Genomic DNA, 231,111 nt, shown 5'->3' with positions numbered 1-231,111 from the left:
GGAGATCCACGCTGGCAGGGAGGAAGATGACAGCACCTCCTGGTTCTTGGCCCCAGCGGGTGACGTGGCACCATTATAAATGAGATTTTAAAATTAAGCACCTGGCCTTGTTTGAATGAAGAAAGAAAGGAAGGAAGGAAGCAATAAATGAATAAATGTAAACGACTTAAACGAGAAAAATGAAGTGGGGAAAATGAAAGGAAGGAAATAAAAGAATAAAAGGAAAAATGAAATATCTGCTTTTCTTAGAAAATAGGTTAGATATATGACCCATAATTGTGACTCTTGTCAGGTTTAGATGTATCCTACAGGGATTTGCAAAAATGCTAATGAACTTTATGAATACATGTATAAAAAACAGAAAATCAAGAGGTGGGTTGTTTTTTGTTTTTTGGTTTTGTTTTGTTTTGTTTTGTTTTTTTTGTCTTCCAATCCTGCCTTTCAATAAGCTGGGGTGTGGGGGGGCGGGGTTTCCTCCACAAATAATTGAAAATTTTTAAATGACAGTCTCCACTTCTGTCAATTCATTATCACTTTGATCCTCTGCTATAGAAATGCATAATGGATCTTCAAATGCCTCGCATGTAAATTGGGATATTAACAGTATGTCAAACACTTTTTGCACAGTTTCTGGCACTGTAAGTAAGGACTCAATAAATGTCAGCTAGTATTAGTATATCTAAAAGTTTTTGAATACCTACTGCATTTCAGGCACTAGGAAAGGTTTGGTTATTTCATGGTGAAGTGAAGTTGGTCAGTCGTGTCCTACTCTTTGCGACCCCATGGACTGTAGCCCACCAGGCTTCTTGGTCCATGGGACTTTCCAGGCATGAATACTGGAGCGGGTTGCCATTTCCTTCTCCAGAGAATCTTCCTGACCCAGGGATTGAACCCAGGTCTCCCGCATTGTAGGCAGCCGCCTTTACCGTCTGAGCTACCAGGGAAGCCCATATTTCATGGTGCGTTCTACCAAAAAATGATCTTACAGAGAAATAATCAGATATTTATAAAATATCTAAACCTAAGAGTTCATGCTGAGTAAATGATGTGATAGCAAATAATACTGTTTATATCAGAGAAGGCAATGGCACCCCACTCCAGTACTCTTGCCTGGAAAATCCCGTGGACGGAGGAGCCTGGTAGGCTGTAGTCCATGGGATCGCAAAGAGTCGGACACGACTGAGCGACTTCACTTTCACTTTTCACTTTCCTGCATTGGAGAAGGAAATGGCAACCCACTCCAGTGTTCTTGCCTGGAGAATCCCAGGGACCGGGGGAGCCTGGTGGGCCACCATCTATGGGATCGCACAGAGTTGGACACGACTGAAGCGACTTAGCAGCTGATAAAAAGATAATTTGTCTTCTTGGAATTATCTGCTTCCTCTTCTAACCTCTCTTAACCTCCCCAGGCCTCACTTCACCAAGAAACCCACATTAATTCTTTAGCCCTGGTATTATTCCATATTAACCTTTTGTACATGCCCCAAAAGAGTTCCAGCTTTTTAAAAATTTTAATCTGGAAAATGACTCTCAAACCCAAGTAAAACTTGGTAGCTCAACTTTCCATTTTAGACGCTTATTTAAGAAAAAGAATTAGTGGGGATATCTATTCTTCCTCTTCTCATTAGTGACAAGATTGCTACCATTTGAACATCACTCAACCAACTTTGACAACTCTATGCTTTCTTCATACGTCAACGTGAACGTGAAGTCGCTCAGTCGTGTCCGACTCTTTGCGACCCCATGGACTGTAGCCTACCAGGCTCCTCTGTCCATGGGATTTTCCAGGCAATAGTACTGGAGTGGATTGCCATTTCCTTCTCCATATTACTCTTTATTGTCTCCCTGTGGGTTCAATCTTTTTTTTTTTTTTTGTAGGAATGTCCCCTTTCAATCAGGAGTCCAATAGGAAGGAGATGGCTCATTTCAATGACTGAGAAGAGTTTAATAAAGAGACTGTTTTGAAACATATGGACAAAGTTAAAGGAAGCCAAAACAGGATGGTGAAACAGCTCAGAGCTAGAAAGAGCAAGCAGTCACAATTCCCCTTAAGTCTGAGGGGCAATCTAAGGGAGCAGTTACAGAAACCAGGGAGGAGCTGCAAGAGTAGGAGGGCTGATAGAGCTGTGGCCTTTAAGAGAGAAAACAAAGAAAATACTGCAAATTGGAAAAGAAAACAAATGAATGTGGTGGGATTTCTTAGAATTTGGGTGTAGAAATTTCAGATGATCCCACCCTAACAAGAATGAGCTAGAAAAGCTACAAAATAGTTTTTTTTTTTTTTTAAAGAAAAAACCTACCAGGAAACAAAGCAAATGAATAGACAAAAACAACAAAAACTCACAGAGGACAATTGGTGATTACCAGAAAGGAACGGAGTGGGAAGGTGGGCAAAGAGGGTGACCAGTATTAATTGTATGATGATGGATGGTAATTAGAATTTCAGTGATGATCACTTTGTAGTGTATATGGTTGTAGAATTATAATGCTATACACCAGAAACATACATAAAGTTATATACCAATTTTACCTCGATTAAAAAAAATTCTCATAGAACTGAAGAAACAAAGATATCTAAAGGGAACTAAACCCAAGAAGTAATGACATTCTTAGGAAGGAAAAATCCCACAGTGCTTTCACTCTTGAGTGTAAAGTCACTCAGTCATGTCCGACTCTTTGTGACCCATGGACTATATAGCCCACCAGGCTCCTCTGTCCATGGAATTTTTCAGGCAAGAGTACTGGAGTGGGTTGCCATTTCCTTCTCCAGGGGACCTTCCCAACCCAGGGATCAAACCTGGGTCTCCCGCATTGCAGGCAGACGCTTTACCATCTGAGCCACCATGGAAGCCCAAGCTTTCACTCTTAGGGATTAGCTATTAGGGGCTTCCCTGGTGGCTCAGTCTGTAAAGAATCTCCCTGCAATCAGGAGACTGCCTGCAATGCAGGAAACACGGGTTCCATCCCTGCATCAGTAAGATCCCCTGGAGAAGGAAGTGGCATCCCACTCCAGTATTCTTGCCTGGAGAATCCCATGGACAGAGGAGCCTGGCAGGCTACAGTCCATGGGATTCCAAGAGTTGGACACAACTTAGCTACTAAACCACCATGGAAAGAAGACTGCCACACAGCCTGGATGGGAAGAGAGTTTGAGGGAGAATGGATTCATGTACATGTGTGGCTGACTCCCTTCCCTGTTCGTAGTCTGTTGTCAGACAAAAGTGCTCCCTCCACAATATCTCAGGATGCACAAACATCCTCGAATGTGACGGTGGCTAAAAGCTGAGAATAGGACAGGAAAGACAGAGCAATCTGGGTCTTTACCCAATCCAAAGCAGTGGCTGCCAAAGGCTAAGGAATTAGCCGAAGAGGAAAATCTCTTTCCCGTGGGCTGTAAGAGCCCTCCAGGACTGGGATAGAACAGCAAAAAAGGGAAAGAACTCACAAGGATGTGAGTGAAATCCAAGGACATGACTGAAGAATGAAGAATGCTCCATGGCAAAAAAATAAATAAATAACAGCCAGGTTGTAAGCATGTCTCCTGAGGCTTAGAGTGCTGGTCGCTGGGCTGTAAAGTACAAAGAGATCTGTATGAGGGCTCCTTCATATAGAAGGAAAACCTTGATTGTAACCTCAAAAATAATTGAAGCCAGTGCTGAAGAATCCAACTAAGCCTGTAACAAGTCCTGACCCATCTCAATGACAGTGTGCACTACTTAGGTATCCATAGTAGTACCCTGGCAGAATAAAGGATGTACTGTTTTCTGTTGGGAAATACAACTTGCTTCACTCTCGGTGTTCTTTTATATACACTACCTGACACAAAATCAAAATCATGAAAGATTGGATAATAAAAAAAAAGTTGACTATGGTCAAAAGAAGAAATGGAAGCAAAACCAAAGAAGATCCAGATGTTACAGTTATCAGACAGGTCCTCAAAACTCAACCAGGACTGGATTAGATGTGCAAAAGGTTTATTGGGAGAAACATCTGTTAGGGTAAATGGGGACATAACTATAGGAGGCTAGCAGAGTTAAGAGACATCACTTTGCTGACAGATGACCATATAGTCAAAGCTATGGTTTTTCCAGTGGTCATGTACAGATGTGACAGTTAGACCATAAAGAAGGCTGAGTGCTGAAGAATTGATGCTTTCGAACTGTGGTGCTGGAGAAGTCTCCCGAGAGCCCCTTGGACAGCAAGGAAATCAAACCAGTCAATCCTAAAGAAAATCAACCCTGAATATTCACTGGAAGGAGTGTTGCTGAGGCTGAAGCTCCAATACTTTGGCCACCTGATGCAAAGAGGCAACTTTTTGGAAAAGACCTTGATCCTGGGAAAGATTGAGAGCAAGAGGAGAAGTGGGCAACAGAGGACGAGATGGTTGGATGGCATCACTGACTCAGTGGACATGAGTTTGAGCAAACTTGGTGAGATAGTGAGGGGCAGGGAAGCCTGGCATGCTACAGTCCATGGGGTTGCAAAGACTCAGACATGACTGAGCAGCTGAAGAACAACAACAAAGGATAGTTAAGGGAATGCAATATAGGTCTCACCTCTATGGAGGAGAGATGGAAGGAAGGATAAAGGAGAGGGAGGAAGGAAGAGGGAAGAAGGATGGATGAAAGGAAGGGAGGAGGGAAGAAGAAAGGAAGAAAGGAAAGAAGGAAGGTCTTGGACTGCAGTGCAGGTTTTAAAAGCTTTGGCCAGGCCAGCAAGGAAAGGAGTCTTCAAGCCAAAGCCAAACGTCAGAGACATCCAGCACACCCTCCAGCAACGAGCCTGCCTTAAGTACTGCCAGTCACTGGCTGGAGACATCAGCACAAACACTCTGATGGATTTCAGAGGATAGCCTGGGGCCTGGCTCAACTATGCTGCCCACAAGAGGAAGGGTGTTTTCTTGTAATAATTCTGACTATATTTCCCCCTTCTGTCTTAAAAATATTTTTCTGGTCACATCTTGCAATTTTTCAGTCTTCATCATTTTATCATGAAGGAATTCTCTAACTTCATCTGGGTAATCCTTTTTAGGTTTTAACAATCCATATTTTAAAATTCTTTCTTTGTGGCTTAGGGTTTTTTTGTTGTTGTTCGGTTGTTAAGTCCTGTCTGACTCTTTGCAATCCCATGGACTGTAGCATGATTTCTGAGGCAAGAATACTGGAGTGGGTTGCCATTTCCTCCTCCAGGGGATCTTCCCAATCTAGGGATCAAACGCGTGTCTCCTGTGTCACCTGCATTACAGGCAGATAGATTCTTTACTCCGATGAGCCACTGGGACTTGGGTTTAGCTTGACACCACCTTTATTTTTTAAATTTTCGATTTTTTTTCCTATCAGTTCAGTCAACATTTCTTTTTTTAATAATTCAACACCAAGATTTGATTTTGTTCAACAAATCCTAAGCAAAATTATTTATAAGCTGTTGCACAGAATTTTTAACTCTCTTACCAAAAGTATTCCTAAACTTCTCAGAAATATGAACATAAAATTGCTCATGCACAATTTATAGTCACGTAAAACATCAGTAATACAGCAAGTGTTAAACTGCTTTAACTGCAGTGAAAGTGAAAATCACTCAGTCATGTCTGACTCTTTGTGACCCCATGGACTATACAGTCCATAGAATTCTCCAGGCCAGAATACCAGAGTGGGTAGCCTATCCCTTCCCCAGGGGATCTTCCCAAGCCAAGAATCGAACTGAGGTCTTCTGCATTGCAGGCGGATTTTTTACCAGCTGAGCTGTCAGGGAAGCCCTAAACTACAGTACACTTTGCTATATTATATCTCAACCCCAGGTTATTTTCCTTAGTCAATAAAATATTATTATATAAATTAAGTGCCAATTTTTAAAATATCTGTCAGTGATTTTACTAGAATTGATCTAGTTAAATTATTTACAATGACAGCTTTTTTATTACAAAATTTTTTGTTCACTCTTTCTTTGACATTCTTGTATCTCCAGGGGAAATAAAGGAAAGAACTGTAGAAACTTTCTTCTGGAATGATTTGCAGCTTTTTGGATTGAATGAAGCTCAAGATGGGAGTTTCTTGGCCAAGAATGAGACAAAGGAGCTGATCAATAGCTGCCTGTCTCCTTCCAAGTCTATCTCTTGCTCTGTTTTCTCTATTATCCTTTTTGATGTTTTGCCAAAATTTAGCAATTAAATGCAACACATTCATCCTGCCTACAATAATATTCAGACTCCCTTCTGCTTCGCAGAATGTTTCACAATTCATGCTAAAGGACCTTAAATCATATTTCATTTTCAGAAAATGTTTTTCTTCTAACTACAAATTAAATTTGAAGTTTTTTTTTTTTTCTTGCTTTTACTTGTTTCATTTTCCTGTCCATGTGATGCCAAGAGGATGAAAACATTTGGCTATATATGATTATCTTGTCATATATAGCACCCCAAAATCTCAATTCTAAATTTCTGGGATTATTTTGGGTGGCATATTCAGCCATTAATGGGCAAATCCAGCTTAATGGTCAGACAAATCCAGCTTGACTTCCGATCAGCTGACTTAAAAGAGGCGGGACACTCGGCTTCAGGGATGGGGTAATCCGCTCAACCTTTGCCTCTTTTGTCTCCACATCCTCCCTTCCAATTTTTCTTTACTCACTATGCTAAGAATGTGCCAGGAAGATAACAATTTAGAAGGAATTGATGACATTTACAATGTTCCATCACATCTAAGACAAAACTTTCTGGAAATCTACCCTATTTCAATTCTGAGGCCTGAACATGTTTCATTTTGAGTAGTATAGATCATTATGTGTTCCATTAATATTTATTTAGTCCAATGGCTAATTAAGTAAATGTATTATTTTTCATTTGAAAGCTAATAATACTGCCTTAATTAATACAAATACATCAGAATGAATAGGAAAAGGTGCAATTAAAGTGGTCAACCATTTTATTTAAATATTTATTTAAATAAATATTTATTTAAATAAATAAATATTTATTGAAATAAGCTATCATTGTCTTTGAGAAAAACAGAAGGAAACCCAGCATTTATAGGAGTAACTATTTTTGACTTGTAAAAAAATACATCTTTCTGACTTCTAAAAGTGAGATCAATACAGTTTAATGCAGCTTCTGGTACACTGGAAATCATCCAAGCTGGAAATAACTCAGGCATCCATCCATACTAGAAATGGGTGACTAAATCATGGTATGCCCATTAGTGGAACCCAATCCCAAACCAGAAGTGAAAAATATCCAGCTACCTCGACCATATGGATGTGTCCTACCCAACATGGACTTGAGTAAGAGAAACCCAAATGCAAGAAGGCAGATTTTATCATTTCATTTATATAAAATCCAAAAACATAAATTTAATGACAGTATTTAGAGATGATTGCATTTAGAGATGACTGATAAAAATTACAAATAAAACTGAGGGATTGATGACCATAAAGATCAGGTAGTCATGCATTTGGAAGGGTGTGTGTGGAAATAGCGGAGAAGGCACTGGCAACCCACTCCAGTACTCTTGCCTGGAAACTCCCATGGACAGAGGAGCCTGGTGGGCTGCAGTCCATGGGGTCTCTGAGAGTTGGACACATCTGAGCGACTTCACTTTCACTTTTCACTTTCATGCATTGGAAAAGGAAATGGCAACCCACTCCAGTGTTCTTGCCTGGAGAATCCCAGGGACGGGGGAGCCTGGTGGGCTGCCATCTATGGGGTCACACAGAGTTGGACCAACTGACGTGATTTAGCAGCAGCAGCAGCAGTGTGGAAATAGTGATTGCAAAAAGGTGACAGGGAACTCCTGAGATGCTGACAGTGTTCCTGAATGATTACTTGGTAATTAACTATGAGAGTTGAGAGAGAGGAGAGAAATATTAATAACCTAAAGTAGCAATAATCTCATATTTTATATTATGTAAACAATGTTATTCTGGGAAAAAATACACACCCTCCCAAATGCGTGACTACCTGATCTGTGTATTTTTCAAACTTATTTCCTTGCACAAATTTTTCTTTAAAACAGTGACTGTATATTAGAGAGTGTAGTTCATAAGGTAACTTTCATCATTTCAATTCAGGGGGTTTTGTATATTAGCTGTTGGTATCTTCATAATATATATTTTTTTTCTTTCTTTTTCTTCATGATATTTTGGGCAATCCACCAGGTACAATTTAGGGCAAAGAGACAATTTTTAGAACTAAAAGCATGTCTCAGTTAAGTCATATCCTGTTTATAAGTTCGAGTACACTGGAACACATTGTTAAGCACTTTCCTAAAATAAAGGAACATGGTAAATTTTTTGGGACTTTAAACATCATTCAGAAAAAAGTGTTTCTACTTTTTGGGCCACGCATCTTTCAGGGATCTTAGTTCCTTGACTAGGGGTTGAACCTGGGCCACAGCACTAAAATCTCTGAGTCCTAACCACTAGACTGCCAGGGAATTCCTCAGAAAATATTTCTATTCTTCTCTCTCATTTTATTGAAATTGTCCAGTGTGTTGAATTCTAGTTTGGATATTATTTCTTCTTAGAAGTTTGAAGTTTTTTCTTATTAAATTATTATTATTAAATTTTATCTTGCAGTGCTGTTAAAAAGTCCAAAGCCATTCTGATTCCTGATACTTCATTTATGACCCTTTGCATTTTTTTGTTCCTCTCTTTGAAAGCTTGTAGATCTTCTCTTTGACCTCAGTGTTCTGAAATTGGAGGAACACTTTGAGAAAAAGATTATCAAAGTACAAAAAAAAAATTTGGTACAAAATTAAATTGTCTAAAATGGATAAAGAAAACACAATAAATTATACATTTTTAAAAATAAATGATCAGTTCTAAAACCTCACAAAATCCTTTAAAAAAATTGAGCTTTTATTAATCTACTGTCTTATGTAACTATATATTTTCTATGTTTTGACTATTTTTTAAAATGTATTTTTAATTGGTAGATAACTACTGTACAATATTGTGTTGGTTTCTGCCACATATAAGCATGAATCAACCATAGGTATACGTATGTCCCCTCCCTCTTGAATCCCCTCCCATTGATTGCTCACTTTTGATCTCTTTTTTCAATGGTAAATGTTTTGTAATATATTCCACAGAGAAAATAGAAAAGTTATTCAGTCTTTCTCTAACACAGTTAACTGAAATTTTAATTTTTATTATCAGTAATTTAGATTAACTTTTTTCTACTCTACAACTTATAGTCACAATTCATTAGTAATAATACTATTTAAATTTGAAGCATGTCTGATATGCATTATCTATTTCTGCATAACACATTACATTACCCCCTACATTTAGTAGCTTAAAAAAATAATCAGTTTAGTATACCTCATAATTTCCTAGGTCAAGAAGTTGAGCAGGACTTGGTTGGCTAATTCTTCTGCTCCACGTAATGTTGACAGGGTTATTTGGTGATAGCAGGCTAGTCTGGACAGTCTATTTTCACATGCTGGACTTCAGGTGAGATGCTCTCTCCCCATGTAGTCTGAGAGACTATTCATGTAGGCTCTGTGTGCATTTACTACATGATGACTTTGTGCTCTAAGAGATGGAGTGGAAGCTTACAATCCTCTTAAAGACAGGCCTCAGAGCTGGCACAGTAACACTTCTTATACACTGGGCAGAGCATTAACTTGCCAGGCCAGATTCAAGGGGAGAGGAAACAGACTCAATCTCTTGATATGAGTCTAGAAAAGATTTTGTGGGGTGGTCTTTATTATACCACAGTGGTTCTATTTCAGTTGTCTCTTGCTGTCTAACAAGCTGCCTCCCCCAAAATAGAGACTTAAAACAGTAACTTATTGTTATCTCTCATGGTCTTCTGAACTCAGTTTGGCCTTCCTCACTTGAGGTTTGTCATTCTGTTGCAATCAGATGGAGGCTCAAATTGACTGGATATAAAACATGCTGCTACTGCTGCTAAGTCGCTTCAGTCGTGTCCGACTCTGTGCGACCCCATAGATGGCAGCCCAGCAGGCTCCGTCATCCCTGGATTCTCCAGGCAAGAACACTGGAGTGGGTTGCCATTTCTTTCTCTAATGCATGAAAGTGAAAAGTGAAAGTGAAGTCGCTCAGTCATGTCCGACTCTTTGCGACCCCATGGACTGCAGCCTACCAGGCTCCTCCATCCATGGGATTTTCCAGGCGAGAGTACTGGAGTGGGATGCCATGGATATAAAACATGGGACCTCACCAAATGCCTGGGGCCTCAGTTGGCATGGCTGAAATCTGTGGGGGATCCAGGCCTCTCACATGACCAGCTTGAGCTTCCTCACAGCATGGCAATATCACGGTAATTGGACTTTTAAAGCAATGTATTGTATTCCTAGAGTACGTTTCAAGACATCCAGGCAGAAGCTGCAAGATTTCTTAGGACTTATCCTCAGAACTCACCTACATCACTTTTACCACGTTGGTCAAAACCAAGCAATACAGCCAACCCAGACTTAAGGGAGGAGACTATAAAGGCCGTGAATACCAGCAGGCATTGAGGGTAGCTTTCACATTAGCAGCCACACCCTAACAAATTTCTTACATATATATGCTCTTCATTTCAAGGCATTTCATAACCTTAAATGCTTTTGAATCGACAACTCAAAAAAATTTGCATTGATAGCCATATATAGTGAAATATTTTACAAGTTTTACGCAATTCTATTGATAAGAGAAAACTTCCATTTTGATGAGATATGGTTGAGACAGAATCTTCCATTTACAATTTTACATATCCAATGCTTGAAAGAATTTTTCACAGACTTCCTTCTGTCTCTGTAAATCACAACCTTTTCCCCAACATTCCTCTTGCGCTGGGTTCCACAGGATAAATTCATAACCCTTTTCGCTTCTGGCACTGCATCTCTCTGTTTCATGGGGTAGATTAGCACAGTGGCAATGAGTTTTCCTGGAAGTCATTCCTAGTCCCATGACTAGCTAAACCATATATGTAATACATATGAAATAGCTATATAGGGAAGTGACTGCAGGGTACATAACTGTATAAACCCAAACTAAACATGTCCCTAACTGAATTCAGTTATGTGGATGGCCTCCACAAAGCCACCTGACATGAGGGAGAATATGACAGAGGAAAAGTTAGAATAGAGAGTCAGCTGATCAGGGTTAAAACATCTTATGTTTACATATTTTACAGAAACATTGGACTACTTGAGTACATTGCTAGAACCCCTCCACTAAGCCTTTGAAAGGCTTCCTGATAACCTTACTTTGCCCTCCTGCCCTTTACCTCCAGCCTCCTCATCACCTGAGGGCCACCTTCCTCGGATCTGCTGTTACAGCAGCTGTCACACGCCGCCTTTGCTCAGATTTTGGCCTGCTTCAATCTACTGCCTATGCGGCAACAAGAGTCATCACTCTGAAACATAAATTCGACCTGCTTGTAATTCTAGCTTAAAATCCTCAGTGACTCTTTGGTGGTGGTGGTTTAGTGGACACTGATTCATGTCCAACTCATTTGCAATGCCCTGGACTGTAGCCCACCAGGTTCCTCTGTCCATGGGATTTCCAAGTTGCCATTTTCTTCTCCAGGGAATCTTCCAACTCAGGGATCGAACCTGCTATCTCCTGCATTGTAGGTCGATTCTTTACCACTGAGCCACCAGGGAAGCCTGATTCACTGGCTCTTTACCATTTTTCAGATTCCTTAATAAGGTTTACAAGGCTTTTCAAAGACTGGACTGTACCTCTACCTTTCATCCTAATTCTTCTCATTGGCCTTTCCAAAATTCTTTAATCCAGTCACGCTGAACTATTTTTATTTCCTGGTATTCTTTTCACTCTGGGCCTTCCTAATTCCTAGGGTTAGGTACTGTATTAGATATGGTAGATGAAAATTTGACCCTGAAATTTCATAATTCTAACAAAAGTGTATGCCTCATATATGCAAAATTGAAAGTCAAAACAGCTGTCTTTCATGTGGTGACCCAGTAACACAAGCAGCTTCTATCAAATCACCTCAGGGTGACCACCTGCAGGGTACAGTTCAGTTCAGTTCAGTCGCTCAGTCGTTTCCGACTCTTTGCGACCCCGTGAATCGCAGCACGCCAGGCCTCCCTGTCCATCACCAACTCCCGGAGTCTACCCAAACCCATGCCCATCGTGTTGGTGATGCCATCCAGCCATCTCATCCTCTGTCGTCCCCTTTTCCTCCTGCCCCTAGTCCTTCCCAGCATTAGGGTCTTTTCCAATGAGTCAACTCTTCGCATGAGGTGGCCAAAGAATTGGAATTTCAGCTTCAACATCAGTACTTCCAATGAACACCCAGGACTGGTCTCCTTTAGGATGGACTGGTTGGATCTTCTTGCAGTCCAAGGGACTCTCAAGAGTCTTCTCCAACACCACAGTTCAAAAGCATCAGTTCTTCGGTGCTCAGCTTTCTTCACAGTCCAACTCTCACATCCATACATGACCACAGGAAAAACCATAGCCTTGACTAGACGGACCTTTGTTGGCAAAGTAATGTCTCTGCTTTTGAATATGCTATCTAGGTTGGTCATAACTTTCCTTCCAAGGAGTAAGCGTCTTTTAATTTCATGGCTGCAGTCACCATCTGCAGTGATTTTGGAGCCCAGAAAAACAAAGTCTGACACTGTTTCCACTGTTTCCCCATCTATTTGCCATGAAGTAATGGGACGATGCCATGATCTTCGTTTTCTGAATGTTGAGCTTTAAGCCAACTTTTTTGCTCTCCTCCTTCACTTTCATCAAGAGGCTCTTTAGTTCTTCACTTTCTGCCATAAGGGTGGTGTCATCTGCATATCTGAGGTTATTGATATTTCTCCCAGCAATCTTGATTCCAGCTTGTGCTTCTTCCAGCCCTGTGTTTCTCATGAGGTACTCTGTATATAAGTTAAATAAGCAGGGTGACAATATACAGCCTTGATGTACTCCTTTTCCTATTTGGAACCAGTCTGTTGTTCCATGTCCAGTTCTAACTGTTGCTTCCTGACCTGCATATAGGTTTCTCAAGAGGCAGGTCAGGTGGTCTGGTATTCCCATCTCTTGAAGAATTTTCCACAGTTTATTGTGATCCACACAGTCAAAGGCTTTGGCATAGTCAATAAAGCAGAAATAGATGTTTTTCTGGAACTCTCTTGCTTTTTCGATGATCCAGTGGATGTTGGCAATTTGATCTCTGGTTCCTCTGCCTTTTCTAAAACCAGCTTGAACATCAGGAAGTTCACAGTTCACGTGTTGCTGAAGCCTGGCTTGGAGAATTTTGAGCATTACTTTATTAGCGTGTGAGATAAGTGCAATTGTACAGTAGTTTGAGCATTCTTTGGTATTGCCTTTCTTTGGGATTGGAATGAAAACTGACCTTTTCCAGTCCTGTGGCCACTGCTGAGTTTTCCAAATTTGCTGGCATGTTGAGTGCAGCACTTTCACAGCATCATCTTTCAGGATTTAAAATAGCTCAACTGGAATTCCATCAGCTTCACTAGCTTTGTTCACAGTGATGCTTTCTAAGGCCCACTTGACTTCACATTCCAGGATGTCTGGCTCTAGGTGAGTGATCACACCATCGTGATTATCTGGGTCATGAAGATCTTTTTTGTACAGTTCTTCTGTGTATTCTTACCACCTCTTCTTAATATCTTCTGCTTTGTTAGGTCTATACCATTTCTATCCTTTATCGAGCCCATCTTTGCATGAAATGTTCCCTTGGTTATCTCTAATTTTCTTGAAGAGATCTCTAGTCTTTCCCATTCTGTTATTTTCCTCTATTTCTTTGCATTGATTGCTGAGGAAGGCTGTTTTTATCTCTCCTTGCTATTCTTTGGAACTCTGCATTCAGATGGGAATATCTTTCCTTTTCCCCTTTGCTTTTCACTTCTCTTTTCACAGCTATTTGCGCTATTTAAAAGCAGAGTAAACACCTGCTTTTAAAACATCATAAGGGGTCCAGACACCTTCTGTCAGTCATAAAGGGTCCAGACACCTTCTGCTCACAGTCCCTGGGCCAGAATAAATCAACCTGCTTGAATAACTGCTGAGAACCACTAACCGGGTAACATTACCCATAAGCTACTCTCATCACATCTTCTCTTTACCAATCCCATCATCATTTTTATCGCTCCTTTTGCCCAAGTCTTTTTACTTATCTCTCTACACATTCTTAATATACTAATAACCTCTGTGAGGACTGCCCTGGTAGCTCAGGTGGTAATAAATCTGCCTGCAATTCAGGAGACCCAGGTTTGATCCCTGGGTTGGAAAGGTCCCCTGGAGAAGGGAATGGCTACCCACTCCAGTATTCTTGCCTAGAGAATTCCATGGATAGAGGAGCCTTGTGGGCTACAGTCCATGGGGTTGCAAAAAGTTGGACAGGACTGAGCGACTGACACATACAAAACTTCTGTGAGAGCAAGAAGCATGTTAGTATGGTTCAACATTTTGTCTTCTAAGGCAATGGCACCCCACTCCGGTACTCTTGCCTGGAAAATCCCATGTGTAGGAAGGCTGCAGTCCATAGGGTCGCTGAGGGTCGGATACGACTGAGCGTCTTCACTTTCACTTTTCACTTTCATGCATTGGAGAAGGGAATGGCCACCCACTCCAGTGTTCTTGCCTGGAGAATCCCAGGGACGGGGGAGCCTGGTAGGCTGCTGTCTATGGGGTCACACAGAGTCGGACACGACTGAAGCAACTTAGCAGCAGCAGCAGCAGCACCTAGAAAATTCTAGGCATTCAAGGACTGTTTACAGAATGACTAAAGAAATACACTGACACTATCGAATGTTGACTACAACACTCCTAGCCCCAACTTTCCATGATCCCCTGAAAAAATGATAAACTATAAGACTTCTTCACTTGTTTTTTTTTTTTTTTTTGATACTCCACTTAAATCATTTGGTTTCCTATGTTATTCACCCATTTTAAAGATCACAGAGTTGGGGCTTAGATATCACAAGGTATTCAAAAACATTCCCTTTTTAGAGCAGACCTGAGTTACTTAAACCTTGCACATTGTAAAGAAAAGCCAGTCTTCACGACTACCCTTAACCAGTTCCCAGGAGATGAGCTAAGCCATGGAATATTCGACCTGATAAGTGCTTTGCATGCCTGAGGCCTTAGGCCATGCTGCTTTTGTGGTGAATGCCTGTTCTGCTCTGGCAGGGCGGGGCGGACTGGAGTCGGAGTTGTGGTCCATCACACAGGGTTAGAGGTCTACCTGCATGCATGTGTGAGTGCATGCTTGCTCAGTCATGTCCATTGTGTTTGACTCTTTGCGACCCCATAGACTGTAGCCCACCAAGCTCCTCTGTCCATGGGATTTCCCAGGCAAGAGTACTGGAGTGGGTTATTATGCCCTCCTCCAGGAGACCTTCCCGACCCAGGGATCAAACCTGCATCTCATGCATCTCCTGCATTGACAGACAGATTTGTTACTGTTGAGCCACCAGGGAAGCCAATGTCTACCTGACTCAGTTCAGTTCAGTCTCTCAGTCATGTCTGACTCTTTGCGACCCCATGCACTGCAGCACACCAGGCCTCCCTGTCCATCACCAACTCCCGGAGCTTACTCAAATTTATGTCCATCGAGTCAGTGATGCCATCTAACCATCTCACCCTCTGTCGTCCTCTTCTCCTCCCACCCTCAATCTTTCCCAGCATCAGGGTCTTTTCAAATGAATCAGTTCTTCGCATCAGGTGGCCAAGGTATTGGACCACTACCTGACTCACCCCAGTAAAAACCAAAGTAAGCTTCCATGGCCTGAAACATTTTTCATGTGTCACCACATAGCACTGCTGGGAGAATTAAAGTGTCCCTCTGTGATGGACAGGGAGGGAACTGTCCACTGGGAAGGAACCCAAAACTTGTACCTGATTGTTCCTGGACCTCTCCCTATGCATCTTTTTCCCTTTGCTAATTTTAATCTGTGGCCTTTCACTGTAATAACCTGTAACCACACATTTAACAGCTTTTCATAGTACTCATAGTGACTCACTGAGACAGGGTGAATGTGGGGACCCCAGCACAATATCTAACACACCATGCTCCCTGCCCTGCCAGATTCTAACCTATATTCATTGTAAACTTAGATTTTCGGTTGGAAAATAAATGTTTTGTATAATTAACTTCTTTATAATAAAATATGTCCATGCTATTTTCCTTCTCCTAGTTGGAGATGACTCTTGAGAGTCCCTCAGACTACAAGGAGATCCAACCCAGTCCATCCTAAAGGAAATCAGTCCTGAATATTTACTGGAAGGACTGATGCTGAAGCTGAAACTCTAAAACTCCAATACTTTGGCCACCTGATACAAAGAACTGACTCATTGTAAAAGACCCTGATGCTGGGAAAGACTGAAGGCAAGAGGAGAAGGGGATGACAGAGGATGAGATGATTAGATGCCATCACCGACTCAATGGACATGAGTTTGAGTAAGCTTCGGGAGTTGGTGATGGACAGGGAAGCCTGGCGTGCTGCAGTCCATGGGGTGGCAAAGAGTCGGACATGACTAAGTGATTGAACTAACTGATTGATGCTATTTTCCAGAGATACATAGTTTGAGATTAGAAGTTTGTTAGAAGAACTCACCAAATAGCATGCAAGAGAGTTTTTAATCATTTCTGTGTTTCTTGGCAAGCATCAAGTAAATGTCCAGTTTTAACCAATTATTTTGAGGCAATATGCAATAAATTAGTTTATGCTGTGAAAACACACAGTCTTAGAAAAGTAAGACTGATTATTGCCTCATCTATTTTAGAAAATCATAGGAAATATGACTGATATTTATTCAGAGAAGTGGTTTTGACACGTGGCATGATATAAATACCACTTACTTGGCAGTCTATAAATCTTGTTTAGCCATGGATTAGGCCTTGCATAAGTCTGATCCTAGAGTTTACTCATCTACAACCTGCAATGATACCATTTTTCCAATACCCCATTTAATCAGAATAAGGAGGAAAACAGATAAAACATATGAAAAAAATCTGGAAACATTAAAACAGTACATGAATGTAAAACATTATTTTTGTTTTCATTGTTCAGTCACTAAGTCCTGTCTGACTCTTCTACAACCTCATTGCAGAAGAGGAGCCCACCAGGCTCCTCTGTCCATGGGATTTTCCAGGCAAGAATACTGGAGTGGGTTGCCATTTCATTCTCCTGGAGATCTTCCTGAGCCAGGGATCAAACCAGTGTCTCCTGGATTGGCAGGTAGATTCTTTACCACTGAGCCACCAAGGAAGCTCAAAACATTATTATATGTTCTCAAATTAGTGGCAACAAGGAAGTGTTTTCAATGTAACTCGTTTGTGCTCTCTTAGGAAACTGCTTTTAAGAGGACTCTTTCATAGGAGTTACTTGAATTCTTGACCATAAGACTCATACTTAAAAGCTTAACACTTTTACGCATAAAGTAATGTGTTAACCTCTAGGTCAAGTGGCAGAGTTGAGTAAGGAAAGGCATGTTTTGTATATTAATTCATAGCTGTAAAAGAGAATAAGATTGGACCATAAAGAGAAGATGTTTCAGTAAGCCAGGACCCAACCCTCATCAATATAAGTACTACTTTATGAATTAAAAGCACTTAAACTTGTTTTGTTCAGTTGCTTAGTTGTGTTGGACTCTTTGCGACCCCATGGACTGCAGTATGCCAGGCTTCCCTGTCCTTCACCATCTCCTAGAGCTTGCTCAATTTATGTCCATTAAGTGGGTGATGCCATCCAACCATCTCATCCTCTGTCATCCCCTTCTCCTGCCTTCAATCTTTCCCAACATCAGGGTCTTTTCTAGTGAGTTGACTCTTCACATCAGGTGGCCGAAGTACTGGAACTTCAATTTCAACATCAGTCCTTCCAATGAATATTCAGGATTGATTTCCTTTAGGATTGACTGGCTTGATCTCCTTAAAGTCCAAGGGACTTTCAAGAGTCTTCTCCAACACCACAGCTCAAGAGCATCAATTCTTTGGCATTCAGCTTTCTTTATGGTCCAACTGTCACATCCACACATGACTACTAGAAAAACCAGAGCTTTCACTAGATGCACCTTTAATAGTGCTCAAATAACACTAGATATGATCCAATAATGTGACATAATAATTCGGTCAGGATAAGCTAGGTTATGATGTGGTCATGTTAACCCTGAAATCTCATGAATGAACACAACTGAAGTTTATTCCTTGTTTTTGTTGTTTTATCAGAGATGGCAGAGCCTTCTGCTCTGCATTGCCACTGGATTTGGGATGATGGAAGCTCAGGAAATCAACTCAGAATATTCATTGGAAGGACTGATGCTGAAGCTGAAGCTCCAACACTTTGACCCCTGATTCAAAGAGCCTATTCATTCAAAAAGACCCTGATACTGGGAAAGATTGAAGGTAGGAGGAGAAGGGGATGACAGTGGATGAGATGGTTGGATGGCTTCACCAATTCAACGGACATGAGTCTGAGGAAGTTCCGGGAGATGGTGAAGGACAGGGAAGCCTGGCAGTCCATGGGGTTGCAAAGAGTCCAATACGACTGGGCAACTGAACTGAAAATTGTAACAGACATGACTTGGTCTATTCTATACATTGTGGGTTGATTCCTAGCCAGTATCCATTTACTCCAGTTACCGTCTTCCTTGCTTAACGTATACGCTCAATTTCCCAATAAACATACAATGCAGAGGAACAGATTCCTGGATTGCAGATTCTCACTCTATCTGCAAGCCTGGTTCTTAGATGGCTTGCTGGCTTTCCTTGACCACAGACTTTGCTTCAGGTGTAGACATATGAACTAAGGGGTTTAATTAACAAGAATCTCAGGAGTCTTGCATGAAATATTAGGACAAAAGTAGCATTTCAGAGTAGGCAGTTGTAAAGCATGGCACATGCATGATAAGGGAACCAGTTTGAGAATGATGATAACACAGAGAAGGCACAGCCAGTAGAATAAAAGAGAAATGAAACAAGAGTCACTGACTGGGCTTAGCCAATCACGAAGCCTCGTCCTTCCTCTAAACTTGCAGAGGGGCCAACGTGTGTCTTCATAAGGCCATTGAGTCAGATATTTTCTTATGTGCAGCCAAAGATATTGTAACAGATTAAATATCTAAATTCCAAAAACATTTGCACATCTATACTGCTAACAGTAATTTCAATTATATTCAGTGCAGTGACCAATGAAACTTCGTTCAACAGTCTGGATAAAACCAACTTCACATGAGATCACATGAGTCTGTGATCCTAAATGAGTTAAAACTGATGACTCGGCAGGAACACAGAAATGAGTCCCATTGTGTTGGTCTGGGTTCTCCAGAGAAACAGAACCAGTAGGACAAAGAGTGAGAGAGGCACAGGGAATTTATTTATAGGAACCGACTGAACACATTTATGGAGGTGAGAAGTCCCACAGTTTGCTGCCTAAAAGCAGGAGAACCAAGAAAATAATTCAAGCCTGACAGCCTGAGAATCAGGGGAACCAATGATGTAAGTCTGGGTCCAAAGGCCTGAAAATCAGAGGGGGAACCAGTGGTATTAAGTCCAAGTCTGAATCTGAAGGGTAGAGAGCCAGGAACACTGTTGTCTAAGGGCAGGACAAGGATGTCTGAGCTTAAGCAGAGAGAGCAAACTCAACTTTCCTCTGCCTTTTTGCTTTCCACAGGCCCTCAAGCGATTGGGTGACATCCACCCATAGCTGTCAGGGTGACCTTCTTTACATCCTCACAGGCCAGGAAATGGAGTTTTACCAGCTCTCTGGGCATCCCTTAGCCTAGACAAGTTGACACATTAAATTAGCCATCACAGCCACTGAATAATCTCTCAAACTTGATCTGCTCAGACACCCTTTTCTCTTTTCAGGTTTTGCCACTGCCTTCAGAATATTTCCTTCTTAGCTTTTCTTTTTCAAATTCCTCAAGTATCATCACCCCATCTCCACCCCAGCAGTCTCTGTCTTATGCAGCAATATTTAAGAAATCCACATATTACTTTTACAAATGACACCTACCAACTGCCCATGTTTGGCACAAAAGGTTAACTGAACATTAAGTGAAATTATTCACTAGCAAACAAAAATTTCAGGAAGAAGGAGCTGAAATGAGCTGAACATGATCTTTGAAAATATGACTACTACATCATGGTACAAATTGTTGGGGAAACAGAATTAAAAATAAAATCTTCTCCCAATCCAAAAATCTCTCCAGAAAGACAGTAGAAAAAGAAACATTTTTTAAATTATTATTATTCCATAAGCATTAAATCGCTCTCAGAGGCTACAAGAACAGAGAGGAATCTTAACTTTTTACATACCCTAGCCGATACAAGTCATCCTTTACATGTTCAAAAAAAATAGTAATTAGTCCTCAAGTAAGAGGACTTGCCAGCACCGTTTGTCACATGTAGTTCATTCTAACTTAACCTGGTAATTATGTGGGCAGCTACATAACAACATACATACATACATACATAGCATTGGCTTGTTGGCTTTCCCAAGAAGAAAAGCTAAATTCTTATTTTTTTTATGATAGGAGGTAGTTTGGCAACTCAGAACCAAGCACCCACCTAAATAAGTCTACCACTGTCCCCCAGAAACTGGGAGAGAGGGGTGCTACCTTCCTTGATGTTCATATTCAAAGAGGCCACTCCCAGTCTCTTGAGAGAAACATTCTCAGGTTACAAAGCTGACCAAATGCCAATCCAGTCTTCAAAAGAATTCGAAGCACTTCCAATTATAGCTTTTCTAAAGTAAATGTCAAAGAAGGAAAGAGAAGGAAATCTCTCATTTTCTACAGGGAGAATCAAGCCTCTCATTTCTCATTTTCACTTGTCCTTACATGATGCACATGTTTTGATTTTATTCTAGGTGTGCAAGACAATAAAATAAGTGAAAGTTCATTCAGCAAATATATCTAAGAGTGCCTACTATGTACCAGGCACGTGCTAGTAGGTCCGAAACCCTATGTCTTTATTCTAAAATAAAGAAGCTCTGTGCTCAACATCACTATTTATTAGGGAAATGCAAATCAAAACTACAATAATGTAGAGGTAGGTGTGTGGGGGGGAGGCTCAAGAGGGAAGGGATATGTATATCATTATGACTGATTTGTGTTGTTGTATGGCAGAAACCAGCACAACATTGTAAAGCAATTATCTACCAATTAAAAAATAAATGAAAAAAAAGAAAAAGAAAACTACAATGAGGTATCATCTCAAATCAGTCAGAATGGCCATCATCAAAAAATATACAAAAAAAAAAAAATGGTGGAGAAGGTGTGGAGAAAAGGGAACCCTTCAACAATGTTGGAAGAAGTGTAAACTGGTACGGCCACTGTGGAGAATAGTATGCAGGTTCCTTAAAAAACTAAAAATAGAGTAATCATATGACCCAGCAATCCCACTCCTATTCAAATATCTGGAGAAGAGCATAATTCAAAACGATGCACACAGGCACTCCCTGGTGGCTTAGTGATATAGAATCTGCCTGCCAATGTAGGAGACACAGGTTCAATCCCTGATCTGGGAAGACCCTGCATGTCGCAGAGCAACTGAGTCCATGAGCCACAACTATTGAGCCTATGCTCTAGAGCCTGAGAGCTACAACTCTGAGCCCCAGTGCTGCAATTACTGAAGCCCAAGCACCCTAGAGCCTGTGCTCCTCAATGACAAACCTGTACGCTGCAACTAGAGAAGAGCCCATGCAGCGATGGAGACCCAACACAATCAGAAATAAAAATTAAGAAAACAAAAAACGGATGCATGCACCCTGATGTTCATTGCAGCACCATCTACAATAGCCAGAACATGGAAGCAACCTAAATGTCCATTGACAGAGGAATGGATGAAGAAGTTGTGGTACATATATACAACGGAATATTAGTCAGCCGCAAAAAGGAACGAAGTAGTGCCATTTGCAGAGACATGATGGACCTAGAGTCTGTCAGAGTGAAGTCAGAAAAAGAAAACCAAATATTGTGTAATATCATTTATATACAGAATCTAGGAAAATGGTAGAGATGAACTTATTTTCAAAGCAGAAATAGTTACAGATATATAGAGAACAAATATGGTTACCAAGTTGGAAAGAAAAAGGTGGGATGAATTGGGAAATTGAGACTGATACACACACACTACTATGTATAAAATAAATAACTAATGAGGACCTTCTATATACCATAGGGAACTCTACTCAGCACTCTGTGGTGACCTAAATGGGAAGGAAATCTAAAAAGAAGAGTGGATATATGCATTGTTTGTTCATGCAAGTGCTTAGTTGCGTCTAACTCTTTTTTACCCATTGGACTGTAGCCTGCCAGGTTCCTTTGTCTATGGAATTTCCCAGGCAAAAGTACTGGAGTGGACTGCCATTTCCTTCTGTAGGGGATCTTCCCAACCCAGGTATCAAACCTGAGTCTCCTGTGTCTCCTGCATTGCAGGCAGATTCTGAACCCACTGAGCCATTGGGGAAGCCCCAGATCCATGTATATGTATAACTGTTTCACTTTGTTGTATAGCAAGAAACTAATATAATATTGCAAAGCAACTATACTCCAATAAAAATTAATTTTAAAAAAGTTCTGAAAATAAAGCTGCTTGTTGTTTTTATTTTTAATCAGTCTGGGGCTGAGATTCTTTTAGTAGCAAAATTTGAGCTAAAATGCCATGAGACTCTGTATAAACTTCATTTACTCCACTTGCTGTAAATAAATTTTAAGACATTTTACTGAGAATTATTAATGTGTTTCAATAATGGATAATATTCCAGCCCCTGCTTAATTAGCTTCAGTTATTGTTTTACCTTGATTTTTGAAGTAGGAAAAAACATCAAAATGTAAGGCAATGGGAAGAGAGAGATTAGCTATATATGTGTGTGTGTATATATAAGTTGCAATTAATTTTTTTCTTTGATTCTACATTATAGCCAATTAATGGAGGTCAGAGGTCAAAGAAGTAGAAAGAGAAAATAGACAAACTGAAGGAAAGGGAAAATGCAAGCGTCATAAATACACATGAGAAGGATCATGTTTGTTTTATTTTTCTGTTAAATATCTAGAATTTAGCACAGCGCCTAATACAAAGTGGAAGCTCAAAATTATTTGCTTCATGAGAGGTACAAGAGAAAGGACAGCTGGAGGAGCACAGACAAGAGAGAAAAACAGACAATTATATAATAAGCACCAAGGGAAAGGAAACAAACAGCATACTCCTAAAAAACGGGGGTGGGGGACAGAGAAAGAGAGCACTGAGAGAGAGGAGAGAGACAGGAAGGAAAGAGAGAGAGGGGGAACAGAGAGAGAGAAAAGAGAGGACTGGGAGACAGGAAGGAAAGACAGAGTAGGAGCTCTGAACTCAGCCTGGTGACAGCCAGCTCTTTGGTGCAGGGACTTTAGAGTTCTATTATCTTTGATCTTTGAAATGCTAATTCACAGATTAAAGACTTTCCAGCACTTGCTATTTAGACTAACTTCTAGAGGAAGCCTCTGAAAGGCTGGGCCCCAGCAACTCCCCAGGTGGGAAATGATGCTTTTGGTTGCCCTGGCAGTGACTAAATTACCGGTGATGAGGGGAAGCCCTGCTAGGGTCTGAGGCCATCCATCTTTTCCTTAGAAGGAGTAAAAGATACTCTGGCATCGGATATGTTTGCATTTGAAAGGAGATGTTACACAGTATTGCAAAAGCATTCTTCTTTGCCACAGGATCCCTTTAGTTTGGTAATATCATCCAGGGTCATTCATTCGGTAATGGTTAGGAACCTCTGACTATTACTCAGAAGATCCCTAATCTTTCAAGTTGTTTTTTGATGGTGTCTTCCTTTTTTGATTTTTTTTTTCATTGTAAAATTCTATTGGTCTTGTTGGAACCCAGAGATTTCATCTAGGCAGTAAGGAAGAGTGAGATGGGGGTACAGGGCCATACAGACAAAAGGAAGGGTCTGTGAGGAAGCGAAGCCCATTATCAGCTAAGCGATATTGGAATGCATTCTGCCTGAAACCGAGTCCCCCTGAAACCAAGTTCCTCTGCCAGGTGTATGATGAAGCTCTCTATCTAAAACTTTATTCCCTTTCTGGTCCCACCCTTGTTCCCCTCAGGATTGAGGAGTAACAAAGAAAAAGGGGGGTTGAAACCAAGCAGGGGCCCATGTGGGTACAAAAAGTCTCTCCATGTCCCCCATTTCTTGTTTTTAGAAAAAGGCTTTAGTTTCCTAGGCCTTCCCTGAGTTCGAAAGAGCAAACTCAAGCATTTACCAATAAGGGAAGTGAGGGAATGCAGAAACAAAGGAAAAGCAGATAAACAAGAAAAATAATGATAATAATTTAGCTATAGACATCCTGAGTTCCTCCTCAAAGGACACTCATGACAACCTGATACACATCTTTGAGCTCTGCAAGAACTAAGATGCCCCCACCCCCAACCCAGTCCAAGTGAAGAATGGTGAGTAAGTGTGGAGCAGAAGTTTGTAGACCCCAGACTGGTTGGGACCAGAAGGCTGCTTAAGATTCTTGAAACTTCACCCCGTTACCCCACCACCAACCAATCAGAAAAAAGTCACACATCCTCACGTTTGGAGTCCTCACTCCAAACACTGCCATTAAAATCCTTCCTTAGGGACTTCCTGGGTGGTTCAGTGCTTATGACTTCACTTTCCAATGTGGGAATGCAGGTTCCATCCCTGGTTGGGGAACTAAGATCCCACATGCCTCAGAGCCAAAAAACTGAAACATAAAATGGAAGCAATGCTGTCACAAATTCAAGAAGTCTCCCAAAATAGTCCACATCAGAAAGTCTTATAAATAAAATAAAATCCTTCCCTGAAAGTCATCAGGAAGGTCAGATCTTTGGAAGATGAGCTGCCCATACTTCTTGGCACATTACAGATAAATCCTGAACTTTCTTCACCAGTAAGCAGGTTTTGCGGCACAGAGAGCAAGTGGACCCAAGTTTGGTTCAGTAGCAATGTCAGCATGAAGAGTCACAAGAACAAGCGAATATTTGGACATGGGGCAAAAAGCAACAATTTAATTCTAGCTGTTTCCTCCTCATAGCCAGGAATTCATAGTCTTAGTTGCTCCTTGCAATCATCTGAAGAAGTTTTAAGAAATATGGATTTCTTGACCTCACATAGTTTAATGCAATGGCTTCAGAATGTGTCGTAAACATCTCATAGTAAACACACATATACACACACCCTTCCAGGTGGTTTTAATAAAAATCCACCATTGAGCACCTCTGCCCTAGCGCAGCAGTCCTCAACCTTTTTGACACCAGGGACCAGTTTCATGAAAGACAATTTTTCCATGGACTGGACAGGGCGGATGGTTTCAGGATGATGCAAGCACATAACATTTATTGAGCACTTTATTTCTAGCATTACTACATTAGCTCCCCCTCAGATCATCAGGCATTAGATCCCAGAGGTTGGGGATCCGTGCACCAGGGGACCTGCTAATCTCCTGTTGTACTGAATACTATTAGTATCCACACAACCCCTGTTCTCATCTAACTTGTGCACTTGAAACACTTCAGGTGTTGTTTTACTTCAAATAACTCTTGATTTTTACCCAAACCCAACTCCGTTCTTCTTCCATATTCACCCTTTCCTCCCAAGTACCTTCTATCACCACTAACTCATGTGAAAAGCTTCTTGACACCTTCAGATACCTCATACCATTCTCACATTCAGTCACCAAGTTCTGCTGACTTCACTTTTAGGAAATCTGTCCACTTGTCTGTACCTCCACTAGGCAGTGCCCCAGCCTCTGCCCTCCACCAACACACACACACACACACTCACATTCATTTTGCACTTGAATTACTAGGATGGTCTCTGAATCAGCTTTCCCCTCCCACTCTTGTTCTCATAGAATTCATACTGCACAGAAATTTGTTTATGACACACTCTTGCTGAATGCTTTCAAGATCTTAGAATGGTGGTTACCAGAGTCTGTGTGGGGAAAATGGATATTAACTAACGGGTACAAACGTCATTAAGCTTAGCAAGTTCTGGGCATCAACATACAGTGTGGTGATTATAGCTAATAATACTGTATTGTATACATGAAAGTTGCTATGAGAGTAGATCTTAAATGTTGTCACCACCAAAAAAGGGCAATCATGTGACAGGAAAAGGGCAAATAGATGGGGAAACAAGGGAAAAAGTGACAGATTTTATTTTCTTGGGCTCCAAAATCACTGCAGATGGTGACTGCAGCCATGACATTAAAAGACACTTGCTCTTTGGAAGAAAAGTTATGACCAACCTAGACAGCATATTAAAAAGCAGAGACATCACTTTGCTGACAAAGGTCTGTCTAGTCAAAGCTATGGTTTTTTCCATAGTAATGTATGGTTATAAAAGTTGGATCATAGAGAAAGCTGAGCAGTGAATAATTGATGCTTTTGAACTGTGGTGTTGAAGAAGACACTTAAGAGTCCCTTGGACAGCAAAGAGATCAAACCAGTCAATCCTAAAAGAAATCACCACTGAATATTCATTAGAAGGACCCCACTCCAGTACTCTTGCCTAGAAAATCCCATGGATGGAGGAGCCTGGTGGGCTGCAGTCCATGGGGTCGCTAAGAGTCGGGCACGACTGAGCGACTTCACTTTCACTTTTCACTTTCATGCATTGGAGAAGGAAATGGCAACCCACTCCAGTGTTCTTGCCTGGAGAATCCCAGGGACTGGGGGGCCTGGTGGGCTGCCATCTATGGGGTCGCACAGAGTCGGACACGACTGAAGCGACTTAGCAGCAGCAGCATGCTGAAGCTGAAACTCCAGTACTTTGGCCACCTGATGCAAAGAACTGACTCCTTGGAAAAGACCCTGATGTTGGGAAAGATTGAAGGCAGGAGGAGAAGGGGATGACAGAGGATGAGATGGTTGGATGGCATCATCGACTCAATGGACGAGTTTGAGCAAGCTCCGGGAGTTGTTGATGGACAGGGAAGCCTGCTGTGCTGCAGACCATGGGGTCACAAAGAGTAGGACACGCCTGAGCGACTGAACTGAACTGACTGATATGACAAGATGGAGTTATTAGCTAAGGAGGTAATTGTAATCATTTTGCCATATATAAATGTATCAAATTAAGACTTTGTAAACCTTAAGTTTACACAGTGTTATATCTCAATTACATCTCAATAAAACAGCTTGAAGGAGGAGGATCTTTCTTTTGTTCTAAGGATAAAGTCCCATTTGTTTAATTTGACCCACTGGGTCCAGACCACTTCTAAAGTTCATTTCCCACTCCCCTGCCCCACTAACCCTACTTCCATGTCTTCACTGATCTTTCTTCTTCATTTTTAGGCCACATCGAATCTCTGGTCTTCTGAAAGTCCTTCATGCAAGATCACTGTTCATCCTGCCTAAACCGCCCATTCTCACGTCCTTCCTCCCCCACCCCTCCCCACCTCAGATCTTTATACCACTTCCGTGGCATTTTCAGCCTACATTTTATGTATCTTTTAGTTCTCAAGCTAAACATCTCATTCTAAATTTATCTCATTCTAAATTAGTTTCCTTTCCTAAATGCTCTAACATCCTATCTTGTTCCTTCAAAGCATTTCCAATCATTGCAATTAGATATTTGTGTATTTATGAATTTTTTCCCCCAGTAGAATGTGAGTTTTACAAAGTCATGGATCAGATCTGTCTTGTCAATGTTAAATGCCCATCATGTATCACAGTGTAGATCTCATAGATCTCAAACACTATATATTTGTCAAACACATGATTAAAATAGGAGCTTCCTCTTCCCATGTTACCAATATCCATGGGATTCTCTTAACTCTGGACAACTGGTGAGCACCCGTGATTCCCAGCTTGGCTCTCACAGCAAGAAGGTGAGGATAAGGAAATCAAGGTAAGAAGAAAGTATAGATAGAATCTTAACTGGACAGACTCAACTCTGGTTTTCTAGTAATCTGTGCCTTTTTGCTCAGTCTCTGTTTGATAGATTGTCTTCCTTGATGAAAGCACACGCTTGCTTGCCCAGTGGGTCCTGTTGGATTGCTGTCCTGCTGCTATTCTAAAGCAGAGGTCTGGCATGCAGGGTATGATGTAGATTGTGGGACATGAGCAGAGAGGGACACACGACAGCTTAGAATGACACCTGGGTCAGCACTGACACCAGCTGAACTGGAGATTTCCGGTCACTGATACACCTCTGTGATTCCAGAGCCTGTTCAGCATTTTCAATAAATCTCTCTTCTGGAGGAGCTCTGCAGTCCAGAACTGTCTTTACCTTCCACTACATGGACGTTTCTAAAGTTACTACACTATTTAAAATTTCTATCTAATTCATATGGTTGACTTTTTCTGTTTCAGAAGCTACTCACAGAAATATAAAATGCTTCTGCTAGTCTTGTTTTGGCCCCAAAATATATATTGTCATTGTTCAGTTGTTAACTCATGTCTGATCTTTTGTGACCCCATGGACTGCAGCACACCAGGCCTCCCTGTCCCTCACCATCTCCTGGAGTTTGCCCAGGTTCATGTCCATTGAATTGGAGATGCCATCCAACCATCTCATTCTCTGTTGTCCTCTTCTGCTTTCAATCTACAATCTACTCTTTGATTGGAAGTTTACCCAATTATCCAATTACCAGTCAAAAAGCCATCTACTTTTTTTAATAGTAGTCAGTCAAAAAATATAGAGTGAGATCATGGTAGCTAGAACTGTGAAGACAGCACAGTCATAATTTCCTCCAGCTACTCAGCACTGATACAGTTAACAGGGCTCTAGATCTGACCAAGGAAATTTCTGGGGACTTCCAAAGGGATTACCCAGCAGAGGTATCTATAACCCTCATCCTTTCAGGCATCTGTTACCACGAACTCATTTAACTGCATGAGGAGCTGTACTTTTCAAGTTATTCAGCACCTCCACTCAGCAAATACTGCACAGGAAGCAATCTTAGCACAGTCAACCAATAGAGTCATCCACAGTTTGGAAACCATTTTCTGGTGCCAGGGGATCCTGGAGAATGAGACTCAGGTCCTAAAGCACTGATAGGCACCCCGTGCAACACCAGTGCAGGCACCGCCAATCCTCCAGTGTCCCCAGTAGCATGCAGGGTCTCTTGTCTCAACCTCCTGGGGGTGTCTCTACTGATAAATGGGTAAAAGTATAAAGAAAAAGAAGTTATTTATTGTTCTGCTTTTTAATTCATTGAGCATAAGCAAAAGATTTAGTACCATTCTTTTATCATTTAATGAACTATCAGTATATACATGATCATGGCTCATTATAACATAAATCTTTATATTCATTATTAAAAGAATCTCATCTTTAACATTTTTATTAACAACTAATATGTAGTGAGGGCTCACTAAGGGTTGACAATGTGTTTAGGCATGTTATTTATTGATTATCTCATCTAATTGTGACTAACATTTTGGGAGACACTAGGTAATTTGCATATGAGAGGACCTGTATTACAAAATAAATTTTATCTCATTCAACTGTGACAGCAACCCTGTGAGACATTAATAAACTCTTGTAATAGGGATGATAGTAATATTAATAAAGGAGGTTAGGAAACATTTGTGGAAAAGTAATGGGTAAAATTTTTGATAAGTAAGAACAGAAAAGTTTGTTTTAAAGCATTTGGTAAGGAAAGACAACAGATCTTAAACAGGACATAAGATTAGAGACCTCTATATTAAGACGGCACATATATTCTACTGTATCAGTCATAATAAATAAGAACTTAAACTTGCAGAACACATTTTATTCCATTCTATATAATTCTCAAAATAAGAGATGGAAAAGGATGAGATCCTAAGTAAGAGCCTGTTTAAGAATCCAAAAGAAATAAGCGTCCCACCAATGAGTTAGAAATTTTTTCTTTAGTTGTCTACTTAAAAAAAAAAACTCACTGAGAAAATATATTTAAATATAGAGTTCATTTTTGAACAATGAAGGGGTTATAGGCGCCAACCCTCTGTGAAGTCAAAACTCCAAGTGTTATCTTTGTCTTCAAAACAAAGAAATTGATGAATGATTCACCCAAGGACAGGAAGCTAAAACAGGTTGAATAAAATCAGAACTCAAATTCTAGTCTTTTTGATCCCTCATATTGTGATCTCTAATCCAACACAAGTTTTTTCCCCACATTCAGCTGTAAAATGAAACTACGAGTGAGTACTGACTGTATTTATTGAAAAGAATCAAGGTGTAAATGGGTCAATGCAGTTTAAATCAGTGTTGTTTAAGAGTCAGTTTAATGCAATCACATAAAGAGCCAGCCTTTCAGATATAGAAATTCTAAGAGTAATTTCCATTTTAAAGTTTTTTATAAAAATGACAGACTTGTAAAATAAATTTATTACAATTTGTATTTTGAAATTTATGCATTTTCTTTAAGGGTGGTATAGCATTTAAATACCCACACCCAGAAGTCACACATGACTTGTTATCTGTAAAAATCTGGATGAGTAACTTAGCTTTGCTAATCTGGCTCATCAGCTGTCTAGTCAGATTAACAATTGCTTTACCCCACAGGGTTGTTTTGAAGATAAAAAGAAAATTGATTATTTGGCTTTCAGGAATTAAGTATAATGACTGAAATGACAATTGTATTTACCTAGTCACATAGAAGAAGTGTCAAGAATACACAGAAGAACTGTACAAAAAAGATCTTCATGACCCAGATAACCATGATCACTCACCTAGAGCCAGACATCCTGGAGTGTGAACTCAAGTGGGCCTTAGGAAGCATCATTACAAACAAAGCTAGTGGAGGTGATGGAATTCCAGCTGAGCTATTTCAAATCCTAAAAGATGATGCTGTGAAACAGCTGCACTTAACATGCCAGCAAATTTGGACAACTCAGCAGTGGACACAGGACTGAAAAAGGTCAGTTTTCATTCCAATCCCAAAGAAAGGCAATGTTAAAAAATGTTCATACTACTGCACAATTGCACTCATCTCACACGCTAGCAAAGTAATGCTCAAAATTCTCCAAGCGAGGCTTCAACAGAACATGAACCGAGTACTTCCAGACGTTCAAGCTGAATTTAGAAAAGGCAGAGGAACCAAAGATCAAATTTCCAATGTCCGCTGGATCATCGAAAAAGAAAGAGAGTTCCAGAAAAACATCTATTTCTGCCCTATTGACTATGCCAAAGCCTTTGACTATGTGGATCACAACAAACTGTGGAAAATTCTTTAAGAGATGGGAATGCCAGATCACCTTACCTACCTCTTGAGAAATCTGTATGCAGGTCAAGAAGCAACAGTTAGAACTGGACATGGAGCAATGGATTGGTTCCAAATTGGGAAAGGAGTACATCAAGGCTGTATATTGTCACTCTGTTTATTTAACTTATATGCATAGTACATCATGCAAAATGTCAGGCTGGATAAAGCACAAACTGGAATCAAGATTTCTGGGAGAAATATCAACAATCTCAGATACATAGATAATCTCACCCTTATGGCAGAAAATGAAGAGGAACTAAAGAGCCTCTTGATGAAAGTGAAAGAGGAGAGTGAAAAAGCTGACTTAAAACTCAACATTCAAAAATCTAAGATCATAGCATCTGGTCCCATCATTTCATGGCAAATAAATGCGGAAATAATGGAAACAGTGACAGACTTTATTTTGGGGGGCTCCAAAATCACTGCAGATGGTGACTGCAGCCATGAAATTAAAAGATGCCTTCCCCCTAGAAGAAAAGCTATGACCAACCTAGACAGAATATTAAAAAGCAGAGACATTACTTTGCTGACACAGGTCTGTGTAGTCAAAGCTATGGTCTTTCCGGTAGTCATGTATGGATATGAGAGTTGGACCATCAAGAAAGCTGAGCACTGAAGAATTGATGCTTTTGAACTGTGGTGTTGGAGAAGACTCTGAGAGTCCCTTGGACTGCAAGGAGATCCAACCAGTCCATCCTAAAGGAGATCAGTCCTGGGTGTTCATTGGAAGGACTGTTGCTAAAGCTGAAGCTCCAATACTTTGGCTACCTGATACGAAGAACTGACTCACTGGAAAAGACACTGATGCTGGGCAAGATTTAAGGCAGTAGGAGAAGGGGATGATAGAGGTAGGATGGTATCACCAACTTGATGGACCTGAGTTTGAGTGAACTCCAGGAGTTGGTGATGAACAGGGAAGCCTGGGGTTGCAGAGTCAGACACGACTGAATGACTGAACTGAACTGATGTACTTATTTGATTATTATGTGTTTTAATTTGGCAAATATCTGAATTAGCTCTGACTGGCAAGATTCCCAATACTGAAGCACATCAGAACACAGTTTTACACTCATATTTAAATGTATTTGTTTTATTCATCTATTTCTAAAATTAATATCTGATCAATTTTAGGATGCTCAAAAATTTGACATTTATAATTATCTTCAATCTTTTAGAAGAAATTTTTATGTCACCTTGATTTCAGACGCTCAATAGGGCTATCTGTACTTCATATTCAACTTGGAGTTCCATGTGGGTTACCCAGTATGTGAGTTGGTGTCTTAGTCGGCTCAGGCTACTATAACAAAATGCAATAGACTGGGTGGCTTAAACATAAGACACTTCTTCTTCACAGATCTGAGCTTGGAAACCCAAGATCAGGGAGCCAGCATCCTGGGTTCTGGTAAAGGAATTTCTTCCCACTTTGTTGATGGCTACCTTCTTGCTGTGTCCTCACAGAGCAGAGAAATAGAACGAGAGTGCAAGCTCGCTGATGCCTCTTTCATAAGGATGATCATTCCATCTCGGGGCCCCATCTTCAAGATTTTATGTAAACCTAATAACCTCCCAAAGGCCCTACTTCCAAACACCCTCACAATGGGCAAGAGGACTTCATCACATGAATTTTGAGGGATGTGAGAGTTCAGTCCATAACATTTGGCTAAGGTTGCCATGACAAGATACCACAAGCAGGGTTGCTTAAACAATCGAAATATGTTGTCTCACAATTATAGAGGCTGGAAGTCTGAAATAAACATGTTGATAGAGTTGGTTTTTGCTGAAAGTCGTGCAGGGGAATCTGTTCCATGCCACTCTCTCAGCCTTTAGTGGTTTGCTGGTAACCTTTGGCATTTCTTGACATCTCTGTGTGTGTGTCTCTGTGTGCCATATTCCCCATCCAATAAGGACACTGGTCATATTGGATTAGGAATCCATCCTACTCCAAAATGACCTCATCCTAACTGATTACATCTGCAATGATCCTATTTTCAGATAAGGTCACATTCTAAGGTACTGGGGGTTAGAACACCAACATATGAATGGAGAGGGGCATGATTCAGTACGTAATGCTTAGTTATCCTTACTATCTATAAAACACAAAGATATGAAGCATATTACTGAGCTCCTTAGTAGTCATAGGATATATTGTTTTTTCACATTAATATAAAATATTATTTAAAACATCACCTGGTCAATGTTTGACGTATTGGCCATACTGAAATAAAATTCTGAGCTTTGTGAATTAAAAAGGAACATTCATTTACAGAAGGAAAGTGAATCCTATGTTTCATCTGAGAACACTTTACCAAATCAAATTTAGCAATTTGCTGAGTTTCCTGGTATGGTACTTTAAGTGCTTAAAAGTGTTTTCTCAATTAGCTATTAAAAAGCATTTAATTTTACATAAAGCAGCTTTCTCTTTATAGCCTTAATTAAAAGTCAATATTCAATTATTTATGTACCACTCAGGGTATCAAATGATTTAGAAGGAATAGCAAGTAACATTCCACAGATTTGGGCTCATTTAAAGTATGATTGAAATAGCATATATATGATAACATTTAAAATATGATTACGACCTTCCTTATTTGGCTTTGTTATCTGTTGGCCTTTACAGAAAGCTGCCGGCTATCGCGGTCTCTGATGAGATCAAAAGCCTAGAAGATGCTGGAAATATTTTGAATACTCAAAAGTCCAGAGAAATTTGAAGCTCAGAAAGTTGTACCAGCTTGCAGGAGGACAATTAGATTGAGACATCACTTTAAGGGCTGAGTAATAATCATGCTGAAACAAAGAAGACTTGGTTACCTCATGCAAAAGGACGCCTGCACCTCCTGGGTGACCAAGCAGGATCTGGGTGCATTATACACCCCAGTCTGGGGACCTCCAGCCCTAACCAGCGTCCTTAGACACTTCTGAAACAAGAGGAGTTTAAGGGCATTTCCATGGTTCCCCAGACAATGAGTGATGTAAGTACTCATTACTCCACTCTGACACCTCAACATCTACTGCAGTAAACAGCTACCAAGGGTGACACTGCCCAGCACGGACAAGCTGCCCAGGGAGGAACTGCAAGAGTTGTATTCCAGATGGAAGCAAGTCAAGTAATCTCAAGTGAGGCCCAGAGGCACAGTGAGACTCTGACCAGGTATAGCTAAACAGCAAAACCTTCTCTGTTTTTACATACGCAGGATCCCAAAAGTCTCAGTTCAGTTTTAAGTTTTAATATCTTCACTAGTACGGGCTTCCCTGGTGGCTCAGACGGTAAAGCGTCTGCCTGCAATGCGGGAGACCCGGGTTCGATTCCTGGGTTGGGAAGATCCCCTGGAGAAGGATCCACTGGCACCCCACTCCAGCACTCTTGGCTGGAAAATCCCATGGACGGAGGAGCCTGATAGGCTACAGTCCATGGGATCGCAAAGAGTCGGACACGACTGAGCAACTTCACTTTCACTAGTATAGATGTCACAAACTTATAAAATCAGCATGATCTGGAAGACTATCTGTACTTATTTAGTTTTAAAATATTTGAAAAATTAATTTTGTTGGTTCTGTTTTAGTCCATCTGGAAGATGGCAGACACTAAAACAAAAAATTAAATTAAAAATGTATCCTTTGGTCAATAAGCATATGAAAAGATGCTCAATGTCACTAATAATTAGGAAGATGCAAAATCAAAACCACAATATCACCTCATACACATTAGGATGGCTACTACAAGTAAACCAAAAATTAGCAAGTGTTGGAAAGGATGTGGAGAAATGAAAACCCTTGTGCCCTGTTGGTGGGAATGCAAAATGGTGCAGCTACTATAGACAACAGTATGGCAGTTTCTCAAAAGATTAAAAATAGAATGACTATATGATCCGGCAATTTCGATTCTGGATATATATCTAAAGAGTCGAAAGCAGGGTTTTGAAAAGATATTGATACATTCATGTTCATAGCATTATTGACAAAGCCAAGAGGAGGAAGCAACTCAAATGTGCATCAACAGATGAACCAGTAAACAAAACATGATATATACATATAATAGAACATTATTCAGCCTTAAGAAGGAAAGAAATTCTGACACATGCCACAGAATGGATGAACCTCGAGGACATTATGCTAAGTAAAACAAACCAGTCACAAAAAGACATATTCTGAATTATTTCATTAATGTGCGTTATCTAGAGCAGTCAAATTCATCAAAATAGAAAATGGGAGGGTGGTTGCCAGGGGCTGTAGGAAAGAGAAGATGGGTACTTGTTTAATGGGCATAGAGTTTCAGTGTCCCAAGATGAAAAAGTTCTGGCAACTGGCTGCACAACTACGAATACACTTAATACTACTTAACTGTACATGAAGAAATGGCTAAAGTGGTAAATTTATGTTACGGGCTTTTTATCACAATAAAAATTTATTATTCAAAGTTTCTCAAAACTGTATGATGTGATAAATATAAATAATTTACATTTTCAATGTTTTTTCTTTTGAAGCATTTATACTTCTGAGATTATCAAAACTTAAGAACATCTAACACCTTTGAGGTACCCTAGATTTGGGGTCTTCCTTCCATTTATGGCTGATGGTGCATACTATTTGGTTTAGCCAAAGTGTGATATTACTATACTACATGTTGTAAATAAAAACTTTAATACTATTTTGAAAAGCCTGATATTTCAAAAGTTTGTATGGGTTTGAAATCCATTTGCATTATCAGAGAACTTTCAACATTACCAACATTTCTTTGGTAAAGAAAGAAATGAAGTGCCATCAGATCTTAAAATATAATTTCAAATATATATTTTAGAATCGTTGTAAGAACAATTCAAATTGTTCTACTTTTAATTAAGAAAAATTTCAAATGTATTAAAAAAAAGGACAGAGATGCTGGGAAAACTGGAGGCCTACATTTAAGATTCAACTGCACACTATTTAAAGTTACTAGAAGAATCAGAAGACTCATAAAACTACTATGTTATGAGGAATAAAGAATGTTAAGTTGTTATTAAAAAATACCTATAGTTTTAAGTGAAAATGAACTGTTTTTAAAATAAAAAAAGTGTTTACTTGCAAAATTAAATTTCACATATGAGACCATAAGATACTCTTAATTTAAATGATCAAATTTTTCTTTATCTTTCTTTTCTTTTTTTTTTAATTGGCTGAGTTGCTTCCAGCAGATCAGTGAAGTCATATTGGTTATCAGGAGCCTGGTGAATAAATTCAACCTCCTGAAACAAACACTGTCCACAACTTTAAGTAAACACTGTTCTCCAAAACAAATATTTTTAGAAACACTGTTTTCCACAAACAAAACAGTTCTAAGGTCAACAATAGAAGGGGATCTCTAATAAAACAAAATAAAATATAAATATAAAAACAAGGTAGAAAAAGGAAATACTAGGGGAACATTTCCTTCCCATTTAGTAAACGGATGAAGATATTCACTTTTGGGTGATAAGGAGCAGACTAAATGTAGATTTAACTTCCTTTTTAATGGTTGATAAAGGGTAAATATTGCCCTCTATCTTTCTTTCTCTCTCAACATATGACAATGACTAACCTAGTGATGTAAATTCATGCATCCGTTGTTTCAGCACCTATTTTTCCATCTGTTTCACTGAAGCATTTTTGAAGAGAAGTGAAGTAAAAGTTGCTCAGTCATGTTAAATAGGGACTTTTCCCTTTGACTTAATCAAGGCTGAATTAAAGTATCCAGGGCTAATAATTTTTTTCTCTTAGTTCATTGTGAATGAGCATTGTAAGCAAATGCTCTGAAATTTCGATTGACATTTTGACAATTGTTGTAGATTGAATGATTATCCCACACACTTACCCCAGCAAGATATCCACAACCTCATCTCCAGAACTTCTGAATATGTTACTTCCATGGCAAAAGAGCTCTGCAGATGTAACTGAATTCAGGTTTTTGATGTGGAGAGATGAACCTCGATTATCTGGATGTAATGCAACCACAAGAGTCCTATAAGAGGGAGACTAGACATGCATAGCCCAGAGAATATGCCACTGTCTCTGAAGGTGGGGGAAGGAACCACAAGCCAAGGTATGCAGGCATGTCTAGAAACTGGAAAAATGATTCCTCCCTAAAGCCTACACAAGAATATATCTCTGCTGATCCATTTTAGACTTCTGACCACCAGACAGTAAGATAATAGATTTATGTAGTTTTAAGCTAGTACATGTGTGGTGATTTGTTGGCCAATAGGAAATTAATCTAACAATGGTCTGTGAGCAGCTTTCACTCATCTCTTTTGTGGCATCTACACCTGTTACCTCTGGTGTTGCTTTTAGGTGTGGTTTTGAAGCCAGCACTGCTCAAGCCGGTACCTCTGGTTGCTGCCGTAAAGGTGACTGAAACCCTGGGTGAATGGTGTTGCCTTAGCTGCCTTTTAAAAAAGAACTCGGTTTCTCTTGTGTGTGGCTACTAAGATGTAGATTAGAAGGCCATTCACCATAACAGAAACACTAAAAAATCAATTTTAAGTAAGATAGACAACCTAGAGGAAGATCCAAGGGAACATCCATAGTTAAGCCCAGTTAGTGACTCTAATTCGGAGAAGGCAATGGCACCCCACTCCAGTATTCTTGCCTGGAAAATCCCATGGACGGAGGAGCCTGGGAGGCTGCAATCCATGAGGTCACTAAGAGTTGGACACAACTGAGCGATTTCATTTTCACTTTTCACTTTCCTGCACTGGAGAAGGAAATGGCAACCCGCTCCAGTGTTCTTGCCTGGAGACTCCCAGGGACGGCGGAGCCTGGTAGGAGGCTGTCTATGGGGTCACACAGAGTCGGACATGACTGAAGTGACTTAGCAGTAGCAGTGACTCTAATTAATAAGTGTTAGCTCTCCTTCATCACGGCTTAAGCCAATTTGCATTTCTATAAATTTGAGTAGAATTAAACTCATCTTGAACCTATTCTGTTCTGAGGTAAGGCTGGAACTATGAGACCAAATTGATATGAAAAGTGTTTCCTAACTGCAAGACCCTTATGCTCTTTAATTAAATATTGATCTGTGAGGCTTTCTCTGATTATCACCTCTCCTATTTGGTTCAGAGCCCAGATTACCTGTGGTGTGCTCTGCTTCCATGTAGAATTAAGGATATCATTCTGTCTCCTTCCCTTCTCCTGGGCTGGGTTCTGTGTTTGCTTTTCATCTACTCCCTCATTTACCTTCCAAGATGATAATAACTTCAGAGCTGCTCTATATGTGTGTGTGTCCGTCCATGTCTTCTAGCATTTTCTGCTAAAATCCTGCTGAAAGACAGCCTGTAAGAGGTGATCAACTTTTTAGAAAAGGCGGGTATGAAGCTACATTTAGGTCACTCTGAATTCTGCATTTCTGAAGGCCAGCACCACTTCTATACAATTTCAATCAATTTTCAAAAATTGAATCTTTAGTGCTATATGTTTTACTTTGTAAGTTCTTTTTCAGTGTTTATAAAGTGAAGAAAAGAAAACCCAATTTGCCCCAAACAGACACTCATATGTGCAGCCTCTGTGGATAGCAGAGAGAGTAACTGTCTCCCTAAACAGACACTAAGAGGCCGTATTCTTCAGTTGGCTATTGTGTTGGACAAATCAAGTTTATAAGTTGAGTTTTTAAGAGCTGAAAGGTACAGTGAGTTATTTAAACTACTCCATATTTCTTAGAAAATAGTCAATTGCTCTTTCTGAAATGGTACCCTGTTCTAGGGCCAATCCCTACCCGAGAAGGACAAATAGTAAATGGGTCACCGAAACAAGCACTTCGTTTAGCCTCAGTTCTTCCTTTTAATTCCTCTGCTCTCTATACCCCGAGTTCCCTTTACTCTTCATTTTTCCATTGTGAAAATACAAAAATATGTCCAAAGGAAGGAAGAATGGCCCCCAGGATGAAAATGAGATGCTAACAGGGGACTCTGGTGTTGACAATGGCACATCCACTCCACACGAGAGTGGGCTGTCTGGCTATAATCATCTGCCTGAGCTACCTTGATACCACTCTTTGGCAAGCTCTTGCCAGCTGCCTGCTATTTTTTTCCCAGAAGCAGCACATTCTTTTGTGAGTTCTATGCACTTTCCCTGAATGCACACATTTCTAACATATTTTGCGGTTCAATCTTCAGCAGTATCTATTTTATTCATTTAGTTCCTAGCAAATCTTTCATTATTAGAATCATTCTTTATTTTTAGCATGATTTTAAACAACAAGAATGTTTTCCCTGTATTTAAAATAATACACAAAAATGGACCTCCAGGGAGTTTATTTACTTGCTTGAAACTTTGTTAGTCATTGTACTAGAAAAACAACATTTTTTTTATATACAAGCAGAAAAAATAAGCCTTTGGACTTCATCTAACTAAAACAACTTTAGGAATTAATATTTGACTTATATGATTATTTTAATCCACAGGGTGGCAGAGGAAGGTATCAGTGGCTTTTATGAATTTGATTGAGCATGTAAAAAATTGTGATCTGTGGCTTTAACAAGTGTTACATTTTTCTATGACGATCATTCTTTTAGGGTGTCGTAAGAGCTGAGCGACTTCACTTTCACTTTTCACTTTCATGCATTGGAGAAGGAAATGGCAACCCAGTCCAGTATTCCTGCCTGGAGAATCCCAGGGACGGGGGAGCCTGGTAGGCTGCCATCCATGGGGTCGCGAAGAGTCAGACCTGACTGAGTGACTTCACTTTCACTCTTCACTTTCATGCATTGGAGAAGGAAATGGCAACCCACTCCAGTGTTCTTGCCTGGAGAATCCCAGGGACGGGGGAGCCTGGTGGGCTGCCATCTATGGGGTCACACAGAGTCGGACATGACTGAAGCGACTTAGCAGCAGCAGCAGCAAGAGCTTATTGATAAGGTTTGAAGAGGTCAGAAGGCAATTCTGAAGCATTTCCAAGAATTAGGGAGTCATAGACACCAACCAAGAGAAAATAAGAATGAAGAACAAAGAGACTGTGGTCTCTTTTTTTTTTAAACTAAAATAAAATTTGAGACCATGGTCTTTTGAATCCTAATCCGATGCACTGCTTCCCAAAACCATGCTACTGTAGACTTCAAATGTGAACATTGTCCCCCAAAACTATTCTAAGAATAGTTGGGAGATTTTCCTTGACAGTTTGGGCATTTTAATCTCAAGACGAACTGAATTCATACTATTTTCAGCACTTTAAAATGAGATTAAATAATACAATTTTATTATTACATGCAGCTTTCATGCACAATAGTGTATCCATCCCCATGTATGTATATATGTGTGTTTTTGTCTATATTTATTGATATATCTCTATCTATCTGTCTATATATAAATAGCCTACTGGTTCTATTTCCCTGGTAGAACCTTGACCAGTACAAGATACAGTGTCCTTGTATCTTGATATACTTCAACAGAAAACACTGAGTCATGGAAGAAGTTCTGGTATATAATGAAACCCACAGCCTATTTCTAAAGTGGTTTATCATCATTACCTTTAAGTGTTTTGAACAAACTGCCAGTAGAGGTGATATTAAAATTAACAGGAAATGTGTCAATATTCATAATTTTGCTTTTCTCTATGAGCTAGAACATAAGTTAGAATAGGTTTAAAGGTGTCTATAATGATATGAAACTATTGGAGACCTGATAACCAAACCCCCCATCCCGGGTGTGACATTGATGTTCATTCACTGTGATATTACTTTTGTGATATAAATTACGACCTAAAAACATTCTCTCTTCCTGTGGCAGCAATTTCCAGTCCCTGATTATTATTGTTATTTGTTCTGCTTCTGGTAGTGGCTGATTAATTTCGACAAGAGTATAGCTGCTTTCTTGATTAAGTTTTAATACAGGTTTGTTTCCTGAGGAAACTACACTGATTTTTACAAAACATTAGACTTCTCTTACTTCTGCCAAAGTAACTAGTACCTGACAGAGCTGGTAATCTAGGGTGAAGGAGGATTTCTGGAACCAGAGTCTTCTCTCTGGAGCTGTGAGCAGTCAAGTTAACCATGGGTTAACTGGCTTTCATACATCTCTGATTAGCATTTGGCTTGGAGTAGAATGTGAATTAGTGTTTGAGTGTGGTACAGTCGAATGCCAAGTTCATAGCAGGCACACACCCTCCTTTGTTACCTCCTAGATTGCTCGACTTTTGGGGCCTAACTGAACAAAAACAGGTTGGGTACTGTGTGACTAGGCCCTTCTCAGGTGGCTCCTACTGAAGAATCCGCTTGCAATGCAGGAGATGCAGGCAGACATGGGTTTGATTCCTGGGTTGGAAGATCCCCTGGAGGAGGGCATGGCAACCCACTCCAGCATTCTTGTCTGGAGAATTCCAAGGATAGAGGAGCCTGGTGGGCCACAGTCCATGGGTCTCAAAGAGTTGGACATGACTGAAGCAACTGAGCACACACGCACGCATTGTGTGACTATAGCTGCCAGCTGATCAGTAAGATTCCTAAGAGAATTCACTCTTCAAGATTCTGCTTCTGGTAGTGGCCGATTGATTTCTACAAGACCAAGCTCCCCATGGATAACAAATATAAAGGCTAAACAAAATATGAAAAACAATTACTTGGAGGCATTGGAAAGTAACCAAAAAAAATCAGGGAGATAAAGGTACAGGCACAAAAAATGGGACAGTTGGCACTTGGAGGAAGAGAAGAACCCCTGGTGAGTGTATCCCACTCCTCTTTATTCAAAAGAATAAAATATATACATATATCCCATCACTTCATGGCAAATAGATGGGGAAACAGTGGAAACAATGGCTGACTTTATTTTTCTGGGCTCTAAAGTCACTGCAGATGGTGATTGCAGCCATGAAATTAAGAGACGCTTACTCCTTGGAAGGAAAGTTATGACTGACCTAGATAGCATATTAAAAAGCAGAGACATTACTTTGCCAACAAAGGTCCATCTAGTCAAGGCTATGGTTTTTCCAGTGGTCATGAATGGATGTGAGAGTTGGACTATGAAGAAAGCTGAGTGCCGAAGAATTGATGCTTTTGAACTGTGGTGTTGGAGAAGACTCTTGAGAGTCCCTTGGACTGCAAGGAGATCCAACCAGTCCATCCTAAAGGAGATCAGTCCTGAGTGTTCATTGGAAGGACTGATGTTGAGGTTGAAACTCCAATACTTTGATCACCTCAGGTGAAGAGCTGACTCATTTGAAAAGACCCTGACTGACACTGGGAAAGATTGAGGGCAGGAGGAGAACAGGATGGCAGAGGATGAGATGGCTGGATGGCATCACTGACTCGATGGGCATGGGTTTGGGTGGACTCCGGGAGTTGGTGATGGACAGGGAGGCCTGGTGTGCTGCGGTTCATGGGGTCACAAAGCACTGGACACAACCGAGTGACTGAACTGAACTGAACTGGAGATAATTTGTAAGTAGGCCAACACCTCTAAAAATTATAAAAATTAGGGTTTTGGTTTTTGGTTTATAATGAAGAGAAATGGTACCAGATGAAAACTCAGCTATTCAGGAAAGAAGAAGGGCACCAGAAATGGCAAAATAGAGAGGTATAACACATGTTTTTCTTTAATAAAAAAATGCTTATAACTATTTAAAATAAAAAGTGCTAATATTATATTCTATAGGTATAATGTCATTGATGGAATATATATGACAACAATTACACAAAGGATGGAGGAGAGGGTAGATAGGTCTATACAGTTATGAGGTATTTATATTTTATGCAAAATAAAACAATATTACCTCTAAGTAAACTAAAAATTTAAGATTGTCCATTTTGATCCCTAGAGCTGTCACTAAAATATAAAAAGGTACAGCTAGAAAGGAATAGATAAATTAAAGTGGAATTCTAAAAAATATTCAATTAATTCTAAAAGTAGGCAGGAAAATGTAGAAAGAGGACTAAAGACAGAGGGGACAAATAGGAATAAATTCTAAAGTCGTAGACTTAAATTCAACTATATTAACAATGAACCAAGCATTCCATTTAAAGGGCAGATTATTGAGATGGATTTTTCAAAAAGCAAGACTCAGTTATATTGTGAACAAGAGTCATGCTTTAAATATAAATGTACAGATTGAGAGGACATGAATGAAAAAAGATATGCCATACAAATATTAATAGTATTCCTTAAGAGGGTGGAGTGGCTGTACCATCAGATAAAGCAGATTTCAAGACAAGGATTATTACTAGAGGTAAAGAGGGACATTTTCGCTTTAGTCATGTCCAACTCTGTGCGACCCCATAGACGGCAGCCCGCCAGGCTCTGCCATCCCTGGGATTCTCCAGGCAAGAACACTGGAGTGAGTTGCCATTTTCTTCTCCAGTGCATGAAAGTGAAAAGTGAAAGGGAAGTCGCTCAGTCGTGTCGGACTCTTAGCAACCCCATGGACCGCAGCCTACCAGGCTCCTCCATCCATGGGATTTTCCAGGCAAGAGTACTGGAATGGGGTGCCATTGCCTTCTCCAATAATGAAAAACTGGACATTTCATCAGAAAGGCACATTAATCATAAATGTATATACAACAGATAACAGAGCTTCCAGATATATGAAGCAAAGTAGGTCAAATTAAAGAGAGAAAGGGATAGTTTATAACCAGAGTTGATCTTAATACCCCTTTCTCAGAAATCGATGCAGCCACAGGGCAAAGAAATCATTAAAGAACATAACCTCTGAACACCATCAACCATCATGTTCTCATGGATATTTACAGAAAATTCCTGTAGATCAGACCTGCAGATCACACGCTATTGTCAAGAATATATGGCACTTTCATGAAGACAGACCAAATACTGGACTCTAAAACAAGTTTCAATCAACTTAAAGCTGTGAAATCATAGTGTACGAGTTCTCTGATCACAGTGAAATTAAACTAGAAAGTAGCAAACCATATTAGAAAAACTCAAATATCTGGAAAATTTAAAACACATTTGTAAATAGTTCACGGGCCATTGCCGCAGTTCATAATATTTCAGAAGTCATTTAGTAATGACTATGATGTGAAACATGCTTTGACGTGAACAGAAGACTAGAGCCTGTACTGGGCAAAGTAAACCCCTTTTCTAAAATCCATGGAAAAGCTTTAAGATTTAGTGAAAAAAGAGAAATGATCAGATATTTCATTTGCTAATGACATTAGAATTTTAAAATCTTTGTTTACAAGCCAGTTAGCCTAAATGTAATCCTATCTAGACTCCTATATGCATGTACACATAACATTCATCTTTCCCTCTTCTGTTGCCCCTATATTCCTATTATCAGGAGATTATTTCAAGAATACTCATCTTCCAGTTCTATTTTATTTAGAAGAGCTGCTGCTCTTTACTACTAAACTTATTTCTATGCTTATTGATGGTAAGATATGATGAAGAAAAAAAATCTGAAAATACATTTTCATTTCATTGCTCAATAAGAACATAAGAAATTGAGGGAAAACTAGTTTCTAGAAGAACTATAACTTTTCAGAAGGTGTTCGTTCCCATGCATCTGGGAAATGAGTTCATACGGGATAGCAGCCACTTCCATAGCTTGGTCTGAGTTATGTAGTTACAGGGCATTGACATCCTCTATTTTCTTAAATCAGGAAAGAAGAAAAAAACAAAAACCAAAAACAAAACCCACTTACCCGAAGCATAGTGGGTCATCCTGCCCCCAAAGATATTTTCCAGTCTCTGATCCAGCCTTCAAAAATAGTGACCTCTATTGTCTCACTAACCCCTTACCTGTGCCAAAACCTGAAATTCTAATTGTCCTGCTACCTTCATGTCTTTTATAGATGTGTTTCAAGATAATCTGGTACCCGATTTTAAGTTAGGCTAGTGGTTTTTTAAACCTAACGGTGGATCAGAGTCACCAAAAGGGCTGGTTAAAATAGATCACTGGGTTGACCTATAGAGTTTCTGGAGTGGATCCTGAAATTTTCCATTTCTGCCTCCCTCCCAGATGATACTGCTGCTGCTGGTCTGAAGTCTACACTCAGAAAACCACTGGGCTTTCCTGTTCAAGAGGAAAGAGAATGCTAAGAAAGATTCCAGCATTTCCTCAAAGGCGTTTTTGTATTGCAAGAAGTCAAGACTGTCTGAATTTAGATTTTTCAAACTTTCTCATACTTCTTAAGAATACTTAAGGATTCAGGGAAGACAGGAGCTTGAGAGAGCTAGGGAAGAAATGATACAAATTCAGTAGCTTTTGAGTTAGTCTAAACTAAAGTCCCATTCTGTGAGGTTGGGTTGCTTCAACATGCCTATTCCTAAGGGTTTACAGATTAGCTAGCCCAGTGGTTCTCAACATGTGGTCACGGGTTCAGCAGGAACAGCATGACCTGGGAACTTGTTAGAAAATGCAAATCCTCAGGTCTTACCCCAGGTGTACTGCGTCAGAGACTCTGGAGCTGTTGTTTACGACCCATAATTAACAAGGCCTCCATGAGATTTTGAGCGACTCTCACTCTGCCATGTGATCCAGATGGTTTTCAGATAAAGTTTGAAAACCAGTAATCAAGTCCAGTTAGAGCTTCCCTCTCTTAGACCCATTCTAGGTCAGAGAGGGCAGGCTGAGGGGTTCACAGTTGGTCAATATCCACAATGTACTGGTGCAGATAGAGCCTGGTTAGACAATCCTCATGAGAAAGTATTTTTGCTACTTTTGGAAAAAAAAAAAAAAAAGACAGGGTCAGATCATTTTGTAAATTATGGCCCCACATTTTACTGGCTCTGCTTCAATAGTTTTACTAGCTTTGCTTCAATAGAATGCCACAATCAATAGTCATGGATTTCTGTCTAGCTCATTAATTCAAATTCTTACTAAGGAGCAGTCAGACTGTAGTCCCAAAGCTGAACTTTTCAAAGAAGATATAGGAACACATTAGGATGAATTTATGATCAACCCTTTAAAAAGGAATTCTTAATGCACATTTGTTCATTTATTCATTCAAACATTTTTCAAACACCAACTTCCTGCCAAGCTATGCTGAATGGCAATACAGAGGTAAGCAAAGTACAACCCACCTCCTTTACTGAAGATCTAGCGGACTGCAGATGGCTGCACAGGAGTGGACTTTGGTAACCATCTGGCTCTGTGGCTGTCAGTGTGGTCCTGACTGGTGTCAGGTGTTTCAAGGATCACTGAGAAGTTGTCCTCAGACCTTGCGCCACACCTACTGAGCAGGGAGGTGAGATCAGCAATCAATTTTCAGTCATTTGGGTGCCCCTGATGCATGCTGAGATTTAAGAACCCACAGTCTAGCCTAATTATATTTACCTTTCTCAGGTCACAGACATAAGAATCTGAGCATCTGATGAAAACAGTCTTACTTTTCACTTTGGATGTTGTGAACTGTGTGGGCCCAGTTTAAGGACTGATCTCGTACAAGCCTTTATTTTACAATTAAGCAGAGTAAATACCAAGAGTTGAGCAAACTCGGGGAGATAGTGAAGGACAGGGAAGCCTGGCATGTTGCAGTTCATGGGGTCACAAAGAGTTGGACATGACTTAACAACGGAACAAGTGACTTACTATTTAAGTTAATCAACTAATTATTGACAGAATGGTCCTCTAAGCTCAAACCAACCAATTCCAAATTCATTTCTCTATTCCTCTATTTACACAGAAGGAAAAGCCAAAATATGGGTACAAGAACACCCAATTCCTGGTCACAGGAATCTACGATGTCATTAAAACATCTATCCTGCCCATATACAATGCAACTAGTCCTTCAGAGAAGGCAGGCGTAGTTTTTTTTTTTTTTTGGTAATGACTACTCTAAGGAAATACATGCGATTTCCAAAATGATCTCTGACGAGCAGAAATGTGCCTAGGAATTCTTTTCTGTGTTAAAAGAAAACAGGGCAACATTTTGGCTCAGTAAAAAAAGTGTCCTCATGTTTCCTATGTTTTTGCTGAAAGAGCTGGGTATTACTGTCTGTAGATTGACAGGGTCCACTTAATCACATACCAGAAAAGAACTCAACATAGAAACTGACGACGAAACTAGGTAAAGTTGAACAAAAGAAGGCCTAAGTGAACTGATCCTATATGCAGTCACTTCAAACACAAGGGAAATGAACCTACGCTGTCAGAACTCAGGATGACGATCTACCTACAGGAGGGAGCGGTGGAGGCTGGGAGGGCGCGTCCTCTAGGACTGTGCTCACGTGCATGGTCTTCACTGGAGCCCTGCTCACACGGGTGTGCTTAGCTTCTATTCAGTCCACAGATTCCATTTTCCTTTCTTATATGTAAATACACAGTTGAAACACACACACAAAACAAGGTGTTCTAAGGATGCAAAGATTAGCTCTAAAAAGTTGTTTTTCCTGGAAGAAATATTTTAATCCCATGGAGGTGTCAAGACATCTATCACAAGGAACCTTGCAGTTAGTAATTTTTCAGAAGAACTTAGTGTAAAGAAATAATTGCCTGTAGTCATGTTGGACCTGATGTATTTCCAGAAGCTGCTTTTCTTGGCTTAATAAGATATTCTCCATACTGCCAATGCAGGGGGCCCAGGTTCAACCCCTGGTGACAGAACTAGATCCCACGTGCTGCAAATAAAGATTCTGTGTGCTACAAAAAGACCTGGTGCAGCCAAATAAAGATTTTTTAGAAATGCAAATTCAAAAGTAAGACTCCCTTGTGTTAAAATTATTCAAATCCCTTGACCCAAATTCCATTTCTATTTTTTTCTGAATAACCATAGATGAACAAAACCTTATGTCAGAATATTTTAAACGGTTATTTTTAAAAGCAAAACATTTAAAGACACTTTGAACATAAAGAGCAGTAATTGAACTTACATTGAACATAAAGAGTATTATATTATGCTCCATCCATACCAAGGATAATTATATATATTTTAAAATCATGTACTTGAAGGATAGTTATTGACGTGGCAAAATGGTGTCAAACACTACTTAATAAAGAGCAGGATAAAAATGGTACAGAATAGACTTAACTTTTTAAAGAATTAACAAAGCCATATTTGTAAAAAATATAAAAACATTTAAAAAACGTAAAAACTAAGTTCCCAACAAGCCATGGGGCAACTTGCCCCCCACTGCACTACAACTACTGAGCCTGTGCTCTAGAACCTGCTCGCCACAAGGAAAGATCCCGCAGGCCCCAATGAAGACCCAATGCAGCCAAATAAAAAAATATAAAAGATATTCCCTACATTGTCTCTTAGTGCTTTCATTAACATTAGTTTTAATCTATTCAGATTAAAAACTCTAACATACAGTTTTCATCTAACTAGAAACGATTTTAGTATGTATTAATAGAGACTAATAGTAAGACTAATTAATAGAGATTGACACTACTGTGGTCACCAGCCTCCAAGAGAGCCCTCGAGTCTCCCCGCTGTCTGGAAGTCACACCTCATGTAGCCCCCTTCCGCACTGTACCCGAGTTGGTCTGTGCCACCAGTAGAACCTGACAGTATGGTAGGTCACTTCAAATACTTAGCCTTTCCAGGGCTGCCTTTCTCACACCACTCATTCTGGGGAAAGCCAGGGGTTATGCCACGAAGATTCTCAGGCAACCTAAGTAGAGGACCTGTGGTAAGGGACACGCGTCTATAGCGAAACGTCACCAAGGAACTGAGGTCCACCAATCCTTGCTTTGGGGCCGCACCCCACAGGCCCCACACTCACCCAGCCTCAAGACTGAAGAAAGAGCTCTAAGGCAGCAACAGGGACATTAATGTTTTAATGGATGGGGGAGCTTATTTATCTGAAGCAGGATCCTGGAGCAACACCCCATCAAGTCGATAGACAGCAGCAAAGACACCAGGGCAAGACGTGCAGTCTTTGGTAGCAGGGGCAAAGGGAGGTTACCAGTTACAAGGGAACTGACATCAGGTGTGCTCATCAGTTACCAGGAAAACCAGCAGAAAGCCCGCTCCTTTTAAACTGAGTAGAGGGGTCTGATCTAATGATTAGAACAATCAGCACCTGGGGCCTGGCGCAAGGAGGCATTTACAGATTAGACTCTGTGACTAAGACAGAAGGTCAGTCATGTGATGAGGGTGTAGAGGAGGCTGGGACTTATTGAGCAGGGGTTCCCTGGTGGTGGCTCAGACGTAAAGAATCTGGGGCCCAGGTTTGATCCCTGGGTTGGGAAGATCTCCTGAAGGAGGGCCTGGCAACCCACTCCAGTATTCTTGCCTGGAGAATCCCATGCACAGAGGAGCCTGGCAGGCTACAGTCCACGGGGTTGCCAAGAGTGGGACACGACTGAGCCACTAACACTTTCTTTTCCCCAGCCTAGACCTGGCCACACAGTAGGAGGTGAGAGGCCAACAAGCAACAGAAGCTTTGTCTTCACAGTTACTGCCTGAGCTCTGCTTCCTGCTCAATGAGCTCAATAAATGTAACGCACTTGAATTATTCTGAAGCCCCGCCCCTGCCCCCCTATCCGTGGAAAAATTGTCTTCCAGGAAACTGGTCTCTGGTTCCAAAGTGGTTGGGGACTGCTGATGTGGACAGAGCAAGAGAGCAGCCATCTTGAGTGGCCTGATCTTAAAACCACCGTCAGCTTGGAAGCAATGCTGCCTCAGAGGACTGCATGCCCCACCAACAGCTTGACTGCAACCTCAGGACAGGTCAAGCTGGAGGCCACCCTGCTGAGCTGCTCATGGATCCAAATCACAGAAACTGATAGGATAAACGTCTGTTGTTTAAAGTTGCAAAATGTGGGGATAATCTGCTGTGTAGCAATAGATAACTAATGCAATTAGTTGTATAATTAGGACAAGTTTTACTTTTAAAAAGTAAAAGAGACACTTGTCTTTCAGAGAAAGAAAGGGCTTTGGTTTGAGGCTTCTGTAAGTTTTTGCTGATAGGTATCCTTCTTCTCCCCCATGACTGTGCATACCTGCTCAGTCACCTCAGTCGTGTCTGACTCTTCGAACCCATGGACTGTAGCCCATCATGTTCCTGTCCACGGGATTTTCCAGGCAAGAATACTGGAGTGGGTTGCCATTTTTCTTCTCCAGGGGATCTTCCTGACCCAGGGATTGAACCATCTCTGGCATCGCCAGCATTGCAGTCAGCTTCTTTACTGCTGAGCCACCCAGGGAGACCCTCACCCATGATTACTTACCTGAAAATCACTATCTTAAGCTCTGTTTGGAAAAAATATTATGTGTTAGAAAACATTAAGTAGTTTATATGGTAGAAAACTGACTTCCCAGATGTTTGCTCAGTAGAAGTGCTACTGAACCTTCTTGAAAACCCTTCTGATTGAACTGCAGAAACATACATTTCATTATAATTTGACAGCAGAAAATAGGGACAAAAGGGCACAGGTGTGGAACTCAGTAACGGGACTTTTAGCTCCATCTTGGTCACTAACTTGGTCACTAAGACCTAGGACAGTAGGTCTCAGTGTGGATACTTTGGAAACAGTGGGGCAAAGTCAATATCTTCTTCACACATTTTACTCAAGATCCGTAAAATGACAGGGAACATGCTGATTTAAACTTAAATCTAAAATACATAAAAGTTGACATATGAAATTGTTATTACAAATTGAATGTAATTTTCAATATTTTAATCTTTATCTGAATCTGTCAAAACATCAGAGATGAAGATTTAACTTGCAGAGTGTGCCTGCCATGTATACTGATTGGCAGTCAGGACTTGTCAAATTAGTTTGCCAAGTTTGCTTTCAATAAAAATTATTCACTTTTTTCATTTCAAATAAACACATTGAATATGCACTCTATGATGTGAATACCATTTAACTTCATAATTCTTATTTTTAGATAGGCAGAAGGAGGGGCAGATGGAGGCTTGCCATGAACTAATGGACTGGAAGAAATAAGATGCAGACTGAAAGGAAAAGCCAGAATGAAAGAGGAGCATTTTCCAGAACAATCTTCGGAAAGAATATATAAGCGCCCCCTGGGGTATGCTAGTCACTTCAAGGGGCTGTAAAGCTCTTTATCCTATGACTTCTAATTATTCTTGTCCTTTTTATTTCCTGCAGAATGAAAATGACATCCTCACACGCAGATAATATTATTATTATCAATTCATGGCATTGGTGCTAGTGTGCCTATACTTTTGGGTGGATTTCTATTACGCTACAAAGGTAAGTGAAATATATTCACCAGTGATACAAGGAGTAGAAGTGCTTTGATCGACAAGAACCATTCAGCATTTTGGATGGGAAAGAAAGCCTGACACTGAAATGTCATCTGTACAGAAGTCAGGACAGAAAAGAAATAAAAGCGTTGAAAATATAAGCCCAGATTTTTAAAAAGCCATTTATTTTAAAAAACTGGTTTGTCAAATCACATACACGAGCAGATACACAACCACCAAAGTGGCCCTGTAATAGACACCAGTGGGGCGTTCACCACACAGTACCTGAAAAATACAGCTAAAAAAAGGGGAGTCTGTGGAGTATTTCGCCTCAGATACCTACTGGACTCCCTGTTGAATGGCTTTAAGTTAGCGAATAGTGAGTGAGAGGTAGAGTCCCAAGTATAATCGCTGATGCCTCAGGGCTCCATTTAAAAACAAAACAAAACAAAAAACCATTTCCCCCTCGGCAAAAGGGAAGCCTATCCTATTTTTTTTTTTTTTTTCCTTTGTGAAAACGGAAGCCAAGTTTCTCTTCTCAAATGGCTCAGCATTCCCAATAAAAGTGTTGTGTGGTGACCTGGGTATTGTGCTTCTGGAGCCACCTAATTCTCTTCACCTTCAGATTCAGATTCTACGAGAGAAGAGAGAGACAAGTCAGGTCGTTTTCTTCTGAGACTGTTAAACGAGGTCAGGAAATAGTTTCTACTCTTATCTCCCTGTCCCCTAAAAAAAGACATTTTTGCCTGGGTGTCCATTGACTAAGAGACTCATAGACAGGGCAGAAAGCAAACTTTTTGATTTTTAAATGAAATTGACTTTCTAAAAAGGCAACATACTCAGAAATATTACTGGTGACTATAACTACTTGGATCATCAACTTCTCATGCCTAGTTGGATTAAGTCTCATCATTATTGCTCTTCCAACTTGTATTCCCACTTTAAGCACGTAAGCACGTCAACCAGTAAAGGCACTATAAAAAATTTATACAATCCTATAAATGTAATTATTTTTTTCCTTTCACATCTGATTATTTCTTCCTCTTTGTCCTCCACTAGGGATAATTTCATGCGTTGGAGAAGGCAACCCACTCCAGTGTTCTTGCCTGGAGAATCCCAGGGATGGCGGAGCCTGGTGCGCTGCTGTCTGTGGGGTTGCACAGAGTCAGACACAACTGATGCGACTTAGCAGCAGCAGGGATAATTTAAGAGATTTTGTTTTGTTTATCATGCAGATATTTTCATTGCCTTGATTCAGAAATGAAGGCTCAGAACTTCAGTTTTACAAAGCCAAAAAAAAAAAAAAAAAAATCTGTGGAGGGAGGAGCTATTTTGAATTACAGTGAGAAAGGACCCGCTAAATGGCCACCAGGGCCGTTAAATACAATCATACCTTCTTCTGCGTTCTGTAACCACTCCACAAATTTCTTCATCTGATCAAGGAAAACACTTTTGCCTTTGGCAACATGTGCTTCTTTGTACCACTTCAGTATCGCTTCTTCACTCAGCACATCAGCTGCAATTTCAAATCAAACATTTCAAAGTTATTACATACATATCATGTTTCAAAGCAAGTTCATGTCTTACAGTTTAATAGAAAGCAATCACTTCAAATATTAAAATTCTGTTATAAAAGAAACGCATATTGAAACTTATCAGAAGACAAGAACCAAGCTTGTTTCCACACAGCACAGTGTCCTGAGTATGTTGGCAGTTCGGGTGGTGATGATGTTTAGTTGCTCAGTGGTGTCGAACTCTTTTGTGACCCCACAGACTGTAGGCTTTTCTGTTCATGGGATTTCCCAGGCAAGAATTCTGTAGTGGGTTGCCATTCCCTTCTCCAGGGGACCTTCCTGACCCAAGGATGGAAGCCTTGTCTCCTGCATTAGCAGGTGGGATCTTTACTTCTGAGCCACTGGGGAAGCCCAGTAGATAGGACCGTCAGTACTTTAGTGATGATGGTGAGGCTGGGACTTGGAAATCTTAGAGTTTTAATTTGCTGGGAGGAAACTGGCTTATTTTGCCAATGAATCAGCAATTCTAGCATTTCAGAATACCCTTTGTCCTGCCAGTTTCAAACACATCTTGATTAAGCAGCGACCTCAAATGACTGGTCTTTTAAGGGGATTTACTTTAGGAGCAAAAAAGGGCAAACGAAAAAATATATATTGTAGATAGAATGCAATAATGATAATATTAATGATTAAATATAAAGATGAGCTTCCTGGGTATACCATGGGACCAACATACACAGAATCCAAAGTTCTACATCATTCTATTGCTGTCCTCAATTTATTTTCCCACAATGTCTAAATCACATGAGTTTCCTTATACACTATTCAGAGAGAAAGACGTGTTAGACAGACTTCCTACAGGCTTTTAAGAGAAAGTGTTATCTATTAAATGCTGCTGCTGCTAAGTCGAGTCAGTCGTGTCCGACTCTGTGCGACCCCATAGACGGCAGCCCACCAGGCTCCCCCGTCCCTGGGATTCCCCAGGCAAGAACACTGGAGTGGGTTGCCATTTCCTTCTCCAATGCAGGAAAGTGACAAGTGAAAGGGAAGTTGCTCAGTCGTGTCCGACTCTTTGCGACCCCATGGACTGCAGCCCACCAGGCTCCTCTGTCCATGGGATTTTCCAGGCAAGAGTACTGGAGTGGGGTGCCATTGCCTTCTCCGTATCTATTAAATATCTACTACCTAAAACTCTAAATTCCACAAATATACCTTGATACTCTCAAGTTATCATTAATTCAGAATAGTTAATGTTAAGAATAGAAAGGGGAATGTGGAAACAATAGCCTACATACTTTGCCAATGTTGTAATGGGTTGTCTTTTGGGGTTTTGGAGTGTGAAATGAAATAGAAAGCATATACCCAATCCATTGCAAATGCTGATAAATCATTCTAACGATGTTTTTGTAGTTAAAATATACCTTTAACTTATAAAAACAAGAGAAATGATTTGATATTGTTTTCATTCTTAATATCACTGATCTTTTCATAACAAAAGTCTTGTTTTTTAAAATTAATAACTGGCTCTCAGATTCAATTGAAGAGATTAAATTGACTAAAAATGCACATGATTGGTTTTAGAAAATATAAAAGTGTGTTTTATTTTTTATTTTGATCATTAAATACACTACATTTTGCAAAGGAAGATAGAAATCTGGGTTTATTCATTTATAAGGACTAGACTTAGAAATTATAATTAAGAGTCCTAAGGAATTACTCTTAGCTTCTAGTCTTTGAGTTTCTCATGTTTCCAGCTCTGCACTCTTCACTCACAATGATGAAAGAACTTTCCTAGCTCTGGCCATCAAAGCCCAGTTTTCATAGCCATAGGAAGAAGATGGTTCACAACTCGAGGAAGTGATTTGTTACTGGGTAAGAACGCTTTGCAGAAAATTTCCAGGAACACTAATTATCTCAAACATGCATTTTAAAAGTCCTTTTTATAGAATTTGTTTTTATGACATCTTTAACATGCCTGTGATTTATACTACTAACTTCCAAACTGTTTTCATCATGTTCTCCTATCAGCAAGACAATTTTGAGCACATACACTCCCAACATATGTATATTTTTTGGTTTACAAACTATATGCATGTACTAACAACACTGTTCATGGGGTTCTCAAGGCAAGAATACTGAAGTGGTTTGCCATTCCCTTCTCCAGTGGACCACATTCTGTCAGACCTCTCCACCATGACCCTCCTGTCTTGGGTGGCCCCACATGGCATGGCTTAGTTTCACTGAGTTAGACCTAACAGAAGCAGAAGATATTAAGAACAGGTAGCAAGAATACACAGAAGAACTGTACAAAAATGATCTTCACGACCCAGATAATCACGATGGTATGATCACTCACCTAGAGCCAGACATCCTGGAATGTGACGCCAAGTGAGCCTTAGAAAGCATCACTACGAACAAAGCTAGTGGAGGGGATGGAATTCCAGTTGAGCTATTTTAAATCGTGAAAGATGATGCTGTGAAAGTGCTGCACTCAATATGTCAGCAAATTTGGAAAACTCAGCAGTGGCCACAGGACTGGAAAAGGTCAGTTTTCATTCCAATCCCAAAGAAAGGCAATGCCAAAGAATGCTCAAACTACCGCACAATTGCATTTATCTCACACACTAGTAAGGTCACGCTCAAAATTCTCCAAGCCAGGCTTCAGCAATATGTGAACCATAAACTTCCAGATGTTCAAGCTGGTTTTAGAAAAGGCAGAGGAACCAGAGATCAAATTGCCAATATCCGCTGGATCATGGAAAAAAGAGAGTTCCAGAAAAACATCTATTTCTGCTTTATTGACTGTGCCAAAGCCTTTGACTGTGTGGATCACAATAAACTGTGGAAAATTCTGAAAGAGATAGGAATACCAGACCACCTGACCTGCCTCTTGAGAAACCTATATGCAGGTCAGGAAGCAACAGTTAGAACTGACATGGAACAACAGACTGGTTCCAAATAGGAAAAGGAGTACGTCAAGACTGTATATTGTCACCCTGCTTATTTAACTTATATGCAAAGTACATCATGAGAAATGCTGGGCTGGAAGAAGCACAGCTGGAATCAAGATTGCCGGGAGAAATATCAAATAACCTCAGATATGCAGATGACACCACCCTTATGGCAGAAAGTGAAGAGGAACTAAAAAGCCTCTTGATGAAAGTGAAAGAAGAGACTGAAAAAGTTGGCTTAAAGCTCAACATTTAGAAAATTAAGATCATGGCATCTAGTCCCATCACTTCATGGGAAATAGATGGGGAAACAGTGGAAACAGTGTCAGACTTTATTTTTTTGGGCTCCAAAATCACCGCAGATGGTGATTGCAGCCATGAAATTAAAAGACACTTACTCCTTGGGAGGAAAGTTATGACCAACCTAGATAGCATATTTAAGAGCAGAGATATTACTTTGCCAACAAAGGTCTGTTTAGTCAAGGCTATGGTTTTTCCTGTGGTCATGTATGGATGTGAGAGTTGGACTGTGAAGAAGGCTGAGTGCCGAAGAATTGATGCTTTTGAACTGTGGTGTTGGAGAAGACTCTTGAGAGTCCCTTGGACTGCAAGGAGATCCAACCAGTCCATCCTAAAGGAGACCAGTCCTGGGTGTTCATTGGAAAAGACCTTGAGGCTGGTAGGGATTGGGGGCAGGAGGAGAAGGGGATGACAGAGGATGAGATGGCTGGATGGCATCACCGACTCGATGGACATGAGTTTGAGTGAACTCCAGGAGTTGGTGATGGACAGGGAGGCCTGGCGTGCTGCAGTCCATGGTGTTGCCAAGAGTCAGACACTACTGAGCGACTGAACTGAACTGAACAACTACTACTGTTAATGTTATAAAATAAAATATAGAGTTAAAGGGAAATTCTATTTTTTCTTCTCACATAATAAATCATGTTATGATACAATGTACAGGTTGCAAAGGCGACAGAGTGTAGCTTAGTGACACTCTGTCTCGTGTCTTCCTTATGAAGCTCACTCCTGCATTTGATTGCCCCACAGAGGCCAAAAGAGACCATGCAAGTACTAGAATCCTTGTTGGTGACTGTGCTTGTGAAAAGGACTGTACATGACAGGTGAAACTTACCAGATATATCATCTACTGAAAAATCAGACCAACTTTGTGCAGAGCTGAGCTCGTGGAAGAATTTAATAATAAACACCTGCTGCAAGACCAAATTTCTAGGGAAATAAATAATAAAGAAGGGACAGAAGCAATGACACAGGGCAACTTTGAGGCAAAGTGTGAATATCAAAAAGAAAGTTAACTTTTGTGTAGGAAAAAAATCTAATCACAAATGGAAGGAGCTCCTTGACAAATGTAGGAGAGAGAGAACTTGTGTTTTCCACTAAGGAAAAGTAGGGAGAAGAGTTCATTATAACCGGGAGATGGAGATGACAAAGTGTTGGGATCTCCCCCAACTACCTACTAGGAATACAGACGATCAGTAAAAGTACAGTAAGAAAGGAGACTTTCCACAGTTGCACTAAGGCCCCTCATATTACAGTGCATTTCTCTCCCTTCTATGTGGCCAACTTCTTCATCACCTCTGGGAAAATACTCTGGTCCCTTGAGAGCCTTCCCTTTTCCTTCACCAAGTTAGCTTCAGCTCTGAGTTAGGGGCCCCTCTGCTGTCATCCTTCCACTTCTCATCATCATTTATTGGTACTAGCCTTATTTTTGCCACTGATATGGTGATTATAGGAGAGGAAAATGGCAACCCACTGCAGTATTCTTGCCTAGAAAATACCATAGGCAGTGGAGCCTGCCAGGCTACAGTCCATGGCGTCGCAAAGAATCAGACATGACTGAGTGAATGAATACACAGACACATTGTGATTATAATTTTGGATTTTCTTCTATACTCTGAAATCCAGGCAGTCAGGGACTATTTTGTTCATCTCATTTCCAGCATTTAACATAAGACTTGACAGCTAGTTTGCACTCAGTTCATGTATAATAAATAACCTGATGAGAAAAACTAAATATGTCTCAATGTGTAGAATTTTAGTTCAAAATTTGGGTTTTCACGAGGGTCAAAGAGACAATATCCTAAGAGTGTTATGACAATTGCACAGTGTTAGGTGATGTCAGTTATTTAAATATTTAAGTTGAAAATGATGTCACTTGAAACATAAAATTCAGTACTTTTTATGAGCAGTGTCATATAGGGACATGAGTCAAATATAATTTACCCTAAGAAAGCTGGGACTATATGTGAGAAGGTCAAAAATCTCTTAGAATAAGAAACTTCTTTTAGAAAAATGTGTGTGAGGAACAGAATTTAACCTAAGATATATCCACAAACAATAAAAGCCATAATAGAGATACTAACAGTACTTGAGACGGTAGTTTTATATTTTTCCAAACCTACATGCTGAGAATACAGTACCTAGCTTTAGGAAGAAAGAAATTTATTTTAGAAAGTGAATAGTGCAATGTTAGAAAAGTAGTGAGGCACTTACTGTTTTCCTTACTGCCTTAGAAATATAAAAATCTAGATTCTAGTACAAAATGTAAATCTTCAGTAAGTGACCAATCACCACTTTCTCCTTTCATTGCTGCAAAGCATTACTCAAAGTTTATTCACTTTCATTCCACTATTTTTTTTCTATAAAATATATAAAAATAAAAATTTTAATAATGGCATTCTTTTAAGCAATTAGGTTTCCAGAGGGGACATAGGGAGTCATATCCCACAGTTTCTGTTATCCTCAAGTTCTAGCAATACAGGAAGATGAGTGTATGTAATAGAGATATTCGGAGAAGGCAGTGGCACCCCACTCCAATACTCTTGCCTGGAAAATCCCATGGACGGAGGAGCCTGGTAGGCTGCAGTCCATGGGGTCACGAAGAGTCGGACACCTACTGAGCGACTTCTAAAATGGGAAAGGAGAAATGATCTCCATTACATTTTTGAAAACTGGCTTTAAAGCAAAATGTAAAGGGCTTCCCATCACTAGATAAAAGAAGCAGACAAAACACTATTTGATATTTATAAAATGTATATGTGTATATGGAATTAATGGTTAAGCATAATCTTAACCATGTTACTATAGCTCATGGGATTTGTCACTTCTGGCATTCAATAAACATCCTTTAGATCAATCAGTGATCTGAGACCAACAGTCACAGCATCACCTGGAAATTTGTTAAAAGGGAAATCTGAGGGCCCAAGGCTGGACCCACTGAATCAGAATCCTTGGGGAATCTGTTTTAACAAGCTCCCCAGGTGATTCACACGCACACAGGCACTGGAAAAGGAGTGTTTTAACAAACACAGTCCTCAAGTCTTCCTAGGCATATGAAACACAGGACAAGAACATCCAAATCCATAGAAAGACAGAGGAAATATTTGTCTACTGGTGCACGAGTGTTTGCTGAATGAAATAAGGCAAAGGTAAAAACTACTATAAAAAGGAAGGTAAACACAGTAACTCTCTTAACAGTCATAAAGAACAACTGTTCCTCAGGGATTCCATGTTCTCAAGAGAAAGAAATGCAATTATTTTATTCAGAAAAACAGCCTATATGTATAATTTTGTGGAAAATTGCAAAGTTACTTAGAAAATGATATTCAGTTTTAACTTTTCAGTAAAATATAGTTTAGGTTTCTATTTGCAAGTTTCCTGACTTCATTTCCAAAAACAGCTGGGCCAGAATAGAACTGATGCTGACACTTATCTTCCCATGTTCCCTTGGGCCTGCTCATGCTCACCAGACTGTACTAACTGAAACAATCTATTTAAAAGCTGACCACCTGGTTAATCTACTGCCTAAGGAACAGCTAATGCCTCTTCTTTGTACTTCTTGGTGCCCATTTCTTGGCTATAATGCCAGGCCACTGTTCCTTAGCGTTTGGGGCTGAAGAATAGGAAATAACTCAAAGCCGCCAGTTTTGCTAGCTGTTAGTGGTTTGTTATAAAAAGTATAATGGGGAAGGATGCTGATATTCATTAACAGTTAAAAAGAGAAATCTGAAGAATAGGACGTTAATAGTTAATATGCCACCTAAATGCCTTTACTGATTAATAAGTAGTTTGTCTTGGGCACTGGGCACCACAGGTATGTTTGCCATGGGACCTGCAGGTCTGGTTCTGATGGGTCGCCTAGCATTAAGACATTGCTATCTCATGACCTGGGGTATCATGTAAACCCTAGTTTTAGGATGTTGCTATCTCACAACCATATCCAAGCGAGTCTAAGACAGACCTGGCCCCCCCTCCCCCAAAAAACAAAAACATCTTTTACTGAACTTCAAATGGGACTCTGCAGTCATCACAGTCTCCCACTGACACAAAAAATTGTGCCCGAATACCTTAGTGCTGAGAAAGCAAAAATATCACCCACACACTTGTGGGCAAGATGAATGCATTTGAAGAATCTGGAGAGCCAATTAAAACTCTGTGAAATGCTATCATGCATTTTTTCCCAAATAGCTAGCAACCGATGATGTAAAATTTTTACATTCCAAACTGTCATTCAAAACAGACAAATTTAAGAACGCATCAAAAAGCAAAGAAACATTTGACTGGTACTCATTTATGTGTTTGCTGTGTGCGTGTCTGTTAGTCGCTCGGTTGTGTCTGACTCTTTGTGATGTCATGGACTGTAGCCTGCCAGGCTCCTCTATCCCTGGAATTTTCCAGGCAAGAAAACTGGAGTGGGTTGCCATTCCCTTCTCCATGGGATCTACCAGACCCAGGGATTGAACTCGGGTTTCCTGCACTGCAGGCGGATCCTTTACCGTCTGAGCCACCAGGGAAGTCCATTAGTTTATACTTTAGTTTTCTTCTGTGTTATGCCATTTAAGATAGCAGTAATTCTAATAAACATTTCATCATGTTCAAAATGTATCATTGTTTAAATACTCCCGCCCCCCCCCCCATAAAACTACACAAAGCTATACCAAAGAATAGTCTAGGATCATTTTTTAAAAATATACTATAGGTATAGACATTGAGATCAGTTAAAACCCTAGAGCATTCATTTTTTAATAAACTGGCAGTACCGGTTGTCATGGCAACCTAATCCTTATAAACACAATGAACAGACAGTAAATGTGAAAATCTAAAAATAGTCATTTCCTGGGCAAACAGGAGACTGGTTGAGCCAAATCACTAAAACACAAAGTTTAAAGCTAATTTAGAACCAGCTTGATGGTATCTGAAAGGTTTGAACATGCTTCTGATGATCACTGTTGTTAGAACTAATCCTTACAATTCGAACACAGACCTTCTTTTTAGTAATTACAGTCTTTTTCACCATCCTCCCTCCCCACCTCCCAAAATTATAAGTTCATGACCAGTCTTCTAGCCATTTCCATCAATGAGAAGTGCACAGGGGCCTAATCAGACTGGGACCTGGGGCCACAGGCGTCTATGGGGTTCGTATTAATACCTTCTCTGTCTACATAATGTGGCTGCCTCACTAAAATTCGAGATGAGCAGAAACCCATGTCCCCCTCTGCATCACCCCTACAGATCAGATCAGATCAGTCGCTCAGTCGTGTCCGACTCTTTGGGACCCCGTGAATCGCAGCACGCCAGGCCTCCGTGTTCATCACCAACTCCCGGAGTTCACCCAGACTCACGTCTATCGAGTCAGTGATGCCATCCAGCCATCTCATCCTCTGTCGTCCCCTTCTCCTCCTTCCGCCAATCCCTCCCAGCAACAGAGTCTTTTCCAATGAGTCAACTCTTCGCATGAGGTGGCCAGACTACTGAAGTTTCAGCTTTAGCATCATTCCTTCCAAAGAAATCCCAGGGCTGATCTCCTTCAGAATGGACTGGTTGGATCTCCTTGCAGTCAATTCTTCGGCGCTCAGCCTTCTTCACAGTCCAACTCTCACATCCATACATGACCACAGGAAAAACCATAGCCTTGACTAGACGAACCTTTGTTGGCAAAGTAATGTCTCTGCTTTTGAATATGCTATCTAGGTTGGTCATAACTTTCCTTCCAAGGAGTAAGCTTCTTTTAATTTCATGGCTGCAGTCACCATCTGCAGTGATTTTGGAGCCCAGAAAAATAAAGTCACCCACTGTTTCCCCATCTATTTCCCCTTGCTGTGGCCCAAAAAGAGCTTCAACAAAACACGGAAGCATAGTGGCAGAACAACACAGATACATACCTTTGTAAAAGAGAACCACAATCTTCTGAAAGGCTTTCATGAAATGGATGTTGTCATAGCAGTATTCCTGAACCTTCTGCAGAAGGATCAGCTCTGACTGGCCTTGGGAGCTGAACACAGCCAGGAGTGGAGCGTATTGCTGGAAGAGGAGTGGGGAGGAAGACCGTTCACTTTTGTTGGGAGGTATAGGGCTGATGCCACTTGAACCACAGCGGTCACCTGGAGATTTGCTTAGAAAGCTTCCACTTTGCGGATTATCTTATTATAATATTGTGTCCAACCAGAATGAAGTTTTTATCCCTGCACCATATCAGATTTCTCTCATTGTACACGCCTGGAGATTTGCTTAGAAAACTTCCACTCTGAGGATTATTTTACTATAATTTTGTGTCCAACCAAAATGAATTTTTTATCCCTGCATCATATCAGATTTCTCTCATTGTACCTGCTAAAAGAGACCAAATAGGAACTCCTGACTCTGTCAGAGACAATTGCTATGCTACTGTGTTCGTCTAATGGATATTGTGAAAATGAGACACAGATCCTAAGTTCTGAAGGTTCCCAGGCCTGCTGTGATTCCTCCACTCCTGGAGTATGGCTCTGCCACTGGAAGAGTAGAGGTCTCTTCCCAGATGCCCTCACAAAACATCTTTATGGTTTTGTTCATATTGCTCTTCTGTCTTAAACGACCTTGGCTTCTCGTTCTTGATGTGTGTGTGTGTCTTTCGGTCCTGTCTGACTCTTTGGGACCCCACTGATTGTAGCCCGCCATGCTCCTCTGTCCACAGAATTCTCCAGGCAAGAATACTGAAGTGGGTTGCCATTCCCTTCTCCAGAGGATATTCCCAAACCAGGGATCAAATCCAGGTCTCCCGCATTGCAGGCAGATTCTCTACCATCTGAGCCATCAGGGAAGCCCCTAGATGTTGATGTTTGGCTATTATTTTCTGTAAGAGTTACTGAGCTCAACACAAGCTCCTCCTTTGATCCTTCCCTGCATACGATACTCACTGCTCTGTTCTCCTGAATATTGAAGAGTTATCTGATTTATATCCTACCGAGTTTATACTATGTAGGTGCTCGCTTCCCAATTCAAGTGTAAACTCTGAAGGCAGGTTCTAAGTTTTCTACATTTCTTAATAGTTTTACAGGGAGAGGATGATAAAAGCAAACACATATGTATCCCCGTACAAAAATATACAATTTATACAATCAGTTGATTTCTTCCACCACTCACTTTTCAAATTCTAATGTCAACTTGTAGCTTACTTAAAAAAAACATTCCTTAAGAATTTTTGTCAGGTAGAAGGAAAACTAACAGACTATATTCCTCTTTAACTAATACTGAATATATGACTATTCTGTGGATTTTCTGATGTTGTTTTTAATAAGAACTTACCCTCAGGTACTTCACAAGCTCTTACATCTCAAACATTTTAGGTGGTGGCATATTTGAAAGGAAAAACATTAGGAAATGTACGTTTGGACTGAACCTGGGAGCATTATGATTAGAACCCGTCTGTCCCACTGTTAGAGCTGCAGCTGGTCTGCAGCCCGGACAGCCTTGCAGGGACCCTGTACCTTCAGGTGTTTGAGGGCCTGCTCCGCCACGAGCTCCTCCTTCTTGTTCCATTCCACAGCGTTCATTATACAGGTCCACAGAAGTCCAATGACTGCTGTTTCTGGAAGATCATTCCTTTTCATTTCTTCTTTAACATAGAGAACCACCTACATTTCATGAAGAAAGGAGTCAAAAGAGAAACAGGCAGGTGGGGAGATCCCCCTCTCTCTGTGCTTAGTCAGTAAAAGGTTTGGGGCAGACAGATACGCTGCTCAGTCCCTCCCTTCCTGGCATATGCTCTCAAGTTTCAAGGCAGAGGAGAACACAATGATTTGTTCTCAGAGTGGATTTATTTTTAGTCCCCAAATTAATAGGCTTAGCTCTGGCCAGGAGCTGCTGGGTAATAGAAAATAACAGCAAATCTTGGTTTCTCAGGGTTAGTCTTTTACAGGCAGGACCCCTGTTGAGTCCAGCAGGGCAAGGATTATTTAAGCCAGTCTGACTTTCTGGGGTTTGAAGAAAGCAACAGAGCTGTGAATGTCTACTTCCAATCCTCAACTTAAAACCTCTTGATGAAAAATATCTTGGGTTGGTATGAGGCACTCACTACAATTTATTCTTTAATTATCACTTTTGAATATCCTCATGCCTCATGTAAATAAACTGTAAAGTACAAAGACTTCTTTTAGATGGTATATATCATTGTTGCAACCCTCAGCAGGCTATTTTCCCTTCAGAATTACTTTTAAATGTGCAAATGTATCCTAAAAACCTGATCACATGGAATAAATTCTGCCTAACAGTGTATTTTATATTAAACTTGTTTGAAAAAAATCTTTCTCCTTTTGAAATAAAATCCCAAGTAGAGCTGAGGACTTCAGTGCATGCATGTACGCTAAGTCGCTCAGTCGTGTCTGACTCTTTGTGAACCCATGGACTGTAGCCCACCAGGCTTCTCTGTCCATGGGGATTCTACAGGCAAGAATGCAGTGAGTTGCCATTTCCTTCTCCACGGGATCTTCCCGACCCAGGGATTGAACTTGCATCTCTTAAGTCTCCGGCCTTGGCAGATGGATTCTTTACCACTACCGCCACCTGGAGGGCTTAAGAAGTAATTAAAAACCATAACGCATTTTAATGCACCACTTTGTGAACAGTACAACTACTTTTCTCCCTTCCTTTTTAAAATGAAAGTATACTGTTTCTTTCCTGACAGCCTGGATTGCAGCGGGTAAAGCAGCTTTCGAGAAAAGAAGGAACGGAGGAGTCCCAGTCCTCCAGCTGACAGGGAAAAGCTGCAAAGAAATGTGACATCTCTATCCCTGAAAGTATCACAGTGTTCATTATAGTTTGCTTTTTTTCACCATGGAAAATCATGTTCAAGATTTTTGCTTGGATAAAGGTTACTGAATATATTGCTGGCCTTAATGCTATGAGACTTAGGACCAACGCCTCCACCTGCTGGCCAGAAACCATCTTGAAATCTCAAATTTTAAACCATACACGGTACCTTGCAAGGCTCTAAGCAAGCAGGGTGGTGAGGGTTTGGGACCTGAGAGTAAGTGGCAAAAGGAAAGGACTCTTAATGCAACTTTTGAATTATTACATAAAAGTTTTTTTAAAGTTCAAATGGGAAGTTTTCTTCAGGTATGACTTAAAAAAAAAAATACAGTCATAGCCACAAGAACTATAGCTATACAAAAATATAGTATTTACATTATGCAGATACCCAGTTATTGCAAGTGGAAGCCAGCAAGTCACTGGTCCAACTGGTCTTTATCCATGACGTGAATGCAAAACCACCCCTTTTTTGTCTTAAAATCGAAGTCTACATACATTAAGCTAATACTTAACCATATTATACAATCTGCAATAAAATGGGAAAAATCACCTTAAACTGAGGCATAATGCTAGTGGATAGCAGCGGACAGTGAATCTATTAGGCAGATGAAATATTTTGACAACCATAGTGACCTGGTAAATAAGTCATTTGTATGGAAATAATCATTATTTTCTGAACATCCTGGAGGATGTTTTTGATATTGAGCCCATTTATATGGTATGAAAAGGACCTCAAGTTCATAGCAATGAACGAAGGGCAGTCTCCTTTAAGGGCGGTAAAGTTTGTACTGCACAGTCGAGGATATGCCCCTCGCCCGTGGTTTTGCAGTGAAGCGAGCCCATGGTCCTCACCTCCTTGATCGGGCATTCCTGAGAAAGACGCTCCTGGAGTTCCTTCTGCAGCTCCTTCCTGGTGCCCAGGGACTGCTGGACTCGGAGGAAGTCGGAAAGCTCCTTCAGACCTGCGTCAGTGAAGTATTTAGCGAAATGATCCACACTCTGTCTGTTAACTGGGAAGAGTTCCTGAGAGAGAAAAGACGAGAGACTGTCATACAATAAGCCATTCACATTCTGAAAGCATAAAGAACATTTTCATATTAAAGTAGCACTTAGACTATCTCATGAAGAAAAGAATAAGGATTGATTTTTCAAAAGAATACATCTCAAGGTATATTTCTTGAGCACTTGCTAAGACACCTTTCAAAATTAGGCAATTTGACAAAGAATAAAAAATGTTAATCAACTTACATAAACTAGTTTCACTCATTTGGAACCACTATTTACTTTTTCTTTTACTTTAATTGAAGTGTAGCATATGCAAAAACAGCCAAGTTTGCTAAACTAAGTACAAATAAGGTGATAACTGAGTAAGGCTGGGATTATTTTAAACCAATAAGAAAAATGGAAATTATTAATCATACTGTTTACTTAACTATGAGTTAATAGACAAAAACCAGTTTTAGTAATGCTGAAATGATTTGAGATACTATTTAAAAAAAAAAAACAATATTGACTATTATCATCTCATAGACCTCGATTCACATTCTGAGAAAATGCTGCTATTAGTCTAAAATAGCTCAGAGAAGGCAATGGCACCCCACTTCAGTACTCTTGCCTGGAAAATCCCATGGATGGAAGAGCCTAGTAGGCTGCAGTCCATGAGGTCGCTAAGAGTCGGACACGACTGAGAGACTTCACTACAGGGAATTTTTGCTGTATCTCTTAATGATGGTGGCTCTAAATTAAGTTCATGGTGAGATCTAATCTAAACCTGCCCTACCAGCTCTTTAATTCATTACATAATTCTTTTGGAAATTTTTAAAAAGCGCAGTACACCATGGCTGCTCTTACATTTTTACCTCATTTCCATTTCACCTTATACAGCTTGGCAGGGGCTTAGGAACACTTAGTCATGTTCTAATCCTGTGTGACTCCCAGCACTCAACTAAGAAAGCAAAGCAGTTTTCAAAGCTCTCACATTTTTCAGACTGTTGAAGAGTCTACAAAACAGATCCAGACTTTTATGATGGCTAGATTTGCATATATATATTGGCCAATGGCTGTATGGGCTTCAGTAAAAATCTCTGAAGAAAGATCTGTAATGAGTTTGCCACCAAGTATAGGGACGTGGCCAGATGGCTTCTGTCATGATTCAAATTTCAATATTCTGTGCACCATCATTCCATAACCTGCCTTGAGCTGAGTCATGAGTTTCAAAATGTCAGAACAGAGTTGGTGGGAGCAGCATTAAAACATACATCCATGTTAGGCAAACATTTCAAAACTGACTGAAGTTCTGTCATTGATATTTGTCAAGAGGTCTTCTGAATTTGTTGGGGGCAGGGGACTAATTTAATTTTTACTTTCTTCTATGAATCCAGATATGAGGTATTTTGCTAATAATTGTACACAACAGAAAAATAAACTGAACCTCAACAAGGTTAAACAACTAATTAGGCTGCATGACTCCAAAGTCAGTAACTATTCGTGCCAGCATTCTGTATTCAATTTAGGAAGAACGTGACTGCAAAGTCTGATCGCAAGTTCTGTTCAGAGTAATACGTCATCAAAAGTGATTTTCTACTTTTATGAACTATAACCATAATCCTTATGAATGACATGTAATATACTAAATTCTCTCTTTTGCTGTTCCCAACATGCCGTGCCTCAAAGGCTTTGCCTGAAATACTCTTCCTGAATATATCTAGATAGTTAGCTTCCTCATGCACGTCACCTTATGACAGGCCTTCCCACACCACAGACACACCTCACTGTTTCACTGCTTGGTTTTCCTCTCAGAGCACTTTTCACTTTTTATTATACTACACATTTAAATTAATTATTCAGCTTATTGCCTGTTCCCCTGCAATAAACTATAAGCCCGAGAAAGACAAAGGTTGCTTGTTTGACTTTCTTCAATAGCTTCAGCTCAATATCTTGATCACTGCTCCCTTTTCCACTGATGGGAGAATGATGTCTCCCATCTCCTCTCTTCTGGGAGTTGCTATATATTTTTCTTGCTTCTGTATTACAGAAGTAGGTAATTGCTAAACTTTGAGAATATGCTATTTTTCCCCCAAATGTGCTAATGCAGAGGGAATTTTGTTGAACAGCTTAGTGAAACAAAAATTTCCTCCTAGATGGTGGAACTGACACTCTAGTTCCTCATTCATTTGTAAGTCAGCAAACAGCATGCAGGCATGGTCTAAGACATAGCCACCCTGTCCTCACGGAGTTTCTGGTAGAAACTGTTACCTAAGCTTTTCATGCTCAAAATACATTAGACAAAGAAACCTAGTAAGAACACTTAAATGATATGTGTTTTTCAAAAAGGAAATACATTAAACACTTTTTAAATGAAGTAACCTAATCAAGTTAACCAAGCTGTGATTACTGGTGTCTTTGCTGCTGCTGGTAAGTTGCTTCAGTACTGTCCGACTCTGTGCGACCCCATTGACGGCAGCCCACCAGGCTCCCCCGTCCCTGGGATTCTCCAGGCAAGAACACTGGAGTGGGTTCCCATTTCCTTCTCCAGTGCATGAAAGTGAAAAGTTAAAGTGAAGTCACTCAGTCGTGTCCGACTCTTCACGACCACATGGACTGCAGCCTACCAGGCTCCTCCATCCATGGGATTTTCCAGGCAAGAGTACTGGAGTGGGGTGCCATCGCCTTCTCCGTCTTTAAGGAACCATACTTTCAGTTAGAAGAGCACAGCTTTTTCAAAAGTTTAATATGGGAAAGAAAGGTTCACTTTTACCCCCTAACCCACACTCACATACAGTGCCTTGTAAAACACCTGATAATAAGCATAAAATTCTAAGGACGAATGAATAAAAAATAAATTGGTATAAAAAAATAAAATGGATAACCAACAAGGACCTATTTGTATCACACATGGATCTCTGCTCAGTGTTATGTGGCAGTTTGAATGGGAGGGAAGTTTGGGGAAGAATGGATACATGTATGTGTAAGGCTGAGTTCTTGCTGTTCACCCTAAACTATCACAACACTGTTAATCAGCTATATCTCAATACAAAATAAAAGTTAAAAAAAGAGAAATAACTGAGTCCTGCGTTAAGTAGTACTCGACTATATCTTTTTTCCTAATAATTCACCCAGTCTCCTTTACACAAGTGTTCAGTGAAGCCCCTCCTTGTTGTACCTGTCTTCACAGGTGGAGAAGTAGCCCATGAGTAGATTAAATCTTCCTGCCCCACTGGCAGGCTTCTCACTGACTTCTTCTGGCCAAAGAAGGCGAGCTTCTACAACACCAGAAGGGCTCACTTTGCTGTCCTGTATTCCTGTCCTCTGACATGAGGACAGAAGGGCTCTGGTTGGAGCTGTTCCTTCACCATGGGTCCCAGAAAGAAAGGGCATGTAGATCTCAGTGGCCTTGCTGAGCTAAGATACAGCTACTCCACAGGCTCAGGGACGAGAACACACTCTTTCATATGAACTTCCACTGACATCCACAACCTATTCACTTGTCTTCAGTGACTTCCAGACACCCTACATTGCTATGAGTGGGTTCCACAAAGGCAGGAGACTTTTCTATCCTGTCTCTACTGACTCTACAACTTCTAGGCTGGAGCCTGGCACAAAGCAGACACTTAATAAATACATACTAAAATGAAAAGTATTGTCAGTGGCAAAAATCAACAAGAATCTAGAGTTAAATTTCTCTTCTTTATCAAATTCTAAAGACTTCCAAGAGAGCTATTTTAAGGTAAATTGCAAAAGATAAAGGAATTTTAAGTCCTTGAAAATACAAGAGTTTACAATGAGCCAGATTTAGACTTATCCCATGGATCAATACCCTTGCACAGTAGGACACGCTGGAAGAGAAAACAGATAAGAAACTAGGTAAAGAGAACATGGCAAGCATGTCTTTCAACTTTAGACTTTGTCCTAAAATTGTAAAGGCAATTTCACTTGGAGCAATCTCTGTCACAGCTGTGGCTTCTAGCAGAAAGAAATTATAGGGGGCAGATAGAAATTATGAGAGCAAATATTTTTCTTGATTTTCTTTGAAAAATACAAAGATACAGAAGTAAAAATATAATCAAGCAATCATGATAATGGAAGTTTCAAATTAACTACAATTAACTTGTTCATTTTCATAGGTATCTAAGCATTTCTAAGGAATCTTGGTATAAACAAGAAATCTTGTTTAAACTTTTATTTTGTTAAGAAACTAACCTGTATTTGAGATCAGTGTTAGTCAACTATGACTCAAGATACCCATAAATGTCTAATTAGGTGAGATCAATGTGACCTCAAATTTCACATTAAAACTTTAAATTTCTACAGTTATTAGCTGCATCAGAGGTAATTCTGATAAATTTTTTCACTATGTCAGCAAACTTCCAAATTTGAAAGTCTCCATATTCCCTGTGACTCTTTAATTTTATCATTCCATTTATTTATGCAACAAAGATTAAACTGGAATTAGTTTCTATCCTACAATAATACAGAAATAAAAGGATCCATGTTCCAATTTGACATAGACTCAGGCATTTGTGTATTACATTGCACACACTGACAGAGCCATGGCAGAAGCATGAAACATATGACCCTTTGCTCAAACAACACTTACAAGCAGCCTTTTGTCTAAGTTGGCTTTTCTCAAAGAGGAGGTAACAGAGTTGGCATCTTTTTCTGCCATCCATGATTTAAAAAGTTTGACAGCAAATGAGGCCGCAATGCCTGTTAAAAATAAGAGAGAGAAAGAGAAAACCTTTTATAAGAAAAACTGCTTGTGATAATGCATAAGGCAACATTTCCCATTAGGTGCCCTGAAATGACTAAATAACTTAAAGACTTGATTTGGTAATGGAAAGCTCTCTAGGCTATTCATTACTCAAAAGAGAATATTTTCATGAGAAGGAAAAAAAGAAGTTACAGTACTTTTCTAATTTGGACTCCCGAATTCCAACCTGTTTTAACTGTAAGTTTATTTTTACCGTGGCCAAAACCATTTTCAAAGCCAAGGATGTTATAGTGTTTTGCCTCTATTTCACTCTGTGGTTCACCAATATTCCATGTTTATAACAGTTATCCTGAGGTACAACAAATAAATCATGAGCTGTACAACTGAAATGTCAACATGTCAACTAATCTGCTGATAAATGATGCCAGCGAAAGAACATCAATAGTGACAGGTATAAATAAAGTTATAGATGAATATGCATCATTTACTTTACAGTTTTACTTTTTGTAAAAAGCATTTTAAAATATTCATGAGTTAAGCTATAAAAATGTCAGTTCTGTTTTCAGCTGAAATCTTTTCTGGATGTTTTTAAAGAGATTTTAAACATTGCTATGTTAATCAGGAATCCACTCAATTACATACTCATTTATAACAGGATTTATTTCTAAATATAAGTAATCAGATAACTAATAGACAGCTTTTCTGTGAACACTCTAAATGTCTAAATTAATGTTGCATTTATTTAATGAAAATTTAAGGAGTAGTTGATACATTAAAGTGATTTTTCTGAACTGAAGACTTCACTATTGTTGGTGGTCTAAAAGCAGTCTCTAGTCCCCTTTCCTAAGAGAATTCCCATCTTACCGAGGCCAGGTGACTTCTAATTAGTCTAAGCCCTGGCACCACCCTCCTTCTGCAATGATTAATAGTGAGGGAAAAATTTGAGCCCTGAATGATATTGCTGTTCACTCTGAAGTCTGTTCAACTTTTACATATATTGTTACATAAGAAATAAATGCCTTTAAATGGGGGAGGGAATAAATTAGGAATTATGGGTTTAACACATGCTGCTGCTGCTGCTGCTAAGTTGCTTCAGTCGTGTCCGACTCTGTGCGACCCCACAGATGGCAGCCCACCAGGCTCCCCCGTCCCTGGGATTCTCCAGGCAAGAATACTGGAGTGGGTTCCCATTTCCTTCTCCAAAGCGTGAAAGTGAAGTTGCTCAGTCGTGTCCGACTCTTAGCGACCCCATGGACTGCAGCCTTCCAGGCTCCTCCGTCCATGGGATTTTACAAGCAAGAGTACTGGAGTGGGGTGCCATTGCCTTCTCTGGGGATTAACACATACCTACTACTATTATATAAAATAGATAACCAACAAGGACCTACTGTATAGCACAGGGAACTATACTCAGTATTTTGTAATAACCTATAAGGGAAAAGAATCTGAAAAAGAATATACATCTGAATCACTTTGCTATATACCTGAAACTAACACAACATTGTAAATCAAATTTGCTTCAATTAAAAAAATGTAAAAAATAAAATTTAAGAAAAAAAGAAGAAATGCCCTGACACAGGAATTTATGTCCTGTCTTCCAGTTACTTACAGGTAAACAAGTCCAACTAATACAGACACCAGCTTTACCCAATGTTTTTCTTTTGAACAGCAGAGAAACTAAGCCCCTCCAGCCTCAAACTAAGACAATAAACATGAGCTAGAGAATTTTATGTTGTCAACTTGTTGACCTGGATTTTTAATATTATCATTACTTCATAGTCAATATAAAATTTAATATAAACTTGTGTAATTAAAAATTTTTTTTTTGCTTATATCATTTTTTAATGAAATTAAAACAGACATTTGTAGGGATCACAAATGTAGAAAATTCTTATGATGACACAGTTGTGATTTACTAAATTAACATATTTCATCCACAGCCATATTTATGAGACAAGAGTATTCAGTAAATTACTATTGTTATTATCACTTCCATGAAGAATATAATTTACAGGATTTCTAAGAATAATATATTTTCACAACTCTTTTAACAGCTAATATCAGCTTAATTAGCAAGTAATTAAATTTTAAACTCAGGTGTCATAATCTTTCAATCTTTGAATATAGAATTCTCATGAATCTAGAGTAGTAAAAGGAAACACTGATGTCTCAATTCCTTTTTGATAAGAATCTGAATGCTGTCTTTAATGTAATTAAAATTTTTAAAAAGGATCTTGTAATCCTCATCGTAAGTAAGAGAAATAAAGTATGCCTGAAACTAGGAGTCTAAAAAAAAAAATCAGGCTCAAACCTATCACTGTGCATTAAACGTGGCTCCTGGTGGAAGGATTGGAGAAACTTTGTACTTGAGATTCTGATGAGTGGATGATTCCCCTTGGCCATTTGTTGGGTGGGAAGTTGGGGAAAAGGTATAATTTCATAACCCTTTCCTATTTGGGAAGAAAAAGTTTAAGACTTTAGTTTCTAAAGATGGTGGAATATAAGGAAGAACCATATGACAGAGGCACTATGTCACTTCTATCGCAAAAGTATACTTTCCTACCCCTCCTAACATTTTACCATAAAAAATTTCAAGAAGAGCTTCTTACAGAAGAACAACTGAAAAGTAAACACTCATGTACTCAACATCTTGATTCTGCAGCAGTTAATATTTTGCTGTATTTGCTCTATCACATTTGTCCATTTATCTTTCTAATAATTTAATTTTAATACATTTCAAAAGAAATTACATGCATCATTTAAGTTCTTAATACAACCAGAAAGAATTATTTTCTGTTATAAATGCTAGGGATAAGTCTGATGTTAATTAACATTTACTGTTTACATTTTATCTTTTTCCCCTAGTATAAAATGGCTAGTACCATAAATAAAACATGAAGGATCACGAATTCTCTTCAGGAAAACATTCTAAAGTGCTATAATATTTTAACAATATATTAATAACAATTAGAGAGTCTAAAACTATAGAGAATCTCTAAATAATATGATTTGACTCTTGATTTACTATTCTTTTCTCAGTTATAAGAAAATTATAACTCATTTCACTGCAGGCATGAATGAGGCTGGGACTTCACATCTGTAGGAGTAAAACCCAATTCTAAGAAGAAACAGATGTTTTCACAAAAGCTCTTTTAATTTGTCTTTAAGAAAAAAAATAACTCTTTGTTTAACTGCAGTTAAAACTTGAATATCATTATCCTCCTACAAGAAAAAAAAAAAGCCCACTTCTGTATTATTCTATAACCATGTAATTGTATGTATGCCCATCAAACTCTTAAGGCCTTAAAATTAAAGCAAAAGTCTTAGGCAGCCGTCTGGACTTCTAAAACAGACATAATGAATACTTTAAAAATGTGATCAGAACGAACCTCTGAGCACAAGATCTTGAAGGGGAACAGTTCAGAAGAATGGCCCAAACCAGTGAAGTAAGAGTTTGGGGGGCATTTAGGAATGTGAAGGCCCATTTTTGGCTGTTCTACTAAATGGAGGCAAGTGTTTTAGGCTGGCATTCTGTTTCTGAGGGCAAAAAAGGCTAAATGTCCCACAAAGAATAAAGAGTCCTGCACAATGAATCACTGTCCCAGCAAAATATGTCAGTAAGCGTCTATGTTGAGAGAAACAGTTTAGAACTGATCAATTTCAGGGTCTTTGACTGAGACTTATGCCAAAAATTCTAGTTTATTATTATTCTTTGATTGTCTTTGTATAGGTGTGCATATTTTTCTCCTAAATTCCTACAAGAAACACATACAATCTTTTTATTGTTTGAACACACACACACAGTCTCTTACATGGAGCACGGATGGGCAGCAGAGAACGCCAAGAAGAGGTACTGGTATTTCTCTTTGGCTTTCTTTTCCCAGCTGACTGGTAAGAAAATGAACATGCGTACCTTCTTTGACTAAGCTGTCAGTGAAGAGACTGGTGAGGATGGTGGCAGGCAGGGTGCCGCTGCCCAGCAGGATCCCCGACAGCATCGCCAACTTTGTCTGCTCTGTTTCGGAAAAGGCTTTAAGGAAGAGGAGAAGCTGCGGGTCAAACAAAAGAAACCATGTCTATAAAGCAAAGGACTAAAGTAGGAAAATAGCAAACAGTGCACATCCACAGCTAGGTGGCTCCCAACTGACGGCTCACGGGTAGCACACTTACTCACTGGAGACACACACATATGTCCCATTATAAACTGGGTGCTATAGAAAGGGACTTTATCAGGCCTTGTTCCTTTCTCCCAAATTTCCTTACAATTTAGCTACAGGTAACATTCATGGGAAGGAAAAGAGGCATTTGGAGAACAGTGTAAACAGGTCACATAAATAACTGCAATTTGACTGTATACGACAAAGGGTAAACATTGCCAAGTGTCTTCTGAATACACTGTTGCCTTTCATTTCTTTGTATGCTCCCCTAGTGCTGCGCCCCCCACCACACCCCCACCCCACCCATTTTCTTTGCATTATAACAAAACAGAAGTCAATAAGCTTTGACATCTAGCATATACTTTTTTGAGCCCACAGCATACTTTTTTAAAACAAGACTGGGTAAAAAAGGGTTTTCAAGGTTCTTGATGCCTCTTTTTAAAATGGTGAGCTTCAAACTAGGTATTTCTTAGATCATAGAGTTTTACCACCAACCCCGGTGATGAGGTGATGGAGGATATAAGATAAAGAAAAGTTACGAGTGGAGAAAAGGCCACTGCTGTGGGTTGGAAAGAACAATTGTAATGAGAAGGTGATAATGCTGTCTGGGTCCTTCTGGGTCGCAGCGCTGCCAACATCATATCCCAGCAGTAGAGGAAGTGACAAAGCAGCAACCCCAGGAAACTCGGAAGGGAACGCAAAGCAAAGGGGCTAAACCCCACTTGCCAGGGTGAGTTCTAAGAGTATCCATGCCCTCCTTTTTCCTAACCCTCCTGGCCACCTAGTGTTTTGACTGTACTATATTTGTATTTCATGGCTACTTTTCTCTGTTTCAACAGACTTTAGGCATGTTACTGAGATTCCCCAGGGCCAAAAATCACGACTGGGGCTCTCCAGACTTATTCATTACCCTGTACCGATAAAAAAAAAATCACTGGCATAAATACAGACTTATTAAGTGCTTTATGGCCAATGAAATTCTGTTAGCTCTGTGCAGTGAATAGGGCTATATTAATGTACCATCCCCAACAGTTACAGAATTATTATATTACAGAGAGGTTATGTGACTCTCCAAATATTTATATGATGAGTAAGTGGCAGAACTGGAATCAAACTAGCCCATTTCACTCCCCATTTATGCCTTTTAAAGTCTCAATGATTTAAAGACTTTCTAAGCTCACTTTCTAAGCTCACAAGAAAAGAGGGAGTGAAAGAAATTGGTATCAATGGTTAAAGCTCCAGGGCGCGGCAGGAATGAGGTAAGAAAAAAACTGAAAAAAAAACTAGATACTTTACATCAATCTGGCTTTTTCCTCATTGTCAAAATAAGAAAGATACAATAATGAAAAACTGCCAAGATAAAAATATTAACACTATTTAAGAACATTAACATATTCATCAAAAACTCAATTATATTAGCAAAATGATGCAAAAGTTAGCTTTTCTTAAAATTAATATCCATATTGTTCAATTATACAAATAAGTATTAAAATCAGACACTACATGTAAAAAATGGATACTCTGAAAAACAAATAATTCTTGAAAGCATATTCATCAAATGAATCGAGTAGAAAGTTTTCAAGGTTCAAATGAACTAGGAGAAGAAAACCATGAGTGATATTACTGGGCACAGTGGTAAGATGTTTATTTGAATGCTTTAGTATCATTTTTTGGTCCTATCTATCCCTCTATTTTAATGACACACTTCTTATTTTCTAAGCATCTAGCCAAATAATGGACCACTTTAATCCATTCAAATGTTTTTCCATGGTAAAAAAATGTAATACACGCTAGTAGAATAAATCTAACATAGAATAATATAAAAATGTGAATAATCTCTTTAATCCTATTTCCTTAGAATAAACATTATTAACAGTTTGAGATGTGTCCTTTCAGATTCTTAAATGTACTTCTATATGCCTACATTTTATAAATAACTACATGTATACACATGCTTTTACTGAACTATACATTGATAACAGCTCAAACTCACTTAGTGGAGCAGAAAGTTTTCTGAACACTTTATGTATATACGCAGAGAAGGCAATGGCACCCCACTCCAGTACTCTTGCCTGGAAAATCCCATGGATGGAAGAGCCTGATAGGCTGCAGTCCATGGGGTCGCTAGGAGTCAGACACGACTGAGAGACTTCACTTTCACTTTTCACTTTCATGCATTGGAGAAGGAAATGGGAACCCATTTCAGTGTTCTTGCCTGGAGAATCCCAGGGACGGGGGAGCCTGGTGGGCTGCCGTCTATGTGGTCACACAGGGTCGGACACGACTGAAGCGACTTAGCAGTAGCAGTAGCAGTATGTATATATGACTATTTACGAAAGTCTTGATCCTGGCTTTCAACAAAGAAATCTGAGGCACAAAGAAATTAAGTAACTTGCTAAGGTTAAACTTCTGCCAAATGGTTGCTCTTTTACTTAACAATTTATCATAGATATTTCCTGTCATCAATTCATGTGGTTATGCCTCATTCTTTAACTGACTACATAGTATCCCACTGTAGAGAGAGACCACGATTTAATGAACCTGTCTCCCACCATGAAAATTTATGTTATGTCTCAATACTGTGAAGAACATCTGTATGCATATATAGTTGTATGTTTTCATGCTGAAGGATTTTTTTGTACGAAAGTAGAGCCACGGAGAATACAGATTTAAAAAAATGATTTTGCTGCTTAAATGTTTGCTATATATGGAACCATTTTGAACAAAGGGAAGCAAGAGTGGGTAAGCAACAAAGTAGATGTTGCAAAGTAACAAAGTTGATGGTTTCTTTATTCCCTTGGTTTATAATTTAGGCAGATATCTAAAATCAGAAGTGATGGCAAAGCAGCATACATACAAATCTGCAACTGCCATATACAAATAAAGAGGAGCTACAAACTAGAAAGGAACATACTGCAATTTCTGAAAAGAGGGCTTCTTTAATAAGGTGCTATTGCTTATTTGGCTATTTATTAGAGGTCAATTACTGTGCTAAGTACCTTACAGCTCATAGAAATTATCCCTACAACAACCATACATAAAGTCCATATTTTTATTGCAGCTATTTTATAGATGAGAAAAACCAATGAGATTTACACCCAGATACTAATTCCAAAGGCATGCTTCTATCTCCTTTGCTAAACAGCATCTTCTAAAATTAACGAATTTTAGTGATTAATAGCTGCTGTGCTATGCTCTTTCATAAGCTTTAACTAATTATATATTCTATAAAAATATTCCTTTGAACAAAGCATGCTGGCTTACATTAAACATGAAGGAAAAGTTCTAGGCTAATCGTGTATTTCTTTCTACAGCTATTAGCTAATGATCTGTCATACTCATTTCTTCACTCAACAAGCATTTATTAAAAGCTTAAAGAGGTCTGTGGTTCTCTGGACTACCACTATAAAAGCAAAAATTTCGTCCCTCTTCCTGTCATCATTTTAGCAAACAGAGTATATTACATCTGAATTCTTACCTTTTTCATTTCATCCTCAAATGCTTTTTCTAAATACTTATATCTCCTGATGAGTTTGTTGAAGACCTAAGCATAACAGAAACCAGTCAATATTATGTAAACAATTTTAAAAGGCAAACTCACCTCAACTACACGGGTCTACAGTAATAAAAACATGTAGTTAAACATTCTCCTACTGTGATATGAGAACCACAAACATTTCAAAAGAGTTATTATGACCTGGGGGATAAAACAGGATCAAAATGCACGTAGAAAAAAAAAAACAAATCCATTTGAGAATATAATAGGTGAGAAAACAAAAAATGACTTTGATGAAAATAAAAGGAATATAATTTTCAAACTGTGTGACACAGAGATGGAAAATATTAATAACTGAAACAAAGGGGATTACAGATACAATCACTGAGATACATGATGGGAGGAGATCAGAGTTTAGGGGAGATTATACTCCAGGTGAATACAAACATGATTTCAGCAGATGAGCAATAAAGACTACTGGCCCCCACAATCCAGTTAGAACTCTCAAGCAGGATTTCCCAGTGTGTCAGTGGAATCCTGGACTGTTTTTCAAAGAGGAATGATGCTTGTTATGGACCAAACATCTGTGTTCCTCCTAAATTCATACACTGAGGCCCTACCCCCAAAGTAACTCTAACCTCTGGGCTCTAATGCCTGATGATCTGAGGTAGAGCTAATGTAACAGTAATAGAAATAAAGTGCACAATAAATGTGATGCACTTGAATCATCTCCTTTCCTAATAGGCTGCTTGTCCTTTTTTTCTTGACTTACAGTTCTTTAATTAATCTGTATATAAATCCTTTATAGGCTTTATGTATTACAAGTATCTCCTTGCCTCTTTCTTTTGAACAGCTACCTGATAGTTTATTAATATGAATTACCAAGCTCTACTTAATCAGTAGCCTGTGAATCGACTTATGGATTTTCAGACCTATGGATTTTCATCCTTTGATGTTTTAGTTTTGAAGGATAGTGCTAAATGACTTCCCTGGTGGCTCAGACGGTAAAGCGTCTGCCCGCAATGCAGGAGACCCGGGTTCGATTCCTAGGTCGGGAAGATCCCCTGGAGAAGGAAATGGCAATCCACTCCAGCACTCTTGCCTGGAAAATCCCATGGATGGAGGAGCCTGATAGGCTACAGTCCATGGGGTCACAAAGAGTTGGACACGACTGAGCGACTTGACTTCACTTCACTTCACTTCACTCTCCCTAAAGCTGGGACCAACTTATATTCCAACAGAAATTATGATTCCTCATGTCTCTTATGGATGAAAGGTAAAAACGCTCTATCTTCCTGAAGTTTAATGATCACTGTCTTATTACGAGTGCAGTTAAGTATCTCTCCATATGTTTAAGAGCTACTGAACATTTCTATTAAAAAAGTGACCTGAAGAATTTCTGAATCTTAACTGTTCTTAAATCTTATTTAAAGGTTTCCCTTTCAGCACAACAATCTCTCAGCGGCAGGCCCTACCTGAGCATAGCTTCGGATGGTTTCATGATCTTCATTTGCTGAAAACACACAGTGATTGGTCATCTTGGTCTTATCACCGTCATCTATGCGTGTCCCTCCAGGGGCTAGTAAGAGAACGGTTAATGACCATTAGGGCAGCACTGAAATCAGAAGAGCATGTGTACAAGAGATCAATTCTTGCACATCTAGGAAAACAGTAAAAGTAGGTGTCACATAAACGTTCATAGAATGATGTACATGTGTAGATACAGAGTTTTTTAGAAGATTATCACCTTAGTAAAAATTGCGTTCAAGTGGTTGTGTTTATTACGAAGGGCTAATTAAATCTTATGAATAAATTAATTGCATCCAAATAGACTCGTGAAGGAGTTAACTTTTCCAAAAACTAATTCACTTATAAAAGATGTTTGTACGGTTTGGTTTGTGTTTTTGCTGTGCTGTGTAGCATGCAGGATCTTAGCTTTCTAACCAGGGACTGAACCCATGCTCCCTGCACTGGAAGCAGAGTCCTGACCACTGCACCGCCCTTGTTTATACTTCTATGATAATGCAAAATGGCTATTCGAATGTGTATTCCTACCACAGGGTATGGGACTGTTGATCTACATACTTGACTTCACTGGACCCTGTAAGTCTGGTTCTTACCAAAGTGTATCCTTAACCACGATAGCTAAACAATAACATTTACTCAGTGAATTTAATTCGATTATTCTCAATGTAGTTCCTGATGTTTCCCGCATCAGAACATGGTTCACTTTCCAGGTTTGTTACTAATATTTTGCTGGACTCCAGTTCACCAACACTAGTACTCTCCAGACCTGGCTTTTATAGTAGATCTTGATGGTTTCCACTTCAGTAGGTATCAAGAATGTTTCCTCCTCACTAACCCAGTTATCCACACAGTGTTGATCAGTATACACTCTGACCCCTTGTCATTTATATTTGATCACCAGCAGTTGCATTGGCTAGGAAAGAGTGTATTTTATTGTTGCTCATCTTTGCCCCCATACCCTATATAGTATCATGGAAGAAATGGACAAATAAATGGATTAGAACAAAAGAACGCCTTTTTTCTACCACTCAACTTTCCTCATTCAGAGGGCTTCCCAGGTGGCACAATGGTAAAGAACCCACCTGCCAATGCAGGAGATGCAAGTTCAATCCCTGGTTGAGAAGATCCCCTGGAAAAGGAAATTGCAACCCATCCCAGTATTCCTGCTTGGGAACTCCCATGGACACACAGAGGAGCCTGGCAAGCTACAGTCCATGAGGCTGCAAAAAGTCAGACACTCGTGCACACATGCTCAAAGGCTCCTCCTATAAGTGTCAATGGTGGCCATTACAAACATTGGTTGATTAGATGACCAGAGTCAGAACACTAGGTAGTTTTGTTTTCTGATTTTACTTCATCAGAATTAGGGTGGAAATTTGAGCAAGTCAAATTAGGTTAATAACTACTATACACTCAAATATTTGTTGAGTAGATATTTGTACAGGCCGTATTTTAGTGTTTTGATTTGAGTCATATTTCATACCTTTGGATGAGATGAGCCACAAATAGCCAATTGTTTCTTACAGTTTTATAAGTAAATTCGTTGTTAGAAAAGTCAGCTCCTTCAGGAGTCTGTTCTCATGCAATTAATTTATGCACAATTCAATTAGCCCTTTATAATGAATACAACCACCTAGAACAAATTTGTTTTGGGGGGAGGGGAACAAAATTTTATTAAGAGGATAATCTTCTAAAACCTCTGGACTAATGATTCCTATCTGATAGAGGTTATATAACTGAAAAGTCTGATTTGGAAACTACAGTCTTTAAAGAGGTAAAAATTAAGAACTGCATTCTCTTACAAAACAAAATATTTGTTAAACATTAATAATATGTGTACACAATAATAATAACACACCTCGCTTTTTTTCCAATAGTGGGACCAAGTATTAATTGCCATTTCTAAAAATTTTGTGAAATTTTCTGTTTTTCTCGAAATAGAAGAAAAGTAAGGTGTTTCTTGTATCTCCTCTTCAAAGTATACAATTGAAAAGCCAAGATAACTATTGTCTCAAGAATAGCAGTGGAAGCTAAATATTTTTGTGAATGTGAAGAAAACTCTTACATACTAAATTAGCAAACAAAATGTTTATATAAAAATAATGTGGCTAACTTTTTTCATTACATCATAGGTCTGGCCTCGGTAGATATCTGGGGTTATACTAACTGTGCTCATACACCGTACCAAACATTTTGTCCTACGCTGTTTTGGGCATATGAATGTGGCGTGAAAACATGAATTCTTTTTTTCAAACATATGTGGTTTATTAGGAAAAAAGCCTAACAGTGGAAAGACTGACAAAGAGCGCTCAATGTGTGTGTCTGTAAAATGAAGGTGGTGGTGAAGGAATCTCCCCTTGAACTCTAAGTTCTATGAGTAAGAGAGAGGCAAGATGCTGCAGACCTTGTGATCCTGGTATGGGCTGTAGCTATAAATTTGCTGATCATCATTATGGAGACGGTAAATGAAGTCTTGAGACAATCAATGCAAAGCATATAACTTTGAACATATGTGAGGTGGCAAATATGGAAACCTTGAGCCATATGAGAAGTGGCACTGAGAGAGGGAGTAGGGAGTCTAAATGGTCTATGAAAGGAAAGAAAGGGAAACACTTCAAGGATGATCAAAGGGTCAACAGTGCTGCCAGGAAAGTACTAAGAGCTGAAAAGGGTGCCCCAGATTGACGGGTGAAGTCATTTGTGACTTTGACAAGAACCAAAACTGACCAAAGATTTTCCTTGCACACAATTTACCAGTGTATCAGTAAAAGTTTATAACAGTTAAGGAAATTGAAAAAGCCAATAATCACAACAGGAAAGGTTCAATCTCACTCTTAATATGGTTTTCATTCTTTTCAGAATCGTTTGAGGTAACACTTATTATAGTAAGAAAGACAACAACATACTGCAGAGTAAATACAAAACAGCAGAGAGAGTTATTGTGTTTGCATAATATCATCCCATCCTCAAAAGTTTATGCACTTAGGTAAAGAAGATCTGTAGAAAAGAATTAACCAAATATTAACAATAGTTATCTCTGGGTATTGGCATTTGAGCACACTTCAGCTCAGTTCAGTTGCTTAGTCATGTCCAACTCTTTGTGACCCCATGAATTGCAGCACGCCAGGCCTCCCTGTCCATTGCCTACTCTCGGAGTTTACCCAAACTCATGTCCATTGAGTTGGTGATGCCATCCAACCATCTCATCCTCTATTGTCCTCTTCTCCTCCTGCCCTCAATCTTTCCCAGCATCAGGGTCTTTTCAAAGGAGTCAATTCTTCGCATCAGGTGGCCAAAGTACTGGAGTTTCAGCTTCAACATCAGTCCTTCCAATGAACACCCTGGACTGATCTCCTTTAGGATGGACTGGTTGGATCTCCTTGCAGTCCAAGGGACTCTCAAGAGTCTTCTCCAACACCACAGTTCAAAAGCATCAATTCTTCTGTGCTCAGCTTTCTTTACAGTCCAACTCTCATATCCATACATGACTACTGGAAAAACCATAGCCTTGACTAGATGGACCTTTGTTGACAAAGTAATGTCTCTGCTTTTTAATATACTATCTAGGTTGGTCATAACTTTCCTCCCAAGGAGTAAGCGTCTTTTAATTTCATGGCTAAAATCACCATCTGCAGTGATTATACTTGTTTTAAAACATCTACTTTCTGCTTCATTGACTATGCTAAAACCTTTGACAGTGTAGATCACAAAAAACTGTGGAAAATTCTTAGAAAGAGATGGGAATATCAGACCACCTTACCTGTCTCCTGAGAAACCTGTATATAGTCCAAGAAGCAACAGTTAGAACTGGACATGGAACTGCAGACTATTTCCAAATTGGGAAAGGAGTACATCAAGGCTGTACATTGTCACACTGCTTATTTAACTTACATGCAGAGTACATCATGCAAAATGCTGGACTGGATGAAGCATAAGCTGGAATCAAGATTACTGGGAAAAACATGAACAACCTCAGATGTACATATGATACCACTCTAATGGCAGAAAGTGAAGAGGAACTAAAGAGTGTCTTGATGAGAGTGAAAGAGGAAAGTGAAAAAGCTGGCTTGAAACTCAACATTCAAAAAACTAAGACCATGACATCAGGTCCCATCACTTCATCATTTCATGGTAAACAGATGGGGAAAAACTAGCAGATTTTATTTTCTTGGGCTCCAAAATCATTGCTAATGGTGACTGTAGCCATGAGATGAAAAGACACTTGCTTCTTGGAAGGAAAGCTATGACAAACCTTTGTCGGCAAAGTGATGCCTCTGCTTTTTGATGACAAACCTAGACAGTGTATTAAGAAGCAGAGGTGTCACTTTGCCGACAAAGGTCCATCTAGTCAAAGCCATGGTTTTTCCAGTAGTCATGTATGGATGTGAGAACTGGAACACAAAGGAGGCTGAGCACTGAAGAACTGATGCTTTTGAACTGTGGGGCTACAGCAGGCTCTTGAGAATCCCTTGGACTGCAAGGAGATCAAACCAGTCAATCCTAAAGGAAATTAATCCTGAATATTCACTGGAAGGACTGATTCTGAAGCTGAAGCTTCAAAACTTTGGCCACCTGATGCGAAGAACTGACTCATTTGAAAAGACCCTGATGCTGGCAAAGGTTGAAGGCAGAAGGAGAAGGGTACAACAGAGGATAAGATGGTTGGATGGCATCACCAAAGCAATGGACATGAGTTTCAGCAAACTCTGGGAGATAATAAAGGACAGGAAGCCTGGTGTAGTGTAGTCCATGGGGTCACAAAAAGTAGGACATGACTTAGTGACTGAACAACAACAGCAATTTCTGAGTATTGGGATTTGAGCACACTACAAAGTGCTTTTATACATGGACTTGAATTACCTATAACGATAATGAGATTTTCATAAAAAGTAGCAATAGAAATAAACTTGGCACATAGTGAAAGCCAGCAGTTCACATCAAAAAGGAGTGTGGAAGTGAATGGGGCCATGGACCAGCACAGATAGATATAAGAGCTCAGAGTGAAGAATTAAAGGGTAGCTTTATCTAGATAGGCTTCCCTGGTGGGTCAGATGGTAAAGAATTCACCTGCAAGGCAGAAGACCTGGGTTCAGTCCCTGGGTGGGAAGATCCCCTGAAGGAGGGCATGGCAACCCACTCTAGGATTCTCGCCTGGAGAATCCCCATGGACAGAGGAGGCTGGCAGGCTACAGCCCATGGGGTCGCAAAGAGTCGCACACAACTGAGTGACTAAGCACAGCACAGCACTATCTAGAAAGGTTGTATATACCCTGTCTTACAGTAGGTTGGCCTAAGCAACATTTCTCAATGAAAGGCACTTACACTATGCTGTGCAGGGCAATTTTTGATTGTACAGAATGTTCCTTGCACAGCAGAGTAGGTGGCATACCCGGCCTCCACTCCCACGTCTTTGTGACAACCAAAACACTTGCATATGTTTGCATTTGTCCTTCAGGTGGTTGAAAACCACTGACCTGGGGATCTGACCACTTGCAGTGATTTATGATTACCATAGGAAGTAGTTACCAAAACCAAGTTCTAAGAACAACTATGAGAGGAAAAATGAGTGGTCGTGATACCTAATAAACATTTAGATCAACACACCAGGACACTTAAATAGTATTCTGAAACCTTTTCCCCTGATGCCCCTGCTCTGTAAGACACAGTTTTTATTTTGCTTTTTACCTATTTTTAATAATTTCCAAACTTCTATCTTTAATCCTTTTAGTTACACACTCACAATTGTGAGGATTTTCTAAAAACTAAATACAAACTATATTTCTTAGGCATTTTTTATTGATTGATGAAATGATATTTAATGAAACACTGGAACTTCTTTTTAAACTTGTTGACAAAGTTAAATCTCACTGCTCATTGTACCAAAAAAAAGGGTGGATGGGACTAAAAAGAAAGGTGCGATGGCAATTGGGATTTAACTTGCAGGCAGATTCTTTATTGTCTGAGCCACTAGGTAAGCCCCTTAAATCTACTGCAATGATCTAGATAAGTGGTCTCCAACCTCTCTGACACCAGGAACTGGGTTCACGAAAGACGACTTTCCCACGGACTAGGGGTTGAGGACCCCTGATCTAGACAATCCCCAACTATAATGCAGAAATTACCCCTCCTAAATCCACTCCAGAAACATTCAAAGATTAGGGACACATAGGAAAGTTGGCTTTTAGCTACAGCAAAGTGGCCAACCATGTTGTCTGTCAACAAAAGTTCTCAGTGCTATGCCTCTCTTAACCAACAAACATTTCACAGCCACATCAACACCATTCCAAATCATAATCTAGGTAAAAGTTTTACAGACTCCCATTTGTATTTTTTTTAAATCAACTATCATGCATGTAAAGCTTATAAAGATTCTGTCTCATAAGAAAATATTTCAATAGAATTGAAAGTACATAATACTATAAGATGCTCTAGTATATGGCTTACCAAGCATACTGCCAGCCACCAGGATATCGAAGAGTGTGTCTGCATAGCGACGATAATCTAATCTTGAGCCTGTAGAGTCCAGAAACTTGGCTACAGCTTCAAGGTCATCACCAGCTTCATTAAGCCCCTGGACAAGTGTATCCCTGAAGACTGTGGGTTCGAATTTCTCTTTTTCATCTAAAATAATAGATAATACAATGGTTGTTTTACTTATACATCATATTGCCAAATGCAACCATAATTTCCTTTGCTCACTGGTTTTTATTTGATAGCATGGTTATTTAAAAGTTGAAAGACAATTAAGATTTTGCACTAATTTTTCATGTTAAAGCCCTTGTTTAAATATTCATTTAAGCAACTGATTTCCGCTAAATGGGGCCACACTTTAACACATTAAAAAGTTGATGATCAATCATTTGTATCACTCATAGGGTAGGCCAGTGTAACTATTAACTCTAACTCTCTAATAAAAAATAAAGTATAACAATCAAAAGTTTAAAAAATTTGTTCTATCCAGGATAGAAAAAGAAAATGACTCTGGGAGAATCATCTAAGAATAAGGGAGAATATAAAAACAAACAAAATAAAGACTGGGAGGGAGGAAATAAAGAGGGGTACCTCTTTAAAAAAATTTTTAATTGAGATACAATTGATATATGATATTAGTTTAATGATTTGGTATCTGTACATATTGCAAAATGATCACCATTAAGTCTAGTTAACATTCATCGCCATATATAGTCATATATTCTGTTTTGTAATGAGAACTTTCAAGATCTTATTTCAAGTATGCAACACAGTATTATTAACTGTAGTTACCAGGCTGTACATTACATTCTCATTACTTACTCTACAGTTGGAAGCTTGTTCTTTCTGAATACTACCTTCACCCATTGGCCTGCCTCTTCATACCCTCTCCTGCAACCATCAATCTGTTATCTATGAGCTTTTTTGTTGTTTTTATTGTTAAGATTTCACATATAGAGATCATATAGAATTCATCTTTCTTATTTCACTTAACATAATTCCTCCCAGATCCATCCATGTTGTCACAAACAACAGGGTTTCCTTCTCTTTATTGCTGAGTAGTGAAAACTTAGGTTGTCTCTATATCTTAGCTATTATAAATAATGCTTCAGTGAACACTGGGGTGAATGTATCTTTTTGAGTTAGTGTTTTCATTTTCTTCAGATAAATACCCAGAAGTGTAGTTGCTGGGTCATATGTAGTTCTATTTTTAATTTTTTAAAGGAACCTCCATACTGTTTTTTATAGTGGCTGCACAAATTTACACTCCCACCAAGGGTGTTCAAAGGTTCTCCTTTAACCACATCCTCACCAACACCTGTTACTTCCTGGAAGGATATATATTTTTTTTAACAAGATAAGTTATTCCAGAATATTTAAATATTTAATAAATACCTGAGCTATATGTTTATAAATCCAGCTTCAGAGAAGACGTTGTCAACCTTCCTGGTTGCATGACCCCTTGACAACCTTCAAAAGTACTAAAGTTTCCAAAGAACTCTTGTGTTTATGGATTATTACATCCATGGAAACTTATTTTATAGAAATAAAATTAAAACTATTTATTACATGAAAGATATTAATGAGAAGATAGGCACTGTTTTACACTTTTGCATTTCTTTAAAAGTCTGGAGTAATGGCAGATAGACAAATTCTCAAATGTACTGCGTCCAATTTGTTGCAATATCACACATCCTGAAACCACTGTTATACTCCTGAGAGAATGTGTGAAAGGGGAAAATATTATCTTGGTATTTTATTACGAAAACAGTTTGAATTTTGTAGATGCCCTGAATTATTTCAGAGGATTTAAGGATACAGATACTATGTAACTTTCTCTCCTCAGCATACTCTAGAGAGACTTCTAGACTTCTAGAGTCTTCTAGAGTCTCTCTAATAGAGAGACTTCTCTGTGGAAGGTCACTTTGGAGTAAAATCTTGAACAACACTGTTTTACACTTTTGCATTTCTTTAAAAGTCTGGAGTAATGGCAGATAGACAAATTCTCAAATGTACTGCGTCCAATTTGTTGCAATATCACACATCCTGAAACCACTGTTAAACTCCTGAGAGAATGTGTGAAAGGGGAAAATATTATCTTGGTATTTTATTATGAAAACAGTTTGAATTTTGTAGATGCCCTGAATTATTTCAGAGGATTTAAGGATACAGATACTATGTAACTTTCTCTCCTCAGCATACTCTAGAGAGACTTCTAGACTCTTCTAGAGTCTCTCTAATAGAGAGACTTCTCTGTGGAAGGTCACTTTGGAATAAAATCTTGAACAAAGTAAGGATCACTTGAAAAAAAGTGAAGGTAACAAACTAGATGTCAGATGACGAGTTAAAAAAAATGACTAGATAAGACAAAGGATCTAACATTCAGTTCAAAGAATTTCACCCTTTCCCCCTTACAAAGACTGAGTCGGCATATGGGGAAAAGGGGCAAAGGATGACATCCCCCCAGAATATTCTATCGTAAATGTCTTTAGAGAAGTAGATATTGCAACTGTTTTGTTTTGTTTTGTTTTTTTAAGGAAGAAAGAGGAGAAGAGAATGCTATGGAAAAAAGAAACATTACATGAATAAAAAATAGTTCTTGGAAATGAAAAATATGATAGAAAAACTTAAGAACTCAATTGAAGAGTTAAAAGAGAAAGCTGAGAGTATCTCTTAGAAACTGACAGAAAAGTCAAACACCTACATAATAGAAGCATAAAGATAAGAAAAAGAGCAGACTAGTCAAATGTCCAAACAAGTGAGTAAAAAGATAATTTTCTTAAAAAGGGAAGGATTTAAAACTTTCAAGAAATTTCAGTTTTAAAGGAGATGTGAGTTTCCCAATGAAAGACTATTTGTGGACACAGCACAAGGACTGAAAGTGGATCCACAAGGAGTATTCGTTACTGTGAAACTGCAGAATAAAGCAACTCTCTGAAGTTTCAAGCGCAAAAAACCAAATCACATACAAGGTGTCAAGAAACTGAACAACCTTGAATTGCCCAACAGAAATACCAGAAGCCAGAAGATATTCCTTCAAAATTCCAAGGAAAAACAATTTTCAACCCAGAATTACAGTGTTTGGTCACACTATTAATTAAACATAGGTCAGTGGAGTTCAGTTGCTTAGGCAAGTCTGACTCTTTGTGACCCCATGGACTGAGCACGCCAGGCTTCTCTATCCATCACCAGCTCCTGGAGCTTGCTCAAACTCATGCCCATAGAATTGGTGATGCCATCCAACTATCTCATCCTCTGTCGTCCCCTTCTCTTCCTGCCTTCAGTCTTTCCCAGCATTAGGGTCTTTTCCAGTGAGTCAGTTCTTTGCCTCAGGTGGCCCAAGTACTGGAGCTTCAGCTTCAGCATCAGTCCTTCCAATGAATATTCAGGACTGATTTCATTTAGGATTGACTACTTTGATCTCCTTGCAGTTCAAGGGACTCTCCAGAGTCTTCTTCAACACCACAGTTCAAAAGCATCCATTCTTTGGTGCTCAGCTTTCTTTATAGTCCAACTCTCACATCCATACATGAACTATTGAAAAAAACCATAGCTTTGACTAGATGGACCTTTGTTGGCAAAGTAATGTCTCTGCTTTTTAATATGCTGTCTAGGTTGGTCATAACTTTTCTTCCAAGAAGCAAGGGTCTTTTAATTTCATGGCTGCAGTCACCATCTGCAATGATTTTGGAGCCCAAGAAAATAAAGTCTGTCACAGTTTCCATTGTTTTCCCATCTATTTGCCATGAAGTGATGGGAACAGATGCCATGATCTTCACTTTTTGAACGTTGGCTTTAAGCCAGATTTTTCACTTTCTTCTCTCACTTTCATCAAAAGGCTCTTTTAGCTCCTCTTGCTTTCTGCCATTAGAGTGGTGTCATCTGCATATCTGAGGTTATTGTTATTTCTCCCACCAGTCTTGATTCTAGCTTGTGTTTCATCCAGGCTGGCATTTTGCATGATGTACTCTGCATATAAGTTAAATAAGCAGGGTGACAATATACAGCCTTGACGTACTCCTTTCCCAATTTGGAACCAGTCTATTGTTCCATGTCCAGTTCTAACTGTTGCTTCCTGACCTGCATACAGATTTCTCAGGTGGCGGGTCAGGTGGTCTGGTATTCCCATCTCTTGAAGAATTTTCCACAGTTTGTTGTGATCTACACAGTCAAAGGCTTTGGCATAGTCAATAAAGCAGAAGTAGATGTTTTTCTGGAACTCTCTTGCTTTTTTGATGATCCAGCAGATACTGGCAATTTGATCTTTGGTTCCTCTGCCTTTTCTAAATCCAGTTGAACATCTGGAAGTTCTCAGTTCAAGTACTGTTGAAGCCTGGCTTGGAGAATTTTGAGCACTACTTTACTAGCGTGTGAGATGAGTGCAATTGTGTGGTAGTTTGAACATTCTTTGGCATTGCCTTTCTTTGGGATTGGAATGAAAACTGACCTTTTCCAGTCCTGTGGCCACTGCTGAGTTTTCCACATTTGCTGGCATATTGAGGGCAGTACATTAACAGCATCATCTTCTAGGATTTGAAATAGCTCAGCTGAAATTCCATCATCTCCACTAGCTTTGTTCCTAGTGTTGCTTCCTAAGGCCCATTTGACTTCATACTCCAGGATGTCTGGCTCTAGGTGAGAGATCACACCATTGTGGTTATCTGGATCATTAAAATCTTTTTTGTATAGTTCTTCTGTGTATTCTTGCCACCTTTTATTGATATTTGCTGCTTCTTTTAGGTCCATACCATTTCTGTCCTTTATTGTCCCCATTGCTACGTAATAGCAGATTAAACATATATTAAAACATTTAAGGCCTCAAAAATTATGTTTCTCATTTACTCTTTTTAAAAAGCAATTGAAACAGACACTCCACCAAAATAGGAGAGTAACTCATGATTTCACTATCTTATTAAGTTATGAGATCCCAGGAAAAAGAGAAAAAAATCTAAGAGACAGACAACAGTACTTTTCAGGATAGTAGGAAAAGGGACATTTCAAGCTGTACTGTTAACAGCTGGACAACTGGTCTAAAGAACAAACTGAATGGAAGAGTGTTTTCCAATACAATCATACAGTATGAAGTGATACATAGTTAGAATTCCTTCAATAAAATATCATTGTTAGAATTCCAAAACTGCTTATATGAAGAGATTTACATAACAAAGGAAAGTGTGGTGCTGCCTAGTTTTATGGTACAGAAAGCTAAAATCATTGACTATAAACTCATTTAATCCAAAGTGAAAATGGTGTTCAGAAACATAAATAATAGTTTAGCCCTGAAGACCATGTACCAGGTCAATGATATAACCCCTAATTAAGAGTCTAGCTAAAACTGATAAAATGAAAGAACACAGACCAAGAAGAGGATTTTGCAGGTGGGTGGGGGGGGCGTGAAAGAATCCTCGTATCCCACAGCAGGAAGTGCATCCATAATACACCTCTCCAACAGAAACATCAAGAAACAGCCAAGTAGAAGTGCTATGTGGTCATAGAAATGCAAATGCTAAAAGAAGCAGTTAAAGGTTAGAAAGAATACTGCTGGAAAGCAGACTTGCTACTGTTGCAACATGTTTTGCAGAATGGTTTGACTATTTAAGCCATGTATGTGTGGACTATTCAAACCATGTATGTGCATGACTTAGATACAATTAAAAACTACATTTTAAACCAGACAGCAGCTATCTGGTTTGTACAGACTGCCTACCTATGGTGTAACAGAAAGGATGTGTTGTAAGAGGTTAATACCACAACCTCAGAAGCAGAGAAGAATGGCATTCCCAGTACCAGTCACAGTCACGCAGCATAGGATTCCACGAAGACAGATGTAAATTAACTTGAACACTATTTGTCATGAACAAGTGATAAAAGTCCCTTTGATTCCATAAGCAAAACATTATGCAGACAAGAACATGCAAATGTTGACTGCAGGGGAAAACATAATTAGGGTCTTGTTGTGAAGCGGGGGAGGGAGAGAATGGGCACCCTACAAGAACAGATCATGGGTGTGGGAGGGGCAGGCAACTGTGACCAGAAGGACAAACTCACTGGCAAGTGTCATCCCCCTGCTGGGCGCCCAGCTAAAGGGTAATTCTCCTTCCACCTTGGGAAAAAGTTCTGTTTCCTTTAATGCAAAAACGCGAGAAGTCAAAAAGGACCACAGGTTGCTTACTAAGTATTAGTCACTCAGTTGTGTCCAGTTCTTTGTGACCCCATGGACTGTAGCCAGCCGGGCTCTTCTGTCCATGGAGTTTTCCAGGCAAGAATACTGGAGTGGGTTGCCATTTCCTTCTTGGATCTCCTGCATTACAGGCTGATACTTCACCATCTGAGCCAATAGGGAAGCCTGTTAAGCTTATTGAAACTTGTGACCAGCTCCCAAAATCAACTGAGGCCACCCACATAATGGCACCCCATTATTAGGATGTTGACTCAGGTGGCAGAACAGACTTTTTTGATGGTTTGAAATTATAAATTTGAAGCATTGGAAAATATAAGTTGGTCAAGAAGGTACAATTCAGACCAAGCTAGAAATACAGACAGCTTTGTTTTGAATCTAACAGACAACTTAAAAACTTTTGCTTGTGAAAAGGCCTTCACCCTCCAGTTATACTTTTTCAAAAGACTTGCTAAGGGAGAGAAAGGCAGTATATTACAGCCAGAGATATTTCAACAGTGAGTAATAATGCAGTAGGTCAAGATGCTCATGTATAGCTTGGGAATCTTAAAAAGTCATGACGGCCTGGGAGGATTAATAATTCTCTTGCAGGATGAAGAGCAGAACTCCCACGTGCTAAGTTAAGTGTTCATCTGCAGGAATTTAAAATTCCTGTACAGGAAAATGGCAAGAACGTTAATGGAAGTTTGGGGAAACAAGACAATATTTTACCCAAAGGTTCTTTTTCACCTTAAACAACCAACAGTAAATATGATATGTATTTCATTTGAGGACAGTGCAGCAGAAATATCAACAAAATTCTAACAAAATTATGACATTGCTCCCTTGAGTTTCCATTTGGCAGGTCAAAGCTCCCCTGAGGTGGGAACGTTTTGGGTCTGTGTTGGTGAATTACAAGTGTGACACTGAGGAGTTAGTCATAATCACCCTTCTATGGCACAGAGAGAAACAGGTCTTTTTCTGACGTGCTTATAAGTTATCTAAATACTATTGCTTTCTCAAAGAACTATGGTAACTGGGAAGATATCCCAACATAGTGACAAAAATAACATAAGCTACCATCTTTTTCTGCAGGTCACTGAGGTAGAGAAAAAGAATGCAAAGTATCATGGATTTTCTAACCATACACACAGATTGACTTCCAATATATATTACCTTAAATGATTCACTTCATTAGTTCCTAACACCATTTATTACAAATCTTAAGAGTTATTTAAAACCGCCAACTCAGATCCAAAGCCTCAGAGAGAAACCTGAGTACGTGGTCACTCTGGATGCCTGATGTTTGGTCATTTTTTCTCGCTCCTATTTTCACTAATTTTAATTGTATTTTTCTACAAAATTTAGAGGGGGATCACTTGAATTATTAAACATTTCATCTCGCTCATTTCATCTAAGCATGACAACGGCTCAGGCGAGAAGTGTTCATCCTTCTTGGATTCCCAAAAGTCACAGTAGAAAACATAATTTCTTTGGAGAAAATTTTATAAGTAAGATGTGCATATTTCATAAAGGATAAGTTCTATATGATGTGCCCCACTATAATGTTTGGGCTTCCCAGGTCATGCTAATGTTAAAGAACCCATTTGCCTATGCAGGAGACATAAGACACGGGTTTGATCCCTGGGTTTGGGAAGATCCCCTGGAGGAGGGCATGGCAACCCACTCCAATATTCTCACCTAGAGAACCCCCAAGGACAGAGGAGCCTGGCGGGCTACAGACCATGGAGTCACAAAGAGTCAGACACGACTGAAGCAACTTAGCATGCACACACCATAATATTTCATTTTGATGTTAAGAAGAAGAAAAAAGAACAAAACATTTTTAGACTGACTTGGCAGGGAAGAGCATTAGCTGTGCTAGGGAATAGTTACAAACTGAAGACAGAGCTTCAGAAGACAGCCTATTAAAATGACCTTGAAATATCCTCTGCAGATTTATTTTCTCAGCTCTATGAAATTGCCAACCATTTATCTGAAGTCAGCCCCAACATAATAGCAAAAGAAAAGCCAAAGCACGATGAATTGTCAGGAGGCAGTTCACTGTTATGAAAAGCAGAAAATGAGGCTGACTCCATTTTTTCCCCCAGTCAGCAGTTTGCACAAAATGGCTCAAATGGAGCTTTAAATCCCCAACAGACCTGAGTTATATAAATCTAGATCAACTGGCAAATTATAGATAACATATTTCTGGGTGGCTCTCTGTGCGTACTCCTGAAGCAATGAGACGCAGGCACAATCTTGCCCATCAGATGAATCAGAGGCAAACCAGTTCAGTATGAGAGGCAACCTTTCCGTTTCAGAACTGACCGACTGTAAGGGCCAGTTTACTCGTTGACTCATGTTTGCTCTTGTGCAATCCATCCTAAGGCCCTCTCCTGGCATTGGAGCTCAGCTACCGTGAATCAGCGTCACGTTAAGAAAGCTGCCTGAGCTGAAGATCCAGGTCTGAGATTAACACGTTCCCTCAGTGGGCAGGTGGTGGCAAACCTTTCTTCACCTCACAGTGGGGCATACGTTAAATATTATCACATTACCAGGAGCAAGAATACCTTAACTGTGACTAGATTTCTGATTAAGTCCTTTGGAAATCAACGACGTCATTTATTTATTTATTTTTTTCCCAAGACTGCTTTACACAATGAGACAAAGAATGCATGCTGGTTTCGGCACCTTGGATGGCTATCTGCTTCCAGATTTCAATCCTCATTGTGTAAGTGGGGACACAATTTCTAAAAGGACTAAACACAGGCGGTGGTTCAGGCTATACTTGTACTTCGTTTATGGGGATGAGTCAAGGATGCAAAAAATAAAAACATAAAAGCATATAAGACAGAAATACTGTACAAAATAACTACCTTTTTGGTTTTTAAAACTTTTTTTTCATTTTTTAGAGAGAATGTGACGTTTTTTGGCAGGCAGCATTTATGGTTAAATTTAGCCTTACTGCTACTGAGTGATTCTTATAATCTCTTCTTATTCAATTGACCCATTGTATTGAGAAATCTTTTCTTTCTACTTGACCACACTTGGCTGCTTCTTACACAGACAGCACTTCAAGAGACCCTCAGCTACAGACACTGGTGGGGAATGCCAAAGGCATCTGACACAGGTTAACAATCCAATAATTTAGTGCTAGACGACCATTACATAGCTTCTGTTTCATAATCAGCAGTGAGGCCTTCGCAAAGATACTCAATCACACTTTATCTTTACACATGATACTTCCTTAAATATTTTTCAGTCACTCTCCTCAGTGTTAGTCATGCCATATTTCATACTTTAAAAAGTTTTCCAATCAAGTTTTAGCTCAACTATTCTTAAATCCAAGAGGATTTCTGTATAATTATGCAAAACTGGTTAAATATTTAGAATACTTAAGAATTCTTTATACAGAGAAATGGTAAGATGAACATGAAAGGAGTCACTCACATACAGATGTTTTAACAGCCACCATCAAACTGGCTTTATCACTACTTTTCCCACAATAAAAGACACTTGAAAATATGAATTTTAAAGTTTTAAAGATATTTAGGTAAATTTCATTCGACTTTCTAAAATTCTGAAACGGTTACAGCTCTTTTATATCTCTTTCCTTTTACATCTCTTAGCTTTACTATCTTTGCATATGAACATTTTCTTAAAAACATAAAGAAAGCAAAAACCACAAGTGCAAAGGCAAATGTCAAAAATAGTGAAGTTTATCAATTGCCTTCATAGCCTCACATGAGACTAAGGCAACCTGAACAGACATAATTACCCTCATTTTGTAGCTAAAGACACAAAGCTCAGACAAGTTAAATGCCTTGTTCAAAAATCAAACTCCTAAATAACTGGCAGTTCTGAAGCTGGAATGCAGAACTTTAGATTTTACAGTCAGAGCTCAAAAGACAGGAATTAGTGAGGTTAGGTGGAAACAAAGATAATACTAATTCTTCTTTGTGGAATTAAGAAACCTCACATAGAAGTGGGCTTCACTGGTAGCTCAGCTGGTAAAGATCCCCTTGGAGAAGGGAACGGCTAGCTACTCCAGTATTCTGGCCCAGAGAATTCCATGGACTGTATAATCCATGGGGTTGCAAGGAGTCGGACATGACAGAATGACTTTCACTTCACTTCACTTCAGCTACAACTGGAGTCCAGACATGCCTGTAGGGGGAGCTCTTACACCCTCTCATGCACCATCAATTATTCCAAACAGGAAGAGACTTAATGCCCTCATCTCTAGTCTCCAACAGAAAGCTGTTGCCTACTTTACTATCCAGAAGGAAGAAGAAAACTTTTCTCCACCTAACCAAAGCCCAGCCAATCAGAGAGTGTACCAGTGCAACCTATGAGAAGCCTCCATACTTTGGACTTCCAGCTTCCTAATGTGACTCTTGGGTTATTACAGCCCCTCTCAGCTTCCCTCTTTTCTCTACTAGAGCAAGTTCCTCATCCTTGTTCTGATTTGCCCCATAGTTCAAATATCCAGAATTGCAATTTCTTTGGGCTATTCCTGAAGAAACTGGCCTTTTCTAGTAAAATAACTGGTTTTATATTGTTAAATTTGACAATCTCCAAACTTATATATTGATTAGAACTTTAAATAACATTCCTCACCTCCCTGCCCTCCTTGCCCCCGCCATACACACACAAACACAACACAACTTACCCCTTTTCCGAGTTTTGAACCGCTGGCCTGTTAGCACTGGCTTCTGATGCTTATTCATAAAATTTCTGAAAACAAAAAAATAAAGATTATGTGCTTCAAATAAACAGCCCATATAATATATTTCCAGTAAGTATGTTTGACTTTAGTCATCTAAATATACTTTTCAAAATGAGATAATTGTAACTACTGAACTAGCAAAACTTTTAAAGTTTAATAATATCTAGTGTTGACAAAAGACACAAGGATAATAACCATAGACATAAACTTTGGCATAAGGGATAAACTCCATGCAATACTTTTGGAAAGCATTTGGTGAATATAAATATTTACATGTACAAAACCTATGGTCCAGCAATTCCTTTACAAGGAATTTCTTCTAGTTATACCCACATAAGTATGTAAATATACGCATGTGTATATAAAAGGATTTAGTTGCAACATTGTTGGATGCATAAATAAATGAAAAAGTCAAATACCCATAAACCTGTATCTGGTTCCATAAGTTATAATAAGCCATTGAATGGAACTATGAAGCATTACAAAATGAATTAGATGCAAATGTACTACATACGGCCCTGCTACCTCTCTGATCAAGCTTCCTACACTTACGTTTTCCCATCACTCACCCCTCTAGTCACCCAGCCCTCTGCTTTTCCCACTGGGCCAGGGAAGGTCATTTTTCTTCTGGGAAGACTCTTTCCCAAGGCATTCATGTGGCTTTACTCTCTGCACACAAACACCTCCTTTTCAGAGAAATTCCCAGGCCATCCCGACTAACAAGGCTCCGTGTCTTTCTCTAGCTTTATTTCTCTTCATTGCTCATAGCAGCCCCTGGCATTTTTTAGTATTTGTTTGCCATGGTCTATTCCCCTGATGACAGTGTAACCGCCCTGTGGGCAGGGACTTCGCAGGTTTTACTCAAAATTGTATCTTTAGCACCTAAAACAACACTGAGAGCAAGTATTGAATAAATAATTGTCAATAAGCTGTCATACTGAGAAAGATGTTCAAGGGAAATTGTGAAGGAAAAAAGCAAATTGAATAAAAGAGTGCAAAGCATAATTTTTTGGTTAAAAGGAGGTACATGTAATATTTGCTTTTCTAGGCAAGGAACATTTAAGAATGAGAAAAGAAACAGTTTTTCATTTGTTTGTTTACTTCAGAGGATGCAAATGTGGGCTTTTTAATTCTTCTACTGGACTTAATAATTTAAAATATCATAAATTATCTTTTTAAAAAGTGAAAAACCTGCTCTAAAATGAGCTTTTACAAACTGAGAATAACCTTGCTGACATAAATATTACAATCTGAAAATGTATCTAGATTGCCTAAGTTATGAAGACCAAACAATTCAAGATAATGTCAAGCAAATTATTTCTCTTTCAAAGTTTTTAAAAATTATAATTAAAAAACATTCTCAAGAATGTGGAAAAATTATTATTCAATTTATGTACCAAAACTTTCTTCCCACCCATCCCGTGAAAGAAGAGAAACACCTATTTTCACACAGAAAGCAATCTATTTATCATGGAAAAACTTGAATTGCCATTTCACAAGTGAAATTCATTAAAAACAAAGTAACAAAGCCCAAAAGTAATTTCTTTCATGGTTAAAGAGAGAGAATTTTTACCAGTCTTATAAAGTGAACTTACTACATTCTGCTTTTAGATATAAAGGTGACTAAGCTAGATTCCAAGCCCTCAAAGAGCACAGAGTCCAGCAGAGATAAAACACAAACATTTACAGAACAATGAGGCAGGTGAAACAACAGTGGGGCTCCCCTAGGTCAAGAGTAGAGAAGGGATTGACAGGTGTACGCGTAGGGGCAGCAGCTGCATAGTGAAACAGTTACAAATGCAATAACCTTAATCAGTGAAATCTTATTTCACTTGAGAGGCACTGGAAATAGAGTTTCTAATATTTACAGAAAAATTCTCTCATTCAGGATTTTCCCTGTTGGCATTTTCAACAGATTCACTCTAGATCAGCAAACGTTTCCACTGGGGCACAAGTAATGAATATACCTAAGTGTGCATGTGGTTTCCTTAATGTTTCCATACCTCCCCAAACACAACAAATGCCATACAAAATATTTTCTTGTGTTAGCAAAGGAAAAAATACCTGTTAAAGGGTTTGGGTCTTGTACTGAGATACAAAACCAAAAATAGAGCCTGAAACTTCTCCAGTAGCTGAACATGTAAGGAAGGCATTACCCTTTGCCAAAGATGTTTTTATTTCAGAATTTAAAAATATTTTTAAAGTGTGTGCCCCTTCTATTAGAGTCTACAGTATAAATACATAGAATTCTCTAATTACCTTATTATCTTATTTAAATTTTCCTGCTAATGGAGAATTACCACCAAACACAACCTACCTAGGAGTGAATTACTCTATTTTAAAAATTCTTTAGCTCTGTTTATAATACCTTCTTTAGCTTTAAACAGGAAAGTTTGTATCTTCAAAGTTCAGTTATGTGGGCTTGTTTTATACAACCTGAACATATTCTATGTGGAAAATAAGGTAAGAACACATAAATGTTTAAAAAAAGTATGCAAAGATTTTTGACATACACAACATCAAAAATTAAAATAAACAAACACACACAAACAGAGATTCACCTAGTGGTATTGAAAGACTAAGAGAAGATATTCTGTTCACCAAAAGTTTCTATCACTTAGCTGTTACTATTTGGAGCAGAGGCTTGGCTTTTCTCTAAATTTAGCTCCGGTGCTACATTATAATCTGCTCCAGAGAGGGTCAGCCTTTATAAGGCATTCACTGACTCCTGGCCGAAGAAGAGCAAGGACACATAGACTAAGAAACTCCACCAGCCTAAACCTGGGCAAGTCACAGCAGAAGAGCAACAACGGCAGTTCTCCTAGGCCAACCAAAAAAGCTCACAGTTATAACACTGCATTACAATTTATAACTTGATATCCACTAACAGCATGATAATTTGGCTTCCATTCAGAACACTGTAACTCAAACATTCACAGAGAAAAATAAGCTCATGTCCCACCAAAATGGAAATACTCCATGGTTTAAAACAGTACATATTTTTAAAAAATTGTATGTAAAATTGGAAATGTTAGAAGATGAGGTCATAAAAATACTAAAATGATCCACTTAATCAAACATTAGAGACCAGGTCCTCTATTAATGAAATAACAATTGTAAACCAATTTCTATTTGAGCCTAAATGGCTAACTGATCTCACGCCCTTTTCACATTCCATCTCTCACTTCCAACCAGACTCTGGGCAGCAGTGTGACGAGGGGCCAGCAGCACTGAGGGGTCTCACGGCTACTGTAGACTAATTCTGCCACTTGCCCTGCCCACCTTGAGTAGACTGACACCTGGTGTGTTGCCTTCCCTTATACTCTTCTTTAATTCTCTCCATTTTGGAAAGTGTCTGATCAATCAGAGACAGACATATCTTCCAGTTGTCCCTCCTAGGGGAAGCCTGTTCTCAACTAGTAATTAAGAGATCTTGCCTGTCCTGGTCTGGCTCATCTCTCAAGTATGATAACCTATTTTATGTGAGGCATTTAATACCGCTAATATATTCTACACATAGAATAACTGCTATTCAAACAACCTCGACATTATGAATATGGATCCTCTAAAGTGGGGTCACAATCTTTTTCCAGAAGGGGACAGAAAGGTAGTATTTTAGGCTCTGCGAGCTACCAGGTCTCTAGTCTAACTATTCAGTTTTGCTGTTACAGCCTGAAAGTAGCCACAGGCAAAATGCAAAGAGGTGGTCCTGGTTGCATTCCAGTAAAACTTCATTTACAAAATAAATACAAGCTCAAAATGGGCCTCCAGGCTGTAGTCTGCCCACACCCATCCTGGAAAGGTGTACCTAACACTGCTGTGTATGGCAGTGAAAATGTTCTGTATCTGCACTGTCTCATATGGTAGCCACTAGACACCTGTAGCATCCTTGAAGTGTGGCTAGTGTGAATGAGGAAGAAAATGCTTAGTTTTATTTAATTTTTACTAATTAAAACTGAAACAGCCAACATGCCTAGTGGCTATCATGACAGGGAATGCAGTTCCAAAGCATTCCCCATGGCTCAACACACAAACTTGAGAAGAAGATGAAAATACACTCAAAGAAAGGCAGTTTTTTACTTAGCATTTTTCAAATAAAGTAACTGCAGAGCGTTCTGCCCAAATTTCAAAACTATGTGTCTACAGCAGGAAAGAAAAGAAAAAATACCAAACTCCAAAGTGAAACTCTCTGTGTACAATCAATATTACTTAAGACAATGGAAACAAAAAGACTTCTGATTGATTCTGATACTAAAAATTATTTTTGCTGTTGTTTAGTCGCTAAGTTGTATCTGACTCTTTGTGACCCCATGGACTGCAGCCCACCAGGCTCGTCTGTCCATGGGATTTCCCAGGCACACTTTATCCTTTGGGTATAATACTGTTGCCCTACAAAATTATACCCAAAGAATAAAGTGTGTTGTAAAGATGCAATAACACCAGCGCACAAAACTCAAAATATTACTGAGCCACTTCACTGCAATATTCTAGGGAAATACTCTGTGTTTAGGAGCAAGTTTCAAGAATTACCTTTTATTCTATCTTCCAAATAGGTAAAATAATTTCCATAAAAAGAACTAAAAATATGTCCATAATTATAAACTATTCTCCCTTCCATTAAAGCTAAAACTGCAAGAACAAACATCATAAAATCCTGTATAAAACATTGTCTTGGGATCATTTGGGTTGATAATACTGCAGCATCATTCTCTCAAAAGAAAAGAAATTAAATTGCTCTGTGAAACCTTAAATTATGAACATTCTAAAGCAATAAACTAAATATATACCTATAATAATAATACACAATTTTGTTGCCCAGCATAACATTAGTTTGGTCAATATCTTTATCATGATTCCTCTCTGGAATCAAAATCACCCAGCCTCTACAACAAGCTTCATTCTATCTCCCAGCAAATTCTACATAACTTTCAGTATTTATAATAATTGCAATAACATTAAAATTTAAACTAAGTAGCCTATCTATAAAAGAAGAATGTTTTTAAATACAGTCAAATATTCTTTAATATAAATATTATTGTTATATTCATATCATATCCTCTTCACTTTTATAATCAATGAAATCAAAGAACAAAAATATTTATCTTAAAAAGTACAAAACAATAAACTACAGTTGTCTTCTCAAAATTTTACAACAATAGTTTCCAGTGAGGAACATTAACAGTTGGAACTTAAATTGTGGTAAGCAATGACTTTATAAGAAAGAGGGATCAAAAGCCTAAGGAATTGTGCTGTGAAAAAAAATACACTAAGAGTTAATTATGTTCATCTAAATCTTCCTTAAGAAGCCATAAAAGCATCATGATTAAATTTTCATTATAACATTTCCAAATCTATTTCATGTCTTAAACTTTATCTTGTTTTTGAATACTGTATTTTTGCTTCCCTTTTAATTAAAATATTTCAGAAATTACATTTTAAGTATCACTGTACAACCTCTTCATTGAAATAAGATGATTACATCATGTCCTTTATTTCATCTCAATGAAGTTATTTTCAAAAACTCCCAAGAAGTATAAATAACTCCTAAATAGTTTCACTCTGCTTATCCATTCATGCTATCTATTTAATGAACTCTATACAAAGTCCCTGGGGCAAGCACACCTCCTTCTCTGGGAGCTTCCACTTTCCCCAGATGCAATCTCTCCTGGGCCCTTCCCTTCCCCCAGCAACTGACCACCCCTCTCAGCTTCCCAGATGGCCTAATCTTGCTGATGTCATTCTTATATCTCAACACTCTGAAAAACACAAACACACCTTCAACTACACACACTGTATATACTTCAGTTTTTAGAAAAGCCATCCCTCAAACATAACATCTCAGGGTGTTTTACTAACAAAATGTCCTAAAACCTTTGTGCTAGATGAGACCCTTAGAATTTTTATCTACAAGAGGATGGTGATAAGAGCTGCATACCTACTACGAAACTTCAAGCTGTAAATTGGGAGAATTTAGAGGAAATGGTAGCATGAAACAGACAAATACCCAATGATTAAATGTCTAGCTGTGGTTTAAACATATTTATTAATTTATCAAGCATTTGAGGGGAGCTTACTCTGTGTCAAGCACTGCGACACAGCAGTGGCTTCACTCCAGGGTTAATTTAATTTTCTTTCCCAAGGGACATTTGGCAGTGTCTGCAGACATTTTTGTTTGTCATGCTGGGAGGATTGGGGTGCTACTGGAATCTAGTAGGTTGAGGCCAGGGATGCTGTTGAACCATCTATAATGTTGTAGGAGAGCCCCCTACAGCAAAAGGTTATCTGGTCCAAAATTTCCAGTGTCAAGGTTGGAAGACCCCATACTACAGAGGAAAAAAGGCAAGCAAAGCCAAAGATGGGCCTTGCTCTCAAGAACTGAAAATTATACACACGGGTCTACACATATCAGAGCAGCAATCAGGCAGATATTTCCTTGAGTGATTTATTTTTGTTTGCCAAACAATAATGTCAGTTTTAGACAAAACAAATGTATCACTGATTAGCTCTGGTGAGGAGTGATGATAATGAGGAGGCTATGTATGTGGGCAGAGGGTATATACGAAATCTCTGTACCCTTAACTTTGATGTGAACCGAAAAAAATTAAGTTTAAAAAATTAGCAGGGAGTGGTGTCAAATGCCAGGGCGCAGTTGATTTAGGCTAATTTTGTATCAAACACAAAAGTGATGGGAATGTTTATTACTATCAGTACAAACAGAAGATTAGATGGTAAGTTATTATGGCAAGGGGGATTGAAATCTGTTCCTCTCTTAGCATGTTAATCAAGGAGAAGAAAACAGAATTTTCTGAAAAACAAAACAAAAAAGACTGGTAGCTAGTGGTAGAATATTGCTTTGGAGCAGTGGCTTAAAAAACATGGGAATGGACCTTCAGGAAGTTCAAACTTGGTGGTGGGCAGAAATCCAAATGTCTTCTCACTTGTGAGTTCTCCCAGGCCACTCCTGCCCCCATTCTCCCAGGAGGGAACCTGCCCAAGCCTGTCTAGCAGATGAAGCTTTATTTGAAGAGTTGCACACACACACAAAGTTACACACGCCTATTTCACAATGAGGAGAGCATACACTGGATATAAGTATCCAGTCTTAGCCCTGGGACTTATGGGACACAGCACACTTATATGAGACTGCATTCCCAGGTACGATTTTAAAGGAGTGAATCATACAAACTCACGGAGAAGGCGATGGCACCCCACTCCAGTACTCTTGCCTAGAAAATCCCATAGATGGAGGAGCCTGGTGGGCTGCAGTCCATGGGGTCGAAAACAGTCGGACATGACTGAGCGACTTCCCTTTCACTTTTCACTTTCATGCATTGGAGAAGGAAATGGCAACCCACTCCAGTGTTCTTGCCTGGAGAATCCCAGGGACGGGGGAGCCTGGTGGGCTGCCATCTGTGGGATTGCACAGAGTCGGGCACGACTGAAGTGACCTAGCAGCAGCATACAAACTCAAATTAAAAGGGGGAAAGAAGACCAGAGCACAATTACAAACTCTCATGTATACTTTCTAAAAAAGCCTAAATATATAGAGAATAACTCCTTTGCATTCACTTATTAAACATACACTGTACTGTGCTAAGTCACTTCAGTCTTGTCTGACTCTTTGCAACCCTGTAGACTGGGGCTTGCTAGGCTCCCCTGTCCATGGGATTCTCCAGGCAAAAATACTGGAGTGGGTTGCCATGCCCTCCTCCAGAGGATCTTCCAGATCCAGGAGTCAAACCCAAGTCTCTAACGTCTCCTGCACTGGCAGACGGATTCTTAACCACTAGCGGCACCCAGGAAGCCCTATCTGGTTCTGGGCAATAGGGATGCAGTGGGGACCAGACAAGATGCATAGATAAGAGGCCTGGTGCTCACTTTCTAGCAGGTGGACTTCTGAGCCAAGCACTGCACAAAATTACCTGGCAGTGTGAGTTAAGAAGGAATGGTCTCCAGTATGTTAAAGTCCATCACATGATGAATTTGAGTTTCAAATTGTGTTTAGTAATGCTTTAACAATTCGATGTATGTTGTTGTTGTTTTTTACTTTTTAACTTATAATGGCTATCCATGAAGCTTGGAACACTTTGAAACCCAAAGAACTAAACCTAGACCCACTCTGATAAGCTTAAGACTCTGATAGACTCTGATAAGACTCTGAGATGTCATGCCACTTGTCTGAGGCCATGCATTCCATTCTAACCTTGGTGATAACAGCAGAGATCAAAGAGGAAAAATCAAACACAGAACAGCCAGGGCCAGAACCCATCAACTGTCTCCTCAGAATGCACTTCCTCCAAAGAACCAACCAAAATTGTAGGGTAACAATTTACACGATCCTTGACGGCAGCTTTTTCATTATTTGCCTTATGGATTTTATGGGTTTAGAGTTAAGAGAGAGTGAAGCATAAATATTAATTTTAATGTCTAGTTCAGCACTTGGATAAACTAAATTAGCATATGTTACCTCCAAAACGCCAAATAGTTCTCTGTGGAGTTCTAGTAAGGACAAACACATTCATCTTTAGCAAGAGGATTTAACAGAAATCCTGACTCTCATGGACATGTAAATAGTAGGAAATTTATGGCTCCCTGGTTTCTGGTACTATGGGAGCCAGTGCTCAACTTGCTTCCTGCAGAGGCTCGACCCTAATGTAAACACCATCTTCACACTCCTCCACGAGGAGAAGTGGCATCCTTTCCTCTAGCAAGCAGCTTCCTCTGTACCAGAAACACGGGCTTCTCCTTCCTGTTTACAATAACCCCTTTCTATTACCTTGTATACTGAGAAGAACGTATGTCCTGTTCTTTTTTTTTCTTAGAAATGGTCACAAATCCAGGAAGCCATAGAGGCTGGTTTGAAAACCATTCAAGTCTTTTGTGTGAATATGTGAAAAAGGATGACAGTAGAATATTATAAAATTGCATACCTCGCAGTGGCTTATGATAAAGTCTCCACAGTGCGAAGAGTTAATATTCATTACTGTTACCCTTCTCTGCCCAGTGGTTGTCTTCAATTTACTTAGTACTCCTCAAAATAACAGTGCATCTAACAATTATTTTCTGAAAGTCCTCATCTAACATAAAAATAAGTTGGATTATGAGAAGAGGAAACATAATTCTACATCTCTCACAAATTTGTTATTATTGTTTTCCTATTAATACATCATTTCTGTAATTAAGATAATTAAAGATAACAAAACAAAAAATACCAAAGGCTACACCTCCAGTTAAAAAATCAGGCAAGAACAATGAAAGCACTCTCTTGGGTGTTTGTCAAAAGAATGGGTCATTCAGTGAGTTATCTAAACCTTTTATTTTCAAAATAGTTTACAAATATGACTATCAGAACATTTTCTGGCACTCTTCACTCGTCACATGCCAAATTTAGAACAGGTCAGTTCATTCTAGCTGGTATTTAACTGCCCAAAAGATACTTGTTGAAGAGACCCATGGCCCCAGCACAGAAATCAGAGTGAGCTAAGAATGAAAAATATTCTTGTATACACTGCTGATAGTGGTAGATTTTATATTTTAAAAAATTTAGAAATTATTTTAAATTATCACAAATTTTTTTCCCCAGTAAATATAAAGGAAAAAATGTTGTGGAAACTCCTAATGACAATCACAATCCCGCATTAAAATGATTCACATTAATCTGATTACTAAATCCCTGAGTTGCATCTCTCAGGTTTAACTATTTCAGTCTATTCCATTCGTCAATAAAAGTAGGAAAAAAATCAGAACAATCCAATTGGAAAAAAAATCAGAGAATAAAATTCTTTAAAGGTACTGTATAGATAAAAACAGTTTCCATGGATTATATTTCATTTGCAAAATAAATTTCATAAACAATTTCCTACTCATTTGATTGTCTAGATGTTTTGACTATTGATATTTTAACTATTTTGGATAATTTTGAATCAGTTTGTATTCAAGGACACAATATTCTAATAAGTATATGATTTTTTTCTTCCATTGCTTCATGTCCATTATTAACTTTCCTGCTACCAACAATTCTAAAGATACTGCTTTATAATTTTCAGTTTAGTCGAAAACATGTGATGTCATAAACTACTTGAGAACAACAAACCCAGTGTGCTTTAAAATATAATCTACCACTTCTACGACTTAAAGATTTCTAGTTCTAAGATGGTCAGCCAGAAAATTATAGGCAATATTTATTTTATAAATATTTATGTTATAGTATATTATGGAGTTGTTTTCTTAGGGGTTGTTCTCCCTGGAATGTTTTCCATTTTCTGGCTCACCTGCTCAAATTCACCAATCCTTCCAGACTCTGTTCAGAATCTCATTTTCTCTGACCCTCCCACTGAGCGCCACCCATTCGGGAACCTACATATGTGGACTGTGTTGCTCAGATTAGGCATTGGAGAAGGCTGTTTGAAGGAGGAGCTGAGAAGGATTTGAGTAAAATGTGATGCAGAAATGTGTGGAGGAGGGCACTCTGGGAGCAGGAAACCTGTGGGTGGATAGGGGAATAACCACATTGTTCAAATTAAAGTTGAAAGACTGGAAGGAGCCAGACAGCCACTTGAACAGGCAAAGGACTCTAGTCCTTATTGTGTCAGAGACTGGCAGGTCTCCTAGAGGACACTGGAAGCCTCTTGAAGACAAAGATCACATATATCATTTGGGATTTGCTGAAAACAACAGATACGCACCAAGATCTTTCTTATCAATATATATATATACATGCACATATATATATATATAATGTTAATCCTGAGATAGTTATTAGAATTATATCTTTTATGAAAGTCTCTCTTGAAAAATGAATCTCTTCCAAAATGTAGGGAGAAGGGCTTATATGAATACTAATTTCTATACAATTTTACTTTAAAATGACTTCTTACCTAGGCCTACAACTGTTATTCATCTACTTCTCAACTGTAAAAACAGGGAGAATTGGCCCTAAAAATATCAATTAGTTTTTATATAACACTTTATAGTTCACAGGGCATCCTCAAGAATCCTCAAAGTCACATGTAAGTTTGGTTACCATCCCTGTTTTATATATGAACAAAGTGAAAGCAAGAGAGATTGCCTTGGAAAAGCCACTTCATCACAGAGCCTTGGCTTTGCCACTCTAATTCTCAGGGCTATGGGGCTGTGCTTGGCTGTCTCCCAGGGCTCATCCATAATCATTTCCCACCAGGTCAGAAGAGGCTACTTAATGGGACTGCTATACTCCACAATCAACAGACCAGGAAGAGATTTTACTCAGAGGCTGATGAATGTAGTTTTAAGGGCTGCTTTGTCTGCTGGGTTGTTCTAAAAACCCAGCAAAAGACAATCAGATAACAAGACGTAAAAACACCGATTTTCTACCTTAAATGTATTTATTGGGAAGGCAAACACTACCTTTCCCTTCTGATGCAGAAATAGCTTTCTATTTTTAATTATTGCAATTGCTTTACTATACTCAGAGATAAAGAGGCAGCAGCCTAGAGTTTTAAATTCCACAGTGACCTAGCTAATATAAATACATATGAGTTGAAGTTGGAAGCACCCGAGTGTGTACTTCAACATGACCTGGCAATGAGACTGGATTGGCTGCATTGCCGTAGATATTGTGAAGGCTTGGCTTTAAAGCTTAACTAAATATGCTTTAAAAACCTTTCCAAAAAAAAAAAAATCTGCAAGATTATAAATGATACCAAAATATTTCATGTTGGCCTCTGGATATATTAACATTTCATAAGTCCAAAACATCATACAAGAAATGTAAACATCAGGACACACAAGTTATAAAGTTTTAGAATTCAGAAAGCAGGTGTCAAAATGAGCATTTAGTTAAGCAAACCCTGAGGACGGGTGTGTCAGGCACACCTGAGTGTGGTCCTCATTTTCCTACACTGAGATATTTGTTCTAACTACACTGATGCTGCTCACAACATTACCAAAGTACTCCTTCTTTGGAAACGTCTTCTGACGTGGTCTATGAGACGGAGAAGAAAATTGGTCTCTCTACTTCATTCATATCTTGATTTTCTCAGTTAAACGAAATACATTTGCACCCCTTGTTCAGACTTGTCTGCAAATTACTCTGTCAGAGTTCAAAAAGGATGAAGATTAACTGACATCAGGATATTCATAAGCCTGTGACACAGTGCTGAGATATGCCACCTACCCCTTCTTCATTCGGGGGAGAAGTTAAAGTGTGACATGAACAGTTTATGCAAATGCATTGTTCACAAGACAATGTTTTGCAGATTTAGGTGTAACTGTTTTAACATTAAATGGATAACTGCATAAGCTAAACTCCAAAAACAGAGAAAGAACATTTGTATCCATATTGCTTTCTTTTTTTAAAAAAACTGAAACAACAATTTCTTAAGAGGCTGTAATACTTCCAAACCTTCCTTTTTATTTCTTTATTTTTTAAAATTTATTTGGCTGCACAGGATTTTACTTGCTACATGCAGGATGCCTTAATTGTGGCATGTGGGCTGTAGTTCCCTGACCAGGGATTAAACCTGGGTCCCCTGCATTGGGAGCACAGAGTCTTAACCACTGGACCACCAGGGAAGTCTCAAACCTTCCTTTTCAAAACTTCATTACGGAAAAATCTCAAAGAGAATAAGTCTAAAGAAGTCTATGTACTCACTGCCCAGTTTAAACTGTTAACAGCATGGTGAGTTTTGTCTCATTAATATTCTTACTCAGTCTCTGCCCTCACTGTCACAAAATTAGATTAAAGCCAGTGTTAGAAATAATTCAGTACCCGTGTCTAAAAGATAAGGGATATTTTAAAATATAACCATAATATTAGTTTCAGACCTAAAGGAAAATGAAATTCCTTAAGATCATCAAATATCCAACTCAGTCAAGAAGTGTACCTAAGACAAGAGAGTCAAATGTCAAGGAAAACATTACCCCCAAAGTTACAACACTCAAAAATGAGCTATTCCCCTGCAATAAAACACAAATAGCATTCTCTTAAAGCACACAGTTGGAAGTCAAGGGTTTCAAAGAGAATCCAGGAATGGTTTGCAAAATTTGTAACACGTACATACGAACAATTTTTTTTTTCTTGGTTGATAGCATTCATCAGAATGTCAAGCAGCTTGAGACTGAAAACATTTAAAGACCTTCTGCCCTTGGTTACGACTATGTGTGCTTAGTGCCACATCACCTCACATTGCCAGGAAGGATTAGTCAAGTAGGGAAATAAATCTACCTAAAATAACTTAGAGATCAAGCTGAATTCAACTCAGTACGCACTGAGCACACACTAAGCGCAAGACACTGGGTCACGGTCTCGAGAAGCAAAAGTAAACTAATACTAGTTAATTTATAGTATAGGAGGAGAACGGGTCAAATAGATTAACAAACGCTGAACTAGAGAGCCGTGGGAAAGGTGCTGGCTTTAGGGTATTTCATGGAGCTCCAGATGAAGCAGCAAAGACGTTAATTTAGGGGTGCGGGGAGGGATCAGGGCTAACAAGGAGATTGGAGAACGTTAGAGGATGTCAGCAATTGTACCAGCAACTCATGAGGAAAGACTGTCCTTATCACCCTTGTTGAACAGGAATAAACATGTTTACTGGGGCCTGTATTCCCCTCCTGGATAGGGTAGAAGAAAGTTTCTTGAAAGTTGACACTTGATCAGATCTGGGAAGGAGAGAAACACTCAGTAAAGAGGAAAGGGAGGTCATTCCAAGAAGAGAGAAAAGCAGGAACAGAGGGGTAGAAGTTACTGGCATGTTAGGGAATCAGCAGTGAGGTGACCTTAGAGCAGAGTATGTGGGAAGGGCTGGCTGACTGGAAATGCTGGCTGGGACCAGAAGTCAGAGCCTCCCAGACCAGACTTGGGCCTCTATTCTGCGGCTCATGGGGAGGAACTGGAAGTAGACCTCCAGCCCAGACCAGAGCCTCTTCTCTGCGGCCCGTGGAGAGCCACCGACAGGTTTTTAAGGGAATCAGTTCTGTCTTTACAAAGTGTGTCTCACCCTTCAGTAGATGATGAGCGCTCACTGTTTATTGGTGGTGGTGCCTTGAATGAGCCGGACGGGAAGCAAGCTACTTAGGAATCCATTGCAATCGGCTGAGAGGTCCAGGGTATTAGGAGTAGGCAAAGGGCTGACAGGGACACATATGAGAATTTCAGACATTTCAGACATCTTTTTTTTTCCCCACAGAAGAGGAAAGAAACCAAAGCATCATATAAATTCCATTACACAGTGTGCAAGTGTGTTAGCACACTTCTCATTTGTTTAAAAAAAAGTGGAAATACACCTGCAAGTTATAAACACATACAATTTCTTAGTAAAGGTAGGAGAAAAATAGACACTGTGGGTTGTAGGACATGGAGAAAAACTGGGAAGAGGCTGGAGAGTTTTTTCTATCTTTGTCACACTGAACCACATAAGAATATATACTTTCCCCCTTACTTCCAGCCACGTAAATAGAGAATAACGCAAAGAGAAAAGGTTTTGGAGACAGATCGAGGTTCCAGTTTGGGCTGTGATACTTCCTAACTGTAGGGTTGTGGGCAAATTAACTTCTTTTTGTTTCTGTCTTCTTATTTTCAGAAACAGGGGTAATATTGGCTAATTTCTGGGTCATTACAACAACGATTAAACTAATCCTATACAAAGCTTCTGGTGGACTATCTGGTGCTGACTAAATACCCAGTAAGCAGTAGCTGTTTTATTACCAACAAAACTTCTTTGATGTGAACACATTCTTCATACAAAAAAAGTTCCTTGAACAAGTCTGAGGTATGCTCATTAGCCAGTCCTATTCCTACATTCAATATTAACACTGTACAAAACAATGAATGTAACCCATATGATAAACACTACCCATTACATTATCTAGAAATTTAGAATTAACATGTTATTTACATGCATTTCAAGGCAGATGTTAGCTGCTTTATTTCTAGCTGCCTAGATTTACTGAATGAACGTAGTCACAGAGGACTAAATATCAACAAGGCACCAGGAAAACAAGTAATAAGTTGCTATCCTTCAGAAACTGACAACCTCAGTGAGACAAACAGGTGTGACCTTCAAGTAACCATGGCCCCAATTTGGCAGAAGAGATGGAAATTCTGGCAATGAAGCACCCAATTCTGTAATATCCCTTCAGTTCAGTTCAGTCGCTCAGTCGTGTCTGACTCTTTGTGACCCCGTGAATTGCAGCACGCCAGGCCTCCCTGTCCATCACCAACTCCCGGAGTTCACCCAAACTCATGTCCATTGAGTCAGTGATGCCATCCAGCCATCTCATCCTCTGTCGTCCCCTTCTCCTCCTGCCCCCAATCCCTCCCAGCATCAGAGTCTTTTCCAATGAGTCAACTCTTCGCATGAGGTGGCCAAAGTATTGGAGTTTCAGATTTATAGAATGTTAAATCACCTGGTAAGGAAAGGTTACTCTGTAAGCATTTTCTTAGGTTTGTGGGTTGCTCCTTCATGAGACTGTGTTTTCAATCAGCTGTAACTGTGGCACTAGCAGCATTCTAAGTGTTACAAAAGATGGGTCACTCAAAAGCCTTACTACTTGTTTGAACAGTCACATCATTATTAAAGCATCCCTGAACAAAAGTTTCTTTGTTATACATTGAGTTGAATAATTTCAGACCATTTTCATGTGAGATGTTCTGGCTCAGATTTGTCCCAGCCTGCAGAGATGAAGCCTTAGACAAGAAAACATGTGGGATTGGGGCGGGGGGGGGGGGGGGGGGGGGGGAGGTTTTTTTTTGTTGTTGTTAAAGGCAGGAAATAAGGGTGAACATCTTCCAGGATTTCAGAAGTGTTAGTGAATGCTTCCAAGAAATGAAGGTGTAAGGCCAGAAGAAAATACATTTCACTTCATATATGGCACAAGAAGGGAGAAAGAGTGGTGGGGAGGGATGCTTAACAAAAAAAAATCTACGTAATCATTCAAATAATTCTCTTGGAAGCAGAAGGGTCTTAGGAGAAACACTAATACTAGACTGTAGAAAAACAGTAAACACTAATTTCTAAACAAGCTTTCACCAATGCTGTAAATATATTATGGATAAGCACTCGGGAGGAATGACTGACTTCATATTAGCAAGCAAGTCTTGTGGCTGAGCCACAGGAGGGTGCACACTTGTATTTATCCCCTAGCTTCCCATAGTGAAAGCTTGAGGTTACATATTACAGTTGAATGAAGGTTGGATTAAGAGGCTAATCTAATGCTATATATAGACAGCAACACCAATTTAATCTCCGCCCCTTCCCCCTCCCCTCCCTATTTCCATAAATCTCAAGATCTGAGTTACAAAGAGACTGGGAACTCTAGCAGAGTGAAAAGGCCCTTCCTCCCCCCTCCCCCTTGACTGTCTCTCCTAAATCAAGTATTAGTGCACGTGTAAATTGCTTCCAAACACCCTTTACAGGCACACAGGGCGATCAGATCCGGTTTTCTTCTACAGCTTCCACAGAAGCCGGAGGAGATGACAAGTGGGGGCGAGGGGTAGGTTGCCAGAAGAGACTTATTCTCACATGCTTTCACCTCGCTTGTAATGGGGAGCTCTCCTTTCCTCCCCACCCGTAGTTCAGAGCCTCAACCTTGGCTTCCTCCGGAGTTGCATCTGGCGGTGCCACGCACGAGACGCTGTGCACCCGCCACTTCCCACCGCGTGGCCAGCCCCTGCCCGCTCTTGGTCTCTCGGGGCGGCCAAACGTGGCGAGCGGTGGGTCTTTACTCTAGGGCACCGATACGCTGTATAAGCGATCGTAATGGGGTGGAGGGGAGGCTTCCCCACCGAGAGGCAGGAAGCCGCCCGAGCAGGCACATGCTTCCTCCCGGGCAGCTTCGGCCGGAGGGGAAGCTCCCAGTCGGGCTTTGGCTCCAGTGGTCTAAGGCTTCCCGGCTCTCCCCTGCCCTACCTGGTTTGCTTCTCACCTGTCCGAGGAGGTAGCGGCGACGCGCGAGGCTGGGGGCTGCGGCGATCCCGGCAGCGGCGGTGGCAGAAGCGGCAGCGGTGGTGGCAGACAATGGAGGAGTGAAGGACAGACACATTGACATCCACACGGAGCTCGGCGCAGCCCCGCCTCCCACGCCGCTCCGCCTCCCAGCCCGCCCCCGGCCCGGGCCGCTCCACTTCCAGGGAAATAAAGGGGGGAGGTTGTATAGCGAGAACCAGGGAGATGCAGGCCCAAGAAGAAATTTTCGAACATAGAAGTTCCAGATAGAGAATTTAATTATTGTGTGCCCTTAAATATCTGAACCGGAAAGAGTGGCTTGGGGAAAACGTGCAAGAAGCTTTTAATTACCCCCCAGTGTTTTTCTCCATTTGGTTTTTCCTCCCCAGGCTCTTCCAATGGGACAGCCTCGCTGCTGCCTCCTGCAGCTCCTCCTCCTTGCCGGGCCAACGAGGCGCGGGGGGCCGGGACTACCGCTGGGCCTACGGAGACCGCCCGCCCGGCTCGCCCGAGCTCGCCCGCTGCTCGCCAGCTCCTGGAAGGAGGAGAGAATTCGAATGCTTCCGCGGTTGGCTACTTAGTGTCTTAGTCGCAAGTTGCCTAATATTGCGGCTGGCTTTCCTAATACAGACACGTCGTTTCTTTTTAGTACTCCCGAAGACACAGAATAGCCGTCAAGCTGGCGGAAGCAATGGTTCACATAAAGAAAGGCGAGCTGACCCAGGAGGAAAAGGAGCTGCTGGAAGTCATCGGAAAAGGTGTGGGTGCTGGGCTGCGACGGGGGCTCTGCCTGCCTGGCCGGGGAGGGGAGGGAGGGGCGTGGCGGAGCCCTTGCCGCGCCCCAGGCCCGGCTGACCCCAGGTTGCGGTTTTCCGAGGTTGACACCCTACCACCGGGAAACAGCGCTCCTCCCTTTGGTCTGGGACGAGTTGCGGAGGCGGAGAGGTGGGGAGGGAGAAGCGCAGCTGGGACGAGAGCGGAGGTTGCAGACATTCGTCCTCTGAATCAGCTTTTAGAAGGCGGCACCTTTCCGGGCTCCACATCGGATAATAAAGAGCCACGTGGGGGTGGGGCCTCAGAATGTGCATTCTTCAAAACTCCTCAGGTGAATTGACCACAGTCCGCCTGGGCGATAGTGGCCGTAAAGTTTCAGGCTCATAGACGGGTGTCTACAGGGCCATTTCGACTTCCGGGGGCCGAATGATCTGGATCCCTTGGCTGTCTCCGCCCCCTTTTGGGGGGTGGAGAGAGCTCCTAAGGAGCAGGGTTCTTTATAAGGGCAGAAAACGACATCTGTAACTTGCCTCATTGTGGCTTCTGCCTGCAAGGCCTCCCTGGCATCCTTCCAGAAGCCCCGACCGCCGCAGAAACTCGCGCGAAAGCGAAGGGGTTGAGGAGGCGTCCACACCGCTTGGCGCTCTGGGCAGGGCTGCGATCTGGTAATCGCTCTCTGCGCGTATTCTCTTCCGTTCTCCGAACGCGAGTCCCAATTCCACCGCTCATGGTACTAAGGAGGGAGACGCAGGCCCGGGGGACGAGCCAGAAGCCATGTGTCCCCTCAGTCCCCCAGCGGATATCCCAGAAGAGTTTACTGCCAAGTCCCGTTACCTGGCAGGGGACAACAGCATGAATACGTTGCTTCGGTACTGTCACCACGCGGGGATGGGGATGCGTGGGAACTGCGGGCGTTGTTCACGTGGCTGTTTTAAGCTCAAGAATGAGCTTGCCCTAGATCGGGATCGGCAGAGAGGCTGGTCATAATGACATAAAAAGCTTCCCAATTTCCAGTCTTTCTAAGTAACATGGCTCAGATCTAGACCTACAGAGAGAGAGGAAGGCAAACTTTATACTGACAAGTAAAGTCCACTCGGAAAAGAGAGAAAAATCAGATTGGAACTCAACAGGTGCTGATGACCTGAGCCCACCCGATGTGACCTCAAGAATTTTAAGTCAGTCACAGCTGTGTGTTTGTCATGATAAGTGTTCTTTGCCCAGAATTTGTGGGCCTTGGAGTTAGTGCAGTGTGTTTGTTCAGCGTGGTTCTCGCTGACCTATTTGGCACGCAGTCTTTCTGTTCTGCCTATCTCTGGTTAATTTCTCCCTGCTTTTGGTGGCTCTGGGATTCAGCTCCCCAACCATGTGAGTCTCAGCTCTGTGCCAGGTACAGTGCTGGGCAAAAAAGGAGACAAAGGATCAATTTACAATCCACCAGGGATGCAAATGCTGTTTTTAAGCAGTCCAGGGCTATCACCTTCTCTCAAAAGTGTAAACAAGAGAGCAGTTTTGTAAAGTGGGTCTCTGAAAGGTGTAGATGGGGTGTGTGTGTGTGTGTGTGTATGTGTGTGTATGTATGTGTGTGTATGTGTGTGTGTGTGTGGGAAGGGGAAAGCTTGGATAAATTACTGAGTGTCCACTAGTTTTTATTTGTAAAGATTAAATGAAACAATTGATGTGAATTTAGCCTGGTTAACCCTGTGATTTTTTTTTTTTTGTACTGGGCTCACATTGTTCAACAAATTACATGGACCCTCTTTCAGCTATTTATTGGGTGCAAGCTGATGAGAAAAGAAGTGAGATGGACTTAGTATGTGATACATTCTTGTCAAGTGAAGGTCGGTGGGACATCACCGTACTCTTCAAAAAGTAATGAGAAAACTGTAGCTGACCTTTACCGACTATTATCATGGGTCTGGCATAATTAGCACTTTAGATGTATCCGTGCATTTAATCTTCATAAGCTAGGAATACAGACTTCTCTGTAGCTTAAAAGGTAAAGAATCTACCTGCAATGCAGGAGACCAGGGTTCGATCCCTGGGTTGGGAAGTTCCTTTGGAGAAGGGGATGGCAATCTACCCCAGTATTCTTGCCTGGAAAATTCCATGGACAGAGAAGCCTGGTAGGCTACAGTCTGTGAGGTCGCAAAGAGCTGGACACGACTGAGCAACTAAGACACATATAACACTTTACATTTTAAATGAGTTAGTATATATAAAGTATTTAAGATATTGTGTTGGCTATGATTATGGTAAATATGGCAGTCTCTATTTGATAGATAATAAACCAAGGAATTGAAAAGTTAAATAGCTTGCCCAATGTAACACAGGTAATAAGTGGCAGAGCAGAGATATCATCTGGCCCACAGTTGTAGAAACATGGTGGACTTGAAAACAAACTAAACAAAAAAATGAAAAAATGAAATCAACACCATAGCAGTCCATACCATATCTTACTCACTCTGTAAGGTAATTGCATTAAAATATTATCATCTGTCAAGTTAAATTAATTTTAATTGTAAGTGATTTTGTAGTTTTGTGTGCAAGTGGCTCAGGGGTGAAGAATCTGCCTGCCAAGCAGAAGACAGTGGGTTTAATACCTGGGTTGGGAAGATCCCCTGGAGAAGAAAGAAGCAACCCACTCCAGTATTCTTGCCTGGGAAATCCCATGGACTGATGAGCCTGGTGGGCTACAGTCCATGGGGTCCCAAAGAGTTGGACATGACTTAGCAACTAAACAACAATTTGTAAAAAAAAATTGTTGGCTTATAGCCGAACAAAGGTCATATAACAGAGCTTTTATTTGTACTCATAAGAAGCCTTTTTTTTTTTTTAAAGAAGTGAGTACAGTTCTGATATTTTTCCTCCTTTTGGTACATTTCTCGACTTTGAGAAGCACTGGATTAGTCAGTACTAGTCTGTGAAATTAACAATAAATTTCTAGCCAAGTGTGACCTGTCACCTTGGCCAGTCTGAAATAAGCTCAGCAAAGTTTTGAATGTCTCCATCCTGCTAATCACTGCCCTCCAAAAGTTAAGCAGATTGTAAGGGGGACTTATAGCCCAGAGAATACCACATATGGCACTAGACACTTTAAGAACAATTTCTTCTTTTGAGTGAATTCATATGCTAGCTACTCTACAGGTTGTTTATTTGTTGGAATGCCAAGAAGAAGTTCCAGATGAAACTGAGAAGCTGTTTCTCACATATCCATTTAAATTATAGTCACTGACAGCATCCATTTCACAACATTTCAGAAGAGAAATGAAATCACTGAAGCACAGTTTAGTGGCTTATATTACTTGTAGATTGAGCCATTCTTCCAAGTTCTGATATCTTTTTCACTAAACACTGAGGAAGCACTGTTTCAAAATAAATGAAACCTCCTTTAAGAATATAAACTAGAAGGTCTTTCATTACTTATCTTGTTTAGTACTTGAAATCCCTGGAGTCAGTGTTGCTGATTTCACGAGAAAGTAATGTACTTTCTTTTCTTTTTCTCCTTTTCCATTATTTGTGTTAAAGGAGCTATGAAACAGGCTTGAAGAATAAGGTTTATTCTACCAGTCTTACTGGAGTATAATTTAAGTATGATAAACGATGCATATTTAAAATGCACATTTTTTAAAAGAGAGTTTTGACATAAGTATACATCCACGAAACCTTCACTGCAATCCACACAATGACCAGTTGTGTTACCTCAAAAGATTCTGCATACATTTTGTAATCTGCCACTCCCTCCAACCCTGTCTCTAGGCAACCACCGATAGGTTTCTGTCACTGTTGGTTAAATTTATTTATTCTAGAATTTTATAAAAGTGGAATTATAAAATAAGTACAGTAAATAATCCCCCCCCTTTTTTTTGCATGACTTTTTTCACTCAGCATCATGATTTTAAGGTTCATCTATATGGTACCAACAGTTTGTTTTTTATTTTCTTTTTTTTATTCCCCGTGTATAGATGTATCATTATGTGCTTATCTGGTCACACTTAGGGACATTTCAGTTATTTCCAATTTGGGACTGTTAAAAAGATCCTGCTCTAAGGTTCTGTGGAGTTAATACGGTTATTTCTAGTGCCTCTGATATATAGAAAGATTCAGTTCAGTTCAATCGCTCAGTTGGGTCTGACTCTTTGTGACCCCGTAGACTGCAGCATGCCAGGCTTCCCTGTCCATCACCAACTCCCAGTGCTTGCTCAAATTCATGTCCATTGCGTCAGTGATGCCATCCAACCGTCTCATTCTCTGTCATCCCCTTCTCCTTCCGCCTTCAATCTTTCCCAGCATCAGGGTCCTTTCCAGTGAGTCTGTTCTTTGCATCAGGTGGCCAAAGTATTGGAGTTTCAGCCTCAGCATCAGTCCTTCCAATGAACATCCAGGACTGATCTCCTTTAGGATGGACTGGTTTGATCTCCTTGCAGTCCAAGGGACTCTCAAGAGTCTTCTCCAACACCACAGTTCAAAAGCATCAATTCTTCTGCGCTCAGCTTTCTTTATAGTCCAACTCTCACATCCATACATGACCACTGGAAAAACCATAGCCTTGACTAGACGGACCTTTGTTGACAAAGTAATGTCTCTGCTTTTTAGTATGCTGTCTAGGTTGGTCATAGCTTTTCTTTTAAGGAGCAAGCATTTTTTAATTTCATGGCTGCAGTTACCATCTGCAGTGATTTTGGAGCCCCCCAAAATAAAGTCTTTCATCATTTCCATTGTTTCCCCATCAGTTTGCCATTAAGTGATGGGACTGGATGCCACAATCTTCGTTTTCTGAATGTTGAGTTTTAAGTCAACTTTTTCACTCTCCTCTTTCACTTTCATCAAGAGGCTCTTTAGTTCTTCTTCACTTTCTGCCATAAGGGTGATGTCATCTGCGTACCTGAGGTTATTGATATTTCTCCTGGCAATCTTGATTCCAGTTTGTGCTTCATCCAGCCCAGCATTTCACATGATGTACTCTGCATATAAGTTAAATAAGCAGGTGACAATCAATATTCAGCCTTGACGTACTCCTTTCCCAATTTGGAACCAATCTGTTCAATGTCTAGTTCTAGGTGTTGCCTTTTGACCTGTATACAGATCTCTCGGGAGGCAGGTGAGGTAGTCTGGTATTCCCTTCTCTTTAAGAATTTTCCATGGTTTGTTGTGATTTATACAGTCAAAGGCTTTGGCGTAATCAATAAAGCAGAAGTAGATGTTTTTCTGGAACTCTCTTGCTTTTTCAATGATCCAACGGATGTTGGCAATTTGATAAAGATTCAGGTCTCCTAATAATCAATTATAGCATAGAGTTCAAAAACAAATTTAAATTCAAATACATAGAAACTGTTAACTATATGACTGGGCAGGTTTTATAACCTCTATGGGCTTCCTTGTGTTCATTTACAAAACAGCTCTTTTAGATTCTATTTTTTTTTAATGCAGTGATTCATAATCCTAACTTAAGGACATTTGGTTACAAAGTCTAAAAATAGATACAAGTAGGAGAATTTAGAAACTTTACACTTAAACAGAGTCAGTATTTCAAAATGCATGTTGTAATTAAAAGTCTATTTAAAAATACATTTATAACTATGTATTTATGACTAAATCTGTATCCACATATTATTTTAAAATCCAGACACTTTATTTTATACATGATTTTACTTACACATAAATGTTATAGCAACTAACAAGTCAAAGAGTTTTTTTAAATACTTAACTTTGATATAGCTTCCTCACAAAAAGACATTCTTTTTGGGAAGTGGAGGGAAAGTCCTTCAGTCATGTCTGTCTCTTCCAGGCCAGAATACTGGAGTGGGTAGCCTTTCCCTTCTCCAGGGGATCTTCCCAACCCAGGGATCTAACCCAGGTCTCCCACATTGCAGGTGGATTCTTTACCAGCTGAGCCACCAGGGAAGCCTAGAACTCACGCATATCCAGATCTCATGACCATCTGATGGGTTGCTGGGAACAGAGATGTCATGTTTGTTTCTCCCTTTTTGTTTGTTTTGGCAACTTCTTGTGCTCAGTGAGACCAGTAGTCCCAAACTAGAAATTAGGAGTGTCACAATAAATTTTATTATGCTGCTCTAAATACAAATAACACCAAGACAAGCCCTTAGTCTTAAGAGCTGTATGGGATGGATGTTATTATTTCTGTTTCATCGATGGGAACACTGAGGGTTTTATAGGACTTGTTCATTTTTAGAGTGATGCTAAAAGGTCTGTGGTGTGGTATAAGAGAGGGCAGTGACAGTGAGACTATCACACTTACCGTGATCTCTTTTCTGCTAAAATGCTGGTCCATCCAGATAAGTTATCAGTCCCACCCTAATGGAGCAGGTTAGGTTGTGTTTTCTTCCCTGGAGTAATTTGGAGAAAGTCTCACAAGGGAACCAAATCATTCAATATTACTTTTCATCATTATAGATCTGTTCATTTTTGTCTCCAGTGAAATGTCTCATTTCCTATCCCTCTTTTTAGTACCACATTTCTTCATCTTAAGAGTTTGTTAACTGAGATTTAACACATTTCTTTCTCGAGGAAAGCAATTAATCTTTTAAACTTAATTGCAAAATATTGTTTGAGAGTCTCCTATATGCACAGTGAGGAATGGCAAAAAAAAAAAAAAAATCCTTCTGTGTTAACCATTCGTCTCCCATTTCCATGCTTTGTAGACTTGTACAGTTTCCCACTAATGTCATTAAATTAGGAACACCAAATTAGAAATCATTGGAAGTTTCGTTTCTTGGGGGTATTGTGCTCACGTGTTTTCCAAAATCTGTTTTCATTCTCTGGATTCCCAAACCATTTGAGAAAAATTTTCTAACCATGGTCCCTGCATTTCAAAAGACTAACTGGTATTCCATGGCATGTGAGTGAATGCCTTATCTTTTTTTTTTAAATTGCCCTGTGACTGGACAGATTCAACATGTATTGTTAGCCCTTGGGCTCAACTTTTATAGAATTATCGGCCTGTTCCCTAACATGAGCCAAGTGTTTATGATTGTAATTCCCATCTTCCCCCTAACATATAGCAGGCTTTGGCATGATCACAGTCCCTATAGTATTCTCCCTTTACTGCATAAACATCTCTTGGTTGGATGAAAAGTAACTTCAGTTATTCCTCAGTGGATAATGAGGTTCAACTGAAGCATCTTCCTCAAGTGCAATTGGGATGCTGGAGTTTGTTCTAATTCCTTTCCAAAGATGTTTGAGTCTCTGGTGAGAAACCATGGGTATGGATAAGGTTCTGTACAGAACCTGCTTGCATGATTGAAGGCTTTACCCTCTCTCTCTGTAGCCATAGCCATTCAACCAGTGATACCAACTGGCCCTCAGATGGACCACAGGATCAGACAAACGAACTATTGAGAGAATAGCTGTCATAGTCCAGGGCCGTGCAGATCACTCACTTGACATTTCCCCAGCCGAGCTGTTGCAGCTTCAGTCTAGGAGACATTTCTGTGTCTCCCCTCTGTTGGTGAGGAGCACTCAGATAATGTGCCTAAGAAGCAGATCAGGTAGAAAGAAGCAGGCTAAACTCGATTCTGCTTTCCACCTTTAACTCTGGAAGAACTGCAGAGTTTAGCATATTCTTGAACTGTAATTCTAAATTTAAAAAGAAGAAATAATTCCTCATTGAGAATGCTTCAGTTCTTCCATGTCCTTTCAGAGGAGAGGCTTAGCTCATCCTTTCTCCCTGAGAACGTGCAATTTCATTATCCTGTTCCCTTCACACTAGAATTTTTTTGGCAGAACGTGTGGTTGGCTTCTACTAATGACGATAATAGCAACATTTTCTCCTGAGATTGCTTGCTTCTGTCAGTGTGTCTTATAGACGGCTGGAAAACCTGACAGTTGTGGCCCAATTACAGCGTATTTACAAATTTACAGAAACTGACCTTTAGTTTTATATCAGATGACTTTCAGTATGAGAGTCTGAATCCTGGCCGTAACAGCACTTTTATACAGTACCGGGCTTTAAAGATAACGTTTACCTCAGCATTTCCAAACCAAGAATTCTATTACAAGAATGCCATCAATTCACAGGGCCTAGTGGTGACAAGGTATATAAATACTGACTGGATTTTGAACCCCAGTTATTACACTGACTGCAGTTTAAGCTTTAGATGGTGGGTTGGATTAGATGCCCTTTAAGATTGTTTCAGTATTAAAAGTCTTAGGCCTTGTGGTTTTTGTATTACTGCCAAAAGGAAAATGCGGCCAATTTAATATACTCTGAGGCCAGTGGAAGTAAAAGCAAGATGGAGCTATTTTAGGCTCTATGAATCTGTTCTTGGGAATAATTACTTTGTGGAAGAACTACTATGTGATTGATGTTTTATTTCTTAATAACCTAACCTGACTCATCTTAGTTTCACAGATAATCCTTTAAAGTTTGTTTCCTTGGCATTAGATTCTTTTCTAAAGATAAATACTTTGCATTTTCTTTCTTTCCTTTTTTAAGGTACCGTCCAAGAAGCTGGAACATTGTTAGGCAGCAAGAATGTCCGTGTCAACTGCTTGGATGAGGTAAAATTTAAAATGTTTAATAAGATGTTTTACTTCCTATGAGAATAGATAATGTATAAAATCTAATAATAAGAGTTGTTTTCTAGCATTTGTCCTCAAGTTATATTAAGCTCTAAAGCAAATATCAGCAAGACAGGTTGCAAAAGACAAATAGCATGTAAAAAATGTTTAATTTTACTGGCAATCAAATAAGTGACAATTAAACCAATACTATATCATTTCTTATGAAGTATGGGAAACACTGGACTTATATATGCTAATGGATTAGGTATAAATTGACATCACATTCTGAAAAAAATTTTTAGAATATTTCTCATTTTTAAACATGCATACCTTCGATCCAGCAATTCTCCTAGGGAAGGTTAACTGAATCTAAACTCTACATTATAGAACAGTTGCTGTCCAAAATAACTTTCTGAGATGATGGTAATTTCTCTTCCAAGCTGTCCCGAATGGCAGCCATTAGCCATGTGTGGCTAGTAGCTACACAATTATGCAGGGCAGTTCTAGTACTACAGACAGTTAACTGAATTTCTGTTTCTCACGCAGAAAAGGAAGTGTTTTGTTAACCCTTTACCCACACATGGATAGCAAAATTAATATCAGACAAAATAAAGCAAAAGCAAAAAACAAACAAAAAGATGAAGACTCTTTGCTATAGATCATTAAGAATCCTCCAAGAACATGACAGCCTTAAGCCTTCACTAATAAGCCTATAAGCTTTGAGGTTCAAAATGAAAAAGACAGAAATCAAAGGAGAAATTTGTAAGACCACAAAAGCATCTTCTGGTTAAGTAGAAGTATTCAAGAGTTGGAAAATTGGATAACCTAACAGTCTCTGCACTGTGTATAAGACAGAAATAGTACATCCCCATTTTACATGGAACACTGGTAAAAATTTGCCTGTGAATGATACTAATTTGTACAGGAAAATTGTAGCTAATTTTGAACAAGGTCACCAAATGTAATATAACACTGAAAATAAAAATTTGATCCAAATAATAAAACATATAACCTGAATGTGTGTTAAAATTCTGAATAATTCTTGGCTAAAGGAAGAAATAGAAGTAGAATTTACCTACTATTTACAGCTGAAAGCACAATATTTATCAAAAGCTACTGTTGATCAAAAACTGGTGTCATGTGGCCAAAATCATATTCAGAGGAAATTTCATAGCATTTATTATTGTACTTTAAATCTTTGTGGTGGTCTGTGCTTTCAGCTCATGAAATTAGATGAAAAATAATATTCTCAGAAATACAGGAAATGAATTAAGAAAAAATCAAAATAAAAAATTTTAAAAGTCATTAAACATAAGCAACAAAAGAAAAAACAAAAATGAAAACCTTTGTACTTCAAACCACACCATCCAAAAAAGTAAAAAGAAAACCCACAGAATGAATGGTTTTACAGATCCTATCTGGTAAGGGATTTGTAACCGAAATGTGTTAAGAACCCCTACAACTCAATAATAAAAATTACAAATCACCCTATTTAAAAATGGGCAAAGGATCTGAATAGACATTGCTCCAAAGAAAACATACAAATGGCCAATATGCACATGAAAAAAGGCTCAAAATTAGCTGCCAGGGGAGTGCAAATCAAAACCACAGTGAGAGGCTACTTTATACCCACTGCTACTGCTGCTGCTGCTAAGTCACTTCAGTCGTGTCCGACTCTGTGTGACCCCGTAGACGGCAGCCCACCAGGCTTCCCCGTCCCTGGGATTCTCCAGGCAAGAACACTGGAGTGGGTTGCCATTTCCTCCTCCAATGCATGGAATACCCACTAGGATGGTGAAAATAAAAGAGATGATAACAAGTATTGGTGAGGATGTGGAGAAACTGGAACCCTCATGCTTTGCTGGTGGGAATGTAAAATGGTGCAGCTGCTCTTTAAAATGGGTTGACAGTTCCTCAAATGGTTAAACATAAGAGTCATCGTATCACACAGCAATCCTAGGTATATAACTAAGAAAAATAAAACATATGGCAATACAAAAGTTTTGAACTTGAATGTTTATAGCAGCATTATTTGTAACAGCCAAAGTGCCAAAGGTGGAAACAGTTCAAAACATTGGTCAACTGATAAGTGGATAAACACAGTTTGGTATATCTATGCAATGGAGTATTACTCAGTTATAAAAAGGAAAGACATCCTGGTGCATGCTACAACATGGTGAATGTCAGGTAAAATTCTGCCAAGTAAAAGAACCCAATCAAACAAGACTGTGAATATTATGATTCCATTTATAGGAGAATTCAGAAATGAGCAAGTCCAGGATACAGAAAGCAGATTCGTGGTTGACTAGGGCTGGGTGATGGGATTGGGTGGGGGCCAGTGGGAATGACTGTCAGTGGGCATGGTGTTTCTTTTGGGTATGACATAAGTGTTCTAAAATTGATTGTGGTGATAGTTGTTCCACTCTGAAACTACTAAAAATTATATAACTGTAACGTTAAATGGGTAAATCTTATCACAATGAAATTGTTTACAAAGAAAAGATAAAGTTATCAATTTAAGATCCCCTGCCCCCCCAAACATAGACAATTAGGAAAGTAGAAGCAAGAAAATTATATGTATAAACACCAAGGAAGTAAGTGAGAGCATAACTGCAGTGAGAAAAAAAAAAAATTGTCATAACTTTTATATTTAAGCTAATTCATTTGAAAACCTATATGAAAGTAGTGATTTTTGTAGAAACATTAAAATGAACATATTCATCTCATATAGAAGTATAAAAATGGAAAATAAAAGATTTGTGTAAATGTATCTAACTGCCAACTACCTTTTAAAGCTATAGACCTGAGTAAGTTTTACAAAATGTTCAAGGACCATTTAATTCTCATTTTACACAGATTGTACCATTAATTTATAAAAATATGGGCAGATGCCCAACTCATTTTGATAAAATAATCTTAATGCTGATGCCAAAATAGGAAGAAGCCCAAGCAAACTGTGGGCTCGATGCACTTTTTAAATAAGGATTCAGAAACACTATATAAAATACTAGCAACTTTATCCAGTGGTGTAACAAAAGAATAATAAGACTTAACAAAGTAAGGTTTCTCCAAGATGACAGGATGATTCAAATTAGAAAATCTTATGTAAATCACTATTTTACAAAGTAAAAGAGAAATATATAGATCATCTCAATAGATATTATAATGTATTTGATAAAATTTAGCTACTGAGGGTAAACACTCTTTAACAGATTAAGGTAGAATGGCTCTTCTGTAGCTTAATAAAAGAATAAGTTTCTGGAAACCCTCCACAAGCACTGGCATCCTATTTAATGTTTAGGATGGGGAACACATTTATACCTGTGGCGGATTCATTTTGATATTTGGCAAAACTAATACAATTATGTAAAGTTTAAAAATAAAATAAAATTAAAAAAAAAAAAAAAAACTAGCTGAGTGGCTCTCAAACTATAGGGTGCATAGAGAGGTAGGGGGAGCTTATGGAAAATGTAGACTTCTCTATATTGTAATAAAAATCTGGTTTTAACACACACACACACACAAAAAAAACATTAGATACACTCCTATACTATACTATCCTATATATGTTTAAACCTGGAGAAGGAAATGGCAACCCACTCCAGTCTTCTTGTCTGGAGAATTCCATGGACAGAAGAGCCTAGGGGGCTACCATCCATGGGGGTCACAAAGAGTCGGACACGACTGAGTGACTAACACACACACGGAGCACTAGGATCGAGACAGAGAGGTCCTGGACGTTCTGTGAGTCAGCTGCACACAGATTTGGCCTCCTAGGTATTCCTTGAACGCAGAACGCCAAAGAGTTTTACTCTTGCAGTCTCTCTACTGGAGCATTCTTCTCTGTTTAGTTGCTGAGTTGTGTCCGGCTCTTTGCAACCCCATGGACTGTAGTGCACCGGGCTCCTCTATCCATGGAATTTCCAAGCAAGAATACTGGAGTGTGTTGCCGTTTCCTTCTCCAGGGGATCTTCCTGACCCAGGGATCAAACCTGCATCTCCTGCTTTGGCAGGAGGATTCTTTACCACTGAACCACTCGGGGAGCCCATTCTTCTAGTTATTCAATATTTACATCCTTCCTCCAGGACTTTGTTCAAAATGCCACCTTGTCAGAGGCATATTCTTTGACGGTACTTTTAAAAATAATAACCTCCTCTAACCTAGTGGCATTCCCTCTCCAGCTTATGCAATGTTGTCTCGCAATAGCGCTTATTATCACCATCTGCCTTGTGACCCCTACTAAAATTTAAGTGCCCAGGACTTAGACTTCAGGGGCTTGGGCTTTGTTCATTGCTACGCACAGTGCATAGGTTTGTCTGACATAGCTTAGGCACTCGGTAAGTATTTGCTGAATGAATGCTTTTTTTTAATGATAATAGGATTATAACTTAGTAGACTAATATTGATGAATTCTTTAAGAGTTACGAGAGAGAAACTTTAATTATTTTTAATGTCATCATATCTAAAGTTTTTAAAACTACTCTCTTATCATTTTCCCATTACTACTGCCAAGAAACTTTTGACTACTCCTACTAATTTGCCTCTTGTACAACCTCCCAATAATTCTCATGTCAACATAACCTCTGATAATATTGAGGATTATGTTCATAAGAATAGTCTAGAATCATTAAAAACAATTCAAATTATGTTAGTATTCTAAAATTTTCCAAAAATGAGATTATATATTTTAGAGAGGTTTTTACCCAAAACAACTGAAATTCCAGCACTCAGAGAGTCTCTCCTGGGTTCTGAGAAAATTTACTTATAGGAAACAGCTCATTTATTTATCCACCAAGTGGTTTTAGATAATTAACATATACGGTTGGATGTTCATTGGATATGGACAAAACATGTGGAGACTAAACAGTGTGGCCTGGTGTAAACACTACTGACCATTTCTCCATATTCATATAATCACATATATGACCAAATCATATTTAGGATTGAAATATAAATGTGATTTTGAGGATCATTGTTTTAAAATTGAGGGTACTTTAATATGCATTTCCTGCATCTTGTTGTTCTCATTGGCAGTAGTAATTCATGAAACTCTTTAATTCAGTAGATACAGATGAATTCAATCAATACATAATAATATTCCATGCTATGGATATACTGTATTCAACTTTCCCCTTGATATGTATGCTATTTATCTTAAGGTTTTTCCTTACTTTTTTCTTTCTTTTGTAGTGCATTTGTATCTCTTTGTTCCATTTGTTTCTTCAAGAGCTATGTGTAGGCGGGATGAGAGCTCTGATAAATTTAGTTTCAGTCTTGCCCTGGCCATTTTATTAGTTAAGTGAGGTTGAGCAATTCTTCTCTGAATCTGTTTGCTAATCTGTTGAAAAGCTGAAGTAATGAAACTATCTTTTTTCTTTAAAAATTTTTTTAAATTTTTTAATATAAATTTATTTATTTTAATTGGAGGCTAATTACTTTACAATACTGTATTGGTTTTGCCATACATCAACATGAATCCACCACGGGTGTACACATGTTCCCAATCCTGAACCCCCCTCCCACCTCCCACCCCATACCATCCCTCTGGGTCATCCCAGTGCACCAGCCCCAAGCATCCTGTATCCTGCATCAAACCCGGACTGGCGATTCGTTTCACATATGATAATATACATGTTTCAATGCCATTCTCCCAAATCATCCCACCCTTTCCCTTTCCCAGAGTCCAAAAGACTGTTCTATACATCTGTGTCTCTTTTGCTGTCTCGCATACAGGGTTATCATTACAATCTTTCTAAATTCCATATATATGTGTTAGCATACAGGGTTATCATTACAATCTTTCTAAATTCCATATATATGTGTTAGTATTGGTGTTCTTCTTTCTGGCTTACTTCATTCTGTATAATAGGCTCCAGTGAAACTATCTTTTTTCCTCAGCAGTTTATAGAAGATCCAAGTGGCAAGTGAGTATAAAAATGTAGATTATAAAGATGGTTTTATTAATTCATTTTATTTTGTGTTCTAACTTAATTGCATAAATTGTTCATAGGCGGGGGAAAGGTAAATAAGTAAAATTAATATTTTTTTCCCTTTCTGTTAAAGAATGGAATGACTCCTCTAATGCATGCTGCATATAAAGGAAAACTTGATATGTGCAAATTACTTTTACGACATGGAGCTGATGTAAATTGTCATCAACATGAACATGGATACACAGCCCTCATGTTTGCTGCACTTTCTGGTGAACTTTTCGCATGTATTCTAATACAGTAATAATAGTCACCTATACCAATTTGTTATAAGTTTATGTATATTTTTTCATTAAGTGTGTTTTTGTTGTAGTAATTTTAAGATCATGTCTTATGGAAAGACATGATGGGAATTGGTTTTGAAAAGGTACAATGTATGAAATACATTATACAGTTAATTTGGTGATGTTTCTTTAGTTATTTAAATCAACTGATTCTGTTGATGGTATGCTTTGTTTAGAGCCATGAAGCTTGATCTTTTATTCTTACAAGTTAGTTCCTTTGATGTTCTATAGTTTTATATTTTGAAGTAATACTGAAGCTTCTTTGTTGTTCTCTTGACAAAATAGCTGCTACGATAGAGCAGTTTGCTTCACTGACATTTCTGTATGAAATAGGGTGATCTGTTTAGAAACTTACTCTGATTCATGTTTCTTATAGTTTGTAGAATGAAGACAATTTGGGAAGTATCTAAAATTAAGTGGAATTATCTGTACTTGTTACAGTTTTTAAGAAATATGTAATATAATATTATCATGCTTTGAAAGCAGTAATCTGTAGTTTTTTAATCCTGGAACTGGAAGGCATTTCTAAGCATAACATAAAATATAGGCTTCAAAAAGGGCAACAGTGCCTAATTTGATTACATAAAATCTTAATATTTCCATATGTAGAAAATACCCTACATAGAATTAAAATATAAATTAAACAATATGGAAAATAGTTATTACATGTCTTAAAGGGTGTTCAGTTCAGTTCAGTGACTCAGTTGTGTCCGACTCTTTGTGACCCCATGGACTGCAGCACGCCAGGCTTCCCTGTCCATCCCCAACTCCTGGAGCTTACTCAAATTCATGTCCATAGAGTCTGTGATGCCATCTAACTATCTTATCCTCTGTCGTCCCCTTCTCCTCCTGCCTTCAATCTTTCCCAGCATCAGGGTCTTTTCCAGTGAGTCAGTTCTTTGCATCAGGTGGCCAAAATATTGGAGTTTCAGCCTCAACATCAGTCCTTGCAGTGAATATTCAGGACTGATTTCCTTTAGGATTGACTGGTTGGAGAGTCCCTTCTCCAACACCCCAGTTCAAAAGCATCAATTCTTCGGTGCTCAGCTTTCTTTATGGTTCTACTCTCACATCTATATGTGACTTCTGAAAAAGCCACAGCTCTGACTAGATTGACCTTTGTTGGCAAAGTAATGTCTCTGCTTTTTAATATGCTGTCTAGGTGGGTCATAGCTTTTCTTCTGAAGAGCAAGCATCTTTTAATTTCATGGCTGCCATTACCATCTGCAGTGATTTTGGAGCCCCAAAAATAAAGTCTGTCACTGTTTCTATTGTTTCCCCATCTGTTTGCCATGAACTGAGGACTAGATGCCATGATCTTAGTTTTCTGAATGTTGAGTTTTAAGCCAGCTTTTTCATTCTCCTCTTTCACTTTCATCAAGGGCTCTTTAGTTCTTCACTTTCTGCCATAAGGGTGGTATCATCTGCATATCTGAGGTTATTGATATTTCTCCCGGCAATCTTGATTCCAGCTTGTGCTTCCTCCAGCCCAGCGTTTCTCATGATGTACTCTGCATATAAGTTAAATAAGTAGGTTGACAATATTCAGTCTTGACGTACTCCTTTCCCAATTTGGAACCATCTGTAGTTCCATGTCCACTTCTAAATGTTGCCTCTTGACCTACATACAAATTTAACAGGAGGCAGATCAGGTGGTCTGGTGTTTCTGTCTCTCTAAGAATTTTCCACAGTTTGTTGTGATCCACACAGTCAAAGGCTTTGGCATAGTGAATAAAGCAGAAGTAGATGTTTTTCTGGTATTCTCCTGCTTTTTCAATGATCCAGTGGATGTTGGCAATTTGATCTCTGGTTCCTCTGCCTTCTAAATCCAGCTTGAATATCTTAATGGGTGATATCATTATATATGTAGGGTTCTTATAAATCAATTGGAAAACAACAAATACTACAGTAGACAATTAGAAAATTGAACAGGAACAAAAGAAATACAACTGACTAAAAAACTCAAAACCACTCTCACGAACAGAGAACATCAGATTAGGACAACAAATGCTAGTTTTTCACTTACAGTATTGGCAGAGGTTAAGGAGGATGATGAAGCCCAGCATTGGCGTGGGAACTTTTTGTGCACTGTTTTGGGAAGTGCACATAAGCCTAACCTTGTTGGGAGGCTGCCTGGTAAAATGCATTTAAAATATACATAACCTTTGATCCTACAATGTTTTCCAGGAACTGTTCCTAAGGAAATCATAATTCAAACTTGCAAAAAGTAATGGAAAATGCTATTCACTGAGTATAGTTTATAATAGCAAATGATCTATAATCATTCCTATAGTCAAAGAATGCAAATAAAATAACCGTGAATGTTTAAACAGGACAGAGCGTAGAAAGATAGGTCCTCAACCGTCAGCAGTTATCTCAGGGCCTCTAGGAGTAAGGGAGGGGATGAGTTGAGGACATTAGTGAGGACTTTGATTCATTTTCTTTTTTCTCTCTTTGTTTTTGTTATTTTGTTTTGACTTTATACTAAGCAAGGAAAAACATACTTTGTCTTGTTTTTTAAAAAAGTGATATTCAATTCTGTGCCATTTTTGTACTACTTCATGTTTTCTATTCTTTTCTAGAAAATAAGGTTGATTTCTCTGTGGGTTCTGTCGCATTTTACTTTTTACTGTAGTTATGATAAATATTTTGGGAAAAATGAAAATATTCACCAGATAGAAACCTGAAACTAATTGGGGAAAAAAAGAGTGTGGATTATTTAAAAGGCAGTATTTGAATTGGGCATTCCTTATTTTTAACAAATGTTTCTTTTTAACTCTAGGTAATAAAGACATCACGTGGGTAATGCTAGAAGCTGGTGCCGAAACAGATGTTGTCAACTCTGTAGGAAGAACAGCAGCTCAGATGGCAGCCTTTGTGGGTGAGTTTTTAGGACAGTTTTACATTAGGTTATACCCCAAATTTCCCCCATGGAAAAAAAATGCCACTTTGCTTCTCAGAGTGTATATCTGTCACGTGTCCTTTTTCAAAAGCAAACGTTTACGGTTTTGTCTAACTTAATGAAACACCTAATGACATTTTGGAGAACATGAACAAGCTGTTTCAAATTTCCACTCTGAGATAGAGAGTGTGGTGAGGCCTTTCTGTTGCAGTCAAATGCTCGAATGAGAATAGTTTACTCCTCTAAGGAAGTAGTTAAACCTAGTATTCAAGAATAAGAACTGTGGAGTCAACGATCTGGGTTGAAATTCTGTTTGTACCACCTAATACGAAGTTACTTAATGATTTTGATCTTCAATATAATGGTTACATGATCATTAAAATAGGAAATGGCAACCCACTCCAGTGTTCTTGCCTGGAGAATCCCAGGGACGGGGGAGCCTGGTGGGCTGCCGTCTATGGGGTCGCACAGAGTCGGACACGACTGAAACGACTTAGCAGCAGCAGATCATTAAAAGGATTAAATGAAATGATAGACCTAAAGAGCTTTAACTGTAGCTCTCAATAAAGGCCATCAGTTATTCCTATTTATAATAATTATAACAATGATTAAGAATGAGTATTAATGATAATACAACATACAGCTCTTTCAGTATCATCCTCAGCAACCATCAACATTTATTGTATGTGTCCAGTATTTCTTGGTATGTTAATCCTGTTACTTGATAGAGAGGGTTTAGAAGAGAGTGGGAATGAATATTTGATATTTGGTATTTTGGCCCCACTGAGTTGGCAGTTAGCAGAGTCCACTGATAGAAAAGCAAAATCAGAAACATCTGATTTATTGGGAATACAGTAAATAGCTTTGTGAGACCTAATGATTCATGAAACAGATATTTAACATTCACAACCTATAGATCAAGCACCACTCTAGATGCTTTGGTGAATAAAACAGGATATTTGTGTATTTATGGCACTAAGTGGCTAATAGGAATGACTGTGAAAATACACTCCGGTGGATGACTTAAGGGTTCCATAGAAATACATCAAAGGGAGGGATCTTCTCTCCCATTCCAAGGGAATGTCAAGAGAGAAATTACTTTTAAGCTGAGATATAGGGGGAATTCGGAGAAGGCAATGGCACCCCACTCCAGTACTCCTACCTGGAAAATCCCATGGACGGAGGAGCCTGGTGGGCTGCGGTCCATGGGGTCGCTAGAGTCGGACACGACTGAGTGACTTCGCTTTCACTTTTCACTTTCATGCATTGGAGAAGGAAATGGCAACCCACTCCAGTGTTCTTGCCTGGAGAATCCCAGGGATGGGGGAGCCTGCTGAGCTGCTGTCTCTGGGGTCGCACAGAGTCAAGACACGACTGAAGCAGCAGCAGCAGCATAGGGGGAATTAATCAGATATGGGGGACAGTTAACTGTATATGGTATTAAAATTTATTATTGTGTTACTTAAAGCTACTCATAATAGGTACAGTTGATTAAGTCAAACAGTCACAGAGTCACTTTTTTTCACAGCTCTATGAAAACAAATATTCTTGTTTTATTTTAACTCATTTTCAGGAAGATTTGAGAAAGGTATGACCTTGCTGAGCAAATTGCAGAGAAATATTTGTCTCTCATAGTTAAGGGCTCCCTGGTTGCCACCACCTCACCTCTCAGCTAATTTTAAGGGTGTCAGTGTAGTAAGAAAAGAACATTAAACTAGGAATCGTGAGACTCATATTTTAGTTCATGTCTGCTCCTAATTATTTCCAAGATCATAGGCAAATCCCTTCACTCCCACATCTTCAGTTTTCTGATATGTACAGTGACGCCAGGGAATTACATGATCTGAAATTCTGTTTAACTCTGCAAGTTTTCATTATGTCCACGATGTAATGAAATAGAGCTCAGATAGAGGTTAAGTGTCTTTCCCCAGACCACAGGGCTGAAAGTACTGGAGGAGTTTGTGTTTCAACCATTAATAGAATAGTTTTCTTTTTCTCCTTTTTTTTTCTTTTAATACTACCATGTTAATAAAAATCTAAGGTACAAATGTCTTCATTTCCATCCTAGAGTGAGGGTAATGTTTTCATTCCATTTTAATCTATTTAGACTAATTTCATAGAAAATTGCATTGCACCCTTTCAAGTTGACATTATATTTTCCTTACAGTTAGTCTTATTAAAAACTCATTCTCCCACTTTTATTTCCCTCAATCAGGTCGATACATATACATTTGTATTCATATGTGCAAGATTTTTTAATCTTTTAAAAATATGGTCATAGAAATATATTCTTCCAGCATTCTTCTTGCCAGTATACCATGGAAGTCCCTTACGTGATGGTTTGTGTGTTTTCTGGTATTTCCTTAATGTGATTGGCCTATCCTTGTTAGAGTACATTTCCTTTCTGTTTTTATTAACTTAAAAATCAAAAATGCTTTTCTGTTCTATTAGTACATACTCTCCTATTCACAATGCTCCCAGTTAAACCTGTATTTCTTAGTTATTATCTAGAAATGAACAAAACTGTAGCTGGTGCCTCACCCTTAAGGTATTATATTTGCCCATTTAGCAACCCCAACAAGATGAAATCATTAAAACTCAATTTATTTCTCCACATTCCCTGTGTTTGTCAGGCATCCGGACTTTCCTTTCCTCCTCCAACACTACCACGAGGTGTGGCCTTGGCTGAGACAGTCTAGAATTTTTAGTACCAATGTATCATTAGAATGTCATCCACGGTGTGTTCTTTCTCCTTTAGCAGTCCCCGCCATCTACAGTGTAATTTCTCTTGTCATGCTGTCTCCACCCATTGGGATTGACTGTCTCTGCTACCAAGGGCTGTTGTTCTTTCTCCACACTATCTTTTCTCCTTGCTCCATCTTGATCATTGTTCTCATTTAGCATTTGATTATAGGACCTTCTCAGATCGCACATGATTTGAAACCCGTCATAACCAAAGCTATCTTTTTCTCTGAAATGCAAGTTCTATCTTGGCTTGTTCCATGATTCTTGTATCACTGCTCTGCTCTCTTATATGTAAACATGACTCCACAGTTTTCTAAATCCTGGTTTTGCAAGTGCGAATGTGATTTGTCTTTGTCAGCTTTTCGTTTCTTATGCTAGAAGTGTGTTTCAATTTCAGTTTGTCCTTGAAAGTAAAAAATTGTACTGGATGTGTCTGATTGTATTTATGTTCTCATTAATCCTGCCTAGGACTGACTCAGTGAGCCCATTTAGTCTAGAAGACTCAAGTCCAGTGACAGTAATGATGGAACACAAAGTGGTCCCCACCCAGCTCCCACTCCCAGCACTTATTTTCTGTATTAATAGTACTGTTTTATTTGCGTGTATTCCCAATTCATAAATTAAAAACTAATAAAGCTAAATATTTAATAATTTCCGTTATAAAAAATGAAATATACATTAAGAACTTATAAAGATAAACTTTAAGTATATATGTATATCACTCTGCTGCTGCTGCTAAGTTGCTTCAGTCGTGTCCGACTCTGTGCGACCCCAGAGATGGCAGCCCATCAGGCTCCCCGGTCCCTGGGATTCTCCAGGCAAGAACACTGGAGTGGGTTGCCATTTCCTTCTCCAATGCATGAAAGTGAAAAGTGAAAGTGAAGTCGCTCAGTCATGTCTGACTCTTTGTGACCCCATGGTCTGCAGCCTACCAGGCTCCTCCTCTTATGGGATTTTCAGGCAAGCGTACTGGAGTGGGGTGCCATTGCCTTCTCCTGTATATCACGCTAACAGCAGCCTACCAGGCTCCTCCTCCTATGGGATTTTCAGGCAAGCGTACTGGAGTGGGGTGCCATTGCCTTCTCCTGTATATCATGCTAACAGAAATTATTGATGGATTATTTAAGATATCAGAATAACCTAAGCAATATCTAAAATGAGAAAGATAAATCTTGAAAAAAAAAACAACATGTTTTTTTCCTTCTCACAAAGGTGTAATTTTAAGAAACGCGTAGTCCTGTGATAGTGTCATTGTTATATAGCCATTATTTTTACGCACAGATATTTCCAACTGCTAACAAGGCTTTTTCTGAGTATCCTCATTAGGGGACTGCTGAGAAGATGTAAGTTACAAGCTGAGTCTATGTTTTTCTCTCTCTCTGATTCTTTTAACTTCAAATTTTCCTAGGTCTCTTTATATGTTGAGAAGCTTTTTTAGAGTATCTTTTTTTTTTAAACGGGAACATCTATCTTTTTATTGAAGCTGGCTGTGTTTTAGAGCTTCCCTGGTGTTTTAAAAAAGCAGTGCAGTTTGTCTTCATCTGTAGTTGCTTCACACACAGCTGTGAATTCCTGCACTCTGTTATCTGTGTCATGTTTTCATGCTGCTTGCAATATATTTGCTTGATGGTCATTTTCCTCCCTTCTTGAAAATTATGTAGGTAGAAATAATCTTTCCAAACAGAACACTTTATATTTTTTAGTATTTCTTGTTACTGTTTGACTTCTCAAGATATATATAATGGAGATTTCTGGTGTAGAAAAAGAAAGTGATGTCTCAGTACTTACAAATAGCATCAAACGCCAAAAATGATACGTGATCGCTACTAAAATTTGCTTTCAAATCATGACTGTGTTGTTTTTATCATTTGTTTAATTATTAGTTCTCCATCCATTTCTTTTCTTTTCTTTTTTCCCCCCTGGATCTGTTTTTTCCAGCTCTCTCATCTTTCCCGTAGTGATTTCTATATCCTAATTTTTAATCTATTTTGAGATATTTTATCTATTCATCTTCTGCATTACTATTTTAGTTCTCCATTGTAACCAGGATTACCCTTCTCAGTTTGTCTATTAACTTTTAAAAATGGAATCTCTCTGTGGTCCATGAGAGTCTCTTTACATACAGTAATTGAGCTGCTTAAGTATTCTTTGATGGTTTTCTTTATGGTTTGGTTGTGGAGTGGTTGTAGTAGATGTTATAGTACATGTTCCACAGAAGAGGCCCTCTGTTGGAGACATTTCGTAGTCTTTCGAGATTGGATCCACTTGGGTCTGCATCTCCTAGGCAGTCAGGTAAAGCTGACAGGGTCGTGGGCCATGAAGGGCTGTGCCATCTCTCTATACCTCTGGGCCCAGGGTCAACAAACCAGGAAATATTTCAGCCTCTGCTGAGACACAGCTCTTGGGTTATCCTCAAACTCTTGGGCAAGCTGAGAACTTGACCAGCCTCAAAGATCCGCCTGGACCACAGTGCAGTCCCCCTGCAAGTCACCTGTTGTCAGCAGGATTGAGCAGATGCTCCCTGGACCATACACAAGTGGGCAGAGGCCACACGTGCCACCCAGAGCAGACCCCTCTCCAGGAGCCCTGGCATCTGGGTCTGCTCCGCAGGACTCTTTCAGCCCTCATCAGGCAGAAAGGAGGAAGACGTCTGTCTTGCAGAGATTCCTGGAAAAGCCTGCAATTGCAGATGTGCCCTGCTTGTCCAGAGGGGCCACTTCCTTGCTCCAGAGAAGTAGTGGAGAGGGAGCCAGCGGGGAGGAAGCAGCAGGGACACACAGTCAGGCCGCCAGCTTCTCCAGGGAAGGTTCTGCTTTCCTGGAACAGTTTTTACCTCTGGGGATTGGCTTCCAGAAGTGGCACAGGGATCTATGAGGAGCTACAGTGTGGATTCCAAGCGTGTGGATTCCAAGCTTATGGAAGCAAAACCTTTTTCTCTCTTTCATTTCACAAAAAGGCCAAGCTTTTCTCAAATCCAAGGGGAGGAGAGATTAGCTTAACAAAATGGGTAGTAATTATAATGACAATAAGAAACTTAATACAGAATAAATTTAAATTTTGTGTAAAGAAAGCCAGATGTGATTAGGGAAGAACGAACATCATTTGTGTAGGAGTGGAAGAAGAAACATTTAAATAATGCGCAACTTTTATTAAATATTTAAGGCCAATTTTAAGTAGAACACTGCTTTTTTATTATTGTTGTTGTTATCTGCATAATCTTCTTATGTATTGTAGATTTTGTGTCTTTAAAAGGGGATTATTTCTTGGCTTCGAATAGCATGCTTACAGATGTTTCCTAAAATATTTGACCTCTCCCCTTCCTCCTCTACTCTCCTAAAAGTTAAGGACGCTGACACATGTTGACTTGAGAAAACAGAACAACATAATGAAAAAATGGAAAATGTCTTATTTTGAATGATAAAACAATACATTTCCTATTTTCCTATTAAAAGGTCAACATGATTGTGTGACTATAATCAACAATTTCTTTCCTCGAGAGAAACTGGATTATTACACTAAGCCCCAGGGACTGGATAAAGAACCGAAACTGCCCCCAAAGTTGGCAGGCCCACTGCACAAAATTATCACTACAACAAATCTTCATCCTGTCAAGGTACTGTAGTTTATCGTATTTGCTTTCTATTTAAAGTGTGTGTGTGTGCACGCGTGCGTGTGTGCTTAGTTGTGTCTTACTCTTTGCGACCCCATGGACTGCAGCCAACCAGGCTCCTCTGTCCATTGGAACTTTCCAGGCAAGAATACTGGAGTGGGTTGCCATTTCCTTCTTCAGGGGATCTTCCCAACCTGGGGATGGAACCCCAGTCTCCGGCGTTACAGTCAAATTCTTTACCATCTGAGCCACCAGGGAAGCCCATTTATATATTGCTTTAGAATTTAAACTGCTCTTAGTATATGGGTCCTAATTGTCTTGGGTTGCTTTTTGTTGATGTAAAACTTGTGATAGGCTCTCCCGTTCAGTTGATACAGTGAAGTAGTGCTCTTGTTTGAAACCTATAAGAGAGTGGGGGACACAGACCAGAGCAAGAGGAAGAGCAAGGCAGAGAGGTGGGTTCAGCCAAAACTTAGCTTCCACTTCATCTCACAGTGAGCTCTGTTTATTAGTGGCTCCAGAGAGGCAAGGAAACCAGGGTTTCCCGTATCAGTATGTCATGGCTGAAGTCTGTCCCCGGGGGAAAGGACAGCCGCCCAGATGGTGCCAAGTGAGGTGGTTCTCTCTGGATGAAGGGAGTTCCCCGAGGAAGGAGGCAGCTCTGAGCCATTTCAGCCAAAAGTCCCAGTTGCAGGAATCTGGTATATGGGCCTGGTAACGAGGATCTGGGTGAGGGACCAACAGCATCCAGTACAATAATTATCCTTCCAGGCAGTGTTTGGAAGTGTAATCATGAACACATTTCTTTCCTGCAAGTAGGTATCTGATGCATTTAAGTAGTACAGTTCTTCCAGTAAATAGTCAAATCACACAGATTTTCAAACTTTGTAAACCAACTCAGAAGTTCGCATAGCATACCTGGGAAACTTCAAGGGTTATCCTGAACTATTCCCACTGCTATTTTCTTCATACTTTATATATGACCTTTTTGCTTATAAAATGATTATGTTTTGAAAAATTAATCCAAATGAATATAATTTTTTCATGAGTCAGGAAACAGCACTGACCTTTTTCAGACTTCAGTGTCTGCCACATGCCTTCATTCATAATGTATAGATTTGATAGTAACTCAGAGCTATTTGGGGGTTTCTTTGGTTTGTTTTTTAATATTTATGTATTTATTTGACTGTGTTGGGTCTTATTTGCGGCATGTGGGATCTAGTTCCCTGACTAGGGATTGAACCCGAGTCCCCTGCATTGGAAGTGCAGTCTTAGCCACTGCACCACCAGGGAAGTCCTGAGAACTCTTTGTTGAGCAAGATGTATGTTGGGTCAAAATCTGAAGCTTCCCCTTAGTGCAAGGTGTTATTATAATGTACTGAAATGGATTTCCTTAGTCTGTTACAAAAGAAAAATCTGGAATATACTGATCGTCATTAGAGTAAGTGGACAGCTCTCATGAAGTAACTTTTGAAGACTAACACACACTTAAAGATAAGTTATAAATTATATGTAATGTTATTACTTTATTGCTGCATCCCTTGGCATATGGTCTTTTGAAGCTTGAGGGACACACAAATCAAATAATACCTTTCATGTGGCCTTTCCCCCAAGTTATTAATAGTGTTCTGGGCCATCAAGAGAGATGACAAAGTAGCAGATCCTTTCCCACACAACAGACAAGTGCAGTCTGTTCTGTTTTTATTTTTCAAAACTCAGATGTTTTACTCGACATTTTGGAAGGACCACTGGATGCAACACTTGTGATCCTCGCTGGGCAAAAAAGGAATTCTGCCGTGGAGCAGGGGTTTGTGTTTCTCGTGGAAATTGTATAGGACTTAGAATTTAACCGTTGGAAAAATACTTGGTCTCTTCTGTTTCAGTCTTTCTTTCCCTCCCAGCACATGCAGGAAAGAGAGAACTGTTGGAAATGATGACGTGTCTCTGTGGTACTCTTTGTATTAGGAGTGGAGCGGGCTGGGGTGGGGAAACAGGAATTTCCCTAGGCATCCAGCATTTCTCAATGCAGAGAATGTGTGTGGTTTTATAAGGCCTTCATCACTCCCCCTCCAGTCCGAGCATGACCCGGGTCCCCAGCATCTGGGATCTAATGCCTGGTAATCTGAGGTAGAACTGATGTAATAATAATGGAAATAAAGTGCACAATAAAGGTAACCCACTTGAATCATCCTGGAACTATCTCCTCCCCAACCGCCTTCTCCCCTGTGGAAAAATTGTCTTGCACAAAACCAGTCCCTGGTGCCAAAAAAGGTTGGGGACCACCGCATTATAGGATATCTTTGGTTGGATTGATTTAAAGATGTTTTCTGTATGTTTCTGATTCACTGTGTCTTATGTCTGTTTCCACCCTTTGAGATGACAGTAATTTCAGTTACTGTGACAATTGGGTCTGTAGAGTAATTTTTGATGTTTACACAGAACCTAGTCTCTCAGGGTTAAACATCCCAAGAATTATTATATCTGCAATTATCTTTAAAGGCACATATTTTGCGTAAGTTAGATTAAGGGGTATATTTAAACAGACAAATTGTAAACTAAAATAGCCTACATTTTATTTTTTAGAGCACTTGGTTTTATGAGAGACTACTCTATGATTATAGTACCTTCTTTCAGACCAGACCTCGCCTTTTGTAGATATAGTCTATTTGCTTGAAAACCTTTCTTTATCCACACTTTAGTTAAATGCTGCCCAGTTGCTTTGGTTATGGGCCATTTTCATTGTTTTACCCCTTTTCAAGCTGGCATGGGCCTTCAGACGGCATATTATAAAAAAGTAACTAAATGCCACCAGTCAAATCAAAGACCTTTAAAAATAAGCTCAGTACAGCACTTGATCCAACAGGGCACCTTCTGCCACAGTGTACCTAACACAGATACATTTATGAGGAGGTTAAGTGGCTGCTATAGCAATAAGGATGTTTGTTTTCAACAGGCACTTAGGGAATTGTGCTGATGGCCAGGATATAGACGTTTACAAAGGAGAAAAGCAGAGGCAAAAGGAAGAATGACAGTAGAGTTAGCAGGGTCCGTAAGCGATCAGAAGAGAGACGTGTGCAAGTGATCCCGTTTTTTGATTATTAACATGATTTTTAATCCCAGAATTTATTTATTCATCCTCAGTAATTATTAATGTTTCCCTTTATAATGCTTCAGAGACTAAAGGAAGGAAACTAATTCAAGTATTCTTTCTTTTGTGTGCAGCTATGATAAATGCTTTCATGAGCTCATTGTTAAGCTGTGGATATGTATCATTTTTCATTGTGTTTGGGCTTCCCTGGTGGCTCAGATGGTAAAGAATATGCTGGGTTCAATCCCTGGGTCCAAGAGATCCTCTGGAGAAGGGAATTGCAACCCACTGAAGTATTTTTGCCTGGAGAATTCCATGGACAGAGGAGCCTGGCAGGCTACAGTCCATGGAGTTTACTGATATACATTATAAAGTAAATAAAGTCTAATGTCTTAAACAAAAAAAATCATTAACCTGGGTTCTATTTGGGGTGTTTTTTTTTTTAAGAACTCTCACATGCAAGTTTAGATCCTCTGCTTTGATTCATAATGTATACAAAATATTGAGCAAACAGCATCACATGATGGCAGTTGATAGGAGAAATATAAATAATTAATGATTCTTTTCTTCTCTGCCACAAGTTAACTTTTGAATTATATAATGGTAGGGGAAGTTGCCAGCAAATTTATCAATAAGGATTCTGATTATACTTATTTCATGAAGTCTAGTTTGTTATTGAGTGCTATATTTGAAGTAAAATACTGGGCTGTGTATCAGTAGGGTCAGAAATAAGTAAAAGTCTTATTTTAATTTAACAAGAACATTTAGTTTATGTTAAATTTTCACGTAGGAGGCTTGGGCATGGGTTTTCCTTAAGTTAACAATTACCTTGCTCCTTGTCTAAAGACAAGGATCTGATTCATGAAATCTGCCGTCTGTTGTTTCCTAATGTTTCGGTTACCTGGAATCACATTTTACTGTGACACGTAGGTTAACGAATACTGAATGACTTTCTGCTCTGAGAATACAGTTATGCCTCTGTTTCCCACATATTTACATTACTGTTATGTCATACGGATTTGTACAGGTGTCCTTATGCAATCAATAAAGAAGAAAATACTCCTTCTTACACTGAATTTGGGCTTAATCTGTGCATATTTGGGAAGTGTAGGACTCATAATGCATCATATTGGATAACTCTCTTAATTATCCCCTTTTTAAAGCTATTTTTGCTTTCCTCTTTCATCTATTCATAATAATGATTAGAAGTATATTAGGAAAATTTCCACAGAGAAATGTAGTTAGTAAGCAATACACCTTTTATTTTTAGACTTCCGCCTGTAAAAACCTCATTTCCTTATAATTAACAAGAATGAATGAGAATTGTGGTTCTCCTAGCCATGAAATCCTAACACTCAGTAATGTTAGCAAAAAGCAGTGATTGCTGTGTGATTTGTTTCTGTATATAAAGGGTATGCAAATATGCCATGCTTATCTTTAGTAAGAGAGCTTCCCTAGCTCAGGCCATAAAGAATCTGCATGCAATATGGGAGATCCAGGTTCAGTCCCTTGGTCAGGAAGATTCCCTGGAGAAGGAAATGGCTACCCACTCTAGTACTTGCCTGGAGAATCCCATGGGCAGAGGAGCCTGATGGGCTACAGTTCATGGGGTTGCAAAGAGTCGGACACAGCTGAGTGACTGACACTTTTATCTTGAGTAAAAGTGCTTTTAACAGATATAGAAACCATGATTCCAAGTGGCCAACTAATACTTAGTTTAACTGGATGACAAATCACACAATAACTTTGATACAGAGTTCAAGAGAGTTCATGATGTCCTTCTGTTATTAGTTTCACAACTTGATCAGTGGCAATTTGCGTTATTTGAATTAACATAGTAAATATGTGACCATGAGAAAGACTTTATTTGGTAATCAAAACTGACGGCCTAAATTGAGCATGGAAAAATCTCTCATGGAATTTCTAAGCTCACTGGGGTTTCTTCTAGATTGTGATGCTTATAAATGAGAATCCTCTGCTGGCAGAAGAAGCAGCTCTGAATAAATGCTACAAGGTGATGGATTTGATTTGTGAGAAATGTATGAAGCAAAGAGACATGAATGAAGTACTGGCTATGAAAATGCACTACATCAGCTGTATATTTCAGAAATGTATTAACTTCTTAAAAGACAGAGAAAATAAATTGGACACTCTGATCAAAAGGTACAGTTTTTATCATGTCATGTATAAAATACACTCAAATGGATAATGTCTTATTATATGAAATCTCATTATGGCTTTAAAAATTAAACATTTTAGCAGCAGCTGTTATTGTTGAGATCACATTTAATCTGCCAGAAACCAGGGGCCCTATTAAAACTAGATTGACTATTCCATTCTGTACCATTTACAACATTTTTGCCATCCTAAATTATGGGTTGAGAAATCTGAAGTTTGGAGAGGTTAAAAAGCATTTGTAAAAGCATACAGCTAGAAGGTAGCCCAAGTCCAGGGTCAGATTCTCATGATTTTACTAAGAAAAGAGAACTAAGTCAGAAGGGTGTGACTTAATCAGCATTTACATTCTTTGTTCAAATAAGTGCCATGGTAATAAGTAACTAGCTAATCTGATAAACGTCTAGTATGTTTTACGTCAGGGGTCACCTTTTAAAATACATCCCTGGGCTCCTAAACCTGATAAGACCTGGCCTAATGGGCAAGTGGAATAGCAATTTGAATTGAATCAATCCTCATGATGTGACTACACAGTGAAAATCTTAAGCAGCAAAGAACAGTGAAAGTGTTGGTCACTCACTCATGTCTGACTCTCTGCAACCCCATGGACTGTAGCCCACCAGGCTCCTCTGCCCATGGAATTCTCCAGACAAGAATACTGGAGTAGGTTGCCATGCCCTCCTCCAGGGGATCTTCCCAACCCAGGGATCAAACCCCGGTCTCCTGTACTGCAGGCAGATTTGTTACCCTTTGAGCTACCAGGGAGGCCCATGGAGCGAGGAAGGAACTACTCAAAGTTCATGTGTTCAGCTGGGAGGAAATGCTTGGTAATTCAATTCCAGTTACTCTTTTAAAACTATCTTTCAGCTTGTTAAAAGGCCGAGCTTCTGATGGCTTTCCAGTATATCAAGAAAAGATCATTCGAGAAAGTATCAGAAAATTTCCTTATTGTGAAGCTACTCTCCTGCAGCAGCTGGTGCGAAGCATTGCTCCTGTCGAAATCGTAAGGCTCTTCCTAACTAGGTTAACTCCATCAGTAAAACCTAATTACCATATTTTATACAATTAGAGGCATGTTCTCCTTAGCATTATTTAGTTACCTAATAAAGGCATAATTAAGGAAAATTTCAGAAACAAACATGGAGATAAATTTGCCTGCTAACACTGTTTCTGTTTATGTGTTTTCCCTCTGTCCTCTTCTTTCATTTATATAGTTCATGGTTTAATACACAGTATTTCCTTAGATCAGAATATAGATATTATAGTTACAGTGAATACTTACATTTTTAATGACTCGGTGAAACCTCAATGGGAGGATCACATCCAGTACGTAATACAGACCCATGTGTTTTCAAACGTAGCTTGTGAAAAACCAGCATAAAATCCCGTACTAGATGGAAGTAGGAATTAAATGTCTACCTTGATGGTTTCCTGTCCGGAGGACGTGAGAGGATGAGTTACAGGAAAGCTCATTGTGTATCCTGCTAAACAGTCTTAAAGTATGTCCTGCTTCTTAGATCCTCCCTTAATGCCTCTGATTTTATAAATTTTCCACACATTAAAAAAAAGTCTATTTATACTTAACAGTTATGGGAAGTAAATTTGAACTCTATTATCTGTTCTTTACTTACTTCCGTCATGTATTTATTTAAGAGGTATTAAAGACACTCCCTGCCTTCCCTGTTGGATAGTTTTCAGATGACCTTATCTATACCAGTTACGCTTTTATACATTTCAATGAAATCCCTTACCAGCCTTTGTGTATTAGGCAAGAAACTGATCTTGACACTGTTACCATCCATGCCTTCCTTCCTTCCTCCGGCAGTGTCGGTTCTTCTCTGCCTTCTCTAGGCTGTTGTACCATTCTCAGCCTGAAAAATCAGGACTAAAAATGAGTTCCAGGTGCTCCTTTTATATATTAAGATGTCATCCAATCAGAGCCATTAAAGAAGAAAGGCCTAAGCAGACAAGATGATTTCATGAAGTTCATGCATTGATTCTGAGAGTTCACCATGATTTCACATAGAGATTCTTTCCGCTTGCTCTTTAATACGCTTGGCTATTTGGTGTTTAAGTTTTTGGAAGTTTAAAGTTAGCATATTATGAGGGTAGCTTATCAATTATGAATGTGTTTTGGCTGTGCATATCATACTCCAGCCAACTATGAATTAAATAGATCAGAGCTTACTTAATCCACATATTAAATATGTGCCCAGGGGAAGGCAGACCCAGTCTGGTACAGTGAACTAGGGGCCCAAATCCTTTCCCATTTTCCCACCCAGTATTCTTTAGCCATATGGATTATCATGCACATGCTAATAACCTCACAGTTGCGAGGCATCTAATGCTCTTCCTCCAAACTCATATTCCTGTCCCAGGCAGGCAACAAAATAAAATTGGTCTAGAGCTGGAAAGCATAAGCTTATCAGAGAAGCAATTAACAGTGGCTGCTGAGTGATATCCAGCACTAATAAGTGTAGCTGACATTGTACCTTTAAGGGAGAAAACAGAAAAACTAAAAATAGCAGGTCAGAGTACTTTTTAAAAAGTCAAAGCAGGTCAGTGTAGGACTCAACAATCCATCTTAGCCCTATATCATAGAACAGTGTAGTTAGTATGGTGTTTGACTGATGTTTATCCTAGTGATCTGAGTCACCAGTAATCAAGATAATATTTGTTTAAGGCATTTTAGAAACATTTCTCTCTTTAAAAACTTCTGCTCTCTTGAAGACTTGATCTGCAATGCTTGTGGTTGTGCCAGATAGCCACTGTTGACTGCCTGACAGATTCCAGTGTTCTGCAAGTTCAGAAGCCTCTGAAGCAGTATTAACCTTGTCCCATGACATGGTGGTTCTCGCGGCCGGCTGCCATGAAGATCACCTGTGGTATTTCCTGACAGTGTTAGTGTCTGAGCCCAAACCTCTGCCTGTCGTGGAACTCTGGCTTCTGCCTGTCACAGAGTTCAGCAGGAAGCGTGAGGCATAGCTCTATTTAAGAAATGCTGCTCAAGCATTGTAACATGAGACTGTTAAAGATATTTTGCTTTATCATTTGAAGGTGTATATTTTAACTTCTGGAAGGCTAGCTAAGGTCTCTGATTTTATAGGATACATATTTAACAAAGTAGATGACAAAGGTTTTCTATAGTAAGAAAGAATTCTTATCACTCAACTGTGACAAAGATTTCACATGGTTACTCTGCTGTACCATCAATTTTTTTTTTCTGAGGCAATAGTTCACATTAATAGCCATACTTCTAGCAAAAAATATTTTAGTTTTACTTCTGGTATATTTGTGAGAATATCATTGTTTTGTGACTCCTCCAAAAGTCCCATCTTGGGGAAGATTTTGAACATGTCTCAGTCATGATTTTTTTTTTCCCCCTTAATTTTTATTTTTAATTTTTGGCTGCACTGGGTTTTCGTTGCTGCAAGGGCTTCTCTGTAGTTGCGGCAATTTTCAACAAGCTCTGATGCACACCCTCTTTTCAGCACAACTGCCATAGACATTCATTCTGTGCAGATATTCTGCAGATAACGGAGGCTACTCTAGTTTCAGCGCACGGGCTTCTCATCGTGGTGTCTTCTCTTGTCGTGGAACACAGGCTGTAGGGTGTGCGGGGTTCAGTAGCTGCGGCACGTGTGGGCCCTGGGCTCTAGAGCACAGGCTCATTGTTTGTGGTGCATGGGCTTGGTTGCTCCGAGGCATCTGGGATCTTCCCAACCCGGGGACTGAACCCACGTCTCCTGCATTGGCAGGCAGGTTTCTGTACTACTGGACCACCAGGGAAACCCTGTCTCAGTCATGTTTATGAAAAGAACATTTGAACATGAACATGTAATTGTAAAAACATTTAAGTACCAGTAATTCTCAAACTTTTCGTATGTTTCAGAATCACTTGTAATAATGCAGGTACATGGACCACATCCTTAGAGACTCTAATTTAGAAAGTGTAGATGGATCTGACTTTTGAACAAACTATCTGATACACTGTCATTTCAGCACAACTGCCATAGCCATTCATTCCTGATGAAATTATTAACTTGTAACTAGTATCTGAGGTTTTATTTTAGCTCTTTTTTCTCACTGTTATATTATCTTCATTCCAAAAGAGAATTCTTAACTCTTGAACTAAAAAGAAACTTCGTAATTGTTTTCAGGAGGAGTAAAGTGGTTTTGAAATGAGTCCCGTGTAAAACAGTGTTCTAAGGTGGTTATTTGTTATGTATAACTGGTAAAATAAATGCTCTTAGAAAGGAAAAGCAAATAAAAATAAAAATATAAATTATGAAAATTTCTACATTTTTAGTTAAGAATAAAGAAGCAAATTTGAAAAACTCAGAAACAAGAACTGTTGTGAATAGGTATGATAGCTCCATACCCTGTAATTGCTCTAAGTAGATCTTAATAGTATTATCCCAGGCAGATAAATATTTAAATAGATCTTAATAGCATTATCCCAGGCAGATAAATATTTGCCCTTATAATTTCCTCTGTTAAGAAATTTCATAAATCCTCTTTAGCAAGCCACTCTGATTTTCAATAACTGTATAATTTTCATATTTTTGGTTTTTCTTAATAACCTAATGCAACCACACGTATAGCCCTTTAATCTTAAGAGTTTGGAGCATTTCAGTGATAAAGGTGATAATTTTTATCTATTAGAATTGTGGATCTACATCAAGTAAATAGTTTTAAATAGACAAGTTCTTTAAAACACTTAAGTTGCATTAAACTTTTAAGAATTATGATAAATATTTGTGATGTATCCTATAAATTGTCCCTCAGAATATGTATTATATATTGTCTTAATTCTTAGAAGGAAATTCCACTCTAAGTTCACTGTCCTATATCTGAAATCTTTGTATGCTTACTGAATAATCCCAGTTGAAAAATACATTTATTCTAGAATAGAGCCAAATTTTTTCTTTCTCAACATCTGGATCCACGACTTACCTGCCATGTACTTGGTGCAGAAAAAGGTGTACTCAGAAAGGTGTATGTGTTGTAAAGTCTGTGCAGGCTGTCTCTCGCCTTAATGACCTTAATGATTTTGTCTCTTTTTCTCAAAGTGTCTTCTCTGTAGTCTGTCCATGGTGATTTCAGAGTTTTTTTTTTTCTCTTCTTACTTCCTCTAGGGTTCTGATCCCACTGCATTCTCTGTGCTTACCCAAGCCATCACTGGTCAGGTGGGTTTTGTGGATGTTGAATTTTGCACTACCTGTGGAGAAAAAGGAGCAAGTAAAAGATGTTCAGTGTGCAAAATGGTAAGAATGAAGTTAAGTTCCTTGACATCTGGTTTAGATTTCATCGAAGTTGGTAACTGAGTTTTAATATTCTATAAATGTAATAGTTGGCATTTTTTTCTAATAAATTCTAATATATTAGATATGAAGTATTGAATCTAATATTTTAAAATAATTTTGAAAAAGAGCTATAGGATACATGTAGTTCTATTCCCTCTTCTGTCCAGCTCACATGTTGCCCAGCTTCTATGCTGACCACACCCAAAAAAGAGAGTATGAATGAATTAATTGTTATGAGAAAACAAGAGAAAACTTATTCACAGGGGACTGAGACTGGTGCATATATGAGAACCTACAACAGTTCATAAATATGCAGTCTTAAATCTTCCAGTGTTGACTCAACTACTCTCTCTTCATCAGCTCTTCCTTGTAAAGCTCTCACTCCCTTCTCACTGTCACCAATCTTTAAGCTTTCTGTACTGCTAGCAACTTCTGCCAGAATTATCTTTATAAAGAGCATATCTGAATGGATTCTTCTCACATACAGATACTACCCACATGCATGCATCTGTACATTCACTTTACCCTATAGATCATGTTAATTTCCCATTGTTTTTAAAGCTGAAATTCTTTAGCACATTCTTCTGTAACCCGTCATGTTCTGCTAGAAACTTCTTTTCCAGTTTCATTACCTTAAGTTACTTACTTCCCTGAGCCTCAGTTTCCTTATGTGTGAAATGGGGCTAGAGTTGTGAGAACTAAATGAGACCATCTATAATGATTAAATATGGCCACATATAAAAACACTCCAAAATTCATTACTTAAAACAAGTCTTTTTTTCCCCTCATGTTTGTGGTTGGCTGGGGCACATCTGTTCCATGTGTTTCTCATCCTCCTTGGACCAGCAGGCCAGGGTTGACATGTCCTCATGGTGATGGTAGAGCTATAAGTAGGCAAGTAGAAACATACAAGGTCTTTTGAGGTCCAGCCTTGAAATTGCCATGCTGTCTCATTTCTCTGGCCAAAACAAGTTGCATGGTTATATTTAAAGTTAATTCTCCTCCCCTTCAGAGAAAAGAACATTGAAGTCACATGGGAAAATGTATGGGTGCAGGGAAGAGGGAAGAACTGGGGCCAGTAATATAGTCTGTAATACCTTCTATGTATAGCATCCTAGCCCAGTGCTTGGCATATAATTTTATAAAAATCTAAGCTCTATTTACACAAATGTATTGCTGTCCTAAACACAGCATTCACTTTCCTATTCCTACATTTTTGTACAAGTTATTCCATCCACTTGGAATGCTTCTTTCCTGTTTCTCTGTCTACTGACTCCTTCTATTTAGAGTGAGTCATTGCTTCCTCTGTGTTCCCATTGCTGTGACGTCCTGTTCTAGGATATAAATCATGTTGTTAATTATTAGCCTCCATCCGTGCTGCCCCATCCTGCTCCAGCTTCCTCTGGGACAACAATTGTATTTTCTTTGTCCTTGTACCATATCAATTCTGGTACACAGAAGTCTCTTAAATAAATCATATGTTAGAGTCTTTGGTAGACCATGTGTTATATATCCATTGTTGTTTAAAAGTGTAAGCTAAAAATTGCAAAGGTAAACAATACACATTCATACATCATGGTTTTAAAATAAAGCACATTGGGAGTTAGTCACTTAGTCATGTCCGATGCTTTGTGAGCCCATTGCCCGCCAGGCTCCTCTGTCCATGACATTCTCCAGGCAAGAATACTGGAGTGGGTTGCCATTTCCTTCTCCATGGGATCTTCTCAACCCAGGGATGAGTCCCGGGTTTCCTACATTCCAGGCATATTCTTTACCATCTGAGCCACCAGGGATGCCATGTCAAGTTAATATTTTTACAGCACAGTACTTGATTTAATGTTGTAATTGAAAAACCATGTGACTACACCTCTTGAAAATAAACCTACAATTGCCTTCAGGTAATATATTGTGATCAGACCTGCCAGAAAACACACTGGTTTGCCCATAAAAAAATCTGTAAGAATCTCAAGGACATTTATGAGAAGCAACAGTTGGAGGCTGCCAAGGCAAAGAGTGAAGAGGAGAACAGTAAGTATATAAAAACCGTGACCGTAATACTTGTCAGTAGGAAGAGGAAGGATCAATTATATTAACACAGGACTCACAGGAACTGCGTCTTCTCAGGGAACCAAGGAAGACTGGGGTTAACCAACATCAGGATTACACTTAAATATATCCTTCTTTTGAGTCTCTGGGGTGATGTACAGACTATAGTCAGCCTAGATAGCACTAGAAAATGAAAAACATAGAATTCTGAGGAATGGTGTTTATTCCCCTTTCTACTTTGTGATTCATGAGACTGCTCTGGAGCCATATGACTCTTAATGAATAGTTTACTTATATTTTGCTCACAAAGGATTTTAAGGTCTTTGAATAAGGAAATAAATTTCCCCTAATGGCTATGTGAAGATTTTAAGATTGGAAGCCTTTAACTTTCTTAATTATGAAACTGCAGGTAAAATTATGGAGTAAATTTATAAATTACAAGTTAACTTGCACAGCTTAACTTTCCACAAGTGTGAGGGCAGTGAGTTCCATATTATTTTTCCTCTCCTTTCCTCATAAAATGTATGACTCATTTTCATCAGAAACTGTGAGTTGCTTGGGCAATGATTCACGTATTGGAGAAGAGAACCGCCCACACTCTTACGTCCCACCCGAGGATATAGGATATGTATCACACATTCTGGGAAGTGATAGGTTGCCAAAAGGTTACCTGGGTGATTCTGATACTAAGCATGCTCATCTCTATTCCTCAAAGGACCATGTCCCTTTGCCACCTGGTGGAGAAACATATTAATGGAAATAGATGATTTGTACAAACCTGCATTCATACCAAATAAACTGGTATAAATAGATTATTAATAGAACAGTCAGGCTTTCTGACTGTCTTGCTTTCTTGTGTTTGCTGGACCAAACCTTTATATCCTGTGTGTTGAAAGCGGTGTATAACGGCTGGTCACATACTCAAGAAGCCATATGGGAGGGCTGTCAGTGGATGAGAACTCCTGGTTGTTAGACATCAGTCCATTCCACACACTATTCTACTCCTTTATTCTCCACAAATGTGCGATAGGCTTTATTATCCCCCACTTTATAAGGAGACAGCCTTGGATAGGCATTTACCTAACCAAGCATGTCAAGCTAATTCATGGCAAAGCTGTATTCGAATGTGGATTTTGCTTGTCTGCAATCCTGATTTCAAGGCCTGAGTTCAAATGCCAGTTCTCTTATTTTCGCTGGCTGTGCAACTATGAGCAAGTTAACAAACCCCCTCTCTTCTCTGTTTCCCCATTTGTAAAAGAATAATGCTAATAGAAAACTCCCCCTTGTGGTTGTTATGAGGATTAAATGACTTAATACACCAAAGCACTTAGAAGAGTGTCTGGCACATGGTAAGAGCCAGATGACTTTTTTTTTCTTCTTCTTTTTATCAGATAGCAAACTTGATGTCAATTCTAATTGTGTTGGTGAAGAGCGGCTGGAGGAGGCTGAAACAAGAATCTGCCAAAAGAATGACAATCCTAAGGATTCTGAGGAAGGCGAGAAAGAATCTCTGCAGAGTGATGCTGGGCTGGAAGGCTTACAGGAGGCTGCAGTAGGTCCGCAGGTGTCTGAGGAGTAAGGGCCAGAGCAAGTGTCCGAGCAAGCGCAGACAGTCCTCACCTGGCAGGTAGCTGGGAACTCACATGATTGCGTCCTACTTGGCTCCATACCTGCCTGGGACTGTGGCGGGATTCCACATTTCACAGAATACGTGCTTTCCAACAAGACCCTGTCCACCACGCCCTTCATTCCGATTCTGTTCTATAATAAGACAGATATTCCTGGAGAGAAAAAGGTTTTTTCAAAATGCAGGAGAAACGTTTCTATTCCTTTTCTGAGGCAGGCTTCCCAGCAGTTGTTCTCAAAGGAAAATAAATTTCCTTTTAAAAAAGAAATATATGTTCTTGGGAACAAAGAGGCAAGCAGAACAGTTGTAGCAGAGAGGAGACTTTCAGGAAAAGAAAAATTTTATAGCCACAGAGATGGGTAGTTAGAATCATAACTTATATGTAAATAAAATGCTTTATATAAATAGCATTTATGGTAAAGTGCTACTTATTAAGATGCAATGAAATGAAGAAAAGCTACATGTTAAAGGAGCTCTGACATAGTTCAGCTAATTGTACTTTTCTATAGAATTTATCCTGAGCAGACTGAACTTTATGTAGTTCCTGCAGTGACATTTTATCTACAGTATTTGTACCTTCAGAAATGTCAAATCCCCCAGGAGGAACTGAGGTATAGCCACAGTTATCTCAGCATGTGCATTAAAAAAAGATGTTTGATGAAATTGTTGGTTAAACAAAGGCTAAACATACTGTGTCCACGGTTACTATAAAACTGATTTATGTGCCATTTTCCACTTGAAAGGCTGTGACCTTCCTATAAGCTTTTCACGGGGTTCTTCTTGTCCATGAAAGATTTGTCTGATTATATAACTTGTCTGATTTATAACTGTCCTTTATAGGCTGTGCTGGCATCAGTTTTTAGTGTCTGAGTATTTAAATCGAGCTAGAGTGAGATTTGAAGATAGTGCTGTGTTTCAAAGTTCCTTTGTGTTGATTGTAAAATAAATTGTGCCCACTAATAGAGCCAATTTAAATCTTTTTTCATAGTTTATTGCTGTTAGCGGGTGGCGAATGGTAAAGAAATATTAGAGAACTTAAAACATTTTAGGAAACACTGGAGAACACAGTAATAATTATTTTAATATTTACAATTGTAAGTCAGTATGACAAGAATTCTCACCTCATTTCACTGATCAGATTCTTCTGTCTTGCTGCTTTTTCTCTTCCTTACACTCAGTTACTTTTCTCCCAGCCCCAACACGTACATCTTCTGTATACCCTGTACGATGCTGCTGTAGGAAGCCTTCTTGTGAGTAAATCACTGTTTAGGGTTAAGTGGGTAGGAATTCAACAGGCAGATTTTTCCTGCACTTGTGAATCATGACAAGCCCCCCTTCTCTCATTGAAATCCCTCAATCTACACACAATGCTAAACGTTTATCTTTTGACTAGAAAAATGGTCCTCTTAGGCCTTCCTCTTCCACAAGTAAATTTTTAACCCGAGTTCCCTGATTTTAATTATTTTTTGGGTATGTGGTATCATCATGGTCCCTGTTTTTAGATAGCATGAAAGGTTATGAAAAAGCCAAAGGGTGTAGGAGAATCAAGATGTGGCAACATAGAGGTGATTTTCTCTTTATTGAAATGAATGCTAATATGAGTCAGAACTCCAACACAGCTACAGCTGGCACTAATAGTAACTTTCCAGCTGGACAAAGAGGACTTCAGATATAAGCCATGTCAGTATCAAAAGTTCTATAGATATATTTCAGGAAAGGATTGGTTAGAAAATGGAATTTAAGAAAAATGAGGTTGGTTCTGATGGTACTCTCTTTGTCATAAATAACCAAAAATAGATGATTCCATTATAACACCATCAAAACAGGTGGTCATCCAGCTACCCTTTTTTTTTTTTCACCATATTGAATTATTTTCAATATGCCATCAAGAAACTTTTCTCAAAAACAGGACCCAAAGGATTAGAATAGTCTTACTATTGTAGTGTCTTGTACTCAGAGCTGATATAATAAAATATTAAATCAGCCAATGGGTTTATTCAAAACTTGGATTGTGCTGTTTGACCCAGTGGTGGCTTCGTTGCTAAATTGTGTCTGACTCTTGCAACCCAATGGACTGTAGCCCGCCAGGCTTCTCTGTCCTTGGGATTTCCCAGGCAAGAATACTGGAGTGAGTTGCCATTTCCTTCTCCTGGGGATCTTTCCAACCCTGGGATCAAACCTGGGTCTCCTGCATTGCAGGCAGATTCTTTACCAACTAGGTAATAATAATAGCTAACACTGAAAGCTACTGTATCTTGAAGTTATTTTGTTTAATATTCACAACAACCCCATGAATTAGGCTTTATTCTTATCCCCTCACAGCACAGATAGTTAAAGTCTAAAAAGGCCCACTCAATCATCCAAGAGTCCAGAGTTGGAACTCAGCAAGGTCTGCAGTTTGACTACAACATTGTACACTCTTAATATGTTACCGTTGCTGTAGTTTCTCTGCAGACATGAGATAATAGTAGAGCTCTGTAGACAAGCCATTATTTTATAGGGTGTGGTGGGTAACCCCTCAGCCCTTAAAAAGATGACTGATTTTAGCCATCCATCATGTTTATGAGTTTACTCGAGTTTTAATATTATTGGATAGTAAACATAACAGAAATACTTGAAGTAGTTCTGCAGTGTTTTTATCTTCTCAGGACCATCTACACTGCTTCTGAAGCAAATCACTTCCCTTCTTGAGTGGGAGATAGATGTCTTCCTAGTCACCCAGTTTTATAACCATCAGTAGTGACCTGTTTCCTTGGCCACAACGAGGCCCATCAGAGTACCTCTCAGAGATTTTATCTTCCTGAAGCCAAAGAGGGAGGGTTTTTGTTTGTTTCTCCCTTGGGATGATCATAAATTATAAGGATTCAGTTCAGAAGCTGACATGTAGAGGTACCTAGGAGAATGCAGCCACTGAGTAGATACAGATAAGAGACGGAAACAAGGAGGGAAGGGTGTCGAATTCACTGGGCTCTGACGTGGTCCACACTGGGTGTGCTTTGTTTGGTTACGTGAGCAGATTTCTCATTTGGCTTTCTATAAATCAAAGCAAAGAACTATTAAGACCTCCTTGAAAAACTTAATGGGATCAAATTTCAAAAGTTAAATGTATATAAATATAATTAAAAGGAAAACGAAGGCACATGAAAGTTTTGAGATTAGATGCTCTTAGAAAAAGTACAAAGGCAGGTCAGGTTTTGGATCACAGTTACCATTTTGGTTGGAAAAGAAGCTACCACTACAAGGTGGTTTTCATCTCCTAATGTTTATTTTGGAAAAGCATATCTGTTTGCAGTTGTATAGAAATTAATAATGTTTATGTAAGCTCTGATAATATTAAAGCATCATTTGCATGGACAAAAAGCAAGATCTTAATTTAGTAAAAACAACTTTCTTCTTCCTGCTAAAAATAATTGAATACTTTAGCAGATAAAGATTTTCCCCCCAAAAGGTGGCTCTAGCCTAGCTTCTATGTCCTTTAAAGACAAAATTCTAGTTTTATAAATCAATAAAGGCATCTTTTTGAATGGTGATCTTAATTTGTGATGAATCAGGTAGCTATGTAATTGATCAGTTCAGGGCAGTGTAGCTAGCAAATTCATACACTTACGTAAAACTACTTAATCTCAGGGATGATGCCAAATGACTAATTTTAAATGTGAAAAAATTGTCAATTCCAGAAGAAACCATGAATGAATTCTTAGTGACTTTGGCATGAAGAAGGCCTTCTTAAATATGACACTAAACTCAGAAGCCACAAGTGAAACTAGTTCAGCTACATTTTTTAAAAAATCTGAACACTTCTGGGAAGATAGTGTATACATACTTTTCCTTATTCCTCCTCCTAAGTAAGACTGAAAACCCTGGACATTACATATAAAACAAACAGAAGAAGGCAGATGGGCTAGGCCCCTCAGGACCAAGCAATGATACTTGGTTTTTTGTGTTTTCTTTCTGCCTCGTATATCACAGATTTGAGGCAGAAGAAGCCAGTAACATGGAAACAACCATCAGAGGCAAAAATAAGGTCCAACAGACAAATGCCTGCTCTGTGGATTTTGGACTCAAAGCTGAAACACCAAAGCATACCTGGATTTCAAGTCTGCACCAGCCTACCCGACAAATTTTGGACTTGCCAGCCCTGCCCGCGCCAACGGCATGAGGCAGTTCCTTAAAATAAATTGTTCTCTGTAAATATGCATGTACCCAGTTGATTCTGTATCTCTTAAGAACCCTAATAGACTACATGTCCTAGTTTGAGCTACTGAAACAAATTACCATGGGTTAGGGTGGTTTAAACAGCAAACATTTATTTCTCACAGTTCTGGAGGCTAGAAGTTCAAGATCTGGGTGCCAGCATGGTCAACTTCTTGGTGAGTGTCTTCTTCCTGGTTTACAGAGGGCCAGTGTACTGTGTCCTCACTAGCAGAAAGGACATGCTACCTCTCTGGCCTCTTACAAGCTTGCTAATCCTATTATTCATGAGGCTCCAAGCTCATGACCTGATTGCCTCCCAAAGGCCTTACCTCCAAGTACCATCACACTGGGAATTAGATTTCAACGTGTACATTTTGAATGAACACAAACATCAGTCTCTGATGCTAGGTATAGTTCCTAAGGGGCACAACTACTCTTGAACAACACAGGGGTTAGGGGTGCCCACCCTCCCTGAAATCCAAGTATAACTTTCCAGTCTGTCCTCCGTATTTATAGTTTCACATCTGTGAATTCAGCCAACTACAGAGCATGTAGTACTGTGCTACATGCTACTTATTGGAAAAAAATCTGCCCACAAGTGAATCTATGTAGATCAAACCCAAGTTGTTCAAGGGTCAACTGTAATAGATGACACATATTGAGCACTTTGAGAAAGCCACTCTACTTAACATGTTACATACATGATCAAGTATAATCCTTGCAACTCCCTGAAGTAACTTATTATTTTAAAGAAGAGGAAATTAAAGCCTCTATAGAAATTAATTTGTCCAAGTAACATAACTCGTAAGTGGAAGAACTAAACTAGATTGTCCAATTCCAGAGCTCTAGCTTAGAACCACAGCCCTCCACAAATCTGTGTATCAGGGTTTTCTCTTCCCCAGTTAAAACATCAAGTGATGGATCCTGAAATAAATGTGCTTCCTCTCGAACCCACTTCAATGGGTCTTTGTTTTTTGAAGCAAATAATTAAAGACTCTCAATTGTGTATTCCATTTTGGTAGAGTTTTAGATTATTTAGGTAAGGATCATGTATTTTATTTTGTCCTTTTCTCCAAATGGTATTTAATGTAATGTTTTCCTGTCGTGGAACTAATAGGCCTTCATTCCTGAACCAGAAGTACCCAGTATTGAGGAGTGCATTTTGAAACAAATCTTTTTCATACAAATGATATATATTTCCATTAGTTCTCTAAAACAATTAGAGAGCCATATTGTTATGGCTAACAAGAGCCTCTTGTTAGCCATATTTTTGCAATTGGAATACATTTTTCTTCCTTTTTAGCGATTGTGGGGTTAAAAACAACTTTTTTTTTTTTTTTACTATTCTTTTAGTGGTTAACCTGAGTATTGCAATACCCCATCCTCCATTTACTGCAATCTAATTAAAAAGTAATACTGCTTGTGCAGTTTATGAGCCATCTTAAATCTGAGTCAAAATACACCATTTCCATCCTGAAATAGATTGTTGCTCTGCCCACCCAACATTATCAGTTGGTGGGTCTCATGGTACTCAGTTCATGATGAGTTCAGCTCAGGCTCCCAGTTCTAGAATGAATGCAGTGGCATTCCTCGAACTGATCAGTGACGGCCTCTCTGCTGCTGATGCTGTGACCCTTGAAGACCGCACTGTAAGCCCTCTCAGCTTGCCAGAGGCTTTACAAGATACCGTTACTTACAACAAATACTTGTAACATTATGGATTAGGCTGGGTTATTGTGTTACTTGGGGCCTCCCGGGTGACTCAGCGGTAAAGAATCCACCTTGCCAATGCAAGAGACACAGGAGATGCGGTTTCAATCCCTGAGTTGGGAAGATCCCCTGGAGGAGGGCATGGCAACTCACTCCAGTATTCTTGCTTGGAAAATATCTTGGACAGAAGAGCTTGGCAGGCTACGGTCCATAAGGAAAGAGTCGGATATTACTGAGCGATTGAGCACACACACACACATTGTATTATATAGTAAATTATCCCAAAATTTATCAGCTTGACGCTTCAGTAAGCATTATCTCATGAAGTTCCTGCAGGCCAAAAATAGAAGCAGCTTGATGGTGCAGTTCTGGCTTGGTCCTCGGGAGGGTGTTAGGAAGCTTTCAACCAGAGTTGGAGTCCTCTGAGGCTTAAATTGGATCTGGAAGACCCACTTGCAAAGTGATTAACTGGGTCTGGGGGAAGAATTGTAACTCACATAGTTGTCAGCAGAGGACTTAGTTTCCTTACTTACTTCTGGAAGTAGGTCTCAGTTCTTCACCACGTTGGTCTCTCCAGAGGACTGCGTAAGGGTCATGACAGCTGGCTTCTGCAGGTTAAGTGAGAAGGAGAGAGGAAGAGAACATTTTGATTCTTCCTGTGAAGTCATCTTGGAAGCCACATGCCATCATTTTTGCCTTTATATCAGCCACTCATGAAACTCTTTTTCTTTGCCTCAGCTGTAACCTGCCAGCCACCATACCAGACTTGGCAGATTCTAGCTGTGCACAGAATCCTATGTGCCCAGAGGTAAAAGGAGGTCACAGATTCTTGGCGACGGTTCACTACGCCCTCTCGGGTTTTCCTCTCTTGCTTTTGCTTTCAGCCCCACTTGTACAGTGTGTCTGTGGTACAGTGTGGTAATATCTAGGCACCATCAGGTAAGGGGACATGTTGCTCTGCTTTTTATAAGCTTTTATCTAGCTCTTGAGCTTAGCTGGAGAAGATCAGCAATATATTTTGAGTTACCTTACATGTCCAGTTTTTGTCTCAGCACCAGGAAACTGCTGAAAACTTTTCTGTTTTTGCTTCCCTCTTATAGAGCGCTTCTGGGTAGGCCAACCACAGATCATAAGCTCACACCCAGAACTGATAAATGCTTCCAAAGGTGAGAGTGAAAGTTATACCTGTGTCATCGTCATACAATGGAATACTATGTATATCAATGAGCACAACAAAGAATTATTGCTACTAACAACAACATGTGTCCATTTTACAATGTTGAGTGAAAGAAGCCAGAAAAAATAATTCAGCTTCTATGATTCCATTTATATGCCTTTCAAAAACATTAATATATTGTTTAGAAATGATATTAATATCTAATATATGTGTTTAGAAACACAATACATGGTTTAGAAACCAGGATGATGTAGTAACTGGTCATTGGACTGGTAACAGGAATGAGGTTTCTAGAGTACTGGTAATGTTCTATTTCTTGATCTAGGATGATAGTTACATGTACACGTTCATTTTTTTGAAAATTTGTTAAAACAATTTGCATATATTTCTATATCCATGTTTAACTTCAAAAGAAACTGAAGAGAAAATGTAGGAATTATTTTTCCTTGGTGTTCCTGTTTACATCCTAATGTTTCAAATAACACCACAATACTTTGGCCACCTCATGTGAAGAGTTGACTCATTGGAAAAGACTCTGATGCTGGGAGGGATTGGGGGCAGGAGGAGAAGGGGACAACAGAGGATGAGATGGCTGGATGGCATCACTGACTCGATGGACGTGAGTTTGGGTGAACTCTGGGAGTTGGTGATGGACAGGGAGGCCTGGTGTGCTGTAATCCATGGGGTTGCAAAGAGTCAGACACGACTGAGTGAACTGAACTGAACTGAACTGAAATAAAGAATATGCTAATCACAGTAAAGTTTAATATATAACTGAAAACTACTAAGATTTCTAGAAACCCCAGGGGCTATCTCAGTGTGATTGTAAGCATTTGGGCAGGTCCTGTGTCTTTCTCTTCAAGGTATTTTTCCTCTCGTGTTGGCACCGTGTCCCAGTTCAGAGAGGTAATAGCCATTGCCGATCGCTTCATGGACCTTACAAAAACAGCATCTTCTGGGTCATCAAACATAGTTCTGCAAAAATGGCAATTATGTCAGGAAAAAAATCAATTAGACCAAAACACATATTTAATTTAAAGGCATAGTGCCATATTTTTCTGTTATTTGTAGTATAATACCACTGACAAGTAACTTTAGAGCCCTACTGACAAATGACTTTCAGGACAAGTAACACTGTTTTTATTGTATATTTTAAAAATACAATGGACATATTTGGGATCAGCTATAATAGATGTCAGTATAGATGTGACTATTCTTGCATTCACATTTAAAGTCAGTGGTTAAATGAAATGATTAAAATATTTATAGCTATGATACATATTAGTATATTATATACATTTTATTGAGAGGTAATTATTTCTCTGCATTATGCTACATTTTATGAAAAGTGCTTGGAGATAATATTTTTCAAGACTGAACCAAAGAAAAAATTCCTTAGTGCAAAATGTAAGGAATGATGATTTAAAAAATTTATCAATATTCATAAATTAAGATTTTTTTCAGTTATGAACCATTTCTTTTAAAAATATTATCGTGCTCACTGAACATATTTGGGGGAAAAGTAAAAAAGAAGTAAGGACCTTCATTTTTAATATCAGGTATAACTTTTTTCCTAACTTCTCCCTCCACCTCACTCCACTTCTTAATCTATTTTAGGTTATAATAATAATATTAAAAACCCTAAATATATCAAATATAAATATATAGCTTGAAATCATTCATCACAGGAAGACAGTGTGATTTTTCCTATCAAAGGGTTAGTCATTTTTTAAGTCATTAAAATTCATTTGGGGAAATGGGAATAATTTAGGGAACCACCACAATTATGAAATAACATGATAATAAAAGTAAAGTTTAAAAATCACTTACTTGTCTACATTATTTGCAAATGCAAAGTCTGAAAAAGAAATTCTAAATTAGTATTTCTCAAATGTTTATTCAGCATTTTAAAACAATGAAATAATGCTATAAAGGAAAAAGTCTAGAGCATATGTTTCTGGGTTTTGAGCAGTCTTTCAGATAAATAGTTCAGTTCATCAAAATTGCCATGATGCCTAACCCCAAACTGAAATTTTCTCTCAGGTATAGAACCTTAGGTGTTTCTAATGTCTTGAGGCAAATTCTTTACTATAATACATGCCTCAAAACTGAGAACAACATGCTCTATCAACTTGGTTACCAATGGAATCCATGTGGGGATTTTTATAATTAAGATACTGAGTCTCATGTGCAGAAACAGAGCCTTTTTCTTTTTCAGATAGACACATGCATCTGTAAATGGACTAATAGACCAAATGTGGAAAAAATATTTAGGGCAGTTTAAGCCACTTGGATTCTTGGCATTAACTTCAAAGAAACAGAATAAACAAATCCTAGGTCATAAGATTCTACATCTTCCCTAGCTTTGGAGCTCAAAGGCTAGTCCTCAAAGCTTGGATTTCCTATGGTATCTTCTCGAGACTGTCCTTGCTTTGTTTATTCCTCTCCAGAGGCCCAGTGCCAGGCTAGTGATGGAATGTACCAACACCTGTTGGACCAGCAGAGCCCACAGTCTGAGCTCTTGCCAACCCACAGGCAGCGGGGACACTCTGCCTTAGGAGAGGGGTTCAAGGCATCGTTCCCATTACAAGTGGCTGGTGCAAGTCTTCCATTTCTTTGCTGATCTCCCCAGACTCTGTCTACATTTTCGACTACAAAAAGCTCACATTTTGCTTATGATGAATATAAATAAGAAAACAGTAAAAAGTGAAATTCCCCTTTGACCTTTCCAGTTCCTCATTATCAGTACTATCACTATTAAGTGTTCTGTATGTATGCTTCCAGCCTCCTGTGTGTGTATACATGTGTACTCACATACATATACAAAAAGATTTATTTGCTGACAGAATTTGAATTTTGTCATTACTCCACATTATATTGGGCTTCCCTGGTGATTCAGTTGGTAAAGAAACTGCCTTCAGTGCAGGAGACCTGGGTTTGATCCCTGGGTTGGGAAGATCCCCTAGAGCAGGGAATGCATTATATTACTCAAAATGCATCTTTTTTTTTTTTTTTGTATTCAAGATTTATCATGGAATGATTCTTTAATCCAATAGTTTGTATTGTAAGGATGTGCCATAAGTTAACTTTCTATGAGTGACCGTTTAGACTTTCTACTGTTTTTCTATTACAAAAAATGTTTCAATTAGCACTTTATACATGTATCTGTTTGTGTGTGTGCAGATACTTCTGTAGTAGAGAGATTTCAAATTTAGTTGCTGTGTTGAATAGGTTGCATATTTTATATGTGCATGGGTTCTGTCACATTGCCATATGACCTTGCAAGAAAGTTGAACTAATTTACACTCCCACCAATTATGTATGAGTTATGCTTTTGTCTCTCCTCCACTTCACCAGCCTTTCCAGTGTTTGCCTAACTGCAGGATGAAAATGGCATCTCATTGCTTTAATTTGCACTTACTTGCTCACTAGTGGGGCTGATTGTTGGGTGTCACATTTATTTCCTTCTATAATGTCCACATCTTTTGTCACTAGTTTTCAAATTGATTTATAGGATCCTTTGATATAATGGGCATTAACTTTTGCCTATTGTATATACTGCAAATATTTCTTCCAGTTGTGTTTTTTAATTTTATTCCTGGGATTTGAAGAAATTTCAAGTTGTCCTTGCTTCTCAAGCTATTTGGAATACAATTGATTTCTTTCTCAATTTAGGGCAAAGAGTAATAAAATCAAAATGTGGTGTTACAACTGCTCTATAAACATTTTCACGTATAGTTCATTTCCAGTGAAAGAATATCATCCTCAATGTGCACATCACAGTAAGAACAAATACAGAAACTATAAAACTATAAGGCACAATTTTAAGAGCTTACATAGGGAGTTCTACTAAGTTCATTATAAATGTTTGGTTTGTGGAAAATGGAGATTGAGAGATTAATTAGGGTCATGCTGCCAATTTGGGGGAGGGTTATAGTCAACCTATTTATGAATTAAGAATGTGGATTAAGAAGAAAGATTTCAAATGCAATGAAATACTCTCTCTATCCTTTCTTCCCTAATTTTGTTTTTGGAGATTTGATATGAAAGAAATGTAAAGCTCTAAAGGTAGTAGTCAGCTATCCTCCTCACACTTGGAAAACACTCTACGTATGATAAACAGATGGGGGTGGTCTTATATTGCTTGTTAATAGGTGCATTGGTTGTTTCTAAGAGTGGGGATTTTCTCTCCAGAGGTTCCTTTTCTACTACAGCATGGCTTATCGCCCTGCCCCGCCACTAATCCAGTAGCATTTAGTTTGAGTATTAGCTTTTACATGAACTAAAAGAAAAACCAAGTGGCTAACCAATAGAACAGTCCAACTTATCATGCAGTTGTTATGTGTCAAATCAGGTGGTGCAATGGTTTGTGTAATAAGCATCCTGACAGTCAAAAGAAGATATCATCCGCTTTTTAAAAATCAGGAGGCTGAAGCAAAGTCATGTCCAAAACAAAACGTGTAATTACTAGCAGAGCTGGTGTTTAGATCCAGGAGAATCTGATCCTAAAACTTGTTTCTTGCCTCTACACTGGTTGTTCTCTTAGTGGGAGTATGCATCAGAATCACCTGAAAGGCTTGTTAAAACATAGCTTCCTGGGCATGTGCATCTGCAGCAAGTTACTAACTGATGCTGCTGCTGATTTGGGGGACTACACTTTGATAATCATTGCTCTACACTATAGCCTTCTGCATCCAGAACATGTCCTCCAGGTATTTCTCCTATTCTATGGGATATATAGGGGATTGAGGAATATGTCAAATTATACTCTGTGGAAACAATCATACAAATCAAGACATTCTATAATGTAACTGGCCTGGTCCCTTCAAAAAGTCATGGGAAAACAATGGAGGCTATTTTAAATTAAAAGAGACTGAGATAGTTGGATGGCATCACCAACTCAATGGTCGAGTCTGAGCAAACTCCAGAAGAAGTGAAGGACAGGGAACCATGGCATGCTGCAGTCCATGGGGTCGCAAAGAGCTGGACACGACTTATCGACTAAACAACAATGAAGAACCCCAACAACCAAACATAATTGTGAACTCTGACTGGACTCTGGTTTGGAAAAACAGTTGTAGAAGTCATCTTGGAACAAGTGGGAAATTTGAATATGGATTATATATTAAATAACATATAAAAATTAAATATAAATACATTGTTTTTCTTAGGTGTGATTATGGCATTGTGGCTTTATAGAAGAATGTCCTTATTTTTTAAATTTACAGGCCAAATTATTTAGGAAGGAAATTTCATTATGTCTGCTACTGAAGCATTTAAATGGTTCATCAATACTTGATATTTTTGAGTTTACATAAGAAGTAAAGCCTCATGCTGCTGCTAAGTCGCTTCAGTCGTGTCCAACTCTGTGCGACCCCATAGACAGGCTCCCCTGTCCCTGGGATTCTCCAGGCAAGAACACTGGAGTGGGTTGCCATTTCCTTCTCCAATGCATGAAAGTGAAAAGTGAAAGGGAAGTAGCTCAGTCGGTCCTACTCTTCTCGACCCCATGGACTACAGCCCACCAGGCTCCTTCATCCATGGGATTTTCCAGGCAAGAGTACTGGAGTGGGGTGCCATTGCTTTCTCCATAGATGATGGTGAATACAGTATAATATTAATTGTTGAATATACAGGGACATGTATAAGTGTTTAATATTTTTTCAACCATTTCTGTTGGAAAAACTTCATGATAAAAAGTTGACTTTTCATTTTGATTTTGCCTTTTTTTAAATCTTGCTCATTCTTGAATAATAATTTAGCTGGTTGCAGAATTCTTGGTTGATTATTTATTTTCCTTAGTATTTTAAAAGTATTAGATCACTGTCTTCTGATTTCCATAATTGCAGTTGAGTGTGTTGTAAATCTATAAATTATTCTTTTGTAGGTAATCTACAATTTTCTCTCTATTTTAACCTCATTTTGCCTTTGGTGTGGATATTTGTTGCTGCTTTATGTCTTTTATGTTTTTGAATTGATTGTGTCTGGTGATTCTAAGGATTTATAACATTTAAACAAATTCGGAAAATTGCCAGCCATTACCATTTCAAACATTACCTTCAGCCCAATTTCTCTATTTTTCCCTGTGGGATTACAACATTTATTACTAAATTTATATAGGAAGTAAACATTATTTCCAAATGTCTCCTTATCACCTGCTTATTTTTCTATGTTGCATTTTGGGTAATTTCTTCAAAACTATTTTCCAATTTAATATCTTTTCCCTTTGTTTCTAGAGAATCTATTTGGTTATTTTTCAAATATATGTTGTCTCATTGGCAAAATGTCATGAGGAAAAGGCTTTTTGTCTTTGCACCATTTTTCATCTCCCCATGTGATACCTGATGGTACAATAACCACTTGGCAACCATAAAGCAGATTAAGAATCACAGAACAAAAGATAGATGTATTCTCAAACACCGAAAACATCATTTAACTTTATACTAACCTTGGACACTCTTTGTTGTGTGAGTAAAGTAAAGCTCTATTTGCTTAAGTCACTGTAGTTGGATTTCTGTTACATACAAGAAAGTTAAATTCCAACTAATGAATACATTACTGAAGATATTCAAGTTATACTTACATATGATCACAGTGTATGAGAGTACAACCAAATAACAATGTTATTTCTGGATGCAGGAATTGCAATGATCTTTATTTATTTTTAATATTTTTCTATATTATCAAAAACGTATAGCCTTAATTCATGAAATTGTCCAGAGTCATTGATAATAGTAGCAATTGCAGCTTATTCACTGAGCCCTTTATGTTGTGCTAGATATTGGGGTGTGGATGTCAACGTGTTATCTCATTGTTATCACATTATCTTACTTAATTTAATATACACAAATGATGATGAAGGTTGCATACTTAATTAGGCTAATAAAATTAGAAAATATTTCAGTACGTAAGTGCTTAGCTTACTGTAAATTGAAGTTATTATAATCAAATTAACCAAAAGCTTGTGCAGTTTTAATTACATTTTTTTTTCTTTTTTCAAAATACCTGAAGGTACTCTCTGCGCTGGTTTTTGCTTAAATGGTGATCGAGGATCCCATGAGGCATCTACTTTTCCTCTGAATGCTATTGATTGAACAATATGAGCCTTTTTATGGTTAAAAAGTGTAATCATCGACCTTCTTTCCTTTTCTGTAACTTCTGACAAATGCAAAAAAGCAATGTTATTGCATGGCATTATATGCAGAGTGAGTAAAAAAATAGAATTTCTGTCAAAAATGGATTTGTCCTAATTACGTTGTATGTAAACATCCTGTCATAATTAATTTGTAAAAACTCTACCAAGCTAATTCCTTAATCTTACAAGCTCAATATATGTCCCTCATGTCACAGGGCACAGATCTATCTTATCTCATCCAGACATTCTAATGCATCACCATGGATGATTGAAATTACAACTGTGCTACATCTCTTCTTTTCCTCAAGGCTATGAGGAAAAAGAAGAATAAACATATGGTTTTAATATATCCTCATTAAGAAGTTACTCAGTTACAAATGATTAAGAATGTTCACATCTGTGGAAAGGTGAGTAGGTAAGTAGGTAAATAGCACTTATGGGTAAAAGAGACCTCAAAAAATGTAAAATATAATGCACTGAGGTTGATTATTTTTTTGTGGCTTATACAAATCAGACATACTAGTTTGTCTGCAATGTCTAAAAATATATCACAAAGAGGTTATGATTGATTACATGTTTTAGTATATATATATGCATATATACTTGCAGAATTTCAAAGAATATGACTTATTTATTTTTTTAATATAAATTTATTTATTTTAGTTGGCGGCTAATTACTTTACAATATTGTATTGGTTTTGCCGTACATCAACATGAATCCACCACAGGTGTACACGTGTTCCGCATCCTGAACCCACTTCCCTCCCCATACCATCCCTCTGGGTCATCCCAGTGCACCAGCCCTGAGCATCCTGTGTCATGCATCGAACCTGGACTGGCAATTTGTTTCACATATGAATATGACTTTTAGAATTTAAATAGGCTAAGCCTTAAGAGATTTAGTCCAATTGTCTCATTTTTGAAATAAAAATTAAAAGAGTGCCAGGGGGTCAGCGAATGAGTATTCAATACATAACTGACAAAAAAATAAAAATTTAAAAAAGACAAAGCTAGAATCAAAAGGAGACCTTTCTCCAGGCTCTGTTAGATGGTCTTTCCTATGAAGTCGTCAACAGACAAGCTCCTAAACTAGAGCAAACTTCATTCAGCAAAAATTTCAAAAATAAATAATTGAAAAACTTTCATTTACAAAGACAGTTATTTTCAAAGATCAAAGATCATCAGCATTTTAAACCACTGAGTTATAAGACTGGCTCTCCAATATTTCTCTTCAAGAAGAAATGCTCTTACGATTTCGGTCAAGCAACTCGACTCCTGGAAGGTGGTAGATTATATACAGACGATACAGGTTATACTGGCACAAAGGGTTTTGGTAGAGAGCTGCAAACAAAGAAGCCAAATTAAGATGTCAGATTTTGAAATCAGTTTCATTTAACACATTATATGAAAAATCGCAAGATTAATATAAAACATAAGTATATATGAAGCCCTGCTTCACAGACTTTTGGTTTCATCAAAACCTTACCTATTCATTGCAGGACTTACTTTTTCTATCTGTTAAATTCATTCATTCAACAAAAATTTTTGGAATGCTTACTATCTTTTAGGAACTGTGCTAGGTGCTGAGGATGTATCTGTGACCCAAATCTGCCACAAATGGGAAATTTTTTAACATGTCCATAAATTAATCAGTAAAGGAAGAACTTAATATCAGCTCTAGAGGGTTCTGAGAAGATTGAAGGCAGGAGGAGAAGGGGACCACAGAGGATGAGATAGTTGAATGGCATCATTGTCTCAGTGGACGTGAGTTTGAGCAAACGCTGGGAGATGGTGATGGACAGGGAAGCCTGGTGTGCTGCAGTCCAGGTGTTACAGAGTCGGACATGACTGAGCAACTGAACAGCAATAAAAGAGGGTTCCTGCTGCTGCTCTTTATTAAAGGATTTGCTCATTTGGTTCTCTTCTTCCCCTCTCAAAGGTCACATTGGTGTCTGTGAGGAGATGAGCTGAGATGTGGTACACCATTTGAACAGAGTTTTCTTTCTTGGCTTCCCACCATTGTGCCTAGTTCAGAATATGTAAAGCCAGTAGCAGCTTCAGGTCTCAGCAGGAGCAGAGGTGAACAGATGCTGGTTTTGCACCCCGCATGCCTCTGGCCAAGCACGGGGGCTTCGGATTTCCTTGTGTGGAGGTGCTAGGATACCTAAAGAACCATGCTCGCTAATCCAGTTGCTGGAGGTGGGAGGCATGCTAATGCAGAAGAACTCCTGGCATTTCTCTCATGACATCCCTTAGGCATCAGAAGATTTTAAAAAATGCATCAACATTTAAAAAATCTTCAACTGGAAGTTGTATTTTATTTTCCAGAGAAAAGGTAGAATATTTTCCCTCTCCTTCTTTAGATAATATTAAGCAGGGTTATTTCAATACAGTCTTTTATAATTTTCACTTGGATATCTTTAGCTATTGGATTCTGCCTACATGGAATTTCTAGAAAATAATTCTGGAAAATATACCTAGTGAGGAGAACCACTAGATGGCAGTAACAGAAAGAGCTCCAGCTATTGTACAAATATCACTCAACAAAATGAGGCTCATTTAATGTACATTTAGCTGTAGCATTTGACTATTTATAGAATACTAAGTTTGATAAAAGCATGAAAGTATTAAGCACTGGAAACCCAGGAAAAAACTGATTAATATTTATAAAGAAGAGTTTGCAACATAAAGAAGACAGGGGCAGAGGGCATGCTTGAAAAACAAACTGTTTAGATAAAAACTGAAGAAGCTAATTATCTGCATGCTTTTTTCTGCAGGAAATAAAACATTCTGATATTTGTTGTATAAACACTAACTTTTCCGGCTAATAAAATCGTTATATATAGCTATTCCCTGTGGAAAACATGAGCTTTAGAGGGACTTAAAGCAGGCAATGGAAGACACCTGGTGCATAATAAACAAAAGTTATACGAGGAAAGGCATAAAAGAAAATGTAGAGCCAGGGGCAACAAGAAAATTTAAAAGAAAGGAAATATGTATGTATTGGGGGAAACTAGAGGAAAAATAAAATGGATATTTTTCAAGATTTCTTAAGTGACAAAACTGGTTTGAATTTTAATCTTAAAAGACAAGGAATTTAACATAACAAAATAATTATAACTATAGGATGGGGAATAGAATGGATGTATATTAAACCAGTAATAAGGACAGATTTAAAAAGATCCACAGCGATCATGCATTGTAGTTTCAGCCAGAAAAAGAAGAAAACGATCACCTTCAAGAATATAAAAGCAAAGCACTGTTGTTTTTAATGAGAGTTTAGGAGGAAGAAAAATTCACACGCACTATTGTGCATAAGGCTGCTCTGTGGTTACTGACTTGGAGAATCACATCCGACACCTCATAGCCCTGTCCTACATTGTAGCAGCTAGGAGCAGAGTCTGCCTTTGCATGTGATGTTAGTGGAAAATGCACAAGCATCTTACAGTGACGTTTACTTTGGGGATACCCTTCATAGTCTGTTTTCCCTCTGAGAACATTACTATTTAATTCCTTCTCTTGGTTTTCTTCCTAGTGCTTGGTTAACTAACTTATTTATGTATTGTAATACTTCTGGCTTTTGCTAAACGAATCACCAAATTTGGATCTACTAATATTGCTTATTAAAAAGGTGTCATAATACTAAAAGCTCGTGCTTATTGTGGTTCAACATTCATCTCATCATAAAATCTAAGTGGTAGCAAGTCAGAAAACTGGGCTATTATTCTCAGTCTCTAAGTTAACTTTAAAAAATAGAATTAAATAATTTAAAATTATTCTGTTTTTATTATTCACTTTTTTTCTTACTCAAATTTTAGAAGGAAGCAATCTTATTTTTAATTCTTTTTTCCCCTCCATACTATCAAGCATTAAATATTTTGGATTTATGAGTTTTGGACTGATGCTACTAAAATTACCATAAATAAAGTTTCAAAGATATGATATCAGTTTCCTGTGTCTGAAAGTTCTGAAAGCCTTCTATGATGTATGGGTACATTCTTTCAGGAACTATGAAGTGAAATTGCTTACACTTTCACTTTCAATAGGTTAATACTATTTAATCCACCTTTCCTCTAGGCTACTTATAGAGTACACCTTGATGGCGCCAGCACTGTCTTGCTTATCTTAATTTGGGATTCTGAGTCTAAGCAATTTACATCTACCCAATAATATATCAAAATGTTTCTACTACTTTACTGCACAAGCTTGAGCTCCATGAGTCACATGTGTGAAGCTATTTATGGAAACAGAAGAGGAAAAAAATTTATCTAAATAATTAGCACCAGTTAACTTTTAAAGCAAAATGTAAAATCCCATTTAAATGAACCTGAATATTTTTAAGATCATCTTTGAAGAAAGCTGATGTAATTAATAATGTGTCAGCATGTTCATTTTAATAGATGAGGAAATGATATAGAGAAGTTAAAAGCAGTTCCATCTGTGTCTGTACAGAGAAGCCTGTGGAAGGAAGCTTGCTGCTGCTGCTGCTGCTAAGTCGCTACAGTCGTGTCCAACTCTGTGCGACCCCATAGATGGCAGCCCACTAGGCTTCCCCCATCCCTGGGATTCTCCAGGCAAGAACACTGGAGTGGGTTGCCATTTCCTTCTCCAATGCATGAAAGTGAAAAGTGAAAGTGAAGTCGCTCAGTTGTGTCCAACTCTAGTGACCCCAAGGACTGCAGCCTACCAGGCTCCTCCATCCATGGGATTTTCCAGGCAAAAGTACTGGAGTGGGGTGCCATTGCCTTCTGCAAGCTTAGCTGTCAACAATCAGACAGAGGTTCTGGCTCAAGGTTATTTACAAGATCAGAATCTCCACTGTTACCATTTCAACTAAAATCTCTGGGCCACAGCTTGTCCTGAATATGGAAGTGATACCTGATTTTTGAAAGACAAACTTGAACTAAACCAGGGGTTAAGAGAGTGAGGGATGCTCTTTCAGGATAAATAGCAATAAAAGATCCAGCTGGCTTTTTAATAGAGTGGACTGTTCTACTGCATTGTATGGGAGAAGTAGTCCTAACCTTGAGGGGCATCTCGGGGTAAAGAGTCTCAGATAAAGTAACCATTGAGGGACTTCCTTGGTGATCTAATGGTTAAGAATTTGCTTTGCGATGCAGGGGCCATAGGGTCAATCCTTGATCATGTTGACTAAAAAGATGTACAACTTGAGAGTTGCAAATTAAGTTTTATTTGGGGCAAAATGAGGACTGCAGCCCGGGAGGCAGCACCGCAGATAGCTCTAAGAGACTGCTCCAAAGAGGTAGTAGGAGAAGGTCAATATAGAGGATTTTGATGAAGGCGGAGTTCAATACCATTAAGCATTCATTTTAGAAAAAGTTTGTTGCTAGGACCTGATGTCACCATGAAGGAATTTAGGGCTTTTCTAGATATGAGGAGATGCAAGAATTGGGATCGTAAAATCTGTTCCTAAAACTTCTATCTAAAGTCCTGTCCCACAAGATTGCCTGAAGCACAGAGTGCCTTACTCCACCCTGAACTCTCTCAGGGGGTGTTGAAGGTCAACAGTGCGGGGTTTAGTCTCTGATGGCCATGGCAAATGCCCTTGTTGTTCAGTCATTGGCAACCATCTTGGCAAGCACCAATTTGTAGTTGACAGGGAACTAAGATCCCACAAGCCATGGAGCAACTAACTAGAGAGTCTGTGCATCATGAGGAACGATCCCACAAGACACAATGAAGACCCTGTGTGCTACAACTAAGACCTGACTTGGCCAAGTAAATAAATAAAGAGACCATTGAGACCATGATCCCACAATGACCTCTCAGCATCCCTCTTCACTCCCTGACTATTGCCATCAACAGTGGACTGCGGCCAACTGGGGAAGGGCGGGACAGGATATGCTTAAGATCAGAATCTGTAAAAGCTGGAGATGGCACCTTTGAGAAGGGGCATTTCCTGTCTCCAATGGTGAATCCTTAAAGACTGCAAGGAAAGCAAGTCTTAACAATTCTGGAATGTGGGAATCCAAATATACCTTCTAATAGTGGAGCTTCATGAAACACAGAGACAATTAGAAATGGGGAGACTAAAGATTTAGAAACAGAATGGGTTCAGCATTTTGTTGCTGTTGGAATGTTTTTTTCCATGTAGGCAAAGAGGCAGGGAGGCTGAAGGTCAGTGAAAGTCTGCAGCCACAAAGCAGGTTTTCGACACCAGTACAGATTTAGAAAGAGTTTGGAGGAGAGAAGGGAAGAGGAAAATGGAGCAAGAGAGCAAGGGTGTGGAAAGGAAGACTGCCTGGAGAGAAAAGGTGTGTCCTGCCTGACTCAGCCTGGAAGTCAGGAATTCCAGTTTCCAGGACCTCACACTCTGCAGCAGTTTTAGGCCTCCCTGAAGCTCCCAGCCATGGGAGCAATCTTCGGCAATTTCTCGGCAGTTCTCTTCATAAATGCCAGTGGAGGGTGCAGTGCTGAAATGGATTAGAGGTTTACCCTCCAGGCTATTTTCTCACCCTCTAAAGAACTGGTAATTGAAGTGGAATAATAACATTTTAGCATTTTATACAGTTTTTACAACTTGAAAAGACAAAATTCTTAACACTTGAAAATACATGGATTTCTCATTTTAGTTAATGAGCTGAGTCTATTCTGTGATTGCAAATGAACCTTATAGAAACTTAATTTGGGGACATTACTGCACAAATATAATTCAGTTCAGTTCAGTTCAGTTCAGTAGCTCAGCTGTGTCCGACTCTTTCTGACCCCATGAATCGCAGCACGCCAGGCCTCCCTGTCCATCACCAACTCCCGGAGTTCACTCAGACTCACGTCCATCGAGTCAGTGATGCCATCCAGCCATCTCATCCTCTGTCGTCCCCTTTTCCTCCTGCCCCCAATCCCTCCCAGCATCAGAGTCTTTTCCAATGAGTCAACTCTTCGCGTGAGGTGGCCAAAGTACTGGAGTTTCAGCTTTAGCATCAGTCCTTCCAAAGAAACTCCAGGGCTGATCTCTTTCAGAATGGACTGGTTCGATTTCCTTGCAGTCCAAGGGACTCTCAAGAGTCTTCTCCAACACCACAGTTCAAAAGCATCAATTCTTCGGTGCTCAGCCTTCTTCACAGTCCAACTCTCACATCCATACATGACCACTGGAAAAACCATAGCCTTGACTAGACGGACCTTTGTTGGCAAAGTATATGTCTCTGCTTTTGAATATGCTATCTAGGTTGGTCATAACTTTTCTTCCAAGGAGTAAGCGTCTTTTAATTTCATGGCTGCAGTCACCATCTGCAGTGATTTTGGAGCCCCCCAAAATAAAGTCTGACACTGTTTCCACTGTTTCCCCATCTATTTCCCATGAAGTGATGGGACCAAATGCTGAGTAGCTAGTAAATGCCAACATTTTTTAAAAATATAATATCTTTAACCAAAATGAGGTAAGGGTTCAAACTGCATATTTGGTACTAAAATTTTTCAGAAATTTTTTTTGGCGGGGAGGGGCAATTATACACACCATTTTCTCTATTAAAAAAAAAAATCCCTCTAAGATTCTCAGTTATAACAATTTATATAACGAATTACATGACGATGATTTTTAAGTAGAGGTCACTTAAAACGTTGTGACAGGCAATGGTGTGGACCTTACACTACCAGGCTGAGCTAATAGACTTTCAGAGAGCAGGAAAAGGCACTCCTGCACCCCACCTCAGGGCCGACACTACTCTGTGGCCACACAGAGGCTTCCTATGGGAGGCAGGCACTGAATTGAATTTCAGACTCCATTCACACCCCAACCCATCCCCTGCCCCCACCAGGCACTTCTGTTTAGGGCATAACTTTGTTGACTATGATGGCAACCTTGATTGCTAACCTCCAAATCTTGCCTTGTAAAATAAATTTGCTTAAATTATCGAGCTCTTATATTTGGCAAATTGTCCAATTAGTTTTGCATTCAGGCACCTCAGGTCTTCAGGAAATACAAAGGTTGACTGTTAGAAAACTGTAAGCTCCATACAGATCCAGATGGGGTCTTTCTTGTGTACCTTTATGTCCCCATCTAGAAGAGTATCACTCAGTGAATGCATGATAAATATTTATTGAATGAATGAATGATAAATAAAAGAAGCACAGTATGAGTTTAAGTTTTTACATTCCATAGTAGTCTAGTTAAAGCTCTGAGCCCTGCATTTCTACCATTAAAGAGGGAATAATTCTAATCACATCATGCTAATCACATCATTGGATTGTTATGAATATTTAAATGAGAATATTATAAGAAAGTATTTTCTCAACACTCAAACATGTTATTATAATGATTATTTAAAATGTCAATTAAAAAAAATCTCTTTACCAATAAGCAGAATTTCTAGACCATGTGCATCTTAATTCATTATCCAACTTTACACAATCCATAGTAAAATAATATTTTTGTTGTTACATCTGGGGTCAGTCCCTGGTCAGGAAACTGAGATCCTACAAGCCACACAGAGCAGCCAAAAGAAAGGAAAAAAAGCCCACATATTTTACAGAATTAGTTTAATATTTGAAGCAATTCTGAGAGGTAGCTATTAGCCCATTTTACAGAAAAGTGAAGGTAAGGTAGAGTAGATCTTGCATAACCAGTCTCTTAATCACAGAAGCACCTGTTCAGCACAGAAGGGCCAGATACAAATATGCATGTCAATCCTGATAAGTCTTTAATAGACCTTATTACATCTCAAAAATAAGCACTGAATTCCCATGAACTTAGGGTAATCTTAATAGTTAGTTTAAGAACCTACCTATAAGCACTTAAATAATTTCTCCTTACAGTAGCTATAACTAATCAACACTGAAAATATTTGAAAACTTTAATAATTATGTTTTGATCTGATCAAGACCTCCACCAACAACAGCAGTTTACACATATTTAAAGCACTGTCTCAGGCAATTCTGAGAAAATAATACAAAATAAATAGGGGGGAAAGAAAATATCTATATTTTGACACTGTATAAAGAAGTTTCTTTTGATGAAAGTGAAAGAGGAGAGTGAAAAAGTTGGCTTAAAGCTCAACATTCAGAAAACTAAGATCATGGCATCTAGTCCCATCACTTCATGGGAAATAGAAGGGGAAACAGTGGAAACAGTGTCAGAATTTATTTCTGGGGGCTCCAAAATCACTGCAGATGGTGATTGCAGCCATGAAATTAAAAGATGCTTACTCCTTGGAATGAAAGTTATGACCAACCTAGATAGCATATTGAAAAGCAGAGACATTGCTTTGGCAACAAAGGGCCATCTAGTCAAGGCTATGGTTTTTCCTGTGGTCATGTATGGATGTGAGAGTTGGACTGTGAAGAAAGCTGAGCGCCGCAGAATTGATGCTTTTGAACTGTGGTGTTGGAGAAGACTCTTGAGAGTCCCTTGGACTGCAAGGAGATCCAACCAGTGCATTCTAAAGACCAGTCCTGGGATTTCTTTGGAAGGACTGATGCTAAAGCTGAAACTCCAGTACTTTGGCCACCTCATGCAAAGAGTTGACTCATTGGAAAAGACTCTGATGCTTGGAGGGATTGGGGGCAGGAGGAAAAGGGGATGACAGAGGATGAGATGGCTGGATGGCATCACCGACTCAATGGACGTGAGTCTGAGTGAACTCCGGGAGTTGGTGATGGACAGGGAGGCCTGGTGTGCTGCGATTCATGGGGTCGCAAAGAGTCGGACACGACTGAGTGACTGAACTGAACTGAACTGAAAGAAGTTTCAAACTCTGAAATCTGAAAACCCATTCACTGCTCTGACTCTTTTCCCTTGGTCCACCTAGAAACATTTGTTCTGAATTGCCATCATGTACCAGTTTATTTACTCTTCAACACTATAAGCTTATTGAGAGTAGGAACTGTGTATTATTTATTTTTCTAACCCATCTCACACTTTCTCCAAATACTGAGGCCAGTTCCTGGTTATCTATGAATTAAGTTTGTGGTTTACCCAATGGAAAACTTCCATTAAAATATGCTCTTTTGTGGGGGGTGGGTGGGTGTCAGCTTTATTAATATAATTTCCATATGATAGGCTTCACTAATTTTAAATACACAATTCATAGTTTTTAGTATATTCACAGAATTGTGCAATCGTTGTTGTTCAGTCACTCAGTTGTGTTCAACTCTTTGAGACCCCATGGACTGCAGCACGCTATGCTTCCCTCCCCTTCACTATCTCCCAGAGTTTGCTCAAACTCATGTCCATTGAGTCAATGATGCCATCCAACCAACCAACTCATCCTCTGTTGTCCCCTTCTCCTCCTGCCTTCAATCTTTCACAGCATCAGGGTCTTTTCCAATGAGTCAGTTCTTCAAATCAGGTGGCCAAAGTATTGGGAGCATCAGCTTCAGCACCAGTCCTACCAATGAATATTCAGGACTGATCTCCTTTAGGATGGACTGGTTTGATCTCCTTGCAGTCCAAAGGACTCTTGAGAGTCCTCTCCAATACCACAATTCAAAAGCATCAATTTTTCGGCACTCAGCTTTCTTTATGGTCCTACTCTGACATCCATACGTGACTACTGAAAAAGCCACAGCTTTGACTAAATTGACCTTTGTTGGCAAAGTAATATCTCTGCTTTTTAATATGCTGTTTAGGTTGGTCATGGCTTTCCTTCCAAGGAGCAAGCATCTTTTAATTTCATGGCTGCAGTCACCATCTGCAAGGATTTTGGAGCCCAAGAACATAGTCTGTCACTGTTTCCATTGTTTCCCCATCTATCTGCTGTGAAGTGATGGGACTGGATGCCATGATCTTCACTTTTTGAAGGTTGAGTTTTAAGCCAACTTTCTCACTCTCCTCATTTCATTTTCATCAAGAGGCTCTTTAACTCCTCTTCACTTTCTGCCATAAGGGTGGTGACATCTGGATATCTGAGGTTATTGACATTTCTCCCAGCAATCTTGATTCCAGCTTGTGCTTCATCCAGGCTGGTATTTTGCATGATGTGCAACCATTACCACCTTCCATTTCAGAACATTTTCATCACCCCAAAAAGAAATGCCAGGCTATCACTCCACAGACCCTCATCCCCCAACCCTGGGTTAAACACTAATCTATTTAAAAGCAGTTACCTCTCAGTGTTGCTATCTTGATCAATGTGCCCATTCTGGACATTTATATGAACAAGTGGAATCATATAATAAATGCCAAAACTTCCTTTTGAGGTAAAAACCCAAAACACAGATGTAACATGTAACACTTCTTTTGGGTCACTTTTGGCATTTTCATACTGTATCATTTCACAAAAGTTTTTTCTACCTATTGTTCTTTTTAAAATGTATTTTTAAAGAGATTAAGATCTAGTCTTGTTTTCGGGAACATCTAAGCAGTTTTGTTAAAAACACTGATCTAGTTTAAATTCAAAACATGAAATAGTGTGTTATCACTTTTAAATTATGGACATATAAAGTGCAGATTAATACTTAGGGTCTTCAGATTTAGCATTCCCTTTAACTCTTTTACTGTTGCGTCAAGGTTTATTAACTCATTGTGATGTAGCAGGAGTATATGCAGTGAAGGCAAATAGTGCAGGCCTGAAAAAAATAAAATATTTGTGTAAGATTTAAAACATTTTTTTAAATGAATAAAAATGTTTTGTACTACTCATGATAATAGTATACAAGTACTTTAATACCTGGCTTGTAATTATCACTTTAGAGATTGTTGCAGATACAAAATTAACTCAGAGTGAAACACAGATTTGACTGGGAAAAAATATAACCAGTAAAAACATTTAAGATTATTTATGAAGTCATTATTTTTATTAATGCTCCCAAACATTGTTAAAAAATTTGCTTCCACAATATCTAGTTTGTGTCCAATGATGCAGTAGAATGGCAAAATTTTTATGTTAAAAAAAAAAAGATTCTTTAACATCTTGGATAAGACATTTGATAATATTGAGCTAAAACCATAATCAAACAGCACATCTTAAATGAAATATACATAAGAACATTAAAAATTAAGTTTCTATCATATATTTTCAATGGAAATGTTAAAACAGAGTTTTCCACACCATTAGCAATACCATGCATGTGTATGTGCTAAATTGCTTCAGTGATGTCCAACTCTTTGTACTGTAGCTCTTATGGACTGCAGTTCACCAGGCTTCTCTGTCCATGGGATTCTACAGGCAACAATATTGGAGTGGGTTGCCATGTCCTCCTCAGCAATACCATAGTTGAAAGTTATTTAATTGAAAATCTTTTCAATTAAAAGAGAAAATTTAAGACATACCTTCAATATCAAATATTGCATTGTTGTTTAGATATAATTCTGCCAGACAATAGTTTCTGGTTAGAAATGTTATTCCATGGAGCTGAAAATGAGAGTTAGAGAACAATATACTTACTACAAAAACTATACATAATTATATGCACATATATAAATTTAGTTAAGAGCTAACATTTGGTGTTTTTATTAATTATCTGCAACTTCTTGCCTGGGCTACTGAATTGCCTTTGAAGGTACATGTGATAAAAAGAGTGTGTGCCCACAGGACTGGAAAAGGTCAGTTTTCATTCCAATCCCAAATAAAGGCAATGCCAAAGAATGCTCAAACTACCACACAATTGCACTCATCTCACACGCTAGCAAAGTAATGCTCAAAATTCTCCAAGCCAGGCTTCAACAGTACATGAACTGTGAAATTCCAGATGGTCAAGCTGGATTTAGAAAGGGCAGAGGAACCAAAGATCAAATTGCTAACATCTGTTGGATCATCAAAAAAGCAAGAGAGTTCCAGAAAAGCATTTGCTTCTGCTTTATTGACTATGCCAAAGCCTTTGACTGTGTGGATCACAACAAACTGTGGAAAATTCTGAAAGAGATGGGAATACCAGACCACCTGACCTGCCCCCTGAGAAATCTGTATGCAGGTCAAGAAGCAACAGTTAGAACTGGACGTGGAACTACAGACTGGTTCCAAATCAGGAAAGGAGTACATCAAGGCTGTATATTGTCACCCTGCTTATTTAACTTATATGCAGAGTACATCATCAGAAATGCTGGACTGGATGAAGCACCAGCTGGAATCAAGATTGCAGGGAAAAATATCAATAACCTCAGATATGCAGATGACACCACCCTTATGGCAGAAAGCAAAGAACTAAAGACCCCCTTGATGAAAGTGAAAGAGGAGAATGAAAAGGTTGGCTTAAAACTCAACATTCAGTAAACTAAGATCATGACATCTGGTCCTCAGTTCATGGCAAATAGATAGGGAAACTATGGAAATAGTGAAAGACTTTATTTTTTTGGCTCCAAAATCACTACAGATGATGACTATAGCCATGAAATTAAAAGACACTTGCTCCTTAGAAGAAAAGCTATGACCAACCTAGACAGCATATTAAAAAACAGAGACATTACTTGGCCAACAAAGGTCTGTCTAGTCAAAGCTATGGTTTTTCCAGTAGTCATGTATGGATGTGAGAGTTGGACTATAAAGAAAGCTGAGTGCCGAAGAGTTGATGCTTTTGAATTGTGGTGTTGGAGAAGACTCTTGAGAGCCCCTTGGATGGCAAGGAGAGCCAAACAGTCCATCCTAAAGGAGATCAGTCCTGAATATTCATTGGAAGGACTGATATTGAAGCTGAAACTCCAATACTTTGGCCATCTGATAGTAAGAACTGACTTCTTGGAAAAGACCCTAATGCTGGGAAAGATTGAAGGCAGGAGGAGAAGGGGATGACAGAGGATGAGATGGTTGGATGGCATCACTGATGTGATGGACATGAGTTTGAGCAAGCTCTGGAAGGTGGTGATGGACAGGGAAGCCTAGCATGCTGCAGTCCATGGGGCTGCAAAGAGTCAGACACGACTGAGAGACTGAACTGAACTAGCTGACTTAATACAAACTTTTCTTACCACACCTCTAAACTGTGTGGTTTTCAAAGCTTCTGGAATCTGGTCCAGCCCTTTGTTTCGACAACCTTTCCTGTTGTTCTGCTCCATGTCATAGCACTGGATTTGGCTCCATATATCCACTGATTCACCACCACATATTACTGAGTGGCCATTATGTGCCAAGGGCTCCCTCCTCAGATAATGCTAAGCCGTTTCTGCATCTGTGTATGAGTCATGGTTTCTCTTTGCCTGAATGGCTTTTCTTCCTGGTACATTTCTGATTATTCTCAAGGATCTGCCCTAGGCTGGCAATGCCTCTCCCACCATCCCTGAGCAGGCTGCCACAACACGTTTCCACTGCTCCAGAGATTCACTGAGACCATTCTTTGATCTCTTTGCATCTCAGTGCTGTCTTCTTGCTTTGTTTTGACCCACATTTTGTTTCTCTAAACTTCCACATGCTCCAGGACTTTGAGTCAGATTTCCTGAGAGATGGTTTAATTCAGTAGTTAAATGCTCTACATGCCACCCACCCGCCCTTCCGCTGAGGTATACCTTCCCCCTCTCACCACTGTTCCCCCTCCCCCAAGAAGGCCTAATTCTGAATTCTCTTTTTTATACCCCAGTCTATGAGCCATCTCCTCTTCTCGGGCTCTCTGTCGTTCATGTCAACAGATCTCAGTTGAACCAAGGACTCTGTAATCTACATACATTCAGGAGATCAGACCCAGGGCTAACAGCTCAACTGGCCACCATTTCCAAGAAGCAGACAAGATACAGCACAATCCTCTTACTTTACAGCTCATCTTTCTTTAATAAGTCCTTTCCTGATAACTCCAAATCCCATGAACCTTCCTTTTCTTGATCACATCCAACACTTTCTTAGACTTGTGCAATTACTTGATCACTGGTTTTGTGTCTTCCTTAAGGAAAGAAACCATGTTTCTTCAGTCTCTGATCCTTCCCATCTCTCCATTCTCCTAACTACACGGTGAAGTGTGATCTTACTTTCAAGATGAGATTAGAAATTTCGTGTGCTGTATGAATTGGAAATAGTCAAAAGCACTCTTGATAATTCCTCTAATGAACCATTAGGGTACGTAATAGGAGTATTTAACTCTGATCTGAATTCAGAAATGTTTGTTACCCTGCAAGGAGAATCCCACTACTTTAAAGAAAAATATTGATTTTATAACCCTGATAAAATTTGACAGATTTGAGTTATGAGGATGAGATATGGTAGAGTCACAGGGTGGGGCAGATAAGTTCTAAAAGCAGTGCTTAAGTTAAATGTGAACAATGCTCACTTTACAGCTTCATACAGGATGTAGCAGGGAGAAGAATCTCATGAAACAGTTTTGATCTAGTGCTTACTGGTTTATATATACAGAAATAAGTGCTCATGATTGTAAATTAGTTTTATATGTTTATTAAAATCTATCATGGGAAATACTGTCATCAGTTAAATAAAACTGTTTTAACTTTTGATGGATTGATTTAGGTAGACAGATGCCAACTTATCTGACTTAGTGAGGATTTATTAGAAATTTTACTCATGCCCTCTCATAACTCAGAAAAGCTCTTTTAGACTTATATTCTAAGTTTGAAAATGGGTTTCCTTAGCAAATTTAATTTTTTCTTATACTTGCAACAGTCCCAAATTATGAATCTATAAAATGCACATGTTCTGCTCAACCTCATTTTCTCTCAGTCTTATCTGTACCTAATTACATCAGCACTTGTGAAGGAGAAACACTAGTAATTTCACTTCAGCTTTTTGAAAGGAGCCAAGTTTGTGCCAAGTAGGAGAGACCATTGACACAGCAAGGGGTGGGTCCCAGTTGCTTCCTATCCCTTCCACTCTTCCTGCTAACCTCCTGACAGCCACTCATTACCTTTTTGTCTTTCCCCTCACCAATCCCTAATCTAATGATAGCCACACTTAACATCAGCATGGAAAGAGAACACCAGGGCAAATCATGACTTTTTCTTCTCTTTTTTTTTCCCCCAGTTGCCTGCCCAACATTGACAGAACATTACTAGTTAGTTGAGGTTTTAATTTCTCTTGCATTATGCATTAACACAAGAATACTAATAAACTCAAACCATTTAATCTTGATTATAGAATAATAATTTTCTCAAGAGCGTTAACATCTCTGAATCATGATTATTGGAATTTTAAGATTGCACTACTTGTTGGGATGAAATGATTTGGGGGAAATGGAGTGAAAGGAGATAAAGCCAGATCATGAGGACCTTGGGGAACTATTAAAAGATTTTGTACAGAGAAGTGTTATTTACCAGTTTTATTTTGGAAAGAAAATGGCAGGAAAGAGTACTGTTTAGGAGAGACAGTAATGACAAGAGATTAACAAAAATGGTGTTATGCTAATTCAAAAGAATATATGGATCCCAGAGTACAGTAATGACCATGGAAGAAGATCAAAGTAGAGGAAATTGAGAGACAGTTCCAAGGTAAAATTCACAGGACCTTATAGACATTGCAAGGTACCAAGTTGCTGAAGTTAAGATCCAGAAATGGGAGTTGGAAGACTTGCTGATTATTTTGACACTCAGACCATTGTTAAAGTAAAACATTATTACAATTTTCCACTTAGAAAAATCTACACTACCAATTTTAAGGATTGCCATAAAATTTATATTAGAATGTGACATTTCACAAATTATATCAAAACCTCAGATATGCAGATGATACCACTCTAATGGCAGAAAGTAAAGAGGAACTAGAGAGCCTCTTGATGAGAGTGAAAAAGGGGAGTGAAAAAGCTGGCTTAAAACTCATCATTCAAAAAACTATGATCATGGGATCCAATCCTATCATGGCAAATAAATGGGGAAAAAGTGGAAACAGTGACAGATTTGGGGTTCCAAAATTACCATGGATAGTGACTGCAGCCATGAAATTAAAAGACGCTTGCTCCTTGGAAGAAAAGATATGATAAACCTAGACAGCATATTCAGAAGCCGAGACATCACTTTGCCGACAAAGGCCCACATGGTCATAGTTTTTCCAGTAGTCATGTACAGATGTGATAGATGGACCATGAAGAAGGCTGAGCACTTGAAAAGACTCTTGAAAGTCTTTTGGACAGCAAGAATATCCAACCAGTCAATCCTAAAGGAAATCAGTCCTGAATATTCATTGGTAGGACTAATGCTGAAGCTCCAATATTTTGGCCATCTGATGTGAAGAGCCAGCTCATTGGAAAAGATTCTGATGCTGGGAAAGATTAAGGGCAAGAGGAGAAGGGAGAGACAGAGGCTGAGATGGTTGGATGGCATCACTCATCATGATTAAGTGGACATAAGTTTGAGCGAACTCCAGGAGATAGTGAAGGACAGGGAAGCCTGGCATACTGCAGTCCATGGAGTGGCGAAGAGTCACATGTGACTTAGTGATTAAACAAGACCAACATATCTTAGCTCAGGGTTTGGCACATAGCAAGTGGTCAATAAACAATAGCTGCTATTATTTACTGCCTAACCATTATTACTTTTGATAGAGTGGAGAGCACTTACATTTAAGATAAAGCTCTTATGGGTAAGCACTGATGTACTAGTGGGGAAATTTTTAGGCCAGCATGATTTTAAAGTTAAGGAGGCATACTTTTAGGGCAGGATTTCTCAACCTTTACAACTATTGACATTTGAGGCCAGATAAATTTTTGTTGGGGTTGGTGGAATTGCTCTGTGGATTGTAGTATGGTTGGCAGCATCCCTAACCTCTATCTGCTAGAAGTCAGTAGCATACACACCCCAGCTGTGAAAATAGAAAATGTTTCCAGACATTGCCACATATTCCCCTTTTATATGTGAGGTGGGAGAGGGGTTGAGAAGTCATTCCTGATTGGGAATTACTGATTTAGACTCAAGGGAAAAGTCATATCTTTTAAACATTTATCATGACCCAGGAACTAAGCTAGATGTTTTCACCAACGTCATCTGACTCTTACAGTAGACCATGGTATTTGTTTTATTTCTTTTTTTACTTAGGAGGAAACTGAGGCTTAGAGAAGCTAAACAGTTTCTCAAGATAATAGAGCAAGGGTTCAAATCCAAGACTGTCTGATTCTCAGATCAAAAGTTGGCATATAGTGCATCATGTGGTTCATTAAATTGGGGGAATTTCTATATAAACCATCCAGAAGACATTCAGTTCAGTTCAGTTCAGTCACTCAGTTGTGTCTGACTCTTTGCGACCCCATGAATTGCAGCACACCAGGCCTCCCTGTCCATCACCAACTCCCGGAGTTCACTCAGACTCACGTCCATCGAGTCAGTGATGCCATCCAGTCATCTCATCCTCTGTCGTTCCCTTCTCCTCCTGCCCCCAATCCCTCCAAGCATCAGAGTCTTTTCCAATGAGTCAACTCTTCGCATGAGGTGGTCAAAGTACTGGAGTTTCAGCTTTAGCATCATTCTTTCCAAAGAAATCCCAGGGCTGATCTCCTTCAGAATGGACTGGTTGGATCTCCTTGCAGTCCAAGGGACTCTCAAGAGTCTTCTCCAACACCACAGTTCAAAAGCATCAATTCTTCAGTGCTCAGCTCTCTTCACAGTCCAACTCTCACATCCACACACGACCACAGGAAAAACCATAGCCTTGACTAGACGAACCTTTGTTGCCAAAGTAATGTCTCTGCTTTTGAATATGCTATCTAAGTTGGTCATATCTTTCCTTCCAAGGAGTAAGCATCTTTTAATTTCATGGCTACAGTCACCATCTGCAGTGATTTTGGAGCCCCAAAAAATAAAGTCTGACACTGTTTCCCCATCTATTTCCCATGAAGTGATGGGACCAGATGCCATGATCTTAGTTTTCTGAATATTGAGCTTTAAGCCAACTTTTTCACTCTCCTCTTTCATTTTCATCAAGAGGCTTTTGAGTTCCTCTTCACTTTCTGCCATAAGGGTGGTGTCATCTGCATATCTGAAGTTATTGATATTTCTTCCTTAACTTGAATATAATTTCAAATAATGGAAAATATTATTAGTTTGAGTAATGGAAAATATGGAGTAATAAAAAATATTCCACAATTATTTTTTTCTACTATATCAGCAATAACCAAAAAACATGCTTAAAATATACCCCAAAATATTTGGCATCAAATGAGAAAAAAGAAGAGAACTATAATAATCTCGAGATATATACACATATGGCAAAGTACAAATGTCTTCTGCTGCTGCTAAGTCACTTCAGTCGTGTCCGACTCTGTGCAACCCCATAGACGGCAGCCCACCAGGCTCCTCCATCCATGGGAGTTTCCAGGCAAGAGTACTGGAGTGGGGTGCCATTGCCTTCTATGAATGTCTTCTGAAGATACATATATATGTGATATTTACATAGATATATGGGCTTCCCAGGTGGCATTAATGGTTAAAAAAAAAACCTGCCTGCCAACACAGGAGACATAAGAGATGTGGGTTTGATACCAGGGTAGGGAAGATCCCCTGGAGGAGGGTATGGCAACTCACTCCAGTATTCTTGCCTGGAGAACCCCATGAACAGAAGAGCGTGGTGAGAAATAGTCCATGGGGTCACAAAGAGTCGGACATGACAGAGGCAATTTAGCATGCATGCACAAATAAGATTACCTTATTTAAGCAATAAGACAGACACAGAGAGGTTGAGTAACTTGTTCACAGGGCTACACAGCTAGTATATAGAGGAACTGAAGCTTGGCCCAGACTCCAGTGTCCTTGCTGGGAACCACTGAACTTTATTACCACCCAGGGTAGGAAGCTGAGCTGTGAAGCTCATTCCCAGATGCAGCTTGAGTCACTGGCTTGACTAGTCCCATCCATCTGATCTAATCTTGAATCTCAAGGGATCTGGGTTTCTCTCAAAAATTGCTCCAGTCTGGCTGCCACTATCTTAGGCTAACTTTGGGTCCCAGGCACTGTCCTCTCATGTCTCCAACCCTTAGGAAGTTTTTCTTCAGTTTTATCAATGACTTTCCAGCAGAAACTAGACAGATGCATCTGATTGCCAGTCAGCCCAAACTAAAAGAACCACCCAACATTGGTGTGAAGCAAAGTAATACACAAGTAAATGCACTTGCTCTTGGTTTCTTCCACGTTGCTTTTCAGCATTCCTTTTTCCTGGCATCCTCTTACCCCTGAACACCCTGCTTCAAGCCCTTTCAACATGCTTTAGAGTCCCATTTCTGCAGATTGGTAGGTAGGGGTAAACTGCTATATTGTTGATAAGGCTTAAGATAGCCATCCCAAAGGTGTTTCTTCTAAATTATTTTGTTCACTACTTTACCCCTTTCTCTTAGAACACTGTCTGCTAGCAGTCGCTGCTGCTCCTGTTAGTCACAAAGTCGTGTCTGACTCTTTTGTAACACCATGGGCTGTAGTGTGCCAGGCTCCTCTGTCCATGGGATTCTCCAGGCAAGAATACTGGAATAGGTTGCCATTTCCTTCTCCAGGGGATTGTCCTGACCCAGGGATCAAACCCATGTCTCCTGCATTGCAGGTGGATTCTTTACAGCTGAGTCATCAGGGAAGTCCTGCTATTTCTTTTCAATTAGAGGATTGTGATCGATGACTCTCTAATTGCTGACTTTCAGGTCAGTCTGAATAGGTATTGTGCTCTGAGAAGATTTCCGAGTGTCTCTAGAATTATGTTCCATAATAGCTCCCTAGGATACAGCTTGTAAAATCAGTTTTAGAGATTATGTTCACTAAATCTGAATAATGCCATCAATATAAAGAGTGTCTTCAAAAAACATCTATTGTTGTAAAACAAGATCACAGACTTGGAAGGAAACTTAAGAATTATGCACATGATTGCTGGTGAGGAAAATGACTTCTGGTTAAAAGTTCGTATTATAAACACAGATTTAATTTTTTCCAGCCAAATATTTATCTAAAATGACAATAAAATAATTGTTTCAAAAGATGTATGTTCATAAAGAGAGGGAGAACAGAAAATCAGACCATAGCAATATGGTTTTGGGAAGTATATGATCTAGGGGTAATAGAATTAATAGAAACAAGAAATTCAGATTCTAAACCAGAAAACAACCTTATATTTATACCACAAAATTCTAAAAAGTCTCAAAGACTGGATGTGAGGATAAAGAGGAGAGGATTAACTGAACAGAGAAATTCTATTTCTTAATAATGTTTCCAGTATAACCATATGGCAACTGGACTTCTCCCCTACCACCTCAAAAGACTAGAGATTCATTCCCTGGGTGGAATGAGGGACTCTTTTAAGGGAACTCTTTTAAGACAAGAGTTCCTGGTCAAGTAGCCGCTAGACAGATGTAAAGACAGAGGTTCCCACTGAAAACTGAGATTAAGGGAATGTATGTACACTATATGTTGAGGGTTCCCAGACCTCTTTTCCCAGCTTGGCTCTCAGAATGTGGGCAGCCAGATCTTTATAGTTTAATGCTGCTATATATAAAGATAATATAATAATAACATTTAGAGGGGTAAAAGAGCCCTGGGAAATTAAAAACATGAATGTAGTCTAAAATGTAATAAAAGAGTTGGAAGAGAATGTTGAAGGAATTCTCAGAAAGTAGAGCAATCTGACCAAAAAAATAGAAAATGGAGAAAATAAAAGAAAATTAGAGAGCCAGTTCAGTAGTTCAACATTTGTGTAGGAGTTCCAGAAAGAGAATGGTGGACATAAGAGAGAAAGAAATCAACAATACACTCCAATAAAAATTCCCCAAATGGAAAGATATGAGTTTCTTGACTGTAATTTCCCCAAGCTCACCACAATGGTTGAAAACAGACCTGTACCAAAGCACATCACTGTAACATGTCAGAACACTGTCCTCCAGACAGAACACATGTGCTCACATGTGCACACACACACATCATATTCAAGGATCAGGGATCAGAACGAAGAATGGCTTCACACTCCTCAAAAGTTACGCTGAAAAAATACAGAACAGTGGAGTGATGCCTTATCTCTAACTTAGAATTCTACCAACCCAATGAGCCAAAATATCTGTCCAAATATGAACACTGAATATACACAATTGCAGGCATACACAATCTTAAAAAAAAATTACCACATGGAACACTTTCTCACAAAGCCGCTGGAGAATGCAGTTCAGAAAAATGTAAGACACACAATACAAGAAATAAGAGGGGGCAAAGGGAGTCCCTGGTATGGCTATGAAGGGTGATTAAAATTGTGCACAGAGGGATACCGGGCAGAAGTCCAGAGTGGAGCACGTCAGAAGGCTCTGGGCATACTTCTTCAAGAAATAAAAGCTACGGAATGATTCATTGAATAGATTTGGTCAACTGGGAGAGAGTTTGGGTTGAATAAGTAATAGTAACTAACAAAAAGTATATTTGTTTGTTTGGGTTGCATAACAAATATCACAGACTAGGTGTCGTAAACAACAGAAATTTATTTCCTCATAGCTCTGGAGGCTAGAAGTCCAAGATCAAGGTGCTGGCAAGACTGGTTACATTTTGAGGCCTCTCTCGTTGACTTGTACATGGCCCCTTCTGATACCTTCACGTGACTTTCTATCTGTATGCAATGTCTATTCTCCCTCTCTTTCTCTCTCTCTCTCTCTCTCTCTCTCTCCTCCTCCTCGTCTCTTTCTCCCTCTCTCTTCCCCTTTGACCCTCTCCCTCCTCCCTTCCATTTTCACTCTTACTCTTGCTCTCTCTCTCCTCTCCCTCTCTATCCTAATCTCCTCTTCTATGATGACATCAGTCACACTGGATTAGGGCCCACCCTAATGTCCCCATCTTAACTTCATTTCCTCTATATAAAAGTCCTAGTAGCTACCCTAGTCAGAGAAGGCAATGGCAACCCACTCTGGTGTTCTTGCCTGGAAAATCCCATGGACGGAGGAGCCTAGTGGGCTGCAGTCCATGGGGTTGCTAAGAGTCGGACACGACTGAGCCACTTCACTTTCACTTTTCACTTTCATGCATTGGAGGAGGAAATGGCAACCCACTCCAGCGTTCTTGCCTGGAGAATCCCAGGGATGGCGGGGCCTGGAGGGCTGCCATCTATGGGGTCGCACAGAGTCGGACATGACTGAAGCGACTTATTAGCACCAGCAGCTTCCCTAGTACCTCAGTTGGTTAAGAATCTGCCTGCAACGTGGGAGACCCAGGTTCAATCCCTGGGTCAAGAAGATCGCCTGGAGAAAGAAATGGCAATCCACTCCAGTACTCTCGCCTGGAGAATTCCATGGACAGAGGAGCCTGGCGGGCTACAGTCCATGGGATCGCAGAATCAGACACGACTATGTGACTTTCACTTTCATAAAGGCCCTATATCCAAATACAGTCCCATTCTGAGACAGTGGGGTCTAAGACTTCAACATATAAATTTTGGGGCAGGGAAACAATTCAACCCAGAACAAAAAACTACTTAACAAATCAAAGGAAAATAAAATCCAGGCAAGTAGAGGAAATCCAATAAAGGGAAAGTAGCTAGACCTTAACACATGGCTTAACTCTGAAGAGCATGGGTTGTCATAATAACATACCCAGTGAATATTGATTTAACCAAAATCACAATACTGCCACATCAGGGGAATGGGAAATGGAAAGTATGCCTGTGTATGGAAAGTATGGAAGTGGAGGCAGGAAAGACAAAGCATTAAATCCTCATTTTTGTGGAAACTCAATAGCTATTGTCTAAATGGGAAAAATCAAGTGGCAACAATACCAGAATGTGACTTTGAGATATGCAGCTAAACAACAAAAGATTACTTAAAAAACTGAAAGTTGTTGCATCTGGGGGCTAACAAATGAGGGCAGAGTGTGCAGAAATGTTGCTAATGTATAGAATTAGCTAATTCTTTAAATTATTATAATAGTGATACATATAGCTGTTAAAAACAATTTTTTTAAAAAGAGTAGGTTCTTAATATTCATTCCATGCTTACTGTATGTGCTTCTTTGTTCAGTACTTCACACATGCCATCAAATTTCTCCATCATGACACCCCTTAGTTATGAAGAATAAATATCCTGTATATTATATAAGGGGGCTTCCTAGGTGGTGCTAGTGGTAAAGAACTCGTCTGCCAATGCAGGAGATGTAAGAGAAGTGGGTTCAGTCCCTGAGTTGGGAAGATCCCCTGGAGGAGGGCATGGCAACCCACTCCAGTATTCTTGCCTGGAGAATCCCAAGGACCCTAGTAAGCTTACAGTCCATCGGGTCACAAAGAGATGGAGACGACTGAGCCGACTTAGCATACATGCATATTATGTAAGAGGAATCAGAGCTCTAGACAAATATTTGCTAAATATTATCAGCTTATTAGTAACAGGATTATAACTATACCTGAGCTCCCCTTTCAGTATCCAGAGTTCCAGACTCTGCCAGGAATTATTATGTAACTATTGGTATTATTCTTTGGATTTTCATCTTTCTAAACATTATCTTATTAAATATAAGACAGATGAGTCATTATTTTTTAGCTTCCTGGCACTGAATCATCTTCCCCACAATTCAAGGAATTCTTTATCTAATGAGCTTTGGTAGGTATTAGGACTTACTCCTCATTAGGCAAAATACTCGCTTTTCTAGATTTCCTGACAGGTAATGTGTGGACACATGACTAGGCTGGATGCAATCCTACACATCCACTCTAAACTTTAAATCAGGAACTAGTAATGCAATCCAGAGAAAATCATAATTCCAAAAGTCACATGCACCCCAGTGTTCACTGCAGCACTAATCACAATACCCAGGACATGGAAGCAACCTAAATGTCCATCAACAGAGGAATGGATAAAGATGTGGTATAGATATACAATGGAATATTACTCAGCCATAAAAAGAAAGAAACAGGGTCATTTGTAGAGATGTGAATGGACCTAGAGACAGAGTAAAGTAAGTCAAAAAGAAGAAAACAAATTTCACCTATTAATGCATATATGTGGAATCTAAAAAAAGTGGTACAGATGATCTTATTTGCAAAGAGAAATTGAGACACAGATGTAGAGGACAAATGTATGGACACCAAGCGGGGAGGGGGAAAAAAGGGGGTGGGATGAATTGGGAGATTGGGACTGACATACATACACTGCTATGTATAAAATAGGTAACTAATGAGAACCCACTGTTTAACACAGGGAACTCTACTCAGTGCTCTGTGGTGACCTAAGGAAGGAAATCCAAAAGAGAGGGGAGATATGTATCTGTATAGCTGATTCACTTTGCTGTACAGTAGAAACTAACACAACATTGTAAAGCAATTATACTCCAATAAAAATTAATTTAAAAAAATCAGAAACAAGTAATGCAAAGAGGTAGAGACAGTTTTGTGTTAAATCTGGTGGTGGCAGAGAAGGAGACAGCAATATTCATTCCCCACTGCAGTGGAAATGTGGCAGCAGGAATGGGGACAGGAAAACAGCAGCACGGGTGGGGGCTTCTCTTGCTGATTGGCAAGTCAACAGTGCGTGTGGAAGCCACTTCTGTGATATGGCTGTGGCTGTGGCTTCTTTGATCCTAAGAATTTCCTACACTTGATTCCTAAACTACCTAATATTCACCCAGTATCATTTCAATATATTACTTTCCTGCTTAACTCAGCTAAAGTATGCTTCTGTTAAGTGAACTTCTGTTTACCTTAGCTAGCACCTTTGCAAAGAAAAGTTCAACTTGGCAGACCTAGCTATGATGCTTAAAAAACAAAACAAAACAGAAACTGAAAAAACAAAACCTAGAAACTATTTTTGAAGGAACAAAAAAGTATCATATTAAGTAAAATATTGTCGTTACCCTCCCCAAACTTATAATTTATGATCCATTACATGACTTTCATGATTCACTGACAAAATGGAAATATTATATTTATGAGAAAATATTAGAATGTTTATGTACACATTTTTCCATTCAACAAATACTTGTGGAGCAGCTACTGTGTGCCAGCACTGTGTTAAATTCAGTGGTATAGCTATGAAAAAAACCAGACAGAAACCCTGTCTTTTTTTCTAGCAGGGAAAGAGAAAACAAATAATACTTACAATAAGTAAATTGTGTATTATGGAATCAGTTGATAAATGGTATGGGGAAAAAATTAAGCATGGAGATTGGGGGTGCCAACAGGGAGATAATGTTATATTTCAAATGGGCTAGTCAGGAAGACCTCACAGAGCAGGTAATAGCTGAACAAATTCTTGATGAGGAAAAGGGAGTTGGCCATGAGAATATCTATGCAGGAGCACTTGAAGGCTAGCCAGTGTATATAGGTCCAGAGATAATAGGGTGCATGGTGCTGTTGGGTCAGTGAGTTAGGGAGAGGAGAGGTATTGAGGTCAGAGAGGTAAGCTGGCAGCCTATGTGTGCAGAGCCTTTAGGCTACTGAAAGAACTCAGCTGAAAATAATAGGTAACATTAGAGATTTTGAGTAGAAGAGTAACATGTTTTGACTTAGATTTCCACAGATCACTCTGTCTTTGAGGGATTCTCAGTGAGGAGCAATTTTGTACCCCGGAGAGCATTTGACAATGTCTAGAAACATTTTTAGTTGTTGCTTCTGGGGAGAAATCTGATATATAGTGTGTAGAGGCCAGGGATGCTGCTAAATATCCCCAAATGCACAATACCACCCCCACAACCAAGAATGATCCAGTTCAGAAGGTCGGTAGTATCAGAATTGAAAACCTTGGGGCTTTAAAGACCCCTACACCAGAGATTAAATGACATGACACAATTCTGAAAAATTCTATAATTATGTGTTATTTAAAGGAGTATATTATCACATGTTTGATATTATAATTACAATAGCCCTAAATTTACATGAAATTCTTAAGTATTAGTTGGGAACAATTTTAATAATATACACTGAATTATATAGGAGGAAAAAAAAGAAAAATTTCAGTATACTTTTAGGATTTCTAAGTTCATGTATATGGTGTTCCTGTCCAATAAGTGAACATGATGCATTCATCTGAATCAGTTTAAAATGTATACAATACTTGGAAATAAAATCTACACTTTAAAAATATTGAGAAATAACTGTTTTTGTACAATGCAAATAGATCTTCATTCTCATGTTTTTCCCTCTTTATTCCATGTTCTTGACATTTTTATATACATTTTTTCCCCCAAATAGGTTACATTTTTTGGATCATATAAATATTGTTGTTGTTTAGTTGCTAGTCGTGTCCGACTCTTTTGCGAGCCTATGGACAATGGCTTGCCAGGCTCCTCTGTCCATGGGATTCTTCAGGCAAGGATACTGGAGTGGGCTGCCGTTTCCTTCTCCAGAGGATCTTCCCAGCCTAGGTATGGAGCCCATCTTCTGCACTGGCAGGCAGGTTCTTTACCACTGAGCCACCTGGGAAGCAACTAGATATATAGTGTATATGAATTTCACAACCATGCACTGAAATCTTATTTAGGTTACTTTTTTGAGGAGGTTTTAAATATTTGGTAAAATATTCTTTCAACAAAGTTGACATGAGAGATAATTAATATTACACTGAGATAACAGAAACACCTAAGAGCCCAAATTATAAGGAATGTATGCTAGTTCATTTTATTCATTAATTTATCAAACACTCTACCACAGGGTTTGTAGTGCTCTAAATAGTTTTTTGGAACAAAGTATGGCATGTATAAATGAATAGATAAATGTATATATACCTAAACCTGATTAAAGGAATCAACTAAACTTTCATGAGGCAAAGCATGTTGTGAAAACTACCTGGAAAAAAAAAAAAAAGCATTGCTGCTCAAAGAGTTCTTTACAAATATTTAAAACTATACGTTACAAATAATTATTTTAATTTTCAAATTGTGACTTGCTAGTTTTGTACATCAATATGCCTTCCTAAAATACACACATGCGTGCCCTTTACCAAATTTGCAGAATGTGCTGCCTGTCTGGGAGATAGGGAAAAACAACGTATCTTTATGGTACAGAAGAATGAGCTCACTCTTTCTTGAAATGATTTTGCTTATTTTAGTGTGGAAAATGTTGTTATAAATATTTTCGTTACTTTTTAGATGATGAAGTATGACTTTGTCAGAAGATGTATTTTTATTTAAATTTACTTAGTAAGAGTTGTCAACTATTCAGTTTTTGCTACGCGGTGGAAACTCAGATTGTATTTTGGATAGTTGCTTGGTGAGGCATTATATACAGGTTTCTCATCAAATGCTTACTGTAATCTGTGATAAATAGAATATACCCAAGTACTGCTAGATCTTCCAGAAACAGAAAGACACTAGCATTGTGGCACTATAATACACTCATTATTAAACATCTGTTTAAAAAAAACTTTTAAGGAAATGAGCCAAAACACAAATAGATCAAATGTATACAGACCATTTGGAACTGTAGTACAACATGCAAATTACTTAGATCACTCTTCTGAGCAGACCCAGATTCTTAGGAAAGCTAGAAAAGATGAACTGTGACCTAAAATTCCCTCAGTCAGGCTCACTGGAAGATGAGACAAGAGAGTGTTTTGAAGGCTTCAGTTTATAAACACCTAAGAGCAGCTGCCTCTCACTAATTACATCAGTGGAGATGAGAGAAAGATGACTCAGAAAGAGAGTTGCTACAGAACTAGTGAATATCTACACAATACAAGGAGAAAGCAAGCCCTAGAGAGCATAATGAAGGAGGAAGCAGGATAGCGTGAACAAACCTAGGAGAGTTGGGGCATTGCAAATCCTTAGAAACAATTTGTACCTATTTAATTTGTTGGTTCAAGGTCAGACTAGAAGCTCCAGTTTTATCACCCATTGCATAATAATGGGGAGAAGTGTGCACCCTTTAAGCATGTTCGGCTCCAAACACACCAAACCACACTCATTCATTATCTCCCCAAACCACTGCTTTCTCTCGTTCCATTCCAGGTAGTTTGCAACCACAACGCCCTCACCAGGAGTATAGCCAATCCCTAATTCTATCTCTAGGGCAGGTACCGTCATAGTCATTGTTATAGTCTATCAGTGGCCTAAAACAAGTACAGAATAAACCATATTAGATAGCATGCTTTTGACTATAAGTAATCTCTAAGCTCAACTCAAACTGGCACATAAATTCAAATACTCATTATCTCACATATCTAGGAGTCCAGAAGTTTTAAGAGCCCCAAATCTCAATGATTCTCTGAGCTCTGCTTTTCTCAAAATGTTGGATATATCCACAAGTTGGAAGGATGGTTTCTGGCTTATAAGTCAGGCCAGAAAATGTCCAGAGGAAACAGCGGACCTCTCTTCCAGTGTGCTTTGAGGAATAAGGAAACCTTTCACAGAAGTCTCCCAGGAGCTACCTCCACTGTCTCTATTGCAACAATTGGATTATGAGCCCATTCATTGACTAGCCACTCACAAGGAGGATGGGGTTATCCTGACTGGTTTAAACAGTTCAGGCTCCACGCTTTGGAAGTGGGAATGGGACCACCTACCTGAGTAACAACAAGTGTGTACTAAAACACAAACTCAGATTCTGCTATCCAGGTAAAGGAAGATAATGGATAATCAATAGACAACCCATAAAATGATCAGTACATTTGCCTCCACAAAGTTGTTGATTGAATAAATGAATAAACAAAAAAGATGTGTTCATTTTATGCCTTAGTTTTTCCTAAACAGAGGGTAGGAAATAAATCTAAGGACATTTATTTATGTTCTACAATAATATAAGAACAATGCTGGTCACGGATTCAAACCATTGTTAGCAAAACATTATAATTCTAAATATTTATGTTCATTTGTCACTGTTGATGTTTCTCACCAAGATTCTCCATATCATTTCTATACTGGCATAGTAACTTCCTGATAGTAGTTCACCCAGTGTAACCTAGATTGTAAAGAAAACTAATACTCACATTTTTTCCATAGGAATTTTGATGAAGTACCATCATAGCTAATATGCCCATTAGAGTTTTAGATGCTGAATAAGACTTCAGTTTTTCATGGAGTGTGAATACTCTGACAACTTAGCAACCAGTCAACTATTGATCAACCCAAAAATTCACATTGGCTTATTCACTCATCTCGTGACCACTTAAAATTTATTTGAATATGATATCTTTTCAGGATTATATGGAATTGTTGTTCAATTGCTAAGTCATGTCTTACTCTTTGTGACCCCATGGACTGCAGCACTCCAGGCTTCCCTGTCCTTCAGTATCTCCCAAAGTTTGCTCAAATTCGTGCCCATTGACTTGGTGATGATGCCATCTAACAATCTAAATAAATCTATTTTTAAAGAACAAAGTTAAGTGATGGCTATTTGGGAAAGAATATAGTTTGTTAAACATAAATAACCGAACACTAGAAGAGAATTTAGCCCTTTTGTCGCACCCTTTCTCCACCAATCCCCCTTCAAAACCAAAGTACAATAGTTGACAGTGTGTGCAATCCTTTCCTATGTATATAATGCATCTGTAAGTTAACTGTATGAAAATTCAGTGACTGCCGGAAGGTGGGACGGTGTCCACTACAAGAAAGCCAAAAAAATATTAAAAATCCCTAATCACACCTCTCCTTTTAGACATACTGCCAACATTTGTACATGTTCTTTCCTTCAAAGCTGAACACTGAACACCACAATGAACACACATGAAAAACAAAGATTAGTCACTTTTGCCATGCTTGATGAGTTCCATCTTTTTCTAATTGGAGGTCACACACTGTGACCCAGGATAATTTTTGGCAGACTGTTTAAAAGAGTTTTGAACCTGTATGCCCTTAAGTAGTTTGTGCACTTTCCATTTCAGTTGTTAGCTGCCTGGGCCTTGAAGGTATTTGTGCTTGTTCTCCTAGAAATTATTTCAAGCTTATGCAACTTATGCTTGCACTTAATACTAGAATAACTTTTTTCCATTTTCCACTTAATTGGTTAAAAAAACAGACAAATTGCAATGTAATACTGAAATACTTTCATAAACATGGCTGCTTAAAGATTCAGTGCTGTAAATCTGGACTATTGCTTGACAAGCGGACCACTACCGAAAACTCAAATTGTTATTTTTCAGTCAGCTGGTGTTTGAAAGTTTAAATTTAGAATGCTAAGACTGGATCATCAATTTATAATGAACAAAATACAAGCTGTTGGAAAGTCACACTTCAGAAATTTGAGAATGACTGACTAGCTAACTATAGTAATTGTTTTGGCTTGAATTTTAGTTCAGTCCCGCTCTTTGACTTGAAGAGAGCTTGGAGCTCCAGTCAGGCCCCTATGGAGGAAGCGGTGGGAAGACTCTGCCAACTAACCCTGGCCTCTAAGAGCAGCTTCAAGGGCCACATTCAGTGACCTTGATGAGCATTCCTGGCAGCTGGTGACATGATGGCTTAGTGCGTGGCACTTCCTGAAGAAGCGAGATCAGCTTGGGAGGTAATCAGTCCCTCACATGGCAGGACAATGTGTGTGAGTTCTGGGGAATGCATGCAGGACCTTTGGACGAATGTTGATCTAGGGCATTTTACAAAGGATCCTGCCCAAGAGGGCAGTTTGCCAAGGCGAGGAGATGCTCAGATGTAAGAACGACTGGGATACAAGGTTAGGGGAGGTCTGGAGTGGCCAGCAAAGAGGAATCAGAGTTGAAGAAACCTAGCAGAGGGGGTTTCTGAATAACCCAATGGGAGAAAAAAATAAACTCTGAACATTGTTAATACCAGTGGGTGCAAACTGAAAAAGAACTTTGCTTTTCCTTGGCTTTTCCACTGCCTCCGCACTTCTCCATTCCACACTAACTTGTGAAGGCTGGGGTAGAGATACAAGGCCAGAAAACAACCAACCACATCCCCTTGCTAATGAAGAAGGCAGATGGCCATCCGCAGTGAGCCCTAGCTGAATAAGAGAGGAGAGATGGGGGATGTGTCTCATATTCATCTCCACATTCTCATTTCTGAACTGAGCCTAAGACTGTAGCTTAAAATGGACTGAAAGCTCCTGGACTACAAAAGAGAGAGAGAAAAAAAAAGTCATGAGACTGCACAAGTTTTCTTCCAGGAAACTGGGAAGCAACAGCTTACACTGAACAATTTTGAAAGAACATGGGAGGAAAAAGTAAAGCTCCCATCTGACAACATCTCACAAATTGACCTATTCAATATGCATGTGTGCAAAGTCGCCTCAATTGTTTCTGGCTGTTTGCGACCCTGGGGACGGTAGCCCGCCAGGCTCCTCTGTCCATGAGGATTTTCCAGCCAAGAATACTGGAGTGGTAGCCATGCCCTCCTCCAGGGGATCTTCCCAGCCCAGGGATCAAACCCACGTTTCTTAAGTCTTCAGTGTTGGCAGGCACATTCTCTACCACTGGCCCTATACCACTTTGTATATACATATAGTTTCTTACCTATATTAAAATTAGGAGTATAAAATATTAATACTTTTAATGACCAGTTCTATTAAAACATGAAATTAAGATTGTAGTTTAATCATACAACCATGTAAAAATCAAATATCACACTACCTTGTTATGATGTAGCCATAAGTATTTTAATTTTTTAAACCTAGAAAGATCAATGACCTCTGTCAGCTCCCTAGAAAGGAAAAGAGAAAGTGAGTATTAGCAACAATTAATTTATTCATGTCTAAAGTTGCTTATATAGTATGACATGGGGAGAATAGAAAAGCCCACTTTCTGTCCTTTCAAAATTATTGGCACGTTTATACAGGCTAATTTCCTACTTTAAAATTTAATTTAAAGTATTTTTAAATTTTTTCATTTAAAAATTCCACCTTTAAAACTTCATTCTTGGATTAAGATTTTTGTTAGCCAGTTAAAGCAAATACTAAAAGGAGGAAATTTATCACATTAGTAGAATTTATACCTCATTATGACTGAATTTATTGGGACTTTCATTTTATTTTTTTTTATATATTTTATTTTATTTTTTAACTTTACAATATTGTATTGGTTTTGCCATAGATCAACATGAATTTGCCACAGGTATACACGTGTTCCCCATCTTGAACCCTCCTTCCTCCCCGTACCATCCCTCTGGGTCGTCCCAGTGCACCAGCCCTAAGCATCCAGTATCGTGCATCGAACCTGGACTGGCAACTCGTTTCATATATGATATTATACATGTTTCAATGCCATTCTCCCAAATCACCCCACCCTCTCCCTCTCCCATGAGTCCAAAAGACTGTTCTATTTTAAAAGACTTCACTGAGGAGAGGCCAGAGGAACAAAAGTAAGAGCAGAAGACACCAGACTTAAGGTCAATGTGGGAAACAGCATCAGCTCCTGCTTCAACGCTGCCTACATGGTCTTTAGTTTGAGGTTGTCCAGATCTTGGCCAAACTGGATTTAAGACATGGAAACTGCAGGACCCAAAGAGGTAGAGAGTGAGTGAAGTGTTTTATTCTCCCATCGTTGATTATCATATGTGTCTGTGCTAAGTCACTTCAGTCATGTCCAACTCTTGTGATCTCATGGACTGTAGCCCACCAGGCTTCTCTGTCCATGGGATTCTTTACCACTGAGTCACCAGAGAAGTCCATAATTTTTAATATTTTGCTACATTTATGTTCACTCTCTTATCTGTAGACACAATTTACCTATTTGCTAGTTGATAAGTTTCTTGGTGAATCGTTTGAAAATAAGTTGCAGACATGACTCCAGGGCTCTGATTCATAAATACTTCAGCACACACATCCCTCAAATAAGGACAGTCTCCTGCTTAACCACCATACCAATATCAAACCTAAGAAAATTAAAATTGAATTCAATGATATCATCTAATACACTGCTATTCATATTCAAATTGTTCCTGTTGTCCCTACATTTCTTTTATAGATTTTTTGCTTGTTTAAACCCAGAATTGCATCAACATTGATGCACTGGTATAACCCATTTTCAGTTGGTATAACCCATTGTTTGTTGTTTAGTTGCTAAGTTGTGTCTGACTCTTTGTGATCCCATGGACTGCAGCATGCCAGGCTTCCCTGTCCTTCACTATCTCCCAGAGTCTGCTCAGATTCATGGCCATTGAGTTGGTGATGCCATCCAATTATCTCATCTTCTGCCTCCACCCCTTTTCCTCCTGCCCTCAATCTTTCCCAGCATCAGGGTCTTTTCCAACAAGTTGGCTTTTCCCATCAGGTGGCCAAAGTATTGGAGCTTCAGCTTCAGTATCAGTCTTTCCAATGAATATTCAGGGTTGATTTCCTTTAGGATTGACTGGTTTGATCTCCTTCCAGTGAATATTCAGGGAAGTCCAGGTGACTCTCATGAGTCTCACAATATGAAGGCATCAATTCTTTGGCACTCAGCCTTCTTTATCATCCAACTCTCACATCCATACATGACTACTAGATAAACTATAGCTTTCACTATACAGACCTTTTTTTGGCAAAGCCATCTCTTGCTTTTTAATATGCTATCTAACTTGGTCATAACTTTTCTTCCATGGAGCAAGTGTCTTTTAAGTTCATGGCTACAGTCACCATCTGCAGTGATTTTGGAGCCCAAGAAAATAAAATCTGTCACTCTTTTCACTTTTTCCCCATCTATTTGCCAAGAAGTGATGGCACTGGATGTCATGATTTTAGTTTTTTGAATGTTGAGTTTTAAGCCAGATATTTCACTCTCCTCTTTCACCCTCATAAGAGGTTCTTTAGTTCCTCTTCATTTTCTGCCATTAGAATGGTATCATCTGCATATCTGAAGTTGTTGATATTTCTCCCAGCAATCTTAATTCCAGCCTGTGGTTCATTCAGCACAGTACTTTGCATGATATACTCTGTATAATTCATTAGTCTTCCTAAATTAAAAATAGTCACCTTCTCTCCTTTATTGCCTTCAAACGTTTACTTTCTGAAGAGTCCAGGACAGTTGTCTGATAGAATTTCTCACATTCTTGATTGGTCTGATTGCTACCTCATGATTAAATTTAAGGTAGATCATTTTTTAACTACAACAGTGGTAATTACTACACATCAGGAGGCAAAATGATGCCACTTTGTCCCACTCTTTGTGAAGGTTGTGTGTTTGTGCTCAGTCACCAAGTCGTGATTAACACTTTGCAACCCCATGGACTGTAGCCCTACAGGCTCCTTTCTCCAAGGGAGTCTCCAGGTAAGAATACTGGAGTGGGCTGCCATGCCCACCTCCAAGGGATCTTCCTGACCCAGGGATCTCTTTTGTCTCCTGCATTGGCAGGCAGATTCTTTACCACTGAGCCACCTGTTCACCCTATTGGTGAAGCTAAGTTCAGTGATTTGGCTAAGGCTGTATTTTCCAGTTCTCTTCATTGTGAAAGTATTTACATATGTTATCATTGAAAAGCAATATCTGGGGCAAAATTCTGAGTGATTTGACACTGGACATACTGCAAAATGATCACCAGATGAAATCCAGTTGCTTAAACCATACAAAGTTAATACAATATTATTAACTGTATTCTCATACATTCCATGCCCAACAAGTTTGTACCTCTTGATCAAGTTCACCTGTTTCATGCCCTACCTCCAAATCCCTCTCCCCTCTGGTAACTGCCAACCTGCAGAGAACAGATTGGTAGTTCTCAATAACTATTTATTCAATGGCTTTAGCTTTGATTAATAATATTGACCTGAATCAGTATGTTTGGGATTATGAAATGGTAATGTTTCTAATCCTCTCATTCTTTTTACATTTATTAGCTGGTACTTGGTAAAAAAAAGATCCGCTTCTCCCCTTTCTTTCTCTCATTCCTTCTCATCTTCATCCTTCTCAGATTTGAAGAGTTTTTCTTAATCTTTTATCAATTAAAAAAAAATTATTCTCAGGTTATCCCAAACAGAAGGCTTTTCAAGTAGACCACCTTGTCCTTTTGATAGGTGCCATTAGTCTTCAAGAACTTCCCTGACACAACAAAATATTCTGGGTTCTTTCAAAGCAACTTGTAATATATTCGTATACATAATGCATTCTCCTCTTTCACTGAAGATGTGCAGCTAATTTTGGACACTGACACACTTATTGCACTGGACAACAAGGCTGGTACGTCAGCTCCACTATTTTTTCTGTGAAAAATAAAGCAGCCACTACATGGTAGCAGAGAAACTCAAGCCCCATTTAGAGTGTTTCTACAAGGATTCCCAGAAAAGTTATTTTCATATATTAATGCTATAAAATATCAACTTTGTCACATCACTGTCAAATTAATTTTCTTGTAATAGTTGTACTTACACTCTGCTATAGATAATATAATAAAACGGCTCACTTTTGAGGAGAATTTAGCTTAAGTCAGAACGGTTTATTTTGCATATAAATTTGTCCTAAATTAATAACAGGTTATTACATTTTAAAGTGAGGCTAGTGGAATCCTAGGGACAGGGGAGCCTGATGGGCTGCCGTCTATGGGGTCGCACAGAGTTGGATACGACTGAAGCGACTTAGCAGCAGCAGCAGCAGCAGCAGCAGTGGAAGACAATGATACAAACTCTACTACTGGAGGCGGTCCTAAGATGGCAGAGGAATAGGACGGGGAGACCACTTTCTCCCCTCCAAATTCATCAAAAGAACATTTGAGCACTGAGTAAATTCCACAAAACAACTTCTGAATGCTGGCAGAGGACATCAGGCACCCAGAAAAGCAGCCTATTGTCTTCGAAAGGAGGTAGGAAAAAGTATAAAAGACAAAAAGAGAGACAAAAGAGGTAGGGACAGAGCTCCTGGGAAGGGAGTCTTAAAAAAGAGAGAAGTTTCCACCAGGAAACACTCTCACTGATGAGTCTGTGGTGAGCCTTGGAACCACAGAGGGCAACATAATTGGGAGGAAAAATAAATAAATAATTAAAACCCACAGATTACCTGCCCAACGATAACTCCCCAGCAAAGAAGCAGTGCAGACGCCTGCATCCGCCACTACCAAGTTGGGGCTGGGCAGGGAGGCGTGGGCTGCTTTGCTTAGAGTAAGGACAGGGCCTGAATACCCCAAGGGCAATCTGAGGGAACTAACTTGGGCTAGCAAACCAGACTGTGGGATAGCTACCATGCGAAAAGCCCTAACCTAAGAAGGCAATGGCATCCCACTCCATCAGCAAGACACCGTCAGGCCCTCCCACAGAAAAAAAGACTGAGCAGAGCTAGCTGGCTGCAGTCCAGCCCATCCCCCACCGGAGACAGGCAGGCGAGGGCAGCCAGAGCCAGAAAGGGGCAATCGCAGCCCCAGAGAGGCATTATCTACCAAGCTGTAAGCAGGTTTCGTCGCTAACCAAGACTTCTTGGGATTCTGGACGGTCAGCATCCACCTGAGAAGGTGCGCCCGTTGTACACCCAGAAAACAAATTGGCAGGGACAGGGGAGGCACTAAGTCACAGCGACTGTGCTCGCCAAACATCTGGTCACCCGAGCTGCTCGGATCTGGGAAGGGCACAAAACGCAGGCCCAACCCAGTCTGCGCCTCTGAGGACTACCCGAGTACCTGAAACTGAGCGGCTTAGACCTGGGAGGTGCATGCAGCCCAGGGCCGGCCTTGGAGGGTTGCTGGTGGAGCAACCTAGAGCCTGAACAGTGTGGGCAGGGAGGGCACATGCACCATGAGCGGGGGCAGGCCCAGTGTGGCTGAGACACTGCGAACACACGCCAGTGTTATTTGTTTGCAGGGTCCCTCCCTCCCCACAGCGCAACTGAACTGCTGCTGCTGCTGCTAAGTCGCTTCAGTCATGTCCGACTCTGTGGGACCCCATAGACAGCGGGCCACCAGGCTCCCCCTTCCCTGGGATTCTCCAGGCAAGAACACTGGAGTGAGTTGCCATTTCCTTCTCCAATGCGTGAAAGGGAAAAGTGAAAGTGAAGTCGCTCTGTCGTGTCTGACTCTTCGTGACCCCATGGTCTGCAGCGTACCAGGCTCCTCCGTCCATGCGATTTTCCAGGCAAGGGTACTGGAGTGGGGTGTCTTTGTGAGCCTAAAAAAGTGTCCACCACCGCCCCCTTGTGTCAGGGCGGAAATTAGACACTGAAGAGACCAGCAAACAGAAGCAGCTAAAACAGAGGGAACCTCCTTGGAAGTGACAGGTGCTACAGATTAAAACCCTGTAGTTAGTACTGACTGCATAGGAAGGGGCCTATAGATCTTGAGAAATATAAGCTGGATCAAGGAAATATCCGAAAATGAACTGACTCCACACTGCCCACAACACCACCAGAGAAAGTCCTGGATATATTTTTACTATTTTTACTAGTATTCTTTAATTAAAAAAATTTTTTTTTAATTTTAAGTCCTTTATTATGCCTATAATTTTCATTTTTATAACCTACTATTACTTTGCAAAAAAAAAAAAAGAGACCCTATTTTTAAAGCAAACTTCATATATATATATATATTTTTTTTTAAATAATTTTTGTGATTTTTTTTCTTTTTTGTTAATATTGTATTTTTGAAAATCCAACTTCTACTCTAGACTTTTAATCTTTGCTTTTTGGTATTTGTTATCAATTTTGTACCTTTAAGAACCCAATCTTCAGTACCCATTTTTACTGGGAACAAGATTACTGGCTTGACCGCTCTCTCCCCCTTTGGACTCTCCTTTTTCTCCACCAGGTCGCCTCTATATGCTCCCTCCCCCTTCTCTTCTCTACCCAACTCTGTGAATCTCTTTGTGTGTTCCAGACTGTGGAGAACACTTAGGGAACTGATTACTGGCTGGATCTGTCTCCCTCATTTTGATTCCCCCCTTTATCCTCCTGGCCACCTCTGTCTCCTTCCTCCCTCTTCTCTTCTCTGTATAACTCCGTGAACTCTCTGAGTGGTCTAAACTGTGGAGCGCACATAAGGAAGTGATTACTGGCTAGCTTGCTCTCTTCTCTTTTGATTCCACCTCATCTCATCCTGGTCACCTCTATCTCCCGCCTCCCTCTTCTCTTCTCCATGTAGCTCTGTGAACCTCTCTGGGTGTCCCTCACTGTGGAGAAACTTTTCATCTTTAACCTAGAGGTTTTATCAATGGTGCTGTATAGATGGAGAAGCCTTGAGGCTACTGTAAAAATAAGACTGAAAACCAGAAGCAGGAGGCTTAAGTCCAAATTCTGAGAACACCAGAGAACTCCTGACTCCAGGGAACATTAATTGACAGGAGCTCATCAAACATCTCCATACCTACACTGAATCCAAGCACCCCCAAGGGCCAAAAAGTTCCAGAGCAAGACATACCATGCAAATTCTCCAGCAACACAGGAACACAGCCCTCAGCTTCAATATACAGGCTGCCCAAAGTCACTCCAAAACCATTGACATCTCATAACTCATTACTGGACACTTCATTGCACTCCAGAGAGAAGAAATCCAGCTCCACCCACCAGAACACCGACATAAGCTTCCCTAACCAGGAAACCTTGACAAGCCACCCATAAAACCCCACCCACAGCAAGGAAACTCCACAATAAAGAGAACTCCACAAACTGCCAGAATACAGAAAGGCCACCCCAAACACAGAAATATAAACAAGATGAAGAGACAGAGGAATACCCAGCAGGTAAAGGAACAGGATAAATGCCCACCAAACGAAACAAAAGAGGAAGAGATAGGGAATCTACTTGATAAAGAATTCAGAATAATGATAGTGAAAATGATCCAAAATCTTGAAATCAAAATGGAATCACAGATAAATAATCTGGAGACAAGGATTGACAAGATGCAAGAAAGGTTTAACAAGGACCTAGAAGAAATAAAAAAGAGTCAATATATAATGAATAATGCAATAATTGAGATCAAAAACACTCTGGAGGGAACAAATAGTAGACTAACGGAGGCAGAAGATAGGATTAGTGAGGTAGAAGATAGAATGGTAGAAATAAATGAATCAGAGAGGAAAAAAGAAAAACAAATAAAAAGAAATGAGGACAATCTCAGAGACCTCTGGGACAATGTTAAACACCCTAACATTCGAATCATAGGAGTCCCAGAAGAAGAAGACAAAAAGAAAGACCATGAGAAAATACTTGAGGAGATAATAGTTGAAAACTTCCCTAAAATGGGGAAGGAAATAATCACCCAAGTCCAAGAAACCCAGAGAATCCCAAATAAGATAAACCCAAGGCAAAACACCACAAGGCACATATTAATCAAATTAACAAAGATCAAACACAAAGAACAAAGATAAAAAGCAGCAAGGGAAAAACAACAAATAACACACAAGGGGATTCCCATAAAGATAACAGCTGATCTTTCAATAGAAACTCTTCAGGCCAGGAGAGAATGGCAGGACATACTTAAAGTGATGAAAGAAAATAACCTACAGCCCAGATTACTGTATCCAGCAAGGATCTCATTCAAATATGAAGGAGAAATCAAAGGTTTTACAGACAAGCAAAAGCTGAGAGAATTCAGCACCTCCAAATCAGCTCTCCAACAAATGCTGAAGGATCTTCTCTAGATAGGAAACACAAAAAGGGTGTATAAGCTCGAACCCAAAATAATAAAGAAAATGGCAACGGGATCATACTTATCAATAATTACCTTAAACACAAATGGGTTGAATGCCCCAACTAAAAGACTGGCTGAATGGATACAAAAATAATATCCCTATATATGTTGTCTACAACAGACCCACCTCAAAACAAGGGACACATACAGACTGAAAGTGAAAGGCTGGGAAAAGATATTTGATGCAAATAGAGACCAAAAGAAAGCAGGAGTAGCAATACTCATATCAGATAAAATAGACTTTAAAACAAAGGCTGTGAAAAAAGACAAAGAAGGACACTACATAATGATCAAAGGATCAATCCAAGAAGAAGACATAACAATTATAAATATTATGCACCCAACATAGGAGCACCGCAATATGTAAGACAAATGCTAACAAGTATGAAAGAGGAAATTAACAATAACACAATAATAGTGGGAGACTTTAATGCTCCACCCACACCTATGGATAGATCAACAAAACAGAAAATTGACAAGGAAACACAAACTTTAAATGATACAATAGACCAGTTAGACCTAATTGATTTCAATAGGACATTTCACCCCAAAACAATGAATTTCACCTTTTTCTCAAGTGCACATGGAACCTTCTCCAGGATAGATCACATCCTGGGCCATAAATCTAGGCTTGGTAAATTCGAAAAACTTGAAATCATGCCAAGCATCTTTTCTGACCATAATGCAGTAAGATTAGATCTCAATTACAGGAGAAAAGCTATTAAAAATTCCAACATATGGAAGCTGAACAACACGCTGCTGAATAACCAACAAATCACAGAAGAAATCAAAATTTGCATAGAAATGAATGAAAATGAAAACACAACAACCCAAAACCTGTGGGACACTGTAAAAGCAGTGCTAAGGGGAAGGTTCATAGCAATACAGGCATACCTCAAGAAACAAGAAAAAAGTCAAATAAACTAACTCTACACCTAAAGCAACTAGAAAAGGAAGAAATGAAGAATCCCAGGGTTAGTAGAAGGAAAGAAATCTTAAAAATTAGGGCAGAAATAAATGCAAAAGAAACAAAAGAGACTATAGCAAAAATTAACAAAGCTCGTTCTTTGACAAGATAAATGCAATTGACAAACCATTATCCAGACTCATCAAGAAACAAAGGGAGAAAAATCAAATCAATAAAATTAGAAATGAAAATGGAGAGATCACAACAGACAACACAGAAATACAAAGGAAAATAAGAGACTACTATCAGCAATTATAGGCCAATAAAATGGACAACTTGGAAGAAATGGACAAATTCTTAGAAGAGTACAACTTTCCAAAACTGAACCAAACCAGGAAGAAATAGAAAATCTTAACAGACCCATCACAAGCATGGAAATTGAAACTGTCATCAGAAATCTTCCAGCAAACAAAAGCCCAGGTCCAGACGGCTTCACAGCTGAATTCTACCAAAAATTTAGAGAAGAGCTAACACCTAGCCTACTCAGACTCTTCCAGAAAATTGCAGAGGAAGGTAAACTTCCAAACTCATTCTATGAGGCCACCATCACCCTAATACCAAAACCTGACAAAGATGCCACAAAAAAAGAAAACTACAGGCCAATATCACTGATGAACATAGATGCAAAAATCCTTAACACAATTCTAGCAATCAGAATCCAACAACACATTAAAAAGATCATACATCATGACCAAGTGGGGTTTATCCCAGGGATGCAAGGATTCTTCAATATCCACAAATCAATCAATGTAATACACCATATTAACAAATTGAAAAATAAAAGCCATATGATTATCTCAATAGATGCAGAGAAAGCCCTTGACACAATTCAACATCCATTTATGATAAAAACTCTCCAGAAGGCAGGCATAGAAGGAACATATGGCTGGATGGCATCACTGAGTCGATGGACATGAGTCTGAGTGAACTCCGGGAGTTGGTGATGGACAGGGAGGCCTGGCATGCTGCGATTCATGGGGTCGCAAAGAGTCAGACACGACTGAGCGACTGATCTGATCTGATATATGACCAACCCACAGCAAACATTATCCTCAATGGTCAAAAATTGAAAGCATTTCCCCTAAAGTCAGGAACAAGACAAAGGTGCCCGCTCTCACCACTACTATTCAACATAGTTTTGGAAGTTTTGGCCACAGCAATCAGAGCAGAAAAAGAAATTAAAGGAATCCAAATTGGAAAAGAAGAAGTAAAACTCTCACTGTGTGCAGATGACATGATCCTCTACATAGAAAACCCTAAAGACTCCACCAGAAAATCACTAGAGCTAATCGATGAATATAATAAAGTTGCAGGATATAAAATCAACACACAGAAATCCCTTGCATTCCTATACGCTAATAATGAGAAAATAGAAAGAGAAATTAAGGAAACAATTCCATTCACCATTGCAATGAAAAAAATAAAATACTTAGGAATATATATACCTAAAAAAAAAAAAAAAGGAATATATCTACCTAAAGAAACAAAAGCCCTATATATAGAAAACTATAAAACACTGGTGAAAGAAATCAAAGAGGACACTAATAGATGGAGAAATATACCGCGTTCATGGATCAGAAGAATCAATATAGTGAAAATGAGTATACTACCCAAAGCAATCTATAGATTCAATGCAATCCCTATCAAGCTACCAATGGTATTTTTCACAGAGCTAAAACAAATAATTTCACAATTTGTATGGAAATACAAAAAACCTCGAATAGCCAAAAGAAATGTTGAGAAAGAAGAATGGAACTGGAGGAATCAATCTGCCTGATTTCAGGCTCTACTACAAAGCCACAGTCATCAAGACAGTATGGTACTGGCACAAAGACAGAAATATAGATCAATGAAACAAAGTAGAAAGTCCAGAGATAATCCATGCACCTATGGACACCTTATCTTTGACAAAGGAGGCAAGAATATACAATGGAGAAAAGACAATCTCTTTAACAAGTGGTGCTGGGAAAACTGGTCAACCACTTGTAAAAGAATGAAACTAGAACACTTTTTAACGCCATACACAAAAATAAACTCAAAATGGATTAAAGATCTAAACATAAGACTAGAAACTATAAAACTCTTAGAGGAGAACATAGGCAAAACACTCTCCAACATAAATCACAGCAGGATCCTCTATGACCCACCTCCCAGAATATTGGAAATAAAAGCAAAAATAAACAAATGGGACCTAATTAAAATTAAAAACTTCTGTACAACAAAGGAAACTACAAGCAAGGTGAAAAGACAGCCTTCAGAATGGGAGAAAATAATAGCAGATGAAGCAATTGACTAAGAATTAATCTCAAAAATATACAAGCAACTCCTACAGCTCAATTCCAGAAAAATAAATGACCCAATCAAAAAATGGGCCAAAGAACTAAACAGACATTTCTCTAAAGAAGACATACAGATGGCTAACAAACACATGAAACGATGTTCAACATCACTCATTATCAGAGAAATGCAAATCAAAACCACAATGAGATACCATTTCACACCAGTCAGAATGGCTGCTATCCAAAAGTCTACAAGCAATAAATGCTGGAGAGGGTGTGGAGAAATGGGAACCCTCTTACACTGCTAGTGGGAATGCAAACTAGTACAGCCACTATGGAGAACAGTGTGGAGATTCCTTAAAAAACTGCAAATAGAACTACCATATGACCCAGCAATCCCACTGCTGGGCATACACACTGAGGAAACCAGAATTGAAAGAGACATGTGTACCCCAATGTTCATCACAGCACTGTTTGTAATAGCCAGGACATGGAAGCAACCTAGATGTCCATCAGCAGATGAATGGATAAGAAAGCTGTGGTACATATACACAGTGGAGTATTCAGTTAAGTTCAGTTCAGTTCAGTTGCTCAGTTGTGTCCGACTCTTTGCGACCCCCATGAATCTCGGCAACTCAGCCATTAAAAAGAATAGATTTGAATCAGTTCTAATGAGGTGGATGAAACTGGAGCCTATTATACAGAGTGAAGTAAGTCAGAAAGAAAAATACCAATACAGTATACTAACGCATATATATGGAATTTAGAATGATGGTAACAATAACCCTGTAAGCAAGACAGCAAAAGAGACACAGATGTATAGAACAGTCTTTTGGACTCTATGGGAGAGGGCAAGGGTGGGATGATTTGGGAGAATGGCATTGAAACATGTATAATATCATATGTGAAACAAATCACCAGTCCAGGTTTGATGCATGATACAGGATGCTCGGGGCTGGTGCACTGGGATGACCCAGAAGGATGGGATGGGAGGGAGATGGGAGGGGGGTTCAGAATGGGGAACACATGTACACCTGTGGCGGATTCATGTTGATGTATGGAAAAACCAATACAATATTTTAAAGTAAAAAAAAATTTAAAAAAAAAGAAAGAAATTCGACTACTATTGATGACAATGACTCATGCTGACAATGATACATTAACTCTGTTGTTACAGTATATGTTCTCCATGATTTCTCAAGGAAACATTGATATGATCCTTTCCATTTTCCAAGGGCAACAAAGACTTAGGCAAATAACCTAATTTAACCAGTTTATTGGCATCTGGACTGTGAAACATTTTTTGTACCTAGATGTATTAAATGATAACTTAGTATTCTGAGGATATAAAATGTATTATCCTTGAATTGAGAAGACCACTAATTATCCACTGTCAGAAAATCAATATTTCCTTTTTGCTACTGTTTTAAAGCATTTCTTATTGTTATCTACTTATCCTAATGATCAATAGTATACAGTTGTTAAAATCATGAAAGGCTTAGAGATGCAATCTTTTGAAGACAAAAAAATATTTATTGTTATTGTAAAACAAACTGGTCTATAGAGAGGATCAAAGTATGACCTTAAGTTTGTCAGAATTGCCTATCATACTTGCTCCATTCTAAAAAGTTTATTTTTTAAAATCTTAAATTTATTAGCTATTTATTCTCTTACCACCAAGAGATTCAGGGTCATTACAAAGATAATTATTATTCATGGCACTAATGAACTAAAACATATTAATATTTATCAAAATAAATATGTTTATTAATAAAGGATTTCCTCAAATCACCAGGGAAAAAGTGATTAACTTCATTGATAAAGTAGGACATTTTCTTTAAAAAGTAGCTAAATTCTGAATATTAAGTACAAGTAGAAATATGATAAGCCTCTTTTCTACATAGGCATCACTGGTGCAGTAGTAAAACCTGTGCTGTCAGCATCCAATTGAACACATACTCTGTCTTCCACCTGGGCTCTACCTCAGGCACTGTGACTTGCTCTGAAGAAGAAGTTGGGAGCCGCGTTAGGCATTACCGACAGACTCACTTTGCCGCCTGCCACGTTGAGAAGTTAGAGTGGAATGAAAGGAAATTGTAACATAAGGCAGAAGTTTTCCTACTTACCAGTAAAGTTAGTATGAAGGTTATTGGGTAGTGGTTATAGTATAATAGGGGCTATCATTTCAGTACAGTGCTATAACGAGTCATTATCCTTTAATCACAGTAGTAATATTAACTGCACTAATGCTGAGTGTTTACTGTGTACCAGACCCTTCCCTACTCTCAACTAACTCACTTAATCTTCACAATGACCCTGTGAAACAGGTAGTACTGTTATATGTAGGCAATAGGTTTGCCAGATAAAATACAGGATCCACAGTTACATGTGCATTTCAGAGAAACAACAAATGTCCCAATGTGATGTGGGGCATATTTATGCTAAAAGACTTATATTCATTTGTTTCTCTGAAATGCACATGTAACTGGTATTCTAAATTTATATTGGCTAAATTGACAGCCCTAATAGGTTTACGACATGCCCAGGATCATCTAGTTGGAAGAGACAGAACTGGGATTCCAACTCAGCCTGACTCCATAATCTTTGTTTTTATCCATTTCAGGATCCTGCCTCTCCAATAGAGACTGTGAATGCCAAAAACCATGTGAAAGCCAGTCCACACAAGGGGAAAACAAGGGAAGAGAACATTTGAATCTATAAAACATAACATGATGCCCTTCTCTTTCTTACATAAAGTACACTTACTTTTGAGAAAGAAACAGCTCAAAGACATCAGCATCCTTCTTGTGGCCACATATCTTTAGCTGCTCTTCAATTGCCTGATAACATATAATTAATCTGTCAAGCCACATTCCACTGAGCAAAAATACTGAGACATTTGCAGTCAATAACAATAATGTCTACAAAAAGATCAAAAGAAAGGTGAATATGGAGGCAACTACTCTAAACTGATAAATTCCAACACTACAATTCAACATTACTTAATCATTTTTGTGGTTGAATTTCATTATCCTTAATCCCGGGCACAGATGTGTAAATAAATTTTAATCAAGAGAAAAAAAATGTGCATGTGTGCTTATATACCAAAAACAAGCTTTTTATTCTCCATGAGGAAGAGTAATTTGGTCTTTAAATATCTGTAAATATTCCTTTATTTTAAGCATGAAGGACTGATGCTTTTGGTAGGATTTCCATTTTTACAGAAGACAGTGTCAAGGTTGGAGATGGAGGGAGTATAATGCACCCTATAAGTTCTCGGACAAATGAACGAATGAGTGTATGAATGTTATTTTTTTCCTCTGCAAAGAAATAGTGTCTTCATGTTTCGAAAATTACTAATATACTTGGACCATGGGAATTTTTGGTGGAGAAGAAGCAATTTTTATTCCCATAGGTTTTTTGTTTGAAAATACATATCCAACAACAGCTATTTCACTGCTTTGCTTTTTCTTCTTAAGATCCTTTACTAAATTACAAAATAACATTTATAGGCCATGTAGCCTAAGATGATATGGAAAAATTAAAGACCGTCTATAATTTGTCAATGAAGGAGTAAAGCTAACAAGACACAGCAGAAGTGGAAAGTATAATCATTGCACTTCTGGAATCTGACAAACACTGTAATTATCAGGGTCAAAGCAATCACCAAATTTCAGAAATTTCAACCTGAATTTGTTGTGGGTGGTGAGGTTATACTGTCAGGAAGTGATTTATGGATTTTTGACATTGGTTTTGTTACCTAGTAGGGGACATGAAAAAGTTAGATTTAATGGGATGAACAAGTATCTAGAGGTGAGGAAGACAGATATCCCAGGGATGGAGAACAGCTGCTAATTTATACCCCAAACTTTCTTTGTGACCCTGTTACACAAGTTGGATCTTGGGGCTTGGAGAATTTATTGGTTCAGGTGTAGGCCTTTCCATTAGGGTATTTTTTGACCATGATAAATGAGCTGAATTTGGAGTTTAGAAAAACCCATTAGACATCCACGTCTGGGTATTTTAATTTAAACATCAAAACCATCAGCTTGTACTAAACACAGTCAATCTCAGTTTTGCCAAAGTGTTTTGAATGTTAAGGCTTAGTCAAAGTATAATTAAAATTTTGCAGCTACCTTTTAAAATTGCAAGCTGGCTTCTAACTTAATCCCACAGTTTCACATCTAACACTCAGAAATACATCAGTACATACACACACAAGCAAAATGTGAATATCATTGCTCATCTCATACATATATTGTCTGTAGTTGTGAAATATGCCCAATTAATTGGAATAGGGGTTATAGTAAGATGCAACTTCACAGTAGGACATATGCAATAGCTTAAAAACAGAGAGAGATGGATATCTAGACCTAAAAAATATATCCAAAATATATTTTTAAGTAAAAATGCCATTGGCAGTATAATATTTATATATGTAACAATATTTTTGTTACTAACGACATTTATATGCACACAAAATGCACACACTCCAAACCATTAACCAGTTATTACTTGAGATTATAAGGGACTGTCACTTTTTAGGGAATTCATTTTTCAATAATGTTTGAATATTTTATGACATTAACTTAGTAATCAGAAATTAGTATACATTCTGAACATTTTACCCATGGAATGAATATTTCAGGACTTAAATTTTGAAAATAAAAAGATGAAAAAGGGAAATTTAAACTCACAATATGTAAATCACTGATGTAATTAATTATTCATTTACACAGCTCTTTATCATGGCATACTTCCTTCCAAGCAAAACTTTCATATGAATCTGGTAACACCAAAGTGTCAAAATGCCAAAGAACTCGAAAATGTGCCAAGAAGTTTCAAGTTTCAGTGAATCTGTGGTGGAACAGTTCCAGTTCCCAATCAACAAACAACTTCACTGGCAGCATATTCCTTTCATCTACAGAGACACAAGAATTCTTTCCCTGAACTGTTTTTTTTTTTTTTTTTAATTGTGGTAATATATACATAATGTGGAATTTACTATTTTAACTGTACATTTTTGTGGTATTAAGTGCATTCACATTGCTGTGCAGCCATCACCACCATTCATTTTCAGAAGTTTTTCATCTATCTCAAATGAACTTCTGTAATCCCTCTCTCCCCTGTTCCTGACACTCACCCTTCTACTTTCAGTCTCCATAAATTTGACTACTCTAAGTACCTTATATAAATGGAAGCATGCAGCATTTCTCTCTTTGTGACTGGCTTATTTCGATTAGCATAATGTCTTCAAGAATTACCTAGTTGTAGTGTGTCAAGATTTACTTCCTTTTAAGGCTGAATAATATTCCATTGTATGTGTATACCATATTTGGTTTTTCCATTTAGCTATCAGTGGACACTGGGGTTGCTTCTACTTTTTGGCTGTTGCGAATAATGGTTCTATGAATATGGGTGTACAAATATCTGAAACCCTGTTTACACTTCATTTGAGTATATATTAATACTCAGAAGTGGAATTGCTGGATAACATGATAATTGTATGTTTAACTTTTTGAGGAATTGCCATACTATTTTTTACTATAGCTGCACACAACAGCATACTTTTACATGAACATTTCTACCAAAGTTTGTCCAAACAGATCATTCAGCTATTTATTGAACCACAAACTACTGTGGTTCAGGATGTGACTAGTTTAGTCTATGGCTAGCTAGTAAATGTAGCAATGAATCAGGTAAAATGTCTATTCCCTATAAGTAAACTTTGAATAAGAGAAGGAAGGATACACAATGTTTCAAAAGAAGGTTGCAAATGTTAAGCACTATGAGAAAAGAAAAATACCACTCTAGTGAATTCAGAGGAATAAGAAAGTACTGTCAACCTTGGGAACTTTGAGAGGATTTTAGGGCAAGACTGACAGTTGGACTCAGTCTGAATGATGAGGACAATTTAGACAAAGATTTTGATGGATGAGTGTTTTAGTCACAGGGAAGTAAGTACACAAAGGAGGAAAAGCAAGGGAAGAACATACAAGGCATTAGGGCTGTACATTCTTTGGCTGCAGGAAAAAGGAATACAGCAAGCAACTGTGAGGGATCCATTTTAAAAGGTGAATTGGGGTCATATACTTGTGCTCACTTTGAAATTTAGGCTCAGAAGTATGTACCTACTGCTTAAAGAAAACTTTAATGGGTCAAGAACTCTAACTTAAAATCACATATTTTATGTAATATAAAATTAAATTTAATTTTGAATATATATAAATTAAATATATATACAATAAATATATATACTAACAGCATGGTGAAATCAGTGTAAGGAAGTCCAATAAAGTTCTGATTTTTCACATGACAACTATATCAATGCTTTTAAGTAATATCCAATATCAAGTTATTTTAAAATCATTTTTCCTCCTCCTCTTTTGGTTCCCTTGCTTTGTTGGGCTGTAAAAGAATGGACTTAATAACAACTGGGTAATTCATCAATGGACTCAACTCTGGGAAGTTTGCAGAGAAGTATTATAGGATTTTTAAGCAGGAGAAAAGATGTGACAAAGCATACCATATCTCATGGCTTAGGGTGCAGATTGAACTGCAGACAGGAAGCAAGGTTGCCTCTGGAAAATCAAGTCAAGATCTGATAAGCCTGCCTCAGGGACAGAAGCAAGTGAGAATGAGCAGTGAACAGGTATGACATGTGAGATACAGAGAGAATTGATGAGAACTGGCAAGTAACTGGAGGCAGAGAATAAGGGCAAGGGAAGCCACTGGTGATGATAATAATGTGATGACATGATGATGAGAAAGGTGACTGGGAGGGAAGATGCATGCAGTTGAGAAAGGGTGAAATTGAGGCACTGGTGGAAGAGGTCAAGGTGACCACCAGAAAGTTGCAAGTGGGAGAGCGAATCTCACCAGAGTGTCAGGATAGATATGTCCAGCCTGGTCGTCAGCCAGCACAGAGGAGAGAGTGGGACCCAGGGAAGATCATCCTGAAGTGTCTACATTTGGATGGAGGAGGAGAGAGCCAAGCTGCATAAGAAGATACACGAGGGATTGTTATAAAGTTATGAAGAGAAGCAAAAAGACAATGGGAGCAGGGAGGGTGGGTTTCAAGAAGGTAGAATTTGAATCTGCAATATTGTGTAGCATGGTAGAGAATATCACACAGAAAAGGTATTCAATTTGCAGAGTAATTTCAGGAATCTGAAAAGGGGGAAATGTTAGCTTTCAAATTAACTGACTGATGAAACAGGAAAATAAAAACAACACAGCACAAAACTTAGATGTAGATCGTTTTAGCATAGAGAAGAAAAAAAAGCAGCTACTTCCACTGCAGATACCTTGGGATCTAGATAAAATAGAATAACATATTTGAAAATTGTGGGACTACTACATCCTAGAAGAATGAAGACTTTATTAAGGTCTATAGAAGAAAATATCCTCACTTTGATGGTTTATCTACTATAATGATACATTTCTATACCTTCATGCAATACACATGCACCACGAGTTAGTTAGGATTTAGTGTGAAGTTTCCAATTCATTATAGAACGTTCAGCCTTGATTAATTATCATAGCTCCAAGCCTTTCTAGATTAAGTGTGAGAACTAGAGAACACCTTGTTAGGTCCTAAATGGCACAACACAGTTGTGACTTTTTTCATTTCCCACTCAAGGATTCTTTTAGTCATTATCTAAACTGTCCTCAGGAGAAGGCAATGGCACCCCACTCCAGTACTCTTGCCTGGAAAATCCCATGGATGGACGAGCCTGGTGGGCTGCAGTCCATGGGGTCACTAAGAGTCAGACATGACTGAGCGACTTCACGTTCACTCTTCACTTTCATGCATTGGAGAAGGAAATGGCAAGCCATTCCAGTGTTCTTGCCTGGAGAATCCCAGGAACAGGGGAGCCTGGTGGGCTGCTGTCTATGGGGTTGCACAGAGTCAGACACCACTGAAATGACTTAGCAGCAGCAGCAAACTGTCCTCAACTCTGCTTGTATTGTCCCTCAAACAACTTCTCCTCCCAGTGTGTCAATCTGCACTTTAGGGAAACAACATTTCAGGGCTCTACATGTATATATATCTGTTGGAGGGTCAAGATTTCAAATTTATGGTCTTAATTTCTGTGTGCCAGCGGGCATGCTCAGTTGCTTCAGTCGTGTCTGACTCTTCCTTCATTCTATAGACTGTAGCCCACCAGGCTCCTCTGTTCATGGGATTCTCTAGGCAACAATACTGGAGTGGGTTGCCATTCCCTTCTCCAGGGGATCTTCCTGACTCAGGGATCGAACCGTGTCTCTTACCTCTCCTGCATTGGCAGGAGGGTTCTTTACCACTAGCGCCACCTGGGAAGTCCTGTTAGTCTCTATGCTGCTGCTGCTGCTGCTAAGTCGCTTCAGTCGTGTCCGACTCTGTGCGACCCCATAGACCGCAGCCCACCAGGCTTTCCCGTCCCTGGGATTCTCCAGGCAAGAACACTGGAGTGGGTTGCCATTTCCTTCTCCAATGCAGGAAAGTGAAAAGTGAAAGTGAAGACGCTCAGTTGTGTCCGACTCTTTGTGACCTCATGGACTGCAGTCCACCAGGCTCCTTAATCCATGGGATTTTCCAACAGTACTGGAGTAGGGTGCCATTGCCTTCTCCGGTTAGTCTCTATAAACTGCCATAATTATATATGCTGCTGCTGCTGCTACTGCTGCTAAGTCGCTTCAGTCGTGTCCGACTCTGTGCGACCCCATAGACGGCAGCCCACCAGGCTCCCCGTCCCTGGGATTCTCCAGGCAAGAACACTGGAGTGGGTTGCCATTTCCTTCTCCAATTGTATATGCAGGAGATATTAAATGGGAAAGGGTCAGAGTAAATTAGTGTGGACCGGGGCAGTCCCCAAACCCCATTCAGGAGATTACAGGCTTCTAGCCTCAGTGGAAGGTTTGCCTGGGGACCTTGGTTGCATTATCCCTTCGCCCCGGACCCCGGAGTGGCCTTTAGCGGACTGGAGCATCTGTCAGGATCCCCCGAAACGCTCCGTGGTCTGGGGAAGAGGGAGATGCTTACCGTACGGCTGATTTCCAGGGCAGCTTCTGCGACCCTCACTGGGATTGCTGGGGGTCGGCAGGCACGCGGCAGATGACTGGGGTCCCTGGCCATCAGGACACCCAGGCACTCAGCAGCACCTGTGATCGACCCAGCCTGGCCTGCGGCTGACTGTTCTGGCGGTTACCAAGAGTTACCACCGCCCTGTGGACTAAAAGCCAATCCGAAGTAGGGAAGATGTGAAGCCAAATCCGGACTTCTGTGACGTTTGCGCTTGTGGCCCTGCAACAGCCACTGCGTCGCACCTCAGGTCTCTAGTGTTTCTCCTGCGCGGGGTGCTGCATACCGCGGATGAAGGAGGGATCGCGATCGGGTAGAGACCAGAGACCAGGAGTGTATCAGAGGGCCCCACTGAAGTCACCCAGTAATAATAACTCTATTGAGATATGAATATTAGAAAATTTAGGTTTCTGAAAAGTAGATGTGTGTGGAAACCACCAGCCACCTGTGGAGGGTAGGAGTGAAGCGGTGCCTGGTGGAGTCCTCCTGGAGCTTAACTCAAAAGGAGGGGGAAAAAATCAATAATAGTGAGACTGTCTTTATTTTAAAATTTGACATTTTTGTTTATCATGTATTTTTTGCATTAATTTTTATTTTCTGAAACGAAATATTGCATTAGGATTTATTTTGTTAAGCTGAGCCACTATTTGGCCAGTCTCATCCAATCTTGAAGACTTGATGATTTTATTTATATGAATTTGGTTTTCCTCTAGCTTGGAAAAGTTTGGAGGCTGGAAGGTTGTGTTTTTTTTTTTTGGCCAGGACCTAACACACTGCATTTAATAAAAATTGATTCAATTCAATAGGTTGGTTTCTTGGCACCAAATTTGAACTTGAAATCTAGGAATTATATGTAATTTTTTGGAATGGATCAAGCTACTTGCATTAAAAAGTGTTGGTATTGGAATAGAGCATTGAAAAAAGGTTTCAGTGAAGAAGTCAAAACATATTATTTCTAGAACTTTTTATAAATATTTGAGTATAAATACTTTTTATAAGTACTTGAGCCTGTTGGGGTGGGTGGATAAAAGTTCTTCTGGTACCATGGGGTACCATGGTACCATCTAAGAACCATTGTTTAAATAGTTTTTAACCCAGGAATAAAAATCAGACAGGAATGGTCCACTGAGAAAAGGTATAAAATAATTTACTAGCATCTTGTCTCCCGTCTTTGCTGTTAATATGTATTACAACTTTCCAGATATCATTTATTAATATACTACATAGAAAAATGGAAATGCATACTCCTTGGTCAATTTTGTACATTACACAAATGTGAGGTTTACAACCATAGGCTATTTATTTTTAGAGAGTGTCTTATAGAAGTAAACTACTAACCAGTTAATTTCTAGTAAAATCACATTTAAATATTTTATTCTGAAATCTCTTCACTTTACACTGATTCGGAGGAGGAAATAAATTTTAAACAGACAGCTCTGTTCTTAGGAAAGGAACTCAGAGACTCATCTATTAAGAGGTCTTTACATGTTCCCTCTTCAAGAAAAATTTACCATTAACTGATTGCAAGGACTAAATTAATGCAAGTTTAAAATGAAATGTGAAAGATGGGAATTAGTGAAGGCACTCCTTGTATAAAAGGTTCTTCCTAGATGTCTTCATACACTGGGAGCTACAGAAGAGGTACCCCTCCCTAGTCAAGTGAACAGAAAGAACTTTTACCTCCATTTGATGGGATTATAGCCTGAGGAATCCAAACTGAAATTTTAAAAATTCATGTAAAATGTACATTCTCCTTTATAATCAATTTTGTTTTAATATAAAAATAAAGTGGTTCCCCCAACTCCCCTCAAATCTTTGAGTAATATTTACATTGAAGCAAGACACCCTGTGTTTATCCTGTGGCTTTGCCTCCCTGGCATGCTGCCATTGCCTGCAGGGCTATGCATATCCCAGTTTGAAAGCTCTATCATATCATGTATGTGGATTTGGATACGAAAAAAAAGCCTTGTGTTCCAAGTCAGGGCATGTGGGGTTTAGTCTCAGTTCTGAAATTAACTATCTGTTGGCCACCTTCTAGTCACTTAATGGCTCTGAGCCTCAGTTTCTTCAACAGTAAAATAAAGAAGCTGAAAGTTTACTTCAAAAAATCCACTATTTAATTACACTCTCCCAGACAGGTAGAAAGTATTGTTCACAGAATAAAAGGTTCTCAATGAGATGTTGACATATAATTGTTTTTCAAGAATAATTTGCTAGTAAAAAGTGTGTAAGAAAAAAATTATGCATGTAATGGCCATCATGAAAGCGACATAATTTTTAAAAAAATTCTCTTCTTAATTTGTCTTGAATAATTACCACCCATTCCTACTGAATACAATGACCATAGAATAAATAATATATCAGTTACTATCAAATTGCATTCTTATATGTATACCTTTTTATGATATATGATGCCATTCTTTACCACGGAACCCCCTGGGAAGTTCAAAGCTGTCTTCTTTGCTCTCTTCTCCCAGGCTAATGGCTGTTGCCTCCAGCCTCTGAATAAACGTCATTTCTGAATCTATCTCCAAAAGCACCCCTTCACTGACATCCAAGGTCCATGCCCAGAATGCTACCACTTGATGCTTTAAGTGATGCAGCCCTTTCCACTTCATCTTTAACATACCTGTTTTCTCTCAGAATTCACATACAACCCTCAAAATACCTTCCTGTATAGGAATAAGAAGTGATTCAAGTTTGGAAACATCCTATATTGTCTGGAAAAGCTAGAAACCTCTAGACAAAGTCCCAGCATAATCAAATGATATAATTTTCAGTTCCAAACCTGAATTTGCTTCAGTGTGATTTCACATCTTCTCCCAAGAACCTAAGTTCTGCCCATCCCCTCCTATAGCTACCTTTTCACTATCCTTTACACCTAGGGCATCACATGTCCATTAGGGTCATAGAGGGGGCAAGAACTCCAGGTGGGTTCATCCACTTGTCCCTCGGTGGAGTGCATGAGAGTGGTGGGGCATGAGTCCAGTAGAAGACTTGAGCAGTGTCCTCTAAATCAAGGAGCCTAGGGCAGAAGCCCCCTTGCCTGAAATTAGAGGTGGTACTGGGTGGAATTCACACAACTCACAAATATTAATTTTCATTATAGCACTTCATGTGTAATGTCATCGAAATTACTAACCCTTCTCTTGCTTTGCTCAGTTTTGACTTGATGAGTTACTGATAGACGTTTATCTTAAGCTGGCAGAGAAGTCTTGTTAATGCTATTAAGAATACTGCATTTCCATAGAGAACAGACTTAGGGACAAGGCAGCAGGGAGGGAAGGAGATGGTGAGATGAAAGGAGAGAGTAGCATGCAAACATATATATTACCATACGTTAAATAGATAACCAGTGGTAATTTGCTGTATGACTCAGGGAACTCAAACTGAGGCTCTGTGACAACCTATAGTGGTGGGATGGGGTGGAAGGTGGGAGGGAGGTTCAAGACGGAAGGGACATACGTATACTTTTGACTGATTCATGTTGATGTATGACAGAAACCCAGTATTGTAAAGCAATTATCTTTCAATTAATAATAAATAGATGAATATAAAAAGGAATATTGCATTTTATCACACATATGATGTAGCAATCAGGCATTTCAAGCATAAAGTCTCTATATAAATGTGTGGCTCTATATACATGTATATATATGTGTGTATATATATTTATGTGTGCGTGTGTGTGCATGCTAAGTCATTTCAGTCATGTCTGTGTGTGATCCTATGGACTGCAGCCTGCCAGGCTCCTCTGTCAATGGGATCCTCCAGGAAAGAACACTGGACTGGGTTGCCGTGCCCTCCCCCAGGGGATCATCCAGACCCAGGGACTGAACCTGTGTCTCTTACATTTCCTGCAATGGCAGGCAGGTTCTCCACCACTAACACTGCCTGGGAAACCCAGCATATGTGTGCATGCACGTGTAAATGCATGTCTGTGCATGCGTGTACGTATATATTCATACAAATGTACACCCATGTGTGCACCTCCCCTCACACACACATACATAGCAGGCAAACTCCACAATGCCCCCAGTGATCCTACTGGTTTTCTCATCCTTGTGTAATTAATCCTCTCCCCTCGTGTGTAGGCTGGACTTTGGACTCACTCTGAATGAACAATATGGCAGAAGGGCAGGCTATCACTTCTGAGGGCAGGTTACAAAAAGACTGTGACTTCTGTCTGGGGCACCTTCTCCCTTCTTCTCTGGCCCACTCTGAGGTAAACCAGCATCGTGTTGTGAGCTGATCTATAGGGAGGCCCTTATAGCAAGGTACTGGTGTCTCTGGACAATAGCCAGAGTGGACCTGAAGCCTGCAATGGTCACATGAGCCAGCTTGGCAGTAGATCCCCCAGACTGGAGCCTTGAGAAGGTCACAGCCATGCAGCCTCCTGAGAAACTCAGCCAGAGTTATCCAGTGGAGGCACACCCAGATTCCAGACACTCAGAAATGGAGATAATAAATGTTTGCTGTTTCAGCTGCAAAAGTTTTGAGGTAATTTGCCATGCAGCAATAGGTCATTATAAACATGTATGTATATTATTGGGGTTTCCCAGGTGGTGCTAGTGGTAAAGAACCCTCCTGCCAATGCAGGAGATGCAAGAGACACGGGTTCAATCCCTGGGTCAGGAAGATCCCCCGGAGGAGGGCATGGCAACCCACTTCAGTATTCTTCCCTTGAGAATCCCATGGACAGAGGAGCCTGGTGGGCTACAGTCCAAAGGGTCACACAGAGTTGGGCATGACTGAAGTGACATAGCATGCACACACACATGTATGTATTATATATAATATGCACATTATATATAAATATCAGTATAGTTGTTTAGCAGAAACTAATACAACACTGTAAAGCAATTATATGCCAATTAAAGATATATACATAAAAAATTTTTAAAAACTGACAAGACATCAAAAGAAATAAACCAATATCAATTTAAAATCTCAGAAGACCAGAAAGATATATTTAAATAATCAAATTCAATCTTTCTCAAAAGAATTCTTGCTCCTGTCACCTTATGTTGTAAACACTTGACAAAATTTCCATCCTGACAATTTCAAACTAATATTTAAATCTGGAAAGACAGATATATTTTTGGAATGTTATCTGCATGCAACTACATGTTTAAATGTAAAAATAAATTTAACTATTTTATCATAATAGACAATGATTTAGTTGGAGGGTTGTTATTAAACTACAACTTAATCTAAATTGAGTTTTGACATTAAAAAAATACCATCTGCCAGAATAAATGCTATTACCAAGTCAATAAATATTTTCTCATCTTCTTACATGAAAACTTTTTCAAATGTGCTGTATGTTAAAAAAATGTAGTGGGACAATGGAAGCACTATTATTTTCTCAAGTTTGAGGTGTTATGTTGGAGCTGGGTTTCACCTCTGTTAACATATAGGCTTCTCTGTGACTCTTTCTAACTCAAGCATCTGAACCTGCTGGAATTTTCTTCTTCATACCCCTATAATTTAAACATTTCAGAATAAGGACTCAGCTTGAAAGTCATATCCCTTTTTGACCTGGATTATTTCTGCAGAAGATCAGTGTTAGCAGTGGCATCTGGGATTCCTGGAGACAGTTTCTTTGTTGCTCTTGTCTACAAAGTGGCAGAGAGACTTCCAAACTAGCTCCAAGAAGCCTGAGTTACCCACAGGCTACACTTGGGCAATCAAGCCATTTAAAGTGCAGTCTCACTGCATGAGGTAGCTACATCAGATGATCTGATGTCCTTTATCAATGTATTCATTCCTTTAGCCAGTCAGGCACTGAAACTGACAGAGTCCCTACCATAAGCTACACACTCTGCCATGGACTAGAGGATGTGAATGAGATTCACTCCAAGAAACGGTTGTTAGGAAGCAATCTCATGGGTATCTACAGCTTTAAACACATTAATTGTAGTTGGTTCTACTCTGATATTACCTGGCATTCAAGTAGATCATTAAAACCACTACTCTTATTTGCTTAGAGTGTGAAGTGTTTCAATTACCTTTGTAAATAATTCCAAACTGTGTTATTGACCATATTAACTGTGTACTCTTTGTAGCCTTTATTCAGCTGCTAGGTATTTTACTAGCAATGCTTTCATTACCACCTTTCCCCACAAAACAAAGACAAAAGATCAATAATTATTTTAATTAGAAATACTATGTATTGCAAAGCAGTTCAGAAAAACCTTTTTCATAAAAAGTACAAAGTCATTGAGAGATTTTTGCATTGAAAGTACATCTAGAGTTTCAGAAACTGATCTTTGCTTCATGAACTCATTTTAGATTATAACAAAGGAAAAATTGGTTTTCCCAATTAGGGTATACTTTCCATGAAATTTGGCCAGTTTTTGTAAATTTGGATAGGAAAAGTAGACTAACAGTTAATTTTGGCTTTGCCTAATTCTTCTTCCTTTACTTAGAGATCTGACTAAAGCAGTAAGGAGCAGGAGTCCAGCTGAAGGGCACTAGATTCCTGTGTGCTAAGTTGCTTCAGTAGTGTCTGATTTTTTTACGATCCTACGGATGGTAGCCCATCAGTCTCCTTGTCCATGAGGATTCTCCGGGCAAGAATACTGGAGTGGGTTGCCATGACCTCCTCCAGGGGATCTTGCTGACCCAGGGATTGGACCTGTGTCTCCTGCATTGCAGGCAGATTCTTTACCATTGAGCCACTGGGGCGCTATATAGGTGATACATGTTGGGGGCTATTGCAGGCATGGACAATTAAAAACAGGTGAGGGGATAAGGAGACGCAAGTGAGAGAGAACAGAACAAAGTAAAAAAATGGGGGAGGGGATAAAGAGAATGGAAGGGAAGTTGCAGAGAGGAGGTGAGGAGCAGGAGATAAAGAGAAGAAAAAAGGGAAAAGAAACAGAAAAAAGTGAGAGAGAAAGGGAGTAGGGAAGCAGAGGGAAGGAACACATTGTGATTAGGCATTATGTTGTCATTTGATCACTGTCTTTTGAAAGGAGATGTTTTTCATTGGGGCACAGCTTCATTCCCAATCCTATGGCCCAGTGAGGCTGATAATCATAATCTTCAAACCTCTGGCATTAAGGGTAGGTACATGATCTGAGACAGGCTAAGCAGAATAATTGGAACTAAGGGGGAAAGGAGGATTTCTTTCTTGTGGTAAATCTATGCAGTATAAGACTTGGAATTAGTATCACTTGCTGCCTCAATACCTGAAACCAGGAAGCCCTCAAATGACCTAAGTGCACATTCTCCTCCCTGCTCTGCCCTCACAGATAAGGTCCCCTGGTCAAGCAATCCTCCTTATCAAGCAGACCAGGCACAATTACCACTTACTCCTAAGCAGCAGATTTCAGTTCCTTGCCAGCCCGCAGAATTCGTCAATCTAATCACATCCTTGTGTGGGAACCAAGACACCCCACCCTCTTATTCCTACAAAGCCTGCCTCCCACAGCCTCTGGTTGCTCCCTCCCATGGTCCAAACTAACTTGTGAGGAGCCATCAAACTGTTTTCTACAGTGGCTGCACCACCTCACTTCTACCAGCAACATACGGGTTTGAATTTTTCTACTCACCAACACTCATTATGATTTTAATTTTCATTTCTCTAAAGACATGAGTCTGGGTGAACTCTTGGAGTTGGTGATGGACAGGGAGGCCTGGCGTGCTACGATTCATGGGGTTGCAAAGAGTCAGACACGACTGAGCGATTGAACTGAACTGAACTGAATGACTAATGGATTCCCAGGTGGCATAGAGGTAAAGAATCCAACTGCCACTGCAGGAGACCTAGGAGACTCAGGTTGAAGGTCAGGAAGATCTCCTGGAGTAGGAAATGGCAATCCACTCCAGCACTCTTGCTTGGGAAATCCCATGGACAGAGGAGCCTGGTGGGCTACAGTCCACAGGGTCATGATGTGTCAGACACGACCGAGTGAGTGAGCACAGCACAGCACAGCAATGACTAGTGACGTTGAGTGTCATTTGCATGTGCCTGTTGGCCATTCGTATATCTTCTTTGGAAAAATGGGTATTCAAGACTTTTGCCCACTTCTTGATTGGTTTGTTTTTCAGCTGTTCCGGTTCTTGCATACTCTGAATACTATACCCTTGTCAGATATGTGGCTTGCAGTATATTCTTCCACTCTATTGGTTGTCATTATAATCTGATGATTTTTTTCTACTGACTATTTATACTCTTCTAATAATGCTAACTAGAACTCATCCTACATGTATTAGTTTTAAGTATTCATTTTTCTACCCTACTCTTATAATGAGAGGTTTGGTTAAAAGCCTCTGTTAGAATAGGGTCTGCCTGACTTACCTCCCTGGCTTATAGTTTTTGGTCTAAAGGTGGGGATTTAAGCTTATCCAGACCTCACAACTCTAGCCACAATTATTGATCCATCACAGTAGCTAGGCCAATCAGAATCCCTCTCTAGGATCTTTTCACTATCATTAAACTGTTATTGTATGAGCCTAGAGACTGCCACCACCCATGCTTCTTTCTATATAGAAAGTGGATCTACAGTAGAAGAAAATAAAACTAACAGACAGAGACTTCCCTGGTGGTCCAGTGCAAGGGGCATGGGTTCAGGGAAGTTCCACATGAAGCATGTCCAAAAAATAATTAAATAAAAAGCCTTTATTCACTTAAAAAAAAAAAAAAACAACTAACATACAGAGCAAGAGAAGATCATGTCTAATGGCATTTGAGCTCTTGGTGCTAGCTAGCTTTATGCCTGTTTCCACTGCAGTTTGGTTATGTGGGTCAATACACTTTTCTTTCTGTTTAAGCTGGTTTATACTAGATTTCTCTACTTTAAATCAAGAATACTACCAAGTACTTTAAATCAAGAATACTACCAAGTTTGTTGATGTGGCAGTATTATCCTGAAGGTGTACCTTATAACGTCATGGAATTTTCACATATACACGGGATTTCTTGGGTCTACATCCTGCCCACACTGACTCTGATTTTTACTGCAACACTTGCCCAGAGTTTTCCTCTATTGATCTCACTTGCCCCATTCCTCCCCCAAATTAAGAACTAATAAGAAAAAATGGAAATAATTCCTCTTTTTTCTCTAAAAATTTACATTAAAAATATTGGACAGATGCCAAGAGCTTGAAGTACAGCTGCATTTTGTGAATTAATTAAATATCATAATCCTCTTTGCAGTTTCTATTAGTAACAGGAATGAATGTTATAAAAGGAGCATTTACTAAAAGGAATGTGTTGTGTAATTTAATGTACGCTAAATGTAGGTGGTCTAAAAATATTCTACTGCATTCCTACCTTTACTAACAAACTTTTAAAATACTGTCACTAAAGTGTGAATACCATTTGACAAAGGAAGTCAACTAAGCCCTTTATACGACATTATTTTAAATAATCTTTTCTATATTTTCTAAGTCAGATTGTATAGCTAGTTGATTCAGCTACCTATTGCAGTGTTAGTTGGTGGGAAATGTCATGCATCCTGTCTTTGGTATGATTACATACATTCCTTTTCAATTTCCTTTTGTTGAGTTTTGTTATATTTTGTATTATGGCCTTAGTAAGTAGGATGTCTTTGGGGTGAAGAAAATCCCTTATTTCCGATCTTTGTCGTTTACAAATTAATGACTCAAAGTATTACAAGTGCACGCCCATTAACTGTTTATCTTGGTGTGGCCCACGGTGAAAATGACTTCTACTATCAAAATTATTCTGTTCTTTGACATGATCCCTTGGTATTTGGGGGTTCTGTTTTCGCTAAAAGTTCAGGAATTCCCTGTCAGAAGTCCTTTGACAAGAAAATTTACTAAGAATATTATTGGATTGGTAAACTTGACAGTTTCTTTGCTAAAAAAAGTATAGCTTCCACAGCTTAACTTCTCACCCTATGGCTATTTTGTTCCCTCCTGCCATATTTTTTTCCTATACAATTATTAATCAAATAAGCTATTTTTTTAACTTCATGTTGTTACTTAGATATGGATCACACCTAAACTGTAGGTAGCCATGGCAACATAACAAGCTCACACTCTGTATTAATGAAGAACATTTAAGAAGCTTCATTTAACTGGTGGAATGACCCTGAGGCAGTTGTCTGGAGTTTCACATAAGAGCGACCCACTGGAAAATCATAAAGTCTGGCTGTGGGTTTTTCCCAGGACAGTTTCTAAGCCCTGGATCTTATATTGTTTATCTATAAATGATCTTGGGTTTTGCTTCCAACCACTCAGTGTCTTGGTCCTTCTGGTTTGTCACGCACAGAGCCACTAGCAGACTCGTTGGCAGTGATAGGTGCTAAGTATGGAGGAAAGGTATAGTTATCAGGTAGGATGTCTTTTATTATGGCACCTGGACACTAGGCTCTACTTGTTCAAACAGTTAAGAAATGCCTTGCCTCCATAACAGAAGCCCAAAGGAAGAGCAGTTCTGCGCTCTATACAGTCAGGACCAGGGCTCCAGAACCCTGCTCATTTTAAATGCTATACTCCTCTAAGTCAACTTCCCTTCAGGTCGCCTCCTTCTGTCACAGGACAGCAGTGGCAGCTCCAAGTTTCACGTTTTGATGTATTACTATTGAGAGGAATAAGAGGGGCTACTTTTCATCATCACCTTCTGAGAGTGAAAACCTTTCCAGGAGTCTCTCCTTTCCTGAATGCATCCTTGTGGGTGTCCTGGGCCTGAATGGTGTCACAATGCCTTCCTAAACGCTGGCCAGTGGGGTGGTACTGCTATCATTCGTGGACAATTAAGGTCCACCTTGAAGCCCAGGTGGCCCTGCAAGATGGACTCTCCCTTCACTCAGCTTGGAGACTGACGGTCCACACGGGTCTGCTGGATGCCCACCTCCCCCTGCTGGAACTCCTACACCACCCCCAGGCTGCCTCTTTCCACAAGGACACGCTCCTTACCTGGCTTGAACTCTGACACTGGCACCCACCGGCCATTCCACGAGGCTTCTCCAGAAATGAGAGAGGCTCTGAATCCTCAGTATAGGCCCACTTCATGCACCAATGAGTTTGTCACCAAGTTCGGGTTCTGACACCCCTGCTCTCCGTCACCCCACTGAGACCGACTGCTTACCCAGTGACAGTCTGTTCCAACAAGAGTTAAAACCTTGCTCAGATGCAACTTTTATAGCAGTCTATTTAAAGAAGCAAGTTGATATGACAAATAGCTATGTACAAAGTTAAAAAAAAAAAGCTATGAGATTTTTCCACTCAGAGGAAAAAAAGATGGGAGTTGTCAGAACAGAAAGCTGTGACGCTGCATGCACACTGGTGCTATAGTCCCTACAGTTAATACAGGTGGTTTTCATAAGTTAAAACATATATAACCATTTCTCCATCTTATCAGAAATATCTTAAGTTACAGAAAGTAGCTATTTAAAATGACGTTTTAACTGTAAAACCTAT

The 231,111-nt window shown here is 39.2% G+C and overlaps 3 protein-coding genes and 1 non-coding gene across 11 annotated transcripts; 1 reads left to right on the top strand and 3 right to left on the bottom strand.

Moving 5' to 3' along the window:
• Positions 1–51,363: 51,363 nt before the first annotated feature.
• Positions 51,364–113,998, bottom strand: BZW2 (basic leucine zipper and W2 domains 2). Of its 2 annotated transcripts, none has more exons than XM_005205173.5 (12): positions 113,881–113,998; positions 96,938–97,002; positions 86,079–86,255; positions 79,583–79,686; positions 78,090–78,155; positions 74,368–74,503; positions 70,341–70,450; positions 65,597–65,767; positions 63,424–63,570; positions 61,843–61,981; positions 52,589–52,711; positions 51,364–51,829 (listed from the first exon to the last, which is right to left on the bottom strand). In XM_005205173.5, the coding sequence occupies exons 2-12, from the start codon at positions 96,993–96,995 to the stop codon at positions 51,801–51,803; spliced, it is 1,260 nt and encodes a 419-aa protein (XP_005205230.1). In that variant the 5' UTR covers positions 96,996–97,002; positions 113,881–113,998; the 3' UTR covers positions 51,364–51,800. The 2 variants fall into 2 exon arrangements, with proteins under 2 accessions (XP_005205230.1, NP_001098431.1); NM_001104961.1 differs by having other exon boundaries at positions 113,897–113,987.
• Positions 109,474–109,546, bottom strand: TRNAG-CCC (transfer RNA glycine (anticodon CCC)). The gene has a single exon. It is a non-coding gene; the product is annotated as a tRNA-Gly (tRNA).
• Positions 113,999–114,394: 396 nt separating the features above from the next.
• On the top strand, positions 114,395–157,179 carry ANKMY2 (ankyrin repeat and MYND domain containing 2). 4 transcript variants are annotated; one of them, XM_005205176.5, is made up of 11 exons: positions 114,395–114,674; positions 123,146–123,210; positions 129,278–129,416; positions 132,271–132,369; positions 138,588–138,748; positions 143,782–143,996; positions 144,876–145,011; positions 149,147–149,275; positions 151,213–151,342; positions 152,752–152,987; positions 156,957–157,179. In XM_005205176.5, exons 1-10 carry the CDS (start codon positions 114,608–114,610, stop codon positions 152,937–152,939), a joined length of 1,329 nt encoding a protein of 442 aa, XP_005205233.1. In that variant the 5' UTR covers positions 114,395–114,607; the 3' UTR covers positions 152,940–152,987; positions 156,957–157,179. The 4 variants fall into 4 exon arrangements, with proteins under 4 accessions (XP_005205233.1, NP_001068852.1, XP_015323774.1 ...); NM_001075384.2 differs by lacking the exon at positions 156,957–157,179 and having other exon boundaries at positions 114,403–114,674; positions 152,752–153,951; XM_015468288.3 differs by lacking the exons at positions 114,395–114,674; positions 156,957–157,179 and adding an exon at positions 114,748–115,355 and having other exon boundaries at positions 152,752–153,962.
• Positions 157,180–158,487: 1,308 nt separating this feature from the next.
• Positions 158,488–230,814, bottom strand: LRRC72 (leucine rich repeat containing 72). Of its 4 annotated transcripts, none has more exons than XM_024990922.2 (9): positions 230,608–230,814; positions 213,417–213,490; positions 199,460–199,529; positions 179,433–179,514; positions 178,619–178,729; positions 168,455–168,544; positions 167,074–167,226; positions 161,899–161,926; positions 160,812–161,043 (listed from the first exon to the last, which is right to left on the bottom strand). In XM_024990922.2, the coding sequence occupies exons 1-9, from the start codon at positions 230,701–230,703 to the stop codon at positions 160,878–160,880; spliced, it is 870 nt and encodes a 289-aa protein (XP_024846690.1). In that variant the 5' UTR covers positions 230,704–230,814; the 3' UTR covers positions 160,812–160,877. The 4 variants fall into 4 exon arrangements, with proteins under 4 accessions (XP_059741749.1, XP_024846690.1, XP_024846691.1 ...); NM_001099189.1 differs by lacking the exon at positions 230,608–230,814 and adding an exon at positions 219,676–219,842 and having other exon boundaries at positions 160,814–161,043; XM_059885766.1 differs by lacking the exon at positions 178,619–178,729 and having other exon boundaries at positions 158,488–161,043.
• Between the last annotated feature and the right edge of the window lie 297 nt (positions 230,815–231,111).

The sequence above is a fragment of the Bos taurus genome, chromosome 4, assembly GCF_002263795.3.
Source record: "Bos taurus isolate L1 Dominette 01449 registration number 42190680 breed Hereford chromosome 4, ARS-UCD2.0, whole genome shotgun sequence".
NCBI classification, from domain to species: Eukaryota; Metazoa; Chordata; class Mammalia; order Artiodactyla; family Bovidae; genus Bos; species Bos taurus.
The sequence above is the reverse complement of the archived record's forward strand: the minus strand, read 5'-3'. Positions and strand labels throughout refer to the sequence as shown.

Coding starts and splice junctions, on each gene's coding strand:
- BZW2 (XM_005205173.5), bottom strand. CDS start 96,995: ATGAATAAGCATCAGAAGCCAGTGCTAACAGGCCAGCGGTTCAAAACT. Junction 74,504..78,089: donor TTGAGGATGAAATGAAAAAG/GTAAGAATTCAG, acceptor TTTGACCCGCAG/CTTCTCCTCTTCCTTAAAGC. Junction 51,830..52,588: donor GTTACAGAACGCAGAAGAAG/GTATGATTGTAT, acceptor CTTCTCTCGTAG/AATCTGAATCTGAAGGTGAA.
- ANKMY2 (XM_005205176.5), top strand. CDS start 114,608: ATGGTTCACATAAAGAAAGGCGAGCTGACCCAGGAGGAAAAGGAGCTG. Junction 123,211..129,277: donor GTGTCAACTGCTTGGATGAG/GTAAAATTTAAA, acceptor TTTCTGTTAAAG/AATGGAATGACTCCTCTAAT. Junction 149,276..151,212: donor GATGTTCAGTGTGCAAAATG/GTAAGAATGAAG, acceptor AATTGCCTTCAG/GTAATATATTGTGATCAGAC.
- LRRC72 (XM_024990922.2), bottom strand. CDS start 230,703: ATGAAGTGGGCCTATACTGAGGATTCAGAGCCTCTCTCATTTCTGGAG. Junction 178,730..179,432: donor TGCAATATTTGATATTGAAG/GTATGTCTTAAA, acceptor TATTTTTTTCAG/GCCTGCACTATTTGCCTTCA. Junction 161,044..161,898: donor TTTGCAAATAATGTAGACAA/GTAAGTGATTTT, acceptor CCATTTTTGCAG/AACTATGTTTGATGACCCAG.